Source organism: Staurois parvus, unplaced genomic scaffold (genome assembly GCF_062004578.1).
Source record: "Staurois parvus isolate SC_StPar_1 unplaced genomic scaffold, SC_StPar_1.0 ptg000670l, whole genome shotgun sequence".
NCBI lineage: Eukaryota > Metazoa > Chordata > Amphibia > Anura > Ranidae > Staurois > Staurois parvus.
Window position 1 is genome coordinate 688,930 of NW_028318466.1, and position 288,358 is coordinate 977,287.

Consider the following 288,358-nt stretch of genomic DNA (forward strand, 5'->3'; position numbering starts at 1 on the left):
ATGGCATCTCATTTCTCAGGGGATGCTATTATATGTCTTTTTGTAATTGTTTACCAGGTTCTGATGACTGGCTTGTCGATTACCTTGTAATTATTTTCAAGAGTCTTGAGGCAGCAAGATGTTTATCCACATTGGTACTTGTACAGTTAGTCCCCCTAGATTTAACCAAGCTATGTACATAAAACGTAATACAGCCTGCATACCTAATCTACTACCTCCAGTACAATTATTATCCATTGATGTTGCACAACTAATAGTTGACAACAGTCTCGGAATGCAAGGGGTGAAGATCTCTCCTGAGAGTAGTAGTTTTGCTGTTTTTGGATAATATTAACGTTGATGTGTTTTTTTTAATTATTATTTTTCAGGAGCATTGGTAAAATATAACACATGGGCAAACATTTAGTAAAAACATGTTTTTTTTTCCATGATTGGTGCTTGGTGCTTCTGATAATTAAACATACTTGCTATACGTATGGTTAGTAGCAGTTGCTGTATCTACTGAAATTAACCTTCAGTAAAAAAAAATGCATGTCAAAGTGGCCAGTAAAGCTAGCGTTATGGGCAACTAAAGTTATATGCTAACATATTCATCCCACATTTTTCCTGTAAACTCACGCCGTCAATGTGCTGTAGATCCAATGTTCTGTAGATTATTTAGGTAAAGGATGTACTTAAGAAGAAGACTATAGCTCAAAATTCCAATGTGACAAATCCATTATTTTAATTTTTTCTTTAAAATAGTAGTACATTTCATAAAATATAGAGTAGATACATGTATAAAAAAATCAAAACACAACAGCCAGTTACATCATACTTGTACCAATGCAGTTTCAAACATGATATGTGTGTCAAAACCCTTTATTCAATGCATTTCACGGTCCATTGCTGCTTCCTTAGGATTGGGTCATTGATAATGTGTGTGCACAAAATCTGTTGGTTTATCTGAAATACATACATATAATGAGACATATTATCTCCAAATATCATCATAAAGAAAGTACTGTATATACATAGCAAAAAGCTTCAGTACTTATAACTGAATGGTTTACAAAACAGGTAAATGGTATCTGCAACTAAAGTATAAGATCCCTTTATGGCTAAACTAGACCGATTTTAGTCACAGATACCATTTTCTTCTTTTGTGAATTCCACTTCTCCTTCTTAATTTCTTTCATGTCTTCTGCTTATGTGATGGGTGGTCTTAATGATCAACATAGAGGTATAGGAGTAAAAAGGAGCAGGAATAATCCTGACTTTCACATAAAAGAAAGGATAAGAGGCATAGGAAATCGGAGAGGGTAAAACTACATATGGCTTTTAAAGGAAAACTCCAGATTTGCATGTAACCTCAGCTGCATATACAATATATCAGTATCTACTGATAATTTTGAGATACAATTGAGATCAAATAGCCCCAAAGACCTATGGGCTCATTATTTGATTTGAGGGAAGGACTTCCAAGGTTATATGCCTTAGGGAATATTGCCTATGCCATGCAGAACACAGGAAAGGCAGAGGGAACTCAGACAGCTGAATGCATAGCTAAAGACCTGGTGTAAGAGGGAAGGATTTGGGTTTCTAGAGCACTTGGTTGACTTTTCATTGGGTTACAACCCATATTCTAAAGATGGTTTGCACCTAAATTGAAGGTTGTCTGCTGTGCTTTGGGAGAAATTTATAGGATGGATGGGGGAGTATTTAAACTAAGACTGGGGGGGAAGGGAGAATTAGAATGTAACAGGGCGGACAAGTCAGACAGGGGTCAGACACTAAAGGAGGATGGAACAGGTAAACATTGGGAGAGGGCTTTGGCAGGTAATAAAGTGTTTCCCATGTTACAAACAACCATTAGCAATTATAATACTGTTTGTACTACTAAAGATATGCAAAATATAAGTACAAAATGTGACAATGAATTAAAGTGTTTGTTTGTTCACCAATGCCAGGAGTCTGCCAAAAAATTAGAAGCGTTGGAAATGTTGGTGCATGAAAAGAACTGTGAATTAATTGGTATTGCTGAATTGTGGCTTCATTCTTCACATGATTGGGCTATTAATATTCCTGGCTATGCTCTCATTTGGAGAGACGGGGTAAAATGACAAGTTGGCAGTGTCTGTGTCTCATGTGAGAGTGTAAAGCGAGTGCGACAGAGGACTTTGTTGATGGAGAGTGTGATGAGGCTGAAGTATTATGGGTGAAACTGCATATGAGTGTGCATATTTCAAAGCTAATTATTGGAGTTTGTTATAGGACACCCAGTGTTAATGAGGAGGTGGAGACTCAGCTCCTTGCACACACAGAAAAGGCTGCAAGGACTGGGATAGTGATAACAATGGGGGATTTTAAATACCCTGAATTGACAGGTGTAATGGCACTGCTGGAACAGTAACAGGATATAAATGTATAAATCTAATATAAGAGAATTTTAGGGTACAGCTTATAGAAGCCCCAATTAGAAATCATGCTCTGCTGGACTGTTATCTTCAAACATTGGAGAGCTTATTACTAAATTTTATATAGAAGAACATCTGGGTAGCAATGGCCATAACATGATTTAATTTAATGTTAACTGGAAACAAAAAGCACATACTGGAAAGATAAAAACACTAAATTTAAGAGAGCAAATTTTCCAAGGCTGATTGCTGCTCTCCAAGATTTAGCCAGAGAGAGAATGCTGTCATTAAAGAACATAGAACAGAAATGGGCATGCTTCAAATCAACTGTATGTAAACACACTGCAAAATTTATTCCCATAGGTAGTACGTTTAAAGGGCTAAAAATAAATTCTATGTTGTTCATGACTAAAGTTGAAAAAACTATCAATAATAAGAAAAGAGCATTCAAAAAATCTAAAACGGAAAAAACACTATCATCATTTAAATTGTTACAAACAATATAACAGAACATGTAAAAAGAAAATCAAGGCAGCAAAAATTTCACACAAATGACAGGTTGCAAAAGAGTAGGACAAACCCCCAAAAATTCAAATATGTAAATGATAAAAAGTGCAGATTTTTTAAAATCCGAGTTGCTGGGACGAGTGGTGAGGCTGCTGCCTGGGAAGCGCAGTGTACGGCATAAATCTGGTGAAGAAACAAGCCATCAACTACACAGAATTTTCCTCTCTGGACAGGGGATAGGAAATGAATGTCATGTGCTTTGGTGACCCACAGGAATCTGAGGTCTTAGTGGGCAGCCGGCATGAAGTAGTGAAAGCTTTCAACTGTGAAAAATCTAAATTTACAGAATTTCATGAATGGAGAGGAGGAGAGGGAGTTTTCAGAGGGCTTGGTGTCGTGGACATTTTTAAGACCTCAGAGGGTATCCATACCCATACGTATTTCAAACCCACCGACAGGAACAGCTATATCCCGACAGACAGCTACCATCATAATACATGGTTAATGTCAGCAACCCTGCAGCCAATCCAGCAGTCTGGTGAATGGAAATCCCTACTCTTCTCCCTCTTGGGGGTGCTGACAGCTCAGCAACCCTGGATGTAAATAGAATGGGCATCAGGGGGTGGTGAGGGTGTCCGCTGCTAGTTCATTTTTTATGTTTTTTATTTAAAGGTGAACTAACATTTTAAAGAGTATTATATGTTATCCCATCATTTCATATTCCTGATATGTGTATGTAGTACCATGTACTGTACTTGTGTTAAAAAGTATCCTGTTCTCTTGTATTGCTTCCTTTGTGTGAAATTCTTGGTGTTCTGGCCAGTACCCTTGCTTTTCTATTTCAAACTGACCATGCTAGGCAGTAGAGCATATCCATTACAATGTGGTCAGCTTTCTGGCTGTGCTGGGAGCACAGCCTGCCTGCCCTTCAATGGCCAGGACTTGTGCGGACACGCTGCCCTGCACAGCCATTCACTGGGAAGAACAGTGTAGGGCTGTTTGCCTTTTATTTCTATTTTAAACTGAATGGGTTGCTACACAGGGTGAGGATTCACATAGAGTTGTATGTGTAACAACTGAGATCCTAAAGCTAAACTCCAGGCATATGAAAAAAAAACAATTCATACAGGTATGTGTATATTGGAGCAATTTTAAACTGATGTGTACTTTGTGGGCTTTTGCCTTACAAGTGTGTTCTTCTCCAATACTGTGCAATGCAGGTTCTGTTTCCTGCTGCTGCCATTTCCAGTGCTGCTAGTTCCAGATTCTCAGGCATCCTTTTTGGCTATTGCATGTGCACAGGAGTTACATCATCCCCAGAACCTGGTTCATTCCCAACATTTTACAGATCCTGGTAATGAGCTGAGAGTGTATACTGCACGGCACATGCATGTCACTTCTTCCAAAAATCATGTGTAGACAAGGAACATGATGATAGGGGTAGGAAGCAGAGTGACCAAGAGATGAGCCCATTGATCTGCTTCTTCTCCATCATTGTTCAATTATTGGCTGAGGGCAGGGAATGGACATTTTAACCACTTCCTGTCCGGACACTTTTACCCCCTTCCTGTGCAGGGCAATTTTCAGCTTTCAGCGCTATCACACTTTGAATGACAATTGCGCGGTCATGCAACACTGTGCCCATATGAATTCTTTACCATTTTTTGAGACCGATAAAGATTTATTTTGGTGATGATATTTATTCACCACTGGGATTTTTACTTTTTTTGCTATATAAATGAAAAAGTCCAAAAATTTTGAATAAAAGTGTTTTTCTTATAAAATTTTGCAAATAAATAATATTTCATCATAAATCTTGGCCAAAATTTATTCCGTTATCTTTTTAGTAAAAAAAAAAATAAGCCAAATTAGTTTATAACCAAAAATGCTAATTTTTAAACATTTGTTTTACATTTTTATTTTTTTTTATATTATAATTTTTTTTTTTTTTTTACATACTGTCACCCTCACAGTACAGTGTCACCATGGTGACACTGTACTACTTGTGGGGTGTGATGAAGATTTTTTCTTTTACACTGATTATTTTTACACCCATATAGGATGTAAAAGCAATCATTTCTCTTTCTCTCTGTCTGCATTCTTGCAGCCATTGAGAACTACTGAGTGAGCTGTGATTGGTCACAGCTTGTCACATGGTACAAGGCTGTTGTGAATAGACTTGTACCATGTGACCTCTGTGATCATTCACAGATTTCACACGTTGTAAGCAATGATGTCACAAGTGACATCTTGCTTACTACTTTGCATGTGATCACTGATTGGCCAATCAGTGATCACATGATTGGGACCTCGTACAGAGGTCCCATCCGACGATCGGTGTTTCACTGTGTCCGGAGGACACAGCGGGCACCGGATCGTGGTGCTGCGCGCTCCCAGGGAGCGTGCACAAGCAGGGTGCGGGGAGGCCATTTATAAACGGCCACCCGACCCTGCACTGCCACCGTCTGGCCGTTAATATGCAACGGCCGGATGGGAGGTGGTTAACAGCTGATGTTTTTGGCTTTTGATGTTTTTTTCTTCAGCTAGTAAACCCCCCCAGCATGCACACATAGACTGTAATCAACATTTTTTGGCAGGGACATTTTTTGGCTGGAAAAAAAACTCAGCACTAATGGGGTTTTAGAGGAGTTTTTAGCTGTAAAAACACTCTAACGCTGAAAAACGCAGCAAAATGCGGTAAAACAACGCAAACCGGTGTTTGTGGGCTTTTTTTGCCCAAAAAAAATCTTTTTTGGTCAAAAACGCTAAAAAACGCAACCACAGAAAAACTTGGGAAACCGCCGCTAAACGCTAATGCAAAAACGCTAAAAAAAGCTGAAAAACTCCTGTTTTTAACGTGACTTTACACAGCTAACATTACCAGTGTTATCAAAATGGCCAATGTGTATGAGGACTTAGACGTATTGCTAAACTGCAGAAGAGAAAAGTCAGGCCTGTAGGATGGCTGTGCTCTCTGGCAGGTGTAATCTCAGGACTGAATAGACATAAATATAAATCCTTTGGCAGGGAAACCAGCTTTTATAAATCTACTTAATCTGTGTATTTAGCTTTTTGCCTGGAGCTCAGCTTTAAATGACAACTGTCCAAACATTTGTTTTTTCAATTAGTGGACAAGACAAAAAGATGAAAATACATGAATATTTGCTTCGCTGTCTCTACATCTGTAATTGCATATGTGCTGTATGTGCTATTGTTATGCTTTCTATTTTTCTATAACTTTTTTTGCTAGTCAGGAAGAAAAATGTCCAGCTGTGTTACGGGCCATAAACTATCATTTCAAACAGAACATCATTTAATTTCACAATTCACAACTCTCCCCTATAAAGCCTGGCCATCTGCCAGAGGATCATATTAAGCAGCCAGGACATGTATTGATTAAGCAGAAATGCTTCCTTTGGCTTCCAGGAGCAGCAAGGTCATCCTAGAAATTCTCAGTTTCAGTCATATTTTGCTCAGACACTGTCACAAATAAAAAATCCTTCATCCTGAGTTCCAAGCATCTGTCAGTGACCGAAATGAAAGGAACTGGATCCCCACAGGACATCCAAACGCAGAGCAAAAGCTGTGAGAAGCATACATTAAATTAGCTGAAGTAGCAATAGTAGAAATTATAATGACTTCACAAGAGCACATAACAAAGCTGGCTGACAGCATTTTGACCGTGGGGAAAAATCATTCTGTGTTGTTCAGGTACAAAACACCAAAAGACATCACACCTGTTTAGCTACATACTGCTGAAAATCAGATTTGACATAGTATAAAAGACCTCAGTTTTAACAGGTATTTTTGTGTGCAGGATATTATTTAAAATTGTTAAATAAAAACCAACTTTTCTCAATCTTTTTAACATGGAGAACTCTTGAAATAACTTTTTGGCCTGGGAACCCCTGTTAATAATGACTATTTCAACAGTTCAGGGTACTGTTCCTTATATTTGTGGTCAATGGGAAGAATGCCCATTATAGATGGCTAAATAAATCAATGGTGTCAGTGGAAACTTCTCCAAAAAACAGAAATGGCTTATTGGGATCTCTATCAACTTCTAATAAAAACATAGGGTTCCATGCAACCCTGGCTGACAATGTTGCCCTAAATTATATATATTATATTCAAGAAGACACTGGCAGGATGACCATAAAACTCACGCAAAAAGTTTTATTGTATTACTAATATGATTGTATTACTATAGTATTTAGTGTTTCCCGTCTAATTCTCTAGTATCCATAGCAGTGCTGCTTTCCATTCCTCTTCAGATAGAATTGTTCTTTTAAAATGTCATTATGTCACCAGGCTAAACACAAAATACAGTCATAAATTGTGTGATTGTTCAACATAAAATGGTTGGCAGTTATAGCTTTAACCTTAACACATACAATTAAATGTAACGTGACTGTCAGTTTTTTAGTTAATTGATTTTTTTTGTTCAAATCCATCTAAATGTTAACATTTTAACCTAATAATTAGCTTTGACATTTTCCCTGTTTCTTAGTGACAAAATGTTTCCTGCCTTTGGTTTTGGTGCCAGAATACCTCCGGATTACAAGGTAAAGCATTACTAATTTCATAGTTGAACTGCATTTACTGTATGCTGGGTTTACAATATTCATTTTGAAATTAGATCTCAACTTTAACTAATAGATATAAAAAATTATAAATGTTTGGATAAGAATTACAGGCATATTCTATGTTTGAACTAAACAATTCATTAGAAATAATGTTTTGTGTGTCTTTTAATCTGTAAGTCATAATGAAATATAAATACAGATATCGTTAGGATTGTTGGTATAAATGATCAGACAAATATGAATAACAAGTGAATTGTGTTCAGTTATACTTTTAAATCATGGTGGTTTTTAATTTTATAAAGTCACAAATTTCCATACCATAGTGACAAGTACAATAGTTCTGACTTCACACAGTAGCTGATTCTCTCCAGTAGCTGGGTTCAGGGGCGGAATGGCAACTCATGGGGCCCCTGGGCAATAGGGGATCATGGGGCCCCTGTGTCCTTGCCCAAACTCAAAAAAGCCTATGAGAAAGGTACCAGGGGCATCTCATGGGGCCCCCTACTGACCCCGGGCCCTCGGGCAGTGCCCCAGTTTCCAAATGGTCAGTCCGCCCCTGGCTGGGTTGCTTACTAGACATAGAGTAGTGACCTGGTCTGTTCATTTTAATTGCTAGTGTCTTGATTGCCTTGGAGATAAATTGAAGACCAGAATTTAGAGAGTGGTCACTACTGTGGTAGGACTGAATTTGCTTTTAACATTGAAATGAGAATTGGACCACATTTCATAATCTGTCTTAACCAATCAATCTATTTTATTGCTTGACATAAATTGAGTGACTTTTGACTGTTTTCTATAGGTTACTGTATCTAAAGCCCAACTACAGCCCAAACATTTTATTTTGTTTTGGATAGAGTAAGGAAAAATGATAGCTTCTGCCAGGCTTTTATTGCCTTCTGTGTCCTTGTTACAGAAATGTGTCCCCTCTCCCTGTTAGTACAGCAGGTGATGGGAAATCTCTCTGGTGGGGCACAGGCAAAACATATTTGAACATAACAAACTTAAATAGGTTTTAGTTGGAATTATGCTGTAAAAACACAAAGAATTTAAAAAATAAGGCTGATAAAATTATTTTCAAAAATGTGGTTAATAAGCTAAAATGCATTTCTCAGTAATATATATATATATATATATATATATATATATATATATATATAAAGGTCATGTTGCACCCATTTTCAATTAAATGTGATAGCCTTGCATCACTTAAATTCAACCTAGATTATATGGATTTGTATGGTTTTAAATTGAGGGTAGTATAGGTTTTCCAAATATCCATTAGTGCACTTTTACTTCTTGTTTTTTTGTGATCACAGGGTTCCAAGGTGAGTGGGAGTGGCCAAGAACCACTGGGATGTAAAAGTGATTGGACAACTCTAAATCAAACTGATCTTTTTGGCATCATAGTTTTGAGTCTGTTAGTTAAATGTAAAAACAAGCTAATTGCTACTGTTGCAGGATTTTTTTTTTAGCCCTTTCATTGCTATAACATATGGTACATGTCATTAGAAGCAAAAGGGTTAAAGGATAAGTTCACATTTTAGAAAAAAATAATAAATGCACATTTATTATGCAGGTAAAAAATGTGCATTTATTATTTTTGTCTGCAGGAGTCGGTAAACCATTGCACCAACAATCAGCAGATCGCTGGTGCCATGCAAGTCTCCTGCAGACCTGTCAGTATATCTGTTTGCTCATATGGGAATTACGAGCAAGCTGATATACTGACATGAAGATTGAATGAATGTGTTAATCGAGGACTACAAGCTGTCAGCCGCTAAGGCTGTTGGGGCTTGTAGTCTCTCATTCACAGATGACTGTGAATGAGTGACGTTGCCATGTAGGTGGAGCCCTGCATGGCCACATTTTTTAAAAATTTGACAGTTAGCAAGGAGAGTGAAGATCCCCCCGCTACTGAGGATGATTACGTTACACTCTGAATATGGGTGTAACATGTTATGAAAGGTGATCTTATCTTTTAAACAATGGTGACTAATGTTGAACTGCAGCCTCATCATTCAGTGTGTATATAAAATATTATTTACGTGCGCTTCGCAATGTCTTTGTCTCAAGGGACATCTTCCTGGGGCATCAGAGTAGCAGGGTGCAACCAAATGGGTTACCCAACACCATACCTCCCAACTTACTGAGATGGAAACAAGGGACACCTATTTGCAAAACTATACAGGCATAGGACACGCCCCATGCCACACCTTCCTTAAAGGAGAATTACACCCAAAAAATTGTCGGTTAAACCCACAAGCAGTGTTTGGACTGCTACTCTTCCTTTATATTGGCTTTGGAAATATCTAAATGCAGTAATTTAGAAAGTGGATGAATGGTTTAGCATTGTAAAATATTCTTTGATAGATATATAGTGCATTTTATATATAGCTATATAGATCAGACCAAAATGAGGCAGAAAGAGGGCCAGAGGACTTTGTTCCAAACGAGGGACAGTTGGGAGCTATGCCAAAACAAAGAGGAAGCAAATGAACCTTTCTAGCATTCTGTCAGCAGTCAATGTTTTCACACAGCAGCAGGCACCACAGTGAAAGAACAAGAGAGAAAGTGCATGTGTTTGTGGGAAGCCTTGGAGACTTATAATAATGTATTGATAGGATATGTAAGTGGATGCAAATCTTAATAAATGACCTTAGAGATAAGAAGATAAGAACACTTGGAGGCCCAGATATAAAGCATTGGCATCTTTGAAAAACACAGTTCTGTGCTCTTCTCCTATGTTCTCTGCAATGGTATAAAGAACTACAAAAAACTAATGGGACTTACTGGTACAGAAAAAGGACAACCTCATATTACTGTATGAAACATATTTATTGAAACATATCTTCCATAAATTTACCATAAAAACAGTATGTGGCTAGTTAGCTCAATAAATTACAGCATTATGTATAATGACATCTAAGTCCCCCAGAGGTCGACGCGTTTCAATTATTAGCTTCCTCAGGACTTCGAAAGAGTTGGAGGCAAAGAGGTCCAATGACCTAGCTGGAAGATACATATATGCACATATATATAACATTAATCAGACAATTATAATTATTGAAAAACTCTTACGAGACACCTTCTCCACAGACATGTCAACATGAGCAGTAATATAGGGCAGCAGCATCCACACAATGGTCAAAATGGTCATGGATGAACATCCGCACACACGGTCACCTCCCCTCGTACCCCACTAAATTAGGCCCTGTAAACAGACCAAATGATTATGTTCCATCCTAAGACAGAAAAGGGGGGGAGGAAGGGAGAAAAGGGGAAACAAGAAAAGTCCCAAATATGACTCAAAATGAGTGACTCACTCACAAAAGAGGCAGACAGCAGATCTATCCACATGCCGGTATCATTAATATGTGATACATCTTGTGCACACTTTCCATAGAGCAATCTAAATATTACAATAACAAATCAGTGGGAATAACCATATTCCCCATCATCCTACTAATACTATTCAATATCCAATTGACAGACTCATACCTGGTTATCCCAACACAGAGGAAGAAGTAGGAAAGGTCTACCATCGGACAATAATTATGCAGCATCAATAGATTGCTTTAACATCCAATAACTCTTTTGTATCAGTCACTAAGAGAATCCACATATGGTTCATGTAATTACATAAATATATGGCCGTACTCAATAACCAATAATGTCCCCAGCTCAAAGTCCTCCATACAACAAGCATCTGTCATAGAGAGAAAACAGGTGGCGCACACACCTAGTGCATTATCCAAGATTTATTGTAGGAGTGAAAGAATAATAAAAACATACTCACAGACGAAGCATGTATCTAAAAAGCATAGAAAAATGACAATGGCCACAACAGCAGGCAAGGTGTTCTCACTGTCAGTGCGGTCAAATATCTGACACGTTTCGGGGACGAATCCCTTTATCAGAGCTGATGACCAACCTCTGATGCTGATGTATGATGAATGGAAAGTAAGAGCCTTGCTGTTGAGGCATCAAGGGATTCGTCCCCGAAATGCGTCAGAAATTTGACCGCACTGACAGTGAGAACACCTTGCCTGCCGTTGTGGCCATTGTCATTTTTCTATGCTTTTTAGATACATGCTTCGTCTGTGAGTATATTTTTATTATTCTTTCACTCCTACAATAAATCTTGGATAATGCACTAGGTGTGTGCGCCACCTGTTTTCTCTCTATCCAGTGGCTGATTTCCCCGTCTGAGGAGGGCTGCACCCCTGGAGCATTTCCTTTGGTTGTCACTGTCCTGGTACCCTTGGCTTCCCTTTTGGCTGTGCATATCCTGAGGCACTGGAGAGTACATACGATAAGCATCTGTCATACCTATAATACACCATATAATGGCAATCGCCCTCTGCGTGTGTCTTTACTTGCGGGCGCCAAAAATGGCATCTGTCAGGGCATTTAAATGATGTCATCAAACAAGGCCAGAGCAATCCACCCAGTGGGCGTGAACCGCCCATTCCGCAGCAAGCGCGCAATGGTATGTGCATAATATGCCGATGGACAATTTATGTCCAACACCGCAGCCTGCATCTTTTTCTAGATGTAAAATGCATGCACAGTATGGAATAAACATTGTGGTGTTTTTGGGGCAGCGAACAGTGATATGCTCTCTCCATTATCAATAGCTGCCTTAAGCAATTAACACAAACAAACGTTAAAAAAAAAAGGTTTATTCTTAACTACAACAAAATCGGACGCTTGCATTGGAGTGCCTTCGCGCAGGGTGGCGGTGGAGGCAGCAGCAATGGAAGGCCATACAGCACCCTATCACAAAATGGAACCCACCAACAGTGTAAGGAGACCTGAAAGTGGCACATGGCGCAGGGTGGCGGTGGAGGCAGCAGTATTCGGAAGACATACACAGGACTAGTTTAAAAAGCGGAAGCCGTCAGCAGCGTGAGCAGACGACAGAGGCACATGGCGCAGGGTGGCGGTGGAGGCAGCAGTATTCGGAAGACATACACAGGACTAGTTTAAAAAGCGGAAGCCGTCAGCAGCGTGAGCAGACAACAGAGACACATGGCGCAGGGTGGCGGTGGATGCAGCAGTATTCGGAAGCCAAACACAGGCCTCGGTTAAAAAGCGGAAGCCGTCAGCAGCGTGAGCAGACGACAGAGGCACATGGCGCAGGGTGGCGGTGGAGGCAGCAGCAATGGAAGGCCATACAGCACCCCATCACAAAATGGAACCCACCAACAGTGTAAGGAGACCTGAAAGTGGCACATGGCGCAGGGTGGCGGTGGAGGCAGCAGTATTCGGAAGCCAAACATAGGCCTCGGTTAAAAAGCGGAAGCCGTCAGCAGCGTGAGCAGACGACAGAGACACATGGCGCAGGGTGGCGGTGGATGCAGCAGTATTCGGAAGCCAAACACAGGCCTCGGTTAAAAAGCGGAAGCCGTCAGCAGCGTGAGCAGACGACAGAGACACATGGCGCAGGGTGGCGGTGGATGCAGCAGTATTCGGAAGCCAAACACAGGCCTAGGTTAAAAAGCGGAAGCCGTCAGCAGCGTGAGCAGACGACAGAGGCACATGGCGCAGGGTGGCGGTGGAGGCAGCAGCAATGGAAGGCCATACAGCACCCTATCACAAAATGGAACCCACCAACAGTGTAAGGAGACCTGAAAGTGGCACATGGCGCAGGGTGGCGGTGGAGGCAGCAGTATTCGGAAGCCAAACACAGGCCTCGGTTAAAAAGCGGAAGCTGTCAGCAGCGTGAGCAGACGACAGAGACACATGGCGCAGGGTGGCGGTGGATGCAGCAGTATTCGGAAGCCAAACACAGGCCTCGGTTAAAAAGCGGAAGCCGTCAGCAGCGTGAGCAGACGACAGAGGCACATGGCGCAGGGTGGCGGTGGAGGCAGCAGCAATGGAAGGCCATACAGCACCCTATCACAAAATGGAACCCACCAACAGTGTAAGGAGACCTGAAAGTGGCACATGGCGCAGGGTGGCGGTGGAGGCAGCAGTATTCGGAAGCCAAACACAGGCCTCGGTTAAAAAGCGGAAGCCATCAGCAGCGTGAGCAGACGACAGAGACACATGGCGCAGGGTGGCGGTGGATGCAGCAGTATTCGGAAGCCAAACACAGGCCTCGGTTAAAAAGCAGAAGCCGTCAGCAGCGTGAGCAGACGACAGAGACACATGGCGCAGGGTGGCGGTGGATGCAGCAGTATTCGGAAGCCAAACACAGGCCTCGGTTAAAAAGCGGAAGCCGTCAGCAGCGTGAGCAGACGACAGAGGCACATGGCGCAGGGTGGCGGTGGATGCAGCAGTATTCGGAAGCCAAACACAGGCCTCGGTTAAAAAGCGGAAGCCGTCAGCAGCGTGAGCAGACGACAGAGGCACATGGCGCAGGGTGGCGGTGGAGGCAGCAGCAATGGAAGGCCATACAGCACCCTATCACAAAATGGAACCCACCAACAGTGTAAGGAGACCTGAAAGTGGCACATGGCGCAGGGTGGCGGTGGAGGCAGCAGTATTCGGAAGCGAAACACAGGCCTCGGTTAAAAAGCGGAAGTCGTCAGCAGCGTGAGCAGACGACAGAGCCACATGGCGCAGGGTGGCGGTGGATGCAGCAGTATTCAGAAGCCAAACACAGGCCTCGGTTAAAAAGCGGAAGCCGTCAGCAGCGTGAGCAGATGACAGAGGCACATGGCGCAGGGTGGCGGTGGATGCAGCAGTATTCGGAAGCCAAACACAGGCCTCGGTTAAAAAGCGGAAGCCGTCAGCAGCGTGAGCAGACAACAGAGGCACATGGCGCAGGGTGGCGGTGGAGGCAGCAGCAATGGAAGGCCATACAGCACCCTATCACAAAATGGAACCCACCAACAGTGTAAGGAGACCTGAAAGTGGCACATGGCGCAGGGTGGCGGTGGAGGCAGCAGTATTCGGAAGCCAAACACAGGCCTCGGTTAAAAAGCGGAAGCCGTCAGCAGCGTGAGCAGACGACAGAGACACATGGCGCAGGGTGGCGGTGGATGCAGCAGTATTCGGAAGCCAAACACAGGCCTCGGTTAAAAAGCGGAAGCCGTCAGCAGCGTGAGCAGACGACAGAGACACATGGCGCAGGGTGGCGGTGGATGCAGCAGTATTCGTAAACCAAACACAGGCCTCGGTTAAAAAGCGGAAGCCGTCAGCAGCGTGAGCAGACGACAGAGACACAGGGCGCAGGGTGGCGGTGGATGCAGCAGTATTCGGAAGCCATACACAGGCCTAGGTTTAAAACTGGAACCCAGCAGCGTGAGCAGACGACAAAGACGCACATGGCAGAGGATGGATCTGGCAGCAGTATGAGAAGGCGGTACAGGGGCCCGTGGCACAGTGTGGTGATGGGGGCTACAGCAACTGGATGCCAGAAAGTGGCCGATAGGGCTATATACTGCATGGAATTATAAAGTTGTAAAGACAGCGGCCTATTTGTCCCTAATAACATGTTTGGGGCATGATTCATGGCGGATTTAGTCAGTTGTGTCAGGAACTGGTGGTTTGAAATCCAGACTAATCCACGCCTGATTCATTTTCACAAACGTGAGTCTCTCCACACTTTGGGTGGACAGTCGTGTCCTCCGCGGAGTTACAATACCTCCTGCCGCACTAAACACGCGCTCCGATGCCACGCTACTGGCCGGGCATGACAGCCTTTCAAGGGCAAATTCAGCTAGTTGGGGCCAAAGGTCAAGTTTCGTTGCCCAGTAGTCAAGGGGATTGTCTACCTCGGTTGGCAGGGTGCTGTCCAAGTAGGCCCAAGCCTGTTGTTTGAGGTCCTGCTCCAGGTCCACCTGATGCTGCTGCTGCTGCGGCTGGTTAGTAGTTTCCTCACTGCGCTGGTGAAGAAAGCTACTCATCATCGACTGCAGACTGAGGCAGCCGCTGCTGGTGGAGCTGCCACTGCTCCTACCACCCCACCCCTCCCCTGCTGCCATGGCAGCGGAACGTGAGCGCACAGGGCCCACAGTGTCTGAGGATGGACGTTGGCGCAGAAAGGCAGAGACCAACTGACTACATAGGTGGTTTTTATAGTACTTTATTTTGGCCTCCCTCTCAGCAGGTGTGAAAAAGGCCACCACTTTTGAACGGTAGCGAGGGTCCAACAAGGTGGACAGCCAAAAGTCATCCCTCTGTCTGATGGTTATTATTCGGCTGTCGCTACGCAAGCAACCGAGCATGCTATGGGCCATTTGTGCCAAGGAATGCGAGGGACTCCCTGCCTCCATCTCCACAGCATACTGCCACGGTGCGTCTGGGTCCTCTGTCTCTTCCTCCTCCTCTACCAGATGCTCCTGCTCATCCACTCCTGTCCGCTGAGTGGAAAAACCACCCATTTCACTCAATAATTCCTGAGCACCAATGTCCTCCTCTACCTCCCCCTCTTCTTCCTGTCCTGCCCCCACAGGGGTCATGTGGCGTTGAGATCTGTGCGCCACGTCTACCGCACCCTGACCAGCCATTGTTAACAGCATTTGTTCCAGGACGTGCAACAGAGGAATGACGTCGTTCATCCCATAGTCCTGCCGACTCACGAATAGCGTGGCCTCCTCAAAGGGCCTGAGCAAGCGGCAGGTGTCACGCATGAGCTGCCAATGGCTGACATCTAAGTTACACAGGGGAGTACCTTTATCCGCTTGTAACATCAGGAAATCGGTGATGGCCTTTCGCTGTTCGTAAAGGCGGTCTAACATATGTAGGGTTGAATTCCACCTTGTTGCAACGTCGCAGATCAGGCGATGCTGTGGAATTCCGTTCTGCCGCTGCAGCTCAAGGAGGGTGTGCTTTGCGGTGTAGGAATGGCTGAAATGCATGCAAAGTTTACGTGACATTTTAAGGATGTCTTGCAGTGGGATGGTGGATGTTTGGCTTTAACCGAGGCCAAACACAGGCCTCGGTTAAAAAGCGGAAGCTGTCAGCAGCGTGAGCAGACGACAGAGACACATGGCGCAGGGTGGCGGTGGATGCAGCAGTATTCGGAAGCCAAACACAGGCCTCGGTTAAAAAGCGGAAGCCGTCAGCAGCGTGAGCAGACGACAGAGGCACATGGCGCAGGGTGGCGGTGGAGGCAGCAGCAATGGAAGGCCATACAGCACCCTATCACAAAATGGAACCCACCAACAGTGTAAGGAGACCTGAAAGTGGCACATGGCGCAGGGTGACGGTGGAGGCAGCAGTATTCGGAAGCCAAACACAGGCCTCGGTTAAAAAGCGGAAGCCGTCAGCAGCGTGAGCAGACGACAGAGACACATGGCGCAGGGTGGCGGTGGATGCAGCAGTATTCGGAAGTCAAACACAGGCCTCGGTTAAAAAGCGGAAGCCGTCAGCAGCGTGAGCAGACGACAGAGGCACATGGCGCAGGGTGGCGGTGGATGCAGCAGTATTCGGAAGCCAAACACAGGCCTCGGTTAAAAAGCGGAAGCCGTCAGCAGCGTGAGCAGACGACAGAGGCACATGGTGCAGGGTGGCGGTGGAGGCAGCAGCAATGGAAGGCCATACAGCACCCTATCACAAAATGGAACCCACCAACAGTGTAAGGAGACCTGAAAGTGGCACATGGCGCAGGGTGGCGGTGGAGGCACCAGTATTCGGAAGCCAAACACAGGCCTCGGTTAAAAAGCGGAAGCCGTCAGCAGCGTGAGCAGACGACAGAGCCACATGGCGCAGGGTGGCGGTGGATGCAGCAGTATTCAGAAGCCAAACACAGGCCTCGGTTAAAAAGCGGAAGCCGTCAGCAGCGTGAGCAGATGACAGAGGCACATGGCGCAGGGTGGCGGTGGATGCAGCAGTATTCGGAAGCCAAACACAGGCCTCGGTTAAAAAGCGGAAGCCGTCAGCAGCGTGAGCAGACAACAGAGGCACATGGCGCAGGGTGGCGGTGGAGGCAGCAGCAATGGAAGGCCATACAGCACCCTATCACAAAATGGAACCCACCAACAGTGTAAGGAGACCTGAAAGTGGCACATGGCGCAGGGTGGCGGTGGAGGCAGCAGTATTCGGAAGCCAAACACAGGCCTCGGTTAAAAAGCGGAAGCCGTCAGCAGCGTGAGCAGACGACAGAGACACATGGCGCAGGGTGGCGGTGGATGCAGCAGTATTCGGAAGCCAAACACAGGCCTCGGTTAAAAAGCGGAAGCCGTCAGCAGCGTGAGCAGACGACAGAGACACATGGCGCAGGGTGGCGGTGGATGCAGCAGTATTCGTAAACCAAACACAGGCCTCGGTTAAAAAGCGGAAGCCGTCAGCAGCGTGAGCAGACGACAGAGACACAGGGCGCAGGGTGGCGGTGGATGCAGCAGTATTCGGAAGCCATACACAGGCCTAGGTTTAAAACTGGAACCCAGCAGCGTGAGCAGACGACAAAGACGCACATGGCAGAGGATGGATCTGGCAGCAGTATGAGAAGGCGGTACAGGGGCCCGTGGCACAGTGTGGTGATGGGGGCTACAGCAACTGGATGCCAGAAAGTGGCCGATAGGGCTATATACTGCATGGAATTATAAAGTTGTAAAGACAGCGGCCTATTTGTCCCTAATAACATGTTTGGGGCATGATTCATGGCGGATTTAGTCAGTTGTGTCAGGAACTGGTGGTTTGAAATCCAGACTAATCCACGCCTGATTCATTTTCACAAACGTGAGTCTCTCCACACTTTGGGTGGACAGTCGTGTCCTCCGCGGAGTTACAATACCTCCTGCCGCACTAAACACGCGCTCCGATGCCACGCTACTGGCCGGGCATGACAGCCTTTCAAGGGCAAATTCAGCTAGTTGGGGCCAAAGGTCAAGTTTCGTTGCCCAGTAGTCAAGGGGATTGTCTACCTCGGTTGGCAGGGTGCTGTCCAAGTAGGCCCAAGCCTGTTGTTTGAGATCCTGCTCCAGGTCCACCTGATGCTGCTGCTGCTGCGGCTGGTTAGTAGTTTCCTCACTGCGCTGGTGAAGAAAGCTACTCATCATTGACTGCAGACTGAGGCAGCCGCTGCTGGTGGAGCTGCCACTGCTCCTACCACCCCACCCCTCCCCTGCTGCCATGGCAGCGGAACGTGAGCGCACAGGGCCCACAGTGTCTGAGGATGGACGTTGGCGCAGAAAGGCAGAGACCAACTGACTACATAGGTGGTTTTTATAGTACTTTATTTTGGCCTCCCTCTCAGCAGGTGTGAAAAAGGCCACCACTTTTGAACGGTAGCGAGGGTCCAACAAGGTGGACAGCCAAAAGTCATCCCTCTGTCTGATGGTTATTATTCGGCTGTCGCTACGCAAGCAACCGAGCATGCTATGGGCCATTTGTGCCAAGGAATGCGAGGGACTCCCTGCCTCCATCTCCACAGCATACTGCCACGGTGCGTCTGGGTCCTCTGTCTCTTCCTCCTCCTCTACCAGATGCTCCTGCTCATCCACTCCTGTCCGCTGAGTGGAAAAACCACCCATTTCACTCAATAATTCCTGAGCACCAATGTCCTCCTCTACCTCCCCCTCTTCTTCCTGTCCTGCCCCCACAGGGGTCATGTGGCGTTGAGATCTGTGCGCCACGTCTACCGCACCCTGACCAGCCATTGTTAACAGCATTTGTTCCAGGACGTGCAACAGAGGAATGACGTCGTTCATCCCATAGTCCTGCCGACTCACGAATAGCGTGGCCTCCTCAAAGGGCCTGAGCAAGCGGCAGGTGTCACGCATGAGCTGCCAATGGCTGACATCTAAGTTACACAGGGGAGTACCTTTATCCGCTTGTAACATCAGGAAATCGGTGATGGCCTTTCGCTGTTCGTAAAGGCGGTCTAACATATGTAGGGTTGAATTCCACCTTGTTGCAACGTCGCAGATCAGGCGATGCTGTGGAATTCCGTTCTGCCGCTGCAGCTCAAGGAGGGTGTGCTTTGCGGTGTAGGAATGGCTGAAATGCATGCAAAGTTTACGTGACATTTTAAGGATGTCTTGCAGTGGGATGGTGGATGTTGTCTCTTGGAAACGGATTCCAAGAAAGACTGCTGACGGAATCCGTGAAGAGGAGTAGCAGGAGAAGGAGCATCTGAACGAGCGGAAGATGCCAACGAGCGACAACTCCCCTCAGCAGAGGTGTTGGAGCCTTGACTGGCTGATAGAGGGCGATTGACGTTGGGTGACGGAGCAAGTAACGGAGCGGGTGATGGAGCGGGGGCTGGGGCAGGCAGAACCGCCGTATCTTTATCCCAGGCCACCGAATGGCGACGCTGCATATGCTGACGCAACGCTGTAGTCCCAACATGGGCCCCCTGGCCACGCTTGACTTTCTGGCCACATAGTCGACATACGGCTACGTTTACTTCCTCGGGCGGCTTGACGAAAAATTGCCACACCGCCGAGTAGGAAACTTTGCCCCCGCTACTCCTCACTGGCTGACTGCTACTTCCTCCGTGCACACCGGCACCACTACTGGCCGTGGTGGTAGGCTGCAGTGGAGCTGGTGCTCTACTCCGTGGCCGTTTGCCTCCACTGACACTGCTGCGACCCTGCTGCCTCCTGGGCAACCCACCGACTGTTTTGCTCGCTGGCAAGCTGGCACCCTCTTCTCCTGATGATACGGAAGCAATAGCCTGATGACGACGAGGCTGCCAAGTGCGATCAGCCTCATCATCATCAATTAGGGTCTCCGCGTCACTACTAGCCCCCTCGGCTGCGTGTGGGTCAGGAGACAGACCTGTCTCTAGACCGGCTACCGAGCCACTCTCCTCACCAGTACTTCTTCGCCTGGCTGCTGAAGAGGCGGATGTCTCCCCCCGTTCCTGACCGCCCTCTGTTAGCTCTTCCTCACTGTACAGTGGGGCTGAGCCCACAGCATGCGATACTTCGCTTGGTGAGGGAACACCAAAGGACAGGGGCAGGTCGAGGACACGTGATTTCAGTGGGCTTGCTCCCGGGCCATGCCAACTAACGGTTGTGTCTGACGTACCCACCGACCGTTGGCTGTAGGTGTCAGAGGTGACCTGGGAAGAGGAAGACGACCGAGTCAACCAATCGATGACGGCAGGGTTGTCGGTGGAGACACGACCGCTGGATGACACCGGGAGCACTGGCCTCTGGCTGCGACTAGTGCTGCCTCGACCCCTTCCTCTGCTGCCACGTCTGCTCGCTCCTGAAACATTGCCTCCTCTGCCACTCCTCTGCGTGTTGTCTGACATACTCTTTAATTCAATAAGCACCCCAAAAATAAAACCGGATTTAACTCTTTGAACGTACAATAGTGGTTGTGAAGCAGAAAGTCAGTTTATTTAGCACAATCGGTCAATTGCAGCTTGCCGTTGGCTGTAAACTGTACGTTTATGTCACTGGAATGCACTAATCACCCAAAAAATATTACCGCCACCCGGCGTGTATATGGATTTAACTCTTTGAACGTACAATAGTGGTTGTGAAGCAGAAAGTCAGTTTATTGTACACAATCGGTCAATTGCAGCTTGCCGTTGGCTGGAAACTGTACGTTTAGGTCACTGGAATGCACTAATCACCCAAAAAATATTACCGCCAGCCGGCGTGTAAATGGATCTAACTCTTTGAACGTACAATAGTGGTTGTGAAGCAGAAAGTCAGTTTATTGTACACAATCGGTCAATTGCAGCTTGCCGTTGGCTGGAAACTGTACGTTTGTGTCACTGGAATGCACTAATCACCCAAAAAATATTACCGCCAGCCGGCGTCTAATGGATTTAACTCTTTGAACGTAGAATAGTGGTTGTGAAGCAGAAAGTCTGTTTATTTAGCACAATCGGTCAATTGCAGCTTGCCGTTGGCTGGAAACTGTACGTTTATGTCACTGGAATGCACTAATCACCCAAAAAATATTACCGCCACCCGGCGTGTAAATGGATCTAACTCTTTGAACGTACAATAGTGGTTGTGAAGCAGAAAGTCAGTTTATTGTACACAATCGGTCAATTGCAGCTTGCCGTTGGCTGGAAACTGTACGTTTGTGTCACTGGAATGCACTAATCACCCAAAAAATATTACCGCCAGCCGGCGTGTAAATGGATTTAACTCTTTGAACGTACAATAGTGGTTGTGAAGCAGAAAGTCAGTTTATTTAGCACAATCGGTCAATTGCAGCTTGCCGTTGGCTGGAAACTGTACGTTTATGTCACTGGAATGCACTAATCACCCAAAAAATATTACCGCCACCCGGCGTGTAAATGGATCTAACTCTTTGAACGTACAATAGTGGTTGTGAAGCAGAAAGTCAGTTTATTGTACACAATCGGTCAATTACAGCTTGCCGTTGGCTGGAAACTGTACGTTTGTGTCACTGGAATGCACTAATCACCCAAAAAATATTACCGCCAGCCGGCGTCTAATGGATTTAACTCTTTGAACGTAGAATAGTGGTTGTGAAGCAGAAAGTCCGTTTATTTAGCACAATCGGTCAATTGCAGCTTGCCGTTGGCTGGAAACTGTACGTTTATGTCACTGGAATGCACTAATCACCCAAAAAATATTACCGCCACCCGGCGTGTAAATGGATCTAACTCTTTGAACGTACAATAGTGGTTGTGAAGCAGAAAGTCAGTTTATTGTACACAATCGGTCAATTGCAGCTTGCCGTTGGCTGGAAACTGTACGTTTGTGTCACTGGAATGCACTAATCACCCAAAAAATATTACCGCCAGCCGGCGTGTAAATGGATTTAACTCTTTGAACGTACAATAGTGGTTGTGAAGCAGAAAGTCAGTTTATTTAGCACAATCGGTCAATTGCAGCTTGCCGTTGGCTGGAAACTGTACGTTTATGTCACTGGAATGCACTAATCACCCAAAAAATATTACCGCCACCCGGCGTGTAAATGGATCTAACTCTTTGAACGTACAATAGTGGTTGTGAAGCAGAAAGTCAGTTTATTGTACACAATCGGCCAATTGCAGCTTGCCGCTGGCTGGAAACTGTACGTTTGTGTCACTGGAATGCACTAATCACCCAAAAAATATTACCGCCAGCCGGCGTCTAAATGGATTTAACTCTTTGAACATACAATAAGTAACGATTCTATGTCCCTGAGTAACGATTCTGTGTCCCTGAGTAACGATTCTGTGTCCCTGAGTAACGATTCTGTGTCCCTGAGTAACGATTCTGTGTCCCTGAATAACGATTCTGTGTCCCTGAGTAACGATTCTGTGTCCCTGAGTAACGATTCTGTGTCCCTGAGTAACGATTCTGTGTCCCTGAGTAACGATTCTGTGTCCCTGAGTAACAATTCTGTGTCCCTGAGTAACAATTCTGTGTCCCTGAGTAACAATTCTGTGTCCCTGAGTAACGATTCTGTGGCCCTAAAGTCTCTGTGGCCCTAACTCTGTCCCTCAATACACAGAGGTCTGTCTCTCTTGAATGACCGGAGGCTAATGGAGAATTCGAAGATGGCCGCGATTTATAGCTCCACCATTACACAGTGCTGGCTGGCTGGCTGCTGATTGGCTAATGCGATCACATGTCATGATTCATGACTCATGAATGCATTATGGGTCAGCGCGCCTTGTCTGCGCGCCTTCCCAGAGATCCCCGCCCCATCTTCTCTGTCCATTTTCTCCTGTCGCCACACATGTCGCCGCCATCTTTGGGAAAATTCGATTCGTGCATCTGAAGTTTGCTAATCTTCGGATTCGTCGCAAATCAAATTTTTCCAAATCTTCGAAACGAATTCCACTTCGTCATGTTCGATTCGCTCATCTCTACTGACAACTCATGGGGCCCCTGGGCAATAGGGGATCATGGGGCCCCTGTGTCCTTGCCCAAACTCAAAAAAGCCTATGAAAAAGGTACCAGGGGCATCTCATGGGGCCCCCAACTGACCCCGGGCACTTGCCCCTGCCTTGAACACACCCTAATGTTTTCCTATGTGTCCATGTACACATCTTTGTTTACAGTTGTTTACAGGCATTTGAGTTCACAGTTGTTTATTTGAACGCAGAAAACTTGCGTTCGGCAGTCGATTTTATCAGCGTTTCAAACGCAAAACACTTGTAAATGCGGCTAAACGCGCCAAATCGCGCTCATAAGCATTTGCATTTGAAAAATGTTGTTAACTCCAGTTCCCGATGCTGTCCAGAGCCTTTTTTCATCATGTAAAATGCATGCAAAGCATTTTCAAGGTACTCAAATGGACAAAACACTGAAAACAGGATGTTCCTACCAAGCTTGTCACACATTGTAATGACCAATTCACACCTCAGACCTCTCCCACCCTTGGAAACAAAAGATATGTTAATGACTGTTCACACCTCAAATTTCTCATGAAGACCCCCTTCCTGGTGGTCTTAATGACCCACTCCACCAGACATCTTTCCCACCCTTGGAAACAAAAGAAATGTTAATGCGCAACTCACACCTAAATTAATCTCAACATATACTGCTCTCTCTGCTTCTACTCTCTGTATTTCTCTGAAACAGTCTGAAATAGTTAATAATTTACCACTTTTCAGTGCATTCTGGGCATTTGGGAGGTTCTCCTGTGCTTATCTTTAAAAAACGCTTCTAAACACAAATACGCATAAACACATTATGCAAACGCGGCTAAACAGACTTTTTTTTAACCTATGTTTTCCAGCAGTCAGTTTCCATCATTCAGACGTGTCCCGTGTACATGGAGCCTTAGCTTTAGATAGTGTGGGAAGGTGTTAGAGCCCCTGTCACATTTTTATTTCTATCTGGGGCTCTGTTAGAGAGATTTATGCTCATATCCTGTCCTACTGACAATGTTTTATCAGACAGGAAGAGAGAGAAACATAAATAGAAATGCTTTTCTTTAAAAGAGTAATGGAAGGCTAGAACCCCTCTCAAATGCTGGCTTGACATGCACCAAAGGAGCCAAAAATACAGACATCAGTTGCAGCACATTTAAGATAATGACCCTTTTACTTTATAAAGCTAGACACACTAACTTTATATTTGCATCAGGTCCACTTGTGTGTTAATGCCACCTTTCTAAACAATAATATATATAATATAACGAGCAACGGTTAGGAGAGACAAACTGACCATAAACTCTAAATTGTTGATTATAATTTATTTTATCATTTGATTATCATGTTGGTTTTACTATTTATTGCTTTATTGCTATAGTGCTATGTGCATTTTCTATGCAGTAACTAAATGTATTTAATAATTATAGAATTATTACTCTTACAAATAAATGTTTATACAATGTAATGGATGTTGTATATCTGCTTTGTTCCTCTTTTTTCATTAAGGTTTCACATGACTTTGCAATAAATTTTAATGAAGACAACCCAGAATGTGCAGGTAATATTAAAGTGTATATCAAGGCAAAATACAGCATATACATACGAGGGGTGTTTAAGTCAAATCGGGACTTTTAATTTTTCAGGTATAAAAAGGGATGCTAGCGTGGTAGTACTACACCCAGTAGTAGATGGCAAGTGTGTCCTATTACTGATAGGCGCATATGTCCCAGGCCAGTCCAGAGACCATTAATCAAGATGGCAGACAACAGTGTTAGTGCATGCATGGAACAGCGTGTGGTGATGAAGTTTCTTGTGAACAAAGGCGTAAAACCCACAGATATCTACAGAAGACCTCAAGCACAGTACGGTGATGGGACGCTCAGTCACAGTAAAACATTTGAATGGTGTAAACGTTTCAAAGATGGCCGCACATTCGTCAGTGATGATCCCGGCCATGGTGGTTCCAGGCCTACAGCAGTCATTCTTATGAACTTTCAGCATGTAGAATGCCTAATCCAGGATAATCGATGTATGAATTGTGCGAACACAATGATGACGAAGTTAAGCAGGCTGTCTTAGGATGGTTCAGGCGCACTGACAAGCCTTTCTATGCTGAAGATTTCCAGGCATTATTTAAACCCTGGGATAAGTGTATAAATGTAGCAGGGGAGTGTGTCAAAAAAATAAATGCAGTTTCCACTCCTTAAAATGTGTTTTTTTATTATATAAACTCAAAAGTCCCAGTTTGACTTGAGCGCCTTTCGTATATTTATTTTTGTTTCCCTTTAAACATACTGCAAGCATGGAAAAATTACTGATGACGAGCCAGGAATATAGTATGCTCCTACCTTTCTCTATAGCATGACAGCACTGTGGATTTTTGGCTGGGAATGTCTAAACAAGTGTTGTCAGTCCTCCACCAATTTCATTTCAGATACATTACAAAGACCATAGACATCTCCTCTTCTCTCTGCCCCCACTTTAACTCCATAACACCTCTTTTGTGCTTGGGAGATTTAGAGCCCTAAAGGTGTTTATTAGGAAAACACCAGTCACGTACCTGGTCAAGGCCAAGCTGATGAGGGGGCTTTCACTCACATCTCCTGTCCTGTTTTTCCTGGAGGTGGTGACAGGATATAACAGGGCATGGAGTGGCGCGAGTGCCTTGTAGGAGATCCTGGCTGGAAGAACTTTGCATTGGCCAATCAGTGATCACATGAATAGTAGTAAGCAAGATGTCACTTCTGACATCATTGCTTACTACATGTGAAATCTGTGAATGATCACAGAGGTCACATGGTACAAGGCTATTCACAACAGCCTTGTACCATGTGACAAGCTGTGACCAATCACAGCTCACTCAGTATTTCTCAATGGCTGCAAGAATGCAGCCAGAGAGAAGGAGAATGTTTTGCTTTTACACCCATAAAGGCTGTAAAAGCAAAACAATCAGTGTAAAAAAAAAAAAAAAAAAAAGAAGAAATCTTCATCACCCCCCACACGTAGTACAGTGTCACAATGGAGACACTGTACTGCTAGAGTGACAGTATGTTTAAAAAACAAAAACATAAATAATAATTTTAAAAAAAGTAACAAAAATTTTTAAAAAATTATCATTTTTGGTTATAAACTAATTTGGGTTATTTTCTTTTTACTAAAAAGATAACCAAATAAATTTTGGCCAAGATTTCTGAAGAAAGATTATTTATTTGCAAAATGTTATAAGAAAAACACTTTTTTTCAAAATTATTGGACTTTTCCATTTATATAGCAAAAAAAAGTTTTATCTGTCTAAAAAAAATGCTAAAAAATGCATATGGGTACAGTGTTGCATGACCGCGCAAGTGTCATTCAAAGTGTGACAGCGCTGAAAGCTAAAAAAATTGGCCTGGACAGGAAGGGGGTAAAAGTGTCCGGACTTGAAGTGGTTAAATATGCAAGTGGGCGCCAAGTATTCACGCTTCCTCACGCTAATGTGCATGCACACGTGCATGGGCATGCACGCAGGTTAGGGCATGTCTACTTGTCACTCGAAAATTGTTATGAGCATGCGCACATCTTCACGCACGACCATGCATTCAATTTCCCTGACAACCACATTTCCTTGACTAACTAGACTTTTGCTTTAATTATGTAATATCCAGAAAAAGTTTTGGAAATAAACAAAAATTATATTTCTTGCACAGAAGAGAAGAAAATTTAAAAATTGCAACCCATTTTTCCAAGTACAAGGATTACATGCCAGTGAAATTTATAAATCTGAAATCCAGGCTAAACAGTATTGTCTAAATACAGAAGCATGTGTATTCTTTGAATATTGTTGTGCTTTATGTATTTCTTCCAAATCTGAACAGTAATCCAGCAGGAAACTCTTCTTGCACTTTGCTTCTCTGCAGGGGTTTCCTGTAATAAAGACCAGTCACTTCTGCTCTCTCTCCTTGTGCAGAGTGACTGGTCTTGCATCCACCCCCCTGTAGTTTTCTGCAGGCAGCCTGTAGAGCTTTCCCCAACCGTAGAAACATTGAAAAGTGACAGCAGAAAAAGTCCAAGTGGTCCATCGAGTCTGCCCTTTTTTTTGTGTAGTTTTTTTTTTGGGGGGGGGGTGTTTGTTTTTCTTGTTGTTTTATTTTTTTTTGTTAGCTTTTTTGTCTGAGTATAGATCTATGTCCCAAGCACATTTGAAGCTATTTACTGTTGACTGGCTCACTGCCTCTGCTGGAAGTTTATTCCAAGCATCAACTACTCTTTCATATAACAGTACTTTCTGAGATTAGTTTTGAACTTTCCTCCAGTTAGTTTAAAGTCATGTCCCCGTGTTCTTGTGGCTTTTTGTGAATAAATGTAATTGAATATTTTTTTTGTGCATGGAGTTCAGCATCGATATCTTAAACATTTCGCAAACTTTTATGGCAATTCCTCTTAAGCTGTTTGAAACTTTTGTACCACCCTGGTCTGTTAAGTATTTACAAAATAAATGTTTATTGCATTTTTTGTCACAGGTACTAAATTACAAAGTTTATTGCCCTCTCAATTTTAATTAGATATTGATTAGTTTATGCTTCTTCTAATGCCACTTGGCAGCTGTAAGAATGATTTCACTGAGCTCAGTAAATACAATCAGTCTCTAAGGAATACAGGATAAAATAAAATATTGCAGAATCAATCTTGGAATTTTACAGACGTAAATGCAATCTTAACAGCCTTGTTCAGTAGAAATAAATAAATGCTGCCTGGTTCGCATGGAAGGACAATAGTCCTTTTTTGGATATGTGTAGGTTGTTTGGAATTGTTCCAGATTCTGAAGCACTGTGTCTAAAATAGTTCTTAAAAATAAAAATAACAGAAAATAACAGAAAACTGAGATACTGTCTTCTCCACACTTTTCCTGGCATTAAAACCCTTTCAATAGTGAAGTATCAATCAACAGATTTAACAGTTAGCATTTACCAAAGCAATTTTTGAAAATTTTGCATACACATTTTTGCATTTTACGTAAAAAAAAATTAAAACATCCAAAACATTATATACTCTATATTTCTTACAGAATACAAAATTGTAGTTTTTTTTTAATGCTTCGTGATAGTTCACAACTGTTTATCAAATTTATATTTTAACCACTTCCAGACCGGACACTTTTACCCCCTTCCTGACCAGGGCAATTTTCAGCTTTCAGCGCTATCACACTTTGAATGACAATTGCGCGGTCATGCAACACTGTACCCAAATGAATTTTTTACCATTTTTTTGAGACAGATAAAGTTTTATTTTGGTGGTATTTATTCACCACTGGGATTTTTATTTTTTTTTGCTATTTAAATGAAAATGTCCAAAAATTTTGAAAAAAAGTGTTTTTTTAAATAAAATTTTGCAAATAAATAATATTTCATCATACATCTTTGCCAAAATTTATTCCGTTATCTTTTTAGTAAAAAAAAAATACAAATTAGTTTATGACCAAAAATTATAATATTTAAACATTTTTTTTTACATATTTATTTTTTTTTTTATATTATTATTATTTTATTTTTTTTTACATACTGTCACCCTAGCAGTACAGTGTCACCATGGTGACACTGTACTACTTGTGAGGGGTGATGAAGATTTTTTTTTTTTTTTTTTTACACTGATTGCTTTTACACCCATATAGGATGTAAAAGCAATCATTTCTCTTTCTCTCTGTGTGCATTCTTGCACCCATTGAGAAGTACTGAGTGAGCTGTGATTGGTCACAGCTTGTCACATGGTACAAGGCTATTGTGAATAGCCTTGTACCATGTGACCTCTGTGATCATTCACAGATTTCACATGTAGTAAGCAATAATGTCACAAGTGACATCTTGCTTACTACTTTGCATGTGATCACTGATTGGCCAATCAGTGATCACATGATTGGAACCTCGTACAGAGGTCCCGTCCGACGATCAGTGTTTCACTGTGTCCGGAGGACACAGCGGGCACCGGATCGCGTTGCTGCGCGCTCCGAGGGAGCGTGCACAAGCAGGGTGCGGGGAGGCCGTTTATAAACATCCACCGACCCTGCAGTGCCACCGTCCGGCCGTTTATATGCAACGGCCAGTCGGGAAGTGGTTAAGTAAAAAATAAGCTAAAATGAATTTTAGTGCAGACAAACAAAATACAATCTCACATTGTGCAAAATAAAAGACGAGATTCTGTTGACTAAATAGATACCAAATATTTCTGACATAAAAAAATGTGTACGCTTGAAAAATGGTGAAAATCAACTGTACCAAATTTTTTTAATAGGGAACACTTTATTTACATGCCTTTCCAGTTCACACACGTCTACAGTACGCTGCAATGTACATTCAATAAAATGCATTGGAACACACAGATGTATATGCACTGTGCATTGCATTGCCCTGTACTAAAATAAAATGCACAGGATCTGTTTTTGTGTGGTGAGCTGAATTGACAATCCATTCATTTAGAGTGAATTGCTTAACCTCATTGCATATTCCATGAAGTTCAGCTTTATAGTTTGGGCCTCTTCATGCTTCAGGTGGCTTTACAGGGGAAAACTGACTGCAGCCTTCTGTCATTATATTAACATAATCCATAAACTGACCAGCATATTATTATACCAATGAAGACAGATGTATTGTTCAATAGAAACAATAAAAATAACACTATGGGCTTGTTCACAAATGTGGCATCCCCCCCCTTCCCGAAAACTGATCATCAGCAGATTGCTTTTCAGAGTACATTTGACAGGTTGTGAGTAGGTGAGTATGTCACTGCCTGTATTAGCCCTAAAAAGGCTGAACCACAACGTTGCAATTGTAACATTCATATGAGTCATCTTCAGCGGTATTATTTCCCACCAAATGTGAAGTAGTATATTTTTTGCCGCAGCATTTGTACAGCCCTGAGAGGCTGAATGCCCTTTTTTAGGTGAGCCGTTGGAGGGTGATAAAACCATGGCTCAAATGCTTTGCATTGCCCCCTGGCTGCCTATGTGAACGAATCCTAAGAAGGAAAAAGACAGCTAGAAAGAGACACCTACTTCTAAATATACAGCTTAGGTATTCATACAGTTCAGATACTTGCTATCAATTGCCATATTAACAGGATTAGAAAGTGACTACATGAAGGGGGTACCTAAAATAATTTCAAGATGGGGGTATCTAAAATAATTTCAAGATGGGGTTACCTAAAATTATTTCAAGATGGCGTTACCTAAAATAATTTCAAGATGGAAGTAGCTAAAATAATTTCAAGATGGGGGTGCCTAAAATAATTTCAAGATGGTGTTACCTAAAATAATTTCAAGATGGGGGTACCTAAAATAATTTCAAGATTTAGTTACCTAAAATAATTTCAAGATGGAGTTACCTAAAATAATTTCAAAATGGGGTTACCTAAAATAATTTCAAGATGGGGTACCTAAAATAATTTCAAGATGGGGTTACCTAAAATAATTTCAAGATGGGGTTACCTAAAATAATTTCAAGATGGGGTACCTAAAATAATTTCAAGATGGGGTTACCTAAAATAATTTCAAGATGGGGGTGCATAAAATAATTTCAAGATGGGGGTGCCTAAAATAATTTCAAGATGGGGGTGCCTAAAATAATTTCAAGATGGGGGTACCTAAAATAATTTCAAGATGGAGTTACCTAAAATAATTTCAAGATGGAGTTACCTAAAATAATTTCAAGATGGGGTACCTAAAATAATTTCAAGATGGGGTACCTAAAATAATTTCAAGATGGGGTTACCTAAAATGATTTCAAGATGGGGTTACCTAAAATAATTTTAAGATGGGGGTACCTAAAATTATTTCAAGATGGGGGTGCCTAAAATAATTTCAATATGGGGTTACCTGAATTAATTTCAAGCTGGGGTTATCTAAAATAATTTCAATATGGGGTTACCTAAATTAATTTCAAGATGGGGTTATCTAAAATAATTTCAAGATGGGGTTACCTAAAATAATTTCAAGATGGGGGTACCTAAAATAATTTCAAAATGGGGATACCTAAATTAATTTCAAGATGGGGTTATCTAAAATAATTTCAAGATGGGGTTAACTAAAATAATTTCAAGATGGGGTACCTAAAATAATTTCAAGATGGGGGTACCTAAAATAATTTCAAGATGGGGTTATCTAAAATAATTTGAAGATGGGGGTACCTAAAATAATTTCAAGATGCGGGTACCTAAATTAACTTTAAGATGGGGTTAACTAAAATAATTTCAAGATGGGGTACCTAAAATAATTTCAAGATGGGGTTATCTAAAATAATTTCAAGATGGGGTTACCTAAATTAACTTTAAGATGGGGTTAACTAAAATAATTTCAAGATGGGGTACCTAAAATAATTTCAAGATGGGGTACCTAAAATAATTTCAAGATGGGGGTACCTAAAATAATTTAAAAATGGGGATACCTAAATTAATTTCAAGATGGGGTTATCTAAAATAATTTCAAGATGGGGTTAACTAAAATAATTTCAAGATGGGGTACCTAAAATAATTTCAAGATGGGGGTACCTAAAATAATTTCAAGATGGGGGTACCTAAAATAATTTCAAGATGGGGTTACCTAAAATAATTTCAAGATGGGGTTACCTAAAATAATTTCAAGATGGGGTACCTAAAATAATTTCAAGATGGAGTTACCTAAAATAATTTCAAGATGGGGGTGCCTAAAATAATTTCAAGATGGGGGTGCCTAAAATAATTTCAAGATGGGGGTACCTAAAATAATTTCCAGATGGAGTTACCTAAAATAATTTCAAGATAGGAGTGCCTAAAATAATTTCAAGATGGAGTTACCTAAAATAATTTCAAGATGGGGTACCTAAAATCATTTCAAGATGGGGTTATCTAAAATAATTTCAAGATGGGGTTACCTAAAATGATTTCAAGATGGGGTTACCTAAAATAATTTTAAGATGGGGGTACCTAAAATTATTTCAAGATGGGGGTGCCTAAAATAATTTCAATATGGGGTTACCTGAATTAATTTCAAGCTGGGGTTATCTAAAATAATTTCAATATGGGGTTACCTAAATTAATTTCAAGATGGGGGTTACCTAAAATATTTTCAAGATGGGGTTATCTAAAATGATTTCAAGATGGGGTTATCTAAAATAATTTCAAGATGGGGTTACCTAAAATGATTTCAAGATGGGGTTACCTAAAATAATTTTAAGATGGGGGTACCTAAAATTATTTCAAGATGGGGGTGCCTAAAATAATTTCAATATGGGGTTACCTGAATTAATTTCAAGCTGGGGTTATCTAAAATAATTTCAATATGGGGTTACCTAAATTAATTTCAAGATGGGGTTACCTAAATTAACTTTAAGATGGGGTTAACTAAAATAATTTCAAGATGGGGTACCTAAAATAATTTCAAGATGGGGTACCTAAAATAATTTCAAGATGGGGGTACCTAAAATAATTTAAAAATGGGGATACCTAAATTAATTTCAAGATGGGGTTATCTAAAATAATTTCAAGATGGGGTTAACTAAAATAATTTCAAGATGGGGTACCTAAAATAATTTCAAGATGGGGGTACCTAAAATAATTTCAAGATGGGGGTACCTAAAATAATTTCAAGATGGGGTTACCTAAAATAATTTCAAGATGGGGTTACCTAAAATAATTTCAAGATGGGGTACCTAAAATAATTTCAAGATGGAGTTACCTAAAATAATTTCAAGATGGGGGTGCCTAAAATAATTTCAAGATGGGGGTGCCTAAAATAATTTCAAGATGGGGGTACCTAAAATAATTTCCAGATGGAGTTACCTAAAATAATTTCAAGATAGGAGTGCCTAAAATAATTTCAAGATGGAGTTACCTAAAATAATTTCAAGATGGGGTACCTAAAATCATTTCAAGATGGGGTTATCTAAAATAATTTCAAGATGGGGTTACCTAAAATGATTTCAAGATGGGGTTACCTAAAATAATTTTAAGATGGGGGTACCTAAAATTATTTCAAGATGGGGGTGCCTAAAATAATTTCAATATGGGGTTACCTGAATTAATTTCAAGCTGGGGTTATCTAAAATAATTTCAATATGGGGTTACCTAAATTAATTTCAAGATGGGGGTTACCTAAAATATTTTCAAGATGGGGTTATCTAAAATGATTTCAAGATGGGGTTATCTAAAATAATTTCAAGATGGGGTTACCTAAAATGATTTCAAGATGGGGTTACCTAAAATAATTTTAAGATGGGGGTACCTAAAATTATTTCAAGATGGGGGTGCCTAAAATAATTTCAATATGGGGTTACCTGAATTAATTTCAAGCTGGGGTTATCTAAAATAATTTCAATATGGGGTTACCTAAATTAATTTCAAGATGGGGTTATCTAAAATAATTTCAAGATGGGGTTACCTAAAATAATTTCAAGATGGGGGTACCTAAAATAATTTCAAAATGGGGATACCTAAATTAATTTCAAGATGGGGTTATCTAAAATAATTTCAAGATGGGGTTAACTAAAATAATTTCAAGATGGGGTACCTAAAATAATTTCAAGATGGGGGTACCTAAAATAATTTCAAGATGGGGTTATCTAAAATAATTTGAAGATGGGGGTACCTAAAATAATTTCAAGATGCGGGTACCTAAATTAACTTTAAGATGGGGTTAACTAAAATAATTTCCAGATGGGGTACCTAAAATAATTTCAAGATGGGGTTATCTAAAATAATTTCAAGATGGGGTTACCTAAATTAACTTTAAGATGGGGTTAACTAAAATAATTTCAAGATGGGGTACCTAAAATAATTTCAAGATGGGGTACCTAAAATAATTTCAAGATGGGGGTACCTAAAATAATTTCAAGATGGGCTTACCTAAAATAATTTCAAGATGGGCTTACCTAAAATAATTTCAGTATGGGGTTACTTAAAATAAGTTCAAGATGGAGGTACCTAAAATAATTTCAAGATGGGGATACCTAAAATAATTTCAAGATGGAGGTACCTAAAATAATTTCAAGATGGGGTTACCTAAAATGATTTCAAGATAGGGGTACCTAAAATAATTTCAAGATGGGGTATCTAAAATAATTTCACGAGCTCAAACCATCTTGTTGCATTTTTTCAGTTTGTTTGGCATTGTTCTGTCCAGGTTGCATAGAAAGACCCAACACAGTTCTTCGATATTAACATTTATGTCTATATGGGTTTATGGTTGCTTGTACTGGCGTATTTGAATGTAAATAACCCAATAAATTGTTGGATTCAAAATGGTGATTATTAAATATACAATCTATAAGAAGACCACAAATTGCCAGATTTCAACATATAATTATTGTTTGAATATTATTACATCATTATTTGAAGTTAAAATGTCCTTGCTATTGCGTTTTGTCTATTTTAGGTATACAAGGTGTAGTGGAAGCCTATCAGAACTGCCTTCCTAAGTTACAGCTCTATGGACCAACCAACATTGCCCCCATTATCCAGAAAGTAGCCAAGTCTGCCTCAGAGGAGACCCACACTATGGAGGCCACGGTAAGGCATAGAAAAGGCTTCTATGTGCTCAGACGAGGACTTGGAAATTTAGGAGATTAGGCACGAATGAGAATTCAACATGTGTGCACACTATAATACAGTAGCTTAGCTAGACTGCCAGAGTACATTCGGAAAATGAATGCCTGCTGAGTAAATATTTGTTTCCCCTCCAGCTCATTTCACCTGCATTATTTGCAGCTGTCAAGCGAGTGTCTTCATATTTCCAAAATACAGTTTACAGCCATGCTTCTGTAAAATATGACAATATGCTTTTTTCCCAACATTTATCAACCCAGTATAGCGAGGTGAAAATCACAATGTAGCATTATTAGTAAGGAAACCTACAGTATATGACAAACTATCACAAATCCTCCATCAGTGATTTGACATCAGTAAGTAATATTCTTATTGGTACATTTAAGGTTTACTGCACTTGATACATCAACAGAGCCCTTTGCCTTGTTTTATTAACCACTTCCCCACTGACCTATAGTAGAACTGCCGCTACAGGGCAGCAAGGCTGCGCAAAATCACATACATATATATATATATATATATATATATATATGTGTGTGATTTGCAATTTCGGGTAGGGGGCGCATGCACGCGCCGCCCTACCTGCGCCACCTTTGGCGGCTACGGATGTCAATCACCAGGTCCCGCCATGTAGAACTGACAGGGGAGAGACCTGTGTGTAAACAACACAGGTCTTTCTCCTGCCAGCAAGGACATGCTGCTGCGTATTTCTCTGCAGAGCAGAGAAATACGCAGCAGCATGCCTCCCTAGTAAAACACACACAGCACATGATGTAAAACAGCACACAGCACATGGCAGCTTCACTTGGCAAAATCACATAAATATACATGATTTTACATTTCTGGATAGAGGGCACAGGCAGAGCGATAGAAAGCAGCAGGTCTTCTTAGTAAAACAGCACACAGTACATAATTAAATCACTCCCTAACACACAGTTAACCCTTTGATCACCCCAGATGTTTACCCCTTCCTGCTCAGTGTGATCAGTACAGAGTCAGTGCTTTTTATTAGCATTGATCACTGTATTAGTGTCATTGGGATTTGCATTTTCGGGTAGAGGGCGCATGCACGCGCTGCCCTACCTGCGCAACCTTTGGTGGCTACGGATGTCAATCACCGGGTCCCGCCGTGGAGAACTGACAGGGGAGAGACCTGTGTGTAAACAACACAGGTCTTTCTCCTGCCAGCAAGGACATGCTGCTGCGTATTTCTCTGCACGGGACCATTTGTGGCCAGCTTAACCACATGCCTACCAGGCACTTATACCCCCTTCCTTACCAGGCCAATTTTCAGCTTTCAGCGCTGCCGCACTTTGATTGACAATTGCGCGGTCATGCAACATTGTACCCATATGAAATTTTGATCATTTTTTTCTCACAAATAGAGCGCGCAGGAGAGCGCGTTCTGGGGGGACGTCATATGACGTCCACCCAGAACTGGCCGGCCGCAGTGAAGCCGTCATTTGGCTATCTGCGGTCGGCAACTAGTTAAAGACTACTGAACTAGTTAAAGACTACTGAACATTCAATTTAAATCAGGTAAATGCACTCCAGGTGCATCCAAACTAAGGCCAGCCATACATGGGTCGATTTCTGAAAAATTTTTCGTTCTAAAATCGGACCTAAGGATAATCGGCCGATTTTCACTCTGTTGGTGGGGCAATAAAATGTAGAGTAAAAGCGAGTGCTAAAACATGAAGCAGCTGAACACACTAAAAAGGTAAACCATATGCCTTCAATATAATCTAATAAAAAATGATGGTGCATCGCTAAAATGATAATAAGAATAAAAACAAATGCAGAAAATTATAGTTAAATGAAATAAACGAATGAAATAAACGCACATTAGATAATGGGTGTGTTTTGCTCGTATAAGATACTCGCACAGTGGTTATAAGTGCGTTGTGGTCTGACAAATGTATAAAATAATAAATAAAATAAAATCGCAAATGTCTATAATAAACGCATAACCATAAAATGCGTTAGAATCATAAAAGTCATTAAAATCTTAAAAACAGATCTCCAGGTGATTCAGTAAAATCCTAGTGTGCATATACTCCTCGGGTGGGTGTGCCGATAAATATATAAAATGCGCACTCACCAGATGCGCTAATAAAAAGCGTGTTGTATCATGTAATGTCGATCAGTCATGGGTCCATTAGGGGTAGTCAGCCTCTTCCAGGCACTGGGACGTTCACTGGGGATCACTATGGGATTAAGGTGCTCAGTGCAGAGCAAGAATTAGGGATAATCCCATAGTGTAGTATTTCAATGGTACTTTGTTAGTTATAATAAATAAGGAATGAATCCAAAAATGTACAAAAATCTGCAGTATATGGCAGGAGAAATAAAATGACAATTGCATACAAAGCAAACTAACCAGCTGGTATCATTAGGTGGCCGCCGGACCTCCGTGATCCCACGACTTGACGTCAACAGCTTGCAGGGGCTCCTCCTTGACGCGTTTCGTACTAAAAGTACATTGTCAAAAGAGGTATGCCTAGTGGGGCAATGGCACCGGACGATTTTCATGGTTTCTCCCCATTTCATTTATCGGCCATGCTGGAAAATTCATGAAAGACGATCGATTTTCAACCTCATTGGTGGCACCGTCGGATTACAGAATGCACAATGTTTTCGATTTTAGATCGAAAAATCGTTCGGAATTTGACTTATGTATGGCCTGAATAAAGGTTTGCATTTTCTTATCTTTGGAAAGTAGCCACAGCCTGAGAATAAAAGCTTATCCCCTACCAACATAGAAGCAGGGGTTTCTCTGCAGAGATCCAGCACACCCCGCCACTGATACAGAGCTAGAGGAGCCGGGAGCATGAGCTTTACTGACTGCAGAGCTATAGGTCTGACTCGGCAGAGGACATGTTGGACCTCTACAGAGATTCCACTGCTTCCACAGAGAAAACAAGGATCCTGTGGCTGCTTTCTAAAGAAAGGTGACTGTTAGACTTTGAACATGTTTTGTTTTCAAAGCCTAACAGTTAATATATGGAATATATTTAGCTAATTTAAATTGAACGTTTAATTGGGTTTAGTAAATTGTAACAAGGGAATTGTACCTGCACTGTGCCATGTATCTATCAACTGCACACTGAGCTGCCAGCTGAGTTTGTCATTTCTTGTGTTTCATTGTCTCTGTGCTCATTCTAATGCCAGTATCAATCATTCTGGTGGCTAATTCCCATTACGATCATTCATTATCGTAAATGATTCATATATTACACAGAGTAGATTTTGACAGGGAAATTATTAAAGTAAATGTAAAAAAATTCAGAAGGATCGCCCTGTTATATTTCATTGTGGTTTGGCTGCCATAACAGTGTGTATATGGCTTAGAAGGGAATATTTGACAAACTTTGCCATTCAAAGGGTTTTAAAGGTAAAAGTTTTTTTTTTTTTTTACCTTTCTCTACATTAAGGTAAAAAAACATTTTAATAGTAGTAGCTCCCCTTCCCCCCCAAATACTCACCTGACCCTGATCTAACCCACATGGAAGAAAAATACATTTGAAATATATTCTAAAAATATTCTTCCCAAATATATTGCAATATATTTGAAATGCTACAATTTTGGCCATATTCAATATATTTCAAAATATATTTCAACAAATATGTATATATATACTGCATGTTGAAATGCGTTTTTATTACAAAATATATGAAAAATATTTTTAAAAATACATTTCAAATATACTGTATGTCTTTAAAAATACAAATTTACATTTTTGGAACGTGTTTACAAATATATGTAAAAATATATGAAAAAATGACTTTTTTATGTGTTAAAAAAATTCTGAAGAATATATTTTAAAATATAACATATAAAAAAAGTCATTTTAATATATATTTGTAAATACATTCCAAAAATGTAGAGTTGTATTTTTTAAGACATACATTTGAAATGTATTTTTTTAAATATTTTTCAAATAATTTGTAATAAAAATGAATTTCAACATGCAGTGTGTATATATATATATATATATATATATATATATATAAAAATATATTTATATATATGTGTGTGTATATATATATACTGAAATATATTTTGAAATATATTGAATATGGCCACAATTGTAGCATTTCAAATATATGGCAATATATTTGGGAAGAATATTTTTAAAATATATTTCAAAGATATTTTTCTTCCATATGGGAAGTCCAGCTCTGTGTACAACTACAGCAGCTCTTTCCTGCTCTTATAGGCTTGGTTAAGCAGGAGCCATTAGTTCCTGCTGCTGCCAGGCAAAACCGTGAGCAGAGAGTGAGGGGTTGGGCCGAGCTGGGCTGTATGTTTGAATAGCACCTTCCTATGGGGGCACTCTGGAGGGGTGAGGAGTCAGGAGTGCCAGTGCGGGACCCCAGAAAAAGAGGATCAGAGCTGCTCTGAGCAAAACCACTGATATGTTATTTTAATGAAGAAAAAATGTAAAGCTTTACAATCTCCTATGGAAATTGTGAAAAGCAATCACCCTGCTTAATGTGTTATGTGACCCAGAAAAGGACATACTCATGTACAGATGATTACAAAGTAATGTAGATGCTACAAAAAAATGTATCTAATTAAAATAATATAAATGCTCATTAAAGGTCATGTCATAAACATATAAAACATTAAATGACTGTCAATGTTTGTACTGAATAATTAAATTTAAAGCAGCCACAAAAAGAAGACATTTTCATATAGAACATTGTAATACTTTTTTTAATTACTTGCCTGCCACCCCATAGCAGATGTACTGCTACAGGACGGCTTGCTGGGCAAAATCACGTAAATATACATGATTTTGCATTTCTGGGTAGGGGGTGCACACAGAGCGGTAGAAAGCAGCAGGTCTGCTTAGTAAAACAGCACACAGTATACTACAAAATCACTCCCTAACACACAGTTAACCCTTTGATTGATTGTTAACCCCTTCCTGCCCAGTGTCATTTGTACAGTGTCAGTGTTTTTTGTTAGCACTGATCACTGTATTAGTGTTACTGGAGATGTCAGTGGCAGTTTGTCAGTCCCCCCCCAGTGTCAGAATGCCCGCCACAGTCCTGCTATAAGTCACTGATTACTAGTATAAAAATGTAAATAAATAGAAATTTCAGTATTTATACAGCCATTTGTAGATGCTATAACTTTCACGTAAACCAATAAATATACACTTATTTGGATTGTTTTTTTAGCAAAAACATGTAGCAGAATACATTTTGTCTTACTTTTATGACATTTTATTTTTTATTTGATATGGCAAAACGTCAAAAATATTGTTTGTTTGTTTTTTTTCAAAATTATACCGTATTTGCCGGCGTATAAGACGACTTTTTACCCCTTAAAAATCTTCTCAAAAGTCGGGGGTCGTCTTATACGCCGGTATAACATGACATGACACTTTTTAGGGGGGCGGCGCGGTGCCGCCGCCGCCCCCCCCCTTCCCCTAACGGAAGGGACACTAAGTACAGGGGTGGGCAGGGGCTATTTCTTACCTGGTTCCGGTCCCACGACGATCCGGTCCAGGAAGCGCGGCTGCGCCTTCAGTTCGGCCACTGGAGTTCGCGCGGCTGCTCGGCTCCGCCTCCTCACCAGCGATTGGCCGCCAGAACTGTAGCTCAGGAAAGGCACACAGGCGGCCAATCACCAGCGAGAGGGTGGAGCCGAGCGGCCGCGCGAAAATCGAGTGCAGGACCAGCAGGTAAGTGGTCAGTGTAGAGGTGCTGCTGCAACCACATATGCTGGCTGCAGCAGCACCATACGAGAACAGAGTCAGCAAGTGTCAGTGGGAGGAATAGTGCCCCATCATTGGTGTCACTGATACCAATGATGGGGCACTATTCCTCCCACTGATACCAATGATGGGGCACTATTCCTCCCGCTGATACCTATGATGGGGCACTATTCCTCCCACTGACACCAACGATGGGGCACTATTCCTCCCCCCCACTGACACCAACGATGGGGCACTATTCCCCCCCCCCCACTGACACCAACGATGGGGCACTATTCCACCCCCCACTGACACCAACGATGGGGCACTATTCCACCCCCACTGACACCAATGATGGGGCACTATTCCACCCCCCACTGACACCAACGATGGGGCACTATTGCACCCCCCACTGACACCAATGATGGGACACCATTCCTCCCACTGACACCAATGTTGGGACACTATTCCTCCTACTGACACCAATGATGGGGCACCATTCCCCCCACTGATACTAATGATGGAACACTATTCCCCCCACTGATACCAATGATGGGGCACTATTCCCCCCACTGATACCGATGATGGGGCACTATTCCTCCCACTGACACCAATGATGGGGCACGATTCTTCCCACTGTTGTGCACTGGAAGAGGGGTAGTCTTATACGGCGAGTATAGCCCAAACACTACATTTTAGCAGGAAAAGTAGGGGGGTCGTCTTATACGCCCAGTCGTCTTATACGCCGGCAAATACGGTAAGTCTTTTTTGCTTGTAGCACAAAAAGAAGAAGAAATACTACTGAAAGAAAGCTCCATTTGTGGGAAAAAAATTACATAAATTGAATGTATGCACAGTGTTGCACGACCGCACAATTGTCAGTTAAAGTAATTCAGCGCCTAATCGCAAATAAAATGGCCTGGTCAGGAAGGGGGGTAAATCTTCTGGAGGGTTAAGTAACTAAATTGATGATGTGTGGGGAATAAACAATTACAGCTAGCAGTCTGGAAACAAATGAACTGAATTCTCCCCAGTTTTTAAAGCGATACAAGAACAATTTTTTGTAACTGGTGAAAACGGATTGGATTTTACCAGTCAAGTGCTTTGATACAATAAAAGATGATTACTTTGTTGTTGCTAGGGGCTACTAAAAGTTGCTCTTTACCAGACTCTTTTAAATAGACCATCATCATAAAAATATTGATCTCTGATAACTATGCATTTAGCATATGTAATGATAGTATGCACCACATAGTTTGCTTTTCAGTTCCTTTGCTCCAATTAATATTTATAGCCAAAGTTCCATTCCCAGCTGTCCAGCTAAGTGACAGTTACTGTTTTCTGGAACTTGTGCTGAGCATTTGTTTACAGGTCCTTGAAGGCAGTGTAGTAGTGGTGGCTACTGCAGTGATTCTCACTTCCACAGGGACTGGACAGGTATGGAATATGTATACTTACATTGATTCAAGCTGGACCAATGTTACTGTGTAAAAAATGGAATTCAGCTTTAATACCATTTCAAAAAAACATTTTCAATATTCTAAATAATAGAGCTTTCATTCAAATAATAGCTGGTGACCCGGTTCTGAATGTCCTTATTCAGGTGCTTTCTGTTATAGGGTGACAATGCTTTGTCCTTTTCTCTCCTACAATGTCACCCTGTCACAAAGTCTTCCAATCAAGACTATAAATGGCAGAGATGGGCAAAAGGAGACTGGGGCCCTAAGCAAGGTAGCTGCTTTAATTTTCCATCCAATCAATTGATATTGGTAACTAATTGGAATTAATAGCTATGCAGCCATCAGCCACCATGCAGTCTTCATGCAGCCATCACTGGAGTGCAGGCATATAGATATGAAGTGGTTGCAAAAGACTGGAGAAGATCAGCAGGACTGAAATGCAACATAGGAATGAAAAAGGTGAAAACAAGTGGCATAATGGCATTTGTTTATGATACATAGTGGTTTAGAACAGTGTTTCTCAACCTTTTTTCAGTCAAGGCACCCTTTAAAATTATGGACTGTCCTGAGGCACCCTTTAAAAATTGGACAGTCCTGAGGCACCCTTTAAAATTTTGGACTGTCCCGAGGCACCCTTTAAAATTTTGGACTGTCCTGAGGCACCCTTTAAAAATTTGGACAGTCTTGAGGCACCCTTTAAAATTGTGGACAGTCTTGAGGCACCTCATTCTAAAATGGGAAAAACTATTCTAACAGTTTTATATAACGCAGCAACATCCACACATGTGGGACACCCAACATTAGAGGTGACTTATTCTTCCAAAGCAAATACACTTTTGCACACTGGTACTGACTAGTATCCCAGTGTTTCCTTTCTCCATCACTGAGCTAATGTGACCCCAGCATTGATGGAGAGGGGCAGGAGACGGTCTGCAGGCAGCTGACATCCTCCTTATCAACTGATGATGTCATTGGTTGTCAGGACGCTGGCGGCTAGAAGGTTGTAATGGTGCACAATGAAAACCTGTGGCTGTAAGTAACTAAAAGGCAGGCTTGTTCTACCCGCTGGCAAGTATACGCGTTTTGGGCAATTTGTAGACATTTTGCCAAGGCACCCCTAAAGAAGCCTCAAGGCACCCCAGGGTGCCTGGGCAACCTGGTTGAGAAAGGCTGGTTTAGAAAACTACATAATCTAATTTTGTTTGGTTTTTATATCTACTTTAAAGTGGTTCTAAAGTGAAAATGTTTATTTTCACCTTAATGCATTCTCTGCATTAAAGGTAAAAAATACCCAACTAAGTATTCCCTCATACTTACCCCCCAAATACTTACCTGAGTCCTCTCTTGATCCAGCATTGTGCCTCTCTGCAGCACCAGTGCTCTCTCTTCCTGGATTCACAGGCTTCACTGAGGGCAGAGGGAGCTTCTGCAGCTGTCAGTCAAATCCTGTGCAGAGAGAGCGGGGGGCATGGTTGAGCCACGCTGTGTGTGTCTATGGACTTACACAGCCCAGCTCAGGAGTGCATCCACACCAGCACTATTGCTTAGGGGGTACTCAGACAAGAGGAGTGGACAGAGCTGGTGGGGGACCAAAAAGAGGAGGTAAGCCACCATTCTGTGCAATATCCTTGCACAGAGCAGGTAAGTATAACATATTTTTTTATTTTAATTAAATAAAAAAAGGTTTATTATCACTTTAAATATCCTGTATGCTGTATCCTGTATGAATACTATGCTATGACAGAAGAATCTGCATGTAAACTATTGTTACGTCATACCTATTTGATAGTATTGTTCCTCTTTATTTGTAGCAATACTTTATTCTTCTCATCTTAACGGATGGTGTAATCACAGACATGGCTGACACCAGAGAAGCTATAGTTCATGCCTCACATCTTCCCATGTCAGTCATCATTGTCGGAGTTGGCAATGCAGATTTCAGTGACATGCAGATGCTGGATGGAGATGATGGAATACTGAGGTCACCTAAGGGAGAGCCTGTGCTTCGGGACATTGTTCAGTTTGTACCATTCAGGAATTTCAAACACGTACGTATCTTTCAAATATACGGCTTCCGAGATCTGACAGATATAGGAAGCTATTTGTCATCCAGTGGCATTTCCAGAAATAGTAATGGATGTTTTGAGCATATGAGATATATGATGTGTATTTAAACTGTATGCTGCATTCAGTAACATGCTAAATGTTACCACTGGCATATTTAATATTACTCTATTATAATTCTATTATAATTCTCAATTGTGTCCATAAATGTCACCCTGCATTGATTGCAAGAGATATACAGCCTTCCTCTACATAAATTGATGCCACATTTAGAGAGAAGACTAATAGGTCTGGTGAAATGTAGTAGATGCTGTATAATATTTGGATAGTTCAAAACTGTATAATATTTATTGATATAAGTGCAGGCCAGCGTGAAATTGTAGCTCTCAGCCAGTAGGCTGAAGTCATGGGACTGATTTACTGAAGGAATTAAAGGCTGTTGACTCAACAATTTGTGTGCTCACTGGGTTTAGTAAATAAAGTGAAGTTGTGCTCACTTTTGATATCAAATCAAGTGCAAGAGAAAAAAGCAGTGTAAGCAAAGCAATCTTTGCATAAAATTGTATTATTAAATGAACACATTCACCTTAATTACCAAACTAAATATACATTCACCATACTGAAGTAGTAAGTCTGCAATTTAAGGGGAATCTATAATAGCTTTGTGTCAATTTAATTTTGAAGGATATGTTTTTAAACTGATATTTATTAGATGTCATATAGATAGATAGATAGATAGATAGATAGATAGATAGATAGATGCATAGATAGCTAGATGGATGGATATATAGATAGCTAGATGGATGGATACATAGATAACTAGATGGAAGGATACATAGATAGCTAGATGGATGGATACATAGATAGCTAGATGGATGGATACATAGATAGCTAGATGGATGGATACATAGATAGCTAGATGGATGGATACATAGATAGCTAGATGGAAGGATACATAGATAGCTAGATGGATGGATACATAGATAGCTAGATGGATGGATACATAGATAGCTAGATGGATGGATACATAGATAGCTAGATGGAAGGATACATAGATAGCTAGATGGATGGATACATAGATAGCTAGATGGATGGATACATAGATAGCTAGATGGATGGATACATAGATAGCTAGATGGATGGATACATAGATAGCTAGATGGATGGATACATAGATAGCTAGATGCATGGATACATAAATAGCTAGATGGATGGATACATAGATAGCTAGATGGATGGATACATAGATAGCTAGATGCATGGATACATAGATAGCTAGATGGATGGATACATAGATAGCTAGATGGATGGATACATAGATAGCTAGATGGATGGATACATAGATAGCTAGATGGATGGATACATAGATAGCTAGATGGATGGATACATAGATAGCTAGATGGATGGATACATAGATAGCTAGATGGATGGATACATATCTAGCTAGATGGATAGATGGATACATGGATAGATGGATACATGGATAGATGGATACATGGATACATGGATAGATAGTATTTAATTTACATCTAAACTTTAAATTACGTGAACACCTATTAGAATAATTTCACAAAGTTTTATGGTTTTTCTAAAGAGACCGTGCAGCAGAAGTTGTTAGCCTTCAGGGTCTACAAGTGAAGGGATGGACGCTGCTTAACCGACCCCAGGAGTCCAATGTTAAGGAATGGCCTCAGTATCTGTACTGGTCATGCCCTCGGAAGTGTTTCACCCCACCCACCGGGCCTTGGTCACAGAGGTAGTCTGTGCGAAATACGTCACAGGGCGTGGCCAGTAAAGCGGCTGAGGTAATTTCTTAACATTGGACTACTGGGGTCGATTGAGCAGCGTCCATCCCTTCACTTGTCTTGGCTGACACTGGAATCACTCAGACTTATGCTCCCCTCTTCTCACTTGTCGGTGGAGTGATCGTTTTCCTTCCATCCATAGCTTGGAGCAGTGCCATAAGGTATACTTTTGCCTTCAGGCTCTCTCTCTCTCTTTTATTGAAACTCGCTATGGTATTTTTCAGAGTAGACAGGGAAGAGAAAAAAGGTGGATAAGGCATGCCTCTTAATTATTTAACTGTGTGAGTAAAATTGGGCTAATAAATTTGTAAGCAGCAGACTTTGTTTCAATAAAGCAGCTACGAATAAACAGGTAAACATGAGAAAAGTAATACAGAGCTTCACCTGCTGGCTTGAAATAAAGATACAAAATATTCATTTTATACAATTTTATATTAAACATGCTACTTTTTATTTTTAGTCCAGACCATGATAAACCAATAAAATATATTCAAAAGCATTACAAATAACTTTATGTGGATGTTTAATAGATCCAGAACTGTGGAAATGGAAATTTGCTATTTGGCAAAACATGCTGAAATCACCCTGGTATTCACTTTAATACTCATATTTCGGCTGTTGAGAAACTAATTTGAAATGAATTACAATTCTTATTTATACACTAAAACATTGTTATAACAAAAAAGAGTAAGTTTGTTATATTTTATAAATTCACAAGACATTAAAATAAACAAACTGCATGGAAAATAGGTAAAATATGATATATGAAGGTGTATACTGAAAATATACTAAACAGTTTTGACCCATTAACTAAACTAAACTTGATATAAGTAATAAAATGGTTTTATAGCATTGTAAGCTAAAGATTGTTAGATATATTTAAAGAGGGGTATGCCGTGATTCATCATATTAAGATCAAAACATAGAAGAACCATTTCTGCCTGATAAAATAGGTGAATTTTGTTAGTGAATGTGCAGTAAACAGAAATGATTGCAGCATGGTGAATGTGCCTGGATTAACCAACTTCATAAATAGGCCTCTTAGTGGACTGATACTGTAGGGAACGGCACAATAAAGGAGAGGTAGTGTAATCAATTTGACTGCTGTTATCCCAGTCTTATAAATACATCAAATAACAATGAGAGCTAAATTCCTATTGAAGTATTGGAAAGCTATATGTGAAAACAATGCAACTCAATCTAGTAAATAAAGGTGATTAATGGGCTTTATAACTTCTTTCCAAAATCGTCAGGGCATTTGGCAACAAATAAGTAATGATCAGCAATCTGAGTGCCACTGTAAAAACTGACCCCTTGCTATACATATTTGAGGCATTCCCATTTCAATATAATCAGCCATTTTATTTGCTTTAGTTATTGGAAAGTAAATATTTTCAGCAATATAATGGATTTTGCAAAAGTGTTTGAAACAGTTCTCCACACGCAGCTAACATGTAAGTTAAAGTCTACAGACGTAGAAAATTCAGTTTGTAAATGGATAGAGAAGACCATATTCAGAGAGCAGTGATTAATGATATAATTGACACAAAGATTAATCATACTCTGAATGGTCTAAGGTTATTAGTGGTGTACCCCAAGGTTCAATGTTGGAACCCTTACTGTTTAACCTATTTATAAATGATATAAAGTTTGAGATTAAATTTACCATTACGTCGTTTGCAGCTGACACCAAGCTCTGCAGTGGAATAACATCTCCAATTTACAAGCCAACCACCATACAATAATTAATTGGGCAACTATGTGGCAAATGAGGTTTAATGATGATAAATATACAGTTGTGCACTTGGGGTAAAAACATGCATACATCATACATTCTAGGAGGAGTACAACTAGGGGAGTCACTGGTTGAGAGGGATCTGGGTGTTCTGGTATATCATAAACTTAATAATAGCATGCACTGCCAAGCTGCAGTTTCTAAAGCGAGCAAAATACTATCTTGAATTAAAAGAGGTTAGAATCCAGAGAGAAAGATATAATTTTGCCCTTGTACAAATCATTAATAATACCTCATCTAGAATAGGCAGTTCAGTTTTGGGCACCAGTTCACAAAAAGAATATCGGAGAACTGGAGAAAATGTAGAGAAGGGCAACCAAAGTGATATGGAGGAGCTCAGCTATAAGGAAAGATTAGCTGAACTAAAACTAAATGTATTCTCTTTTGAGAAGAGGAGATTAAGTGGGGAAAATGATCAAAATGTATAAATGCCTAAGTGGTCAATATGTACAGGCCTGGACTGGGGCAAAAAATAGGCCCAGGCACTTTGCACTGAGCAGCCCAAAGCCCAGGGACCCTTTCCTCGGAGCCCAGTGGTGGAACGCCAGCGCGCGATCACAAGAGCGAACTTTTCGACTCTGGTAATTCCGCCAGTAGTGTCAATATTACTTTTTTTGTATTTTGTTGTTAGAGAGAAAGAAAGAAAGAGGGAAAGAAAGAAGGAAGGAGGGAAAGACAGAGGGAGAGAAATAAAGAAAGAAAGATGAGGGGGGCCACTGGAGGAGATGAGGGAGGGGGGCGTCAGCGGGGGGAGCATACAGGAGCCAACCGCATGCAGGAGATTGATAGGAGAGGCGGCTGGGCGGCACATACAGGAACCGAGAAATGCACGATCCTCTATGTGCCGCCCAGCCACCTCTCCTATCTAGGCGGCCCCGGCCCTCTGGACAAATGCCCGGTGTTCCCTATAGCCAGTCAGGGCCTGAATATGTATTTATAGTTTTCTCCTGTATTTTTTCTATCTTGTATATTCATGGCACTGGCCTTGCAATCTATAATTTGTGCTTGAATTTACCAATACTAAGGCCTATGTTGAAGGAGCTTTGGGTTTTTGTTGATGGCATTAGTTTGACATTAGTTTGGGATGCCTATGAGATCATTCAGAACTTATTGAGGGGTGCATTTAAAGTGGTTTTAAACCCGAACATATACCCAGCAAAATGACTGGCCTCAGGTGTTACACGGAGAAGAAACAAATCCTCCTACATATGTTGTACCTGTTTATCTGCACCACCTGTCCCCTACATCCATTCAAAGTGCAGAATTTACACAGGACCTCTCAGCTCTGAAAAGCATGGGCAGAGAGCTGAAGATACATCAGTGAGGAGAGCTCTGAGAGATAATTGGAGGGAAGTTACACCACCCTCTCCACACAGCTCACAGATATAGAGCTAAGGGTGTCAAATCTGCTGAAGCTCCCTCCCCTGTCACCACTTTTCTCTTTGTGGCAGGAAAACTTGTCAAAAATTATTCATACTGATAACAGAGGGATGAAGCAGCAGACAGAAAAGACACTTAGTGCCCTGGATTAAAACAGGTACACATTATAACCTGCAGTTGATCTCCTTCTGACTTACTTTGACCTGCATTAAATGGGTTTAACGTTCCCATAGACTACTTGAAACAAATCAAAGCCCATCAACACAGGTCCTTAGTGAGTGAATTTCAAAGTGTACACTATCAGATAGTGTGACATTAACTAGGGCTGGGTATTATTCTGCTCTGGGTGTAGTGTGGACAATAAAAACTTTAAAGAATAAATTCACTTTAAGACAAATTGCACTCCTTTTTGCCATGTGTCCTGACCCTACACAGATCCATAATTACCAAAATCCATTGACCATGACCTTCGGGGATTGTTTATGTCCTGTGCCACAGGACCCTTCTCCTGGCTGGTTCATTTGAGTCCATCTTCAAGCCATGTTAATAGTCCCGTGTAAACTATCCCTTAAGGTCATTGGCAACAGATCTCAGTAAATACAGATTTGTGGATGGTGAGAGTGAGACAATATAGGCCAGGGCATAGGGGCAAAAAAGATAAGTGAATAAGTGCACTTTGTATTCATTAAAAATGTAAAATCATCAGCTTAGATGCAGGGTGTATTAATAATAATAATTAGAAAAATAATATGCATCATTACCTTGAAATAAACATAAGAAAGTAAAATTTAGATTTCCATTTAATCGGGTTAGTAATAAAATCCATTTTATTTTCTTACTGAATACAGATAAACAGTTATTTTCCCTCTTCTGATTGTATTTCATATGCCTATTTCCTTTCTTTCTTAGCATACACTCACAGCTGTGTGTACTTGGTTACATTTATTTGCACATATAAACAGTATTTTAAAATCAGCACCATGGACAGAGTTCATGTCATCTAGTAAATTCCCATTGATTGAGTCTAACTGTATTGTAAATGTGCCAGGAGCTTTTCATAAATGACATAAATTTTATGGCTATCTAATGAGAACTGCAACATTTTCTTTCATAATCCTTTATCCTAAACATCAATGTGAAGCCCTATTTAAGTCTCTTGTGTTTCAGAGACAAACAGTGGAAAATCAATGTTCTCTGTTATCCATAATCCAATGTCTGCCTCTTTATGTGCAGATAATATCTCCCAGAGGTATTTTCAGGCTGCATGATGATAGGATTGCTAGCAGGGAATATGGCTGTCGCATTCTACTGAAAGAGCACAAAACATACCAAGATTTTTTTTATATGGTCATTTCTTTTTTTAGCACATTTGTGTGTGGCCTCCAAGGTTCAGGGAGGTATATACAGAAAGAGCCCATTATTGTGGTCCCATCCCAAACTGTAGTGTGTTTATATGTTTTTATGCCTGGGTTTTGTGGATATAGTGTGTGTGTGCATTTGTACGAGCTTGCCCACTTTCATGTACACTTTTAACCCTTTTGCCAGGAGCATTTAGACATTTTTTTTCACACATGGTAAAAATGTACATTTAGGTCTGAAATTTAGGTAAAAACCCTATTATATACACTCGCCGGTCACTTTATTAGGTACACTTTGCTAGTACTGGGTTGGACCCCCTTTTGCCTTCAGAACTGCCTTAATTATTCATGGCATAGATTCAACAAGGTGTTGGAAACATTCTTCAGAAGTTTTGATACACATTGACATTCTAGCATCATGCAGGTGCTGCAGAATTGTTTGCTGCACATCCATGATGTGAATCTCCCATCCCACCACATCTCATGCGGTCTGGTGACTGTGGAGGCCACTGGAGTACAGTGAACTCACTGTCATGTTCAAGAAACCAATTTGAGATGATTTGAGCTTTGTGACATGGTGCAGTATCCTGCTGGAAGTAGTCATCAGAAGATAGGTACACTGTAATCATAAAGGGATGGACATGGTCAGCAACAGTACTCAAGTGGGCCGTGGTATTTAAACAATGCTCAACTGGTACTAAGAGGCCCAGTGTGTGCCAAGAAAATATCCCCCACACCAGTACACCGCCACCACCAGTCTGAACCTTTGATACAGGGCAGGATGGATCCATGCGTTCATGTAGTTTACGCCAAATTCTGACCCTACCATCTAAATGTCACAGCTGAAATCGAGACTCATCAGACCAGGCAACATTTTTTCAATCTTTTATTGTCCAATTTTTATGAGCCTGTGCGAATTTTAGTCTCTGTTTCTTGTTCTTAGCTGACAGGAGTGGCACCCAGTGTGGTTTTCTGCTATTGTAGTCCAGCTGCTTTAAGGTTCAATGTGTTGTGCATTCAGAGATGGTATTCTGCATACCCTGGTTGTAACAAGTGGTTATTTGAGTTACTGTTGCCTTTCTATCATCTTAAACCAGTCTGCCAATTCTCCTCTGACCTCTGAGATCAACAAAGCATTTTCGTCCACACAACTGGATATTTTCTCTTTTTCGGACCATTCTTTGTAAAGCATAGAGATGGTTGTGTGTGAAAATCCCAGCAGATCAGCAGTTTTTTTTAAATACTCAGACCAGCCTATCTGGCACCAACAACCATGCCATGTTCAAAGCCACTTACATACAATTTCTTCCCCATTCTGATGCTCAGTTTGAACTCCAGCAAGTTATTTTCAAAATCTCTAGATGCCTAAATGCATTGAATTGCTGCCATGTGATTGGCTGATTAGCAGTTTGTGTTACCAAGCAATTGGACAGGTGTACATAATAAGTGCCCAGTGGGTGTTTTTTCTGAAAGCCGAGACTCTAGAGAAAAAATAACGATAATCATAATTTATGTCATGCGACATTGTAACAACAGTTTATGAAACATACAGTATTTTTAATAAATATGCACTAAAATTATTTTCATGCACACAAACACGGTATATTACCCACTTTTGGCCAAATATGAATGACAAGGTTATGTTGTGTAAATAGGTACTAAACATGTCAAGCTTTATAATTGCATGTACTCATGAGGCAGCGACAAACTTTGGAAACAAAAATTGACCAGAGGTGACCTTTAATGACCCTTACAGGTCATCGAAATAGCATTACCTGTGAATGATGACCCTAGAATTATTTCTCTCATTCCAACATTTGCACAATACCTAATAGGGGTGACATATTCATATTTTTCATACATAGGAGTGCCTGACGCATGTGTTTACATTCGAATGTGTATGCTGGTAGGGTTTTTGTTCTTTTAATAATTTATGGCAACCATTTCTTAATTTCCTAATTAATTTTTAAAACTTTTTTCCACTTAAAGTGGTTGTAAAGTTCTGTGCAGTGGTATTCACGGTGTTCCCTTACCTCCTCATCCCCTGGCAGTGCTGTCTGCTTCTCCTTTCCTGCATGTGCCCCCATAGCAAGCAACAAGCGTAACAACCTAGGTGCCAAACTTGAACCAAAGGCTCACACAGGTGTTAGCACGGTAGGAGCAGGGATTTGTTGAAATCAGCTGGGAAGAAGTGTTCTACTCAGGGTTTCCAAAGTAATTCATAGTTATGCACCTTGTCTAGAAGGACTGCTTCGACCTTGGTGTGGATCATGGCTCTGGTGATCCTGTTTTTCATCTCTAAGACATTGAGGCGAGGTGATTTTTAGGCCTGATCTATGGCTTATTTTGTTGCAGTTGTGACCTGCAAGAGGAGTCTGAAGTGTCTACGAGATACGTCTGGTGGATGTTTATTGAGAAGGGCTGTTGGTGGGTCAGGGGCCAGTGAACAGGAGAATATGGTAGAGAGGATACAGAAAACCTCAGTCCAGAAATATTGGGCCAGAGGGCAAGCTCACCATGTGTGGAGATGGGTGCCAAGGCTGGAGCAGCTCCTAAAGCAAGCGGCTGGGTAGGAGGGGGGCCTATTGGAGCAGGAACCAGGTACCACCTCATGGGCACTTTGTAGTTAGTATCCAGGGCTACTATGTTAGGCAGTGCATTGTTTTCAAGAGTCAGCTTAAAACACAAACAAGATGTAGCACTGCTGATCAGAAAGCAGAGCCTCGATTTAGAATGAGAAAGTATGGCTACTTTTACACGTATAAAGTTAAAAATATGCTATAGAAATTCTAAAACATTATATTTTAATAATAAGATTGTTAACATTAAGCCTTTACATGCTTATCTAGAAAAAATAATTAAAATACTATAATGATTTTAAGTGCAAAGCAAGTGTACTGTGCAGCAATCAGAAGCCAGCAGGAAAAAAAACAGCCGTTTGTCACTAGAGCTTTAGAGAATCATGTGTCTCCTTTCAGCAAACCCTCTCAACAGATCTGTTGTTGGATTTATTCATAAGAATTCAGAACTGGCTAGATGTCAGAAAAAAATGAAAAAGTAATATATTTTATTATTGGCTTCCTTTTCCTTGCTTCTCTAGGCATTAGCCTGTGAGTGCCTTCTGATAGCTAAGATATTGCTGTACCTGTATAAGAATTTGGCTGTTTAAACAGCCAGTGGAGCAATGGCTGGGAATATTATAATGCCGCTTTGACAGGATATGTACTCTCATGTATATTCATATTGTATAAACTTGCATTTTCAAGGCTATATTATCAAGCATAATTAATTATTACCAGGGTAATTCAATTAGACATTCTTCTTTTGAAAATTAAAAAAAACATATCTAATTTGATAGTTTCTTGTTTAATAGCACATAATGTACACTTTACTTTCAGATCTATTCATTGAATATATAAAATTAAACAGTCACTAAAAAGCCTTAATTAAAATGGGCTCATAACCTTCCAATTAATTTTCTGTTTATCTTGACACATCCATGAAGATTTCATAATTAGTTATGGATAACTGCATTTCATACCCTCGTACAATGTTTTTAGTTTAGAAGGTTTTATGTACCACGCTGTCTCACGTCAGCCTGTATTTAATAAGCCAAAGAGCAATCTAAAACTTCAGCAGCTGACAGCAATGATTTGCCATTGTTTTGATGATACTAGTTTTATTGGGGGATTGCTAAAGATTTCAGCTCTTTGCTGTAACAAAACAGTACATCTGAGCTAGCTAGAAAAAAATCAAGGTCCATTGCCATGAAAACAGAAAGCCCATCACCAGACTACAATAGCAGAGCAACATAAAATAAAATGTAGTAGCCTCACAATTTTTCAGGCTTCCAGAAAAAAAAAGAACCCATTGCCTTTCAAATTTGATTACTCCAAAATCAGGTATCATACTGTACATGCATAAAGCAATATAAAACAAAATTTTAACACTCCTGTTAAGTCCTGCCCCAAAATAATGCATAAACATCATCATCCTGTCTTGCTAATTAAGTCTATACCCTGGTTCCAGATATGTGTAAATAACCTTGAAGGAAATTTAATTAGTCTGAATAATCACACAAAGCCTATGCAACCAAGAAAACTTTAATAGTTTGGGGTTCCGTTTAATTATTTATTTATCTATGTATTTATTTTTAAGTTAATGTATTTCTAAACTTTTATTTTATGCAATTTGTTTTACTATACAAATTTTTTTTTCCAAGTGAACATTTAACACATGATAAAGGATTATTAAAAGAGAGAGCACAACACGTGCTCTCTGCTTTCAGGCTTACTCTGTAAATTGAAACTCTGGACAGAGCCATCCAATAATGAATGAGTTATTCCTAAGTATCACAAGTACTTACCAGCTGTATCTACTCCTCTGAAACACATATCATTAAATAAAGCTTGTATATGCACAAATAATCTGCAAATTAGAATGAATATTTCCAAACAAAATAAGCTTCCTCATGCAGAAACCCCTTGAGGAAGTCACACGGTGTGATGAAACACGCCAGGCGGTGCCATGTGACATCACATATATGATCAGAAGCTGTACAGTAGTGAGATGTTTTTCATGAATGTGATGCCGAATCCTTATCTTAAGGGGGAAATACAGTATTTAAAGTGAACTGATTCTGGGGCACTTAGTGAACCAAATTTTTAAGTGGCTTCCCATTTATTAAATAAAATTAAATAAAAAATATATTAATATAATACACTGCACAATGATTTTTTTTTATTTTTTAGCTACATTAGGTTTAGATTAGAGACATATAGATAAGTACCTGGTATTGGAGGAGGAACAAGACAAGGTGTTGATACATCTGGTGAAACCTGGAGGTGGGGAGGCCCAATTAAAAGGCAATGTGCAGAGTGACCTTTTAAGATCATAGGTCAATATCTATAGGTAAGCAGATGGTGTGACAGGTGATGGATTACACTGCTGTGAATATTATCGAGAACCACACAGACACTGTTGGAGGAATTATTCACTTTTACTATACACATTGGAGTGACAGGCTATATATATGCACTTGTATAAACATTATACCATGAATTTTCTTTGGGTATATTTAAATTTGGAGATTATTTATGTATATACACGCTTTATATAATTATACATGTTTCATAGGGGTAGATACAGCTGGTAAGTACTTGTGATATTTGTGCTACACTTTGTGATATATACATGTTTGGATTGCTGTGGGAGCACATTTTAGTGTACAGCTGCAAAAATTAGGTTTTATTTATTATTTATTTATTTTCCACTAATTGACTTTGAGGTAGCGCAAATAATATTTTTGCTTTTATTTAGTTATCACTCCTTTGACTTACGTTATTTGTATGATTAAATTTCATCTTGAACTGTTGAGCTCTGGAAAACACAGTTTTCCTTGATCATGAGTCAAAGATACAGGAAATCATGTGAAAATTAGCCTAAAGCTCCACTTTCTGGGTGGTTACAATACTACATGATATACGTAACATTTTTTATTTAACTGGCTAAAAAAAAATGTTTGTTTTAGCTCTGGTTTTAACAAATACAAAAATCAAATACAAAAAGTGCAAAACCACTTTTCAAACCTTTGTAGCTCATGAATCAAGTGTATTCTGATCAAATAATGCAAGAAAACTGCGTTTATGTATGTATTTATTCATATACTTTTTTTCCATAGGCCTCACCAGCTGCCCTTGCAAAAAGTGTTCTGGCTGAAGTTCCAAACCAGGTTGTGGACTATTACAATGGCAAAGGGATCAAACCAAAATGTGCTTCAGAATATGAGTCTTCCAGGACACTAGGACCTTGAACTTCTACACAAACTTTTAAAAAAAAAGTCTCAAAACAATAATAATTATAATAATTCTATATAGCACGTTTTAGTGATTTTTAACCTAACATTATATTTTCTTCTTGCATGTATAGCTGAAAGCTTGAATCAGCATATCAGTTGTATTGTTAAAGACTTTTTTTGGGAACAAAAATTTACAGCATGTCATCTTGGAAAAAAGGGTTATCTGTTAATGTTTTTTTATACATATTTGTTCAAATTTTGCTAAATTTCTAATCACATTTACACTTTAAAATCTTTTAAAATATGTTATGAGAGGTAATGGTAAATGTAGTTTTATCTGCTGGGAACAAAATAGAAAAATGCTGTTTCTTTTTCTGTTTCGATGGCAGGTGCATGCACTTGGTATGTGGCATGTCAGAAATGATATTGATTTTTTTTAGTATGTAGTAAATTACCTCTATTAGTGACCTACTTTAAATTTTGTATCCAACTTAAAATGAAAGAAAAAGATGGTTTTTCAATTAAGCTTTCTAACAGCAAGTCCAGAATTCTACATTAATGGCAGTGAATATTTGTATTAGTATATTAGATATTTTTTATCGGCATTGGTGTGTTAGAGAAAAACCAAGAAGCTGGGAGTGCTTTGTATACTAAAAATTAACTCAATTTACTAGGTCAACATTTTATATATATGTATGCCACAAAAAAATGTATTACCTCATATTCCAATAGACACATTGCACTGTGTTAAATATGGATGCCCAGTTAAATACCCTCTTTATTTACTTTTTAGAGGTATTTATCTCTAATATATAATTAAATTTTGTTAAATATTCAGCTGGCAATATAATCAGTCATATGAGAGAGAAGGGGAGAATTTCTTGAGGCTACATGATAGAATCAGGGAATTTCAGACCAAAACTGCTATTCCACTTTGAACAGCTGCAATTGAGACTTGGCCAAACCGGTTCCAACCAACAGAATTAGAACAGTCAAGATGCCCTACATTGCTTTTATGTGGAAATCATACTTTTTCAGATCTTAAGTTACTATTGTCTTTAATTGTAATAGTAATACAAATTAAATGGAAAATCCTAATACTGTTTTACTTTCAAGTACACAACAATAATTAGTAATTATTACTGTTTAGTGGCTTCACATATAGGTTTCCTGGGTTGCCACACACTATGCTATGTAAAGAAACCATATACTGAATACTTTCGTTACTTGTGTAAACTCTATACAGTTGTCAGAATAAAATAAATTTTGAGACACCAATCCTTAACTCATTTCTGCCCACATTCTGTAGATTAAAGCACCTTAGGTTTAAGAGCCTGCAGCAGTGTGGGCTTCTAGTATGGAAATGCACTGGCAGCACTGGTCTCACACTAATGATTGGTAATCTCTCTGATTGGTTTCAGATATTGTTATCACTGACAGCTAATCATAGTAATCATATGGGTCTGTTTCAGATGTCACTGTCACTTTGTCTCAACTGCAATTGCTCCTCACAGCCTTCAGCTGTAAAAGTGAAATACAAACAGCATAAAAAACAAATTGTTTAAATATGTTATAAGTATTACTAAAAGTTATTGAGTGCAGTGCTTTTTTAAGATTTTGTCAGTTGACATCTTACAGTAAATAAAAGCAGTTTATTATAATACATAAAACCCATATATGCTTTTAAAAACTATTTTAAAATGATGTAAGTAGGCAAATTGGTTATAAAGCTCTTCCACTGCTAAATTTGATCTGGGCACTAGGGTTAATCAAGTTGTGGTGATTGTTGGGTTGTGTTTAAAGTGATATTTCTATAATTGTGATCATTTCCACATTTCATTTACTTTATACTAGGTGAATGTTTCTGGACTTGCTTTTCTCCATCTCTAAAGTTTACTACAGATTCCAAATATATTTCTGCAGATGCCCAATCCAGTGGCACTTGAATGACTGTAAAGGTATAATACTTCTTAGCAGGTATACTGTTGCCAAGACTACCTATGTGAATATTTGTATTAACTATATCAAAGAGTGAACTTTAACTACCCAGACCAGGCAAAAAGAAATACAGGTGTTAGTTATCAATTTTCATAATAAAGTCAGACCCTTGAGTGAATTATTTCAGTGGAACTGGAATGGCAAGGAAATCTATAGATACAAAACCATAAACATTGGAGGAAACTGGAGGTGTTGTTTATTTCAACCAATCAGATTTCCTAATCTGCACTACAAAATGAAAATTATGATCTGATTAGTGGCTGAAGGCAGCAGCTCTATGTCCTGCCCCCAGGCCAATTCTTGCAAATTATCTGTCATAGTTCTTTCATTGGTAGATCTTTTACTGATTGTATTAAATATAGTTTTCTTGATACCCAAGCACATTGTAGCACATTCAATCTGTATTATACTGTTTGTATTTAAAATGTAATTTTAGCACAAGACAAAACAGAAAAAGCACAGAAGAGGTCAATTCTAGTTTACTGCTGTTTTATAGTGAACTTCAAAAGACAAGTTTATATTGTAAATTCATTTTTTCTGCCATGCTCAATAGAATATTGAAAATGGAAATGCATCAGTAAATCCAGTTACCTCTCATTACCTTTAAATTATGAGTCATTTCTCCTGTCGCCATTACTTGCAATGTACACAGCTGCAACCTGTTGACATTTATAATCAAAGTCATGGACTTTTTGCCCTCTGACCTTTTTCCAGCAATTAAATAGGTAATTCCATATAAGATGATGGAAAGGTAAATTAATTGTACACGTTTAGGTCTTTTTTATTTCAACATTCCTAAATGAAAAATGCAAGGTAAGCAAATCATGGGTTGTAAAATATAGTTACCTATTCACTTACGTTGTTTGTTGGTCAGATTGGCTTCTAATATAGATCCTTTTAGAAACCATTCAGATAAAAGTGAAGCCATGGCAAAGAGAGACATCAAATTAAAAGATATTTGTATCTGTAACCTCAATTTTAACACTCTGTTAGCTCTTTGTATCATATGTACTGTACATTTTCATCTGTTACAAAACCAAGAGCCAATACACATTTTAAAGGACTATACTTCCTATCTAGACCCAAAAACAAAACATTCATATATTGCAGTATACTAGTTCTCAGATGTTGTGGCTAAACAAAATTTGCTTTTTACTTTGTTTCCCCTTTTATTTTCAATTGGTAATCACCCACTTCCTGAACCATCGTGGTTACACTCACTTTTCCACTGTGTTTATGGCGGCAGCCATGGTCATCACACAAGCTAAACTTCAGACATGTCTGCCTTTGTGTATCTTCATTACATAGGGGATTGATGGGACTTGTAGTTTACATGAGGATTATTGGGGTTTCTTTTAAGTTCACAGGAAGTAACAAAGACATTGTTTTTCTGGCAAGATCAACAGATATTTTCTGTATTTGCTGAAAATGTTTCTAGCCAGAAAAAGAACTAATGTAGCCACCATATCTAAGGACTGGTAAGCTGCAATATATAATGAATAAATAAAATTAATAAAGCAATCTGGTTCCTATGGGATATTACATCATAAACTCATAGGTGCATTATGCTAAAGAATATGTGCTAAAACCAAAACATTGATTTGGTAGCAGACTGAATATGCACACTGGCAGGCACATATATACGGGGCTGATTGATGAAAAATGGAAAAACCTGCACGGGGAAAATAATCCAATAATTTACTATGTCACTATGAACGTCAGCTGCATTTTTATTATGTTCTTCAGACCACTTGTCAATAATTAGCCTTGGGGGGAGCTAAAGGCTGGTAACCTTTAAGGTATTGGGTAGGTTTTGCAAGGTGGAGAATGTTCTTTTTATGTTGAATATCCAATGTGCAGCAATATAAAACGAAAACAGGAATTTTGATTTTACATGACTGAATAATTAAAGTAAACAGAATCTATCAGGGCTAAATGAACATTCTTCTTTAGTAAATCGCCATCACTGTGTTTCTCCCTATGTATGACCAACGACTAAGCTTATAGCTAATCTATAGTCAAGGAATAGTGCTAAAGGCAACAGATAAAATGGAAAGATTGTAAACATACCGACTTTGGTGATTTTGTTTATTAATATCATAAATTCATATTAAAGTGTATCTCTAGGCAAAACGTTTTTTGGATAGAGTAGGGAAGGGTAAGAACCTCTGCCTTGTTTTAATTGCTGTCTGTGTCCTCATTAAGAGGTTCACACCTTTGTGCTGGTGACTATTGTTACCGAGAAAGTAAATAAGGTGAAATTCAACATTTCAGAACTGGTGTATGGATATTCCCTCACTTTGATGGATTTCTTCTAACATCCTGTTGCATATTTGAGACAAAAAATAAAGGCACATTTCCCCAGTGGTACACTGACAAAAAACACCTGGCCAAGGGGATAAACCGTTCCCTACTCTATCCAAAATAAATAAATAAAAGGTAATTATGAATTAGCCTTCAAAGCTCTTCTTATCTTGATTACATAAACTGCAGGAGACCACACCACCTAGGATGCTTTTTGTTAGTTTCTTTTTGGATTTGTGACACCTGAACTGCAGTAATAGCTCCCTAATTACTATAAGCAATAAATAGTTATTCCTGCTAGACCCATGTTCACTAGATGGAGGTAAACATTATCATTGAAATCACTTTTTATTATTTTGAAACTAGTACCCTCCTGCTTCCCCGTATATCAGGAATATACAAGGTACAAGACGTTTCTTTCTCTAACTACAGGATTATGATTACTTTTAATGTAAATCTGTATGCAGCTATGTGCGTTTGTACTTCCTTTATTTACTTTAGCATGCTAGCTTTATATATTTGCTATTAATATTGCACTATTTTAGGCCTTTCTACTCAACTGCTCCAGTTTTTTAATAAGCTTACCATAGTGTTATTTTATGTGGTGAACTATGCAGAAGACCAGCTGGTGAAAAACAAAAATGGATAAAAGTCTGGAAGGACTTTTAGTTATACAGAGGTAGATCGTATTCCTATTTGGTTTAAAAAGGAAGAAAAGCTTGTGATGGAAATGGTTAGGCTTACAAAGTAAGAGTGGTTAGAAAATACCTTTACCTGAAACAAATTTTGCTTTGTGCAGAATTTGATAGAGGCAATATTTGCGTAAAATCATATGAGCAGTCCCAGAGCAAAAGAATAGCATTGTTGAATTTGATCTATCAAGCCCTTCCATTGCAGCTGACTGGTTATTCTTCATTGAAGATGATGAAGATGACAATAGTACGTAGTGTACAAAGGGCAAAAGATCAATAAAGAAAATTTGTGTTGCAAGATTTTTGGCATGATGGCTCAAAATATAAATATAACTTTATCTTCAGGTTGATTCCTCAACTGAACAGATAGATACTTGAAAGAGTATAATCTTTTGAAAGTAACCACTTCAATTAAATATGGATTTATATGAACAAATATAATTGCTGCTTAATTTTGTAATTTAATATTATTAAAAATGACCTTTCTGTTTCAATCTGCAGCCAGCTACGATGTTCTATAACTGCCAAAAAATATCAAATGTTGTCTTCTTGAAGCCATGGCTACCATGACAACAAAGGGATGTTCCATGTACTATTTGTGTACAGAACGCTATAAAAAATCTCATTGTCTGCTTATTTGATTGGCTTGTTTCATTTCCCAGCAGTTTCTCTCATATTACAACATTGGGATTGACTGTTTGATTATAGCAGGCAAACCTTTCCAATTTGCACTTGCAGTTTTTTTAGTTTTTTGAGTAAGCCTCAGTGTCCACTGAACAGAAGCAGGGAGAAATATATAATGAAGTTTGCTTAAATCATTGAATAGTGCATAATTGAAGAATACATTTTTTTACTCAGCAAAAGTGGGGTTTCACTTTCATTTCCCTTATTTTTTTGTTGAAGGCAGTTTTTTTTTTTCATTTCAGTATAGATTTAGGTGTCTGTTTATGAACCAGCGATAAATGATCCCTGCTCAGTTCTCCGGCATTCTCAGAGAACACAGTTCTCCTGTGAATGCAGTTTATGAAGCAGTTCTCCGAACGAAGGGAGAACGGTCTACAAACGCTGGAGAACGGTCTACAAATGCTGGAAAACGGCTGATTTTACTATAATCTCACAAGATTACAGTAAAAGATCAGTTTACTAAGCAGAGGTAAATTATCGCTGCTTAGTTTGCGGTTCCACCGATTCTCCAGCTCTGGGCTGGAGAATCTGGAGGGAGAACACAGATCTTCGGTGAAGGGCTGATCTCCTGAGTGTCATAAACTGTGAATGACCAGAGAATAGCTGAAATCTTCTGAATCGCAGCTATTCTCTGTGTCATAAATGGACACCTTAGTCTTTTTTTTTTATTTTTGATGAAAAAAAAATATTACAATAGTGATGCTGTCAGGGGTTAATGTGTATATTGTACACTAGTGACTAACACAAGTGACTATTAAATGCTCTGATAAACAAAAGGCAGTGAAGAACAATCATAATAACAATTGTCACATATGCTTAATGTTTTGATGAAACATGGTCAGTGTAGATCCAACTGACAAATACATATGTTTTTGCCAGAATTTTATAATGAGACTCTAAATGCAAAATTTGTCTTGTAATGTCATCTATAAGAGAGTTCTTGTATACAGTTAAAATAGTTTCTTAGTCCTGACAGAATCATTTTTTTTGTCTGGGGCTACATGTCATCTAATCCTAGAGTTCACTGCTGCTCTCTGTGTGTCTCTTTGATATACATAGATTGCAAAGCTGTCGTAGCTTGTCTCACTTGTGGCTATGTTACATTGTATCATTGCTGGAAGAAGGCTTGACGGGATATGATAGCCAGGTGTAAAGGACTATGTTAAAGTGTTAATAAACCTACAACAGTAAAATCAGTCTGTATATGTAGTAAAGCATGCATGTTATACTCACTGTAGAACCTAAGGGGTGAATCCTCTGAAGTGTCTCCTTCTTATCTCCTGATAAAAAATATAGTCTGGAGTCACTCTGCACATGCTCAGTTTGGTGTGTATTGCTAGAGAGGTTTTTTTTTTTTTGAGAGAGTGCATGTGATCAACACAGGGCCAATCAGCACTGTCCAGACAGAGGTCAGGGGTTCTGCATCCTCCTAGTGCAGAATGAAAACTCCTATTACAAGCTGTAACCAGTGCTCTGCTGGACACTGATAGAAGTCACAAGACTGCTCTAACTGCTGATGAGAAAAATTATTTAGCAGTTTATATTTACTAAAATAATTGCATTTCCATGTTCTGTCAACTGTGGGAGACCAAATATAGTGAATGCAGGGTCCTGGGTTTATAAACACTTTCATTATAAAATGACATGAACTGAGTGAAATTCAAATTACTTGCCACAATGTTAAACCCTGGGAGTCTTCTAAGATTCATTTTTTAAACATTTTCCCTACAACTTCTTTGACTTATTTAAGCCGACATCTTCAATGTCCATGTCCAAAATCTTACAAGAAGGCTTTATATGTTATGTATCCAAATGTGCACACCAACCACAAAAAAGTCTGGTCAGGTAGTTCTGATCCATGGTGTGTTGCTTTTTATTAGCATTACCCGGCATTCAAATCTGTAGGGCCAAAAAAGAACCAGACAGATCTGTTTTTACATAAAAGAAGGAAATTGTGACTTTAAGTGAAGCAAGCAAATAATCCCTATATACAAGATTATAATAAATGCATATTGAGAGGACAGAGGCAAATACAATAATTTATCCCCCTGAATTCTAGAGAGTACAAATAACCAAATGTTACTGCGCCCTACTGAAATACTCAACATCCAGGGTATGAGGCTACTAGGCATGTTGCTTCCACATGAACCTGCTTGATGCCTTAGTGTCCTATCACCATGCTCAAGCACTGTCACATGGGGGGCAGAGGTCATGTGTAAGGTTATGCCCATAAAAATATTTAGAAAGTTGGTATTTGCATAGTAAGCTTCACCAAGGTCCACCCAAGCTTTACCGATGGGCACTTTAACGAAAGACCCCATTTGGTAGCTAATGTTTCCCAGTATCCAGGAAGAAACTTGGCTTAAAAGAGTTAACATCATGAAAGTTCTTCTGTCATTTTTCTCCCTGCTGCTCTCTTTGCTTAGTTTATCTGTGCACTTGAAGATGTCCCTTTAATGTCATTAGAATTTATTTACTATCTGGCAGACATAGGAAGGAAGGGTGGGCACCAAGGGAAAGGTTCAACAAAAGGCTTCTTGGTGGCAGCTCCTCACCACTGTACAAGAGTAATTTCACATGACAGTTGCTCTAATAACCCTCAACCCAATGCAACATTAATAGTTCTAGATTAAATTATTAAAACATTACCTCCAAATAGTGAACAAATATTACATATAGTATATATAGCCCAAATCCATGGTATGTTGCACTTACACAATTCCTACTCACAATTATTGAGTGAACCCTACCTTCAATAACTTTCACTAATCATTAGTTACTTATGTACTGTACACTGAAGGATTAGACAATGGGAGGAGTTTACATGGTATTTATTATACATACAGCAGCTTGGTCCACCAGTTCCTTATCCATTCTCATGGACCTGTAAGCCAATTAGAAAACCAGCAAAAATCTATTTTGACAAAAGCCCTGCATGCAAAAAATAAAACTGTTTCAATGGTTTAGCATGGTGTCTATTGAATAAATTACTCCTTTAGCCAAACACATTGGTTTGCCAAACAGAAGAGAGGTATACGATAAAGGTACTTCTGTATAAAGTGACTCTTAAATTGCACCTTGATACTAGTTTGGACCAGTAACAGGACCAGCAAGTTTACAATTTCTTCTGGATTTAAGTTGGTCCTGATAGGTTTATGGGTCCTTAATTACGGTAATACGTAGGTTACTTTGAATGTATCGCAGTCTGTTGTCAAGTTCAGTGAACAACAAATTTGTATCCTTTTTCGTGGCTTTGATCCAATTACAGTTTTGCATGAAACAATTCCTTGATGAATTTTGGCATGGAATATTTTTGTGAGGTTATTGAACTGCCTATGCTTTTTTCATGTAAATAAAACTTATATAATGAAAGAAAAGAGTTGTATGAATATATTTAAAAATTCTATAATACTATGTGATTTTTGGCTTGAGTATTTGTCTCAAGCAGATGTTGACTGTTTTATTTTTTTCTTTTCTATATTTCTTTTCTGAATAACTATGTATGGGATCTCCATATCATTGGGGTGGCTGTTAAAGCACATTTGAGGATACTGTAAAATTTGGGGGTGATATAATACTGTGACAAAGATTTACAATAATTTTCCATTGTTGGATTTTATGAATAAATTAAACGCCTGTTATTCTCTTGGTGTGGTGTCTTTAATTAGATTGTGGTCATTAATAAATCTCGAAACTTGCATGAATTAGATTACCTCTGCAGGGAAGGACAGGGTAGAGGGCAGGAGGGCTTTTGCTACCTAGGCCAGTACTACTAACATATGTTGGGCTGATGGCCCTGAGTCTTGATATTTCATGTTTCAGACATGAATCTAAGGTGGACCCACAGTTGGTGACACATGTTGAGCTTTACATAGCTATCTGCTTCTTATATTTACCTGTGATCACAACATATGGCAATGGGAAGTCTTCCAACATTAAGTTCTTTAGGAGAAAAAAAAACCCAACAAACTTTATCTAAGTATGCTTTATATTTTTTGGAACTTAGGAACGTGGACTAGGAATTGTTAACTTTCTTCACTTCAAGCAGGTTGATGTCTGATAAGAGACTGATACTATATCACAAATCCAAAGCCCATCCATAAAGACCCTATTTCTGTTTATTTTGATATAATAGAGCTGAATACCCCTATAATCTGAAAATCTTGTTTTAATCTGCTGAAGGTGAAATCTCAGATAACAGCTTTCAGAGTAGAAGAAACTGGCCATAGATGGATCAAATCTTGGACAGTTCAGCAGGGACCGACTGAGATTCGATCCATCTATGGGCATGCTGGTTGTACTGAACTTGATTGATGGCAATAGCACTGTTGAAAGGACTGACTGTGTTGGTGGAGGAATCAAGTGATTTTCTTTCCTGCAACCTGTAAGTTTTCCTAATATGAGTTTTTCCTTATTGCTATTTAAAAAGGTTCATGATGTTTTGAAAATAGTAATATTCTATCAAGCCTTTGCATTTTACAGTAGCCAAATGATGATTGTTATAAGTACAGTAATCCAGGTTTGAGAGAAAAGATCATACTAGAAACATTGTTATAAACACACAAAGAGAACACAAAAGAAAATTATGATAAGTATCAGTTTCTAGTGAGTCAATATGAATGCCTTTTAGATATAAGATCAAGGGTTTTCAATCCATCCTCTCCAAACATGATAAAATTTAGCCTTATCATTTTTAAGGGCCATCATCCTTTCCAAGTGGCATTTTTTTGTTGAAGGTTTTAGTTTTTTTATTACTTTCATGTGACTTGGGAAGAAAATGGATTCATGAAAGTGCCAGATATAGTTTAAATACTAGATGTCAATAAGAAGTTATGGATTTGCAATGCAATAAGAAGGGAAAATTGCATAGGAAAACTGTCATAGTTTCTATGATGTTATGTGCCAACTATGAATCACTTAGAGTAAATCCCAATGGTTAGAGCACTGGGACACTTTGCAGGACATTTGAATAGCTCTCCTCCAATGGTCATCTCTAAAGGAATTAAGTGAATATAATCAATTAGTGTAGTAATACCATAAACAAGTGAAACCAAACTCAACTCATATGCTTCTAATGACACTAAATATCAATAGTGCTCTTCACCACACCATACATGTACTGTGAAGGAAATAAGTATTTGATCCCCTGCTGATTTTGAATGTTTGCCCACTCACAAAGAAATGATCAGTCTACAAATCGAATGGTAGGTGTATTGTAACACTGAGAGACAGAATAGCAACAAAACATTCAAAAGAAATGCATGTCTAACACATTATGCACTGATTTGCATGTTCATGAGGGAAATAGGTATCATTCAGCAGTATTTATGGCTACCAGGTGTCTTTCATACAGGTAACAAGCTGAGATTAGAAGCAGTCTAATCACATTTTGTTACCCGTATAAAAAACACCTGTCCACAGGAGCAATCAAACAATCAGATTCCAAACTCATCACCATGAAAAAGACCAAAGAGCTGTCCAAGGATGTCAGGGACAAGATTGTAGACCTACACAAGGCTGGACTGGTCTACTAAACTATCGCCAAGCAGCTTGGTGAGAAGGTAACAGTTGGTGCAATCATTCGCAAATTGAAGAAACACAAAACAACGGTCAGTCTCCCTAGGTCTGATGCACCATGCAAGATCTCACCTCGTGGAGTGTCAATGATCATGAGAACAGTGAGGAATCATCCCAGAACTACACGTGAGGATCTTGTCAAAGATCTCCAGGCAGCTGGGACCACAGTCACCAGAAAAACAATTGGTAACACACTACATCGACAAGGAGCCCGCAAGGTCCCTCTGCTCAAGAAAGGGAAAGTTTGCCACTGAACATCTGAATGATGAAGAGGAGGACTGGTTGAAAGTGTTGTGGTTAGATGAGGCCAAAATCGAGCTCTTTGGCATCAACTCAATTTGCCGTGTTTGGAGGAGGAGGAATGCTGCCTATGACCCCAAGAACACCATCTCAACTGTCAAACATGGTGGTGGAAACATTCTGCTTTGGGGGTGTTTTTCTGTTAATGGGACAGGACAACTGCACCGCATCAAAGGGACGATGGACAGGGCAATGTACCGTGAGAACCTTCTTCCCTCAGCCAGGGCATTGAAAATGGGTTGTGGATGGGTGTTCCAGCATGACAATGACCCAAAACACACAGTCAAGGCAACAAAGGAGTGGCTCAAGAAGAAGCACATTACGGTCCTGGAGTGGCCTAGCCAGTCTCCAGACCTTAATCCGATTGAAAATTTGTGGAGGGAGCTGAAAGTTTGAGTTGCCAAACGTCAGCCACCAAACCTTAATGACTTGGAGAGGATTTGCCAAGAGGAATGGGCCAAAAATCCCTCCTGAGATGTGTGCAAACCTGGTGCCCAACTACAGGAAACGTCTGACCTCTGTGATTGCCAACAAGGGATTTGCCACCAAGTACTAAGTCATGTTTTGTGAAGGGGGATCAAATACTTATTTCCCTCATGAACATGCAAATCAGTGCATAATTTGTTAGACATGCATTTCATTTGAATTATTTGTTGCTATTCTGTCTCTCAGTGTTACAATACACCTACCATTCAATTTTTAGACTGATCATTTCTTTGCGAGTGGGCAAACATTCAAAATCAGCAGGGGATCAAATACTTATTTCCTTCACTGTATAAATATATGAAAAAGATGTAGCGCAATATTACTAAACAAATATAAATAGAAAAGAAGTTTATTCAAAAATGTGAATAATCCTTCACCAAAAAATAAAAGTTATGTATTCTTCCTCATTAAAGTGTCAATAGTCCTTCACCACTAAGGCAGGATCTTGTGTAGTCTTTCTTAATCTTCCAATCCTTTAATATTTATCGCTCCCATCATTCCGTGCAATATATATGGTCACCTTTGCAATTGGACCCCAATCTAAATCAAGGTCAGACAGGCACAGTTTCACTAATCCCAAGGGATGACTCAAGCATTGCATTTCCTTCTTCTCCTCCTCCTTCTTCTCCTCCTCCTTCTTCCTCGCTTCAAGCTCACAAACACAGGTGACTGCAAATGAAAATAAAGAATATACTGCTCTCCATACAAAAATAACCCACTTATATTTATTCAAGAAATGCACTCACATTATTATTATGTATGCATGCAAACAAATATATCTATCCAGGATCAGAAATAGTACAAACACATATGTATCTTCTGTTCTCACTGGCTCCTCACCTCCTAAAGAGGATCCCTATATATATATATATATATATATATATATCTATCTCAGTCAAGATCACGAGCTTGTAATAACTCCTCCAACGCAAGATATGCTCCACTTTCCTTCAATGCTCTCCTCCTCCCGCAGTAAAACATAGACAGGTCAGATCACATGCAAATACATAAATGGGACCAATAGTGTTCTCAGCCATAAGATTTGTATGGTCCTGGGTGATATATGCCAGCTGTGTATTGATCCCTTGTGATTATGGTGTTTGTATAGCTCATATCATAGCACTTTGGGTGCTGTTTTATGTGAGTAGCATCTGGATGGTTTTAGTAAAGGGAACTTTATTGGTCCCATTCATGTTTGTTTGCATGTGATCCAACCTGTTATTGTTTTACTGAGGGAGGAGGAGAGCATTGAAGGATAGTGGTGGATATATTGCATTGGAGGAGTTATTACAAGCTCATGTGATCTTGATATATACAATATATATATTGGGGTCCTCTTTTGGAGGTGAAGAGCCAGCAAGTACAGAGGATACATATGTGTTTGTACTATTTTTGATCCTGGATGCATATATCTGTTTGCATTCATACATAATAGTATTGCAAGTGCATTTCTTGGATAAATATAAGTGGGTTATTTTTGTACGGAGAGCACTATATTCTTTATTTTCATTTGCAGTCACCTGTGTTTGTGAGCTTGTGGAGGAAGAAGGAGGGGGAGAAGAAAGAAGTGGAATGGTTGAGACATCCCCTGGGATTAGTGAAACTATGCCTCTGTGACCTTGATTTAGATTGGGGTCCAGTTGCAAAGGTGACCATATATATTGCACCGGGTGATGGGAGCGATAACTATTAAAGGATTGGAAGATTAAGAAAGACTACACATGATCCTACCTTAGTAGTGAAGGACTATTGACACTTTGCTGTGGAAGAATACATAACTTTTATTTTTTGGTGAAGAATTATTCACATTTTTAATGGACTTTTTTCTATTTATAAATGATATTTAGGAATATTGTGCTATAGCTTGTTCATATATTTATCTGTAAAGGAATTGCATATTTCACTTTCCCAACTAAACATAGTTGGGGTTGTAGAAAAGAGTATTCTGTGGTCTATACATTGGTAAAATATGTGGATGGATGAATTTGCTTAGGAATTGAAAGATAATTGAGTCTATGTAAAAGGAGATGTTGATGGAGTATTTTAACCATAGTGTCAAATTTGGTTGGGTTTATAGCTTTTATTTTATGGTACCTTACATTTTTGAGCAGTGAGTCAAATAAAGTGATGTTTTGGTCAGTCTGTAAATTGTGAAACTTAGAATTCCCAAACCTTTCCTATGATTTAATGTTAAAATTAGGGATATTCTAAAAGCTTTCAGGTGTTTGTGAGTGTATTTTTTTTTTGGCAGACATATGTGTGGATGTACAGTCAAATCTATTCCATACGTTCAGCGTGGCTCAAATAGTTTGATATTGCATTGGTGGAGGAGATGCACCCAGTTTAAGTGCTATCAATAAGTTTTGGGGATGATTGTCCCGAAGGCTTGAAGCTTTAGTTTATCAAGGGCTAGTCTAGTAAAAACAAAGAAACACAGCGCCTCTAAGTGTGTACTGTGAAGGTATTTAATAGAAAGATAAGTAGTAACTCACATCTTAGAATTTAAAAACAGGCTCATGGGTAAGAAGGCGATATGTCTGTAGCCAGATGTTGTTGTGTGTCTGATCCAGAGAGGAGATCGATCGAGTCCATCAGCAGGTGGTGCTGTGAATGTGCAACATGGATGGTAAGCCTGGTGGAATCTCCAAGGTGTCTACCAGCAGATGGTGCTGTGCATATGCAGCATAGATGGTGAAGCCTAAAAGACTCTCCAAGATGTCTGGGATCAGCACATGTGGCGTCTGACGTCATCAAAATGCGACGCGTTTCTGAGCATGTGCAGGACAAGATGAGTCCAGGCACGCTCTTTCATCAGGCAGTCTAGGAAATAAAAATAGCAGCATTCTACATTTGGAAGGCTCATATTCCCTATCAGTTTATTATTTGTCATAATTTTAAGCCTGTATATGGGTTTTTAATTCACTAAATATATTTGAGTCAACAGGGGTGTTTGTCGGGGGATATCAATAGTTGGGAATAAATAGAGTAATTTAGGATGTGTACATATCTTAAAAAATTGTAAGGGATACCAAGTGCAGGTATCCAGTGGCAGCAAGGATGACCCAATTAGTATAGCTGTACTTCGGAAAAACAACACAGGTAATTGGCACTGAGAGAAGACAATAAACAAAGTAACATAAGGTTGCAATATTAGAAAACATATATTACAAAGTCCATAGAATCCATGGTATAAGCACTATATAGCTGCAGCTCCCCAAAGAGTGAAGTGCCACTGTGCAGTAGAAGGAATTTTCAGTGGTTTAAATGAAAGGGAAGTATGACTATTGGGAGCTGGGTACTGATATACAGAAAGTAAGAAGTCCTTCGTAGCAGCTGTGTTGCTAAAGGTAATGAAGAAAGAGATTCTTGGTGTCTAGAGGCATGACTAAATTAGTATGAATCAATTGAGACTGGAGATAGTGTCTCTGACAAGGCTTAGAGTAGAGGCTGAAAATAGTGTAGTTTCTATTTTCCTTGTCTCACTTGTCTTGCTTGTGGTAATTGTAGCCGTATTAGTGCACTTGCAACAGAAACAATTCAGTAAAGTCTGTGATACATTTTTTATTTGCACTAACATACCTTGATGATGGGGACATACGCCAAAAGCTTGTCCTGAAAAAATTGTATTTTAGTGCAAATAAAAAAGTACCATGGACAGCACTCAAGTGTCATTGTCTCTCTTGAAATTGCACAGCAGTGATACAATTTAACAGAGCCCTTTGTGCATAAACTGAATAATGCTCGAGAAAGTAAGATTTATGATCCAGGAGCAACCACACAAGGGACTCAACCTGAGATATACTAAAAGGAGAATAGAAATCATCATGGTATTGAGGAATACCAGAAAGAACTACTGTAGCTCAGAACAAAATTCAATCAAAGGTTGCACTTCACTAAATAGAAACCTGCCCAGATCGACTAAGGAGTGCACCACCCAAATACACTTCAGCAGATTCTTACTAAAGCAATCATGCAAAATCTCTCAGCAAAGATCTTTATCCTCTAATGCCAATTACACAACAAATAGCCTCACCTAGATGCATCATAACATAAAAGGACAGCAAACAAGAGCAGTCACCACCCAGTTACCAAGTGCAGCTGATCTGGTCGTTAGTGGGCTTCAGTGTTATGTAAGGCATGGATGAACAGTTCAGCGTATCGGTACTTAGAAAACTGGAATCAGACTGCGTAAGATTAAAATAAATTTTATTAAACATAGCAAAAGTGAAAAATGAACATGACAGTGAAGCAAAAGAAGACCAACAATTATCTACAATATATACACTATTTACAAATTATTATTATTATTATACAGTATTTATAAAGCGCCAATAGTTCGCTCAGCGCTGTACATTACAGAGAACATGTGACAGAACAATACCAATACAATGCAAAACATGAGGGGATCGAGGGCCCTGCTCTTTCGAGCTTACAAAATGGAGGGAAACTGACTTAAAAAGGGTATGAGCAGGGTTGGGACTGGGAGCAAATTGAACAGAGATGGAGTAACAGGATATAGGGTCATCAGAATAAAGGAGCACCGCTCACTGACCCAGTGCATGAATATGTGGAAGAGTGTGGCCTCAGCCAGTGCTGCTCCAGCGTGATGATGCTTCTACACTCTTGAATGGTGCATAAGCAGCTGCTCCCTTCACTGCAACCGGCGGGGAGATCATTATCTCAGCTTACAGCGGCACTGAAAGTTTCACCTGGATCAACAGGATACAGGGTACTGGATACAAGGTACAGGTACAAATATGGGGAAGCTGAAATAAACAGGGCATAAGCAGGACTGGGAACAAGGGAAGTAGAGATTTGGTAATGAGATACAGGGTATTGGATACAAGGTACAGGGTAAGGCAAGGATCAGCAAGCAGATATATGGCTAACAGGAAAAACACTGAAGCAATGATGAAATCAAGGGAGGTGTTATATACCTTCCCAGCAGCCAGCTTTAGGTGGAGCCTAATTACTAGGATCTGCGGGCTGCTAGGAGACACCTGCTGGTAACCACCGGAACTGCTCCTTTCAGGTCCGGAAATCACAGTGCCACCAGCAGGTGATTCAGATCCTGACAAAAAAATGATTTCCTCCTGCTGTAGACATTTTTCCAAGTGGGAAAGTCTTTAAATTTCCATGGGAACACTTAAAAGGAACATTTTGTAGTTCAGTTTATATACTTGGGATATGCTGGAAGATATTGTGTATTGATAGAAAATAACTTTAGAGGGTCATTTGTATGGGAAGAATACTTGGAGTAGTCACTGGGGAATATGGATGTCTAAGTTGTGATTTGGTCATGTTTTTTTCATTATTCCAGACTGCACTGAAGGTATTAATATATTTTAAAATTGTTTGTCGAGATTGTAAAGGGTTTTTTGTGAGTAGTATTACAAAATCTGTGAAAAGGATGATTTTATTAAGAGCGTTTTTTTTTAATCAGCTGCGCTAAGGGTGCCATAACCATTACAAATATAGGTGGGGATAGGGGGCACCCCTGTCTACTGCCATTACATTATGCAAGTTCTTTGGAGATCATGCCTGAGGTACAGTTGTGTTCAAAATAATAGCAGTGTGTTGAAAAAAAGTGAATAAAGCTCAAAATCCTTCTAATAGCTTTTATTTCCATACACACAAATGCATTGGGAACACTACATATTCTATTCCAAATCAAAACATGAAGAAAAATAGATCAAATTTGTGTTCTTCCTCTAAACAAATTGAAGAAAAGTGAATATTAGACTTCAAATAAATAGCAGTGTTTGTATTCTTCTTTACAAACTCAAACATTCACTATATAAACTGAAAAATGTTTGAAGATTTTGCTTTCCTTTGAATCCCTTAATTAATATTTAGTTGTATAAGCACTGTTTCTGAGAACTGCTGTACATCTGTGTTGCATGGAGTCAACCAACTTCTGGCACCTGTGAACAGGTATTCCAGCCAAGGATGATTGGACTACATTCCACAGTTCTTCTCAATTTCTTGGTTTTGCCTTAGAAACTGCATTTTTGATGTCACCCCAAAAGTTTTCTATTGGATTACGATCCGGGGATTGGGCGGGCCACTCTATAACGTCAATCTTGTTGGTCTGGAACCAAGATGTTGCACGTTTACTAGTGTGTTTGGGGTCGTTGTCTTGTTGGAACACCCATTTCAAGGGCATTTCCTCTTCAGCATAAGGCAGCATGACCTCTTCAAGTATTCTGATGTATTCAAACTGATCCATGATCCCTGGTATGCGATAAATAAGCCCAACACCGTAGTATGAGAAACATCCTCATATCATGATGCTTGCGCAACCATGCTTCACTGTCTTCACAGTGTACTGTGGCTTGAATTCAGTGTTTGGGGGTCGTCTGACAAACTGTCTCCAGCCACTAGACCCAAAAAGAACAATCTTACTTTCATCAGTCCACAAAATGTTGCGCCATTTCTCTTTAGGCCAATCAATGTGCTCTTTGGCAAATTGTAACCTCTTCAGCACGTCTTTTTTTCAAAAGTGGGACTTTGCGGGGGCTTGTTGCAGACAGCTTGGCTTCACCTAGGTGTCTTCAAATTTTAACAGTACTCACAGGTAACTTTAGACCTTCTTTAATCTTCCTGGAGCTGATTGTTGGCTGAGTCCTTGCCATTTTGGCTGTTGTTCTATCCATTCGAATGGTAGTTTTTCGCTTTCTTTCACGTCTTTCAGGTTTTGGTTGCCATTTTAAAGCATTTGAGATCATTTTAGCTGAGCAGCCTATCATTTTCTGCACTTCTTTATATGTTTTCCCCTCTCCAATCAACTTTTTAATCAAGGTACGCTGTTCTTCTGAACAATGTCTGGATCGACCCATTTTCCTCAGAATTTCAGAAAGAAATGCACTGTAACCAGCATGCACAACATTTGCTGCCTTCCTTCCTTAAATAAGGGCAATAATTGCCACCTGTTTTTCAAAGAATGAATGACCTCACTAATAGAACTCCGCACTGCTATTATTTTGAACATGCCCCTTTCAATTAGTGATTCAATTACACAGAATCAGCAGCATGCATGTCATGACTGTTGGGTCTGTTGGATTTCTATTACTCTACTACACCTGCTAGTAAATTATTTGCCATGTAGAAATATCATTTCTACCAAAAACAGTGATTGATCAGGTTAGTGATGTCTGACTGCTACTATTTTGAACACAACTGTATATACTATGGCCAAGGGGGTGAGTAGAGGGACATAAAAACTGATAAAATCTATCCTGATAGCCTGATTTTTCTTTTTTTAGCATTTCCGTACTAATTTACAAGGTACCTTATGGGATGCCTTCTATAAGCGAGGATCAAAGAAACATTTGACTAAGCTTACCGAATGTAACAATAATATTGAATCTGCAGGTAGCATCAGGGGTTTGCCAACCCTTTAAAACATAAAAAGGGGTGCAGAGGCCTGAGGCATTACCTAATGACCATACACAAGTTGCACATAGATGCTCTAAGGAAGGGACCTTTTCCATTAAAATCCTGACCTTCAAGCATTTGTGTATTTTCTGCTTTCTTGCCCATGGCAGTTTGTATGTTATAGGCACTCTTTTATGCTAATAAAATGGTTGCTAGGTTATGCAGTAGGCCTCTGCACTCTTTTGTATTATTATCCCCAATCTGAAGGAGGGCTGCATTGATGGAGCATTTACGGTTGTGCCATAAAAACTATGAAGAGTCCTTTACGCTGATACTTGTCTCTGTTGCAGTCCCTCATTAGCGCTATGGTGTCATTTCTGTGGTTTCACTTGTCCACCCTTGATAAATTCCACGTGCTCAGGAATGAAAATGGGTAATCTGGTTAGTAGTCTGTGTGAAAAGGCTGTGGCATAAATCTTCAACATTTAGGCATGATATCAATCAGTAATTGCCGGGAAAAGCATATTCCTTACTGGGTTTTAGAGCATCTCTTTGGAGAATAACCCAAAAGATGTGGTAAAAATACAGATTCCTGTTAGGTAGAGGGCAAGATAAGCCTTGTATTTTTGTTTATGATTTATTTGGGATATCGTCAATAATTTAGCAAATTTTAGGGACCATAATTGGTAGGGTTTGTTTTTTTTTTTTATCAAAAGTAAAGGAAGTTGTAGGAAACTCAAAATTTATTCTGTTTGTTTATTAATGTTGGTTGAACAATGTTATTTCTTGGAAAAAAAAGTCAGTTCACTCAAATTGTTAGCATCATATTGAGATAAGATTTATCAGGTTAAGGAGCACACAGATTATTACACTGGTAACATTTTCACAGGCGTGCCATCTCTAAAATGATAAAACTAAAGGCATTTGCTTATGTGAGCATTCAATGCTAACAGTAGACACAAATATCAGCCAGATCATCTGCTGTAATTGATAGAAACTGGGAATTAACTGGGGATGAGTCTGAGGATGAGATTAAATATTTACAATTTTTTATTGTTTTTAGTATATATGGAGAGATTTGATCAGGTCAGTGGATAGCACTTCCTAGGCAAACACAAGGCTCCCCCTGCTACAGAGTGCTCCTATGAATCGGAATGATGGAGTTAATTGCTTGAGTTTCTGCGCTTAGTGTTGAAACCTGGTTGTCACTGAACACTGGCAGTTCTAGTACTAATACTGACTAAGACCCAAGAGAGTCATGGAGTCCCAGTTCCTTTTTTAAAACTGTGCTGGGACAAACAGCTGCTTTGATATTGTTGAATTTATTAATTACTTTAGCTCTGGAAGGTTTATTCCCCTTACTGACCAGGCCATTTTTTGTGATATGGCTCTGCGTTACTTTAACTGACAATTGTGCAGTCATGAAATGCTGCACCCAAATGAAATTTATGTCCTTTTTCCCCACAAATAGAGCTTTATTTTGGTGGCATTTCATCACCTCTGCAGTTTTTACTTTTTGGGTTATAAACAAAAAAAATACCAACAATTTTGAAAAAAAAAACCAATATTTTTTTATTTTCTACTATAAAACATATCCAATAAAAAAAATAAAATTTCTTCAAAAATCTAGGCTAAAATGTATTTTGCTACATATTTTTGGTAAAAAAATCCCCATAAGCGTATGTTAATTAGTTTGCGCAAATATTATAGTGTCTAAAAGTTATGGCACATATGTTGGAATTTTTTCATTTTTATACTAGTAATGGTGGCGATCAGCAATTATATAGTGGAAGTGCAATATTGCGATGGAAATTTTTACACTAACTGACACTTTGTGGGAACCAGTGACACTAATACAGTGATCAGTGCTAAAAATATACACTGATTACTGTACCAATGACACTGGTTGGGAAGAGGTTAACATCTAGGGTGATCAAAGGGTTAAGTGTGTGCCTATGTGCTTGGTGTACACTAGGTGGTGCTGGAACAAGAGGCCCTTCAGGGACACATGATCAATCACTCCCTCCTGTCATCACAGAGCTGTGCCTATGTAAACATAGATACAGCTCTGTTTTTCCTCCCTGCCTAACGATCTGCCGGGACTCGCAGATCAGCTTCTGCTGTGACAGTTCACAGCAGAAGTGATCTGCCAGCGGCGCACGCACGCCCCCATGAGGCAGAAATGCAAAATCACGTATATATACGTGATTGTGCAAAGGAGAGCCACCCTGTAGCAGTAAAACTGGTATAGGGTGGGTGTAAAGTGGTTAAAGAATGGCAACAATCTGAGTCAGACAAGAAGAGTTATCGTGCATACTTTTTTCTCTGCCAGCCTTACACTAACAGCTTTTTGAAATTCAGTTTCTGGTCTAGGCTGTATTGCTTAATCTTTCACAAAAGAAATATTGGGGCTGCCTGTAGAGCTACCCGCTTAAGGGCCACTGAGTATTTTCTTCGGATTCTGTTTGTCCTGAGCCTGCTTTTAAAGCTCGACTCCTGCTGATGCCACTGTAAACCTTTGACCAGTAGGAACCCCCTGGCTTGGAAGCATACAATAAACACACACAGGATAGGGTGAACAATAGTGATGGGCCAAACACACTCCTGTTCAGTTCGTGGTCGAACATATGAACCTAACGAAAGTTCAACCGCAAACTTCGCACCCAGTGGACAATTCACTAAATTGTATCTTACCTTATCGGAGTATACCAGACCAGTCCATACCAGACCCTACCCGAGTGTGCATGCAGCCCGGCAGGTCAGGAAAGGGGTGGGGGACAAACGAGTACCCCCCCTCCTGAACCATAGCAGGCCACATGTCCTCAACATAGGGCGGTGTTTTGGAGCAGGGGGCTTCCCCAAAGCACCTTGTCCCCATGTTGATGGGGACAAGGGCCTCTTTCCCACGTTTATTGCGGTTGTGGGGTCTGCAGGAGGGGGGCTTATTGGAATCTGGAAGCCCTGTTTAACAATCTTTGACAAGTCCTTTAAAAAACACAACACAAATATAAAAAATGTCCCCCAAAGTGGATCCAATGTCAATCACGATGCCCGCCACCACCACTAACCCGAAAAAAGAAATAAAAAACCCACTGGTGCTGGCTTTACAAGAGGGCAGGATCATCCGGTTGACGTCACTGGGTGGTCTCCCCTTAGATACTTAAGAACTGTCAGACAGTGGGAGCCAGTGTCGAAGGCGGAGCCTTTCTTTTTTTTTCTTTTTTTGGGTCGGCAGTGGCGGCAGGCATTTTGATTGACGTTGAATCTATTTCAGGGGACTTTATTTTTTGTTGTTTTAATAAAGGATTTGTCAAAGACTGTCTACTGTCATTTTTTTATACACTTTTTTTTGTGAATGAGTAGCGGTACCATGTACCCCATACTCATTTACATGGGGGGGCAGGATCTGGGGGCCCCCTTGTTAAAGTTGGCTTCTAGATTCCAATAAGTCCCACACCTGCAGGCCCCCACAACCACAGGCCAGGCTTGTGGGAAAGAGGCCCTTTTCCCCATCAACATGGGGACATGGTGCTTTGGGGGGGGGCCCCAAAAAAAATATTCTTTTTTTTAAAGTGTGTGGGTTTCTCCTTAAAAGCCATACCATGCCCTTTAGGCCTGGTAGGACATTTAAAAGGAACCCTACGCCCTGGTCTGTGGGGGTCTGCGGGGGGTGACTTGTTGGAATCTGGAAGCCTCCTTTAACAAAGGGGGTCCCCATATCCCACCCCCCTCATAGGAACAAGTATGGGGTACATGGTACTGCTACTCATTCACAAAAAAAAAAAAGTGTAGTGTAAAAAATTGTCAGTAGACAGTCCTTGACAAGTCCTTTATAGACAAAAAAATGGTTCCATCATTGTAATCCATCGTCAATCACGGTTTCCACTGTTGCCACATGAAATTTTAAAAAACCTGACGCCCGCACCCACCGAGCACTCACCTCGTCTGCCATTTGCCGGTCAGATGTAAACAACTGGGTGGAGCTAGCTCCGCCAATTGTGCTGTGATTGGTCAAAGCATTGCACCTGACCTGTGGTCAGGCCAATAGCCCGCCGAATGCCCTGTCTGTGTGTTTACAGAACACATGAACACCTGGTGTTTGAGTCAAACTTATGTTCGACTCGAACCTCAAGGACATCCCTAGCGAACAAGTATTCTGGTTATATTGAGGTCAGAATATTAAGAGCACAAGCACAACAAAAAGATATCAGTAGGTGAGCATAAAAGTGAAATGTTCTAGAAGGTTCAACAAGGTGTTGTAACACAGTATAACTTTAAGAAACTCCCAAATGTCCTGCCAAATCAGAATCTAATATCAGTCCCAGCCTCTGAGATATCTCTGCCTAAGTGAGAGGAACTATCACAATGTCAGACTAACTCACTTATGGGCTCTCAGTTACTGGTGACCAGGTTTAAGTCTGGAGGTGAACTCTTTTGTTAAAAGTTACAATGTCCCCCTTTTGGTATATCTTTTAGAGAAAGTGTCCAATCTTCTACATGCTTGATGGGGCTCTGATTGGTGCACATTAAGGTTCAGATATTTCCTTGTGTGAAAGTAAGTTTCCCTCAAGATGGTGTAATCTCAAGAAAAGGAAAACTGCTCCTTGTAGTAGTGCTGAATTTAAGAGCGGAAGCTCCGCTTATTTGCCTCCTCCCCCCCTCCACTGCCATATTTGGCACCTTTTGGGGGGTAGCAGATACCTGTTTTTGACAGGTATCCTCTCCCACTTCCAGCTCAGTTTGCCGTGGCTAAGTGAGCCAGATGTTCAGCCCCCTCCTCCCTCCCGCAGTCTCCTGGGAACTTTCACAGGTCCCAGAAGACTGCCGGACCAATCAGGAGGTACAGCGAGTCTCATTGGACACCAGGCTGTAAAGCTGCAAGCTGTCACAGCCTTGTGCCCACAGTTGAGATGCCGGCGCCGTGGAGGAGAGAAGGGGAGAAGGGTAGCATGGGAGAGAACATCGCTGGACTCTGGGACAGGAAAGTGTGTTTTTTTTAAAGTCAGCAGCTACAGTTTTTGGAACTCCGCTTTAAGTGAAATTTCTCTAATACACAGGATGAAGACAAAGATTTACTAAGATTGGAAAAAGGGGCAGAAGCCGACTTTAGCAGAGGTGGACTCCTCCTCAAAGGTAGTGAGCTAGTCTGAAGAAGCAAGTTCCTTGTACTAATCAGTAGGCCGCAATAAGCTGGACAGTCTGGTCCTCAGTGTGATAAGCTGGGAAGTAAGGTGTAATGAACCGAAAGAAACAATAGAACTTAACACAGTCACTTGCAACTTATGATGATCTTGGTATGGAACCATCTCACACGATCTGTAGCCTCGGTAGCAAAACAGGTAGTCTTTCAGTAGGGGAGCCCCCGTGTTCCCTCTGTTACAGAGCGATGCCAAAGGCAGCACCATGATCCACCTGCCTGCAGGAATGTCTGTCCTGCTAGTCAGTGATACCAGCGGTCTGCGATCCCTCTTCACTTCTCCACTCGGCAGCCTAGCCCAGCCTGGAATTCCAGCATCCTGCACAGCCTTCTCCACACCCCTGTTCTCTGTATCTCACTATCCACTTCCTTCCTGTAAGGTTCCCAGGCTTCTGAATATATATGCTCCCCTCTGCCAACTCTTCTGGGAAATGTAGTCTGTTTACTCCTTGTCTGAGCACAAAGATCCTGCTGCCAGCCTACAAGTTCAACAAGGCTTTTCTTCAACAGAGTCTGCATAGCTGAATTGCAGCATACTGCCATCTTGTGTTCACTTAACATCAGGCAGCCAGTATAAATGATGGGTGTTACTGGCCATTCTGTAAATGCTAACTGTCTGGCTGTTATGCTGATACAATAGTGTCAATACTTTTTCACTAACAGTCCCAGAACAAGTATGGAGATTTTGTCAGTATTCCCTATTTTGCGCCAGTGACTGAACGTTACTATAACTGCCACTCAATTTAAGTATTCACATAGATGTCTGAACAATAGCAGTCAGCATGCTTCCCTTTGACAGGTGTACAATAATTGTATTTTAGTTATGCAGAAGGAATTTGACATGGTTGCCTTGAAATGAGGATTTTTTCCTTTATTTTATGCTCTGTCAAATATACAGGACATAGGGAAACAGGAACACAGAGGGGGAGATTTTCTAAAACTAGTATACACCGAATGTGGTGCAACTGTGCATAGCAACCAATCAGCTTCTAACTTCAGCTTGTTCAATTAAGCTTTAACAATTTAACATGGCAGCTGATTGGTCACTATGCACAGCTGCGCCAGATTCTGTTTGCACTAGTTTTAGTAAATCCCACCCCAGATAGTTCATTATCGGAGAAGAAAAGCACGGTATTCACAGCTTGCTGCAAGCCTTTTTACTGCAGCTTCTGAAAAAGTCTATAAAAACATTTGGTCTTGAATAGTGGAGGGAAAAGAGAAAAACATACGCATTAGCTAATAGCTGTGACCCCATGCCAAAATAACAGAAGGAATAAATGACAGGGAAAAAGAGGACAGATTGGAATAGATCAGAGCAAGAGAGAATATTTCTAATAATGTGTATATCTTAAAATAAATTAAACAAAAAACAGGACTGTTAGGGTGAAACAAGTACAAGCAGCTGAGAAAATTAATATACTTTTTATTAGTTACAAAACTGTTATTATTTCTTTACAAATTAGATCATTCATTTACAATTAAGACCATTGAACCAAATGGGATGGATTTGGTAAACATTCCTACCTCTATAAACACCTTTACCACTACTCCATTTTAGGTAGTTAGTTTTACACATACAAGTCCATTGACATAATATTCAAGTGGTGGTAGGAAAAAAGTTGATGTGTTTTGCAGACTTTGCTTCCTCGGGAGACAGAGGGATGATATATGACATATGGTGATATCACCCCCAAAACAGCTACAGACAGACACTAATGCAGCATTTTACAATCAGATGGCAAGGCTGCCTGGGATATCTCAAAAAGTGCCCGAAAACAGTGAATATTATTTTAAAGTGTGTGATTTTGATTATATATTAAATATCTAATCGGTAAAAACTTTAAAAAATTTTACGAGCAAACAATATATATTTTATTATTATTATATTTCAATTCCTTGTACTTCTTGGCACCTTAAATTACTTAAAAGCGGTACTAAGACTAAGGATGCCACCTGTCCAGGATTCACCCAGACAGTCCAGGTTTTGAATCAGACCACCTGAAACCCAGACACATTATTCAAACCGAACTGTGGTTCCCCACAGTGATGCTGGTGTCCTCTCCTCTCCTGCCACCTGCTGCAGGGGATTGTTTAAGGATGGAGAAGGGGGAAGGGCTGGTAAATATGTCATTTACCGACCCCTTCGTTTTCTGAATGAACACAGTGAGTGATCAGTACAAATTACTAACTGCATTTATTCATAACTAAAACATGGGGTGCACATCTAATGCAATAGGTTGCACACATCTATGGTGGCTCTCCAAGTAACTGAGTTGTTTGTTCCAGGGCACACCCCAATAACCAGGGATGCCAATCATCCAGAGAGGTGGCTGAGTTGCCTAAGCCGAGTGTCTGTGATATTCTCTCTCACACTGTCCAGAGCCAGCACAGTTCCCCACACCCTCCTTGTGTGGACAGAAAAGGAGAGAGGGTACGATCTGCTCCTTCTCCTCCCATCCCTACCCCCGAGTCTGCCTGCCACACGCCAATCCTTCACATGCTGTGCCAAAGAAAAGGTATGTCTGGGTGGGAAATTGGAAGCCCAGCCGCCAGCAGATACATTGTGAATGAGAGGTGCTGATGCCTGAGCCTTCTTACTCCACTGCCTGTGAAAGAATTCTCTCTTCTCTCTCCTGCCTCCGAACAAGTGAGTACATTAAAGACTCAGATGTAGGAGGTGCTCTGCGGACTCAAATGTAAGGGGGACATTGGGAACCCTGATTTAAGGGGGAATGTTGGAAACTTTGATGTAAGTAGGGGATTTTGTGAGCAGAAACCCTCTTACATCAGAGTTCCCCGTTACACCACAGTCCACAGCATTCTCCCTTAAAAAAATGCCGTTCTCTGCTAAACGTTTGGGTTTGGCTTGAAGAAAAGGTTCAACTTAGTATGAATATTAATGTGCATATCTTGAAAAAACCTGTTCTGTTTGAGATAATATGGAGTCTATCATTGTTGATCTAAAGCCTTTAGTACTTTCGGAGGCACTAACCTGAAGTAAGTAAAGTCGGTGAGGTTAAGAGAATAATAAATGTGATGTTAAAAACATGACAAAATATCATTTGACAGCTGACAACAAGGTAAAGGCCATATAGACCAAGTGTAAGAACTCATGTGTAGTTGATTTTCATAAACAAAAAAGAATTATGCCATTATTGACTTTATTTTTCTGTCATTTGTAATATTCAAAGTATGACTTATGAAGGGTTAAGATTAGTAAAGCCAACCATTTTGAAATGTACATATTTTATGCAATGGGAACATTTGGCGGGGAAACACAAGTCATGCAGGAGGTGTTAGTTTTAAAAAAAATAATTTCTGAAACAAGAGCATATTACAATTAATTCCACACCAGATGAACTGACTTGTAACAGGAGGTGAAAAGACAGAGAAAATATATTTTTATCTGTACCCGCAAGTTTACGTACACTGCCTGCAGCTTGCCTGGAACCTGACGCATATGCCTCATTGACCTACTTTGTGAAAAGATTATTACCTTGAAAAGAAAAGATGCACTGATGGGTTTAGATGAAGAATACATGATGTATTATACATGTGTGTTGGTGTGTCAATGGTGGAGAAGGATCTGGGAGTTCTGGTAGATCACAAGCTTAATAATGGCATGCAATGCCAAGCTGCGCTTTCTAAAACGAGCAAAATCCTCTCTCGTATTAAAAGAGGTATAGACTTCAGAGACAGAGATCATTTTACCCCGGTACAAATCATTAGTAAGACCTCATCTGGAATATGCAGTTCAGTTTTGGCTCCAATTCACAAAAAGAACATTAGCGAACTGGAGAAAGTACAGTGAAGGGCAACCAAACTGATAAAAGGCATGAAGGAGCTCAGCTATGAGGAAAGATTAGAGGAACTGAATTTATGCTCTCTTGAGAAGAGGAGATTAAGGGGGGATATGATCAACATGTATAAATACATCAGTGGTTCATATAGTGAACTCGGTATAGAGTTATTCACCCTGAGGTCATCACAGAGGACAAGGGGGCACTCTTTACGTCTGGAGGAAAAGAAATGCAATCTCCAAACACGGAAAGGTTTCTTCACAGTGAGAGCTGTGAAAATGTGGAATAGAAAGCTGATCCAGGGAATATCAAATTGCCTTTCGGGATCAGGAAGGACTTTTTTTCCCTGCAGGAGCAAATTGGATCCTGCTTTGCTGTTTTTTTGCCTTCTTCTGGATCGACGGTGGGTATAGGATTATAATTTTTTTTTTTAATGGTTGAACTGGATGGACTTTTGTCTTTTTTCAGCCAGACTATGTAACTATGTAACCTCTTACAATCAAGTCCTGCTTAATTCATAGGGCCTGATTTATAACAACTGAAATGCTAAAAATGTAATACTGATATCAGCCAATCAGAAATTTGTTTAAAATTTTTACCTTGCACTCCAAAAATGACAGTTGTATGTAGGTTCATGCTGTTGGCTTTGGAGATATTATACTTTGTTCAAGCGTTTATTATTCAGTCAGCGTATGCTTGGTCATAATGAAGCTATTGTACCTATTCAGTAGGTCCTGCCATTTGCAGGTCACTACTCAGAGGCAGTGAAACAAATCTCTTGTATTGCTTGCAAAAAATCAGGTTGTTAAGGCTAGGCAGTAATAAGCACCTGGCACACTGGAAGTACTCATAAATGCTAAAAAAAAGGTTGTCAAAACGCTGGAAAATATCTATGGCCTATAAGCATGTGTATATCAATTCAGTACTAGCCAACGACTAAAGTTGTAGCTAGTCCTAATGTTGTGTGAGTCAATGGGTGATGGACAGAATGCTAACCTCCTATCATTTTTTAATATAATTCTAGCTACTTATGCGCTTAACCAGAGCTGCTACAAAATTAGTTTTATACGCAGGGAATTCAAGTCAAACCAGGACTTCGGAGTTGATGTAATAATAAGAACAAATTTCAAGTGTGGGAACTGCATCTATTTTTCAACATACTCCTCTGCTACGTTTATACACTTATCCCAGCATTTAACCACTTTCCATCCGCCCGCAATGTACTGCAAACGGGCAGCAGCTACAGGACCAGCGATGTACCTGTATGTCTCTGATGTTGTACCAACACAGGGGGGCACTGTACAACCTAATGGGCACTCAAACCACCCCCGTCCCCACATCTGTCCACCGGAAACAGCTGAATGAAGATTCCGGTGAACAGGACCTAGTGGTCATGCGATCGTTATGCGGTCACATGATCACAATGAAAACAAAGCTGTTATGAATCAATCTGATTCATAACAGCTCTGCTTCTCTTCCTGGTGAGCTGTGATTGACCTGCAGCTCTTACATAATACATGGGGCCAATCACAGCACCCTGAACCATGGGTGTATGTGAGCAGCTGGAACCAATCACAGATTGCTGTATTTTGAACTGTCATGAACTTAACCCATTCATGACAGTTCAAAGCAAACATTGCATTGCAGATGCAATAATTTTGGGATTGTTTTTCAGGGGTTGGGCTTGGCCCCTTAATTCCAGTGAAAGGAACTCTTAAGGAGTCAGCATACCAAGACATTTTGGACAAATTCATGATTCCAACTTTGTGGGAACAGTTTGCGGATGGCCCCTTCCTTTTCCAACATGACTGCACACCAGTGCACAAAGCAAGGTCCACCATAAAGACATAGATGAGCGAGTTTGGGGTGGAGGAACTTGACAGTCCTGCACAGAGTCCTGACCTCAACCCGATAGAACACCTTTGGAATGAATTAGAGCAGAGACTGCGAGCCAAGCCTTCTCATCCGACATCAGTGCCTGACCTCACAAATGCGCTTCTGGAAGAATGGTCAAGCATTCCCACAGACACACTCCTAAAACTTGTGGACAGCCTTCCCAGAAGAGTTGAAGCTGTTATGGCTGCAAAGGGTGGGCCAACTCAATACTGAACCATACGGACTAACACTTGGATGCCATTAAAGTTCATGTGCGTGTAAAGGAAGGCGTCCCAATACTTTTGGCAGTATAGTGTATATATGTATATACACCGTGTTCTAAATTATTATGCAAATTCTATTTAAGTGTCACAAAGATGAAATATTTTGTTTTTCAGTTTAACTCATGGATGTCATTATGTGTCAGGGCTCTTTTGATCACTGAAAACAATCTCGGACACCTGTGATAATTAGATTGGCCGGTGAGCCCAATTTAAGGAAAAACTACTAAAGGAAGGTGTTCCACATTATTAAGCAGAGCACCATTTTCAAGCAATATGGGGAAGAAAAAGGATCTCTCTGCTGCTGAAAAGAGTGAAATAGTTCAATGCCTTGGACGAGGTATGAAAACATTAGATATTTCACGAAAACTTAAGCGTGATCATCACACTATTAAGAGATTTGTGGCTGATTCGGAGCACAGATGGGTTCATGCAGATAAAGGCACATTGAGGAAGATTTCTGCCAGATCCATGCATCGGATCAAGAGAGCAGCTGCTAAAATACCATTACATAGCAGCAAACAGATATTTGAAGCTGCTGGTGCCTCTGGAGTCCCACGGACATCAAGGTGTAGAGTCCTCCAGAGTCTTGCAACTGTGCATAAACCTTCTATTAGGCCACCACTAACCAATGCTCACAAGCAGAAACGGCTGCATTGGGCAGAAAAATACATGAAGACTAATTTTCAAATAGTCCTGTTCACTGATCAGTGCCGTGCAACCCTGGATGGTCCAGATGGATAGAGTAGTGGATGGTTGGTGGACGGCCACCCTGTTCCAACAAGGCTGCGATGTCAGCAAGGCCATGGTGGAGTCATGTTTTGGGCCGGAATCATGGGAACAGAGCTGGTCTGCCCTTTTAGGGTCCCCGAAGGTGTAAAGATGACCTCTGCAAAGTATGTGGAGTTTATGACTGACCACTTTCTTCCCTGGTACAGAAGGAAGAACTATGCTTTCCGTAATAAAATCATCTTCATGCATGACAATGCACCATCTCATGCTGCAAAGAATACCTCTGCATCAATGGCTGTTATGGGGATAAAAGGAGAGAAAGTCATGGTGTGGCCTCCATCCTCCCCTGACCTCAATCCTATTGAGAACCTTTGGAGCATCCTCAAGCAAAAGATCTATGAGGGTGGGAGGAAGTTTACATCCAAACAGCAGCTCTGGGAGGCTAGTCTGACATCTTGCAAACAAATTCAAGCAGAAACTGTCCACAAACTTACAAGTTCAATGGATGCAAGACTTGTGAAGCTGCTATCATATAAGGGGTCCTACGTTAAAATGTAACGTGACCTGTTAAAATGTTTAAAAAGTTAAAATGTTGTTAAAAGTTTGATTGAAATAGCCTTTGATTTCAGTAAATATGCTGCAAACACAACAAATGACAATTTTCAGTTCTTTACAACCTATAAAGTGTTTTGAAACTTACTGCGCGTAATAATTTGGAACAGTGCATTGTAAGTTTTTTATGTTTTAAAAAAATACTGTTATCATTCGGAGGTTTGTTCAATAAAATTTGAATTGTACTCTTAATAGTTGATAACATGAGAATTATGCTGACTGTTATTTACATCAATTATTTAGGTAAATGAGAAAAATATCATTTGCATAATAATTTGGAACACGGTGTGTATATATATATATATATATATATATATATACATATATACAGTATGTGTGTATAAAATATACACACACACGTGTGTTTTGAGCTTTGGGGTGTACATCCTATGTATTCTTTAAACATAAAGAGAGTATGCTATTTATATAAAACACCAAGTCAAATGAAGCATTCCACAAGACAGCTTCATTATAAACAAAAGAATTAGAAGCAGTTTGTTGGATGATTACTATGAATCCAAGTTGAATATAGACTGACATCAGGGATCTCATATTGTGTGAAATTTAGAGGGCAGTTCCCTTTCCCCCACACGACCTTTTCCAAAGGGATACAGTGGGAGAATTCACCTGATTTTGGCCACACTATATAAAAATATGTTTACATACCATGAACAGTGCTCCTTATCTAATAGACCAAAAACATAAACCTCAGAACTACATGGAATAGGAAGATCATTAAATGAGTAAGGAGTGTAGTTACTTATTTCCAAAAGGCAGCTATAACCATGAAATTCCACATAGGGTGCATAAAATCAGCATATGGTTGAGGGCAGATGAGAAATCAAGGTATCAGCATGACAATCAGGAAACTAGCATTTTCAGAATTAATGCTCAGCAATGGCAGCCTTCATGATTATCTCATTTTTTTCATTTAGATAGAATAGGAAAGAGTTAAGACTGTTAAAATTTTTTTGCCATCTATGTCACATTTGGAAGATTTAATTTCACTTCCTGTCCTGTATAGTCGATAGGGATATTTTTCCAATGTACGAGAAATCTCCACATAGACAACTGTCACAGGAACAAGTTTACCCACACTTATATTCCCAGTGACATGGTGATTAGGACAATTATAAAGAATGAGTCTTTTTAACAGGGATACAGACAGCAATAAGAATCTTGGCAGGGTTTCTTTCCCTCATCATTGTATCCAAATCTAAAAAAACAGTTATACTTTAACCACTTGAGCCCCAGAGGATTTACCCCCCTTAATGACCAGGCCTTTTTTTGCTGTTTGGCGCTGCACTAATTCAAATGATAATTGCGCGGTCATGCAATGCTGTACCCAAACAAAATTTACGTCCTTTTTTTCACACAAATAGAGCTTTCTTTTGGTGGTATTTGATCACCTGTGCGCTTTTTATTTTTTGCGCTATAAACAAAAAAAACCACGAAAATTTTGAAAAAAAACAATATTTTCTACTTTCAGCTATAAAAAATATATCGTAAACTCAAAGTTAGTCATAAATTTAAGCCAAAATGTATTCTGCTACATGTTTTTGGTAAAAAAAAATCCCAATAAGTGTATATTGATTGCTTTGTGTGAAAGTTATAGCGTCTACAAACTATGGTATAGATACTGTAATTTATGCCTTTTTTTGCTATACAGCGCTGCACTAACTCAAATGATAATTGCGCGGTCATGCAATGCTGCACCCAAACGAAAATGACGTCCTTTTTTTCACACAAATAGAGCTTTCTTTTGGGGGTATTTGATCACCTGTGCGCTTTTTATTTTTTGTGCTATAAACAAAAAAACCACAAAAATTTTGAAAAAAAACAATATTTTCTACTTTCAGCTATAAAAAATATATCGTAAACTCAAAGTTAGTCATAAATTTAAGCCAAAATGTATTCTGCTACATGTTTTTGGTAAAAAAAATCCCGTGCATTAGCGGGCAAACTGGCGCTATCTAGGAGGGGCGCTAACACTATCGGAAGTCACCAGTGACACTAATACAGTGATCGGTAAAAATCTGTTCACTGTAATCAATGACACTGGTGACAGGGCAGTGAAGGGGTTAACTGGGGGGGGGAAGGGGGCAATCAAGGGGTTAAATGGGATTTCTGGTGCACTAGCGGGCAAACTGGCGCTATCTGGGAGGGGCGCTAACACTATCGGAAGTCGCCAGCGACACTGATACAGTGATCAGTAAAAATTGGTTCACTGATCAGTGACACTGGTGACAGGGCAGTGAAGGGGTTAACTGGAGGGGGGGGGGTGATCAAGGGGTTAAACGGGATTACTGGTGTACTGGCGGGCAATCTGGCGCTATCTGGGAGAGGCGCTAACACTATCGGAAGTCGCCAGCGACACTGATACAGTGATCAGTAAAAATCGGTTCACTGATCAGTGACACTGGTGACAGGGCAGCGAATGGGTTAACTGGGGGGGGGATTAAGGGGTTAAATGGGATTACTGGTGTACTAGCGGGCAATCTGGCGCTATCTGGGAGGGGCGCTAACACTATCGGAAGTCGCCAGCGACACTGATACAGTGATCAGTAAAAATTGGTTCACTGATCAGTGACACTGGTGACAGGGCAGTGAAGGGGTTAACTGGGGGGGGTGATCAAGGGGTTAAACGGGATTACTGGTGTACTGGCGGGCAAACTGGCGCTATCTGGGAGGGGCGCTAACTCTATCGGAAGTCGCCAGCGACACTGATACAGTGATCAGTAAAAATTGGTTCACTGATCAGTGACACTGGTGACAGGGCAGTGAAGCGGTTAACTGGAGGGGGGGGGGGTGATCAAGGGGTTAAACGGGATTACTGGTGTACTGGCGGGCAATCTGGCGCTATCTGGGAGGGGCGCTAACTCTATCGGAAGTCGCCAGCGACACTGATACAGTGATCAGTAAAAATTGGTTCACTGATCAGTAACACTGGTGACAGGGCAGTGCAGGGGTTAACTGGGGGGGGGGGGGGGGCGATCAAGGGGTTAAACGGGATTACTGGTGTACTGGCGGGAAAACTGGCGCTATCTGGGAGGGGCTCTAACTCTATCGGAAGTCGCCAGCGACACTGATACAGTGATCAGTAAAAATTGGTTCACTGATCAGTGACACTGGGTGACAGGGCAGTGAAGGGGTTAACTGGAGGGGGGGGGGGCGATCAAGGGGTTAAACGGGATTACTGGTGTACTGGCGGGCAAACTGGCGCTATCTGGGAGGGGCGCTAACTCTATCGGAAGTCGCCAGCGACACTGATACAGTGATCAGTAAAAATTGGTTCACTGATCAGTGACACTGGGTGACAGGGCAGTGAAGGGGTTAACTGGAGGGGGGAGGGGGCGATCAAGGGGTTAAAAGGGATTACTGGTGTACTGGCGGGCAATCTGGCGCTATCTGGGAGGGGCGCTAACTCTATCGGAAGTCGCCAGCGACACTGATACAGTGATCTGTAAAAATTGGTTCACTGATCAGTGACACTGGGTGACAGGGCAGTGAAGGGGTTAACTGGAGGGGGGGCGATCAAGGGGTTAAACGGGATTACTGGTGTACTGGCGGGCAAACTGGCGCTATCTGGGAGGGGCGCTAACTCTATCGGAAGTCGCCAGCGACACTGATACAGTGATCAGTAAAAATTGGTTCACTGATCAGTGACACTGGGTGACAGGGCAGTGAAGGGGTTAACTGGAGGGGGGGGGGCGATCAAGGGGTTAAACGGGATTACTGGTGTACTGGCGGGCAATCTGGCGCTATCTGGGAGGGGCGCTAACTCTATCGGAAGTCGCCAGCGACACTGATCAGTAAAAATCGCTTCACTGATCAGTAACACTGGTGACAGGGCAGTGAAGGGTTAACTGGAGGGGGGGGCGATCAGGGGGTTAAATGTGTCCTAGAGTGTTCTAACTGTAGTGTAGTGCTTGTGTACTCACTTTTTGGATGTCTTCTTCTCCGTCTGGAACGGAATGTGTCCAGGCAGAGAAGAATGACATCATATCCTGCCCTGTGTGTATGTCAACACAGGACAGGATAGGACAGGGACCGATCATGTGATTTCAGCCAGAAATCACTGGCTGAAATCTAATGATTGATCCCTCCTGGATCAAATAGTGTCACCCGCGGGTCGGCGGGAGCGCGCGTGCGCGCCCCCTGCCGGCGAAAGTGTCGGGAGCACGGAACCCGTTTTTAAACGTGGTTTTGCGCTCCACTGCCGCCCTGCACACGTATATACACAGTGGCAGGGCGGCAAGCGGTTAAGCACGCTGAATTTAGGTGAACATAAGCCTTGTATATAGTTTATAATTAAATGGAAGGAAAACATTTTTTCTCCTTTATCTCAGCCGGGTTCCCACTGTGCATGCGCGAGAAGCGCTGCGCTTTGTGAATGGCCACCTGTAGTCTTCTGGGACCTGGCACGTGTCCCACAAGACTACGGGGAGGGGTACCTGTACCTGTCAAATTCGGGTAGCCGCCTTCCCTCTCCGCTCCCCCAAGGTCAGCGGTCCGCAGTCTCTGGTCATCTTCTGTACTATGTCCGCAGTCTCTGGTCATCTCCTGTACTGTGTCCGCAGTCTCTGGTCATCTCCTGTACTGTGTCCGCAGTCTCTGGTCATCTGTACTGTGCCCGCAGTCTCTGGTCATCTCCTGTACTGTGTCCGCAGTCTCTGGTCATCTCCTGTACTGTGTCCGCAGTCTCTGGTCATCTCCTGTACTGTGTCCGCAGTCTCTGGTCATCTCCTGTACTGTGTCCGCAGTCTCTGGTCATCTCCTGTACTGTGTCCGCAGTCTCTGGTCATCTCCTGTACTGTGTCCGCAGTCTCTGGTCATCTCCTGTACTGTGTCCGCATTCTCTGGTCATCTCCTGTACTGTGTCCGCATTCTCTGGTCATCTCCTGTAGTACATCCGCAGTCTCTGGTCATCTCCTGTAGTACATCCGCAGTCTCTGGTCATCTCCTGTACTATGTCTGCAGTCTCTGGTCATCTCCTGTACTATGCCTGCAGTCTCTGGTCATCCCCTGTACTATGTCTGCAGTCTCTGGTCATCTCCTGTACTATGCCTGCAGTCTCTGGTCATCCCCTGTACTATGTCTGCAGTCTCTGGTCATCCCCTGTACTATGCCTGCAGTCTCTGGTCATCCCCTGTACTATGCCTGCAGTCTCTGGTCATCCCCTGTACTATGTCCGCAGTCTCTGGTCATCCCCTGTACTATGTCCGCAGTCTCTGGTCATCCCCTGTACTATGTCCGCAGTCTCTGGTCATCCCCTGTACTATGTCCGCAGTCTCTGGTCATCCCCTGTACTATGTCCGCAGTCTCTGGTCATCCCCTGTACTATGTCTGCAGTCTCTGGTCATCCCCTGTACTGTGTCCGCAGTCTCTGGTCATCTCCTGTACTATGTCTGCAGTCTCTGGTCATCTCCTGTACTGTGTCTGCAGTCTCTGGTCATCTCCTGTAGTACATCCGCAGTCTCTGGTCATCTCCTGTACTATGTCTGCAGTCTCTGGTCATCTCCTGTAGTACATCCGCAGTCTCTGGTCATCTCCTGTACTATGTCCGCAGTCTCTGGTCATCCCCTGTACTGTGTCCGCAGTCTCTGGTCATCTCCTGTACTATGTCTGCAGTCTCTGGTCATCTCCTGTACTGTGTCTGCAGTCTCTGGTCATCTCCTGTAGTACATCCGCAGTCTCTGGTCATCTCCTGTACTATGTCTGCAGTCTCTGGTCATCTCCTGTACTGTGTCTGCAGTCTCTGGTCATCTCCTGTAGTACATCCGCAGTCTCTGGTCATCTCCTGTACTATGTCCGCAGTCTCTGGTCATCTCCTGTACTATGTCTGCAGTTTCTGGTCATTTCCTGTACTATGTCTGTAGTCTGTGGTCATCTACTGTACTATGTCTGCAGTCTCTGGTCATCTCCTGTACTGTGTCCGCAGTCTCTGGTCATCTCCTGTACTATGTCTGTAGTCTATGGTCATCTCCTGTACTATGTCTGCAGTCTCTGGTCATCTCCTGTACTGTGTCCGCAGTCTCTGGTCATCTCCTGTACTATGTCTGTAGTCTATGGTCATCTCCTGTACTATGTCTGCAGTCTGTGGTCATCTACTGTACTATGTCTGCAATCTATTACGGTAGTTCAGAATATTTTTTTTCTTGTTTTCCTCCTCTAAAATCTAGGTGCGTATTATAGAGCGAAAAATACTTTGGGGGATGGCCTGATGAAGAAAGTACATGTACAGTTGTTGGGTGGAGACAGGATAGGCTTCTCTGAAGAGAAAAGTTTTCAGGGATTGCCTAAAAGTAGACAGAGTAGGAGATAGTTGGAAAGATTGGGGCAGTGAATTCCATAGGATGGGAGAGGCTCAAAAAAAGTCCTGGAGGCGAGCATGGGTGGAGATTACAAGGGCCATGAAACATTGGCTGAAACTGGCTGACAAAATCCTGCTTTGTCCAATCACGGGACTCAAACAGGGGTGGGTGGACAGGCAGTAAAATGCACAAGGGCGGTCGGCAAGCAGTTAACTATGTAGCTAAGCTGCTCGGACTGTTATCAGTTTGTCCACACCAAATATCCGCTACCACACAGTGGGGAAGATTTATGAAAACTGGAGCACTCAGAATCTGGTGCTGCTGGGCACGGTAGCCAATCAGTTTCTAGCTTCACCTTGTTCAATTAAGCTTTGGCAATAAAACCTGGAAGCTGATTGGTTTCGATGCAGAAGTGAGCCTGCTTTTGCACTCTCCAGCTTTAGTAAATTAACCTCATTGTGTCCTGCCACATTGATACTCTCTTTGTGGTGCCCAAAGTTGTCAGTTTTTTTGTACAAACCAATGCCCTCGGGTTCTAAAGTTGGGAGGTGTGGTACTATTTACAGAATCACCAGATGTGATAACTCCTCAGCATGGTATCCTATGTGTTCATGCACACATAGGCTTTAATCAGTGTTTTTTGGCTGGAAAACCCCCCCAGAACTAGTGGGTTTCTAGAGCAGTTTTTAACTGTAAAAACTCTGTAATGTGGTAAAATGTGGCAAAACATGGCAAACTGACATTTTTTTAGCAAAAAAAAATTTTTTTTTCTGTAAAAAATGCAAACGTGGAAAAATGCTAATGCAAAAACACTAAAAAAACTCACGTTTTTAATGTGACTTTACACAGCTAACGCTACCAGCACCCAGTTTGCATGGAGCCTGAGGACTTGTAAGCTGCACTCAGGCCTGAACTGGCCATAGGGCACATCGGGCATTTGCCCAGTTGGCTTGGGCAGCCTGGATAGGAGGGGAGGCACATATAGGAACCGCACCTTGCATTTCTCAGTTCCTCTATGTGCCGCCCCTCCTGTCCATCTCCTGCTGCCCTGGGCTCCTCTATGCTCCCCTGCGACAGCCCCCCCCCCTCATCTCCTGCAGTGCTGCCGCTGGGTTCCCCCCTCCCTGCAGTGTGGGGGATCTGTCAGGATTTACTGTGCCCAGTGCTGACAGTTCCCTGCCCACCACAAACGGGAGAGGAGAAAGCTGGTCCTGCCCCCCCTGCCCTCTCCTGTGTGTGCCCCGCCCACACTCCCCGCCAGCCTTGTATCTTCTCTCCCCCTTCTTCTTTTTTTTCTATACTTCTCTATTTCTTTCTCTCTCTGTCTCCTGTTTCTCTCGTTTCTTTCTTTCCATCCTTCTTTCTTTCTTTTCCTCCTTTTCTCTTTCTTTCTCTCCTACAAAAAATTTTAAAAAAGAAAAAAAAATAGTAAAAAATTAAAAAAACATAAAACCTACTGACATTAGTGGCAGAACTACCAGGGTCACAAAAGTTGCTCTTGAGACCGGGCCCTGGCATTCCACCACCGGGCTCCGAGGAAAGGGTCCCCGGACTTAGGGCTCCTCAGTCCAAAATGCCCGGGCCTATTTGTTGTCCCATTCCAGGCTGCAATATAATATAATTATACCCCTTAGTTTAGAAAAAAAATATATCTGGTAAAAAGAAAATGGATCTCAAAGGTAGAATTGTTTCCTGTAGCAACCAATCACCTTTTATCTAGCAAATGCTGAATACATCAAACAGGAATGTCCCGAAATGAGCAGGAGTTGTCTTCAGTACAGCTTCCAGGCACTCGGTGAGAGGGTGCAGTGCGCTCCTCACCTCGGAACTCTTGTTACGCGGAAGGTTTCCGGAGGGAAGCTTTAGCCAGCGTACAGGAAGCGGCTAGTGACATTCTCATGCTTGTGTAGAGGACGAGTCTGTTGCTGTTACCGGAGGACTGTGCCTGTGGATCGGGGGATCATGGCGGCAGTGCTGGGTCGGAGGTTGGTGTGTGTGGCCCGAGGCTCCTCTGTGACTGACAGGTAGGTGAGTGCTCGGATGTGTCCGGGTATGGAGGGATAGTGTGTGTGCTGCTGAGAGGAGTTCGCCTCTGCTGTGTATAGATGCATGATTTCCTGTCACATCCACTGTGAAGTTTGGCAGTGAGTTTTAGAGGTGGCTTAAAGGCTAGCTCCACCTTTTAGACCATGCTCCACCCATATTTAAGGGGTAGCATGATGGAAATCAGACCCCCCACCCCAAACTGCTTCTTCCTGCAACAGTGTGTGCCCCCACCCAATATGTGCACTTGCAGCTTGACCGTTAAAGCGGCGCTCCACCCAGAAGGGGACGTTCCTCTATAAGGACTTGTCACCCGCTCCCCATTAAATATTGGAACCTTTGGGGAGTTGGGGGTAGTGGGTACCCAAAATTGACAGATACCCACTTTTGCTGCGATCGCCTAAGGCGATCGGAAGCAGACGTGGGCCTCCATCCCTATAGTCTTCAGAGACGTGATAGATCCCAAAAGACTACGGGTCCATTCACAAAGAGCAGCGCTTCTCACGCATGCGCAGTGGGCACCCCGCTGTGAAGCCACAAGCTGAAGATGCCGGCACCGGGAACACAGGATGGCTGGTGAAATGGGCTGCAGGGGGATCGAGGGACAGGTAAGTGGCTGTTTTTTAAAAGTCAGCAGCTACAGTTTTTTTCTTTTTTTTTTTTTTTTCTTTTCACTGGAACTCCACTTTAAGTATAAACTGGTTGTGAGCCCTTACATATGCCCAGTGAAGTGACTGGCCTCAGGTAACACAGAAATCAAACAAATCATCTACATACGTTGTATCTGCAGTCTTCTCTACATCTGTTCAAAGTCCAGTATTATGACAGCATATCTGAGCTTTCAGAAAACAGTAGGAAACTGAAATTACATAGGAGTATGGCGGCAATGTGGCCTCTGCGCTGGATCACATGTCTAGTACATTATTAAATGTTCTTGCATGGCAAGACCACTTACTGTTATCTCACATATATATTATTATTATAGCCAAATTTACCACCCTAACTCCTCCCACAGTTTTTACACTACATAGAAAGTAATACACCGAAACGTGCGGATTGTTCCTGATTGGTGTGCTATTACTTTGTGGAACGTTTCGTCAAATGGTGCACGAAATATCGGCGTTTTTGTGGTGAAATTGGTCCCATAGGAATGAATGGCGGAATGTTCAAAACTAGAGTGGGAGCTGACAAAAGCTAGAGTGTGAGCTGAAAAATCAGGACATGATTTCTAAACTGCCATCACTCCCTCATTTTCAAGCCCATCTACGCAAATCTTATATCAAAACGTTCAGCTATCCCTGCTGCCACTAAAAAGCTAAGCCATAGTCCTGATAGTTTTTACAATATGACCATTTGTTTGCAACTCACGCCGCCCATTGACATTCATTGAAACTCCACTCTAGCCACCTCAAATTTGAAGGGCAATTTCTAAACTGCGACTGTGCCTTCATTTTTAATATTTCAGAGACATACTAAATCAAAAAATAGGTCTGGGTCTTGTGATTCTCACAATATAAAGCTCTTTGGTGTAGGATTTATAATTTTTAAACTACAACCGTTTGAAGATGGCAACCGCCAGTGAAGTGAGCAAGTTGGAGCAGTTTGTTTTTAACCGCTCTTCTCTGCCCTTGCTGTAGAGTGAGTTGCCATAGGAACCCAGGTGTGTGAGCAGGCAGCAGAGTGACAAGCCACTCCACCCAGTTACTCCGCCCACTCCAGTTGTAGACTACTGGTGGAGGAAAGAACACTTGCGCCGAGTTGTCCTCCCTTTAGTGTGGGCACCCGGCTGATAGCCGGGTGCCCAGTGCGCATGCACGTGAAGCGCTGCGCTTTGTGATTGGTCCGCCGTTTTCCGGGACTTGTCATGTGTCACAGAAGACGCCGTACCATTCACAAAGTGCAGCGCTACTCGCGCAAGCGCACTGGGCACCCGGCTGACAGCCGGGTGCCCACACTAAAGAAGCCGGCGCGGGAAGACTGCACAGCAATGGAGCGAGGAACAGGTAAGGTCCCGCTGCAGAGCTGAGCGGCCGGCCCAGTATTCTGACACGGCGGCTGTGGAAATACCGGACCGGCTGCTCCATATTTGCTCCATAAGACGCACTGACATTTTCCCCCCTTTTTTGAGGGGAAAAAAGTGCGTTTTATGGAGCGAAAAATACGGTAAATAACCAGAGTGTTAAAAACCAGTGTGTTAAAAAAGTTGAAAATATACATAGATAATATTAACTGTGCTTAATGACAAATCCACTCAATGAAAGAGTCGACATATGTGAAATACACTATTTTCAAGTGTTCTTGAATGTGAATAAAAAGCTCATCACCAATAGGATCAAATGGACAGTAATATGAAGACTGCCGCTAAAATAGTAAGATTGCACGCTTAACAGCTGCAAATGACCTTCTAGTGACAGAAAGGTCGCAAAGGCTCATAGATATCAACTGTGGTAGAGATCACTACACCGCTAAGGATGCTCTCCAAGAGGACCCGGTCTCATTAAGATGGTACTCCACGTATCTCCTCCACACTCATATAGAAGTATAAGGGCAAAACCCGTCCATAGTGTAAATGCTTTCTCATACCATTTATTAAAATGAAAATCACACTTTTGCAATATAAAATCCTCTTAGCCAGCAAGAACGCACATACCGCTCACACTTCCGGGAACGTAGGAACGCGATAACGTCAGCACACAGCTCTACCCAGAGGATATGCTATGAACCATATTCTAACTTCTAAGATGGTTCAATAATGCTTTCATTGCTATATAATATGCTGATTAAAATTTGCATATGAATAATAATGACAAATTTTTATTGTTGATATCCTAAAACTTTTGAATTTCTTATAATTTTTGCTATTTTGGATAAGGTAGGTAGGGTTTAGAACCACAAGTCAGGTTTTTATTGATGTTTGTGACCCCTCTGAGGAGATTCACCAGCTTTGTTCTAATGACCATTGTCGCTGAAGCAGAAAATGACCGGAAATCAAAACTTTGATTGTCACCAGTACAGAGGTTAGAGGGACATCTTTCAATGGGAAAAATGTTTTGATGGCAGCTGTCCGGGAGGGGGGGGTCCCATTGAGGAGATTTCTATTCACTTCTTGTCCCAGGACATGAATGGGAATCCCTGGGTATCATCAGAACCCTATTGTAAGATTTCCCCTCTGTTACTGTCCCAGGGATAATCCAAAATGTGGGATTTTCTTTTACTTTCACTTTTGATGATAAAGTAAACAGGACAAATAGGGTGAATCTCCCTAATGGGGGCACAGACAGAAATAAAAGCCTGACCGGTATTATGATCCATCTCCACTGTATTAAAAAAAAAGAAAGAAAAGGTTTTGCCTTTAGTTTTACTTTAAGCACTTGCCCTCCAGAGGATGTACCCCCCCCCCCCCTCCTGACCAGGCCATTTTTTGCGATATGGTGCTGCGTTACTTTAACTGACAATTGCGCGGTCATGCAATGCTGTACATAAATGAAATTTATGTCCTTTTACCCACAAATAGAGTTTTCTTTTGGTGGTATTTGACCTCTGCTGTTTTTACTTTTTGCGATATAAACAAAAAAAGACTGACAAATTTTAAAGAAAACAATGTTTTTAACTTTTTGCTATAAAATAGTAGAACTTAAAGTGTTACTAAACTTACTACAGTAAAATCAATCTGCATATGCAGTAAAGTATGCTTGTTATACTCACTGTGGAACCTAAGGGGTTAATCCTCTGCATTGTGTAAAAATGCTGTTTGAGCCCGACTTTGCTGATCCTCCCCTTCTTACAGTGTCTCCTTATCTCCTGATCAGACATATTGTGTGGAGACTCTGCACATGCTCAGTTTGGTGTGTATTGCTAGAGAGGTTTTTTTTTTTTTTATTTGGCAGGTTGCAAGTGATGAGCACAGGGCCAATCAGTACTGTCCAGGCAGAGGTCAGGGGTTCTGTATCCTTTTAGAGCAGAAAGGGAAACTCCTACTACAAGCTTTAACCAGTGCTTTTCTGGACACTGATAGAAGTCACAAGATTGCTCTAACTGCTGATAAGAAAAGGTATTTAGCAGTTATATATTTACTAAAACAATTGCATTTCCATGTAGTGTGTAATGTGGGAAATCGGATGTAGTGAATGCAGGGTCCTGGGTTTAGTAACACTTTAAATAAGCTTTCATGTAATATTAATCTATCCTGTTTGCCAACAGCTATATGTCCGCGGTGCTGTTCGTACGATGCAAGCAGACTGTCACATGGTGGGATGAACACCTCTCGGAGGAAAACAAAGACTATCTAAAACATGTAGCAGGACAGGACTATGATGCTATGACTGCTAGCAAACTGAACCCCCTCAAAGATGAGCCTTGGCCTATTAAACCATGGGAGCCCGGTAAGTTTGGAGGAGTAATAAATATGTCTATGAAATGAATGTATATGCAAACAGCGCATCACTTTGTACTCCAATCCTCCTGTTTTCTCACCAATATCTCTTTACCCAGAATATGTTGTATGCCATAAAGATCTCTCTCTCCTTTGATCTTCCAATGTTGATCCAAATCTCCAAAGAAAAAAAAAACTAATATAGTGTAGTATTTCTGATACAAATATGCTGCATTTGCACCTGTGCACTATAAATAATATACAAAATACAAAAGTGTCCACCACTCTTCTCCTAAATACTCTTACCCTCTTAGGGTGGAAATGTGCTTTTCACTCTTTATGTGAATGACATCCAAAATACATGTGACCATCAGGGATGTGCAAATCATATCGCCCGGGACATGGAGTTCAGGGCGCCGGGTAGGTGGTTTTCTTTGACAGCCCTGCTGCAGGCAAGCAGATGATCAGCCTCGAGGAGCCGTGCACTTTACTAAAGGGGATATGAGCAGCTCTAGCCTGGTTTATTGTCAGCACTGAAGCTGAGTGTAATAATGATCAATTTGTTTCCCCCTTCCACTCCTCTGCCTGTGCTGTAGTCCGGCATGTAAGGAGTTAAGTGACTTCAGGTACCTCTTCGGCTTTAGCTCAGTGCTCAGCTCTTGTTCCCTGATTCTGGCGCATGCACAGTTGCTGCAGGAGATACAGATCTTCACAGGATGCACATCTTCATGCTACACTGGAGTATTATTTGGCTGCTCAGCATACACTTTTTACTGAGCACCCAAGTGCTTCCTTGTGCGAGGATAACCTGAAGAAATAAAGCGTTTTGGCTTTTTTTCTCAATTACTCGTTGAGAGAGCCTGACACTCCCCTTTCCTGAAGAGCACCCAATCGGTGCTCATCACACTGCAAGGTCTGTCCCCTCCCTGCTAGTCCCCATATGCGGTGCTGCAGACAGGCAGGGAGGTGTTAAAAAAAAAAAAAAAAAAAAAAAAAAAAAAATATATATATATATATATATATATATATATATATACATTTTTTTTTTTTTATTGGGACAAGTGAAATGTCATGGGGGACAAGTAGATTGGGAACCTGATTTTGTCCCTTGGACAAGTAGTTTCTTTAAGAAATTTCCACACCCCTGGACCTTGCTCCATCCACCACCTGTGTGCGCAAATCAAACGTGCTCGATCCCTTCCCCTTCAGGCATGCACCTTACCCTGCATGTCTTGTGAATAGCCTTTTCATGTAATCAGCGTGCTCAATTTCCTCATGTATTCTCAGTGATCATAAAAGATAAAACATGCTCCCAGTATTACTTGAAAGATCAATTTAATAATACAAAATTGCTCCTACATAGGTTTGAGGTACAAACAGCTTGATTCAACCAATCTCCAGAATGGCTGCCGCGGAACTTCTGGTTGCGTCTAACGTCACATCTTTCTGATGCGTTTCGTCATTCAGTCGACTTTCTCATAGGCAGTAAGCGTCAGACACCACCGGACTCTATTTATACAACATCCCGCCCACATTCTGCGGCCAAAATCTCCATCTTACTTGCTGGATAAACCATCTGAATGCAATACTACCATCCTGTCCTAAAACCTATGAAATAAATGTTTAACCAGTAGCCTACAGGGCACTTTTACACCCTTCCTGCCCAGGCCAATTTCCAGCTTTCAGCGCTGTTGCACTTTGAATGACAATTGCGTGGTCATGCAACACTGTACCCATATGAAATTTTTCTTTTTTTTGTGACAGATAGAGCTTTATATTGGTGGTATCTAATCACCTCTGGGTTTTTTATGTTTTCTTAAACAAACCAAAAACCACTGAAAATTTTGAAAAAAAATGTTTTTTTCTTAGTTTTTGTTATAAAATTTTGTAAAGAAGTGATTTTTCTCCTTCACAAATGTGTGCTAATGAGGCTGTAGTGATGGGCACTGATAGGCTGCACTGATAGATAATGATAGGTGGCACTGATGAGGAGGCATTGGTAGGTGGCACTGATGGGCATTGACAGGCAGCACTGATAGGCGGCACTGACTGGCAGCACTGATAGGCGGCACTGACTGGCAGCACTGATAGGCGGCACTGACTGGCAGCTCAGATGAGCACTGATATGTGGCATTGATGTGCACTGGTAGGCACTGAAATGTGGCACTGATGTGGTGCTGATGAGCACTGGCAGGTGGCATGAATGAGCACTACAACAAGTATTATATTTATTTATATTTTTTTGATCTAAGAAGCAATTTTTTCTAATTTGTTATAGGGTTTACCACAGACATATGTATTTACCTATCGCAGCATCACTATATACCTTTTTTTGATATTCAGTTGTGTCACAAGTATCACGATTTGTCACATTTTTATGAATCAGTAGTATTATGTTAATTGGTTTTATCACTATATATTATGAATTGTATATTTTGGTATTTTTTATCACAGATCTATTAAGAGTTAATAGTATATGGGTATATATGTGAAGTGTTTATGTAATTTTTCACTTATTGAATAATTTTTTTAGTTAATTTGAGAGCGCTTCACTATTTTATGCACGATGGATGAGCACTGACAGCTGGCACTGATGGACAGTGACAGGTGGCACTGCTGGGGCTACACAGATTATCAGGGCTACACTGATCATCAGTGCTCTGATGATCTGTGTACATGTCCCCTCTGAGGAATGCCGATTACTGGCTCTCCTCTCCTCATGAGCTGTCAGCGTGACAGCGATAATCGGCATTTCCCTGTTTACATGTGATCAGCTGTGATTGGACACAGCTGATCACATGACCGAGCCGACATCTTCAGCTCTTTCCTTAGATCGGTGATGCGCTGTGTCCGAGGAACACAGCGCACCGCCGATCGCGACACTGCGCGGTCCCGGAGCCACGCATGCACACTTAGAATGGGAGGACGTCATATGACGTCCTCCCAGAACGAGAGAACTGCCTTGCGACCGTCAGTGTACTATATGGCGGGCGGGAGGCGTTAAAGAAATTTAACAGATTTTATTATCGGCTTGTTTAGTGTACTATTAAATTGTTTTTTCCTTTTTGTGCACAAAGTACTGTATTTTTGCTAGTTACAGCCATAGTGTCATTACATGAGACCATGCTGACATTGCCAACACCATGACAATGTATAAACTTGACATTCTGCATCCCCAATTCATCAATCGGCGAGCTGCACTAACCAGAAAGAAAGAGCTTGCTCCCAACGACATAAGAAAGAAAGATGGTGCCCCCTGGGCCATGCGTGCAGCAGCAGAATGCAGATTAAATGCTTTCTGAGCATTTAACAGCAAAAATGGTAAAGGGGAATTGACAAATATATCACCATAGGAGGTGCAAAGTCCATTCAAGAGTTCACACACTTTTCCTCACATCTTTACTGAGGGCCAGCAGACATGTTATCGTTAGCTGCATATATTGATGGATGAAATACATGTTTAGCTTAAAGCAATGCATACTCAATTTTTATTTAAAAACTTGGTTAACAATCTTGCTATGAGATGAATACAGGCTGAAATGCTTCCAGCACACTACGATGTCCCAGAGTATCCCTAGTTTTTGTCATGTGACCTGACGTTTAAGGACCTTTTCACATTTCTTCATTTCTGCTGTATGAAAATGCATTTTAGGTTGAAATCTTATTCTTTCATTTGTGGTTAGTTTACATCTATTAAATGAAAAGGAAAACCAGATCAACCCATTCATACCTCCTTATGTATGATACCACTTTTCTGCAACACTTACAGAACAGTGTGAATTCAGTCTTACATTTGGTCCCAGAATCTCTTCTGAAGGGGAAAATTATACATCTGATTGGCAGAAACTACTCTGCAATATCATGTGATCAAATGCCTAGACTGTTTATGCATTCCATCAGAACTGTTCACGTATAAGTATAGTTCTTTGAAGTTTCTCTAAACACTTCCACCTGAAATCATATGGCCTGCTGAACAAATTTAAACAGTTTGTTTAAAATCCCGGGTTTACCAGCTGCCATTTAGAAAGGGGTGCTGGTAGACAAGTGGTTAAATTGGACTTTTTAGTAAATTTACAAGTATGAATTAACCACTTTAATACCGCACTATACCTAAAAGACAGCTACAGTGTGGTTCTCTTGTTCTATAGACATGCTGCCAGAATGCGCCTCTCCTTGGGGTGTCCTTTGGCCACAGCTGATTACAGTTCGGGATAAAGGGTCAATCACAGCGGCCATTTACTATGTGATTAGCTGTTTCCAATCACAGCTGATCTCATCAGATTGCCAGTTATCATTCTTCTCCTCACACGCAGTGTCTGTGTGAGGAAGAGACAGCCAATACCCATCAAGGCTGTCAGCACTTTGCACTGATTATCAGAGCACTGATCATTAGTGCCCATCAGTGCACATAAATTAAGAAAAAATATTACTTATTTGTACTGCTGCACCGAAATGAAAATTCTGCTACCGAAAATTTAGGATCCACTGGGCCGAAAACTGAAATGTCTGCTTATGTGGGGAGACTGTGGGGAAACTTATGATTTTATTGCTATCACATAGGACCTATAGTCCCCTATGTGATAGCATAAAAGTGACAGGTCCTCTTTGTAGGAAGGAGGGGGTGAGGGTGGGGGCAGTGTGTGCAAGGAGGGGACAGGAGCAGTGCATACAGTGAGGGAGCAGTGTATACAGACAGTCTCCCTCAGTGGCCTGTGCTCGATGTTGTTGACTGTTTTTGAATGCAATTACTGGCTTTTTTTTTTTCATAACTCTGAGAAGCAGCTGCCATTCACCCCACTGCTAAAGTGAACAAAGGGGCGGGGTTACTGGGTGACCACCGCCCCTTTGTTTACTTTAGCGGCAAGGCAAATGACAGCTCCTTCTTGGAGCTACAGTATAGTGAAGAAAAAAAAGCCAGTAATTCCATTTAAAAACTGTCAGTGACATTTAGCAGCAGCCAGTGAGGGAGTCTGTCTGTATACACTGCCTCTCCCCCTACAAAGAGGACCCTTCACTTATATGCTATCACATAGGGGACTATTGGTACCCTATGTGATAGCAATAAAATCATAAGTGACAGGTCCTCTTTGTAGGGGGGAGGGGGTGGGCAGTGTGTGCAAGGAAGGGGGCAGGAGAGGAGCATTGTATACAGTGAGTGAGCACTTTAAGCACTTTTTATCTTAACCACTTCCAGTCCGGACACTTTTACCCCCCTCCTGTCCAGGCCAATTTTCAGCTTTCAGTGCTATCACACTTTGAATGACAATTACGCGGTCATGCAACACTGTACCCATATGAATTTTTTAGCATTTGTTTGAGACAGATAAAGCTTTATTTTGGTGGTATTTATTCACCACTGGGATTTTTATTTTTTTTGCTATGTAAATTAAAAAGTCCAAAAATTTTGAAAAAAAAGTTTTTCTTATAAAATTTTGCAAATAAATAATATTTCATCATAAATCTTGGCCACAGTTATTTCCATTCTATTTTTAGTAAAAAAAATAGCCCAAATTAGTTTATAACCAAAAATTATAATTTTTAAACATTTTCTTAAATTTTTTTTATATTATTATTATTTTTTTTTATATATATACTGTCATCCTAGCAGTACAGTGTCACCATGGTGACACTGTACTACTTGTGGGGGGTGATGACGATTTTTTTTTTTTTTTTTTACACTGATTGCTTTTACACCCATAAAGCATGTAAAAGCAATCATTTCTCCTTCTCTGGCTGCATTCTTGTAGCCACTGAGAACTACTGAGTGAGCTGTGATTGGTCACAGCTTGTCACATGGTACAAGGCTGTTGTGGATAGCCTTGTACCATGTGACCTCTGTGATCATTCACAGATTTCACACGTAGTAAGCAATGATGTCACAAGTGACATCTTGCTTACTACTCTGCATGTGATCACTGATTGGCCAATTGGAAATTTCGGTGGCTGAAACTTTTTGGCTGAAAACACCCCTTTTGGCCGTTGGCCGAAATGAGAAAAAGCACCGATACAGGTGCCGAAAAAACCCTGGTGCTCGCCGCCCACCTGCCTGCTGTCGCCGCCGCTTGGTAGTTCTCAGCCTTACCTTAGAAACCATCAATACCGGCGCTGGGCATAGAGATGAGTGAAGGAAAGGTGGCTGCCACTCATCTCTATGCCCCTGGAGGACCGAAGCTTCCCGTTCCTGCCATTTTTGTTTTTCTTTAAAGCACTAGATCAATGCTTTTTTTTTGATCCAATACTTGACATTGTAGAGGATTGATGTCGGGTCTTTTTGACCAGTTATCTCTCCATAAAGAGGACCTGACACTAATTATTTCTATCACAAGAGATGCATGCATTAAAATTTTTTTTAAAAGGACAGTGGAGAAAAAAATTGAATTAAAAAAAAAAAGTTTGAAGTGCCCCCATGCTCGCACATAGTGGTGAACGCATATGTAGGCCATGCCCACATACGTAAATGGTGTTAAAACCACGCACGTGAGGTATCGCCACGAATGTCAGAGCAAGAGCAATAATTCTAGCACTAGACCTCCTCTGTAACGTTACACTGCTAACCTGTAGAAATTTTTAAAGCATCACCCATGGAGATTTTTAAGTACTGCAGTTTCACGCCATTCCACGAGCGTGTACAACTTTAAAGCGTGACCTCTATTTACTCGCCGTAACATACTCTTTCATATTTTACAAAAAAATTGGGAGATATATATATATATATGTTTTTTTTTTTAATCGGTGTATTTTTTCCCCCAAAATATATATTCTCTTTTTAAAAACTGCGCATTTTGGTTTTTGGCCAAGTGCATTTTGAATTTTCATTTTCGGCACCAGAATTTTCATTTCGGTGCACCACTAAAGTCTTGTGAGGAGGGAGCAGGGGCAGAGCCTCTCTGTCTGTGTCAATGGACACAGACAGCGAGGCTCAGGATAGAAGTGTGCCATAATAGAAAGCAGCCTCCTATGGTGGCACAGTGAGAAGAGGGGGAGCAAGGTGTGCCAGTGGGAGATCTCAGAAGGAGGTTAAGGGCCACTGTGTGCAATTCCATTGCATGCAGCATGTAAGTATAAACCAGTTTATTAAAAAAAAATTAAATTGTAGACTTTAGAATCACTTTAATAAATTCCTGACATGCTGCAATATATAGTAACACTCATTTATCAAATAAGCTGTACTTTTTGTCATTAAAAAGCAATCCTTGAGCTTCAGGCAAGTGACTTTGCCAAGGCTGAGATGATTAGTCATCCGTCTATTTTCCGCCAGTTGTTGGGCTTCAACACTGTAACTTTGTAGTAAATCACAAGATGAGGGACTGCAGCAGGATCTGATCTGTGTCATATTTTGGTGAACACAAGAAAAGCAGATGAAAACCTTGTCAGGGGGCTACTGTGTAAATGACGTTTGATCATTACTACACACAGTGTAGTAAATGAGATGTAAAAAAAAAAAAGCTTGTAATTGTTATATTTCATTGTTGCATAACATGCATGCAGTTATCATAAAAAATATATTTTTCGTGTGAAGTTCCTTTTATCATACTGGAGAACAAAAATTATACTCATTCCCTTCATTTATTAAGTTTTGATCTCTCTCTCTCTTTTTATACAAACCCCTTTTTTTTTCTCTCTCTCTCTCTCTCTTCAGCCAATTATCCCCCCCACACCTTTGCCCAACCCCCAGGTCTATTGTCTTTTTTTTGAACCGCAGTTTGGAAATATCTTTAGTAAGCATTTACATAAGCTCTTCTACAATTGGTGCTGTTTCAGATTGATTTTGCATTGAGAAAGTCATGAGCATCTCAACTGATTTGCTGAATTTTCGTTGCAGGTCCAATGTCTTAGTTAAATCTCTTGAATCTTCTCCAGCAAAATTACTTCTCACCTGTCAGTCACTCAGAAGACTGATAACTGTAGGTACTGCACATGTAGTACTTCGGCTTCTACATTTTCATCTGCATGTCTATAGGGAGTGTTGCAAGGCTGAGTGCTCTTCTTTGAAACACTTTTTAGGTAAAGGAAAGAGATTTATGTTAAATCATTCTCAAGGGATTGTTACTACTTCTAATATATAGCTGTGGACAAATTTGTTGGTAAGAAGACTGACAAGTAAAGTGCAATGAAGCCGAAAACTGAACCGAAACCTAAATGTCTGAGTATGTGAGGGTGGGGAGGCTCCAATTTTTTATTTTTTTTTCTACTTTAATGTATATTTTTATTTTTGTTTTATTTAACTTATGATTTTATTGCTATCACAGGGGACCAATAGTCCTCTATGTGATAGCATATAAATGACAGGTCCAGGAAGCAGCAGTGTATACAGAGAGGCTCCTTCACTGGCTGTCACTATATGTCAGTGCTGCTTTTTAAATGTAATTACCGACTCTTTTTTTTCTTAACTATAGTACAATAAGAGAAAACAAAACCTGATGGGACTTTACTGGTACAAAAAGCGGAGAACCTCATGTTATACAGTAAAAATATTTATTGAAATGCATCTTCCAAACAAATAATATAAAATCAATACTTGGCTAATAAGCCCAAGAGATCAAAGTATCATGTTCCATGGCATAAATATACTCCAGAGGTCGACGCGTTTCGCCTGTTAGCTTTCTCAGGACCCCAAACTGGAGGCAAGGAGATCAAATGCCTTAGCTGGAAAATGTACATATATATCAGCCATTAATAATACAAATACAAGATCACAAAAACATCATAAACCATTCCGAAAACATCATTCTCCGCAAACTCGCATGCCACCATAGACGGTGATGTAGGGTGACAGCACCCATATAGAGTGTTAAGTTATGGTCTTGGGGGAGCGTCCACATCCAGAGCCCCCTCATCCCCAATCAGGTGGAACCCTACAGGAAGAACAACAATACAATCCCACTAAAGAGAGAGAAAAAGAGGGCAGGGGAAAGTGGAAATAAAAAAAAAAAAGGGTGGGGGGGATAATATATCCCCGGCATAGCTAATAGTAGGTCACTCACTGACACAAGAGACAATCAGTGGAAATATCCGTATGCAAGTACTATCCGTATGCAAGCCATTCCATGGATGCGTTCCAGAAGATAATCTAGATATAACAATGAAAATCAATGTGGAAATATCCACATTTTAAAGAATCATAGCAGTATTCAACAACTCATTTCCAAGCTGTTGCTTAGTAATCCCCTCCACAGGAAATGTATAAGGAACATGCATTACCGGACAAATTATTGTATAGTGTAGGTACAATATCCAATATCCAGTGTCTCGCATGTGCCAGTGCATAAAGTCTCCTACCTGTGGCTCCTACAATCATATAACACATAGCCATGCTTAGTAATCCCTAAATGCTGCTGTATCTAATGAAAAAAATCAAACACCATATCTCAAGCCACTATGTCACGTCCAACCGCCCACTGTGTGTGTCTCCTCAGTGGTGCCAACAATAGCGTGCGACAGGGTGCTTAAATGATGTCATCAATCAGGGACCGTAATTCCACCCAGGTAATCCATAGGGTGAAAACAAACCGCCCCTCCCAGCGGTAATCGTGCATGCGCACAAACGTCACTTCCGCCCAAGCAAACCATTGGGCGGAAGTGCAACCATCCACAACATCTAACGCATTCACGCCCTCCTCAATAAGTCACGTAGCCGCACCAAACCAATGCCTGCAGAAAATAACAGCAGACAGCACACACGGAGCGACAAACAATGGCCGATTGGGGCCAAAACCCGGCAACCAACACCTCAGCTCCACCACCTCGAAGATCGTGGAGTGAAATCGTCCAGTCTCCCAGATGTCATCCATAGCCAGAGGCTCTCATTCTGTGTATAGATTATCAATACCGTAAACCAAAAAATAATTAATGAACCAGTGCTCAATAATTATATTCCCCATATGCCCCAAAATGTTCTATCCCCAATGGAGACGGTGAAGTGGAAGAAGGCATGAGCCCCCACCCAGTCAAGACCATAAATGAGCGCCGTAGCACACCCAGCACCATCACATGACATATGTCACACTAATGAGGAGAACCATTATATACAAACATAGAAGAATAAAAACAAATATAAATGAATATGAATACAGACTCATATATTGGACAATTAGCATCGGCACAGATAACATGACTCCCCAAAAGAGTATACCATAAGATAGGATCACTAATACTTGGATCCTTTATACCCGGGACTCCTCCACAGCTCTCCACACTGGTCTCCCCTCAAGTACAGGCTCAAATACAGGCTCACAGGACAGCAGATCTCCTCTCCAGGCAATAAGATGGTAAATAGCCACTCAATCTCTCAGAAAATATAAGTAAATACTTGCATAGTGTAAAACCATTTATTCACTGATACAGCAGTAATACAATCTAATATGCTCTCACATTATATATCATCTTTCCCATCGCATTTAATTCAAACCTCAGATCAGATGTAGTTGCATGGGTGTCCAAGGTGTCCCAAGATGGCTTCCGACCGGAAGTGCGTCACCGCCAACGCGTATCGTCACGCTTGTCACTTGACTTCATCAGGGCATCAGTAGAAAATTTTAAATAAAATGTGATGGCATATACAAAATGTATGATAACCTAATATTTTGTTGCACAACCTGTAGAGGCAATCACTGTAATCAAGTGGATTCTATAGCTCTCAGTGAGACTTCTGAACCTGCTATTTGGTGGTAGTTTAGCTCACTCTTAAACAAACTGCTGCAGCTGTCTGAGGTTTGAAGGGTGCTTTCTGTAGACTACATGTTTCAGGTCTTTCCATGGTTGATTCAGAGCTAATAGAAGGCCATTTCAGAATAGTCCAATGTTTGGTTCTTAGCCATTCTGGGGTTCTTTTAGCTTCTTTTGAGTTTTTATCCTGCAGTATGTTTCACTCCATAAATCATTGCTAGTTTTGAGATGTTAATGTGACTGCACAAATTCAAAGCGCCCTTTGTCAGATGCAGCAAAGAGGCCCCAAAACATGACCAAACCACCTCCATGTTTTTCTGTGGACATAGAGCTGATGTGTCCTGCCAAAAAGGCCATTTTGTTTGATCTGTCCAAAGGACATTCTCCCAGTAGCATTGTAGCTTATCAATATGTAAATTCCAGTCTGGCTTTTTTATGTTTTTCCTTTAATGCTGAAGACCTCCTGGCTCTTTTCCCTTTAAGTATACTGTCGCTCAAAAAGCAACAGATGGTGAAATACTATATGATGAAAGTACTGATGTACTTTGACCTTGGATGTAAGCTTGTATCTCTCTCCTTGGCTACTTGTCTACAATTCTCACTGCCTTTTTGTTTTCTCTCTCTCATGGATAAGTCCAGGGTGGCAATTCTTCATGGACCATAAAGGCTCAAGGTTTTTTACCTTCTCTGTGCAGCAGCCCCCCTTTACACTCTCCTAAGCCCCCTCTCGTTCCAGCGGTGTGCACTGGAGCCTCGGCAATCCCGGTACTCCTTCTCCTCATTGGCTGAGACAGCAGCGGGAGCCAGAAATACTGCTACAGGGCGTCAGAGCTGCGCAAAATCACGTGTATATATACGTGATTTTGCATTGCCTAGTAGGGGGCGAGCGCACATGCCCTACCCACACCACTTCAGCTGCCGACCACCAGGTCCCGGCCGGAGATACCCCGCCGGCACCCGGCGATCGCTGAGTATCACTGTGAACAATACAGATCTCTCCCCTGTCAGCTCCAGCACGCTGCTTTGTATTGCTCTGCATAGCAGAGTAATACAAAGCAGCGTGCTTACACTGTAAAACACACAGTAAAACAGCACACAGTTAACCCTTTGATAGCCCCAGACCAGATGTTAACCCCTTCCTGCCCTGTGTCATAAGTACAGTGTCATTGCTTTTTATTAGCACTGATCACTGTATTAGTGTCACTGGGGAGGTCCGTAACAGTTACCCCCCCAGTGTCTGCCCACCGCAGTCCTGCTATAAGTCGCTGATCGCCACCATTACTGGTATATAAAAAAATTCCAGGATATATACTACCATTTGTAGACGCTCTAACTTTCACGTAAACCAATTAATTTACACATATTGGGATTTTTTTTAGCAAAGACATGTAGCAGAATACATTTTGGCTTAAATGTATGCCAAAATTTGATTTTTACATTTTTTTTACTGGACATGTTTAATAGCAAAAAGTCAAATATTTTTTTCTCAAAATTGTCGGTATTTTTTCGTTTATAGCGCATATTTGTGGGGAAAAAAAGACATAAATTCATTTGGATGCAGTTTTGCATGACTGCGCAATTGTCAGTTTAAGCAACGCAGCGCCGTATCGCAAAAAATGACCTGGTCAGGAAGGGGGATAAATCCTCTGGAGGGCAAGTGCTCGATTTAAGCCTTTAATATTACTTTAAGCTTCTTATGTTTCACAATTTTTTATTCTTTTGACTTGCTGGCCTATAATTTTCTTTCTGATCTTCTCCGTTACTTTCACTGGTGTATGTTCTGGGTGGTGCACCAAAGATACCAACCTGCAGAGTAACTACTTCTCTCCATTTAAATAGATTGACTTATTACAAATTTGAAGACACTAGTTACAGAGAACAGTTGACATATTACTGTAGTACAATTATTTATATTTTTATAGGGGTACTAACAAATCTGCCCATTGTAAAATGTCTTTGTAGAACAAGCAATAATTTATCTTTTCGTTTGACTCTTTCACATTCCAAAGGCATGAAGGTATAAGAAGACTGATGCTTTTAAAGTGATCTTAAAAAAATTTAATATATTGCAGCTTACCAATCAGAATTGGTGGCTACATTTATTTTTTCTTTTTTAGGTTTTATTCCTTCTTTCTCTGAAAATTACAGCCCCTTGCATTCTATTTCAGGGACTGTTGGCTCGTCACTTTTTGTGTTACACCTTTGTATAGGTGGTATTTTATGTACCCTCTCTCATTCATTCGCCAGTGACTCTGTGGTAGCTGAATCTGGCTCTCTCTGCAGTGCAGAAACCACCATTTGAACCCATTGGACACATTCCTCTCAACTCTAACTCATAAGGTGTTTTTCCTTCATCTCTGTGAAGTCAGTGTCTGGAAAGGTGGCCTTGCAAAGAACTTTTTTTGGTCTTGCAGAGGGACAAGGTGGTATTTAGGGTCAGGATTTCTTTACCGCCTAAGGTGGTTTCTGCCTTTCACCTCAGTCAAGGCATTGTTCTTCTATCCTTCTGCATGTCTTTAGTTCATCAAAAATAAATTTCCCTCCATTGTCTGGATGTGGTTTGGGCAATGGCTGCCTCTTAGCTACTGCATCTTTCAGAAAGAATAATTCCCTTTTTCTCATTCCAAATGGCCCATGATATGGCACCCTGGCTTCACGTTCTACCTTTTTGTAGGTTTCTTAAACAGATGATCATTAAATCTTATGCTGTTTATCAGAGAATTCATAGATGTGTCCAGGCTTGGATATATAGTTGTGTTCAAAATAATAGCAGTGTTGAAAAAAAGTGAATAAAGCTCAAAATCCTTCTAATAGCTTTTATTTCCATACACACAAATGCATTGGGAACACTACACATTCTATTCCAAATCAAAACATGAAGAAAAATAGATCAAATTTGTGTTGTTCCTCTAAAAAAATTGAAGAAAAGTAAATAGTAGACTGTTCAAAAAAATAGCAGTGTTTGTATTCTTTTTTACAAACTCAAACATTCACTATATAAACTGAAAAATGTTTGAAGATTTTGCTTTCCTTTGAATCACTTAATGAATATTTAGTTGTATAAGCACTGTTTCTGAGAACTGCTGTACATCTGTGTTGCATGGAGTCAACCAACTTCTGGCACCTGTGAACAGGTATTCCAGCCCAGGATGATTGGGCTACATTCCAGAGTTCTTCTCTATTTCTTGGTTTTGTCTCAGAAACTGCATTTTTGACGTCACCCCACAAGTTTTCTATTGGATTAAGATCCGGGGATTGGGCTGGCCACTCCATAACGTCAATCTTGTTGGTCTGGAACCAAGATGTTGCACGTTTACTGATGTGTTTGGGGTCGTTGTCTTGTTGGAACACCCATTTCAAAAGCATTTCCTCTTCAGCATAAGGCAGCATGACCTTTTCAAGTATTCTGATGTATTCAAACTGATCCATGATCCCTGGTATGCGATAAATAGGCCCAACGCCGTAGTATGAGAAACATCCCCATATCATGATACTTGTGCAACCATGCTTCACTGTCTTCACAGTGTACTGTGGCTTGAATTCAGTGTTTGGGGGTCCTCTGACAAATTGTCTCCGGCCACTAGACCCAAAAGGAACAATCTTACTTTCATCAGTCCACAAAATGTTGCACCATTTCTCTTTAGGCCAGTCAATGTGCTCTTTGGCAAATTGTAACCTCTTCAGCACGTCTTTTTTTCAACAGTGGGACTTTGCGGGGGCTTCTTGCAGATAGCTTGGCTTCACATAGGCGTCTTCTAATTGTAACAGTACTCACAGGTAACTTTAGACCTTCTTTGATCTTCCTGGACCTGATTGTTGACTGAGTCCTTGCCTTTTTGGCTATTCTTCTATCCATTCGAATGGTAGTTTTTCACTTTCTTCCACGTCTTTCAGGTTTTGGTTGCCATTTTAAAGCATTTGTGATCATTTTAGCTGAGCAGCCTATCATTTTCTGCACTTCTTTATATGTTTTCCCCTCTCCAATCAACTTTTTAATCAAGGTATGCTGTTCTTCTGAACAATGTCTGGAACGACCCATTTTCCTCAGAATTTCAGAGAGAAATGCACTGTAACCAGCATGTACAACATTTGCTTCCTTCCTTCCTTAAATAAGGGCAATAATTGCCACCTGTTCTTCAAAGAATGAATGACCTCACTAATAGAACTCCACACTGCTATTATTTTGAACATGCCCCTTTCAATTAGTGATTCAATTACACAGAATCGGCAGCATGCATGTCATGACTGTTGGGTCTGTTGGATTTCTATTACTTTACTACACCTGCTAGTAAATTATTTGCCATGTAGAAATATCATTTCTACCAAAAACAGTGATTGATCAGGTTAGTGATGTCTGACTGCTATTATTTTGAACACAACTGTATGTCTCTAATCGCAGGTAACCACTGCATGTGCAGATACATGCAAACAGCTATGGCTTCTCTCAGCCTGTCATCACTTACTGTACAGGCTGAACAACTACCACTGTTTGCATGCACCTGTGGACCCAAATCTGCTGATTCTTGCCTCTGGAGTCTGATGTAATCCTAATCGCCCATATGAAGGTGGCTTTAGGACTTTAAGCTTTCCTTTGTCCCTAAATCGACTGGATGGACAAAATTAGGATTTTGTACTCACTGTAAAATCCTTTCTCTCTATGACTATGTTAATGTTGTTCATAATCTTTCAATAAGAAACTATTGAAAGTGAAAAGAAAATCTCCAAAGATCAACTGTAAAATACAAAACTACTTTCCTGGGGTCCTTTGCATCCTTTACCAAAACCTGACCATTCATTTTGCCTTGTATGGACACTGTGTACAACTATTGCAGAATAAATACCCATTTATTTTTCTAAGTTCTCTTTTTTTAACCACTTGCCTACCGGGCACTTATACCCCCTTCCTTACCAGGCCAATTTTCAGCTTTCAGCGCTGCCGCACTTTGACAATTGCGCGGTCATGCAACATTGTACCCATATGAAACTTTGATCATTTTTTACTCACAAATAGAGCTTTCTTTTGGTGGTATTTACTCCCCGCTGGGCGCTTTACTTTTTGCGCTATAAATAAAAAAGTGCAAAAAATTTGAAAAAAAAAAAAGTTTCTTTGTTTCTATTATAACATTTTTCAAACAGGTATTTTTTCTCCTTCACTGATGTGCGTTGATAAGGCAGCACTGATGGGCACTGATAGGCAGCACTGATGGGCACTGATAGGCAGCACTAAAGGGCACTGATAGGCAGTACTAATGAGGTGTCACGGATAGGCGGCACTGATAGAGAGCACTAATGAGGTGTCACGGATAGGCGGCACTAATATGCAGCACTGATAGGTGACACTGATGATGGGTACTGATAGACGGCACTGACTGGCATCACTGCTGGGCACTGACTGGCGCACAACCCCTGGGCACTGGTGGGTGGCACTGCTGGGCTGCACTGGTGGGTGGCACTGGTGGGCAGCACTGGTGGGTGGGCACAGGTGGGTGGCACTGGTGGGCACAGGTGGGTGGCACTGCTGGGCACATGTAGGTGGCACTGCAGAGTGGCACAGGTGGGTGCACTGCTGGGCACAGGTGGGTGCACTGCTGGACACGGGTGAGCGGAGCTAGTGGGCGCACTGCTGGGCGGAACTTGCGGGTGGCACTGCTGGGCACCGATCATCAGGGCACTGATCATCAGTGCCCTGATGATCGGTGCCGATCCCCGCTCTGACAACTGCCGGTTCTCGGCAGTACTTTCCTCACGATCTGACAGTGTGAGGAAAGTGCAGCCGAGAACCGGCACTTGCATTTCCCTGTGATCAGCGTGTCATTGGACACCGCTGATCAGGTGGTAAAAGGCCGCTGTGATTGGCCTTTTACCACATCACGTGATCAGCTGTGTCTGTAGGACACAGCGATCACGGAGATCGCTGGGTGCGCGCCCCCTGGGGCGCGCAGGAGGGCGCGTTCTGGGAGGACGTCATATGACGTCCACCCAGAACTGGCCGGCCGCGGTGAAGCCGTCATTCGGCTATGCGCGGTCGGCAAGAGGTTAAAGTTCAGGAGTTCCATAAATTTTTCTGTTTTCTATATGATTACCTAAAACGGAAAATAAAATTCTCATTTCATATTTATTATGGCATTTTTATTTTTGCTGGGATTTCTTTCCCCAACATCAAAAATATACAAGGCATAAGATGTGTAAATCGTCATCTTAGTTAAACGTTATGAGTGGAACAAGCCTTTCACAGTTTTGGTGCAGAGGTTTTTTTTTTTTTTTTTTGTGATGTATTTCTGTATGTAGTATTTTATTACAGTGTTTGTCTTCTAGTGTTTATATACATTATATATACTGACAAGTTATAACTCACATGTCTTCTATGTCTATTCTTCCAGGCTCAAACAGGGTTGGTGTAATAGCAGTTAAGCTTGGAATGATAGCGCTCTGGACCAAATCAGGTGTAAAATATGCCGCTACCATGTTGCAGGTAAAGTGTTTTTTTTTCTGTTTTAACAATGGCATTATCCAGCCTTGAACCTCTTCATTAAAAATACATATTTTGCATCCTGAATGATGCTTATTTATTGCAGTTCTTAGTCTGATTGTCAAACTTTAAACTGGCTCGTCCTGAGGAACAGCAGTGATTTGATTTAAGGCTGCTATATAAATGCAGAAGTTCTCTGATGTTTAAAGAGACAGTGACTTTACACATTCAGGTTTCCCCTTCATCTGTCACAGACAGCACCAAAATACCCAGTGTTGGCTGGTGTCAGAAACTGAGGAAGTGGTGATGTCGGCCCCTGGTCATATTACAACCAATTAGCCCCTTGATCCGAGCATTGTCACATACTCCCTGAAGGCAAAAATAGGGGAATTAATGAAGCTGGCAGAATCTGAAGCAATTGTGAGGGGCAATTGGTATGCCTCTAGCTTTCATTTCCAAAAGTTTAAAGTGTAATTAACTCCTGGTAGTGTTCTATTACTAATAAACGTGTGTAAAAAAAAATGCCCGACTAAAGAGATTTTAAAAATAAATCTTTTGTATTTCAATGGTTTTTATTAATTAATAACAATTAACACAGGAGCAACAAATCACGCCCACGCAGGGGCTATCAATTGCACATAAAAGAAGTAGAAAATTAAAGAAATCAGTGCTCTAACACCAACAGGGCAAAAGATCGCCCACGCAGGGGCTATCAATGGCACTTAAATAACAAAACATAAATATAACACTGATAATAACTCAATAAGGGGGGGGGGGAGGAGAAGTACGAAAGAGAAAAGATAACCAAACCAATAGCAGGTATCCAAGAACATAGCACATCTTTTGGTTTGTCTTCAGAACTTCTCATAACTTTTATTGTTTATATGCTTATTTGGGCATTTTTTTCATTTGGTATGTGGTCACCCATAGACACCAATAAAAGCACAGTGGAAAGTGGTTATAATTATTGTCAGGCTTTTACTTTTTCCCCCTTTGTCTTTCGAAATCTGCAATGGTGTGGTGTTGGTTAGATTGCTCAAACTTTACTTGAATCCATTTACACCTTACTCCATTCTAAGGCAGCCCATACATTTATCATCATTTATTCGTTCAACCGGCGGGTTGAATAAAATAAAAATTATACGATTTCCTCATCCACACATGCAAGGTGGATGAGGGAATCCCTCCAACTGTGCTATTGTGTTATGATGGTGAGAAGCCTTCCTTGCTCTCAGAATACAAGGATCAGCGCTGCCAGCTGGGTGCGTACTCCTGCAGGTGGACGACATGGTACAGTACTGCTGAACTTCCGGGTACCAGCTTGGTCCGCAGTTGCAAACATCACAGGAATAGAAAAGAGGAAGAGGAGCTCTAGTTCAGCGATATAAATCATGTATGTTTTATTAAATATAGTAACAAAAGGATACTATACATATCTCCATCAGGGAAACAGTTGTCTCGTTTTTATCTCTTAGCGGTAAGAGCGTGAAACGCGTCAGCTGTTTCACTGATGGAGTATAGTATCTTTTTGTTACTACATTTAATAAAACATGCAAGATTTTTATTACTGGAGTGCCGCTTTCTCTCCTTTTCCTGCTATAGCTGGCGGAACTGATCAATCGGGGGGGAAACAGGCTGCTTGTACAAATGTCAATTGGCAGATCAACTTTTGTACAACTAGGGTGCCCATACATGGATTGAAATTCGGCCAGTCCCTGCTGAACCAGCCGAATTTTGATCCAGGTTTTGCCAGCTTGAGTTTTCTATTTTCTCTCATGTACTATAATTTCCATAATTTGTGTATTCCATGCTATTCTTTTGATTGGCTGTTTCTGCTGCCATTTGTAATAATCTCAGAAGGAGTAGGTATGTTAATTTCACCATGGAAACAGATGTTGAGTTGGAGAACCATTTATTTATTCATTGATTATCCTGGTTATTTGATAAGGTATGCCTTAAAAAACAGTAAAATACATTAGTATGAAAAACTTGCCTACGACAAACCATAATTAAAGATGACAAGTTTGTTTACTGAAGACTAAATAACTGTTTCTATGTATGGCTCATAACATGTCACTTACTGCATATGATTGGCAGTCCGAATTTATTAGGTGTGTTCACAGTGCACGCTGTGTAAAATATTCTTTTTTTTTTATTCAAAATTTAACTCAAAGTTACTTGAATGGTAATCTGGTTTTTCCACATTTTGTTTTTATCAGAACCGTCTAACAATATATATAACAACAGTGCCCCCTACCTGTGTGATCTGTGTTCAGACGTGGTTCTAAAATACACATTTTAAATGGAAAACAATTTGAATGCTGCTCTACTGTTTGTAAAAGTCTGAATGTGAGCTTCAATGGTATGACATACCATTGTGTTCCTGCACTTTTACAAGTGTGACTTTGTATTTTTACTGGGGTTGTTTTTCAGTGGATTTTCTGTTTGTGTTTTAGAAGCCACATACGAATTTTTTTTTTCTCCTTACCTTTTCTACAATCCCAGACTGTCTGTGGGCCTTAGATGTCACTCAGAAAAAATAAACAAGTTAAAATGTGGAACAGAGCAATGCACTGAGCAGACAATCTTGATAAAAAAAGACCTCAGGATAGGATTATGGGGCTTCCACTGCTGACTTCTTTTTATGGTATATGCTCCAGAGCTTTCATCCTTTTCCTGGCTTCATTACAGTGAGTCAGTGGCTTGAACCAGGCATAGTGTGGTGTACCTGTTATACATACTTTTTTTTCCTCTGGGTCAGTTACTCAACAAGGTACAGATGATATCTCTGATTTATGCACATTCAAGAACTAGTCAGCAGCCTCCATTTTTCTGTTGTGAGGACCGGTTCACACCACAAAAAACACACTCCAGATGCATTTTGCTTACATTTCACACCACCCCCAGATACAGTTCTGCATGCGCCTTACTCTGCATGCTTACAAATAATGAGCTGTGTATGTTGTCTAGACCAGCATATATTTGTCATCGGTATCTGAGATTTAAAACTGCTTGTATGTACTGACCAGGGGCAGACTGACAACTCATGGGGCCCCCGGGCAATAGGGGATCATGGGGCCCCCGTGTCCTTGCCCAAACTCAAAAAAGCCTATGAAAAATGTACCGGGGCATCTCATGGGGCCCCCTACTGACCCCGGGCTCTCAGGCAGTGCCCGAGTTTCCAAATGGTCAGTCCGCCCCTGGTACTGACCCTTGTAGCTATATAACTTTTAAACAAAAGTGCCATCTTTTTCAGGCATAAAGAGGTGCCAACTTTTTTTTTTTTGTGAACTTTTTCTATGAAGCCTCGGAGCATTGTGCAGGCATAGATAGTACTCAGGGCCATGATATGCATATCAGTCAGGAAGTAAGAATCTATTTTAAATTATAATACAGTAGCATAGTACACTCAAAATCTATTTTTTCCATAGTGTTGGGTATGGAACTCTGGAATGTCTGGATTATAGAATTGAGAAGGGGAGATAAAATGTGTACAAATGAGGGGAGGTAGAGTTGGGGGGATACAATAACTCAGAGGCTTATTTTCCAAGTATGATGTGCGATGATGTTGGGTAAGTAATGTCTGAGATGGGGGTAAAAAAGAGATGGGGGTTAAAGGAAGGACAATATATGAGTCATTGATAAAATTACTTTTGGGTTGTGCAAACAACAAAAATATTTTAACCAGACCAGAAAGTTCTACCTAGATGTTGTGGCAATGTTAGTAATTGGACTAAATGAACATTTCTCTGTCATGTCTACAATACTTAATGATAGCAGTGAAGTGTATCTAATTTTTATTGCACCCCCTGACCCCAGAGGCATATTAAGAATCCTCAGATACAAGGCGGACTAGTATTTCACACAAGAACGGAGTCCATGGGTAACGTAGTTTGTTAGACATTGGGTATCATTCATTTTTACATAGAAATTGTATTTGGCAGCAATTTACCAAGAGCAGATAGGTTTAGGACATTAGATACCCAAAGCACAGTTACACACACTCCAGGCTCCACTCACAGAATAGGTGCTTTTAACCACTTGCCCTCCTGAAGATTTACCCCCCCCCCTTTTCATGACCAGGCCATTTTTGCTGTTCAGCAATGTGCTAATTCAACTGGTAATTGCATGGTCATGCAATACTGTACCCAAACAAAATTTATGTCCCTTTTTTTTCACACAAATGGAGCTTTCTTTTGGTGGTATTTGATCACCTCTGCGGTTTTTACTTTTTACGCCATAAAAAAAAAAAACAATGTTTCACTTTTGGTTATAAAAAATATCCAATAAACTCAAACATAGTTATAAATTTAGGCCAAAATGTATTCTGCTGCATGTCTTTGGTAAAACAAAATCTCAATACATGTATCGTATTTTTCACTCCATAAGACACACCTGACCATAAGGCTCACATAGATTTTAGAGGAGGAATACAAGAAAAAAAATATTCTGAACCAATGGGCTGCAGACATAGTACAGGAGATGACCAGAGACTGCAGACATAGTATAGGAGATGACCAGAGACTGCAAACATAGTACAGGAGATGGCCAGAGACTGGGGACACAGTACAGGAGATGGCCAGAGACTGCGGACACAGTACAGGAGATGACCAGAGACTGCAGACACAGTACAGGAGATGACCAGAGACTGCAGCCCTTTGGGGAGCGGCTGTGAAGCCACAAGCTGTCACAGACGGGTGCCCACACTGAAGATGCCGGTGCCGGGAAGAGAAGACAGCTGGTGAAAGCAGGACACCGCTGGACCGAGGAACAGGTAGGAACGAGGAGCAGGTTCTTCTGCACAGTAGAGCCGAGTGGCCAGCCCGGTATTCTAACATGGCGGCTGCGGGGATGCCGGTCCAGCCGCTCTATATTCGCTCCATAAGGCGCACAGACATTTTCAAATTATGGTATATATATTATATATACAGTCAGGTCCATAAATATTGGGACATTGACACAATTCTAACATTTTTGGCTCTATACACCACCACAATGGATTTGAAATGAAACGAACAAGATGTACTTTAACTGCAGACTGTCATCTTTAATTTGAGGGCATTTACATCCAAATCAGGTGAACGGTGTAGGAATTACAACCGTTTGCATATGTGCCTCCCACTTGTTAAGGGACCAAAAGTAATTGGACAATTGGCTTCTCAGCTGTTCCATGGCCAGGTGTGTGTTATTCCCTCATTATCCCAATTACAATGAGCAGATAAAAGGTCCAGAGTTCATTTCAAGTGTGCTATATGCATTTGGAATCTGTTGCTGTCAACTCTCAAGATGAGATTCAAGGAGCTGTCACTATCAGTGAAGCAAGCCATCATTAGGCTGAAAAAACAAAACAAACCCATCAGAGAGATAGCAAAAACATTAGGTGTGGCCAAAACAACTGTTTGGAACAGTCTTAAAAAGAAGGAACGCAGCGGTGAGCTCAGCAACACCAAAAGACCCGGAAGACCACAGAAAACAACTGTGGTGGATGACCAAAGAATTCTTTCCCTGGTGAAGAAAACACCCTTCACAACAGTTGGCCAGATCAAGAACACTCTCCAGGAGGTAGGTGTATGTGTGTCAAAGTCAACAATCAAGAGAAGACTTCACCAGAGTGAATACAGAGGGTTCGCCACAAGATGTAAATCATTGGTGAGCCTCAAAAACAGGAAGGCCAGATTAGAGTTTGCCAAACGACATCTAAAAAAGCCTTCACAGTTCTGGAACAACATCCCATGGACAGATGAGACCAAGATCACCTTGTACCAGAGTGATGGGAAGAGAAGAGTATGGAGAAGGAAAGGAACTGCTCATGATCTTAAGCATACCACCTCATCAGTGAAGCATGGTGGTGGTAGTGTCATGGCGGGGGCATGTATGGCTGCCAATGGAACTGGTTCTCTTGTATTTATTGATGATGTGACTACTGGCAAAAGCAGCCGGATGAATTGTGAAGTGTTTCGGGCAATATTATCTGCTCATATTCAGCCAAATGCTTCAGAACTCATTGGACGCCGCTTCACAGTGCAGATGGACAGTGACCCAAAGCATACTGCAAAAGCAACCAAAGAGTTTTTTAAGGGAAAGAAGTGGAATGTTATGCAATGGCCAAGTCAATCACCTGACCTGAATCCGATTGAGCATGCATTTCACTTGCTGAAGACAAAACTGAAGGGCAAATGCCCCAAGAACAAGCAGAAACTGAAGACAGTTGCAGTAGAGGCCTGTCAGAGCATCACCAGGGATGAAACCCAGCGTCTGGTGATGTCTATGCGTTCCAGACTTCAGGCTGTAATTGACTGGAAAGGATTTGCAACCAAGTATTAAAAAGTGAAAGTTTGATTTATGATTGTGTCGATGTCCCAATATTTATGGACCTGACTGTATATATTTTACAGATATTTTTGTCACATGTATTTGAAAAAGAAAAAATAGAGTTTTGTTTTCTTTCTTTTTCCAAAAACATGGCAACGAATGAGATCCGCAAAATACTCACCATGCCTCTTAGCAAATACCTTGGAGTGTCTATGTTCCAAAAAGGGGCCATTTTGAGGGGTTGCTTCTACTATCCTGTTATTTCGAGGCAAACATTAGAAGCTTATGCCACACATCACCCACTCTTGAAGATCAACCCTTTTCTGACACTTTTAGTGCACATGTAAAAACTGTTTTTTTGCTAGAATATTACTTTGAACCCCCAAACATTATATATATATTTTTTTTTAATGCAGAGGCCCTGGAGAATAAAACGTTGGGTGTTCAAATTGTTTGTCACACATTATTTGCGCAGTGATTTTTCAAACGCAAATTTTTTGGGAAAAATAAATTTTTTTTAGAATTTTAATGTACAAAAACACAATGTATTGCCCAATTGTTTGATACATTATAAAAGATAATGTTACGCCGAGTAAATGGATACCAAACATGATGGCTTTAAATTGTACATGCTGGAGCAATGGCAACAAATTACATACATTTTTATTATCGACAGGCGACGCTTTAAAAGCCTTTACAGGCCACCAATTTCTATTTACAGAGGAGGTCTAGTGCTAGAATTACTTCCGTAGATCTGACGCTCGCGGCGCTACCTCACATGCATGGTGCAACTACTGTTTACATACCGCCATGGGGTCAACGCTTGCGCGCGCAGGGGGGCAAGGGTGCTTTTTTGGGGTTTTTTCCCTTCGTTATTTTGATTTTTTTTTATTATTATTATTTTTACACTCCTTTTTTTTTTTTTTTTTGTTTTTTTTGTCATAGGCAATGTAAATATCCCCTCTGACTGCAATTGGCATTGACAGGTATTCTTTTATGAGAAATTTGGAGTCTATTAGACTCTAGATATCTCCTCTGCCCTTACAACATCTGATCTCAGGAAGATCAGTGTGATCAGATGCTTTCTCAATTTACAAATGGAGTTGTTTATATCCTGCGAAACTGAAGTGATGAAATGCTTGTAGCTTCAGATTTCTTAGACTCTAGAGATGATTGAAATCATTCTGGCCTCTGATCCGCTCTATAGTCAGCCAGCAGAACTGCCAGTTGCATTCTTGTATTCACCTGTGGGACAGGAGAGCCCAAGAAAACTGTGGAAGGTAGCAGGAGGGGGGGATGTCCCTTCCTGCTGCTAGTAAAAACAATTCAGCAGCTAACTGGCCACTAGGAATGCTTTTAAATGAAAGCTCACCGCCAGCTGAAAATACGATACCAGGATTATGCCTGTAGCTGCAGGCATCATCCCGGTATAACCACTCAAAGTCCAGTGATGTACCAGTACATTGCTGGTCCATGTTGGGCATATATGTAACAGCAGAGAACATGGGCATAGGATGAATTGGGTCTGTGGACCAATATGACCGCAATTCATTCTTTTTTGTAATGCCCATGTTGAATGTAAGTCCCAAAAAAGTTTTAAAATCAGAAACCGTGATGGGTTTCCATGTGAATTGTCTGGCAAGAGCTGAATTTGGGTGGGCAATGTATTGTTGTGCATATAAATGTATTGTTGTTGCCTTGGTCCACTATCAATTGGTACAAATCTTCCGTGAAGAACAGCGGAGAGGCTAAACGCTAGTGCTGGCAGCGAACGGGGTCGATCCTGTTAACACTGCGTTTTTGGGGACACTACAAAGGAGACACTAGTATAGTTCTGTTTGTGATCGATATATTGATCTATACTAATACTTTACTAGTAATGGCAGTGACCAGCAACCTGTAGTGTGCGGGCAATCTAACGCTAGCTGACCCTGGCTGTTAGTGGCGCTTACTGACCCTGACATTATCTGATGTTGCTAGTGGCAGTAATATAGTGATCAGTGAAAAATTCTATATACTGACACTGTACTAATGGCACTGGCTGGGTGACTGGGTGATCGAAAGGTTGATCAATTCACTTTGCCAAGAGCTGCTGCTCGCCCAAAAAATGCGGGTAAGCAGTTGGCAAGTAGTTAAAAAAAAAAAAAAAAAAAAACATTAAAAAATACCATATTGAGAATTAAAAAAAAAAATGTATCTTATTTTTTGTAAACATTTTTTTAAATACTTTTATGAGAATAGTACAATGTACTACTGTTGGGGGGGGGGGGGTTGATCAGGGATTTTTTTTTTTTTGTTTTTTTCTACACTTTGCTTTGCAGAAGAAATAAAGATCAAAGAGTCATGAACCTAACTCATCTATGAACTGTCATCAAAAATAGTGATCTGTGATTGGCTGGAGCTGGTCATATGGTACAGGATGCTGAGATTTGCCCCATGTATCAGCTGTGGGCCAATCACAGCTCACTAGGAAGAGAAGCAGAGCTGTTATGAATGAGATTGATTCATAACAGCTTTGCTTACATTGTGATCATGTGATCGCATAGCGATCACATGATCACAGGGTCCCGTTTGCCGGGATATTCATTCCGCTGTGTCCGGCAGACACAGCAGTCACGGCGGGGGAGTGCTGCGTGCCCGCTTGGGCGCACTGCACCCCCTTGTCTTAGTACAGCCAGAGTGACATACGGGTACGGCGCTTTGCCTGTAGCTGCCACCCAGCTGCAGTACATTGTGGTCGGGTGGCGGTTAAGCTGACACCAGCGTTCCTGTAATTTGGAAGTATCTGACTGGTGAATAGAAGGGTCTGTTCATTCTCAATTGGTTTGCCAGTCCTCAGCTGCCCCTAGCTATCCAGGAGACCTCCTGATCTTTTCCCTTTTTACTCCAATTTGAGTTTAGCTTCCTTCATTCAGGCAGGACAACTCCAGATTTTAATCCAGGCCTGACCTTCAAACGTGTAAGGCCTCCCTAGGCAGCGCAGTTAGAAGGTTAACAGCACTGACAGGACTCCTTCCCAGGTGTAAGCCTGGGGGCGAAAGACCTTCTCCCCAATATTTAACCAAATATTTATATCCTTTACAGCATGCACCACTGATAACTAAGCTGCCATCAGTTGGCAGGAAAAGCACACAAATATCCTCTAGACCTGTTGCCTCTCTACTCTGCTACCAGAGGCATTCCCTGATAGACAGCAGTAGTACATTTTCAAGCTGAAATTGGGGAAGTCGCAGGAAAGCAGCACAATCTGTTAATTACACAGTGGCTAAATGGTTAGCACTACCGCCTGGCAGTACTGGGGTCGAATCCCAACCACGGCACCACCTGCCTGGAGTTTGCGTGTTCTCCCTGTGCCTGCGTGGGTTTCCTCCGGGTACTCTGGTTTCCTCCCACACTCCAAAGACATGCTGGTAGTTTAATTGGCTCCTGTCTAAATTGGCCCTAGTATATGTATGCATGAATGTGAGTTAGGGACTTTAGATTGTACGCCCCTTGACTTGAGGGTTAGGGACTGATGTGAATGTACAATATATATGTAAAGCACTGCGTAAACTGACGGCGCTATATAAGTACCTCTAATAAATAAATAATCAATAGCTGGATAGAGCTAGGGAGGACTGCAATTAAATGACACTGATGCTTAGGGCAGGGTAACTACACCTGAATACCAAATGTCTGCTTGTATTTTTCATGCAGAACAATGTTGGACTGTCCACAGGAAAGGATGCCACCTCACCAAGGGCCAAATGCTGTCCCTCTTGCTGTGCAGCCAGTATTACGATTCATGCACTGCTGTCATATTGTATGGCCATGTAATCGACCATCACTGCAGAAGCACAATTTGCACTAAAGAATTGGGGCAAAACAGAACCCATCTTTCTGATGAAGGATCAGTAGTAAACGAGGTTGTACCCTATACTGTCTTCTACTGTCAGCACACATACACTGCAGAGTAGCTTCTAGTTCTGGCCCACCTTTTCTCCCAGTCTGAGATCTGCTGTGCAAGAGATTACAGGAGCCAGCTTTAAAAAACAACCCTAGTGACCTTTAACCACTTGCCTACCGGGCACTTATACCCCCTTCTTTACCAGGCCAATTTTCAGCTTTCAGCGCTGTCGCACTTTGGCAATTGCGCGGTTATGCAAGATTGTACCCATATGAAATTTTTATAATTTTTTTTCACGAATAGAGCTTTCTTTTGGTGGTATTTACTCATTGCTGGGTGTTTTACTTTTTGTGCTATAAACAAAAAAAGTGCAAAAAATGTGAAAAAAAAAAAGTTTCTTTGTTTCTATTATAAAATTTTGCAAACAGGTCATTTTTCTCCTTCACTGATGTGCGTTGATGAGGCAGCAGTGATGGGCACTGATAGGCAGCATGGATAGGAAGCACTAATGAGGTGGCACGGATAGGCGGCACTGATGATGGGTACTGATAGACAGCACTGATAGGTGGCACTGCCTGGCATCACTGCTGGGCACTGACTGGCAGCACTGCTAGGTATTGACTGGCGGCACTGTTAGGCATTGACTGGCGCAACTGCTGGGCACTGACTGGTGGCACTGACTGACAGCACTGCTGGGCTGCACTGATGGGCACTGGTCAGTGGCACTGATCATCAGGGCACTGATGATCGGTGCCGATCCCTGCTCTGACAACTGCCGGTTCTCGGCAGTACTTTCCTCACGATCTGTCAGAACCGGCAATTGCATTTCCCTGTGATCAGCGTGTGATTGGACACGGCTGATCACGTGGTAAAAGGCTGATGTGATTGGCCTTTTACCACATCACGTGATCAGCTGTGTCCGTACGACACAACGATAACGGAAATCGCTGGGTGCGCGCAGGAGAGCGCGTTCTGGGAAGACGTCAATGACACCCTCCCAGAACTTGCCGGCCGCAGTGTAGCCGTCATTTGGCTATCTGCGATCGGCAACTGGTTTAAGTACAGGTTAAGCCATTGTTGCTTGCTTTGGAAAGAGGGAATTTGAAAAATCCTGTCTCTGCCTGTTTGGAGACAAAACCGCAACTAAGAAGAAATCTGTGCAAAATAGTCCTTTCTTGGATAATTTTAACATAGTGATAACTTTGCCAATGGTCCTTGCTATGGTGACCACTGAAAAAGTTTTGAACTTTGCATGATTTTCTGTTCCAGTGCAATAGTCACCAAAACAAAACAAGTAGAGTCGTCTCCCCAGCATGGGAACAGACAGCAATGTAAACCTTACAAGGGTTATAATCCTTCCACATGTTATCTAAAAATGGACAAAAAAAAGGTTTTAAGTTTTACGGTCTCACTCACATGGGTATAGTTAAGCATAATCCCATGTGAGGGCCATCTTTTCCCTTTATGGATGTACAGGTGTTCCTTGCAGCCACATACAGGCAGTCCAATTCAAGTCCATTGGGATGTAGCAGCTACTCCCAATTTGACATGTGGGTGCAGCTGTGTGTCTTCAAAAGCAGTTAGTGTGAGTTTGGAGACATAGACCCACACGGATGTCAAATTAAAGCAGCGGCAATTGAAATGAATGGGACTGCGTCCATATAGATGCATGGAACACCTGTGCAGAGATAATACAGCTCTCACAGGGGTACACTTAAGTATACCAATGTGAACGAGTTCCAAATATGCTTTGTTTTTCAAAATAAATACAAAACTGTATTGAATATGCCAAGTTCAGCTCGATCACAGTTTCAGATTATTCTTTGGTTATTTGCTTCCTTTGCTTTTCTGTAGACATGTTGCTTTATTGTGCATTATTTACTCATCAATAGAAATATCTCATTAATCAGATTCACACATTTTTGCTCAGTGCAGAGTGGACTGGCTCTCGTCTATGGCTGTCTGACATCCTCCTGCACAATACTTCAATCAATAGCACTACTCAGAGCTGTGTTCTGTGTTGGGAATTAGTCTTGATCTGTAGCGAACTACTATGTACAGAGGGCATTTTAACCCTAGGTGCAGCACAATAGGACAGCAAAAAAAAAACACATTTATTTTATGCAGCCTGACTGCAGTACTGTAATAAACATGATGTTTCAACTGGTTTAAAAAAAAATTGTATCCATTCTATGCTACTGCTGCTATTCCTTTTATTCATTAATCTTCATTGATTTCTCTTTATTTGTCCTCTTCTTTTGTGAGAGGAGGGGGGCGGGGCTCTCAGATGTAAACACCTGATTGTTTACATTTGTAATTTCTGTAATTGGTCATCAGCGCAATCACAAGCTACTCCGATCCTCTCTATATTGTGCCTGTGATTTGAGCTGCCCAATGACAGCTATTCATTGGCTCACTGGTTGCCCATATGCATTTTCTGCAGTACCATTTGTACATGGCGCTCTAGAAATACACATATACCATACTGCTATTTTAAAACGTATGACAGTAGTGAGGTGATTCATTTTTCAGTTGGTGCTCCTGATTAATTTCAATTTGGATTTCCTCCTGTGTACCCATTTTTGTTGTCTTACTACTTTTCACCATCAAGCTCCCACTGAATAGAATTCAGTTAAAGTGGAACTTTAGTCAGAAATTTCTGATCGCTCACTACGGCCTGGCCCCTTTTGCCAGTAGAACTATCTAAAAAAAAAAAAATACAAATAAGTTCCCAGTTTGTTTAAAATCCAGTAATACGCTGTCTCATCCTGCTCTGCACATTCTAAGTTGTTCTCTATTCTTGGCCCTGTGCCTAATATCAGAGCCACTAGAGGCTGATAAGGTGACCACTTTAAGATTTACTGAAAGGGGAATGAAACAACAGGAGTGACACAGACTGTACAGAGGGAACATAGATTAGGGAGGGAGAAAAGAAAAGCAGGAGAGGTGGCAGGACAAACTCTGTCACCAAGGAGAACCAAAGAATTAACCTAAGCAGATCAAACATGATTTTTTTTTTTTCCATTCCACCAGCAGGTTCCACAAAAAAAAATTAACCTCCCTCTGAGCTATTGTACAGTGGGGCCAAAAAGTATTTAGTCAGCCACCAATTATGCAAGTTCTCCCACTTAAAAAGATGAGAGAGACCTGTAATTGGCATCATAGGTAGACCTCAACTATGAGAGACAAAATGAGAAAAAAAATCCAGACAATCACATTGGCTGATTTGGAAAGAATTTATTTGCAAATTATGGTGGAAAATAAGTATTTGGTCAATATCAAAAGTTCATCTCAATACTTTGTTATACATCCTTTGTTGGCAATGACAGAGGTCAAACGTTTCCTGTAAGTCTTCACAAGGTTGGCACACACTGTTGCTGGTATGTTGGCCCATTCCTCCATGCAGATCTCCTCTAGAGCAGTGATGTTTTGGGGCTGTCGCTGGGCAACACTGACTTTCAACTCCCTCCAAAGGTTTTCTATGGGGTTGAGATCTGGAGACTGGCTAGGCCACTCCAGGACCTTGAAATGCTTCTTACGAAGCCACTCCTTTGTTGCCCGGGCGGTATGTTTGGGATCATTGTCATGTTGGAAGACCCAGCCACGTTTCATCTTCAATGCCCTTGCTGATGGAAGGAGGTTTGCACTCAAAATCTCACGATACATGGCCCCATTCATTCTGTCCTGTACATGGACATGGATCAGTCGTCCTGGTCCCTTTGCGGAGAAACAGCCCCAAAGAATGATGTTGCCACCCCCATGCTTCACAGTAGGTATGATGTTCTTTGGATGCAACTCGGCATTCTCTCTCCTCCAAACACGACGAGTTGTGTTTCTACCAAAAAGTTCTATTTTGGTTTCATCTGACCATATGACATTCTCCCAATCCTCTTCTGGATCATCCAAATGCTCTCTAGCAAACTTCAGACGGGCCCGGACATGTACTGGCTTAAGCAGGGGGACACGTCTGGCACTGCAGGATCTGAGTCCCTGGCAGCGTAGTGTGTTACTGATAGTAGCCTTTGTTACGTTGGTCCCAGCTTTCTGCAGGTCATTCACTAGGTCCCCCCGTGTGGTCCTGGGATTTTTGCTCACCGTTCTTGTGATCATTTTGACCCCACGGGGTGAGATCTTGCATGGAGCCCCAGATCGAGGGAGATTATCAGTGGTCTTGTATGTCTTCCATTTTCTAATTATTGCTCCCACAGTTGATTTGTTCACACCAAGCTGCTTGCCTATTGCAGATTCAGTCTTCCCAGCCTGGTGCAGGTCTACAAATTTGTTTCTGGTGTCCTTCGACAGCTCTTTGGTCTTCACCATAGTGGACTTTGGAGTGTGACTGTTTGAGGTTGTGGACAGGTGTCTTTTATACTGATAACAAGTTCAAACAGGTGCCATCGATACAGGTAATGAGTGCAGGACAGAGGAGCCTCTTAAAGAAGAAGGTACAGGTCTGTGAGAGCCAGAAATCTTGCTTGTTTGTAGGTGACCAAATACTTATTTTCCACCATAATTTTCAAATAAATTCTTTCCAAATCAGCCAATGTGATTGTCTGGATTTTTTTTTCTCATTTTGTCTCTCATAGTTGAGGTCTACCTATGATGCCAATTACAGGCCTCTCTCATCTTTTTAAGTGGGAGAACTTGCACAATTGGTGGCTGACTAAATACTTTTTTGCCCCACTGTATGCTGACTGTGGGGAGCCTTGAGTGTAAAACCAAATAGCCCATACATGAATCAAAATTTGGCTGGTCCCTGCTGAACTTGCCAAATTGCGATGCATGTATAGCCGGCTTTATAAAGATGGTGTCTTATCCTATCTTCATGATATTCTCTTCTTTCTCCCTCATGGCAGCCTGTGAACTTTAGTACTGTAAAGCTTCTGTCAGCTTTACTCTATAACTGAGCCAAGACATGCAGTCAAGGCTGGACATTTACATATTTTAACTGAAGAAAGTGATGTAACTTTTTTAAGATCAAGGAGAGGGGGAGAATTTCCGATACGGAAGTGACTGTTTTGGGCTTCAACAACAATGGCAGCCTCCAGCAAGAAGAAACAAGAGCAATCCTGGAAGCAATTTACAGCACACACTAATTTGGTAGCATAATTACAATTTGGAATGTGTGTTCTTTTCTTAAAGAACATTAATCGTTATCAAACTGTTATGGGTAACGTTCTGCTTTAAATAATTTTTTTTTTCCTTTTTAAATTATCCACATTACATTACTTTTATAGGAAACATAAATGCTTTGTGTGAAAATATTACTATTAAGTGTATTTGTGCATTTTGTTTGTTGTCCCATAGTGTTGTTGTCACCTCTGTATTCACAGATGAGTGGGTTAAGCCTAAAAAGAAATGTAAGCTTCATTGACATATGATCAGCTTGAATTTATGTTTAACATTTGCTCAAAACATGATTTTTTTTTTTTGTTTTTTTTTAAATCAGGTTCGAGACTGCCATGTGATAAAGTATACACCAAAAGAAGAGGCTGGTGGTAGAAGTGCCACTCTTACAGTTGGAGGGAAAAATATATCCCCATTCTATGTAAGTCTAAACATGTGTATTTAGGTTTTATCTAAATACCGGGTGGTGGTAGATGAGAAAATGGATGCTTTTGATATCATTCAATGAGGTGCCACATTGGCCGAAAGTAGATCTGTGGCAGCAAATACAAGAAGACTCCCAACACCGCTTAAATCTACATAAAGTACCAGAAGGCATGTGGCACTCCTCACCTCCTGCAGTATTATTATTTTACAGTGTGTATGTGTATACTGTATGTATGTGTATGTACAGTCATGGCCGAAATTGTTGGCACCCTTGATATTTCTCCAGGAAATCATGTATTTCTCACGAAACGTATTGCATTAACACATGTTTTGCTATACACATGTTTATTCCCTTTGTGTGTATTGGGACAAAACAAAAAAAGGGAGGAAAGAAAGCAAATTCGACATAATGTCACACAAACCTCCAAAAATGGGCTGGACAAAAGTATTGGCACCCTTTCACAACTGCGGATAAATAAGAATGTTACAAGCATGTGATGCTCCTGTAAACTCACCTGGGGCAAGTAACAGGTGTGGGCAATATAGAAATCACACCTGAAAGCAGATAAAAAGGAGAGACGTTCACTTAACCTTTGCATTGTGTGTCTGTCTGTGCCACACTAAGCATGGACAACAGAAAGAGGAGACGAGAACTGTCTGAGGACCTGAGAACCAAAATTGTGGCAAAATATCAACAATCTCAAGGTTACAAGTCCATCTCCAGAGAACTAGATTTGCCTTTGTCCACAGTGCGCAACATTATCAAGAAGTTTGCAACCCATGGCACTGTAGCTAATCTCCCTGGTCGTGGACGGATGAGGAAAATTGATGAAAGATTGCAACGCAGAATAGTCCGGATGGTGGATAAGCAGCCCCAAACATGTTCCAAAGACATTCAAGCTGTCCTGCAGGCTCAGGGAGCATCAGTGTCAGCGCGAACTATCCGTCGACATTTAAATGAAATGAAACGCTATGGCAGGAGACCCAGGAGGACCCCACTGCTGACACAGAGACATAAAAAAGCAAGACTACAGTTTGCCAAAATGTACTTGAGTAAGCCAAAAGCCTTCTGGGAAAACGTCTTGTGGACAGATGAGACCAAGATAGAGCTTTTCGGTAAAGCACATCATTCTACTGTTTACCGAAAACGGAATGAGGCCTACAAAGAACAAAACACAGTACCTACGGTAAAATATGGTGGAGGTTCAATGATGTTTTGGGGTTGTTTTGCTGCCTCTGGCACTGGGTGCCTTGACTGTGTGCAAGGCATCATGAAATCTGAGGATTACCAAAGGATTTTGGGTCGCACTGTAGGGCCCAGTGTCAGAAAGCTGGGTTTGCGTCCAAGATCCTGGGTCTTCCAGCAGGACAATGACCCCAAACATACGTCAAAAAGCACTCAGAAATGGATGGCAAAGAAGCGCTGGAGAGTTCTGAAGTGGCCAGCAATGAGCCCAGATCTAAATCCCATTGAACACCTGTGGAGAGATCTTAAAATTGCTGTTGGGAAAAGGTGTCCTTCCAATAAGAGAGACCTGGAGCTGTTTGCAAAGGAAGAGTGGTCCAAAATTCCGGGTGAGAGGTGTCAGAAGCTTATTGATGGTTATAGGAAGCGACTGATTTCAGTTATGTTTTCCAAAGGGTGTGCAACCAAATATTAAGTTAAGGGTGCCAATACTTTTGTCCAGCCCATTTTTGGGGTTTTGTGTGACATTATGTCATATTTGCTTTTCTGCCTCTGTTTTATATTTGTTCCAATACATACAAAGGGAATAAACATGTGTATAGCAAAACATGTGTTAATGCAATACCTTTTTTGTGTGAAATACTTGATTTTCAGGAAAAATATCAAGGGTGCCAACAATTTCGGCCATGACTGTATATGTGTGTGTGTGTGTGTATATATATATATATATATATATATATATATATATATATATATATATATATTTATTTATTATCTCTCAACAACCGTTGTGCAGCACTTTACATTTACTATCCAATCCAAGACAAGAGGGTCCTAGTCATTAGCAGGGCCCTCCTAATCCTCTTGTATCAAATTGTGTTGTGAATGTACTGTCTCCTTTTATATTGTAAGTCAATGCACAAACTGTTGATGCTATATAAATCCTGTAAAATAATAATAATTATTCTAGGTATACTTGCATACAATGAGGGCTAGCTTCCATGGTAAAATGTAGTGTTTTACTGTGTGAGCAGGTATCAGTATGAGCTCCGGCAGAGAGCAGTGTGATGGCTGTTTTAGCGCCACAAACGGTTTAATTTTTGGGGTAACTCATAGTGGGCTGCATTAACTAAGTGTGGACAAGCCCTTAAAGGATAAGTTCACCTTTGGAAACCTGTTACATGTTCCACCCATTTTTAGTGACAGCGAGCTGGGGATCTTCTCCCCAAACTCGTCACAATCTTAAAAATAAACGTCAGAGTTCTGTGACTGGGAAACAACAACAGCCTTTGCAGCTGACAGCTTGTAGTTTTCAATAAACTACTAGAGTGCTGGTGAGCGCTCTGGGTAGTTCATCAATGTTTCCTGTCATTGTGTAACCGCCTGCCTGTTAGAAGTACAAGCAGACATTATACACTGTTAGTCTGCAGGAGCCCTGCATTGCACCCGCAATCTTCTGATCACAGGTATCATGCTTTACAGACTTGTATTAAGAAAATAATAAATGCACATATTTTTACCTGCAGAAAAATGTGCATTTTATTTATTTATTTATTTTTTAAAGGTGCCCTTATCCTTTAAGGATTTTGCAGTCATATAGTCCCATGCATGACTGAACATTATTATCAAACAGGTGCTAATGATCAAAAAGATAATATGTAAGCTGAATACAATTACTCAAACAGAATCTGCTTTGTAGGAGGGGTAAACTGGGATAATGCTCTACTAAAAATGTGGGGTCTTTGAAGACAGTTCAGTGTAAAAATATTACATACTGAATATTGCTTACTGAATCAAGAAAGGTTTCTCACAGGCAGACATTTTAAGGAAGGATCACTATTTCTGGATTTGATGTCTAAGCTCCTGTACAAGGTCCTTTGCAGAAACACAAAGAATTGTTCAACCTAGAGGACCCAAAAATGTGGTGATTGGCCAAGAAAGCGTATTGCAGCAAATGAAAACACATAAGGCTGACTTCCCTTTGAAGTCAGATGTCCAGTGACATGATCATCTAAGACATGCCAGAAATCAGTGGGAGCCTGAGTACACCCATTGACAGTCTCCTAGATGTTAGGTCAAAAGTGGCCTTCATGGAAATCTTATTGCTGAAAAGCATTTTGGTGGGACTCAGCCCATCTTTGTCACGGTGTACAGTGATTTTTTTTTTTTCATATTTGTCACACTTAAGTGATTCAGATCATCAAATAATATTACACAGAGATAACCCGATAAATATGAAAAGCATGATGATTTCATTTATTAAGGGAAAAATAGTTGTCCAAACCTGCTTGGCCGTATGTGAAAAAGTAATTGCCTCCTAAACCCCTTGCTGCATAACCCAAGTGCTCTTGAGCTTGAGCTCACAATCTGATGGCCAGACATTCTCCTTCAAGATTTTTTGGTAGTGCGCAGGATTCATGGCTCCATCAATTATGGCAAGTCATTCAGGTCCTGAAGCTGCAAAGCAGCCCCAGATCATCACACTACCACCTCCATATTTGACTGCTGGTATGATGTTCTTTTTATGAAGTGCTGTTAGTTTTACGCCAGATGTAATGAGATGCGCACCTTCCAAAAAGTTCAACTTTTGTCTCCTCAGTCCACAGAATATGTGCCCAAATGTCTTGGGGGATAATCAAGATGTTTTATGGCAAATTTGAGACGAGCCTTTGTGTTCTTTTTGGTCAGCAGTGACTTTCACCTTGGAACTCTCTCATGGATGCTATTTTTGCCAAGTCTCTTTCCTATTGAATAATGCACACTGACCTTAACTGAGGCAAGTGATCCTGCAGTTCTTTAGATCAGTGTATATCAACTTTTCTTCAGTCAAGGCACCCATTAAAATTATGCACAATCTCAAGGCACCCCATTCTAAAATGTAAAAAAATGATTCTACACATATCAAATGCACCCAACATTAGAGGTGATTTATTCTTCCAAAGCAAATACACCTTTTCACACTTGTATCGACTACTATTCCAGTGTGTCTCTCTGTTTCTCTCCCTCACTCTGCTAATGTGGCTCCAGTGCATACAGAGAGGGGCAAACAAGGATGATGTGCATGCACCCGATGTTCTCATTATCAGCTGATGATGTCATTGGTTGTTCGGATGCTGGCAGCTGGAAGGTCATAAAAGTGCACAATGAAAACCTGTGGCTTTGTGTATCAAAGGGCAGGATTTATCCACCTGCTGGCCTGTATACAATTTTTTGGCATTTTGCAAAGGCACCCCTGAAGAAGCCTGAAGGCACCCCAGGGTTCCTGGGCACCCTTGTTGTTTTAGATGTTGTTCTGGGTTCTTTTATGACCTCCTGGATGAGTTTTCATTGTGCTCTTAGAGAAATGTTATTAGGCCAGGTACTCCTGGGAAGGTTCACTACTGTTCCAAGTTTTCTCCATTGCTGGCGTCCCAAAGCCTTAGGCTTTGTAACCTTTTCCAGACTGATACATGTCTATTACTTTCTCATCTGTTCTTGAATTTCTTTAGATTGTGGCTCGATATGTTGCTTTTTGAGATCTTTTAGTGTGCTTCACTTTGTCAGACAGCTACTGTTTAAGTGATTTCTTGATTCAATGGCCTGGGTGCTGCAAATACAAATTAACTCTCCAAAATATTTGGTTAATTACAGTTCATAAATGATTAAACAAGGGGGTGGCGGAGTTACTTTTACATACAGGGCCAGGCAGGTTTGGACAGTTTGTTGTTTTTTTTTTTTTTTTCCTTTTAGTAAATAAAATAATTTAAAAAAATGCATTTTGTGTTTACAGTACTTGTGTTATCTTTGTGTAATAATATTTGTTTGACCTGAATCATTTAAGTGTGACAAAAATGCTAAAACAAAAATAAGTAAGGGGGCAAATACTTTTTCACAGCACTGCACATCCCGTGTGCCAAAGCATGCGGTCTTCCCCCTGTGATGTAGTGCTGAGCTGAGGAGGCTTTGGCACAATGATATCATTACACACAAAAGGGTAGTGCAAATACATTCTGCAGTAGGTTGGCGTAAGAGTGCGCATAATACTGTATATGAATTATGCCAAAGCCTGTGGAGGAAGGAGACCAGTGCTGGATTTAATAATGTGTTCAGTTATCTGGTCGACTCCCTGTTTTTTTGTGGTTATATTGATGGTGGTGGAACAGATTTCTAAGAAAAGAACCACCTGCATATGCTACTCATTGATTCACACTGCTGAGGATTTGTGTTTGGACACATATTGTTGTACTCCTGGGAGTAAAACAATAGGATTTGCACAATACAAGGATTGGACTTGCACATGATATACATTTGCACTTATTTCAAACTTAGGCTTTGCACATTTAATTGGCAAAACTATTATACACACACATTTTTAATCACCAGTATTGCCTGTGGTCTCCATGTAGATGATCTTTCCCCTATTACTGACTTCCCTTGCCTTGCTCTGCAGGCGTCTCTATTCAGAGGTGTCCATATTGTCCAGCAAGGAGAACAGTGAGCAGCACAGTAGCAACATCACCAAATCTTACTTCAGATCTCCTGAGACTAGCAGTTAGAGACAAACTTGCTTTAGATATCACACTGTAGATATACAGCTATATGTCTATAGACAAAGGATTGCCTAGACACCCTCACATACTAGGTGCATTGCTTTTTTTTTTTTTGTTAGAAGGAAATTCAGATAAAAGATGCATTTTCAGGGTGTTCCTTAGGCATATTTACCAATTGTAAATGGTTAGATAGTTTAGGTGTATGTTATCTCCTTTTGTTAAGGTTTACTATATTTTTATTTGGCATTTTAAATTTAGTAAAGGTATTATTTTACTATTTTGTTGACCTGTTTGCTTCCACAACATAATTGCATGAATGTTGTTTTTTTATAACGGCACATTTATTAGATATGTCATAAAGGAAAAATGAGACTGTTCACGAGCAAGATGTTCAAGTTCATTTTCTAACCTGCACTATAAAAATATACAGCTAGATCCAGCTAGGATCTAATTTGTTGCTATGGGAAATAGCTTACATTTCCCTGGCTTTCAGTTTTATAAACAAGTCTCATTATGTCTTAAAATGGTCTTGCAGAAATAAAATGGGATTTTCTTTCATGTGACCTCACCTAATAAATGGGATTATCCAAGTGTGACTTTACAGACGGCCCACTAAATTGCTTTCTGTAAGATTAGGATTCCTTTGCTTCCAAATCCAAATGCACTGGCTCTATAACTCACTGCGCAAGTTTAATGTAGTACTAAACCCTCAATAGAAAAATATATATTTTTACATGCAAAGTAATTTTGCTATGTTGATAAAAAGCCTTCCTTTCTCTTGAAACACTTTGAAAATGTTGGTTTTACATTTTCCAAATTCACAATTTAGTCCAATAAATATAAAATATTGCATATTAATGTTATGCAGTCTGATAGAGCTCTGGTCTTCTTTCCAATATTGAACTATTTCAGCTTTCAGCTATGCTGAAAGTTCCTTAGAGTTAAAAAAAACTCCAATGTTTCATCAAGCAATGAACCCTTTCTTATCAGATGTCTTATTGGGAGGTTTTAATCCAACAAAGTAAACTGCTAAATGAGCTCTTTTTGCTTTGCTCTGTCTTTAGGTAACCCTAAAATCTATGAAGTTTAATCTCATTATAATTTGCCTTCCTTGGTTCCTCCCCAACGTCCTTCTCTATCAACATGCTAATGGGAAAACAACTTTCTGCTTTGAGTCATACCTTAGGTTCCTTTTTACATAGGGCAAATTTCATTCCAGTCAGCAGGTGATCTGCTCACAGATCCTGTGCAGAGCGAAGCATAGAAGGCGGGTGACACATCATGTCTGCTCAGTTTCTGCAGAGCGGACACGTGCAGAACATGTTCCACTCTAGGGACAGCTGGGAGTAAATGGAATCTGCTGTCTGTTTACACGACTACCCTCCAATTTGCCTAAACGGAAGAGAACGGATCCCCTTTTTGTTCTGTGTGGGGTTTTTTTTTTTGTTTTTAGCGGACCGAATTGGACCTGGAGGTCTGCCTGAAAAACTTACAGACGGACCTGATCGGATCGCCCATGTAAAAGAGGCCTTAATCTGGGTATAACCAATTATGTCATTGTTGACCATAAGTGGTCAAAAGGGCAGTGAAACAGCACATCACCTTGCCTCAATACTTTTCTCAACAGTTCTTCAGTGGGAAAATGTGGTTAGCTCTATCTGACTTGCTGCAGCTTCTAAGAAGCTTCTAAGCTCACAGTGTGAATAAATCAGACTAAGTATTTTTTATAAAGGAGTGGAACCTATACAACTTTTCAAAATGGAGAGGTAATTGTATATGTTCAGTGTTTTTTTCAGGAAAAAATGAAAAACTGAACACCCAACAGCATGCATGATCCCCACAGTATTTGCTTCCTTGGGTGATGAGCTTTCAATGCCAACACAGCCGGTGTAGCGATCCAAGGATTTGAAATTCCTGCTCTTTCCCCTCTACTTTCTACAGGGCATCCAGGACAGATCACAGCAATTCTGAATGGTCAGTGGCAGCATGCAACATCGCTTTGATCCTTCCGGAAGCCCTACATAAGTCAGGGAGAAAAGAGTGGGGATTTCATATCTCTGGACTCATATCTCATATCTCTCTCGTAGCACCTGTTGTGTGAGCACTGACAGCTCACCAGCCTTCCCCCTACAGTGGGGACTGGGGGAAGCCTGTAGGGTGTTCACTTTTTCATTTTTTCTGAGAAAGTGAACTAACCCTGTAATAATTTATGCAAAACAAATCATGAATGTATGCACACATACACGCATAAACATTTAAAAACATTCAGAACAAACAAAACAAACAATGTTGATCCAACACCACTAAAGTTACCCTTTAAGCCTCAAAAAAAATGTCAGGGCCCTTTTGAGTATATATCTGTCACCATATGATTTGCTGTTACAGAGGTGATGTAGATTTTTTTTTATTTTTTTGTTTCCTGTTAGGAGCTTGGACATTGTAATTGACAGTAAATTGTCTGTAGACCGAAAACAGTTAAAGCCTGATATAGGAATCAATTTACCTCTCTTCTTGTGTTGAGTGAAGGCATTTGTTGCTTCATGTGAAAAGAATATCTAGATTAAACACAGAGACTTCAAGTATGAATGGAAGCTGTCTCCTCTTTGTGACTTTGGCGGCATTTCCTTCTCAATCAAAGTATATAGGTTTCACTGAAGTGATAACTTTTTTTTCTATGGTGAACATAAGTGTCAGTACCTAATATCGGGTTGCCATATGCACACTCAATGCTCCACTTTGTTGAAGTTCCCACTCAGTTGTTGTTTTTTATTTTGCAGAAATCAGAAAGTTTTATGGAGTTCTACAGTGAAGCTGGGGTACCACCAAAGCAAAAAGTCAGTCAGTTCAAGGTGTCCGACAATGCCATAATAAAGCCAGGTATTATCCAAATTGACTGCTGTTTTCAATCTAAAAATGTCTTTGATAAAACACGTGTTTTGTTTTAAAATTCACTAAATAAATAAATACAAACTGCTAAATACCTTTTCTCATTAGCAGTTAGAGCAGTCTTGTGACATCTATCAACCGAGCACCTGTTAAAGCATGTTAAAAAATATATCTGTTGTTGCGCTAAGTGATCTCTAATACATATTTAAATAATTCTTAAATGTACAATTATACAATAAATAATAGTGCTCTGAAATGTCAATAACCAAACAATAAAATGCACAATACTAATCAAAGTGTAAAATAGTACACGTATATGAAACAGTCCCCTTTTCTTTCCTTAAGTGAATGATTCCAAATCCTCTTTCTGATGTGCGCTCACCAATGTCACCACTACACCACTGTAACAACAAATTGGAAGCTTAGCAGATCCTTTTGACCCCTTGATTATAGGAGGTCAACAATCGCTTTGTTGAAAACCATCAATGCACACTGCCATGCCACCAACTGAACCATATGTGTCTTTTTTTAATTGTCACAATCACTTGGGGTTAGTTTGTAACCATGCAAAAATAAAAACATGCCTCTCATAGTGCAGACAGTTTGTATAAAAGAAGGAATCACACTTACAAAATCTCAAGCATAAGTAAAAATCATCAAACCGCATAGATCGGCATAAACGGCAACTCTTACGCGATGACGTCGCAAAGGGAGGCTCCATATGATGCGTTTCGTCATAACAGGTCCACTGGAAGACGTCTGGTTATGACAGAACTCCAAATCAAAACATGAAGAAAAATTATATCAAATTTGTGTTGTTCCTCTAAAAAAAATTGAAGAAAAGTGAATATTAGACTGTTCAAAAAAATAGCAGTGTTTGTATTCTTCTTTACAAACTCAAACATTCACTATATAAACTGAAAAATGTTTGAAGATTTTGCTTTCCTTTGAATCCCTTAATTTTTAGTTGTATAAGCACTGTTTCTGAGAACTGCTGTACATCTGTGTTGCATGGAGTCAACCAACTTCTGGCACCTGTGAACAGGTATTCCAGCCCAGGATGATTGGACTACATTCCACAGTTGTTCTCTATTTCTTGGTTTTGCCTCAGAAACTGCATTTTTGACGTCACCCCACAAGTTTTCTATTGGATTAAGATCCGGGGATTGGGCGGGCCACTCCATAACGTCAATCTTATTGGTCTGGAACCAAGATGTTGCACGTTTACTGGTGTGTTTGGGGTCGTTGTCTTGTTGGAACACCCATTTCAAGGGCATTTCCTCTTCAGCATAAGGCAGCATGACCTCTTCAAGTATTCTGATGTATTCAAACTGATCCATGAACCCTGGTATGCGATAAATAGGCCCAACACCATAGTATGAGAAACATCCCCATATCATGATGCTTGCACCACCATGCTTCACTGTCTTCACAGTGTACTGTGGCTTGAATTCATTGTTTGGGGGTCGTCTGACAAACTGTCTCCGGCCACTAGACCCAAAAAGAACAATCTTACTTTCATCAGTCCACAAAATGTTGCGCCATTTCTCTTTAGGCCAGTCAATGTGCTCTTTGGCAAATTGTAACCTCTTCAGCACATGTCTTTTTTACAACAGTGGGACTTTGCGGGGGCTTCTTGCAGATAGCTTGGCTTCACATAGGCGTCTTCTAATTGTAACAGTACTCACAGGTAACTTTAGACCTTCTTTGATCTTCCTGGAGCTGATTGTTGACTGAGTCCTTGCCATTTTGGCTATTCTTCTATCCATTCGAATGGTAGTTTCCGCTTTCTTCCACGTCTTTCAGGTTTTGGTTGCCATTTTAAAGCATTTGTGATCATTTTAGCTGAGCAGCCTATCATTTTCTGCACTTCTTTATACAGTCATGGCCGAAATTGTTGGCACCCTTGATATTTTTCCTGAAAATCAAGTATTTCACACAAAAAAGGTATTGCATTAACACATGTTTTGCTATACACATGTTTATTCCCTTTGTATGTATTGGAACAAATATAAAACAGAGGCAGAAAAGCAAATATGACATAATGTCACACAAAACCCCAAAAATGGGCTGGACAAAAGTATTGGCACCCTTAACTTAATATTTGGTTGCACACCCTTTGGAAAACATAACTGAAATCAGTCGCTTCCTATAACCATCAATAAGCTTCTGACACCTCTCACCCGGAATTTTGGACCACTCTTCCTTTGCAAACAGCTCCAGGTCTCTCTTATTGGAAGGACACCTTTTCCCAACAGCAATTTTAAGATCTCTCCACAGGTGTTCAATGGGATTTAGATCTGGGCTCATTGCTGGCCACTTCAGAACTCTCCAGCGCTTCTTTGCCATCCATTTCTGAGTGCTTTTTGACGTATGTTTGGGGTCATTGTCCTGCTGGAAGACCCAGGATCTTGGACGCAAACCCAGCTTTCTGACACTGGGCCCTACAGTGCGACCCAAAATCCTTTGGTAATCCTCAGATTTCATGATGCCTTGCACACAGTCAAGGCACCCAGTGCCAGAGGCAGCAAAACAACCCCAAAACATCATTGAACCTCCACCATATTTTACCGTAGGTACTGTGTTTTGTTCTTTGTAGGCCTCATTCCGTTTTCGGTAAACAGTAGAATGATGTGCTTTACCGAAAAGCTCTATCTTGGTCTCATCTGTCCACAAGACGTTTTCCCAGAAGGCTTTTGGCTTACTCAAGTACATTTTGGCAAACTGTAGTCTTGCTTTTTTATGTCTCTGTGTCAGCAGTGGGGTCCTCCTGGGTCTCCTGCCATAGCGTTTCATTTCATTTAAATGTCGACGGATAGTTCGCGCTGACACTGATGCTCCCTGAGCCTGCAGGACAGCTTGAATGTCTTTGGAACATGTTTGGGGCTGCTTATCCACCATCCGGACTATTCTGCGTTGCAATCTTTCATCAATTTTCCTCATCCGTCCACGACCAGGGAGATTAGCTACAGTGCCATGGGTTGCAAACTTCTTGATAATGTTGCGCACTGTGGACAAAGGCAAATCTAGTTCTCTGGAGATGGACTTGTAACCTTGAGATTGTTGATATTTTGCCACAATTTTGGTTCTCAGGTCCTCAGACAGTTCTCGTCTCCTCTTTCTGTTGTCCATGCTTAGTGTGGCACAGACAGACACACAATGCAAAGGTTAAGTGAACGTCTCTCCTTTTTATCTGCTTTCAGGTGTGATTTCTATATTGCCCACACCTGTTACTTGCCCCAGGTGAGTTTACAGGAGCATCACATGCTTGTAACATTCTTATTTATCCGCAGTTGTGAAAGGGTGCCAATACTTTTGTCCAGCCCATTTTTGGAGGTTTGTGTGACATTATGTCGAATTTGCTTTCTTTCCTCCCTTTTTTTGTTTTGTCCCAATACACACAAAGGGAATAAACATGTGTATAGCAAAACATGTGTTAATGCAATACGTTTCGTGAGAAATACATGATTTCCTGGAGAAATATCAAGGGTGCCAACAATTTCGGCCATGACTGTATGTTTTCCTCTCTCCAATCAACTTTTTAATCAAGGTATGCTGTTCTTCTAAACAATGTCTAGAACAACCCATTTTCCTCAGAATTTCAGAGAGAAATGCACTGTAACCAGCATGTACAACATTTGCTGCCTTCCTTCCTTAAATAAGGGTAATAATTGCCACCTGTTTTTCAAAGAATGAATGACCTCACTAATAGAACTCCACACTGCTATTATTTTGAACATGCCCCTTTCAATTAGTGATACAATTACACAGAATCAGCAGAATGCATGTCATGACTGTTGGGTCTGTTGGATTTCTATTACTCTACTACACCTACTAGTAAATTATTTGCCATGTAGAAATATAATTCCTACCAAAAACAGTGATTGATCAGGTTAGTGATGTCTGACTGCTATTATTTTGAACACAACTGTATGTAGTTTAATGGTTGTTCTGTTGTAAATGCTGTATTATGCATTGAAATACCTCCGACCTTAGACCTTGTCTGTCCAGCCAGTATGTGCTGACTTGACAACATCCACAGGTTGCTTAACTGTTCAATAAGAACCAAAGGTTAAATCCAAAACAATTTTACTTCAAATAGTTACTGCACAGAGGTTGTTTTTCCATGGGATGGTCTAGCTAGGACTTAGCCTAACTAGCACTAAATAAGAGGAGGACAGAGGAAACTACCAAATCACACATGTAAACACTAAATGTCAGCATACTGCAGAACAAAAATAACTTTCTGTTCCTAAAACGCAAACAATTACATCCAAGGGGGGTAGAACAATTGTACTTGTCATTAAAAGCTAAAATTCTAGGCTGGGTGCAAGCTTTATGCTCTTGGACCCGTTTTACATTTATTTTTTAATATAACTTTTTCCAGACATCATCTCTCCTTTCACATGATAATTGGGGTCCACTTCCTATAACCCGTGGGCACCCCTTGCTCCTGCACAGAGCAGTGATCCTGTAATGAAGCGTGAGTGCTTTTCTGTGCATCCATACTGTAATTCAAGGTGTGATGGCACATGAAATGTCCATAATGCTCTGGTTTTACAGCAGTTTGGTTGAATGGTGATGAGCCTGGAAAACCAGTAGCAACAGGGATAGATTGCAGAGTCTGTGGGGAAGGCAGTGGAGAAGAGTGGAGTATACTTCAGCAAAAGTTGCATTTATTTAAACACCTACTTATTTATTTTTCTATAGCTTGGAGTGTTTTATCCAGGTTTGCCTGTAAGTTGTTCACAGGCTTCATTACTCGGTGAATAAATGATTCATACCAGTGAGCTGTGATTCATCTCAGCCTGAAGTTGTAATCAGTTAAACGGAGGCATTAAAGCAGGCATCCATTATTGCTGTGGTTTCTCTTAGCTAACCCAGAGTCCTCTGGGAATCCTTTGCTTTACAATAAACAATTAACACATGACAAAGATTGGGATTTATTTTATAGCAATGCAGCTCTCAATAATGGGGCTACATTTAACTGCTTACAGTCCAGTGATGTTTCAGTACGATGTTAGATAGAAAGGGTGATATCCGCTGCAGTGATTACTGATGCGTAATTTTTTTCAGTTGGCTTTTCTGAAGCCGGTAAAAGTAATCTGAGTAGCTAAAGAGCCGGTGGATTACTTTTACAGGCAGTGGAAGGGGGTCCTTCCCTCCCCATCGTTGCCTTTACCAGGCATTTCTGAGCAATCGGGGAGCGCGGTAAGGATGAGATCAGAGGGATCCTCCTCCAGACACACAGTGAAAGGAACTAGTGTTGTTCCTTCAACAGTGTGACGTTAGAAACTGGAAGCGACAAGGATTTTGTCTCTTCCGGTTTTGGTTCTTTGTTTACCTGAGCATTACCAGGCAGTGACGCAGACCACCGGACCGATCTGTGTCTAAGCGGCTTCATTGGAGGTTAGAGGAGAGATTTGAGGTCTAATAGATCCCATATCTCTCCTGTCATGGCCCATGCTATTACAAGGGATGTTGTTCATCCCTTGAGATAGCAGTAAAAAAAATAAATAGCAGAAAAATGTGGGGGTTTTTTTCATGAAAAAAAAGTTTAACACGCCCCCATCAGTCCATGCTTGCGCACAAATGCGACCGTACGCAGCACTACCAAACTCATGTAAACGGTGATCTTAACACACATGTGACATATTGCTGCTAATGTCTGAGTGGGAGCAATAATTCTCACTCCAGACCTCCTGAGTAAACCTAAACTGGTAATCTGTAAAGACTTTTAAAGTGTCGCTTATGTGGATTTTTAGGTACCGTAGTCTGGCACCATTCCAAGGGCAGGCGCAGTTTTAAAGCGTGACATTTTTTGGTATCTGTTTACCTGGCATAACATCTTTTCTATTGTGTTTTTGTGCATTAAATTTCATTAAAGTGTATTTTTTTTTATTTAAATCTGCATTTGAAAAACCACTTTGCGAATGTCGTGTGACAAAAAAATATGCAACACCCACCATTTTATTATCTAGGGCCTCTACTTTAATAATATATAATGTTTGGGGGTTCCAAGTGGATTTCTAGCGAAAATGCTTTTTACATGTAGGAGATGAATATCAAAATTGAACTGGACAGGAACTGGTTAAAGAAAAGGAGCACCTTTCTGTTGTAAATTAAAATTAACTGTTACCTTGTTCCTTTGGCTTGGTTGATTGAGAGCCTAATCAGTCTAAGCACATTTCTCCAATTAAGTGTCTAGAAGCATGTTCAACAGGAAATGTGCTGAGTGTAGGGGTTGTGAAATATTTACTGATGTTGTATACAGGAAGGTAATCCTAGCATTTCTTTTCATTTAAAGTGATATTAAACATGTAATGGTTAAAGTACAAGTTCATCTTTGGGAACATGTTACATGTTCCCCCTTTTTTATGGTGGAACATGTAACATGTTCCCATACCCGCCCGCCGCCCCCTCTCAGTCTGATAGACTTCTCCCCGTACTATCTGTCAAATTTGAAAACTGCACGGCTGTGCTGGGCTCTGCCCACACGGCCACATCATTCATTCACGGATTTTCGTGAATGAATGAACTGAAAGTCCTGACAGCTTTAGTGGCTGTCGGCTTGTAGTTTTCAATGAACTACCACGGCACTGTGAAGCGCCGTGGTAGTTCATTTAAACCTCCTGTCAGAATATCTGCTTGCCCGTACATCCCGTATGGCAAGCGGATATTTTGACAGGTCTGCAGGAGACAAAAAATACACAAAAAATACTTTTTTTTAAATCAGCGATGTTCAGCAGTCACTTGAGATTTTCCAGATCTTTCCTGTCCATAGGGTAATATCTGAGGGAGGACTTTTTAGTACTCTGCTGACGTGTGCTCTATGCATCTGCAGAGAATGTTGACTAATTGGACTAACATGAAGGTGATGCCTCCATCAATCACCATCTTATGTCCCAGCGGTTGTCAGCCTGTGGGTCGCGACCCCTTTGGGGGTCGAAAGACCCTTTCACAGGGTTCGCCTAAGACCATCGCAAAACACATTTCCAATGGTTTTAGGAACCGAGACACCGCTCCTCTATCCTTCTCCAGGTGGATCCGCCCACATGCAGATAGACTCTATGAGGTAGTGGTGAGGGCGGCCGGAGGGGCTCGGTAGGGTGTCCCTCACTACCCAGCTTGCTGCAGAGCCTCTCACGCTGAACGAACAACAGCACACTGACTGGCCCGCTCCCTCTTCCCTGTGCGTTATGAGCGGCCGGCCAGGCTGGAGACTCCTCCCCTGCAAGGGGCGGGTCAGAGGTGCCCTGCTGCCGCCCATTGGCTGCCCTTGCACCTGCTGCATGTTTCCCCGGGCGGGCAGCTGCTCACAACAGCTGGATAGATGTGAGGCGGGCCCCCCTTTTGTCTCCGGGGGGTGGGATCTGGTTACCCGCAGAGCGTGTGCCCTACAGCCGCTCACGTCCCACGGAGGCTTCTCCTCACAGCACTTGTATGAGGGCTGGCACCGGGGTACACTGCCCGCTAGAGGGAAGTACACAGCGACCAGCAATCCCAAACTTTCCAGGGTCATACAAGGAGCCTCAGGACAGCCTGAGCGATTGTTACTGGGTCAGGTTAATTACGCAATTAACCCTTCACACTGCCGCCACCTTCTTTTTGTACAGAGAAAGAAGAAACTCGGTGTTATCGGCTACAACACTATAATGATTGAGATAATCGTCTGTATAAAACGGTCCGCAGGCCGGTTATACAGAGGTTTAAACAAACACAGTAGCGTTCTCTTTAGAGGCAGGAATTCGTAAATTGCAATAAAGCGCTATAGAAACAGTTCAACACTTTCAGAAGGAAAGATTTATTACTAAAAGGTCAAATGGGTGCAATAAAAATATTTACAGAAAAAGATGTACCTAAGATAGATATAGATAAATAAATATTAGAATATCGTGCAAAAGTTCATTTATTTCAGTAATGCAACTTAAAAGGTAAAACTAAAATATGAGATAGACTCATTACATGCAAAGCAAGATAGTTCAAGCCCTGATTTGTCATAATTGTGATGATTATGGCTTACAGCTCATGAAAACCCCAAATCCACAATCTCAGAAAATTAGAATATTGTGAAAAGGTGCAATATTCTAGGCTCAAAGTGTCCCACTCTAATCAGCTAATTAAGCCATAACACCTGCAAAGGGTTCCTGAGCCTTTAAATGGTCTCTCAGTCTGGTTCAGTAAGAATCACAATCATGGGAAAGACTGCTGACCTGACAGTTGTGCAGAAAACCATCACTGACACCCTCCATAAGGAGGGAAAGCCTCTAAAGGTAATTGCAAAAGAAGTTGGATGTTCCCAAAGTGCTGTATCAAAGCACATTAATAGAAAGTTATGTTGAAGGGAAAAGTGTGGAAGAAAAAGGTGCACAAGCAGCAGGGATGACCGCAACCTGGAGAGGATTGTCAGGAAAAGGCCATTCAAAAGTGTTGGGGACTTTCACAAGGAGTGCACTGAGGCTGGAGTCAGATGGAGGCTGGAGGACATGGGCTTCAAATGTCGTATTCCTCTTGTCAAGCCACTCCTGAACAACAAACAACATCAGAAGCGTCTTACCTGGGCTAAAAAAAACAGACCTGGTCTGTTGCTCAGTGGTCCAAAGTCCTCTTTTCTGATGAGAGCAACTTTTGCATCTCATTTGGAAACCAAGGACCCAGAGTATGGAGGAAGAATGGAGAGGCACACACTGCAAGATGCTTGAAGTCCAGTGTGAAGTTTCCACAGTCTGTGTTGATTTGGGGAGCCATGTAATCTGCTGGTGTTGGTCCACTGTGCTTCATTAAGTCCAGGGTCAACGCAGCCGTCTACCAGGAGATTTTGGAGCACTTCATGCTTCCTTATGCAGACAAGGTTTACGGGGATGCTGACTTTATTTTCCAGCAGGACTTGTCACCTGCCCACACTGCCAAAAGCACCAAAACCTGGTTCAATGACCGTGGGATTACTGTGCTTGATTGGCCAGCAAACTCGCCTGACCTAAACCCCATAGAGAATCTATGGGGCATTGCCAACAGAAAGATGAGAGACATGAGACCGAACAATGCAGAACAGCTGAAGGCCGCTATTGAGGCATCTTGGTCTTCCATAACACCTTAGCAGTGCCACAGGCTGATAGCTTCCATGCCACGCCGCATTGAGGCAGTAATTGCTGCAAAAGGGGCCCAAACCAAGTACTGAGTACATATGCATGCTTATACTTTTTAGGGGTCCGATATTGTTCTATGTACAATCCTTGTTTTATTGATTGCATGTAATATTCTAATTTTCTGAGCTTGTGGATTTGGGATTTTCATAAGCTGTAAGCCATAATCATCACAATTATGACAAATCATGGCTTGAACTATCTTGCTTTGCATGTAATGAGTCTCATATATTAGTTTCATCTTTTAAGTTGCATTATTGAAATAAATGAACTTTTGCACGATATTCTAATTTTTCGAGTTTCACCTGTACATACAGAGACCAACAGCACAGCAAAGAGATATCAGAGAGAGGTGAAAGGGTTAAGATACTTACCAAAGTCCTGTGTTAGAAGATCCAAGTTTCAGAGCAAAAGGGCATGGGTCTCCCCAGCTGGTATTGATGTTAAAATGGGAGATGTCTTCAACTTCCTCTCTTAGGCCTGACAGCCAATTTTGTAGTCCCCAGCAGGGGGTGGCTCTGCAGTCCAGGACCAATCTCTGATTAGGGCGTGGAGAGATGGGTGGATGCCTCAACTAGAGCAAAAATCTCCCATAACTCATATTCGGCCCATAACTTTTCATCTGCACAAGTGACATTCGACCCGCGTGTAGATTATTATGCAGACAAGTCTGAGGATTGATTAGATATGAATTATGAAAGTGTACACTTAACGGTTCACGAGATCTGTTTTTCTGCTTTCCTGTGTGTCCGAGACAAGGCGAGTGACCCATCAAACTGTTCGCCTGCTCATCGTCCATCTGACAATATGTTCGGTTTTTATGAAAGTCTCTCATATTCCAAGATATGAGACATAGGGGAAAAATAGTTTTAACCGAGGTTATCTGATTCTGTCACCTACACTGAGTTAAGTTTTATGAGGTGGGAATCTCTCCCAACTCTGGAGAAAGCTTGCCTTATCTCTTCCGAGGTGTGAAATGGTACAGCTTTCAAAGACAGCTAGGCACCTAGCTCAGAGATGCCTTTGCCTGCCAGTGACCCACAACCAGCACACACACACACGCTGGCCAAATTTCTCCTCTCAGAGAGGGAGGGGGAGGGAGTGAAGGGAGAAAATGGATACTCTTAACAAAATGGAGTCTGCGTCCTTCACTGTGTGCTGCGCACGTTTGTGACACATGGCACTTCTCTGGGCTGGGTTTTATGATAGGGTCACCAGTTGACCATGCTTCATAATTTATATTACAGTGGCCACTTGTATTCTTAAAGTAGCCTGTGTGACAGGTTGAGAGTATACAAGCACAGTTAGGAAAGGGGTACATTCCGTGACAGAAAGTGCCTAAACAAAGACCTTCACGGTAGGGTTATTGGGTATTTATAAATTTTTTAAATATGAGATTTTGGTGATCAGGGTTACATACATTTAACAAGTCTTCAGACATGTCATAGTAACAATGACAGTATTTTCAAAGGATTAGTGAAGAAATACTTTCTCTGTGTCTTTAACATGCAGGTACTCCCCTTTATGCTGCACATTTCCGTCCTGGTCAGTACGTGGATGTCACAGCCAAAACGTAAGTGTTCCTCTTGCTTAGTTGGCTTAGAATTTTATTGTGCTTACTGCTGAAAAATAAACATTGATGTGCAGGTTATTAGTTATGCAGAGGTTGTAGTTAGTTTTTCTGACATCTGACACAGTGGTATTGATTTAAGAAACCCATCCGTAAACTGGCTTCTAGCTTCTATCTTGTAGTGCAAGGTAGAGAATGAAAAATCTGATTTGGTTACTCTGATTAGCATCTCAGCTTTTTTTTTTTTTTGTTTCTGATTTTATAACTGTTAGGTCTTGGTTCAGCTCCTGAATTAAAGTGCTCATAAAGGTAAAACAATTTTCCCCTTAATGCATTCCCAGCATTAAGGCCCTGGAGAGCGGGGGAAGGGGCCAGTAAATATGTAATTTACTGGCTTCTTCCTTTTCTGAATGAACACAGTGAGTGATCACGCCTGTGTCCATTTAGAACTGAAGCATAGTAAATTATGCTTCAGTTTATGAATGAACAGGAGCCTCTGTCTCTTGTTCATTCATCTAAAATGCAGCTGAGGCTACAGAGAAAGGAATTGGGGAATGTTCCCTCATTCATAGTTATAGTCTGGCTGAAAAAAGACAAAAGTCCACCTAGTTCAACCATAAAAAAAAGTTAAAATCCTATACCCACAGTTGTTCCAGAGGAAAGTAAAAATAAAACCCAGCAAAGCAGAGACAATCAGATATTCCCTGGATCTACTTTACCTGTAAATGTTAGTATCCAGTTATATTCTGTGTATCTAGGAAAGAATCCAGGCCTTTTTTAAAGTAATCCACTGAGCTGGCCAGAACTAGCTCTTGAAGGAGTCTATTCTTACTGTGAAGAAACCTTTCCGTGTTTGGAGATTAAATCTCTTTTCCTCCAGACGTAAAGAGTGCCCCCTTGTCCTCTGTGATGACCTCAGGGTGAATAGCTCTACACCGAGTTCACTATATGAACCACTGATGTATTTATACATATTGATCATATCCCCCCTTAATCTCCTCTTCTCAAGAGAGAATAATTCAGTCCCTCTAATCTTTCCTCATAGCTGAGCTCCTCCATGCCTCTTATCAGTTTGGTTGCCCTTCTCTGTACTTTCTCCCAGTCCCCAATGTTTTTTTTGTGAATTGGTACCCGAAACTGAACTGCATATTCCAGATGAGGTGTTACTAATGATTTGTACAGGGGTAATATGATATCTCTCTCTCTGGAGTCTATACATATTAATACAAGAGAGGATTTTGCTTGCTTTAGAAACCGCAGCTTGGCAATGCATGTTCATTAAGCTTATGATCTACCAGAACCCCCAGATCCTTCTCCACCATTGATTCCCCCAGTTGTATCCCCCCTAGTATGTATGATGCATGCATATTCTTAGCCCCCAAGTACATAAATTTACATTTATCAACATTAAACCTCATTGTCCACATAGTTGCCCAATTAAATATTGCATTATATAGTGCATTGAGGTCAGCTTGTAAGTTGGAGACATCCTGTAAGGACGTTATTCCACTGCACAGCTTGGTGTCATCTGCAAAGACTGAAATGGGATTTATAATCCCAGACCCTATACCATTTATAAATATATTAAAAAGGAAGGGTCCCGACACTGAACCTTGGGGTACACCACTAAAAACTCCAGACCATTCAGAGTATGAATCATTACCCACTACTCTCTGAATACAATCTTTTTGCCAGTTTTCTATTCATTTACATTCCCTTTCTCTATCTCAAAAGTGAGACTTCAGGGGTCTGTTTAGGTCCCTGATATCTCACCAAAGACCCCCAACAGGAAAGTTAAAAAAAAAAATTAAATTAAATAGTAATAAAAAAAATTGTAAAAACAAATAAAAAAGAAAAGAAAAAAAAACTACTGACACCACCCACTGCTAGTGTGAATGAGCCCTAATAAATAAATACTGCAACATCTCTGTAAAGAGTATTGGTCATACTGGTATGTGTAACCCATGTAGAGCTTTCTTAGTGTGAAGAACAATTTTGTGCTAAATTGTAAACATTTTTTATCCTGTTAATGGTTATAATTTATTAGGATTCCACAGTTATAAAATTTGTACTGCAATTAATGCTAGTATGTGAATATTGATGAACAACGCAATAGGGTTGATTTACTAATCAATGGCAGATAGACTGTGCACTTTGCAAGTGCAGTTGCACTCGCTTTCCTCAGAGCTTGGGGAATATGGTGAAGCTATGCTGATTTTCATTATCCAATTACAGTATGTGTTTTTTTTGTCTATTTGCTTTGCACCTAATTGGGTAATCTTTACAAAGTGAAGCTTCACCACATTTACTAAGCACTGGGGAAAATGAGTGTAAATGCACTTGCAAAGTGCACAGTCCATTTGCCTTTAGTAACTATCCCCCCCCCCCCCCATATCTTTGTTCCTGTATATTATACTAAAGTAGGTCTGAACTTCACATTTGCCTTAGTGTTTTCTGGTTAAGTTGTTAGGTAATTACTATAGTTATTCTTTCCGAAGCTGAAATAAAGATTTTCATGTCTCTTTGCCCTTAAACTGCTGAAATTCCAACAGTTTGAAGGTTGCGGATATTCTAAAATCAATAGTGTTGAAAGATGTTTTGATAAATACAAGACAAAAGTATATCGCCTTGTTTCCAGAATCCAAAGGTTGCCACCTTTCCTTTGTTGTTTAAATGTCTCTGTCTATTAGTGATCTCAATATAAATCTTCCTGCCAGGCTCAAAATGTTGATGATTGACCAGCTTAGCATTTCTTTACCATTGAATTGTATGAAAGGAGAACCATTTATTATATTCTGCTGGTTGTGTTGTGTCCGGTCTAATTAGATAAATGAGGGCTGTTAGATGAAAAAATCTGCAATATGCAGCTTTGTATCTTCATTTCCTGCTCTATAGAAGTCTCATATGTGTCTTCCTATGTGACAGTAATGACAGCTATGCTGGTATTTATAATGAATATGAAGAGAGATGTGCAAAGTTTGCATTTCCTGTCGGCTGATTGCAATTTGTAATACCGCCAAAGTTGGTCATGAATAGTTTTGGTAACTGGAAACCATGAATTGTGATTTCCTTCTAGCAGACAATGTTTGTTGCTTGTTGTCAATATTCATATAAAAATGTTTTTATGATGTAACTGTTCTTTTTTTTTTTTTTTTTTTTTTTTTTGTATTCAGTCTTATTTACCGTCTCTGTGTGGAGGGAGAGCAGCTGTATACTACCAGTGACTGTGATGGGGAAAAAAAAAGATTCTAATACTTGGCACAGGAGGAGAAAACTGTGCACCTCTACTTTTAGAGACCCAGCGCTGTCACTCCAGTGTGCCAACAGCTTTATAGTTAGTGGAAAGCCACCCGTCAGTTCCCTGGGGGGGGTGGCGCAGAGGGACATGCAGGTTTTCTTGTACTGAAGGCCTCTGACACTCCCAGAAGTGTCAGAGGCTCAAAATACTGCAATTTGTTAATTGTAGAATTAGTAAGTGCTTTCTTTTTGAAAAGCTTATTTATTTTGATAATTGCAATAAAGATAATACAATAAGTATTCAAAATGTAGTGCGCATGTTTGCGTATTCACAATATAGGCATAAAGATATAACAGTAGTCAGCTGTTGTACTGTAAAACTGTAAGTTCAAGTGAAAACTAACAATATAGAAAAAAGAAGGGATGGTCAGTATGTGACAGATCTACAAACAACATTGACAGTAATAAATTATCCCTCTGATGAAGTCACATGTGCGTGATGTAACACGTAAGGAGCTTGGCTCTGGGCAGACATGAATAGCGAGTTCAGCTGACAGCTAGTGAAGCCGGCATCTGATCATTTTATGGCATTTTATTAATTTGCTACATGTGAGTGTATTACTGCTTCTTAATACATTTTTATATTTGTATATACTGCACCATGGGAGTGTCCTTTGTTCCCTTTTAAGGATAGGAATGTGTGACTTCCATCATCCTTAAAGGGACCGATCCCTGGCTCTGGTTTGGCAATCTATTGAAAGCTCAAAGGTGTTTGATTACTATCACATGGCTATGGATTGAAAAAGTGAAGAATCCTTTTGTCTATTTGATATCATAAAGCTCATTTCCCATGTGCTCTGAGGTGAGAGTTCTGTGAGCACTGAGGTGGCATTATATGTTATGTGCACTATTTTACTTGATGGTGTTTGGGATACCCGCACAAGAAGAAAGCACATGAATTATGGAAGAATCTTTATTACAAATTGATTTTATATATATATGGACTCATTATGGACGTGTTATTCAGCTGTGTCACTCTTTTTTAATTTTTGTCACTATTATTTAGCAGCCCTACATCACTTATTTATTTTTAATAAACCAAACAATGGCGAGTTGCAAGTGTAAGTGGTATTTTGAATGCAGAGAAGAAATTATGTAAAAAGACTACGTACTGCATCTCTATAGTATTAACAGCTAGGCTGCAGAAAAAAAAAGGGAAAAAAAAAACCAATTGTGTCTTTATTATATATTTATTTATTTCAGGTACTTATATAGCGGCGTCAATTTACGCAGCGCTTTACATATATATTGTACATTCACATCAGTCCCTAACCCTCAAGGGGGCGTACAATCTAAGGTCCCTAACTCACATTCAAACTTACACATACTAGGGACAATTTAGATAGGATCCAATTCACCTACCAGCATGTCTTTGGAGTGTGGAAGAAAACCGGAGTACTGGGAGGAAACCGGAGTACTCGGAGGAAACCCACGCAGGCACAGGGAGAACATGGAAACTCCAGGCAGGTAGCGCTGTGGTTGGGATTCGAACCAACGACCCTAGTACTAAGTGGTAAATGCAGAGCATGATGGTTACCTACATTGGTAATATTATCATGGAGGTAATAATATACATTAAAAGTTACCCGTTTTCATGTAAGATGACCGGGGTAAGAAAGAAAGAGAGAGCATCCGAGTCACAAAGAAGAAAAAAAAAAGTCTCTGGTGTTTACATTTTACCCATGAAAATCTGTTCAGTGCTGGCCACATCTGTACCAATAGGCTTGAATGCACCATATACTGAGATTTGTAACTTTTTTTTTTAATTAATTAAAACATAAACTTTTTTAATTAATATTAAAATAAAAAAAATTTTTTACACCTGAGATGACTCCCAGTTAGTGGTGACATGTCCTTCCAAAGTCAGCAGGTCAAGGCTTGCTCCCAGCATCATAAATGCGAATGCTGTTCAAAATCCCTGCAGCAAAGAGCACCTTGTACATACACCAGCCCCTCCCCCTAGATGATGTTAGAGGCCCAACTGCATCTCTGTTACAGGTGTATGAATAAAGAACACCGTTGGCACCCATGATGCTCCCATCATGCGTCTCCATTCCTGGAAGTACCAGGTATTTCTCTACTACTTCTCTGTTTCTATAGTAAACAGAGCAATGGGAAGTGATGGAAATCTGAGCAAACTCAGCTGGGGAGGATAGCAGTTAAGTGAATCTCTACTATATTTCCTATGCACCTTTTAAGTGTTCACCTTTTTCTTTTGAAATCCCAGCTCTTCTCTCTATTCTTTGTGCAGCGCCTCCTAGGATAGATCAGAGCAATGCTCTGCACCAGTGCTGGCCAATCAGAATCGCTCTGGTTTGTCCTGGAAATGCTGCATAGAGAAGAGGGAGAAGAGCAGCAACTTTAAATTAACTCTGGATCCCCAAAGGAAAGAAGTGTTCACTTTTTTAATTGTTTTTTGATAAGTTGAGGTTATACTTTAATGCACAAAACTGAGATTTTTGAGTTTCTTTGATAAAGCAGAGCTGTGACCTTAAAACAAACAATAGCTAGCAGGAAGAAAATGTATTACAGAAGAGACATATCATGCCTCTTTTGCAATAAAAGCTTCCTACCTTCCTCCTCACAATCCTCTTTACACAATATACAATTTCAGCATCAGCTGGATGCCAAGATGAATTAACCCTATGCGCATACCAGTCAAGACAGCCGAAGACCCCGCACCTGGAAGAAGCTAGGGAGTGGATTTCGGCACTGGCAAGGGAGCTTGCTGACATTGCATTGCTCCAACAGAGGTATTGCAGACTCTAGTTCTGCTGTAATGCAGTTAAAATTGCAGATCTGTCTGCTGTAATTCTAACGAAAAAAATTGGGAAAAAAATTTATATCCAAAATCCGCCTTAATTTCTGATGTGAACATTTTATCACCGGTTCTTGGAATATTCTTGGCTCCGTGCTGTTTCCTTGATTATTATCCCTGAATCACACAGGACAAGAGCAGCAGTAAGCGGGGTCTAGTGATTGATTGAGTGTGGCAGATCATTTCTATTTTATGAAGGTTTTCAGTCTGACAGAGTGAACGCTGATTTTTTTTTTTTTGGTTTAAACAAGCCAGACAAATCGCACAGTAAAGATGGTTCAGGAAGAACTGGGCCCATTTGATTTTAATTCAAAAATGTTTCAAAGATATTTTACTTTCTTTTTCCAGCTGCTTGTGTAGTTGTCGTAATTCCTGTGATATTCCTTATTTTTGTAATAAACGCACTGTATCAACCAGTGAGAAGAAAATGTGGCTTCTTTCGTATCCATCACACCACAAGACTGTATAGAGATGCAGTGGAAAGAATCATTTATTTGGCAGGCAACAAGTATTCATGTGACTTTCTATCTTGCAGCTATTGGAGATGTACATAACATCCTTTAAAACCCCTTATATTAAACCTCTTCAGTTTGATACACTTATCCCACTTAAAGCATCAAACACAAATGCTACAATCCTATATAAGTTTTAACATGTTAAAGTGGAACTTTAATTTAAAGTGAAAGTTCCCCCCCCCCTTTTTTTTTTTCTGAGAGCTGGTATCTCTTTCTAACAGGTGCCAGCTCTTGACTAGGTGGGAATTGTGAAAGTTTGCCAGTGCTAAATGAATAGTGTATACAAATACCAAATGAACCATACAAAATAGTGAACTGTCCCTTAACACTCCAATATCTTCACATATGCTTGTGCGGTATATCTCCTGTGCATTTTGTTCCAAATATACCATCAACAAGTGTCCCAATATTATGGTCTCAAAATGCTGGTGAACTGTCCCTTTAAATCTGCTGTGCTCCAAGTGGATCTGTGTGATCACACTACTGCATACACATATACAGTGCTCCTGTGTCACCCTTTAGTGCTTATCCACCTCTGACACACTATTGCGCTCACCTTCAGATTTGACCTGAATACTCAGGTCAAACTACGCCTTTCCCTTTAACCCTGGAGGGTATAGGTACAGAGATCTTCACCACCATCAGCACTTCAAATCTCCAAAATGCTCCACAGACATATGAAAAAAATGCTCCATATAGTGAAGTATAGCCAAATACAAGCAACTTTATTAAAATACTGATCAAAATACACTCATATTTAAAAGTGTCCACCTGGGACACTACAGGATCAAAGACTCACTATACAGTATCATTGTTGAATAAAAGTGCAAGGATCCCTTATCCAATATGGCGGCACCTGCACTTCTGGTCAGGATGAAGTGAAGTGACGTAACGCGTAGGGTACGCCGATGACGTCAAGCTGTAAACTGGAAGTGCATGTGCCACGTGTGTTCCACGCCTCTCCTGGAAGTACGGCGGCCATCTTTCCCGTGTGTTCCACTACATTTACTACTGCTGGTCAGCTCAGTGTGTCTCCCTGGCACTATACCTGATGATGAGCTTTTATCCAACTGCTATCTTGTAAGTGCTTTAACCTTTACTACTCAATAATGCTTCATACTGCACTTAGAGGCGCCTTCCTTGCTATTTATTATATACTTTCACATGTGCTTCCGATGGAGACTAGGGTATTGTCCATGCTGTGTTTGTGTGTGTGTTCTACACTGGATAAACGCCTATCATGACAAGGGCACAGAAATATTGTGATGTGTGGTGGAGTACAGAAAAAGGCAGGCATGCTTCATTTTTCTGCAACACACTAAATATCACTGCAGCAAACAGGTCTATGTTTTTTTCCATGTTGCTCCTATTTTCTGAAAAAGAACCCCTGTATACCTCCAGCTGCATTGTACATGCTGAATTCAGGCAGAGCAGTTACTCAATCCCATACTCTTCAGGCAGGTCCTGTACCAAGTTTGAATTGGTGACAGGGTGCCTGAAAGTGAACTACTTCTGTGCCGCTGTAGCATAAAGAAAAAAAAAGAAAAAGTTAATGTTCTGTGAATTCTGTTTTACACCGTGAACGTTTATTTGTAAAAGAATAATTTTGTAAAAAAGAAATCTCAGTTTAACATTTTAAACTTTAAAAATGAGTGTTATTAATGAATATGTATTATTAGTTTTTTTATATATAAAAGAAGATAAAATATACTCTTCTTGCTCGTTTTCTTTCTATGTAGCAGATGTTTATTTACAGCGAAGGCATAAAACAGAAAGGTCATATCCCCGTGGTGGTTCTTTCTTTCTGGGCGAGTGTGATTGTGCCAGCTTCATGCCGTGCTTGGAAACATTGTGATAGCACTGAAGTGACATTTAGCAGGTAACATCTTTGATGTACAGCAGCACAGAAGATCACTATCCCTGTGTGCCACTGCTGGAATTGTTTACTTGCATGAATCTTGTAAACAACTTTGTCAAAATAGCTGGAGGGTAAAAACTTGTATTTTTTTATATCTGATTAAGGATCAGATACTCTGGACTGGGGTACTAATAGTTTGCAGAGAGATGTTCTTTGGGAGGTCAGTACTTTAGGAACTGAGTATTATGCTACTGGGAACTGTTTTGCCGACATTACTTTTAGTCATTTTGACCAATATGTGTTTTTTTGGGTGACTGTAAAATATAAAGCACACAGAGCACTAATATCCCAGAGTTGGGCTTTAAAGGATAACTAAACATTGAAAATGCTATATATTGCAGTGTACAGACCTCGGATGTGCTGGGTGCCTTACTTTTTTTCTCCAAGATGATCACTTTTTTTTAATCTTTTCCTGTGAGTTGCACATAAGAATACCTACCTTCCTAGCATCTTCTGTCATCTACCAATTACCGTGCCCACCTTCGAATTATTATTATCATACAGGATTTATATAGCACCAACGGTTTGCTCAGCGCTTTACATTACAGTGGGAGACAATACAGTTGAATACAAGAGGGAATTGAGGGCCCTGCTCCTTGGAGCTTACAATCTAGGAGGGAGGGGTGAGTGGTACAATAGGTAAAACTGTGGGGGGTGGAGTGGTTGGAAGCGTAGAGGATTCCAGTATTAGCAGAGGGCAGGATAGGCTTACCTGAAGAGAGAGGTTTTCAATGATCGCCTAAAGGTACGTAGAGTAGGTGATAGTCTGATAGATTGGGGTAGGGAGTTCCAGAAGATGGGTGATGCCCTGGAGAAGTCTTGGAGACGAGCATGGGAGGAAGAGATAAGGGAGCTAGGGAGTAGGAGGTCTTCCAAGGAGCGGAGTGCACGGTTTGGGTGATATTTAGAGATAAGATCGGATATGTAAATTGGGGCAGTGTTGTGGATGGCTTTGTATGTCATAGTTAGTGTTTTGAATTTTATCCGTTGGGCAACTGGGAGCCAGTGGAGGGATTGGTAGAGAGGGGTGGCAGATACAGAGTAATGGAGATAAAGAGAGACGGACATGTTTGCAGTCCATATCAGAAAAGCAGACAAGGATGTCAACCATGGCTGGCTCCCTCATCGATACAGTGGAGGAGTGATGTAGCCACCCAGGAAGTAGAAGTGTGTTATTTGGAGAAGTGCCAGGTGAATATAACGCAAAAGCAGCTTGGAAAAAACTAATGCAGCCACCACACAAAGGACTAGTAAGCTGCAATGTTTTACATCTTTGATTTTGGGTGTAGATACACTTTAAATTACAAGGTAGCTAGTGTTGCAATTATATATACATTTTTCCATTTAGCATGATTTAGTTTTTCGATCTCTGTTGCAATTGTTGTATTTGAAAAGGTAAAATAAATTCCTTATATGCAGAAGACTCTTCACAGTATATTTAGTTCAGGTTTTTTTTTAAAGACTTTGCATGTAGTAATTCTTTTATCGGCTCTCTGGTGGTATGGTTGGGGTCAACCTTGGTCCATCATGGCAGCACAAATCTGTAGAACAAGGGGTATGACAGCAGGATCATTATATTTACATTCTGACAGAGCCAATAATCCCTTTTTATATAGAGGCTATAACTGGGAGTACTTGAATGTACAGTTTGACTGGTTTTCTGTAAGGCAGTTTTTTTGTATTAAATTGGTGAATAGATTAAGCTAAGCCTTCCAGTCCCCAATGAAAAGTATCTGTGGTGGCCATTGTTGCTAAATACTGAAGAGATGGAGGGGCTTGAAATGGATAAGCAAGCAGTATTTTAGAACAATGAATTGCTAGCCACTTAAGCAGAAGAAAAATCGCTTGATGAGAATTACCTTGTAAGAGTTTTTAATAATTCACCCATTTCCATCTCAACACAAATTACTTGCAAAGCACTTAAAGATGCTGGGGTTGCAGAACACTCCTCACTCTTAACCCATCCATGGCCTTATTGTAATTGTCTCTGTTAATTAACTAGTGTAACTTTGCTGATGCTTGGCTTGAACATTATTTTGGAGCACTGCTACTTTGACAAACGCAAATATCTAATGTCCCATATATTAAAACTGAACTCCAAGCAGACATAAAAATAAAAGGACTTCTCAAAACATCTTTCAGGACAGCACATGAGACAACGCAACTCCTCCTCCTCTTGCAGTTAACACACACCCACATAGTCTTCAAATTGGAGGCCTCTTCCCACAGTCCTCGGTTATCGGTTTTCCTCCTGCCAGATAGGAACACACAGGAATTGTGGGGACTTCATTCTGTCAGGTGCTGTTTTTCTTTTTACAGATTTTATTGCCTCAGGGGTCCGGGGGGGCTGTACTGCCGGATAGGCTGTATCCCTGATGTTCCTGTGTGGACAATGACAGCGGCCATGATTTTGGTGTCCAGCAACGTCTGGGCATGCCTGTGAGGTCACTTCTGGGCAGTGGCAGAGCTTCTGGTCGGACTTGTGGCGAAACATGGACCACTGCAGGCTCTGCAATGGAGGAGTCAGGAGCGACTGCAGTTTCGGGGAGAAGCAGAGGCACCGACAAAGCCCAGGTAGGAGAAAGCTTCCTATAGGCTACTTTGTCTTGGGCTAAGAGCAGTGAAAAGGAATCTAGCAAGAGGAGATGTCCTTCATACAAGAGTAAACTGTCAGATGCTTGGAAAAAGCCTTTATGTAAGGAGTGTGTTTCTGCTTTAGTGAGAGAGGAGGCAGCTTCAATTTCTAGTGATTTTCTGGCTTCCATGAAGGCTGAATGGAGTGCAACGCTGCAGTCATCTAGGAATATGTTGGCATCTTCTTCCATATGTTGGTGCTTCTGAGCCTACCCATTTTTTTTCTATGTCTCACAAGAGACGGTTCCCATTTGAAACAGACTCTGCGTCAGTATGGAACAAAGTGCCTAAGGTAGACACCGCTTTTTCCCAAGTCTCAAAAAGCACAGACATAGCCTTTGAAGACATGGGGAGCCTGAAAAAGGCAATGGACAAAAGGATAGATCTACTGCTGAAGAGCAGATAGCATTCCACAATGGAGAATTTGAAGTCAGTTATGGCAGTCACATGGGTAGCAAGAAATCCAGAGCATTAACTAAACCAGCTTAAGGCGCATATCAATGCTGGGACCCCAAAGGAAGAGATTCTAGATTCCTTCCCTACAATCTCAAGAGCTCTAGGGTATATAGCAGATGCATCTGCAGAATCCATACACATGACAGCTGCCTTGTCTAACTCGGTGAGAAGGGCCTATGGTTAAAGACATGGCAGGGAGACTCAACATCAAAAGTCAGGCTGTGTGGAATCCCTTTTTCGGGAGTTCTTTTTTGGCCAGACTTAAATAAAATTTTGGATCGCACAGTGGACAGGAAAAAGGCTTTTCCCATGAAGAAGTAAAAAACAAGTTCAAAAATGTTTTTTTCGTCCCCAAGGAAGCTTGCAAGGAGATAAGCAAGGGAAGAAAAAGGTTTGAGCATCACAGAGAAGAAGAGGAAAAAAAAGTAACTTTCCGTACTCCTGCACAGCCTGAAAAATTTCAACCCACTACCTCCGGTAGGAGGAAGACCACAGGCGTTCCTTCCACTATAGGAGAAGATAACATTGAGCCTGTATATCCAAAATCTGGTTGACAGGAGTTATGAAATAGTTTGCTGAGGTTCCCCAAAAAAGAAGGTATTTTGTCGTGAATATTGCGAAAAATCTGGTAAAAGCTCTTGCTATGAAGAACCTGGTGGGAAAACCATCAGGAAAATTCTGGTTAATTCTCAACTTAAATCCTTTGAACAAAACGGTGCAATACAAGCGGTTGCAAATGGACTCAATCTTCTCGGTCAAAAACCTACTGTTTCCAGATTGCTTCATGGCATCAATTGATCTAAGGGACACCTATCTGCACATCCCAATCAGAGAGTGCTTCCAAAGATTTTTGAAGCTGGGGGTCAGGGTACAAGGTTCAACACCTGTAATTCAGGTCACTGCCTTTTGGGCTGTCATCTCCCTGTATTTTCACCGAGGTAGTGGTGGAGGCCCTAGCTCCTTTGAGGCTCGGAGGTGTGATGGCAATCCCCTACTTAGACAATCTTCTGTTCTTGGCAAACTCAGAAAAACCGTTAAGGAAGGACCTTCAGGTAGCCTGCAGCCATCTTGAAAGTCTGGGCTGGCTCATCAATGGGCAAAAATCCAATCTGACCCCGTACAATAAGGTTTTGTTGCATCTGTTCGACAGAACAGAAAATTATATTTCCAGAAGAAAAGATGCAGAAAATACCTCCGGTTATCAATCAGACCATATCGGACACTTCCACTCTTGAAGGACCTGCTACTACAGGTTCCTCTCTGTCATCCGAAAGTGGAAAATCTGCGCCTCATTGTGTGGTTTTTGAAAGGCAACTGCTAGAAAAGAAAGTCTTCTCAAAACACTTAGTAGACACTCTGCTACCAAGTCATAAGGGGGTCACGAGAGCTATTTACGGAAGAGTTTGGAAGATATATAACTTCTGGTGCCTACCCAACTCAAGGTCCTTGGAAGACACCACCTCAGTCCTGAAGTTTTTTCAACAAGGGGCTGACAAGAAGTTTGCAATCAGCACACTAAAAGTCCAGGTTGCAGCTTTAGGGGTCTTTCTGGAGTGCTCGATCTGCTCGGATACCCTAGTTATCAGATTCTTCAAAGCCTTGTCTTGATCCAGGCCGGTTAAAGCAAAAGCCTTCCCTAAATGGGATTGTTCACTAGCCTTGCAAACTCTAACCAAATCTCCCCTTGAGCCTTTGGATTTTCCGACCCCTAAGTATATCACACTGAAGACCGTTCTATTAATTGCTCTCACCTCCGCACTCAGAATTAGTGATCTGCAGGTGTTATCAGTCAGAGAGCCTTTTCTAATGATCTATCCAGATAGGATTGTAATGAAAACCGATCCAGCCTTCCTCCCAAAGGTAATGTAGTTTTTTTTTTTTTACCGTTCTCAAGACATTATTTTGCCAACCTTTTGTCCTAACCCCTCAAGGGGAGAAGGAAGGAAATTTTTATTCATTAGACATGAGAAGAATTGTTTTACAGTATTTAGAAGTAACTAAGGATTTCAGGAGTTCTAAATCTTTTTTTCATTTTATTTGTGGGATATAAAAAAGGTCAAAAAGCCACTAAACCATCTATTGCCAGATGACTGAGAATGGCAATCAAATCCGCTTGTACATTTTCTGATCTCCTTCCACTAATGGGCATTGTTCACTCCACAAGAGCTCTTGCAGCCACATGGGCAGAGAAGGCCAGTACTATCCCAACAAATTTGTAAGGCAGGGACGTAGTCAAGCATGTTCACCTTTGTACGCCATTATAGCCTGGATTTGTTGTCTGTGAGAGAGCAGGCATTCAGTAGGAAGGTCTTGCACGCTGTGGTACCTTCCCAAGGGGGTAAGTTGTCGTTTATCCTCTCATATGCTGTCCTGAAAGACGTTTTGAGAAAATCCAAGTTAGACTAACTGGTGACTTGTTTTCTAGTAGTCTTTCAGGACAGCAATAATTGCCCGTCCTGATATTGTTTATGCTGTTGTACTTATGTTTTTCAGATGGGCCGGGATTATTCTTCAACAACTGTGGGGAGAGGCCTCCAATTTGAAGTCTGTGGGTGTGTGTTTCCTGCCAGAGGAGGCGCTGCATTCTGTCCTGTGCTGTCCTTTAATCCAGTTGTGTTTTTATCTCCCCTTCCCTTTTAAGGTGCAAAGGCAGCAGACGGGTGTACAAATGCTCTAGTGCTTTATGGCACAGTAAAAATTATCTGCAGCATTTCACGCAATTGCAGCGGGGTGGTTCAGGGTTTTAGGGGTTAAACAAGGCAGAGAGGAGACAGCATACTGCCTGTCAAACACCCTCTAAAAGGTGACGCGCAAAACGCTTTTCAGAAGGCAAAGCTCGTGTAAATGAGCCCTTGCATAATACAATATACAGTGATACCTCGGTTCACAAACAACTCGGCTCTCGAACAGAAGAGTTTGCAAAAATTTGCTTCGGTTTGCGAACGCCACTTCGGTTCATGAACACGAGCCGCGGCCATCTTCCCTGCTCTGATACATGGTCGTAAATTCCTGTAGGGGAGATCGCGGTCACAGACACACTTAAAGTGTACTGTGAAGACACTTACAGTACTGAGAAGCTTTTTGGTGTGCCTTTTAGCATATACTGTACATTACTGTACATCCCTGTGCACACTTGCTGTAAAGATTTTTTGTGTGCTTTTTAGCACATACTGTAGTGGACATCCAGTGTGGCTCCAAAGAAAATTCAGAGCAAGCATGATGGTAAGAAGAAAGTGCGGAGTGGTAATGAAGGTGACAAGAATGTTCAGAGCAAGCATGATGGTAAGAAGAAAGTGCGGAGTGGTAATGAAGGTGACAAGAATGTGCAGAGCGGTAATGAAGGTGACAAGAATGTGCAGAGCAGTAATGAAGGTGACAAGAACGTGCAGAGCTGTAATGAAGGTGACAAGAATGTGCAGAGCAGTAATGAAGGTGACAAGAACGTGCAGAGTGGTAATGAAGGTGACAAGAACGTGCAGAGCGGTAATGAAGGTGACAAGAATGTGCAGCGCAAACAAGAAGAAGGAAATTTTCCCAATGTCCTTATGAAGGGGGGCTCTCCCTCCAAACAATAACCACCTCCCACCCACCTTCCTGTCCTCCATGCCAGAAGTCGTCTCAAGCAAGGTTAGTGTTCTCTCTCTTCGTACTGTACTGTACTTTGTTTCATATTTTTATGGTTCAAAAACAAAAAAAAAATTTCAGAACGGATTAACCTTATTTACATTGAACCTTATGGGAAATTTTGATTCGGTTAACGATCGAATTCGGTTCACAACCATGTTCGTAGGGGTCAGAACGGATTAACCTGATTTACATTGAACCCTATGGGAAAATTTGCCTCAGTTTGCGACCGATTCGGTTGGCGATCGGAGTTATGGAACGGATTAAGTTTGTGAACTGAGGTATCACTGTATGTATAGATGTGAATGATGTGAAAGTACAAACTTATGAAGCTTGCTAGCACAAATAAATAACACCATCCCACCCAATAAATTAAGTATAAATAATGCCTGTGCAAAAATGTGAAACAAATGTATATATGAAAAAAATTCCAAAGTAAATGCCAAAAATGCTAATGCTTGCAAAAGGGAGACAGGTGGTATGTCCAGGATCAGTGCATTCATTTTAATGACACCTGAAAATGCAGGGCGTTTTTGCCGCGATTGTGGCATGTTTTTCCGTGCGGCAAACACGCCACGATCACGCAAACAACATTGTGGGAAGTGTAACACCCAAAAAAGGTTTCCCATTGAAATGTATGGTACCTGAAACCGCGATTGTGCGTTTTCACACTTTTACGCCTCATTTTCAAATTACAGGCAGAATCATAGCGATTCTGCCCACGATTTGAAAAAGCTAGTGTGAATGGAGCCTCAGTCTACAGCTACAGTAAGCAAGGACCATATCTTACCCTCCGTTCACATCAAGTCCAACTTTGAAAACATGCGACTTACAGTGAAGTTGCACGATTTCAAAGTCGGTGGACCCACCGATTTCATGTGCGATTTGCAAGACATCTGATACAGATGTTTATGCAAATCACACCAGAAGTAGTGCATGTACTAGTTTTGAAATCAACCGCACCGATTTGGCCGCTCCAATTGCGGACTTGGCATGCAATTTGTCCTTTTCCATCTTTATAAAGTTCCATTACCTTGTTACGCAGGACTTTTGACAGTTCTTTTCTGATCCCCATGGCTTAGTATCTAGCCTAGTCAGTGCTTCCATATAAGAGCTAACCAACCCATTGACTATTTATACACTGACACTAATTGCAATTTAAAAAGCCACAGATGTGGCACATTTACCTCTAATTGGCATTTTAACCCGTATGTGTCACCTTGTCTGTCTGTACCAAGGCCAAACATTCCAGGGCATGTAAACTTTTGATCATGGCCATTTGGGTGATTTCTGTTATTATGATTTAAAAAGGAGCCAAAACAACTATTTGAAAATAAATGGCTTCATATGATCTTCATCCTTCAATAAAAAACATTTTTTGGCATGATCAGTTATATTTTCAATCTCAATACCAAAAGTTCACAATTTCTGCCAGGGTATGTAAACTTTTAAACACAACTGACAAACATTGCTATCAATCAATTACCATTTTCTGAAGAATCAGATGCACCTGTGGTTTGAAAGAATGTGACAGGGCAAATGAGGAAAAAAGAGAAGGGAAAGAGGGTATAAAAAGGAAAGTAAAGGGGGGAAAGATTTCATAGCTGCTTCTCACTGCTGCTCTGAGGATGCCCTGGCTTAGTGTGGGTGAATGGTTAACCAGAGCTGAGCTAAGTGTGCTCAAAGAGACTGGCTTGTCCCCTGTCACAGAGAAGCTGCCTATGTTGCTTATTCCGCAATGAAATTAATCAGCAGTGGTGCAGCACCCTCAAAGTTATGGGGCCCAATCAGACACTTTTTTTTTCAGTCGCCCTGGAGCAAGTGGTGGGGGCGGAGTGTAAAAGCAAGCTTTAGTTGAACCCCCTACTCCCTAAATTTCGATGTTGGTCCTTTACAGTGTATCTGAACTCAAAGTGCTATCCTAGGGGGAGCATCTAGAAATGAGTTTCACCACTTCAATACCTGGCACTTTTACCCCCTTCCTGCCCAGATCAATTGTCAGCTTTCAGTGTTGTCGCATTTTGAATGACAGTTCTGTGGTCATGCAACACTGTACCCATACATTTTTTATTTTTTGCTAAATAAACAAACAAAAACCCAAAACATTTGAAAAATAGTTATGTTTTCCTTTTTTTCGTTTCTGTTATAAAATTTAGCAACAATATTTCTTCATAAATTTAGGTCAAAATGTATTCTGCTACATTTCTTTGGTGAAAATGCCCCAAATTAGTGTATATTACTTAGTCTGTAGGAAAATTATAGAATCCACAAACCATGGTTTATATATCTGACAATCGAACAGTCCTGATGTACTGACGGCCCGTCTCATTTCTTGAGGTCCAAAAACAACAGGATCGTACAAATAACCCCCAAATTACCCATTTTTGGAAAATAGACGGTCTAAGGTACTTTAGTAAGCGGCATGGTGAGTTTTTTGTTACAATTTTTATTTTATTTTTTTTTACATATTGTTACCAGTCCAGTGCATCGTCATTATATAACTGGTGTGGTGGTGATCAGGGACACTGACTGGTGACAGTATGTAAAAAAAATTTTTTATAATTTTTATTTTTGCTATTTTTTTTTTCAGCACACTGTGACCAAAGCAATAAAGCAACCGTTACCTACTCTGGGCAAGTGATCAGGACTTTTTTTTTTTTTTTTTACACATGGATTGCTAATACCAATGTATGTCATTAATATTTGCAATCATTGTTACTGAATGAAACTGATTCATTCAGTCTTTTGTTGTGATTAGCTGTGATTGGCCAACGTTCATCACATGATACAGATGGGCTCTGATTGGCCCCGTCTGTACCATGTGACTGCTTTCACCAATCACAGCTAACAACAGAATTGTATACAATGGATGGCATGACGGGAAGCCATCCATTGTATACAATTGACATGTGATCTGCTGTGATTGGTCACAGCAGTCACATGACACTGGCAATGGGCCAGGGTAGTGATATGTCATCGCCTGTGCCCTGTGGACACAGCCGGTGACAGATCGCGCCGCTGCACGGCTCCTTCTGACAGGACGTCATATGATGCCCAGTCACACGGAGGAGTGTCCTGCCCAGCCATCAATCTTCTATAGGCTGGGTGGGAAGATGTTGAGCAGTAGCCTAAAGTACCTTTTTTTTTTTTTTTCCCCTTATTCTTTTTATAACAACACATATCTTGACATATGACTGTGCATAGGCACTCCTGTTCTGTAGTCTAATAGCTGTATATCTGTAGTACCAGATTATCTGCCTTTGGATTCTAGTCTTGTGAGATTTGCTGTAATCACTACTGTGCTGCTCATTGTTTTTCTTGCCAGAGAGAAAGCTGCACCTGAAAAACTGCAATGCAAGGGTTTCTCTGTGACTGATTGATTAATGTATTCTGTAAATTGTGTGCTTTCAAGACCTTTGCTGCTTCTTGAAAAATCACCCTACCAATTATCAGGGGAGCAGCTTTGACAGGAGGCAAAGTCCTGCTCCTCTTCTGAAATGCCCACCTATACACAGACACTGTACAACAATGCATGGTCAGTCAGTAATTGGGAAAACACCTGATACATGAAGCTTACAAGTAATGTTAGTGACTAGTCTTTTTCCCTCTGCTTGTCTTTGCACAGCTTCCACAGAACAGGGTTTCTTTGATGTAACAGATGGCTACATTGACTCCAGAAGTATTAATGGGCAAAGTTGGGCTCAGTATTTTCATGAAAATATTATTACGTATATACTGTACTTTAATGCATATTGTAAACACGGTTTTGTAATTTTCTCATTTAAAGTTGGCCACAACACAACCATTCAGCATATACCATATAGCTATCAGTACATTTTGTCTAAAGGTCTGGTTAGTTTAAGTTTAAATCTAAATGCATTTAGTGCCCTGGGGAACCTATTTAGTCTGTCTCCTGGGGAGTGGAAAAAAAAAAAAAAAGCTTGACAGTAATTGATTAGGCTGTTGTGATGTTCTCCCAGGTTATATCAAGCATATGGATTTTTACAAATTTGACATTCTGCACTTTAAGTGAACCTGTCAGCAATTTGTATAACAACCCTGGTTTCTTTGAAATATCAAATGATATGTGTCTAGCTGACAGAGTGATAGAATTCTAATATATGATCCAAATGATGTGTCCTTTTCGTATAGCTGTGCACAATTCTTTCTGCTTTATATCATTTTATAGATTGCATAAATGCAGATTGCAATACCTTTAACAAAATAAAAATGTTGGTCCTGCTTTGTAAAAAAAAAAAAAAAAAAGCTAAGCTATTCTTATGTTCTATACACATTTTCCACACTGCAAAATCCAAACTGATGATACACACAGTCATTGATTAAGCAATTCATCTTCCTGCTTCAGCAATGCAGCTTCCTTTGTCACCTCTCCACCTCCCACACAGTGAATCAGCATGATCACCTCTTTTCTATAAACAACCAGCTGACCTAGGAAGAAGTAAAGCTGACCTAGGAAGAATTCATGCTAAACCAGGACTAGCAAAAATGTGTTTTTCTTAGGTTTTGGATGAAATTCGAACTACTCAACACTGTCTCTGATGTGCTTCCTGTGCTCTTTCATTTGGCCTTTTTTGCCTCTATGCAATGTATTCAATAGGCAGCCCATGTGCCAACCAAAGGAGTGCACACAGCAGGCTGGCAATGCTTCTGCTGGGCTGCTACTGAAAATTGTCATTCTGCAACAGGAAATGCTGTTACTGGCAGGATCTCTAGGTAAGAAACATACAAGAAATCTATGATTTGCCATCTGTTGAACACAGCCAAAGCTTGAGTTTTTTTTCCTTTCTTCACAGTTTTCTATTCTACCATCTCAGTTTTTCTCACCCCCCCCCCCTTTTTTTTTTCTGACATCATATTCCATTTTCAATAAAAGGATTTTGTATTAGGTTTGTTTACACCTCTGACTAGACCATAATGGAAGAAGATTTTAAAAGCCTCAATACTCTGCTGCATTTGTTGCGAAGTTTTACTGTGCAGACCATAGCTCTGGCTATGCCTTCACGGTCTGATTGTGGAAGATAAGTGAATCTCTATTGGAGGATCATCTAGCAAACAGGTGTCAAACTGGTGGTCCTCCAGCTGTTGCCAAACTACAAGTCCCATGAGGCATTGCAAGATTGGCAGTTACAAGCATGACTCCCAAAGGCAGAGGCATGATGGGACTTGTAGTTTCACGACAGCTGGGGGGCCGCCAGTTTGACAACCCTGATCTAGCACATTTGTTGCAGAGTGGAGAACCACATAGCATGTTGGACCCACTGGGAACAGGGGTCTAATCTTGCAGCGAAAAAGTGGAAGCACCAGTCCTGTTTTTTCTCACAGCGCACAGAAGCACAAATAATATATGTTTGATGGACAGATTTTGCATATGATTTTGAAATTGTCACATGCATGGACAGTTCAGTCACAACTACTGTTGATCACTTACTGTTTGGACATTTGGATTTGAGTCTGAAAGTTGGGGGAGGTGTAGTATAGCACCATCTAACATTCATTCATTTATTACTTACTGTTTGGACATTTCCACTTGAGTTTAAAAGTTGGGGGAGATGTATTATAGCACTATTCAATATTTATTGTTTATTTGCATTTGATTTTGTTGTATTATAGGTGTTATTGCATATAGTACTAGTGATGTTGGACATTCCATGTTTTGGGGAAGGTGTTTTGTAGCATAATATTTTTAATAGTCCTTTTTCACTTCAATGTTTCTCAGAAAGAGGGAGGAAATCTCCATACTCCATTCTATATACTCGCATTGTGGAAAAAGTGAGGAGGCTCCTGTTGTCGTTAGTGGGTTTCACCCACCCACCTGGCCCACTCTTCGATAGGGAGGGACTTTATAGGATAGATTCCCTAGGAGCACCTTCTATGTTCAATTTCATCCCCCATCGCTCTTATTGATTAATCTCGAAGGGGGTAGGTGTCCTGTAGCACGGGAAGTTTTTTTGTTTGCCATAGAGATCCAAGTTTATCGCTTGTACATCATCAAGCTTTACACACCCCTCCAGTGAGGGTTACAACATTTCCCATCTTAGGAACAGTGCTACACTCGTATGTTCTTTCCATAATGGATCTTTGTCTCTACCATATACGAGGTTGGGATGTTTGTTTTACATCTCATTTATGGTATGATGATTTAAATCTTCACATTGAAATCGTGTCCCTGTGTATGCAAACCTCTGTTTTTATAAATAAAGAATTTCAAAAGAAAAAAAAATAAACTATAACAATCACAAAAATTGTTTACAAAAATGTTTACAGTGATGCATAATGGCAGACATACTTAAAAATTTAGGTTCGCGATTTCCATACACTTTAATGTGGAATTCCAAGCAAACCTTAACTAGCCCTAAAAGTTACCCTCCCCCCTTCTAACACCTATTCTGACTAACCTGTGGAAGAAAGATGTACAGTATATACTTACCTATTTTCAGTCCACTTTGGTCCAGCCACATGGTCTCCTGTGCCAGCCAGCGGCTCCAGTGAAGCGAAGAGAGCACTCCAACAATGACTGGTAATGCTTGGGAGTGTGATTTGACCAATAGGCTATAATGACCCATCTGTCATCGGCGCTACCTCCTCTTACTTGTAACCAGCTTGATGTGGGAACTGGATCATGTGACTGGACCACAGTGGGCTGAAAATGGGTAAGTGTATACATCTTTCTTACACAGGTTAGTTAGCATAGGTGTTAGAAGGTGGAGGGAACAGTTTTAAGGCCAGTTTAGGGTTTTTCCTGGTATTCTACTTTATGATGTATATAAACCCTAAATCTGTTGAAGTATGTTTGTCATTATGCCTCCACTTGTACCATTTTCTTAAGTAAATGATTTTGTAATTTTGTTCCATATTTCTTACCCCAACATCCTGCCAGTAACAGCATTTCCTGTTGCAGACTGACCGTTCTCAGTAGCAACTGCAATTAGCAGAAGCATTGTCAGCCTTCCTTGCTCACTCCATTAGTTTGCCAATGGGCTGTCTATTGAATATACTTGATAAGCACTCAAAGGCCAACTGAAAGAGCACATGAGGCCGAGTCTTAGCATTATCAGCTTTTGTAAGAGGAAGTGCTTATACTATGAGAATCCCTAGGTAATAAATTAACCATTTTGCTCAAAACTGTATACAGAAAGCCATGATGCTGAACAGACTAAAAATAGTTTCATTGACATAAGAATGGCTGACTGAAAGTATAAGATCCAAGACAATTTAGCTGAAACCCAAGAAGAGTTTTGACTTCCATATGTAGATATGCATGTATGTATTTAAAAAAACTAATGCCTTCTCCAGGAATGTTATTCTTGATCTGTGTCACTTGGGTGGTATACTTGCAAAATTTCAAGCCTTGTAAATAACTCACTGTAAATGTTCTTCCTGGCATATCCAAAATCTATTGGTCTGTGAACAAATCGGGTTCAATTGAATTCAGTAGCTTCAATTAATATTACAAATTATTAAAATGAGATTTGCAATGTACAGTGCATCCAGAAAGTATTCACAGTGTATTACTTTTGCCACATTTTGTTATGTTACAGCCTTATTCCAAAATTGATTAAATTAATTTTTTTCCTTAACATTCTAAAAACAATACCCCAAAGAAGTTTGTTTTGAAATCTTTGCAATTTACTAAAAATAAAAAACGAAAAAAAAAAAACACATGTACATACGTACTCACAGCTTTTGGTCAATACTTTGTTGAAGCACCTTTAGCACCAATTACAGCCTCAAGTTGTTTTGAGTATGAGGCTACAAGCTTGGCACACCTATTTTTGGGCAATTTCTCCCATTCTTCTTTGCAGTACCTCTCAAGCTCCATCAGGTTGGATGGGGAGCGTCGGTGCACAGCCATTTTCAGATCTCTCCAGAGATGTTCAATTGGGTTCAAGTCTGGACTACTCCAGGACATTCACAGAGTTTGCCTGTAGCCACTCCTTTGTTATGTGGGCTGTGTGCTTTAGGGTCATTGTCCTGTTGAAAGATGAACCATCGCCCCAGTCTAAGGTCCAGAGCGCTCTGGAACAGGTTTTCATCATGGATGTCTCTGTACATTGCTGCATTCATCTTTCCTTCGATCCTGACTAGTCTCCCAGTTCCTGCTGCTGAAAAACATCCCAACAGCATGCTGCTGCCACCACCATGCTTCACTGTAGGGATGGTATTGGCCAGGTGGTGAGCAGTGCCTGGTTTCCTCCAGACATGTCTCTTGGTATTCAGGCCAAAGAGTTAAATCTGTGTTTCATCAGACCAGAGAGTTTTGTTGCTCATGGTCTGAGAGTCCCTCAGGTGCCTTTTGGTAAACTCCAGGCGAGCTTCCATTTGCCTTTTAATTAGGAGTGGCTTCCATCTGGCCATTCTACCATACAGGCCTAATTGATGGCTGTTCTTCTGGAAGGTTCTCCTCTCTCCACAGAGAAACACTGGAGCTCTTTCAGAGTGACCATCGGGTGCTTGGTTACCTTCCTGGCTAAGGCCCTTCTCCCTCGATTGCTCATTTTGGCCAGGTGGCCCGATCTAGGAAGATTTCTGATGGTTCCAATCTTCTTCCATTTACGGATGATGGAGGCCACTGTGCTCATTGGAACCTTCAATCCTGCAGAAATTTTTCTGTACCCTTCCCCAGATCTATGCCTTGATACAATCCTGTCTCGGAGGTCCACGGACAATTCCTTGAACTTCATGGCTTGGTTTGTGCTCTGACATGCACTGTTACCTGTGGGACCTTATATAGACAGGTTTATGCCTTTCCTAATCATGTCCAGTCAACTGAATTTCCCACAGGTAGACTTCAATCAAGTTGTGGAAACATCTCAAGGAAGATCAGTGAGAACAGGATGCACCAGAGCTCAATTTTGAGTGTCATGGCAAAGGCTGTGAATACTTATGTACATGTGTTTTTTTTTTTATTTTTAATAAATTGCAAAGATTTCAAAATTAACTTCTTTCACATTGTCATTATGGTGTATTGTTTGTAGAATGTTAAGGAAAAAAATTAATTTAATCCAATTTGGAATAAGGCTGTAACATAACAAAACGTGGCAAAAGTCAAGTGCTGTGAATACTTTCTGGATGCACTGTAAATATTTCTTTTCTAACAGTGTACTCTTTCAGGAGAAGTCAGCAATGACAGCCTCCATGTTTCTTTTAGTGTACTTATATACAAGTCATAATTTCAGTTATTTCCAGAAACCGGCCAAAAAAAATGTATGGAACATTTTTTTCTTCCAAAGGGGTAAATACACAAAGGAAGAACATACACATGTAAAATGATGTACAGTGGAGACAAAAAGTCTACACACCCCTGTTAAAATGTCAGGTTTCTGTGATGTAAAAAAATGAGAAAAAGATAAATCATTTCAGAACTTTTTCCACCTTCAATGTGACCTATAACTTGTACAACTCAATTAAAAACAAACTGAAATCTTTTAGGGGGGGAAGTAAACATAAAACATTAAAATAATGTGGTTGCATACGTGTGCACACCCTCTTATAACTGAGGATGTAGCTGTGTTCAGAGTTAAGCAGTCACATTCAAAATCATGCTAAATAGGAGTCAGTACACACCTGCCATCATTTAAAGTGCCTCTGATTAACCCCAAATAAAGTTCAGCTGTTCTAGTAGGTCTTTCTTGACATTTTCTTAGTTGCATCCTACAGCAATACCATGGTCTGCAGAGAGCTTCCAAAGCATCATAGGGGTCTCATTGTTAAAAGGTATCTGTCAGGAGAAGGGTACAAAAGAATTTCCAAGGCATTAGATATACCATATAACGCAAGATATAAAGCGAGCACAGAAAATAGGATAGCTGCTAGCACAATAAGGGCAAGGTAACAAACTACAATATATCAATACAAATGTTAGTGCAGTGCTAAATTTAAGTGTCAAATACAATCATAATCATATGATTGCATTTGACACTTATATTTAGTGCTGCACTTACATTTGTATTGATTAGATATACCATGCAACACAGTGAAGACAGTCATCATCAAGTGGAGAAAATATGGCACAACAGTGACATTACTAAGAACTGGACATCCTGCCAAAATTGATGAAAAGTGGAGAAGAAACTGGTCTGGGAGGCTGCCAAGAGGCCTGCAGCAACATTAAAGGAGCTGCAGGAATATCTGGCAAGTACTGGCTGTGTGGAACATGTGACAGCAATTTCCCATATTCTTCATTTGTCTGGGCTATGGGGTATAGTGGCAAGACAGAAGCATTTTCTTATGAAGATAAACATCCAAGCCTGGCAAACTTTTGCAAAAACACATTTAAAGTCTCCCAACAGCATGTGGAAAAATGTGTTATGGTCTGATGAAACCAAGGTTGAACTTTTTGGCCATAATTCCAAACTGTTTTTTTGGCACAAAAACAAAACTATACATCACCAAAAGAACAGAATACCCACAGTGAAGCATGGTGGTGGCAGCATCATGCTTTGGGGCTGTTTTTCTTCAGCTGGAGGTGGGGCCTTAGTCAAGGTAGAGGAAATCATGAACAGCTCCAAATACCAGTCAATATTGGCACAAAACCTTCAGGCTTCTGCTAGAAAGCTGAACATCTTTCAGCATGACAACAACCCAAAGCATACATCCAAATCAACAAAGGGTGGATTTCACCAGAAGATTACGTTTTGGAATGGCCCAACCAGAGCTCAGACCTGAATCCGATTGAATATCTGTCTGTGGGGTGATCTGAAGAGGGCTGTGCACAGGAGATGCCCTGACAGATGTGGAGTGTTTTTGCAAGAAAGAGTGGGACATTTTTGCCAAGTCAAGATGTGAAATGCTGATTGAATTATACCCCAAAACAGTGCTGTAATAAAATCTAAAGGCGCTTCAACAAAGTATTAGTTTAAGGGTGTGCACACTTAAGTAACCATATAATTTTACTTTTTTATTTTTACTTCCCTCCACCTAAAAGATTTCAGTTTGTTCAACTGAGTTGTACAGTTTATAGGTTACATTAAAGGTGGAAAAATTTCTGAAATTATTTTTGTCTCATTTTTTTTTTAGATGAAGTTTGGAGGACCCTTTCTTTTCCTTTTGGAGTTTTACAAATCCTGTAGCTCTAGGACATAGGGTACAGATTATGAGTTAAGACTTCGTGCAACGTTTGTGATCTGCATGCTTTGTTTTGAGTCATTGTTTAAAATACTGGAACCAAAGACTGCCAGGCAACTAGCCTTTTCAGCATCAACAGGCCTGAAGATATTGGTTGTTTCTGGCTTCAGTACTTTGAGTAGTTGACTCAGAACAAGCAGGCAGCAAGGCAAATTAGAGCCTTGTATAAACTCCTATTTTCATTCTAGATCAGTGACTCTAAAGTGCTTGAAACCTGGCACCATGGAACATCATGCCAGCCAAGCTAAAGTCAGGACTCCTAATATTGCTCTGGGTCAGGCACTTAAAGCATTAAAACAATTAGATTAGCATGACAGACCACTTTCCATGTAGCAGCCATTGGCCTGTCAGTGGACCACTAGGCACTGCACTTTGGAAAAACAGGGGCTAGTGGCATGTGTTCTTTCATACCCAGATATTCCAGTTTCTTGGCAGTTTTTGCAATGGGAGAGCAAAGGACACTGAAATTTTACTAAAACTGGTGCATGGTAGCCAGTCAGCTTCTAACTTCAGCTTATTCAGTTAAGCTTTGGCAATGAAACCTGGAAGCTGATTGGTTTCTCTGCAAAGCTGCAACAAAATTTTGCACTCTCCAGCTTTAGTAAATAACTTATGCATGAACACCTTGTGGATCCTGCTATCTAGGAAACTCATTACTTGGCCTTGAAGGGCAGGTATAGAGAGTGTTTGTTTGCCTCAAGGCTGATACTTGTGGATACATTTGTAGATATATAATGTTTTTATTTGGAAAATATGCCATGTTTGCACTCACTGCCTAGAAACATTGTAAAAATACTGTATTTGTATTATGACAGATTGTCACAATATATAGGGTTGAATTAATATTTTTTTTAACCTTTTGCCGCCCATCCACAGTATGTCTACTGCAGGCTGGTGGCAGCTATGGGCTAGGCGACATACCTGTACATCACTGCCTGTTTTCAGGCATGTGTACGCGCAGCCTCTGCTGACCTATGCTGTGATAGGACACAGCACAAGTTTGTCAGCAGGTTTCAGCCAATGATTTTGGCTGAAACCTGCTGATCGCCTGTTGCCAATCACAGCACAGAATTCTGTGTTTACAAACATAGAACTCTGTATACAGACATCAATCTGGCTGTTTGTCCTTCCTTAAATCAGAACTAAATTTAGGAAGAAAAAGCAGCCAGATGTATGAGTAAGCGCAGTACACATACTTGTTAGGCACACAGTTAACCCCTTGATTTTCCCCTTGATGTGAACTCTTTCCCAGCCAGTGTCAGTAATAGAGTGTACAGTGCACAGTATTATCACTTATCACTGTATTAGTATTACTTGCAACATCTGTATCAGTTAGTGTCCCTCCCAGCCAGTGTCTATTGGTGACAGGTTGCCCATCACACTATCACAGTCACATTATAAGTCTCTGATCACAGTTATCGACGCATAAATTCCAGTGTATATATACAGTGCTCAGCATAAATGAGTACACCCAAACAGATTTGTCAGAAAAGCTTTACTTTCCTATAAGAATCTACATTTTCTATGGGACACTATGCTACAAAATACTCCCACAAATTCAGGCCATTGATTGCAAACAAGATTTGATAATTTGCACACACAAAGTGTTTTTCCTAACAAATTAATTTAAGAACATCTTGAAAAAATGAATACACTCCCATGAAAGTCTTAGGCGTTAAGCTACATTTTAGACAGCAAAATCCTGATTAACAAGAATTCAACTACAGTGAGTCTAATTACTCATTAAACAGGTGTCTAACAGACAGTTGATTATAAAAAGGTGTAACTCAACAAAGAAAACCCTTTCCCATTTCATTCTGTCAACAATGGCACCACATGGAAGAGAAATGTCACAAGACGTGAGAAAGAAAATATTTATTTACACAAGAAAGGTGAAGGCTACAAGAAGATCAGCAAAACTTTACTTATCAGTCATAATACTGTAGCAAAAGTGATACAAAAATTTTACAAAGATGGAACTGCATCCAACACAGAGATGTCCAGGCTGTCTACGGAAGGTAACACCTCAGCAGGAGCATCTTCTGATGAGAAGGATCGAAGAAAATCGCCATACAAGTTCACTGCAGTTAACTAAAGATACTTCTTTAGCTAACTGCAGTGAACTTGAAAGCCAAACTGGGGTGGTTGTTTCCTGTGACACAATACAGCATACGGTGCAGAGGAATGGCATGCATGGGTGTTGTCTACGAAGGAAGCCTCCCCTAAAGCCCATGCACAAAAAAGCCAGCCTAGAATTTACCAGGACCCATTCTAAAAAAGACTACTGGGACTCTGCACTTTGGTGTAATGTGACCAAGATAAATGTTTTTTGAACTGATGGCTTCAAAACTGTACGATGTCGCAAAGGTGAGGAGTATAAATAAAATTGAATGGTGACTACAGTGAAACATAGTGGTGACAGTGTCCTTCTGTGGGGCTGTTTGAGTGCTGCTGGTGTCAGGGACCTACATTTCATTGATGGTATCATGAATTCACAGATGTACTGCTCTATATTGAAAGAGAAGATGCTACCAACACTCCATGCCCTTGGTCATCATGCACTTTTCCAAGATGGCAATGATCCAAAACACACATCTAAGGCCACTGTTGCATTTCTAAAGAACAGGGTATATAGGGTATAATAGTACTGCTTAGACCTTGAAGAAGGGGACATACCCCGAAAGCTTGTCCTCAAAATTGTATGTTAGTGCAAATAAAAAAAGTATCACGGACAGTACTCAATTGTTTCTAAAGAACAGGGTGAAAGTGATTTGTGATATAAACCCAATCGAACACCTATGGGGCATTCTGAAGAGACAAGTTGAGCATCACTCCCCATCCAGCATCCAGGCTTTAAAAGAGGTCTTCTTGAAGAATGGAAAAAGATAGATGTAATATGTCAGCAACTTGTTCATTCCATGCCTAGAAGACTTGGTATTTTGCATGAAGGTCATACAAAATACTAGGTGTAGTTATTTTTGCATCAACTAATTTGAGTAAAATGAAAGATTTTGTAATCTAAGATATTATTAATCTTACTTTCATGTAATGAGCTAAACAAATGTTCTGTAATGTAATGTCAAAATTTTGGAAATTGTTCTCTGTTCATTGAGATATTGATTAAAATCTTACTTTTCAAAAGGGGTGTACTCATTTATGCTGAGTACTGTACCATAGTTCGTAGACTTTCACACAAACCAGATATACACTTATTGGGATTTTGTTTTAACGAAGACCAATAGCAGAATACATTTGGTCTAAATTTATGAAGAATTTAGATTTTATTGGATATGTTTTATAACAGAGAGTAGAAAATATAGTTTGTTTTTTTCAAAATTTGTGGTCTGTTTTCATCTATATAATAAATAATAAAAACCCTGGGGTGATCAAATATCACCCAAAAAAAACTCTATATATGTGGGGGGGGGGGGGAGAATTTCATGTGGTTACAGTGTTGCGTGATCAAGCTATTGCCTGTTAAATTAGCACCGTGTCGAATAGCAAAATATGCCCTAGTCATGAACGGGGTAAAACCTTCCAGAGGTCAAGTGGGTAAACCTAGGTGAAATACATTTTTAGTCTAATTTCTAATAGATGATCTCCTGCTTTTCTAGTGTATTCCGATGCATAATTCTTGGCTAACAGTATACATAACTGGTTGTATGGCAGTTGGCTATGTACAGATCTGCCAAGGCAACCTATTTAAAATATGTCATCAGGCAAAGTGTTAGGTTTTAGGAAAAGGACAATGTACACTCAAAGCAGATGTGCATGCTGTGTACTATCTAATAGATTTCATTAGTTGCTGTTAAGGTTTGTGCATGGATTTCTCCCAAATCCATTAAAAGATAATCTTGAGATATGAAGCCAATTAGTGGTTTTCTGTTTCCTGGAGCTTAGACTCGAGTGGTACTCAAATTTAATACAAGTGTTTGCTACATTAATTTAAAGTAATCCAGTCATTTACAGTCCTGGTGGTTTTTAGTTCAAATGTCAAGCTCAATATTTTCTTTGGCATTGGAGATGTTAACTTGAGGTTGGACCAGCAGAGTGCTCGGTGGCATTTACTGATCTTTTTTGCATTAAGGATGGTCTTGATACACTATATTGCCAAAGGTATTGGGACAGTCCTCCAAATCATTGGATTCAGGTGTTCCAATCACCTCCATGGCCACGTGTATAAAATCAAGCACCTAGACATGCAGACTGCTTCTACAAACACTTGTGAAAGAATGGGTCACTCTCAGGAGCTCTGTGAACTCAAGCGTGGTGCCATGATAGGTTGCCGCCTGTGCATTAAGTCCATCCATTTCCTTGCTACTAAATATTCCATGGTCAACTGTTAGTGGTATTATAACAAAGTGGGAACAACTGCAGCTCAGCCACGAAGTGGTAGGCCACGTAAAATGACAGAGCGGGGTTAGCTCATGCTGAAGCGCACAGTGCGCAGAAATTGCCAAATGTCTGCAGAGTCAATAGCTAAAGACCTCCAGACTTCATGTGGCCTTCAGATTAGCACAACAATGTGTAGAGTGCTTCATGGAATGGGTTTCCATGGCCGAGCAGCTGCATCCAAGCCTTACATCACCAAGTGCAATGCAAGGCATCAGATGCAGTTCTGTAAAGCACACCGCCACTGGACTCTAGAGCAGTGGAGATGTGTTCTCTGGAGTGAGGAATCACACTTCTCTGTCTGATGGACGTGTCTGGGTTTGGCAGTTGCCCAGAGAACGGTACTTGCCTGACTGCATTGTGCCAAGTGTAAAGTTTGGTGGAGGGGGGGATTATGGTGTGGGTTTTTTTTTTTTTTTTTAGGAGTTGGGCTTGGCCCCTTAGTTCCAGTGAAGGGAACTCTTAAGGTGTCAGCATACCAAGACATTTTGGACAATTTCATGCTCTTAACTTTGTGGAAACAGTTTGGGGGTGGCCTCTTCCTGCTCCACCATGACTGCGCACCAGTGCACAAAGCAAGGTCCATAAAGACATGAATGAGCATGTTTGGGGTGGAGGAACTTGACTGGCCTGCACAGAGTCCTGACCTCAACCTGACAGAACACCTTTGGGATGAATTAGAATGGAAACTGCAAACCAGGCCTTCTCTTCCGACTGTGCCTGACCTCACAAATGCGCTTCTGGAAGAATGGTCAAACATTCCCAAAGATACACTCTGAATCCTTGTGGACAGCCTTCCCAGAAGAGCTAAAGCTGTTATAGCTGCAAAGGGTGGGCCAGCTCAATATAGAACCCTATGTACTAAGACTGGGATGCTATTCAAGCTCATGTACATGTAAAGGCAGGCGTCCAAATACTTTTTTGGGTGTTTGTATGTGTGTATATATACAGTGTATGTATATATATATAAAATTTATACACACACAGGTACATATAGGTTCATATATTATTTGGACACAGGCACAATTTTAGATTTTTTCCAGGTATTGACCAAACATATTCAAACTATAGTTAGTTATATAATGGATATGGACTGAAAGTGCAAACTCTCAGGTTTAATTTGAGGGTATGTACATCCAAATTGGAGGAAGGGTTTAGAAATTACAGCTCTTACGAGTAGCCATCCCCCCTTTTTCAAGGGACTAAAAGTAATTGAACAATTTAATATAATCATAAATAAAAGGTTCATTTTTAATATTTTGTTGAGAATACTTTGCTGGCAATGACTGCCTGAAGTCTGGAACCCATGGACATTACAAAAGACTGAGTTTCCTCCTTTCTGATGCATCGCCAGGCTCTAACTGCAGCTGTCTTCAGGTTGTTCTTTGTGTATATATAAAAAGACACAATAATCTACAAAGCTTACAAACATATCGCCTACCCCAGGGGTGGGCACTGTTGGTGAACTACAAGTCCCATCATGCCTCTGCCTTTGGGAGTCATGCTTGTAACTGTCAGTTTTTCAATGCCTCATGGGACTTGTAGTTCTACAACAGCTGGAGGGACACAGTTGCCCACCCCTGGCCTACCCAAAAAAAAAAATTTTTCTCAACTCAAAGTTTGACCGCGAGGAGCCGGTGGGGGCCGAAGATCACCACCAGTACAGACCAGTATTGCATAGAAGAACATTTCAAACTGTAACACTAAAAACAAGCAATATACGAAAAGTTTGCCCAACAAGGTCCAGTCAAGGTCTCCTCCCCATCAGAAATGCCGAGAGTCACGGCAGTGGATCAAGCCATCTGAAAAGTGAAAAAGCTTACCCATCCAACCGTACTCAACCTGGATCGGAGCGGGAGGATCCGGACAACGGAGGGGTACTAGGGAGGGAGCGTTTACAGCTGCCAACTTTCTCCCATATACGCCCCAGCTGAGATGGAGGATGTGAACCGGAGGGCCGCACCAGTCTGTCGGAGGTATTCCACGAGGGCAGAAGGTGTAGCACCTCCGGGGTCGACTTGGCTTCTTCCGGATTGTGGACAACATGGCTTCGACCTTGGTACGCGAACGTAAGCTTAAACAGAAAGCCCCATCGGTACTTGATGGTTCAAGAGGACTAACGTGAAGGGTTTCATATGTTGATGTTTGTGTGTGGTGGATGGTGCCAGATCCACAAACAGCTGGTACGGATGACCTTGAAAGCGAAGATCCTGCTTGTCTAGCGCAGAGTGAAGGAGCGATTCTTTTGTACGGTAATAGGTGAAGTTATTATGATGTCCCTGGAAGGACCCTCAGACCTCCTCGGACCCAGAGCCCGATGAATGCGATCATACTCCAGATGGTCTTGCCGGATCCAACTCTTGAAAAAGTCGATGTGAGGTCAACGATGGCTTCGGGCAGGCCACGCAGGCGAAGATTTACCCCAACAGGACCTATTCTCAAAATCTTACAGACGCAAGAGAGCCGTCAAGCTCTCTTTTCAGGTCTGAAAGGTCCTGTTCATGATTTTCGATCACCGCAGCCGTGGCGTCCATCTTATCTTCAAGAACATCAGAACGGCTTCCCAATTCGTGAATTTCCTTGGTGAGATGAGTCGCTAGTCTGGAGGTGGCGATGTGAAGCTCCTGCTGCATGGTCTTAAACCTGGCCAGGAGGTCTGCGTCCCGCAAGGGGGACTGTGGGAGGTCTGCGGCCTGCAAGGAAGGCTGTGCTGTGGAGGTCTGCGGCCCGCAAGGGGGGCTGTGGGAGGTTGGTGTCCCGCAAAGGGGGCTGTTGGAGGTCTGCAGGGATGTCAGGCAGGCTCTCCAGGTCCAAGAGGGTGTTCGGGCAGCCCGAGGGTAGCGGCGGGGAAGTGGCCGGCGAGTAGGCCGCATCGCCGGACTGGCCTGGCAATCGAGCACTGGAGGCCGCGGATTTCTTCCCCTTACATGGCAAGGGGTCAGCGGAGAATGACGGCAAGGGTGGGGACAAAGCAGGCTCCCCAGGAGGCAAGGAAGGAGCTGATGTTCCTGGGGGTGGAGGAGCGGGATCAGCAGGCGGCCATCATCATGCGCTGCTCACGAGCGCCCCCACAAAAATATTTCAAACAAAATTCTACTAGTGGTATGGCCAGCTTAACTAAAAATGAGGGGTGAGAGAAATTGGTCTCAGGCATGGACTTCCCAGTTGATATGTATAACAGAAACTTCCGACTTATAGAGCACACTAGGTTTTCAAGGCTCCTGGGATGCTGTGTAGGACAAATACTGAACCCATATATCTGGAGGATAGTCTTTTCTTTTAAATGAGTTTAGTTCTGCTATATGTTACTAAGGCACAAATTCCCCCTTTGTTGCAATGTCAGGTTCTTGCAGTCTGGTGGTGAGATTGGCTGGGGATTCAGTTCAAAGCATCATTAATAACCTCTCATTGATGAAGTGATTGTCATTCATATGTCAGAGGAAAAAAAAATCTACATAATTTCCAAAGCTTTTAGAGCATATTTTCTCATTGTAATCAAGTATGCAGATAGGTTTATTTGTAATATGAAATCCAGTGGTATATAATTGTAATGCTTAATGTTATTAGAATACATTTGGTTCATTGGAACTAATTCAATTAGTTCTTTTCCTGTGAATGTACTTTTACAGAGTAAGAAGACTGGGCTCTGTATCGCTTTTCTCTAGTTACAGCACTATGACGGCAATAGGGATAAGTGTAAAAAAAAAAGTTGTCATAAAAATATAAATTTACATACCTAATACAATGGATAGATGCACGCGATTAACCTATTACACCGCACTCAGTGTACCTACACACCAGTAACATTTAAGAATAGTTTTAGGGGTGCTATTTAAAGTGGTTGGAAAAGCTGAAGGTTTTTCATCTTCATGCATTTTATGCATGAAGGTAAAAAAAAAAAAATCTGTGCGCTGTTCCCCCCACAGCCCCCCCGATTACTCAGCTTGGTCCCCTCTCGATTCAGTGCTGAGCACTGGAGCCTCGGCTGTCCCAGGTCTGTCTCTCCTCATTGGCTGAGAGAGAGCAGTGGGAGCCATTGGCTCCCACTGCTGTCAATCACAGCCAGTGAGCCAATGAGGAGAGAGCAGGGGTTGGGACCAAGCCGTGGCTCTATATAGAGTGGGACTTGGGAGCGAGCACACACCATAGTAATCGGCTCGCTGTTGAGGGCACTGGTCAAGGGACGGATGCCAGGAGCGCTGGTGGGGGATCGGAGAAGAACATGGTAAGGGTTGCTCTGCAAAATCATTGCACAGAGCAAGAAAGTATGACATGCTTGTTATTTAAATAAAAACAAGCCGGCAAAGCTGATCAGTGTATTCTGATGGCAGGGAAGTTTCCCCACTCTTAGAATACAATAGTTCAGCAGGGAAGATTCTATATGGATGGAGGAAACGAGACTGGTTTTTTTTTTGTTTTTTTTTGTTTTTTTCTCATTCAGCCCGCAAATCTGACTCATGTATGGGCTGCCTAACTCCATATAGACAATGTGAGGTTTCTACTGCAAGTTGCTTTATTACTTTTAGTCCTAGATTGTTAATTAAAGCCAGACTCTGGGAATTTTTTGTAATCTGTTCAAAGGTTCCTAGTTTATGCTGCAATTCTCACCTTTGGTTCAGAGGTGTCTGAACTAGGTATTTTTTGCTACAAGATGTGCCTAGTTTTTGGGTTGAATGAAGCCTAACATCATTCTACCCAGAAGATCGAGGGCAATACTGTAAGTTCTGGGTATTCTAGGTTCATTCATAGGGGGCATTACCAAAACACCCTTCAATTACAGTGTAATGGTACCGTGCAATGCCGGCCCTATGCCTGTGATTGAATAATTAAGGAGCATCAAAACTTAAGCAACACAGAAGAGCACTACTACGCAGGGTAGTGCATTGTGGTGTGTTGGGGTGCCATCCACAATTAAAACACATAACCTGTTACTGCAGTACTACTTTGTGAATATGGCCTAATGGCTGCAGCCTATTTGCAGCAGGTTTTTGTATGCTTGTCGTGTGACATGTGATGTCATCAGTCTCTCAGCTTGATGTCTCTGTCTGCTGCCTACTGAGATTTCAGTGCAGCGAGGGCACATGAAACAAGAAAGGAAACATTTTCTATGCTCTTTGTGTATGTTCAATTGTGGCTGTTCCAGAATAAATGTATACAGGTAATGTATGGAGTTTGTGGACCAGACAGTGTCACTAGCAATTCTTAAAGCTGAAGTCTGGAGTTGGAAAAAAAAATGCCCCTGTTTTTAATTATTTTTGTATTGCAAGGTCATCTTTAAAAAGGCCATAAACCAAAGCCTAATACAAGTGAACATTTCTGCAGAGACTTTAAGAAAAGCTGTGGAGAGATCCAATTAAGTGGTGACGAGCATTGTTTGCTAACCTACTTTCCACTTAATATGTTTGTAATATTACATAAAGAGCATGTACTTTGCTTAGGTTGGCATCATCAGGTGAGCTGTCCCACTGAGCATCATGCCTGCTAAAACGCATCCATAAATTTCAGGAAGCAGCTGCTAACTACCACAGCCAGTGAGTCGTTTTAATTGCCAGTTTTCTGCTGCCCAGGACTGTTCCAGCTTAGTGCCAGCCTGAGAATAAAGTTCATTTGACAACAAATTTATGATGTTGCGATGAGCATTTTAATGGTTATGCATATTTTGGTATTGACCTAATTTCCGACACCTGATACCAGCCTAGTTACACCTGAGAAATGTATGTGCATTCTGTTGAGTGAACTCAATCATTTTTGATAAAGAAATTGTGTAAACAGCGACTTATTTTTTACACCGGAGCAAGCAAAGAGCTAATAGATTGCACAAAACGAAAATGTTGAACTTTAGCTAACAGAACCCTGTTTGTATCTTGTGTTTTAATACATTTTATGGTGCTGTACATTTGGATTCCCTTTCTAAATTCAGTGCACTATAGTTTGTTACAGTGGGGCAAAAAAGTATTTAGTCAGCCACCAATTGCGCAAGTTCTCCCACTTAAAAAGATGTGAGAGGCCTGTAATTTGCATCATAGGTAGACCTCAACTATGAGAGACAAAATGAGAAAAAAAATCCAGACAATCACATTGGCTGATTTGGAAAGAATTTATTTGCAAATTATGGTGGAAAATAAGTATTTGGTCACCTACAAACAAACAAGATTTCTGGCTCACAGACCTGTACCTTCTTCTTTAAGAGGCTCCTCTGTCCTGCACTCATTACCTGTATTAATTGCACCTGTTTGAACTTGTTATCAGTATAAAAGACATCTGTCCACAACCTCAAACCGTCATACTCCAAACTCCACTATGGTGAAGACCAAAGAGCTGTCGAAGGACACCAGAAACAAAATTGTAGACCTGCACCAGGCAGGGAAGACTGAATCTGCAATAGGCAAGCAGCTTGGTGTGAACAAATAAACTGTGGGAGCAATAATTAGAAAATGGAAGACATACAAGACCACTGATAATCTCCCTCGATCTGGGGCTCCACGCAAGATCTCACCCCGTGGGGTCAAAATGATCACAAGAACGGTGAGCAAAAATCCCAGGACCACACGGGGGGACCTAGTGAATGACCTGCAGAGAGCTGGGACCAACGTAACAAAGGCTACCATCAGTAACACACTACGCTGCCATTTCTGAGGGGCAATCTGTACACCAACTGTGTACAAACCACTTCCAGGTTGCCATAATATATTACATTTTCAGGTCAAAAACAACTTTATTGAGATCAATACAAGGACAACATAGTACAGCTGTTAGATATAAGCCAATCTTGCATAACATAATGCGAATGAATATTACATAAAATTAGAGGTGTCAAGGGGAAGACATCCGTAAATGGGAAGAAAAGTTTTCAAGAAACATAATATTTTGCTGCTTACGGAAATGGCATGCGTGTAAACAAACCACTTACATGTATCAATTGTACATATAGTAATGTCCCCTGGGACTGCCAATGAGGAAAGTGCCACAGGGGAATAGCCCATGGATAGCAGGTCTATCAGCAATTACTGATGGCCCACAGAGTGGAGCATTCAGTAATTCACAGCATTAAATAACATGAATTTTGAAAACACTCGGGGAATCGCCTTAAACATGTGGCAGGTTGCGCTAACCATCTAGCCCAAATTTTGTTATTTCTTTATTGTAGCTCACTGGATACAGAGCAGGCTACAATCAGGACTATGTGGGTTATATGCCACCTTTAGGTGAATGGATACTGGCAGATCAATCAAACAGGAAGCCTTCCCCTATGTTACCCCTCCTACACAGGAGAGGAACATTATGTCTGTCTGGAACATGAAGGTCCAAGCATGGGATTGCCAGAGGGCTCTGTCCCCGGGGTATTGCAGAGTTCGAATTGGTGATTGATTGTTCAGAATCTAGAGAAAGGGAAATTTTTCCTTCCAGTGATATGGAAGATAGTAACTACCGATGCCAGTTTCTCTGGTTGGGGGCTGTTTTCGGAGGTGGCTACAGTTCAGAGGACCTTTTCTTCACAGGAGAGAATACCTCCCATCAGTGTCTGAACTTCAGGCAGTACACCTTGTTCTGGATTATTGGATAAACCAGTGGCACAGGTTTTGGTCAGGGTTCAGTCCCGACAATGCCACTGGTGTATATCAACCACCAGGATTGCACCAGCAGTCGTGCAGCTCAGAAAAAGGTGAACCACATTCTGTCTGGGGTATAACAGCATGTGCTGTCTCTGTCAGCAGTACATACTCCAGGTATAGAAAACTGGCAGGGTTTTTTTTTCCCCCCCAGTCATCTGCTGCTAAGATCGGCACAGTGGTCCCTGCATCTCGAGACACTCTCAGCAATCTGCGAGTGTTGGGGAAGTCTGGATGTGGATATGCTAGATTCCAGGTTCTACAACTAGTTGGACAGGCTTTGTCCAGGATGTGAGTCCCACAGGCAATAGGGGTAGATGCACTGGTAACACCTTAGGGACCAGTTCTCCCTAATCTAAGCCCCCCCCCAGGTAGTTCTTGGTACACCGATAGTGAATCTGGCAGTGGGTGCACCTTGGACACTTCAGGTCTAGCCAGACCTATTGTCTTGGGTCTTGTTTTCTCCACATTGTTGAGCGCCAGGAAGCCGACTTCAGGGAGCTTCCATTACAGGATGTGGAAATCTTATTTGCCTAGTTTGAAGGTAGGAAGTGGCACCTGCAGAAATATGCGATTGTGTGATTTTTGTCCTTTCTCCAATTGGGAAGGGAAATGAATTTGGCCTTAAGTACCATTTAAGGGTCAGATTTAGTCTCTAGCCATTTTTTCCAGAGACTGCATGTTTCTCACTCCTTGATTCATATGGTGTCCAGGGTGCAACGTGAATAGTCCAGCCTGTTAGGCCACCCTTGTGTCCTTAGAACTTGAACTTGGTTTTGACTGTCTTTTCAGAAGCCACATTTTAAACCAATTCAAGATACTCCATTAGTCCCTTGACTCGGAAGGTGGCTTCTTTGGTTACTATCACTTTGGCAAGAAGAGTGTCAGAGCTGGCGGCTCTTTCATGGCCTTCTTGGTCTTGCATCATGATAAGGCGATGTTGCGTCCTCATCCCTCTTTCTTGGCTGAAGTGGTTTTTAGTTTTAACTTGAATCCGGGCAGTGTCTTGCCTTTATGTTTTTCTAGTCCACTGTCAGCAGGGCAAAGATCACTGCATACTCTAGATGTAGTTCATGCAGTCAGGATTTACTTGTTTGTCGGTACAGGTCAGGAATCCTAGTTTGTGCTGCCAGAAGGGCCCAGGAAGGGCAGGCGGCATCAATGTCAACTATTTCACATTGGATCCACCAGTTAATCATTCAACCAGTAGTTTGAAGGACAAGGAACCACCATTTCGGGTGAGAACGCACTCTATCTGGAGTGTGGTGGCATCTTGGGCTATCTGTCATCAGGCATCAGTTGCTCAGGTTTGCAAGGCCGCTACATGGTCTTCGGTTCATACATTCAGAAAGTTTTACTGCATGGATGTCAGAGCTGCGGAGGATTCTGCCTTTGGCCGCAGTGTATTATGAATGGCTGAGTAGGTCCTTTGGAATTGATAGCGGTGGTTATTTTGGTGTCACCCACCCCTCAGATTTTTTATTTATTGCTTTGGGACATTCCACATAATCATGATTATAGCCTGCTCTGTGTCCTGTGATGTACAATAAAGGAAATTAGATTTTCTCTATATACTTGCCTGTAAAATCCATTTCTCGGAGTACATCACAGGACACAGAGGTCCCTCCCCTCTTTCTGCAATTTCATTGCTTGCTACAAAACTAAAGTACTTACTGTGTAGGAGCGGTTATATAGGGGAGGACTTTGTGCTTGATTGATCTGCCAGTGTGCATTCACCTATAGGTGGCATATAACCCACATAGTCATGATTATAGCCTGCTCTGTGTCCCATGATGTACTGCAAGAAATGGATTTTAAATATGTAGAAAAAATCCAATTATTTAGCAGGACACCCTTTTTATAAGTAAATTAAGTTTATATATGGGAGGGTGAGCTTCACCTCTAGGACCCATGATTGGAACGTAGGTGGGGGATTACTTGCATCCAGTTCCATGCAGTCACTTTGCTTGCATTGAAAATAGTTTTGTGAAAGAGAACCAAACAGCATGCATTTCACTTGCTAAAGGCAAAACTAAAGGCAGAAAGACCCACAAACAAAGAACAACCTGAAGACAGCTGCAGTTAGAGTCTGACAAAGCATCAGAAAGGAGGAAACCCAGTCTTTGGTAATGTCCATGAGTTCCAGATTTCAGGCAGTCCTTGCCAGCAAAGGATTCTCAACAAAATATTAAAAATGTACATTTTATTTATGATTATATTAAACTGTCAAATTACTTTTAGTCCCGTGAAAAAGGGGACATGGCTACTCGTAACAGCTGTAATTCTTAAACCCTTCCTCCAATTTGGATGTACATACCCTCAAATTAAACCTGAGAGTGCGCACTTTCAGCCCATATCCATTATATAACTATAGCTAGAATATGTTTTGGTAAAAACCTGTAAACAATTGTGCCTGTGTCCAAATATATATGGACCTAAGTGTGTGTGTTTTTAAACTGCAGTTACCCTTTAACGTTATTCATTTTGTAATATCTGTTACTTTTTCTATTACCCTTGCTATCAGCATTTTAGATGCGGTTGCTTATAAAGATAGCTTGGAATATCTGTTGAACTTGACCCATGATTTTAAAATAAGTGACTGCGGAGTGATATTTTTTTAAATTTTTGTGTCTATTGTTATTGCAGGATTGGTAAAGGGTTTCAAGGAGTGATGAAAAGATGGGGATTTAGCGGACAGCCAGCATCGCATGGACAAACAAAAACACACCGTAGACCTGGTGCTATTGCTGCTGGAGTGAGTAACAAATTAGCTTCTCCTTTTTATGTTTGATATTGAGAACAACGTATTATATACCAGGAGTGTTCAGCTGTGCTTTCTCTAGCCATGTAAAACTTAAAGTAGAACTATAGGAAAATCTTCTTTTCCATTTTGGGTAGATTAAGGGAAGGTCATAACCTTTTCAGTTTTTTTGCCATCTGTGTCCCATTGGGGGGGAATTCCTTTCACTTCTGGTCCCTTAGCCAAAACCGAAAGTTTTGTTTTCTTTTATCTGCGGAGCGTTTTGGAGCTTAGAGGTGCTGAAGGAGGCGGAGAGCTTTTGTACCAGCATACCCTCCTGGGTTTAAGGGAAAGTTGCAGTTTGACCTGAGTATTCAGGTCAAACCAGAAGGTAAGCGCAATAGTGTGTCGGAGGTGGATAAGCACTGAGGGGTGACACAGGAGCACCATATATATATTATTATTATTATACAGGATTTATATAGCGCCAACAGTTTGCGCAACGCTTTACAATATAAGGGAGACAGTACAATTACAATACATTTCAGTACAGAAGAAATGTGAGGGCCCTGCTCGTTGAGCTTACAATCTAAGACAGGGGGAGATGATACAAAAGGTGATAGCTGCGGGGGGATGATCTGGTGGAGGTGATTCAAGTACAGTTCTTAGGTGGAGGTGGGGTAGGCTTCCCTGAAGAAGTGCGTTTTCAAAGATTGCCTAAAGGCAGACTGGGTGGGGGCTGACCGGACATGCTGTGGTAGGGAGTTCCAGAGGATGGGAGAGGCTCTGGAGAAGTCCTGGAGGTGAGCATGGGAGGAGGTGATGAGGGAGCTAGAGAGGAAGATATCATGGGAGGAGCGGAGTGGGCGATTTGGCCGATATCTGTGGATGAGGTCAGTGATGTAGCTAGGGGCAGTGTTGTGGATGGCTTTGTAAGCTGTGGTTAGTATTTTGAATTTTATACGTTGGCTTATTGGAGGCCAGTGAAGGGATTGGCAGAGAGGGGCAGCAGACACTGATCGGTTGGTAAGGTGTATGAGTCTAGCAGTAGCATTCATAATAGACTGAAGGGGGGATAGCCTGTGTAACGGTAGACCAGTGAGGAGGGAGTTGCCGTAATCAAGGTGGGATATAACCAAGGCGTGAATAAGTTGTTTTGTGGTGTCATTGGTTAGGAAGGGGCAGATTTTGGAAATGTTCCTGAGGTTGAGGCGGCAATATACATGTATACGCGTAGTAGAGTGATCACACAAATTCACTTGGAGCACAGCGGTCTTAAAGGGACAGTTCACCAGTAATTTGATACCATAACATTGGGACACTTGCTTGATGGTATATGATGCACAGGAGGTATATCACCTAAGTACATGTGAAGATTTTGGAGTATTAAAGGGACAGTTCACCATGTATATGATTCATTTGGTATTTTAATACATTATTTTGCACTGGTGTATGCAGTTTATTTACATATATGTGTTGATATTTATTTGATGTAGCACATATTATTGTCACAAAGCACAATTGTATTCACATATGTACAGTGATTTATTTAGCACTTTATTTGAGTTTATAGTACTGCACTAAATTTATACAGTAGTTCAGCGGTTCATATCAGGTTTACACCAGGTTCAGGACAGGATTAGCTCTCAGGGTTATCCTGTTCACACATTGGCGGTTTAAAACGGTTCCCATAGAAGTCAATAGCATGTAATCCACACCTGAACCGGACCGCACTGCTCAGAAATCGGACAGGACTCTTTTTCAAACCGTACTCATAGAATTTGCACTGCCAGTGCACTAGACATATGTGAACATGCACTATAGGAAGCAATGTTTTTTTCACGTCATGCGGATTGGATGCAGTTCAAACCACATCCAGTACGCATATACTGTATGTGAACCGGGACTAAAAGATAATATAAAAAATGTATTTTAAAACTGTATCACAGTTAATTCTTTGCTAAGTCTCAAGAAGTTTAAATATTAATATCTTGAAATAGGATCCAGCGCGAGTGTTTCCAGGAACAAAAATGCCCGGGCCTTTGGGGAACTTCTACAGGACAGCTTATGCTCTTAAGGTTTGTTGGTTAATTTTATTTTTGAACGCTTTTTTTTTTTTCTGGGGAACCACATTTATACCTTGTTGGTATCAAAATGCTACTTATTTAATTAAGACTTAGTAATATTTTACAGCTCTTTATTGGAACGTTATTCTGTTCATTGGCACCTATCATGAGAAGCAGAATTTTTTGTTTTATGTTAAACTGTTTAACAGGTTTTTGTAAAATCTTGTCTATAAGCGTTCTTCATTCAGTAATCTAACTGTTCTACAGAAATCTGAAATTTGGTTCCTGTGGACAATGCATAAACACCAGTTTATCGTTGTCTGTCCCAGTATGGGGAGGAGGTTATTAATTTGGGTAGGTGATGCTGGATGGTGCAGGAACTCTAATACTTGTATATAATTCTGATTAGTAGAGGACTGGTATCATGTGCAAACTCTTTCAGTTGGCCATTAGGCTGGCAGCCTGAAAGACCTGATAGGAGGTCCAACAGTCCTCTGTTAAAGAAGTGTATGTGGCAGGCCTGCTGCTAATTATGAGGCAACAGCTACGCGGTGTACATTGTCTGTCCTAACAAATGAAAAAATGTCTCAAGGCTTGGGTGGTACATTGTATTTTAATGAACATTTAAACAAATGTGTCCCCAAGTTTGCACATTGCAAGCTATTTTGAGCAAACCAAGCTCCAGAAATAACTAGAGCGGTAATTATTTTATATTTTTAAAATTATTTTTTAGGTATGAATGGGAACATATGGTTTCTTAAATTTGATTGCAAAGGTAGAAATACATTATAGGGAAACCGTGAGATATGATGCCAAATTTTCTTAGAAATATATTTTGGGTTTACTGGCCATAGATAGATTGAAACTCAGCCAGTTCAGCAGGGATGAATTTCGATCAATGTACGGCCGTTCCTGCTCCACACAAGCTGATCAGGGATATTGAAAAACGTTTCTCAGTCAGTGGCTGCAGCTGCTGACTAGTGTGTTTTGACAGTGGAAGAGTCCCACTATCAGAATACAATGAAACAGCGGGTTGGATTCCTCTATCTTCCTTGGTTATGTGGACTGGGGAGCCCATTTGTTTGGGTGATTGCAAAAAGAATAGCGTAATCCATGGCCAGCCTTTTAGGCCCTGAATAGTGTGATCCCATTTTGTTCAGTCATGATGTCTGAGTCGATTTAATTCCCTTAATGTTACAATTATAAGAGACTGCTTCCTATTCTACTAATTTTCTAAATATTCATTGAATTGATGGATTTCCATTTGTTTCATATACATTTTCAAATGTCTTAACATCTGTGTTTTTTTATAGATACTGTATGGGAAATACATAAATGAATTTCAGTTTTGTTGCATATTTTAGATATTTTCCTTTGCAAATGTTACAAAATATTCTGAAAAAGTATTTATAACAGAGGATAAAAACAATAAGAATACACTTTTTGAAAGGGAAATGGTTTGGTCTCTAAACCTAAAGCTAGACCACCAAACTGATTGAATACTGCATTTTTAGTTATTTTTGTTATTTCAGTTTATATTTTTTTTTTAACTTCATATAAACTGTAGGCTAGTTATCTTGTATCTTCAGTAAATATATAAGGAACATTTCATGAACCTCATGAGATTGCTGTAGTACTAAAATAATTAGAGGATATACCCAGAAACGTATTGGGCCTGATTGGGTAATTAACAGACTTGGCATTTATACTTGATGAAAATGTTATTAGTAATTACTGTCATTAAGACTCTACTCCATATCTGCTGTTTCTTACATGCCTTTGCTGTTGGTTACTGTACTTAGCACATAGTCATTGTTCAATGTGTCACCTTTCTGTTTAGTAATGATATATATATATTCATAACAGGTGTGGAGAATAAATACAAAACACAACATCATTTATGTGAACGGCTCTATTCCTGGGCACAGCAACTGTTTAGTTAAGGTAAGCTTTCGTCCTTACCGGAATATGTTCAAGAAATTGTAATTTAGGCCCCTTTCACACGAAGGGTCTGATCAGGTCCACCTGTCAGTTATTCAGGTGGACCTGATTAGACAGTCCATTCACCCCTATTGACCAGTGGGTGTTAACAGAGTCCTTTTACATCTGCCGGTCTATAGAACAGAGCAGGCTCTGTCCGTATCCACTCTGCAGAAACTGAACAGACACGGACCTGTCACCCGCACTCTCGGCTTTAATAAGCGAACAGATTCCGCTCCTTTCTGAAAGGGTTCTTATGGTCCAGTTATGTAAAAATCCACTTTAGACATAACCATTATGTAATCTTATGTTATATATTTTTTAACATGTACATGTGTATATGATGAGGTTTGCTCTAGCGAAACCAGCAATTAGTGATTAAGTTAAGGGAAAATAATATGGAAGAATTGTCATACCAGTGTTTGAAGGCTACTGTACTTGTCACAAATATTTTCAGCTAGGGTTGTATCCGACACAGTGGTTCTGGTTCATGCAACTTTCTGGCTCTTCAGTTCACATCCTACCAGGGACAATTAACTCTGGGTGTTTCTCCATGCTCAAAGTTTCCCCTAGACCCCCAAAAACAGCCTGGCTTCTAACCAAATTGATCCTTGGTATGTGTGTACACTGAATAAAATGTCCTTTAGCCAGGGACTGATATGAATGGTACTTTGTAAAGCACTGCTTACTTTCGTAAAATACAGTAATACCTCGGTTTACAAATTTAATTCGTTCTGCAGGAGTTTTCGTATAGCGAAAAATTTGTAAACCGAATGCCGTTTCCCATGGAATGCATTGAAAACCAATTAATCCGTTCCGGAGATCAGAAAAAAGTAAACGCTACTAAAATACCGCACAAGTTATTTTATCAAGTCATGCGGTATTTTAGTAGTGACAACCATGTGTTAATGTTTCAGCTGTCAGCGGGGTTCTCCACTGACAGCTGAATGTAAAAGGATTGCTGGCAATTAACAAAAATAATTAAAATAAACGGCATGGGGTCCCCCATCCCATCCATACCAAGCCCTTCGGGGTCTGGTATGGATTTTAAGGGGAACTCCCACAGCAAAATTTTTTAAAAAATGCAGCCCGGCAAGTTAGGAAAGGAGGGGAGGATGAGCGAGTGCCCCCCCTCCTGAGCCATACCAGGCCACATGCCCTCAACATGGGGGGTGCTTTGGGGCAGAGGGGGCTCCCCCCCCTCAAAGCACCTTGTCCTCATGTAGATGGGAACAAGGGCCTCTTTCCCACAACCCTGGCCGGTGGTTGTGGGAGGTCTGTGAGCAGGGGGCTTATTGGAATCTGGAAGCCCCCTTTAACAAGGGGGCCCCCAAATCCCCCCCCCATGTGAATGAGTATGGGGTACATGGTACCCCATACTCATTCACAAAAAACAAGAAGTGTAGTTTGAAAAAAAAGACAGGACACCATCTTTGACAAGTCCTTTATTAAAAGAAAAAACTAAAAGAATGCCCCCCGCAGTAGATCTAACTTCAATCACGACGCCCGCTGTCACCCCGATAAAGAATTAAAAAAAAAAAAAAGCTCCGCTCCCGACGATGGCTTCCAGCCTTCTGTCTGCTCCAGTGGTTTGACAGTTCTTAAATATGTAACGGGCAAGGCACCCCGGGGACATCACCCGAGTGACCCCACCCCATGTGGCATCATGTGTCTCGGCCCCCCCCCTTTCCTGACCTGCCGGGCTGCATGCTCGGATAAGGGTCTGGTATGTATGAGAGGGAGGACCTTCACGCCATTTAATTTTTTTAAATTTTGGTGTGGGAGTTCCCCTCAAAATCCATACCAGACCTGAAGGGCTTGGTATGGATGGGAGGGGGACCCCACTCCAATTTTTTATTTATTATGGTGCCGGTTTTTAAATGTAATTCACATTTTTTTTTTTTCTTCACTACAGCTCAGAAATTTAGCTGTCTTTCCCCAGCTAAAAGAAAGAAAGTTTTTTATTTTAGTTTATTTCACCAAAAACAATGTTTCCTTTTAGTTTCTTAAAAGAAACAAAGTTTCCATTAACTGCAGGGAAAGCGACAGCTAATTCTGTGAGATATAGTGAAGAAAAAAAATATCTGGATCACAGGAGTGCAGAAATAAGTGCACTCTTGTGACCCAAAGAGAAGTATGGCAAAAAAAACTTTTTTTTTTTTTTTTTTTAAATAGATTTTTATTAGGATTTTAAGGCATTACAGTGGATAAGGTCTAACACTAGACCTTAAGAATCAAGGATAGACATTAACATGGTCCATATGTCATAAGTTTTGTTACAGAAACAAAGAAAATGGCAGTAACAAATCAAACGGTATAATCAGGTACATTGGTAAATACAGTACAGTAAGTTAAACAGAACTATCAGTCCAAGTTAGCCATGGCTTCCAATGTTGAAGAAATTTAGAGAACTTACTACTGCTTATGGCCAGAAGCTGTTCGTACTCAGTTTAATTTCAAAATCTGTATAAACTCAGAGGGATTGGGCGCTTGTGGGTTTTTCCAGTTTCTGGTTATTACAGTTCTAGCCGCTATTAAGATATGAGAAATCACTACATGTGAGAAGTGCGGTATGTCTGAGATTCCCAAATTTAGCAGAGCAAGAGCAGGATTAGATTCTATGATCAGTCCTATAACCTCTGATATAATTTGAAAAATATTTTTCCAAAAACTAGTAATATTTTTACAGTACCACATAATGTGTGAAAGTGTACCCACTGCTCCTCAATCTCTCCAACATAGGGGAGAGTGAAGTGCACTAAATTTGGAAATTCGATAAGGGGTATAGTACCAACGTGTAGTAATTTCAGGGGCATTTCCCAGTGGCCTATGCAGCTAGATGTTTTATATTGGGATCTAATGGCAGATTTCCATTTGTTCTCTGAGAATTTTTTCAACAGGTCAGATTCCCATTGGAGCATAGCTGGGTGTTTGACAAATTATAGTTTCTCATGTAGGCTAGTATAAAAAAAGGAAGTCGATTTAGTGGGGGTTCTGGTAGTCGTTAGTTTAGCCCAGGTCATATCAGAGATCCAGTTAATTTCAAAAGGTAGGTTGCGTAACGCATGTGCAATTTGATAATACTGGTAACTCTTTGTCTGATAGTCGAAATTCGGTCTTCACTGTTTGCCAAGACTTAATTTTGTTGGATAGATAGAGGTCAGATATTAGTCGAAGTCCTTTTTCTAGGTATGTCTGTGGTGTTAGATAAGGGATAAGAAGCTCCATGCTTTTCAAAGGGAAGGGTAATGAGGAGATATGAGCTTTAGTATGGGCGTTGGTCATCAGTGTTCTCCAGGCTATTAGAATGGATTGTATAGCGGAGGAAAGGTATTTTGTGTCCAAGGTTTCCAGGCGTCTATTAGTAAGACATGAGCCAGGTGGTGTCCTGGGACTAGCATAGATTCAAGTCCCACCCAAGGGGTGTCTGAGGTCTGGTGAAACCATTCTCTAATTTGATCTAGGCGAATGGCTGTAAAGTAGTCACCTAAATCAATGCAGCCTGCCCCGCCTGAGTTTCGGTGATAAAACTTCTCTTTTAAGCTGGCAATACACTGTGATGTAACACTGTAATGATCTTGCAGTAAAATATAAGGTACACTTATGTGCGGTCCCCACCCCCTGCTGTAAAAATGCTGTATTACAGTTATAAACAAAAAAAAAAAAAAAACACTGAGCAAAAATCCTTTAAAAAGACTTGCCTTACTCCCAGGCTTCTAGCAGGCTTGCCTAGATGAGGTGACATCAGTGGGAATTCTTGTGAAATTATGGAAAATATAAGGATCCCAGATCCCGGTGAGAATACTCTACCTTATAAAGAAGTCCTGCAAGAATTGCAATGCTGAACTTTCCCACAATCCCATTATGAGGTCCAATGATAAGAACCTGGAGTAAGCACACTATTTTGAACTGTTTTACTTCCCATGTCTTTTTATGTTTATTTTGATTTCCGTAATGCAGTGTTTTGTGAACAGGGGGTGTGGGCAGCCACATATGCAGACCTTGCATTTTGGTACAAGGGCCGCTTTAACTAGGTTCAGCTCAGCAAATCTCTTTCCCCACATGCGGTTTTGCTGAAGGGTAGTATCTTTGCCTTTTCAAGGACCTTATAAATGCTTACTGTTTGTATTCTGGGAACTGGATATACATATGGTATAGAAACCTGATCCCACTGGAAAAGAGAGAGGATAATATGGCCAGAAAATAGATGTAACTGTATTATATGTATTTTGTTTCTTAAGACTGGAAAATAACATCTGTGTTTAAACTAATTTGAATCTGTTTCTTGTCTGTTTGAAGATGATTGCAGTAGAGCAATAAAAAGTGGTAACCCATAGTAACAATTCAGTTTTTGTAGCAGGCACAAATAAAAATACATTTTAATAGACCACTGTGCTTCCAGATTTTTAATTTTAAAGTGTAACTAACCCCAGGACCCTGCATTTACTATATCCAGTCTTCCACAGTGCACAGAACATGGAAATGCAATTATTTTAGTAAATAGCTCATCAGCAGTATATAGCAGTCTTGTGACTTCTATCAGTGTCCTACTGAGCACTGGTTAAAGCTTGTAGGAGCAGTTTTCATTCTCCTCTGTATGTCTTATGAGGCTGCATGACCCCTGACCCTCTGTCTGGACAGTGCTGATTGGCCCTCTGCCGATCACATGCACCCTTCCCCCCAAAAAAAAACAAACCTCTCTTGCAGTACACACCAAACTTGGTGCATGTGCAGAGTGCCTTCTAGGGCTCTGTACTATCAGCAGATGGATTGGGGACTGTGGAAGAAGGGGAGGATCAGAGAACACAGGATCACACAGCCTTTTTACACAATTTGGAGGATTATCCCCTTAGATTCCACAAGAATAGATTCCAGAAGAGTATAACAAGAATGCTTTATTGCATATACAGACTGATTTTACTGTTGTGGGTTTAGCAACACGTTCAGTCTCTTACAACAGCAGCAAACCTTCAGAATAGTAGTCTCAGCATGGGCCACTTTAACTTTTTGAAACTCCAGTACTAAGATGTTTCTGCTGTTGATGCTACAGTCTATTTTGCCACCTCATTACACTGTTTTAAGATTTCACATTAAAGTAATTCTGAAGGAATTTTTATTTATTAAACATGTCATACATACATGCTCTGTTCAGTGGTTTTGTGCAGAGCAACCCTGATCCTCCTCTTCCGTGGTCCCCCGCTGGCGCTCCTGGCACTTCGAAAGCCTTTACTGTGGCTCCCCAAGGGGGTTGCTGGCTGCAGTGCTCTGAGCTGAGAGTGTGTCTCTGTCACACAGCCCAGTGCCAGCACTGATAGTCCCTCCCCTGTCCTGGACAGGAGAGGAGAGAGCTGGATCTGCTCCTCCTCCTTCTGTGTCTGCCTCAGAAAAGGGGATACATGGTGGAAAGTTTGAAGCCCAGATGCCGGATGATGAAAGGTGCTGTCTACCAATGCCTGAACCTCTATCCTGGGGTGAGTGAGCTCACCGTCCATCCACTGTGACTGAAGTCTTCCCCCCTCTCTACCTTCTCTCTCCTGCTTTTGAATGAGTATACTAGTGTAAGGGGGACTCAGATGTAAGAGGTACTCTGTGGACTCTGATGTAAGGGGGAACTCTGCAGACTCTGATGTAAGTGGGGGCTCTGGGAACCCTGATTAAAGGGGAGTGCTAGGAACTCTGATGTAAGTGGGGTCTCTGGTTACCAGAGACCCCCTTATATCAGAGTTCTCCTTTATACCATAGCCTGCAGTGTGTTCCTCCTTACATTACGTTCTCTTTATACATCAGAATTCTCAGTGTTCCCCCTTAAATCAGAGTCCCCAGAGTTCTCCCTTACAGTGTAAGAGAACTCTGCAAATTCAGATGTAAAGGGGAAACTGCGGATTAAGATGTAAACAGGGAATTCTATGGACTCTGATGTAAAATTGAATTCTTGTGATTAAATCCATATGATTAGAAATGTTATTTAATCACAAAATATATGTATAGTGTATACTACAAAAAAAAAATTTGCTGTGCACTACTAAAGTGTTTGGGTTCGGCTTGAAGAAAAAGTGGCAAGCCTACCCAAGATGGCAGGAAGGGAGCCCGCTGCAGAACATGTGAAAGGGTCCCACTACTGGACCGTAATAAAGGGTCCTGGCTTGGAGGGAAGGAGGGGGCGGGTTTAGGGAGGACCTTCATGGTTTCTTGCACCTGGGCTCTGAAGGTTTTAGTTATACCTCTGCTGTAGTGAGATGAATGACAATAGAGAGTTAGATGTTTATAATGTTGACACAATTACTGGATTACAGTGGTGCTGGGATGGTGGACAGGAGACTTTCTTTCTGCTAATACGTTGATCATTGTGTGAGAGTATAGAGTGCTTCCTGATTACTAGCCAGTAAGTGAGACATTGCTGCTAATGGTGGTTTTTGTTTACTTTTTGAGATTTGTTACAATGATCTTATGGTACAGATACTCTCATTAGCTCTGTTCTTTTTTGCCTGTGATTAGCTGTGTCCAATAATAGCAAGATCACAAGATTGTACATATGTAGGAGGGATTACAGGAGCTCAGTTCCCAGAGGATGGTATATGTATATAGGGCAGTCTGTGAGTGGTTTAAGAAGCTGGAGGAGATCATCAGCACAGAGATAGAAAAAAATGTGAAACCCGTATTTTATGGGAAAAATGGCAATTTTTCATGTTACTGTCCTTTAAAACTAGATAAGAAATAGCAGATAAAAAATAGACACATGTACGGTATTTTTTTTAAATGCAAGAAGTGCATGTACCTGATTTTGACGTTGTTTTAGCCTCTTGCAGTCTCTTGTACAGAAGCACCAAGTAGTCGTGATGTATTGCTAATGCACTTAAAAGGAATTGCTGATAGGAGGAGAGGGCAGAGTTGCAAAGATGAGCTCATCAGTCTGCTGTTTCTCCTTTCACAGTCCAGTCACAGGCTTAGCTTGGGTCAAGATCTGTGTAAACTGCAGCAGAGAAAATCCGAGCTTCGCCTATCCAAGACAAGACAGGTCTGTGTAAATATCAGAACTTAATGGACAGAAATACAAATTGTTTGGCAGGTAAAACTCCAGTTAGGGTTAGCTCTACTCCAATACCCGTAAACAACATCCTTATCTTAACAGATGTTGGCAACGTGAGTGTAGTTCTATCTGTATTCATTTTGTGAACAAATCATAATATATCTGGTAATAATCTTGTTCAATTAAGGGTGAGTGACAGTTCACATAAAAAGAATGTTAGATTTAGAATTATATAATCTCCATTACGCTGCTTTTGGATGTACAAAGATATTTGCAATCACGTGGTAGACAGAAAATGAGCAGCATTATTTATCTACTCATAATGTTGCTAATTTCCTGTCCTCCATATGGTCGCAAACATCCTTGCATATCCAAAAGTACAATGAGGATTATATTGTTCCAGAATCAGTGTTTTTATCTTAAGCATATAGCCACCCAATATAGATGGATCAAGATAACCCAGGTGTATCATGCTCTCTTGCTTCAAAATCCGTTTTCATTGTACGCTTATGCAGGCAATTCAGTGTACAAACACATTAGTATAACTAATGCATATTCGTGTGTGTATATGTATATATACACTGTGTGTGTGTGTATATATATATATATATATGTGTGTGTGTGTGTGTATATACACATACAGTATCTCCTATCTCACTGAAGTGAGTACAGCCCTCACATTTTTGTAAATATTTTATATCTTTTCATGTGATAACACTGAAGAAATGGCACTTTGCTACAACGTAAAGTAGTGAGTGTACAACTTGTATAACAGTGTAAATTTGCTGTCCCCTCAAAATAACTCAACACACAGACATTAGAGTCTAAACAGCTGGCAACAAAAGTGAGTACACCCCTAAGTGAAAATGTCCAAATTGGGCCCAATTAGCCATTTTCCCTCCCCAGTGTCATGTGACTCATTAGTGTTACAAGGTCTCCGGTGTGTGAATGGGGAGCAGGTGTGTTAAATTTGGTGTTATCGCTCTCACTCTCTCATACTGGTCACTGGAAGTTCAACATGGCAAAGAACTCTCTAAGGATCTGAAAAAAAGAATTGTTGCTCTACATAAAGATGGCTTAGACTATAAGAAGATTTCCAAGACCCTGAAACTGAGCTGCAACATGGTGGCCACGACCATACAACGGTTTAACAGAACAGGTTCCACTTAGAAAAGGCTTCGCCATGATCGACCAAAGATGTTGAGTGCACGTGCTCAGCGTCATGTTCAGAGGTTGTCTTTGGGAAATAGACGTATGAGTGCTGCCAGCATTGCTGCAGAGGTTGAAGGGGTGGGGGGTCAGCCTGTCAGTGCTCAGACCATACGCCGCACACTGCATCAAATTGGTCTGCATGGCTGTCATTCCAGAAGGAAGCCACTTCTAAAGATGATGCACAAGAAAGCCCGCAAACAGTTTGCTAAAGACAAGCAGACTAAGGACATGGATTACTGGAACTATGTCCTGTGGTCTGATGACACCAAGATAAACTTATTTGGTTCAGATGGTGTCAAGCGTGTGTTGCAGCAACCAGGTGAGGAGTACAAAGACAAGTGTGTCTTGCCTACAGTCAAGCATGGTGGGTGGGAGTGTCATGGTCTGGGGCTGCATGAGTGCTGCCAGCTCTGGGAAGCTGCAGTTCATTGAGGAAACCATGAATGCCAACGTATTGTGACATACTGAAGCAGAGCATGATCCTTTCCCTTCGGAGACTGGGCCGCAATGCAGTATTCCAACATGACAATGACCCCAAACACACCTCCAAGATGACCACTGCCTTGCTAAAGAAGCTGAGGGTAAAGGTGATGGACTGGCCAAGCATGTCTCCAGACCTAAACCCTATTGAGCATCTGTGTGGCATCCTCAAATGGAAGTTGTATTCAGCCCCCCTGAGTCCATACTTTGTAGAACCACCTTTTGCTGCAATTACAGCTGCAAGTCTTTTTGAGTATGTCTCTACCAGCTTTGCACATCCAGAGAGTGAAGTGTTTGCCCACTCATCTTTGCAAAATAATTCAAGCTCTGTCAGATTGGATAGAGAGTGTCTGTGAACAGCAATATTCAAGTCTTGAAACAGATTTTATTTGTATTTAGGTCTGGGCTTTGACAGGACCATTCTAACACATAAATATATGCTTTGATCTAAACCATTCCATTGTAGCTCTGGCTGTATGTTTAGGGTCGTTGTCCTGCTGGAAGGTGAACCTCCGCCCAGTCTCTAGTTTTTTTGCAGACTCTTAACAGGTTTTCTTCTAAGATTGCCTTGTATTTGGCTCCATCAATCTTTCCATCCGCTATGACCAGCTTCCATGTCCCTGCCGAAGAAAAGCATTCCCACAACATGATGTTGCCACCACCATGCTTCACGGTGGGGATGATGTGGTAGGGTGATTTGCAGTGTTAATTTTCCGCCACACAATTTTGGTCTCATCTGACTAGAGCACCTTCTTCCATGTTTGCGGTGTCCCCCACATGGCTTTGCAAACTGCAAACGGGACTTCTTATGGCTTTCTTTCAGCAATGTCCTTCTTCTTCCATGATGGCCAGATTTGTGGAGTACACAACTAATAGTTGTCCTGTGGACATATTCTCCCACCTGAGCTGTGGATCTCTGCAGCTTCTCCAGAGTTACCATGGGCCTCTTGGCTGCTTCTCTGATTAATGCTCTCCTTGCCCGTCCTGTCAGTTTAGTTGGACGACCATGTCTCAGTAGGTTTGCAATTGTGCCATACTCTTTCCATTTGTGGATGATGGATTGAATAGTGCTCTGTGAGATGTTCAAAGCTTGGGATATTTTTTTTTATAACCTAACCCTGCTTTAAACTTCTCCACAACTTTATCCTTGTCCTGTCCGGTGTGTTCATTGGCCTTCATGATGCTGTTTGTTCACTAATGTTCTCTTACAAACCTCTGAGTGCTTCACAGAACAGCTATATTTATATAGAGATTAAATTGCACACAGGTGAACTCTATTTACTAATTAGGTGACTTCTGAAGGCAATTGGTTCCACTAGATTTTAGTTAGGGGTATCAGAGTACACCCTGTTCCAAATTATTATGCAAGTGATATTTTTCTCATTTACCTAAATAATTGATGTAAATAACAGTCAGCATAATTCTCATGTTATCAACTATTAAGAGTACAATTCAAATTTTACTGAACAAACCTCCCGATAACAGTATTTTTTTTAAACATAAAAAACTTACAATGCACTGTTCCAAATTATTACGCACAGTAAGTTTCAAAACACTTTATAGGTTGTAAAGAACTGAAAATTTTCATTTGTTGTGTTTGCAGCATATTTACTGAAATCAAAAGCTATTTCAATCAAACTTTTAACAACATTTTAACTTTTTAAACATTTTAACAGGTCACGTTACATTTTAACATAGGACCCCTTATTTGATAGCAGCTTCACAAGTCTTGCATCCATTGAACCTGTGAGTTTTTGGACAGATTCTGCTTGAATTTGTTTGCAAAATGTCAGAATAGTCTCCCAGAGCTGTTGTTTGGATGTAAACTGCCTTCCACCATCATAGATCTTTTGCTTGAGGATGCTCCAAAGGTTCTCAATTGGATTGAGGTCAGGGGAGGATGGAGGCCACACCATGACTTTCTCTCCTTTTATCCCCAGAGCAGCCATTGATGCAGAGGTATTCTTTGCAGCATGAGATGGTGCATTGTCATACATGAAGATGATTTTATTACGGAAAGCATAGTTCTTCCTTCTGTACCAGGGAAGAAAGTGGTCAGTCGTAAACTCCACATACTTTGCAGAGGTCATCTTTACACCTTCGAGGACCCTAAAGTGGCTGACCAGCTCTGTTCCCATGATTCTGGCCCAAAACATGACTCCACCACCACCTTGCTGACATCGCAGCCTTGTTGGAACAGTGTGGCCGTCTACCAACCATCCACTACTCCATCCATCTGGACCATCCAGGGTTGCACGGCACTCATCTGTGAACAGGACTGTTTGAAAATGAGTCTTCATGTATTTTTCTGCCCAATGCAGCCGTTTCTGCTTGTGAGCATTGGATCTATTTCACTCTTTTCGGCAACAGAGAGATCCTTTTTCTTCCCCATATTGCTTAAAAATGGTGCTCTGCTTAATAATGTGGAACACCCTCCTTTAGTAGTTTTTCCTTAAATTGGGCTCACCGGCCAATCTAATTATCACAGGTGTCCGAGATTGTTTTCAGTGATCAAAAGAGCCCTGAGACACAATGCCATCCATGAGTTAAACTGAAAAACAAAATATGTAATCTTTGTGACACGTAAATAGAATTTGCATAATAATTTGGAGCAAGGTGTAAAAGGGGCTAAATACAATCGCACACCACACTTTTCTGATATTTATTTGTAAAAAAAAATGTGAAAACCATTTATCATTTTCTTTCCACTTCACAATTATGTACGACTTTGTGTTGGTCTATCACATAAAATCCCAATAAAATACATTTACGTTTTTGGTTGTAACATGACAAAATGTGGAAAATTTGGGGGTTTAGGGTATAAATACTTTTTCAAGGCACTGTATGTATGTGTATATTTTATACATATATATATTAGATTATACACAGTGTGTGCATATAGATGGATAGATATATCTATCATAAAGAAACTTTTAAATGGGTGTCCAAAAACAGCTTTTTTTTTTTATGTAGGCTTATAAAAATTGTTTTGTGTCATTGAATGAAAACGTTCAGGGGCCCTTTTGCCACCTCACCTTGCTAGAGCACTAGCACTACCATGAATCTTTGTACAGCCTGGATGGGGTATGGCTCGTGTTGGTTTGTATGCAGCCTTCCACGTGACTAGTAGATACACATGTGGCCCTTTGACTTTCTAAACTGCTGGTCTACAGCATTCACCTTTTCACCTTGGTCTCCATAATGTTTTGCATTCTGGCATTAATGCCACAGTAAAGTTACAGTTAGAGGAGTTCCCCCCACCTCCAAAGAAAAATTAAAAGTCAGCTATAAATACTGTAGCTGCTGACTTTTAATATTAGGGCACTTATCTGTCCAGGTATCCAGCGTTGTCCTCGCCTGAGCCGATTCTTCAATCGCCGGAAGTACCAACAGAGGAGTCCAAAAGTGGGAGAGGGTACCAGTGAAAACCAAGTACCTGTTCCCCCCAAAAGGTGCCAAATGTGGCAATGGAGGGGGGGAGGAGGCAAACAAGACGAGCTTCCCCTTTTCAGTGGAACTGCACTTTAATGAGTCAGAGGTCATCTCACGAACTGACAACCCACTTAGTAATGTGGTGTATTTTAATGTTCTCTAGATATCGGTCATCTGTCCATCCAATAATTGACACACAGTGCATGAGTTTGTAGCTAGTGACATTGTTCCCAATTCCCTAGGGGTACATAGAGATGTTTACATTTGAGAGTTTGTATGGCTGGTTGTCTTACCTGGCATATGAACTGTTTTCATCGAAACTTCTATATTAAATACTTTTTTTTTACTGCGTTTTACACAAAAGTTTACTATCTACAAATCAAACCTCTTTACAGTAACAAAACATATGTGCATAGTATGTGTTCACAATTTTCAGTACAATAAGTAGCCTATTACGAAACGTTTACAGTTACATGTTCAGATCCAGTTGTATTACAGTTTACTGTATATATAGATTAGGAGATTGGTTTTGTCTACAAAGATTTCATGCAAATCTATTGGTGTCACCACACCTTTTTTCTGAAGATGACTACCTACTAACTAAAATCTACCCATTTGAAGAACTACCTAAAAAGGTTTAGGATTATATGTATTTATCAATTATTAAATTCTCTCTTAATCTCAAACGGTTGCCATCTTTATTTCTTCTTTGATCATTACATGATTACAACCTTATTCACATTGAAGTGCTGTGTAATAAGCCCCTGAGGAACCAAACCAGGTATAGACTACCATGAGTCCCACAATTTATAACACTTTTGGACAACTTCTATGCTAGAAAACTGGCTTCTCTAGTATTAATTTGGTTATGCCATTCTTTAAAGGTGGGGAGATTAGTAGATGTCCATTTCAGCGTTATCTGCTTTTGGGCCACAAATAAAAATCTTGATACCGGTGCCAATTTCTGGAGGGGAGGGGATTGCCTCATCTGTTGCCACAAAATACTAATTCTAGGTTCTACTGTAATTTCTATCCCAAAAATGTTATTTATAGTGTTTACAGTTAGTTTACAGTATTTATACAATATAGTTTAGGGCTCATCCATAACATAATGTAATAAGTCAGCAGGCACTAGCATCTGGCACAGTTGGGGGTTTACTTTTGATTTCTTTTATACTTCTGAATTGTTGCCTTCTACAAGGACTGTCTATTGCACATTTTCTAGCTGTAGATGCTAGAAGTTTTTGTCCGTAGAGATCCTGCTGATACCAGATTTGATTTTTTTGTTGAGCTGCTGACACAAGCACAAGTGTCACAGGCACAAAATCTGTCAAATGTGCGGAGAGCTGCTAATTTGTATCCCATCAGCTCTTCCTGTTGACAAAAAATAATCTATACACATTTAAATCTACGGATTTTAACATTTGCTCAATTCAGTCTGTATACAGATTTAGACTGGAGCAGGAGCTTCTTTTCAGACAACAAAATGTGTAGGGCAGCTTTATTCAAGTAACTAGGCTGGCCCTAGACCAGTGTTTATCAACCTTTTTTCAGTTAAGGCACTCTTTAAAATTACGGACAGTCCCGAGGCACCTTTTAAAATTATGGAAAGTCTTGAGGCACCCCAATATAAAATGTGAAAAACAATTCAAATAGTTTTATATAACGCAGCAACATCCACACATGTAGGACACCCAACACAGGGGATTTGTTCTTCCAAAGCAAATCACTTTTGCACGCTGGTACTGAATAGTATTCCAGTGTTTCTCTTCTCCCTCAGTTTTTCTCTATCACTGAGCTAATGTGACCCCAACACTGACAGAGAGGGGCAGGGGAGGGTCAAACTAGGATGCTGTGCAGGCAGCTGACATCCTCCTTATCAACAGATGATGTCATTGGTTGTCAGGACGCCAGCGGCTAGGTCATAATGGTGCACAATGAAATCCTGTGGCTTTGTATAACTAAAAGGCAGGCTTGTTCCACCCGCTGGCTTGTATACACATTTTGGGCAATTTTTAGACCTTTTTCCAAGGCACCCCTGAAGAAACCTCAAGGCACCCTGGTTGAGAGAGGCTGCCCTAGATGACACTCAAAATTACATGTAAATCGCAAACTGGAATAATTGTTCCTGCTACGTGAAGGTGTGAATGGGGCCTGATGTAAAATTCTTGCCTACGTGGGCAGAAGAACTAAGGCCTCATTTAGGTGGGTGCTGACACCCATAGCTCATTAGTAAGTGCCTTGTTTACGCAATTTCAACTGCCAGATGCTGCAGCTTAGTCAATCCTATTGGGATGTAGCAGCTACATGGACACAGCCACTGGTCTCAGTTTGACAGACATGTGACTCTGGACACAAAGGGGTTTATTTACTAAAGCTGGAGAGTCCAAAATCAGAATCCCTTCTGCATAGAAACCAATCAGCTTCCAGGTTTCATTGCCAAAGCTTCATTGAACAAGCTGAGGTTAGAAGCTGATTGGTTTCTATGCAGAAGGGAGTCTGATTTTGGACTCTCCAGCTTTAGTAAATAAACCCCAAACTGTCTCACCTGCTGTCAAAACATATGCTGCACTTCAATGCTTCCGGATGGTCATGATGTCCATTAAAGACAGGCAACAATAATACTAAACTGCTGGTTTTTCCGTATTATTTAGTGGAAACAGAGGCTGTTAAGGCCAAACTCCAAACTTCTCTCCCGACTATGGCCAACCCCCTTAGATGTATCTCCTAGAATGTGAGGTGCCGCAACACCTCTATCAAACGTTTCCTAGTCTTTCAATGTCTGAAAACTTACCACCCCCATATTTGTATATTGCAAGGAAACCACTTACTGAGTCGTAGAGTGATGAGTCTTAAAAAGGCTTGGGTGGGTAGTTACTATCATGCCACATATTCCTCTTATGCTCGGCGTATTAGTGTGCTTTTCCACATATCTTTATCATTCACTCTTCTCCATTTCAAGCTGGATCTGGAGCGTAAATTTGTTATCCATGCTATGATTGATCGATTTGAATTGGTTCTTGTTGGTCTGTATATCCCTCCTCCTGCCTCTACCCAGATGCTCTCCTCATTACTTCCACTTTTGGTTTTATACCTTAATATATTAATATTAATAACTTAATATTTTGAGGTATAAAAATATATTCCGCTAATTGCAATTTTGACCAGGCTGATTGATTACATTACCTAAATACTTTTGAGATCACTGTCTTATCTGACTCACAGCGGGAAAACTTGGAGAAGCCGATCTCCCTAGATGAGATGCAAATGGCTGTAGTGGGCCAGCAATCTGGCAAGACCCCCAGGCCGGCCAGCCTTCCATACCTTGACTCTTTAGCTCCATACCTACATAGTACCTTGACTGAAACCTTAAAAGGAGAGTCTCTCCCTGCATCTATGTCTAAAGCTGTCATAGTGGTTATTCCTAATTTATTCCTTATTTACCTGTAGGCAACTATGATGAGAAGATATCATCATACGCCGACAATACTCTTATGTATCTCGGAGATCCTGATTTGTCTCTACGGTCTGCCTTGGCGATTATTGATAGATTTGGGGGTTTTACCAGCTTCTGGTTCAATTGGGATAACTCCCTAATTTTCCCCCTTACCTCAGGCCCTCCACCGGTTATATCGTTTGCTCCACTTCGAGTTGTTACCAGATTTCGCTATTTCGCTATCTTGCAGTGGAGGTACAGAGGAAACCACACCTCTAGGTGCCTGACAGTCTTACTCCCCTTCTTCAAACCTTTACCAGGAAGTGATCTGCGTGGGCATCACTTCCTCTCAGCTGGGTAAATCTTATCAAAATGGTGTTTAGACAGACATACCCCAACACCTGTACCTAAATCTTTCTTTACCAAAGGGGAAAAAATGATCACCCCTCCTTTGTGTGGGCAGGAAGGCCCCCTAGAATAGACAAATCCATCCTGCAATTGTCACTAGATCAGGAAGGCTTGCCCTGGAGGCGGCCTTGTTGGGATCTTATGCGGAGCTCAGGAATCTGCCTTTCAGAGGACCCCAATCTAACCCCACAGTTACTGTCCAAATGAAAACAACACTTCTGGTTTAGAGACAAGCTAGAGCCCGATACATAGCCCCTGACACTTCTTCTCCTTACACTCCTTTATGGGGTTATCCCAATCTTCTTAATTTCCACACTATCCTGGATCCCACTCTGTGGGCCAGACATGGAATTGTGCTATTTTAACATATAATGTCAGGAGGGCTTCTACTGTCATTTAATGCACTTCGGAATGCTTACCACTTGCCTATGTATTTTAGATTTTTACAGTTGCGCCACGCACCCTACGTACAATTTCCAAGATCCATAACTCTTTTATCTGACCAGCTAGAGACACTGTTGTCGGATGATCTACCTAACCCTCTATCATCTATTATCAACTGACTCCCCTGACTCTACCTAAGATGACAGTGCTATATCAAAAGTGGCATGATAATATTCCCTCCCTGACAGAAGATGACTGGGAAGACTGCCTCCTCCAATTTTTAAAGAACATGATCTTCTCTAGGGATCAATTTTTCCAACTGAAATTTATTCACAAGGTTTATTATACCCCCCAACTTTTATCAATTATTTACCTGGGTACTCCAGCTGTCTGCTTTTGTTGTGGACTTGATACTGGCTCCCACCTTCATGTTTTTTTGGCTCTGCCCTAAACTACAAGTGTCCACTAGACATGAAAGGTTATTTGTGTTCTACTCTGCCTTCTACACTAGATGTGAAATTGAAGTCTTCTGGGTGTACTGTACATGGCCGGAAAACCTCTATAAATAACATTTTACCTCTGTATAAGCTTACCTTTGCTAGTAGAAATTGTACTCATATATTTGGTAAAATGTGATGCACAAGGTATTATAATCTAACCCTTACACTATCTAAAAGGGTTTAAACCGTATGTTGTCTTGGCTATACTGTCCACAATTATTTCTCTTCTCCCTCTGACCTCCCTTTACCACTGAACCCCCCCCCCCCCTCTCTCCCCCTCTCAACCCCCCCCCCTCTCCCCCTCTCAACCTCCCCCTTTCACCCTCTCAGTTCTGTACACTGTAGTGTGTGTGTGTTTTTCAGATCTGCACACAACAGTGTTGTGTATTATGGACCTTTTTTACAAAGCTGTGTTGTGCTTAATAACCTAGTGCTACATTTAGCTGTAGAAAATTCTGCATCTGCAGTTAATATTTCTGTGAATATTATGTGTGTACACATCTAAACGCATGTACCTGCATGCATGCTGGGATTAAAAAATAATATAAAGGATTATAAAAAGAATTTATTGCATGTGAATATTTTACGAACATTAAAATGTCTAAAACGCATGGGTTTTTTTGGTTTTTGTCTTTTCTTTTTTTAATGCAGGATCTTTTTTTGCCAGCTTTCCAACAGCAAGATCCTGTGTAGATATTGGTATTTTATTATGCCCGTGTGCGTTAGCCTTAAAGCTGGCTATAGATAGATCAACGTTTGGCTGGTTCAGCAGGGACTGGACAAACTTTGATTCATCATGTGTGGCTGTTCCTGATCAACTTCTGTTGAACAGGCATGTTGGAACATTTTCCTTGAGCAGGAGCTGCAGCCACTGATCAGTGTATTCTGACAGCTGGGAATCCCCACTGTCCAAACACAGGGATTCATTACTAAAGCTAGAGAATGCAAAATCAGGCTCACGTCTGCATAGAAACTAATCCGTTTTTGGGTTTTATTGCCAAAGCTTAATTGAAAAAGGTGAAGTTTAAAGCAGATTGGTTTCTATGCAGAACTGAGTCTGATTTTGGACTCTTTAATAAATAAACCCCACAGTGTCTCAGCAGGGAGGATTCCTCTACCCACCTCGGTTGTGGATTGAAGGAGGAATCTGTTCTCTGCCTGCCTGATGTATTGTGCCAAAAGGAACATTAAACCATGGTCTCAGTCTCAAGGGATATCTGCTAAATATAGATATTTTTAGTTAAACAGTTTTACACTATTGGAGCCCCTTTTTTTTCTTTCTTCACCATATGATGGGTTCCACAAGAGAGAGGAGTCAGGGCCGGAAGTCATAGTAGATGGAAGTCATATGTGTTAGATGCCAATCTGTAAAAAAAAGAGAGGCACTGTTGTCTTGTGAGTCCTAGTATGCTGGGGAGAGGTGTTTGAGCACTGGAGCACTTTCTATTCACGCTGGAGAATTAACTACTTTGGAAAGTTTACTTAAACTGTTGCAGGATGGACTACTCTTTATTTGAGCTTTGGACCACTTTATATTCCTATGGCAGTATAGACTAATCATTAGTTGTCATACACCTGGTCACTTTGGTTTTCTCAGTGGTGTTTTTTAACACACATTTTATGTTTGCAGCACCTTTTTTATTGCTATGTTGTGTTACATATTTTGGGTATATTGAATTGAAGGCTGTGTCAAGATTGCACATTTTAGTAATTTTTTTTGGGGGGGGTATTTGATGTCTGCAGCGCTGAGTTGGGTGATTATTTTATAAAATCTATCTAAGGATAAATCTAGTCCCACCCCTATTCTAAGACTATGCTATCTAACCCTGTAGAGAAAAGACGTGTATACTTACCTATTCTGAAGCTGCTCCAGGCCTGTCACATGACCAGCTGTTAGCAGCGGCTTCAGTGCTGAGTAGGGACAGCCAACAACAGATGCACCCATAGTAAGCCTATGGCTGACGTCATCTCTCAACCACTTATAGCCATTGTCATACAAATATAAAGATCTTTTCTTTGCAGGGTTAGATAGAATAGGCTTAGAATGGGGATAGAAGTACTTTTAGCCTTAGATTTTGACTGAGCTTCCACTTTTGGTTGGTAAAGAAGGCTTAAACAAAATATCTTCCATTGTATCCTCGCAGAGGGAAAAATAATTCCTTCTCAACTCTGACAGTAGCAGCCAGATTCATTTGCTGGATCAGTCACTCCACTAATGAATCCTGCTAATTTTAAACTGGAAATGCCATTTCTAGTCGAACAGATACCTAATCAACTTTAAATTTAATGAAGTGAGAGATTTCACCTGATTGGTTACAATGGGCAATTGTCCTATTTTTTCCCATTGCAAACATTTATTTGTAGTCAGCCCCAGAGAATGTTTCTGTGCCAAAGCATACATTTCATGGGTATTGTGTACTTGTCTGCTTGTGGTTTGGAAAACCTGAGAAATATTGGAACAGGCCTATAATGAAAAATATATATGTCAGGATAACAGACCGCTCTCCTAAAAATATCCACTGTTTAAATCTATAAATCAAGCTTGTGTACAGCTTGCCACACCTTCATTGTTTTGATACCGTTCCATCTGCTAGAGCTGGTAAATGTTGAATGTTGAGGTATACAAATTGCTAGCTGTGCTGGAGTACAGCAGTCTATTCAGATGCACCTCATGAATACAAAGCTGTCAATCTCCTGTCAGACCTTCACTTGGTGAGTGACAGTTCAGGACTCTTCCTCCTATTTCAGACTGTGTCATCAGAAGATGCATTCTGTAAAAAATCCACATCTTTTGATTCTTTATACAGACAGAATTTCTCTTCCCTCTGTTCTGTGATATGTTGAGCTTTGCCATTTGATGGGGATGATGAAATGATTTTACTTTCCTGCCTGTGAGAACGAAGCCAACCTATGTATCGTTAGTACGGTATGTCTGCTGACCTCTCCACTTTCTCACTGCTGCCAGTGTAGTTAAAGTAAATGCATTAAATGTATTTTTAAATTATGACTTACACCAGGTAGACCCAGTTTGTTCAAAACTCTGCTTTTACCAGTTAATAGCTAAATATACTGTATCAGAGAAGAAAAATGTTTCCCTGCAATCTCAAGTTGGACCTATTATTAAAATTCACAGTTTACAAGTCAACTGGCCACATGTTGGTACAGTATCACCAAATCACATAATTTTTTTCAGTAGGGGAGGGGCTTAAAAATGCAGCTAACCTGCGGTTTTCATGTGGGTTAGCTGCGCTTTCTCATAGACTTCTGAGGTCCTGTGGTTTTGGTGCAGTTTCAGAAAGCCTATTAAAGATGCAGTATGCAGGAGTTTTGAGGCACTTTCTGAAAACCACACTAAAACCACAGATCCTCATGTACAGTTAGGTCCATATATATTTGGACACAGGCAAAATTTTAGTTTTTTTCAGGTATTTACCAAAACATATTCAAGCTATAGTTATATAATGGATATAGGCTGAAAGTGCACACTCTCAGGTTTAATTTGAGGGTATGCACATCCAATTGGAGGAAGGGTTTAGGAATTACATCTTTTAAGAGTAGCCCCCCCCCCCTTTTTTTCAAGGGACAAAAAGTAATTGGACAAATGAATAAAATCATAAATAAAATGTTCAGTTTTAATATTTTGTTGAGAATCCTTTACTTACAATGACTGCCTGAAGTCTGTAACCCATGGAAATTACCAAAGACTGGGTTTCCTCTTTTCTGATGCTTTGCCAGGCTGTAACTGCAACTGTCTTCAGTTGTTCTTTGTGGGTCTTTCTGCCTTCAGCAAGTGAAATGCATGCTCAATTGGGTTGAGATCAGGCGATTGACTCGGCCATTGCAGAATATTACACTTCTTTTTCTTCAAAAGCTCCTGGGTTGCTTTTGCAGTGTGTTTTGGATCATTGTCCATCTGTGCTGTGAAGTACCGTCTAATCAACTTTGCTGCATTTGGCTGAATCTGGGCTGACAGCATATCTCTAAACACTGCAGAATTCATCCGGCTGCTTCTGTCACATCATCAACAAACATCAATGACCCAGTGCCACTGGAAGCCATGCATGTCCATGCCATCACACTGCCTCCACCATGTTTTACCGATGACGTTGTGTGCTTTGGATCATGAGCTGTTCAAAGCCCTCTCCACACTTTTTTCTTCCCGTCATTCTGGTACAGACTAATCTTCGTTTCATCCGTCCAAAGAATGCTTTTCCAGAACTGGCCTGGCTTGTTTAGATGTTTTTTGGGAAGGTCTAATCTAGCCTTTCTATTATTTAGGCTTATGAATGGTTTGCACCTTATGGTGAACCCTCTGTATTTGCTCTCGGGAAGACTTCTCTTGATTGTAGACTTTGCCAATGATACACCCACCTCCTAGAGAGTGTCCTTCACTTGTCTGAATGTTGTGAATGGGTTTTTCTTTACCATAGAGAGGATCCTACGATTATCCATCAGTGTTGTCTTCCCTGGACATCCATGCCTTTTTTATTTTGCCGAGCTCACCAGTGCGTTCTTCTTTCCGCAGGATGTACCACACTGTTGATTTGGCCACTCCTAATGTTGCTGCTATCTCTCTGATGGATTTGTTTCATTTTTGAAGCCTTACAATGGCCTGTTTCACTTGCATGGACAGCTCCTTTGAATGTGTGATGTAGGTTCACAGCAATAGATTCCAAATACAAATACCACACTTAGAATCAACTCCAGACCTTTACCTGCCTAATTGATGAAAAAATAATGGAGTAGCCCACATCTGGCCATGAAACATCTTTTGATTCAATTGTCCAATTACTTTTGGTCCCTTGAAAAAGGGGGGGTGGCTACTCTTAAGAGCTGCAGTTCCCAAAGCTTTCTTCCAAATTAAACCTGAGAGTGTGCACTTTCATCCCATATCCATTATATAACTATAGCTTGAATATGTTTTGGTAAATACCTGAAAAAAACATAAAAATTATGCCTGTGTCCAAATATATATGGACCTAACTGTAAGTCTATGGGAAAGCACAGCTAACTTGCTTTAGCAAGTGTGAAATTTAGTCTAGTACTTTTTACCTTAACCACCTTCCGCCCGCCATATAGTACAATGACGGGCGCAAGGTGGTTCTCTCGTTCTGATAGGACGTCATATGACGCCCTACCATTCTCACTGCGCATGCACGGCTCAGGGAGCACGCAGCGCGGCGATCGCCGGTGTGCTGTGTTCCGCGGACACAGCGGATCACGGAAAGAGCCAAAGATGTCGGCTCGGTCATGTGATCAGCTGTGTCCAATCACAGCTGATCACATGTAAACACGGAAATGCCCGTTATCGGCATTTCTCTCCTCTTGAGCTGTCACGCTGACAGCTCGAGAGGTGAGGAGAGCCGGTAATCGGCTTTCCGCGGAGAGGACATGTACACTTTTCATCAGGGCACTGATGATCAGTGTGCCCTTATGATCAGTGTGGCCCCAGAAGTGCCACCTGTCAGTGTCCATCAGTGCCAGCAGTCAGCGCTCATCAGTGTCACGTGCCAGTGCCACATCAATGCCACATATCAGTGCCTACCAGTGCACATCCATGCCACATATCAGTGCCCATCTGAGCTGCCTTTCAATGTCACCCATCAGTGCCAGTCAGTGCCACCAATCAGTGCTGCCTGTCAGTGCCAGTCAGTGTCGCCTATCAGTGTGCATCAGTGCCGCCTATCAGTGCCAGCCAGTGCTGCCTAACAGTGCCAGTCAGTGCCGCCTAACAGTGCCAGTCAGTGCCGCCTAACAGTACCAGACAGTGCCAGTCAGTGCTGCCTATCAGTGCCATATATCAGTGTCATGTATCAGTGCTGCCTTTCAGTGCCCATCAGTGCAACCTACCAGTGCCTCCTCATCAGTGCCCATCAGTGCCACCTATCAATGCCCATCACTGCAGCCTCATTAGCGCACATCAGTGCAGGGGAAAAATCACTTATTTACAAAATTGTATAACAAAAACCAAGAAAAAATTTTTTTTTTCAAAATTTTCAGTGGTTTTTGGTTTAAGAAAAAATAAAAATCCCAGAGGTGATTAAATACCACCAAAAGAAAGCTCTATCTGTCTCAAAAAAATGATAAAAATTTCATATGGGTTGCATGACCACGCAATTTTCATTCAAAGTGTGACAGCGCTGAAAGCTGGAAATTGGCCTGGGCAGGAAGGGGTATAAGTGCCCTGTAGGCTAGTGGTTAAAGTAACAATAAAGGCTCAATTTTGGATTTTTTTTCTTTTTATAACAAAACATGACAGCATGTGTTTTTTCTTCTTTTTATATTTATGTTGAAATGGTTAAAGCGGAGTTCCACTAAAAAGTGGAAGCTCCACTTGTTTGCCTCCTCCTCCCCTCCACTGCCATATTTGGCACTTTTTGGAAGGGAGGGGTGAGCAAATACCTGTTTTTTGACAGGTACCTTCTCCCATTTCCGGCTCAGTTCGCCACGGCCAAGTGAGCCGGAAGTTCATTCCCCTTTTCCCTTCCACAGTGAAAGGTCCCAGGAGACTGCCAGACCAATTAGGAGGCACAGCGTGACTCACACATGCACAGTGGGCACCAGGCTGTGAAGCTGTCACAGCCTGGTGCCCACAGCTGAGATGCTTGCGCCATGGCAGAGAGAAGGGGAGAAGAGACGGCACGGGTGAGAACATTGCTGGACCCTGGGACAGGTAAGTGTGTGTTTATTAAAAGTCAGCAGCTGCTGATTTTTAATGAACACTAAAAAGGCTGGAACTCCGTTTCAAGTATCATAATGCAAGAATAATTGAGACATGAGTTGTGGATATGTCTTGATATTTTACCATTTAGAAAACGTAAAAAAGGCATAATTGCCCTCTCTGTGCAATGATTTTGCACAGACAAGCCCCGAATCTCCTCTTCTCAGGACCCTGCTGGCGCCCTTGGCCCCCCTCCCTTGCTGAGTGCCCCCAGTGCAGGCGGATTGCTCTGGGGGGTACTTGTGTGTGCTCACTTCTGAATCAGCCTTGTGTGTCCATAAGACTCTCCCTCCTCACTGGCTGTGATTGGCAGCAGTGGGAGTGGAGAGAGAGACCCATGAGAGCCCCTGCTCCCATGCACATTGCTGGATCGAGAGGGGGCTCGGTATTAGGGGAGCGGTGGGGGGGAGCAGCACACAGAAGGCTTTTACCTTCATTACAACCACTTTCTCTCTCTTGTGTAGCACAGTGGTGTGAACTGGCATGATCTAGAACAAGGCTATTTTTTGCTTTTTCTTGCCTGGCGCAGTCCCAAGTCACCTGGCATGAATGAACCAGAGTCTAAAACTATATTTCTATCTAAGAATATCCAATCTATTAGCAGGATCAGCAGGAAATAAATCTGTTACAGGTGGATCTTTGAAAAAGAATATACCAATGTGTAATGCTATTGACAAATTGCAGCAAGTGTCATTTCTCTTTTTCTCCCATTTTTACTTGAAAATAACCTCTTTGTGCATTGAACATATATCTAAAATCAATCATAAAAAGTTAGTTTTCTTTTAAAGGAATATTCCATTTCCATGACCCCTCACATTTTGACATTATTTCACTAATACGGAATTTATTTTGTACTTCTACACTTGCTGAAAAAAGAAGCAAGGGCCTAATTATAAAGGATTCACTGTGTAAATGTTTGCTGGACATTTATCCATCTGCATTTTATGGCATTCAGCTATCATTTCAATTTCATATCAAGAGGATTTGTCCTGTGATTAATGGGTGCATTTTGGTGGCTGAATTTTGTTTAAATTTAAAAGTGATGGGCAAATCTTGTTCATAATTGGAATCACTATTATGCTGTATGCGTATGCTGATAGGCAAATCTTGTTTGGTTTTAATTGTGACAGGTTAATCTTGTTTGTAAATGGAATTGCTCTCATATCGTCTATGCTGATGGGCAAATACTTGTTGAAAATGATAGCTGAATGCTGTATGAATGTCCAGCAAACATTCATCAGTAGACCCATAGTGTTCTGTATGAAAGCTGCATACTTTAAAGGCTAAGTTTACCTTCTGTAAATAATATAATAATAAACGCACATCTTTGTACTGGTTAAAAAAAAATGTGCATTTATTTATTTTTACACTGCAATCTGTAGGGCATTGCACCCGCAGTCAGCAGATCGTGAGTGCAAGTGCCAGGATCTTGCATACTCTCGGTCAGCTGTCTGCCCTTACCTTCACTATGGGCAGGCAGTTACTGAATGGAAAGAATAATCAATGAACTACGAGAGCACTCATCATCATCCACGTAATTGATTGAGAGCTACAGGCTGTCTGCCGCACTGGTTGACGGTAGTCGTAGTTCATGCATTGTTGTAGTTTTATATATATATATATATATATATATATATATATATATATATACACAAACACACACACACACCTTTTGCTGTGACCCTACTTGTATGTTTGGGGTTCTTTGTAGGATGTTGTTCATTGCAGTGTTTGCATGCGATTATCTTTAGCCTTCCAGGGTTCTGTAGTTGAAGTTGTGCCTTACAGAAAAAGAAAATTGTTGCATTCACGAGCATATGAAAGTTCCTGACCTGACAGAAGTGAATAGATTTTAAATTGCACAAGCTGTTCTCTGGCAGCTGGGAAAAGTGGCTTCCCTTTGCTGTCACATTCTAAGCAGTTGGGTCTTGGGAGCTGCAAAGAGACACGGCTGTGGAGATTGCTGTGGATTGTAACAATACAAAAATACTGCTTTTGTTCAGATTTTCCTCTATGGAATGTGCTAATCCTCTAACAAAACATAAAGCTGATGAATATAAATAATTGCCGTGATTCTGCTAAGATTGCTGTAGGGACAGGTATATTTAAACTAAAGTGTATCTTTAGGCAAAGTTTGGGGGATTATTAAGTTTTCAAGGCAGCACAGTGGCTAAATGGTTAGCACTTCCGCCTGGCAGTACTAGGGGTCATTGGTTCAAATCCCAACCATGGCACCACCTGCCTGGAGTTTGCATGTTCTCCCTGTGCCTGCATGGGTTTCCTCCGGGTACTCTGGTTTGCTCCCACACTCCAACGTCATGCTGGTAGGTGAATTGGCTCCTGTCTAAATTGGCCCTAATATGTGTATGAATGTGAGTTAGGGACCTTAGATTGTACACCCCTTGCGGGTTAGGGACTGATGTGAATGTATAATATATATGGAAAAGTGCTGCATAAATTGACGGCGCTAAATAAGTACCTGTAATAAATAAATAAAGTCAATTAAACTCCTGGGATATTGATCTTGTCAGTTAAGTAGCAGAGAGGGTTGTTAATCAGTTTCTGCTGCTTTGGTGTTAATAAAATTAACAGGTGCACTAGATGAGCAACAATGAGATGACCCCCAAAACAGGAATGGTTTTTTAGGTGGAGGCCACTGACATTTTTTTCCCTACTCATCTTTTCTGACTTTTTTTCACTAGTTTTGCATTTGGCTAGGGTTTTTGTCGCTACTGGTAGCATGAGGCAATACCTGGACCCTACAGAGGTTGCACAGACAGTCCAACTCCTCCAGGATGGCACATTAACACGTGCCATTGCCAGAAGGTTTGCTGTGTCTCCCAGCACAGTCTCAAGAGCATGGAGGGGATTCCAAGAGACAGGCAGTTACTCTAGGAGAGCTGGACAGGGCCGTAGAAGAGCCTTAACCCATCAGCAGGACCAGTATCTGCTCCTTTGTGCAAGGAGGAACAGGATGAGCACTGCAAGAGCCCTAAAAATGACCTCCAGCAAGCCACTGGTGTGAATGTCTCTGACCAAACAATAAGAAACAGACTTCATGAGGGTGGCCTGAGGGCCTGACTTTCTCTAGTGGGCCCTGTGCTCATTGCTCAGCCCATAGAGCTCGATTAGCTTTGCTGTTGAACACCAGAATTGGCAAGTTCGCTACTGGTGCCTTTTGCATTTCACAGATGAGAGCAGGTTCACCCTGAGCACATGTGATGTGACAGATGTGAAAGGGTCTGGAGAAGCCATGGAGAACGTTATGTTACCTGTAACATCATTCAGCATGGCCGATTTGGTGGTGGGTAAGTGATGGTCTGGAAAGGCATATCTATGGAGGGATGCACAGACCTCTACAGGCTAGACAATGGTACCCTGACTGCCAGTGGGTCCCGGGTTCCTCCTGGTGCACGACAATGCTCGGCCTCATGTGGTGAGAGTATTCAGGCAGTTCTGGGAGGATGAAGGAATTGATAGCATTGAATGGCCCCCATGCTCACCTGACCTAAATCCAATAGAACACCTCTAGAATATGTTTTGGTCCACCTAACACCGCCAGGTTGCACCTCAGACTGTTTCAGGAGCTCAGTAATGCCCTGGTCCAGATCTGGGAGAAAATAACCCAGGACACCCTCTGTCATCTCATTAGGAGCAGGCCCTGATGACAGGCATGTATACAGGCACTCGGGGGCCATACAAACTACTTAGTACCATTTTGAGTTGCTGCAATGAACTTTCAGCAAAATGGACTATCCTGCTGCATGATTTTTTCACTTTGATTTGCTGGGTGTCTTTGAATTCAGTCCTCTGTAGGTTGATAATTTTAATTTCCATCAAACAATAGGGCATCATTGCGTTCCTAATACATTACCCAGTCCATATCAGTATAGATATACAGCATGATATTTTCCCCATTGAGATCTGATGTGTTTTCAAAGTGTTCCTTTAATTTTTTTGATCAGTGTATGTGCCCTAGACTGTGCCGTGCTGTACCCTATACTAATACTCCTCTAGTGTGTGATAGCAACAGAAGCAGTCCTTGAGGCAGAGACCAAGTTGGCCAGGACAGGAGGGACAAAAAAAGAGGGTGTCAGGCCTAATTCTGTGTTTGCTACAGACACATTTTTTTTTGGGGGGGGGGGACTTTTGGATTGGGGTACCAGGAATGGCATCAGAAAAATGCCTCATGCAGTCTCCTCACTGCATCTGGGTTGGGGGTTTGGGCCACAGCACTTTCTGGATACAAAAGGGCTGTGATGATCTCTTCCTGGAATTTTAGGAAGGATCCACTTCGCCCAGTTGCTTTGTAAAGCACAAAAGCGTTGCACAGAACCAATTGAAATATATATACAGACACTTTTTATACCAGCATCTGGCTTAACTGGACACTAAGTATGGCTTCATCATCTGGTTGTTGAAGTCCACCTCTTCCATGTTAAGGTTATAGTCATGGATACAGAGGTGCTTCTCAACAACACCATCTGCTGTGGATATTTGCCTGGTCATGTCTGTATGATTGAAAGACAGGACAAAAACATCCCGTTTTCCCTTCCACTTCACTGCGAGCAATACATCATTTTTCAAGCAGGCTAAACAAGATGGGTATTTATAAGCTGTTGGGGGAAGCCCCAGTGATTAGGTCGCATGGTGCCACATTTGCCAATTCCAAGATTGTACAAATGTCTAAATAGTGGCACTCTTGTATAAGTGATACCCCATATGGAAAAAGGGTGACACCAAGTCCCAAACTATTTTGCCACTGCACCCCATGTAGTCTAGGCATCCGGAGGCTCCACAAAATCTTTTCCCCCCCGTAACTCCAAAAATTAGATGTATAGCCTGTTGCCCTCTCACAGGTCTTATATATTTTGACCCCATATCTGGCACTCTTGCTGGGGAGAAATTGATGCAAGGCAGCTAGGAAAATTAATGAGGGAATAATCAACATGAGGGACCGAATTTTGTGGAGCCTTTCATATGCAGGGTCACCCTCAGGATGACAGCGTATATTGTCATTGAAATGCATAAAACACATTATATTCTCATATCTATACCTGGCCATGGCAGCAGAGAACGCTGGCATATGATGAATCAGATCTGTAGACAAATACAACCACAACTCATTCTTTTTAATAATGCCCATGTTGAAGGTTAGGCCCAAAACAACTTTAAATTCAGGAACTGAAATAGGTTTCTGTGCAAATGGTCTGGCAAGGTTTGAATTTTAAATTGTTGTGCATATAAATTGCTTTGATCCACAATCAATCCATACAGTTCTTCCATGAAAAACCGCTCCAAAAGATGAAGGGGTAGTTAAATTTGCTGTTTCCACCTGAACTCTGGGTTGAGCAGTGAAATGGGAAAAGTACGAGTGTTGCAGAATTTGTGAGCTGCAAATCAGGATTTGCAAGCAAATCTGAAAGGACACTATGGGCTCTACGAGCCTGTGCTTGAATTCTTGGTGGCTGTGGGACACTGCTTATGCTAGCCACCACACCAGCTTGTACTGCACTTATGGGACTCGTCAAGTCACCAAGTGATACTGCAGTGCTGGTATGTAAAATACCAGAATGTATTAGGCTCACCAGTTCACCAAAAGGTTGAGCGGCACTAGTACTGGCACACTGCTGCATATGAGAATCTTCCTGCAATTGTAACACCTCAGCAACTTGGGAATGGGTTTGGGTACTCCTGACCTTAGCAGGGACCTCTGCTCCATTGTCTGTGCTATCTTTCATGGTTCCACTGCTCTATACAGGTTTGTATTCTAAGCCTGATTGTCAGTGAGGCTTCCCCTTCGTTCTCATCTGACATACTCAGAATCCTGTAGGCCTCTTCACTAGAGTACCTTTCATTGGACATTTTGGCCACTAAATTTATAGGTACCTAGTGCGACTCATGAGAAAAAGAGTACCTGACTGTCAGGGACTACTTGGCAGAGATCAGGTCTGATCTTTCTAACCCCAAAGTTTTGTGTACAGTGTATCAAGTGACAGTGGTCTACTGACACTGAACTTTCTGGGGGAGAAAGGGGGGCAGGGGTTAAGCATAGAGGCTAAACACAGGTGCTGGCAGGTGTCAGGGCTGATCCTGCTAACGCTGTGTTTTTGGGGACACTATACTGTTGTGAACGCTGGTATAGTTCTGATCTGATCAAAGATATTGTTTCGTTCATACACTATACTAGCAATGGAGGTTTATTGTGTATATGAGCGTGTTCCTGGCAGTGAAAGGGTTAAATGTGATGACAGATGTAGTGGCGGGCGATCAACTGACTATCTGGGAGGGACGCTAACTGACACTAGCACTATCTGAAGTCACCCGTGACACTAATACAGTGATCAGTAAGAAAAAAAAAAATCTGTACACTGTAATAATGACACTGGTGACAGGGCAGTGAAGGGTTACTTAGGGGGTGACCAGGGTGTTACATGTGACCTAGCTGTGCTTTTACTGTAAAAGTGTGCTGCTTGGACTCATGTGGATCGGCTTTCTTCTCTCTCTGGAACAAAATGTGCTCCTGGGACAGAAGATTGTATTATTTTCTGTGCCTGTGTAATGTAAACACAGGCTGAGCTCTGATTCGGTACAGCCCATCAGCAGGTCTATGCCCAAACATCATTGGCCTGAATCTTTTGAGTGATCAGTGCTGTACCGAATTACAGCACTGTCGGGCTGGCGTGCGAGCATGCCCCCTGCCCATGAACACTGTGGGAGCGTGGATCACATGTATGTACAGTTCATATATATTTGGACACAGGCACAATTTTCATACTTTTTGGTTCTGTATGCCAGCAGAATAAATGAAAATGAAACAATCCAAATGAATTTGAAGTGCAGACTTTCAGCTTTAATTCAAGGGGTTGAACATAAATATCAAGTACAAATTTTAGGAACTGCAACCATTTTTTATACACAGTCCCTCCATTTTCAAGGGCTCAAATGTAATTGGACAAATGAATATAAGCATAAATAAAATGTTCATTTTTAATATTTTGTTGAGAATCCTTTACTGGCAATGACTGCCTGAAGTCTGGAACCCATGGACGTTACCAAAGACTGGGTTTCTTCCTTTCTGATGCTTTGCCAGGCTCTAACTGCAACAGTCTTCAGTTGTTCTTTGTGGGTCTTTCTGCCTTTAGTTTTACCTTCAGCAAATGAAATGCATGCTCAATTGGGTTGAAATCAGGCGATTGACTCGGCCATTGCAAAATATTCCACTTCTTTTCCTTCAAAAGCTCCTGGGTTGCTTTTGCAGTGTGTTTTGGATCATTGTCCATCTGTACTGTGAAGCATGTCCAATCAACTTTGCTGCATTTGGCTGAATCTGGGCTGACAGTATATCTCTAAACACTGCTGAATTCATCCGGCTGCTTCTGTCACATCATCAACAAACACCAATGACCCAGTGCCACTGGAAGCCATGCATGTCCATGCCATCACACTACCTCCACCATGTTTTACAGATGACGTTGTGTGCTTTGGATCATGAGCTGTTCCAAGCCTTCTCCACATTTTTTTCCTTTCTGTCATTCTGGTACAGATTAATCTTCCTTTCATCTGTCCAAAGAATGCTTTTCCAGAACTGGTCTGGCTTTTTTAGATGTTTTTTGGCAAAGTCTAATCTAGCCTTTCTATTCTTCAGGCTTATGAATGGTTTGCACCTTGTGGTGATCCTTCTGTATTTGCTCTCATGAAGTCTTCTCTTGATTGTACATTTTGACAATGATACGCCCACCTCCTAGAGAGTGTCCTTCACTTGTCTGGATGTTATGATTGGATTTTTCTTTACCATAGAGAGGATCCTACAATTATCCATCAGTGTTGTCTTCCGTGGACGTCCATGCCTTTTTATGTTGCTGAGCTCACCAGTGCGTTATTTTCTCAGAATGTACCAAACTGTTGATTTGACCACTCCTAATGTTGCTGCTATCTCTCTGATGGATTTGATTCATTTTTGAAGCCTTACAATGGCCTGTTTCACTTGCATGGACAGCTCTTTTAAACCTTTAAATGCATGATGTAGGTTCACAGCAATAGATTCCAAATACAAATACCACACTTAAAATCAACTCCAAACCTTTTACCTGCATAATTGATGAAGAAATAATGGAGTAGCCCACATATGGCCATGAAACAGCTTTAGATTCAATTGTCCAATTACTTTTGGTCCCTTCAAAAAGGGGGGGTGGCTACTCTTAAGAGCTGTAAATCCTAAACCCTTCCTCCAATTTGGATGTACATACCCTCAAATTAAACCTGAGAGTGTGCACTTTCAGCCCATATCCATTATATAACTATAGCCTGAATATGTTTTGGTAAATACCTGAAAAAACTAAAATTATGCCTGTGTCCAAATATATATGGAGCTAACTGTATATCACGTGAACGCGTAAGCCCATGTCCAGGGACTAGACAAAATCTAACCCTTTTGCCCCCAACACTACAAGGATTGACTGCTTGCTCATTTTAGGGATTCAGGAAATAGTTACTTACCTTATTCCCCATTCCAGGAGGATCCCTCCAGTGTTGGGACCAGTCCTAGAAGCTTCCTCTTTATTGCACTCTTGGCAAAGGACACGCTCCTGCCTTCTCCACATACAATGCGCAGAGTTAAAGGGTTTGTAAAGGTTCAGTTTTTTAAATAAATATGTTACACTTTCTCTGTGCAACGGTTTTGTACAGAGCAGCCCTGATCCTCCTCTTCATGCGTCCCCCGCCGGTGCTCCTGGCCCCTCCCCCTGCTTATCGCCCCAATAGCAAACTGCTTGTTCTGGGGGCACTCGTGCGTGCTTGGTCCTGAACCGCCTCTATGTGTCTTTGAGACACATAGAGCATGGCTTGGTCTCACCTCCTGCTCCCTCCTCATATGATGTGATTGACAGCAGTGGGAGCCAATGACTTCCAATGCTGTGTCTCAGCCAATGAGGAGGGAGAGACCCGGGAGAGCTTCTGCTCTTCTACACATCACTGGATTGAGATGGGGCTCAGGTGGGTATAGGGGGAGGAGGGGTGGCATGGAGGGCTGACGGGCAAGCTGTACAGTGAAGGTCTTTTTGCCTTCATGCATAGAATGCACAAAGGTAAAAAGCATTTAGAACCACTTTAATATTCCTGCATTGTACATGTTCACACAGAGGAAATGCCTATAAATTGTCAGAGAGGGAAGAGGAGAGAACTGGGGTTGGCTGAAGTAAGTGTAGGATAAGTACATCTTCTGCATCTTGAGCTCCTCATAGACCTTACATGCATTTAACCTTAGTAATTCAGGGGGTCCGGGGGGGGGGGGAGTCTCGTTTCCGGAGTCGGGCTTTAAGGCACCTTACACATGCTATAAAGCTTTTATGAATTGGCCCTAATATAGAACGCCTTGTCTTCACTGTTCTTACATGCAGACCTTTCCAGCCTGATTTTTATCATTGGCTGTAGTCTTTCCACCTCTCGGTGGTTCATTGATTACGGCTATCAATCCATTAGTCATCTTTTGCTTGTGCAGCCTCTTTAGGCCTTTGGAGTGCAGATAAGGACAGCTGAGGAAGGAATTTTATGTAGATATCTAATTGTGTTAATTTTGTTGTGCTTCGTTCTTCAGGCCTCAGGGAGATTTAATATTACTCTGAGAGCGTTCTGCTGTACCGTAATATTTTTTCCTAATGTTATGTTTCCCAGGCCTAGCTTATTTTGCCTCTATTCCTGTTAGGTACATTCAACATTTCAAGCCCCCTATTTATTTGAAATCCCCACATTTCAATTAAAAAAAGACATATGCAGTAACATCTTCTGTTCTGCGGTAGGATATCTGAAGAAGCCATCGAAGTACGATGTGAAATAACACTTTAGGAAATCTCACTAAAGGAGACAAAAAGCTTCTCAAATGATTCACAGGGCACGATTCCAGAAGCAGAGCGCTGCAACATACAACAAAGGAAATGTGAGGCTAAGGAAATGCCCAGAGCAGGATTTAGGTATACAAGTAATCCAGCTTAAAGTATTGTTCACAAAGCCTTCCATCTCCCGTAAAGAGAAAAAAAAAAAAACTCAGTCTGGAATACAAATCCGATTTCAGAGACCGTGTCCACAGATAAAAAATATTTGTGGCCACCACTGCTAAATACGTTTGCTTCTAGCGGTTTGTAGTATAACTGCATCTCCCCGCTAAAACAATTTAAATCTTTTCTTTGGAGGTTTTATATGTCTGTCACACTCAGTATTCAGCTGCACAAATATTTCTTCACTGACATTTGTATACCTGCAAATAGATATATTAAATTGTTGACACGCTCCTTGTAAAATTGTACCTTAAAACGGGTGTGGAAATTTTTTTAAAAACTATTTGTCCATAGGACTAAATTGGCTTCCCTCATGGTTTGTCCCCCATGACAATATACTTGTCCTGATAAAAAAATAAATAATAATTTTAGCCAAAACGAGATTTAATTCTGCGGTGCTTTTAGGACTGTTTGGGGCTTTATAAAACAGAGGATTTATGGTGACTTAATATTTTTAACATTGTGCTGTTTATCTCCTACTCAACTCCCTGGCTCTCTCCAGCACCGCATCTGGAGACTAGCAGCGTGACGAGCACCGATTCGCTGCTCATCAGGAAAGGGGAAAGTCGAGCTCAGCAGAAGTCCATCTGATGGAGTAAATGTGGGGCCAATGAGAAATAAACACTTTTTTCCTTCAGGTTACTGTCCCACACAGAAGCACTTGGGTGCACAGTACACGCTTGCTGAGCAGACAAATCAAACTCCAGTGTCTGATCTGTTAAGGGATAAGTTTTACCTTCAAAATAAATAAAAAACATTTTTTCAGGGAAAAAAAAATGCATTTACTTCAGTGAACTACCAGAGAGCTCAACAAGCACCGTGGTAGATAAAAAGCTGTCATTACTTGTAGTTGATTAATTCACAGAACCCTGTGAATGATGCAGCCGTGTAGGTGGAACCAGGCACGGCCGCACTCTTTTCAAAAAGAGACAGCTGGTACGGTGAACACTGACAAGTAAGCCCAACTGTTTGCCCGCAGCAGTAGGTTAAATGTAGAAAAAAAAACTACCCGCCCAGACGTCAGGCAATACAAATTGAGCTTCCCTGCTAAAATAAGCTTGCAGCTAGTAAAGTAAGTAATAAACTATAACAAGTGCAGTGCTAAATTCTACTAATTCCCTTAATACAGTAGTGCAATAAAGCGCAGCACAAAAATGTGCAAACCTCCACTATGTTATCAAATGTAAAACAAATAGAATTGCAATACAATCCATAGCAATATAAATTATTAAACTGAAATCTATATATGCTATGTATGTCCAAATATACATTCCTTGTGCAGGTATACTCTTGGTACTTTATTCCACTCCACTCTAAATGGAGAGATTCTTATCTTTTAGGATGGAATTTATATATTAGGGGTTAACATACCACAGACGCAAATCTGCTTTAGGCGCAGAAGACTAAAATATTCCCTAGCACTTTCAGCTTAAAAAAATAATTATTATTTTAAAAAACAGGTAAAAGGATAAAGTCACCTTTTAAAAATAAAATGCACATTTTTTTGCAGTAAAAAAAAAAAAAGTGCATTTATTTTTTTAGGAACCTGTAATGCAGTGCATCTGCGATCAGCAAATTGCGGGTGCAGTGTCAGGCTCCTGCAGACTGCCTTAGTTGCTGTCTGGCCACTCCTCCCAATATGAGCAGGCAGTTACTGAGCACTACAGGCCGTCAGCCGCAATGGGTGACGTTACATATAGTTAATGCATAGAACTCTGTAAATTAATGTTGCAGCCATGTAGGTGGAGTTCAGGGAGAAGATCCCTAGCCCGTTGTTACGGGATGGGGGGGAAATGAGGCAAATGCTGAACATGTTACACCCTAAATATAGGCGGTACCCCGGGTTACGAGCAGGAGAGGGTCTGTAGGTTTGTTCTTAAGTTGAATTTGTATGTAAGTTGGAACAGGTAAATTTTTTCAAGTGTAGCTCCAGCCAAAGAAATCATTTATACGTTTGGATAGCATAGGAAAGAGATAACACCCCTGTAATGTTTGTTTTGCTGTCTGTGCCCCTGTTCAGAAGATTTCACCTCACTTTGTCCCTGTGAAAATTGGATTTTGAAAATTTTGGGTTGTTATGGAAACAAGGATTGGTGATATACCTTCAGTGGAGACACCTTTTTCCCGTAACTCTTACAGGAGTGAATTTCCCTTCCTATGGGTTGTTTTCTTCTCACTTTCTGTTTCTCCCTCCATTCGTAAGTATGAGTTGTTCGTAGCTCAAATGTTCATAACTCAGGGACTGCCTGTATGGATGTAATATGTTCACAAACGTCAACTTAGTTTTTAAAAACTCACATTAATGTGCACCTCAGTTGTGCACAACAAATTGCGCAAAATACAGGTGCAGTCCGTCTCAGGCAGGGCCACCAGTGCCGCTGATAGTACTCAAAGCACACTTGTCCTACCTCCTTCAATGTAATAACATCATCTTAAATCCTTGTACTAAGCAGATTCGACCGAATGTTTGAAAAATCTGCTATGGGAGTCTAATTCTCTCCCACAGCCTTTTTCTTACACAGTTTTAAAAATAAAATGAGCATACTCCTCGTCCCCAATTTCTACCCTCTTACCGAAGGTGTGCCATGCCATGATAAAGTTTGAGTGCTGAAAGGCATCTGTGTTCTCCATTATTGAGACCTCTAAGCAAGAGTGTTAACATATAGGGGTGATTATGGGACTATTGCTGCACCTTACCTTTCCCAGTAATTTAGTTGCTTCTTGTCTCATGGAACTAGCAGTAGTGGTTCTTATTACCCATTACCAATGTAGTAAACTGAAAAATGTTGAAATATTTAAAAAAAAATGAGTACTCTCCCTGCTCCTGTTCTACGGTGCATACTAGCATATTATGTCATAAACCTGCAGGGTGCCTGGTTAGAAAAGAATACTGCTTTAAGCTGGCCATACACTATTAATCTTTTTTATTTAATTCAGCCAGTGGGCTGGACATAAAAAAGTAAATGATTAATTCTTTCATTTAAATAAGGTGGTTGAAGGGTTTTGGTTTTTTTTTGTTTTTCCCCCCTGATGGGACATTGTATTCTGACAGCAGCACCTGCAGCTGTCAGGATACACTGAACATCAACGGATTAGCTGTAGCCAATGATTGAGAAAACATGTCCAGCAGGGACTGCCACACACTGATTGGAATTTGGCCAGTCCCTGCTGAAGCAGCCAAATTTCAATCAGTGTAGGCCAGCTGAAGATGACTGCAGTAAACTATAATCCGATAGGCCATTATGGGCACGTTGCACAGGAGTGCTTCTCTTTGCTCTGCGTTACTACTTAGTAGGCTTGTACATGTCGTTACCTTTAGGGAATGTGTCTTTCTTGCCCTTAGACAGACACGTCATATTGGAGTTCAATTGATATGATTACTGTGCTACAATTGCATGCAGGTTTTACCTTTCGAGTTTTGCCCACAATTTAATGAGGGGAATTTATCAAAATGGAGGAGGCATTCTGGAGTAGATATGCAAAGCCACCAATCCACTTCAATCTTTCATCTACATATCTTAACTGAACAAGCTAAACATTTAAAAGTATAGGTAATATTGTACAAAACATTTGGATGTCACATACTTTTTTTTTTTTATATGAATAAACCTAGTAATTAGGGCTGTAATTTATGCAGAAGAGATGCGTGATCATCCTATATGTAAAATGGACATGATAATCAAATGTCATCCTTTCCTATCCTGTTTTCTAGGTCACTGACACAAAACTCGCTGTCAAACAAAAAGGATTTGAAAACCTTCCATTTCCTACTTTTTTCGCTGATGGAGATGAAGAGTTGCCAGAAGACCTTTACGATGAGGAAGCGTTCCAGTTCAATGAACCCTCTGTCAAATAATCTTAGCATTTCTGACATCTCCATTCCGATAGGTGTTGTCATCAATGGCAGTTCTTACTGTAATGAATGAGGTGCCCAGGTTACAGAAGGGATTCCCTCCCATTGCTGCCAGTTCTATCCTGAAAGACACAAGGACATAAACACATTTGTTTGTTTTTTTAATTGAACACAGCCAAGATGGTTTCTTTACTTACAATTTGCTTTATATTGTTATGGATCTTGTGGATCCACAGGGCTTTTCTAAACTAATCTTGTCATGACAAATTATAAAAAGGTATGTCATGTTTATTTGAAATAAAAACAGTTTAATCATTTTTGGACTTCATTCTTTGAATGGCTCATTCGCTTGCCTACTGGAGAAGATACTCCAATTATATTTCTGATTTTATTAGTAAGTCAGGAGATCAAAGTTGTAGTTTTAATTCGTATCTGCAGAAATAATTATATCTCTTCTCAAACTAAGCTAATGGTTGTTCTGACAAAAAAATAGAAGTCTGACTGAAGTCTTACACCTTTTAGTCTCCTTTTGGTCCTGTACTACCTCACTTATTTAGTGTCTGAAATAATAACCATCTCTGATCCTTAATAGCTTCCAATTAGGCTCATGGTTACACAGGGAAATGACGGTTAGAAGAGTGGGAGGAAATAAGGAAGCTGCTATTGGACAGCAGATTTGTAATTTAAATCATATGGTTAATCCTTTAGTGAAACTTATTTTTTCTTTTTTGCAAAACAAAAGCCTTTCCAGCATTCAACCATATTAATTTCAAGTATTGTAGAAAACTTAATTGCAGTTTCGTAAATGCTTTTCTATGGTAAAAATTGTTTAATCATCAAGTCCATGAAATAAAAACAGACTATAAATATGTCACATATCTCATAAATACATTTCTGCAGTGTATACTGTATTTAGTTCATATCTTTAGTTTATATTGCAGCTTTTACCCTAAACAATTTCTGCCTAACTCTGTTTAAAAATGTCTCCTCCCCTATCCTGGTACCTATGCTTACTAACCTGTGTAAAAAAAAGTTTATACCCATTTTCATCCTGCTCCGATTTAGTCACGTGATCCCTCGTGTCAGGGGAAACCATAGAGCACTTGACAGTGGCCAGTAAATCCGGGAGTGGTGACATCACCCATAGTCCCCCTCCCATGTTCCCATCCCTTGCCAGTGCTCCCTCCCCTCCAGTGCAGCCAGACTGACATAAGGGAGCCAGATTATGAGGCTAAAAATAGGCAAGAGGGTGGAGGAGACATTTTTAAGACTCCATTATATATAGTGTACAGTGCTGTGTCCTGGAAGCTAGAGCTACCTGTCCATGCCCAGGACAAAATCAAGTTGGGCTAAGCACTGCTTAGCCATTTCTAGGAGGCTTTCTACTCTATAAATGAATACAAGGCTTCCTTTGATTGGCTGAGATGGTGATCGTGACATCATCTGCCCATCTCTCCACCTCAGCCAATCAGAGGAAGTTTTGTTACTTATTCAGAAAATACTAAGCTTCCTGTGAATGGCTGATCAGAGCTCAGCCCGACCCAATTTTGTTCTGGGAGAGGGACGGGAAGTCCCCATCCAGTTGCACTCTGTACTTTATATAGCTGAAGCTACATACAATATATACAGTGCTGATAGCTGCTGCATGCGTTAGTGAAGGAGAGTAAAATTTGGACCAGCTTGGCCCACACAAATTAAGTTCCCTTTAAAAAATGACAATAAAAGTCTAACTCCATGTTTTATGTGATTTCTATATTATTGCTCCTCCTTATTTGTGTTAATATATTGAATATATCTAATAAATTAAAGGGAATCTGTACTTAGAGAATATGTACAGTGGGGATCGAAAGTTTGGGCACCCCAGCTAAAAATTTGTATTAATGTGCATAAAGAAGCCAAGGAAAGATGGAAAAATCTCCAAAAGGCATCACATTACAGATTAGACATTCTTATAATATGTCAACAAATGTTAGATTTCCATCATTTACACTTTCAAAATAACAGAAAACAAAAAAATGGTGTCTGCAAAAGTTTGGGCACCCTGCAGAGTTAATATCTTGTACTGCCCCCTTTGGCAAGTATCACAGCTTGTAAATGCTTTTTGTAGCCAGCCAAGAGTCTTTCAATTCTTGTTTGAGGTATCTTTGCCCATTCTTCCTTACAAAAGTCTTCCAGTTCTTTGAGATTTCTGGGCTGTCTGTCATGCACTGCTCTTTTAAGGTCTATCCATAGATTTTCAATTATGTTGAGGTCAGGAGATTGTGAAGGCCATGGCAAAACCTTCAGTTTACGCCTCTTGATGTAATCCCCCATGGATTTCGAGGTGTGTTTAGGATCATTATCCATTTGTAGAAGCCATCCTCTCTTTAACTTCAGCTTTTTCACAGATGGCATCAAGTTACCATCCAAAATTTGCTGAAATTTTATTGAATCCATTTTTCCTTCTACTCGTGAGATGTTCCCTGTGCCACTGGCTGCAACACAACCCCAAAGCATGATTGATCCAACCCCATGCTTAACAGTTGGACAGAGGTTCTTTTCATTAAATTCTGTGCCCCTTCTCCAAACGTACCTTTGCTCATTCCGGCCAAAAAGTTCAATTTTAACCTCATCGGTCCACAGAACTTGTTTCCAAAATGCATCAGGCTTGTCTATATGTTCATTTGCAAAGTTCAAACGATGATTTTTGTGGTGAGGACGTAGAAGAGGTTTTCTTCTGAGGACTCTTCCATGAAGACCATATTTGTACAAGTATCTCTTTATAGTGGATTAGTGTACCACAACTCCAGTGTCTGCCAGATCTTTCTGGAGGGATCGTGCAGTCAAACGTGGGTTTTGAAATGTTTTTCTCACAATCCTGCGAGCTGTTCTGTCTGATATTTTTCTTGGTCTTCCAGATCTTGCTTTAACTTCCACTGTTCCTGATGACTGCCATTTCTTAATTTCATTCCGAACAGAGGATATTGACATCTGAAAACGGTTTGCTATCTTCTTATAACCTTCTCCAGCTTTGTGAGCGTCAACTATTTTCAGTTTTCTAGACAACTGCTTAGAAGAACCCATGGTGCTGATTGTTGGGGCAAGGTCAGATGAGTCTGAGCATTTAAAACCTTTGAGATTGACATCACCTGGTCTTCCCAGATGATGATTGAGAACAATCCATGACACTGGCATGTCTCAGCTTTGCAAAGGGGCAGTGCATGCTATAAATTCTGCAGGGTGCCCAAACTTTTGCAGATGCCATTTTTTTGTTTTCTGTTATTTTGAAAGTGTAAATGATGGAAATAAAATCTAACTTTTGTTGACATATTATAAGAATGTCTAATCTGTAATTTGATGCCTTTTGGAGATTTTTCCATCTTTCCTTGTCTTCTTTATGCACATTAATACAAATTTTTAGCTGGGGTGCCCAAACTTTCGATCCCCACTGTATGCTGCCATTACTGATCTCTTCTTGTGAAAATGATAGTTGGCCGACTATCATGCTTATCTAGAATCTTGTGTGGAACAAAGTATCCACATGATGAAGTTCTGGCTTTGTTCTGATTTTCTAATCTGCATGCTTGTTCGGGGTTAATTCAGAAAGTACTAACCCTATAATAATTTAAGCAATGGCAGCTACCATAATACTATATTCTCTATATATATGTCTTTAAAGTGTCAAAACTTTTATTAAAAAAAAAAAAAAAGTATATTTTATCCTTGGACTATATTGAACAAATCAAAGTAAGACCTTCATTTTAAGTTTGACCTGCCCATCAGAGAATCTCTGTTTTTCTAATTGAACTGCTGAGGGTCTGCAAACAAAGTGATGTTACAGAGATAATTTTGTGAACAATGGATCGCTCCACAACTGATGTTTCTCTGATTGTTGTGCATATAGAATCTATTTGACAAGTACAAAATTGAGACAAAGCAGGACACCGGACAACAATGGGTTGTCTTTTTACTTCACTTGGGGCAAATGAACTGTATTTACCAGCCTCTCCAGGCCCCATAAATGTAAGCTGTGGAAACATCTTATATTTAGACTTGTGAATTCAGCAAATTCGCATCTCGGTCACTTAATAACTAACATTTTCTAGCTCTGGGAAGAGTAAACGAACACCTCATGAAGCAGCTCTGGGAAGTGAACAGATAAAGCATTGAACTCTATATCTATATATACATATATATATATATATATATATATATATATATATATATATAGATATAGATATAGATATATAAATAAAATATCCAAATGACTAAATCTTTCTAAATCAAATCATTATAAATGTCACGGACATATAGGATTTTAAAATTATAACATAAAGCCGGAAGATATCTATATCTATAAATGTTTATCTGGACAAAAGATCCCATCGTAAAAAAGGAACACTGAATATTATCACCGGCTGTTATGTGTAATCCTATTATACTTAGTGTGGTTAAATTTGTCTTATTACAGAAATAGTGTATGTATGATGCCATATCTCTAACCCAGTGGTCTCCAAACTGTGGCCCAGGGTCGGATGTGACCCTTTCTTGCTGTTATCTGGCCATTGGGGCACCATTCCATCCACTGACTTCAACAATGGGACAATCATTCCTGCCACTGACACCAACAAGGGGGCACAAATCCTCCCATTTACACTAATGACAGTATACAATTTCACCCAATATCACCAACAATGGGGCACTATTTCTCCCAATGACATCAATCAGGGGGCACCATTTCTCTCGCTGACACCTACAATGGGGCACAATTCCTCCCAAAAACACATTCCTTCCACTGACACCAGCAGTTGGGCACTATTCCTTCCACTGACACCTACATTGGTTCACAATTCCTCTCACTACCCCAGTGCTGTGACACAATTCTTTCCAATGACACCAACCATGGAGCACCATTCCTCCAATTAACACCAATGGTGGGTTACTGTTTCTACAGGGAGAAGGGTCAGCCACACACCGGAGGATTGATGAATATAGTATATTTTTATTGATCCATAGGAGACACAAAACATCAGGACATGATTACAGGACCTGTTAACACCTTTCACAGGATCTTGTGCTTAATAATGATTAAGCATGAGATTGTGTGAAACGCGTTAACAGGTCCTGTAATCATGTCCTGGTGTTTTGTGTGTCCTATGGATCAATAAAAATACACTAGATTCATCAATACTCCGGTGTGCGACAGACCCTTCTTCCTGTTGCATCGTGTGTGGTTACGAGCCAGAGCCTGCACCTATCGTGGACTGATCTGGATTGTTTGCCTGAGCATTATACGTCCTGTTCTTTCGCTTACTGTTTCTCTCACTGACACCAATGACAGGCTACTATTCCACCCAATGACGGGGCACAATTCCTCCCACTGACACCAACAATGGACCACAATTCCTTCCATTGACACCAATGATGGAGCATTGTTCCTCCCACTGACACCTGCGATGGGGCACTATTCCTCCCTTTATTCTAAACATCGGGCATTGTTTACTCCCAGGGAAGCCAGGACATTTTCTTTTCTGATTTCCACAGTCCGGCCCCGCTAAAGTCTGAAAGACCGTTAACTGGCCCTTTGTTTAGAAAGTTTGGAGACCCCTGCTCTAACCAATCAGTACTGAAGTAGATGCATTATTAGGTTTGCAGTGAAGGAAATAAGTATTTGATCCCCTGCTGATTTTTGAATGTTTGCCCACTCACAAAGAAATAATCAGTCTAAAAATCAAATGGTAGGTGTATTGTAACACTGAGAGACAGAATAGCAACAAAAAAATTCAAAAGAAATGCATGTCTAACAAATTATGCACTGATTTGCATGTTCATGAGGGAAATAAGTATTTGATCCCCTATCATTCAGCAGGATTTCTGGTTACCAGGTGTCTTTCATACAGTTAACCAGCTGAGATTAGAAGCAGTCTCTTAAAGGGAGTGCTGCTAATCTCATTTTGTTACCTGTATAAAAGACACCTGTCTACAGGAGAAATCAAACAAACAATCAGATTCCAAACTCTCCACCATGGCAAAGACCAAAGAGCTTGGTGAGAAGGTGACAACAGTTGGTGCAATCATTCGCAAATGAAAGAAACACAAAACAACTGTCAGTCTCCCTAGGTCTGGAACACCATGCAAGATCTCACCTCGTGGAGTGTCAATGATCATGAGAACAGTGAGGAATCATTCCAGAACTACATGTGAGGATCTTGTCAATGATCTCCAGGAAGCTGGGACCACAGTCACCAAGAAAACAATTGGTAACACACTACGCCGACAAGGATTGAAATTCTGCAGTGCCCACGAGGTCCCTCTGCTCAAGAAAGCACATGTCCAGGCCCGTCAGAAGTTTGCCTCTGAACACACACACACACACACACACACTCTCTCTCTCTCTCCCCCCCCCCCCCCCCCCATCGTTTGATGAAAATTATCAACCTACAGAGGACTGAATTCAAAGACACCCCTAAAAATCAAAGTGAAAAAATTATGCAGCAGGCTAGTCCATTTTGCTGAAATTTCATTGCAGCAACTCAAAATGGTACTCCGGGCATCACTGAGCTGCTGGACAGTCTGAGATGCAACCTGGGGCTATCTGCATACTCTCGCCATGAGGCCAGTCATTGTCATGCATCAGTAGGAATACCTAATGGCAGTCAGGGTGCCATTGTCTAGCCTGTAGAGGTATATGTGTTCCTCCATGGATATGCCTCCCCAGACCATCACTGACCCACCACCAAAACGGTCATACTGAACGATGTTACGGGCAACATAATGTTCTCCACGGCTTCTCTAGACCCTTTCACATCTGTGACGTGCTCAGGGTGAACCTGCTCTCATCTGTAAAAAGCACAGGGTGCCAGTGGCGAACCTGCCAATTCTGGTGTTCAGTGGCAAATGTCAATTGAACTCTATGGTACTGGAGAGTGAGCACAGAGCCCACTAGAAGACATCGGGTCCTCAGGCCACCCTTATGAGGGCTGGTTCTGATTGTTTGGTCAGAGACGTTCACACCAGTGGCGAGCTGGAGGTGCTCATCCTGTTCCTCCTTGCACAAAAGGAGCAGATATCGGTCCTGCTGATGGGTTAAGGACCTTCTACGGCCCTGTCCAGCTCTCCTAGAGTAACTACCTGTCTCCTTGAATCTCCTCCATGCTATTGAGACTGTGCTGGGAGACAAAGCAAACCTGGCAATGGCACGTATTGATGTGCCATCCTGGAGGAGTTGGACTGCTTGTGCAACCTCTGTAGGGTCACCTCATGCTACCAGTAGTGACACTGACCCTAGCCAAATGCAAAACTAGTGAACAACTGTCAGAAAAAATGAGTAAGAAAAAAAATAGCAGCAGCCTCCACCTGAAAAAACCATTCCTGTTTTGCCGGTTGTCTCATTGTTGCCCATCTAGTGCACCTGTTGGTAATTTCATTAACACCAAAGCAGCTGAAACTGATTACCAACCCTCTCTGCTACTTAACTGACCAGATCAATATTCCAGGAGTTTAACTGACGATGCTATATTCTGATTAAAAAGTGTTCCTTTAATTTTTTTGAGCAGTGTATATATAACTACAAATCTGTTTAGTTAAGATTTTACATGATTTACTCTGCAAGACATTTATACCGTTGTCACAGAGTCCAGCTTGTTATAGTGAAATATTAATCTTTCACTATAACAAATTAGTTACTTCAATTTCAAGGAAACTAAAAATAGTCAAGACTTCTTAGAGTGACACTGAGTGGCAAAACGGTGAGAATACTAAAAACAAACAATGGGTGGAGTCTGAGTCAAAGTCACCAATGAAGAGTAGATAACACCTACTGGGCTACCTCCAAAGCAGGTATATTCAAATTTTTATGAATGTATTGTGTACCAGTAGATAAAAGGGAAAGTCAGGTAGACGGGGACACACTCAGATGATCATATTAGGAGGACACTCAATATCATCAGAAGACATCTTCATATCATCAGGACACACAACCTTCCATCTGACTATTCATCTGGCACACAACTCCAGCCTGTCCAGATGCCATTTTGTGAGAGCTCAACTCCACCCATCAGTTGGCAGCCATCTTTTGCTTTACCTGAGAATTGGAGGGTAACTATAATCTCTAATTTGGTCATTCTAATTGTTTAAAATTAATAAACTCATTGTCATTTTTGTGGTAATATCATTGTCTCCCTACGATAAAATAACCACCCACCTTTATATAGTTTAGTTTTAGTATTAAAAGGATTCTTATTTTCTTCTTGGACCATATTGGCATATGGTTTTGCGCATTTTGACGCTTATTCCTTCTCCAGGGGAATAACCGCTGAGATTCCATAAAACACAGACTATTGTCTGATAGATATTAATGGTTATGTTGCCTATGGGGAGAAATTAATTATTGATTTTATTCATTATATATATATATATATATATATATATATATATATATATATATATATATATATTTATATGGTTTCTATTCACATATGTTTCTTGTCAAGAAACTCTCCAAGAAGTTCCATTTAATTCTGAATCTAAAGATCGTCAACAGGTCCATTCGGTACAAGTGTTTCTGTATAGACACAATTTATTCGGTGAGGAAACTACTGACTCCAGGTTGCTTCATGGTGTCTATAGATCTCAGAGACAATGACCTGCACATTCTGATAGCCCTCTAATCGCAGAGATTTCTCCGTTTGGCAGTCAGTCAATCTAGGGACAAGAATTTGCAGTTCAGAGCACTACCTTTCAGACTCGTCTTCCCCCAGGATGTTTCCCAAGGTGATGGAAGAGGCTTTAGAGCCCTTGGGGCCAAGGGGGGGTCTCAATTGTGCCTTATTTAGATGACCTGCTCCTGTTTGCTGAGTCCAGGAGTCAGATGTTGTCAGAGCTGCAGATGACCCAAGTACACCTTCAGAGGTTGGGTTGGCTTTTAAATGTGGAGATATCGAACTTTACACCAGCTATGAGGGTGAGGTTCTTGGGCTATACAATAGAATAAGTGCAGCAGATTTTCCTACTGAAAGAGAAGATGGAAAAGATCAAGTCAGCCCTGGCTCAGGTTCAGGCCAGTCTCTTATCAATGAGGATAGCAATGTCAGCTCTCGGGCTTCTCATGGCCTCCATTCCAGCAGTTCAGTGGGCCAGGCTCCACTCCATCTGGGAATTATTCAGAACTGGTCTAATCAAGACTCTCTAGAGAAACCTAAAAGGATCTCTACTTGGGTGAAAAGAGCCCTGTGGTGATGGAGAAAGCAGACAAATTTAGAGAAGGGGCTGCTCTGGTCTTTCCCCATAACCAGCCGCTTAATCACAGACGCAAGTGCACGGGGTTGGGGAGCCCATCTAGCAGAACTAGTGCCACAGGGTTCATAGTCAAAAAGGAAGAGGCCAGCAGATCATCCAACTGGAGATCATTAAAAGCAATCCAGCTTGGGTTTCTTACATTTCAGGCAATCGATCAAAGGTCATCATGTTCAAGTCCTGTCTGACAATGTGACAGCCGTGACCATGTGACAGAATGAGAAGCAAGAGTCTCCTGGAGCTGGCACTTCAGATCCTAGCCTGGGCAAAACAGAGCACGCAAATCTTTTTGGCAGATTTCCTAAGCAGAAAGCAGGTGTTAGAATCTGAAAGAGGAGGTTTTCCAGATGTTCATAGAACGGTGGGGGTTCCCCAGGTCTACTTGTTCGCAAGTCAAGAAAACTCAAAAAGCCCTGTTTTCTTTTCCCTGCGCAAAGAGGATCAGGTGGTGGGGCTAGATGCATCAGCTCATCGGTGGGATAACCCCCTGTGGTATGCGTCCCGCCCCCCCCTCTTTCAACTGATATCGCGAGTGCTCTTGAAGTTCAGAGAGGAAACCACTGAGTTGATTTTTGTTGCCTCGTTTTGACCAAAAAGGCCTTGGTTTTCGTCACTCCTTAACCGGTCCACAAGACCTCCTTGGAGGTTGCCGAACAGAAGGCATTTGTTGGTGCAGGGTCCAGTGTGCTATCCAGAGGTGGAGCGCCTCAAATTAACAGCTTAGTATCTGAAGAGGACCTGTTAAGAGGAAAGAGACTGTCTGACAAGCTTATAGCTACCCTCCTTTCAAGCAGGACAAAGTAACCAGAGTGATATACTTTAAAGTTTGGAAAAGTTATAATTCATGGTGTTCATCCAAGGGTTTTGAGCTGAAGAAAGTCACTTCAGTTTTGGAGTTCCTCCATGAAGAAATGGAGATGGGCTTAGTGGCAAGTACCCTCAAGGCTCAGGTGGCAGCTTTGTCTGTGTTCTTGGAGAAGACGCTATCTTTAATTATTAGATTTTTTTAGGGCAGTGGCCAGGGCTAGGCCGGCATGCCATTTATTTATTTATTTCAGGTACTTAAATAGCGTCGGCAATTTACGCAGCGCTTTACATATATGTTGTACATTCACATCAGTCCCTAACGCTCAAGGGGCGTACAATCTAAGGTCCCTAACTTACATTCATACATACACATACTAGGGACAATTTAGACAGGAGCCAATTAACCTACTAGCATGTCTTTGGAGTGTGGGAGGAAACCAGAGTTACCGGAGGAAACCCACGCAGGCACAGGGAGAACATGCAAACTCCAGGCAGGAGGTGCCGTGGCTGGGAATCGAACCAACGACCCTTGTACTGCCAGGTGGAAGTGCTAACCATTTAGCCACTGTGCAGCGTGCCACAAATTTTTTCCCAGGTGGGATCTTTCTTTTGTGTTATAGGGGCTCACGGGAGGCCCATTCAAGCCCCTGAGGGAAGCCTTGTTAAATGAATCTGGTCCTTAAGACAAATCCTGTTAATTGCAGTTATTTCAGCCAGAAAAATAATTGAAATTCAGGCCCTGTCCATTTTTGAACTGTTTCTAGTTGTGTTTCCGGATCGAATGATCCTCAGGTCAGACCCAGGTTTCCTTCCACAAATATAGTCCGCATTTCACCGCACTCAAGAAATTGTTTTAGCTACCTTTTGTCCAGCTCCGTCTAAGCTGGGAGAAGAAGTTCCACATGTTGGACATAAGGAAATGCCTCCTACAATATTTGGAGGAAACTAAAAGCTTTAGGAAAGCTTTAGGAAATCAAGCGCCTTGTTTGTTCTTTTTTCGGGAGCTCACAAGGTTGAGAAGGCTTCCAAGAGTACCCCGGCAAGGTGGCTCAGGCAGGCTTTCAGGGAAGTTTACATGGCAGGAAAACAACCACCAGAGGGAATTGCAACCCACTTGACAAGAGCAGTGGCGGTATCCTGGGCTGAAAGGGCTGGTGCTTCATCAACTTAGATATGCAAGGCTGCCACTTGGTCTAGCTTCTCTACTTTCATCCAATTAGACCTACTTTTTGTAGCTGACCAGTCCTTTGGTAGAAAGGTGCTGCAAGCAGTGGTCCGGTCCTAGAGTAAGTTTCTCGGTTGTCATCTCCAGGTGCTTTCCTGAAAGGCGAGGTGAGAAAATCTCAGACTTACCAGTAACGGTATTTCTAGAAGACTTTCAGGACAGCAGTGACTGCCTTCCCTGGGACATTGATTTGCTTGATATGTTATCTTTTATGGTGGTACTTGTTCTGTGTTTTTTTTTTTTCCAGCATGCTGGGGTTTCTCGTCTACAACTGAAGGCATGGTCGAATAGGCTGGGTTTTTGAAGTTTGGCTGCAGTATTTCCTGGGAGAAGGGGGTGGAACTACACTTTCTCCAGGTGCTGTCCTGAGAGGCTTCTAGAAATACCGTTACCAGTAAGTCTAACTGAGGTTTTTGGGGTTTTTCTTTTTTTTGCGCCTTGAAAGCTTTGTACCAGCAATCAGCAAATCGATGGTGCAATGCAGGACTCCTGCAAAATGTCAGTGTATCTGCTTGTCTGTACATCCTGTCCAGGCAAGCAGATATAGTCTGACAGGAAGACTCAATGAACTGCCACAGCGCTAAACGACACCGTGGTAGTTCATTGAGATCTACAAGCAGACATCCGCAAAGGGACCTGTAGTTCATTAATTCACAGAACTCTGCATGAATAACGTAGCCGTATGGGCGCAGCCCTGTATGATTGCTTGGTTTAAAAAAAAAAAATACCAGTTACGGGGAACTTCTCCCCGTACTGCTGTCACAGGGAGGTGAAGGGATCAGGCAGCAGCTGCATCAGTGGAAACATGTTACATCTTCCACCCTAAAAACGAGGGGAACATTTAATATGTTCCCAAAGGTGAACTTATCCTTTAATCACTAGAAGGATCTCTGATTGACTCAAGCTTATCTAACCTGTTTGTTTTACAACTCTTGAGATAACTGCATGTTTTAAATGAACTGACCTTTTATTGTAAAATGGTGTGGTAAACTACAACTATTGTATGCACTACAGAACCGAAAACACAGCCTGCATTCATTAACACACATTGATGAGATTTTTATATCCAATCTCTGTTATACCTATACTTAAAAAAAGTTAACTACTTAAAAGATTATAAACTACCTAAAAGCAGAACTCTCATAAAAATACACCTGTGCAGGCGCCCATGTTTTTGCACATTGAGGTAGGGCTTCCCATTTCAGTGGGAACGCAAATATTGTGTGTTATAATATTGGAGAGGTGGAATGGAGGGAAGTAGTGGAAGAGGGTGAAGGTCCACTTTAATGTTGATTTAAAGAACCTAGTTCCTCTTTAATGTAAACCTATGCTTTACCTAATGTAAACCTATTCTTTACCCATATAGTGAAAAGTAGCAGTTTTATTTTATTTCCAATGCTCCCCATGCTTCCCCAACTGCTTAAACTTTTCTTTGCTCCCCTAATGCTTTGCTTGCTACAGAGAAGGTAAAATATCGAGTATAGGTATATTTGAGCAAATCACAGGTTCAGTTTAAAGTACAGCTAATATAACCATCCAAAACTTTATGTTATCCTCTGACAATCTCCAACACACCAGAATGTAGAATGAAAATCATATCAGACTCTATTGCATTGCTCTGGGCTTCCAAACCATCATATTTTCTCTGAAGATGTTGGCATCCCAAAGGATGTACTTTTCGTGGTCTAGTGACAATGCAGGAGACACAATAAATAAATAATATTTAAACCTTGTATTTCTTGAAAATGGCGTTATAAGGGGGGATAGTCAAGTCATAACCTCTGGTCATATCCCCACTGTACCATTTAGTAATCTAGAGTGGGCCCCACCAGCAAAAGCTCTCTCTATCTGTATAAGTGCCTTCACAGATTATTGGCTCAAAAAAGAAGCTCCTGCAGTACAGTTGGGGCTGCCTGCAGATGCACCTTTCATAGCTGAAATATATATTCAAGTATCATTATAGAGACTTTTGCAGACCGCAACATCTCTCAATATTAAGTACTACTTCCCTTGCCTGTCACAGAAATAAGATCCCAACGCTCCTAAGCCCCATCGTGCTTTTTTAAGAAGCGTGGGCTTCTTATGACCCAAAGTTGAGAATACTTTTGTTATCTTTTCCACTTTCCACAGTCATTAATATAATTCCAATTATTAACCCAGTTTGCTATTATTTTACTAGCAATAGATCAGATTACAAAATGTAAGGAAAAAAAAGACCCATCATATAAAAAAAAAACTGGAATCAGGTTGCTGTTAGCAGCATCTCCAAATGTCCTTAGTTTTTGCACAAGTGACATGCTGAAAAACCAATTGACCCATAGCCTGCAGACACCATTCCTCATTAGTAAGATAATTCACGCTATGAAAGATCCCAGCTGCTGTGCGTGGAATGTGGTAGATCCCTTAGGCTGCATTTACACCTTTGCTTGTTGGTGCATTTTTTTACCAACATATTTTTTATTAAAATAATTAAAAACACATGTCAACGCTTGCTGCACTGTGCTGTACAGTGTACATCAGTGTGTGCTGACATGTGCTTTGATGTGTTTCCATGTATTAAAAAAAAAAAAAAAAAAAAAAAAAAAAATCACAAATATGTGAATCCAAAGATTATACACTTTGAGGATATATTTCTCATTTGGTGTATTTGTTTTAGATGCTAACCCCTAGATTTTCTTTTCCGATTGGTAATCTAATAAACCTTTTTAAAACTTCACCAGTGTACTGTTGACTTGTCATGAAGCAATGTACGGTATTGGCAATGGGAATATTTACTGCTCTAATCAATAGGCAGTAAATGCAGATTAACCACTTGCCTACAGGACACTTATACCTCCTTCCTGCCCAGGCCAATTTCCAACTTTGAATGACAATTGCGTGGTCAGGCAACACTGTACCCATATGAAATTTTTAGCATTTTTTTGTGACAGATAGAGCTTTATTTTGCTGGCATTTAATCGCCTCTGTGTTTTTTATTTTTTCTTAAACAAACCAAAAACCACTGAAAATTTTGAAAAAAAAAACGTTTTTTCTTAGTTTTTGTTATAAAATTTTGTAAGTAAGTGATTTTTCTCCTTCACTAATGAAGAGGCACTGATAGGTGGCAATGAAAGGCAGCACTGATATATGGCACTGATAGGCGGCACTGACAGGTGACACTGAAAGGCAGCTCAGACGGGCACTGATATGTGGCATTGATGTGCACTGGTAGGCACTGATATGTGGCACTGGCATGTGGCACTGATGAGCACTGACAGCTGGCACTGATGGAAACTGACAGGTGGCCCTGCTGGGGCTACGATGATCATCAGGGCACACTGACCATCAGTGCTCTGATGATCAGTGTAGATGTCCCCTCTGCGGAATGCCGATTACCGGCTCTCCTCTCGAGCTGTCAGCATGACAGCTCGAGAGGATAGAACTGCCGATAACCGGCATTTCCTTGTTTACATGTGACAGCTCCCAGAGCGTGGCGATCGGCGCTGTGCTGTGTCCCTCGGACACAGCGGATCACCGATCCATGGAAAGAGCCGAAGATGTCGGCTCGGTCATGTGATCCGCTGTGTCCGAGGGACACAGCACACCGCCGATCGCCACGCTCCGGGAGCCGTGCATGCGCGGTTAGAGTGGGAGGATGTCATATGATGTCCTCCCAGAACGAGAGAACCACCTTGCGTCTGTCATATTACTATATGGCGGGCGGGCGGTGGTTAAAGGTTATAATCACTCTTTTTTTTTTTTCAAGCTCTCTTTGATCTGGAGAGCAAGGTCTTACCTTTAGCCTTTGGTAAATTTCTTAGAAAATGTTTTTACTTCCTGGAATGTAGACTGAGGAGTTAGTAGGACCCCGGAAGCAGATTACCATCTGATCTCATTAGTACACATCCTACACTTACCTCATTAGCACACATCCTGCACTGACCACATCCTGCACTGACCTCATTAGCACACATCCTGCACTGACCTCATTAGCACACATCCTGCACTGACCTCATTAGCACACATCCTGCACTGACCTCTTTAGCACACATCCTGCACTGACCTCTTTAGCACACATCCTGCACTGACCTCATTAGCACACATCCTACACTGACTACATCCTACACTGACCCCATTAGCACACATCCTACACTGACCTCATTAGCACACATCCTACACTGACTACATCCTACACTGACCCCATTAGCACACATCCTACACTGACCTCATTAGTACACATCCTGCACTGACCTCATTAGCACACACCTTCACCCATCAACTATTTTTTTATAGCATCCCTGGGATCTCTCTCCACGTGCATTTGCCTGGCTACCCCAGCGTCTCAACAGATGGGCTTGGGCTGCATTCAGCCCACAGGACACCCCTGATGTAATGCAGCGGGCTGCTTGATTGGATATAGAGTGATTGGATAGATGTGGTGTCCTCCTATTATATAGTTTTGGTAAATCTAAAGGAGACTGTACAATCAGTTTGTATAGTGTATTGCCACATTTATATACCTAAAATGAACTAGTTGCACTTTCAGTGTCTTTAATTGTTAATGGCACACCAAAAACAGAAACAAGCACACATTTTGCCACATGAAAAAACGGGTGATAAATGCAGCAAAACGTGCAGTAAAAAAATGAGCAACGCTCATCACGCCAAAATGCCCCATGAGTTACTTTGCCACATGTAGCGCCATCCATTGAAATCAGCGGGCTGCCCTATGTGTGTTACTGGAAAAATGAGCCAAAGAAAAATGCACTCCCTCTACTCTCGGTGTGAATTAGGCTTGAAAGTGAAATTGGTGCATTTACACAGGACAATGAGGCTCCATTCACATCTGTGTGAAATCCATCAGATGGATAAATGCTTTGGTCTCACTTGAAATAGTTAACATAGTCTGACTGCTGATTTTCAGCAGTCAAAATGGGCTACAAAAGAGGCAAAATCAACTGTACAATGAAACCAATTCACTAACCATCAGCCAGCTGTTTTTGTTCCCTTGTTCACTGATGCCACATGACAGGAGGTTGCATACTCGATCTATTCTTGATAAGTGGTGAGATGAGACTACATGTGTTGGGCTGTGGTAGTGTCTACAAGGCGAAATGTCATTTTTAAGTTTTACATCAGTTAATAAATTTTGCACCTAAGAACTACAATTAGCACTGCAGACATTAATGCTGGCTATACATGCTTAGATTTATGGATGAACGTTCCCAGGAATTTGTAGAAAAAAAAATTCTCAGTAACATCTTGACAAATGTCATCTGAAAGCAGTTCAGAATTTTGTTTGCTTTTAAAAATCGATTTTGGAACAAACAGGCTTTACCAAACATACGCTCATATAAATTCATTCTTTGGAGAAAAAATTTCCATCCTTCTTTCAAAATTTTTCATTACTTTGGTAAAAAATAGATATCAATTTGACCCACTAACAATTAGAAAATCAAGTGAATGAAACAAAAAATTTCAAATTAAAGTGGTTTTAAAGGCATTTAACCGAAACACCTTCTGCATGCAGCTTCAGCACCCCCCCCCCCCACCCCCTCTTATACTTACTTGAGCCCAGTCTTGATCCAGCAATGTGCATGAGAGCAGAGGCTCTCTCAGCTCTTTTCCTCCTTATTGGCTTAATTACAGCCAGTGATAAAGGAGCAGGGGGTGAGGCCAAGTACCTATGTTAATAGACGCAAACAGTAAAACTTGGGAGCAAGCCCACATGAGTGCCCTCATAGTGCCCTCTTAGCAAGCAGCTTTATATGGGGGCACTTGAAAGGGGGAAGGAGCCAGGAGTGCTGGCTGGGAACCCAAGAAGAGGATCGGGGCTGCTCTGTGCAAAACCATTGCACCAAACAGGCAAGTATGGCATGTTGGTGTTTTTGAAGAAAAATAAAATATATGTTTAGAATCACTTTACATTCTGCCAGTGTATGACCAGCTTAAAGCCAAAACTCTCACTTTCCTTCACTTTAAAACAGTTTGGACCAAACTAGTCCAAATGAACTATTACCTTCACTAGCAGATGCGCCTGCCATGAGCGCTGTCTAAACTCTGTCATCTCTGTCCTTTTCCCACTGCTGGAACACAGTGCTGTATGCTATATGTAGCTAACAACATAGAGTTTATACATCTGTTAGTGAGGTTAATAGTTCAGTTGGACCAGTTTGGTCCAAACTTAGGCCCCATTCACATCTAGCGATTTGAAATCACAGGTAGAATCCCCACGATTCTGCCCATAATTTCAAATTGCACTGCAATAGTGGCAAAACCCACCACATGTGTTTGGGTGCCATTCATTTTTAATGCCATCTAAACGCAGTACAATTTTGCCATGATTGCCACACAGTTTATTGAGACAAACTGCATCATGTGAAGCTTGTCCCCCCCAAAAATGCTCCTCTTTGGGTGACAAGCTTTGAACAAAGTGGATTGCCATGCAATAAATCGCATGACAATTGCAGCAAACCTGCATCAAGTTTTCAGTGCCATTAAAGGATAAGTTCAATTTAAACATAAATAAATAATAAATGCACTTTTTTGCTGGTAAAATAAATATTTATTTTTTTCTTACAAGCCTGTAAAGCACTGTGCCCCCAATCAGCAGATCGTAGGTGCAATGTCATGCTTCTGCAGACTGTCCATGTAGCTATCTGCCTGTACCTCTGATACGAGCAGGCAGTTACTTCAATCCAGGAAGCGCAATGGACTACAAGAACGCTCAGCAGTGCCCTTGCAGTTCACTGAGAACTACAATCTGTCAGCTGCAAAGGATGATGGTACTTGTAGGCATTCATTCACAGAATTCTGTGATATAATGATGCAGCCATGTGGGTGGGGTGACGCTCTTTTCAAATTATGACAGCAGGTGTGGGGAGAAGATACTTGGCCCACTGTCACAGGGAGGCGAGATAATTGGGGAGAGAACTGAAGGAGCGAAAACATGTTACATGTTCCCAAAGGTGAACTTATCCTTTAAATCTGGTGAATACCTTTATAAACATACCTGTCATGTTTCCCATGACTGTCATATGCCTTTAAGTGTTCTTTGTATTTTGTCTCTGCTCCTCCCTTTCCTCTGGTTTAGTTCATGCTGTATAGATAGCCCACCCCTTTCCCAGTAATGCATTTCAGCTTCTAGCCTCATGTCTTATGGAAGCAGATCACATTACGATCTTTTGACCTATCTGATGTTCATTGTTGTAAGATTCTCTCAGTTTATGGAATAAACTTCACAAGATCTACAAGATATCATCCGATAGAGTCACTGCCTGTGTTATTCAACTAAGATTGGAGTTATTGCTATCTCATTAAAACTGCACGTTACAGAGATCACACTTTCAATGCTTAGATTGGAGAGACAGAACAATACCCTTTGTTCTGTTTAGCTAACACAGCATGGCCATTTGTTTTTTTATTCCTTTTATTAGAAGTTATTTTTAACATACATATATGTGGTTTAATTGTCATTATTTTTGCTTGTCCATGTTAAGCACATACTTCAAAAGCAATGAGTCAGAAAACAAATATACTGTACCTAGGAGCAAAAGCTAATGTTCCCTTCCAATTAAGATGTCCATTTATCACCAGCACCTGTACAACATGTGTGAAACAACTGCTAAGCTCTGCATTTCTACTAATTGCAATGATTCATTGTTCATATCCTGAATGTGTCCACCTGAGAAAAAGTAATATTAAGATCCATATCACAATTCTTCTTGAAGAAAATGTCTTCTTATTCTTGAAGAAAGTGTCTATGTAAAACAAAAAAGCTGTGATAAACAGCCACTGTGCTTTTAGAAGGTTTACAGATAAGATGCCCCCAAATTATTGTTAGGGTATTTCCAGTGAATAGTTCTGTTAATGTTACAGCATACAAATACCTTTCGGACAATTGTTCACTTCCAACATTGTGCCATTTTCTGTTCCTTGTGTACAATGCCAGGTCCACAAAGACATGGTTTGATGAGTTTAGTGTGGAAGAAATTAAGTGGCCAGTGCGAAGCCTGGACCTCAGCCGTACTGAACACCTTTAGGGTGAACTGATTGCCAAATGTAAGCCAGATCTTCTCATCCAACATTAGTACCGGACCTGTTTTTTTTTTTATTGGCTGAATAAGTACAGATTCCCACAAACATGCTCCAAAATCTTTTGGAAATCCTTAACAAAAAAGTAAGGTTATTATAGCTGCAGAAGAGGCAGTGGCAACTTCCTAATAATGCCCATGGTTTTGGAATGGGACGTTCAACGGCTCATTTACGCGTGATAATCAGGTGTCCACAAACCTTTGGGTATATATGCATTTTAAATTAAAAAAAACTTGATTTGTTTGATTCTGAAGTTTATGCATTCATTTTTATGCCTGTTTCTGATAATGGGTAGTTCTCTATAGGATATAAAGATAGTGTCATAGTTACATGTTTAGTCTGGCTGAAAAAAGACAAAAGTCCATCCAGTTCCATTAAAAAAAAAAAAGTTAGAATCCTATACCCACAGTTGATTCTTTTTGGAAGCAAAAAATGGTCTATAGTCAGCAAATATTCAGGATTCATGACTTAATAAAAACAACCTGATTTTCAAGCAGGATTACATGTGTTGTAGCAGTTTATTTTATGTGCATCAAAAGTCACAGCCAGTCAAACACCTCTCATACCAACAATAAATCTTAATGTTTTTGTAAGCTGTATATCAAAATGCATGCACCCACACCAAAGGCCTCACTCAGCTCCTCTATTATAGTCCCACACCAAAGGCCTCTCCCTATTTCTCTATCACGCTCCCACATTGATAGCTTGCACCCTTATCTTTACCCCACACCAATTAACTCACTCTGCTCCTTTGTCATATCATCACACCAAAGGCCTCACTCTGCTCCTCTATCACAGTCCCCCACCAAAGGCCTCACTCTGCTCCTCTATCACAGTCCCCCACCAAAGGCCTCACTCTGCTCCTCTATCACAGTCCCCCACCAAAGGCCTCACTCTGCTCCTCTATCACAGTCCCCCACCAAAGGCCTCACTCTGCTCCTCTATCACAGTCCCCCACCAAAGGCCTCACTCTGCTCCTCTATCACAGTCCCCCACCAAAGGCCTCACTCTGCTCCTCTATCACAGTCCCCCACCAAAGGCCTCACTCTGCTCCTCTATCACAGTCCCACACCAAACGCCTCACTCTGCTCCTGTATCACAGTCCCCCACCAAAGGCCTCACTCTGCTCCTCTATCACAGTCCCACACCAAAGGCCTCACTCTGCTCCTTTGTCATGTCATCACACCAAAGACCTCTCTCTGCCCCTCTATTAGAGTCCCACACCAAAAGCCTCACTCTGCTCCTTTGTCATGTCATCACACCAAAGGCCTCACTCTGCTCCTCTATCACAGTCCCCTACCAAAGGCCTCACTCTGCTCCTCTATCACAGTACCCCACCAAAGGCCTCACTCTGCTCCACTATCACAGTCCCACACCAAAGGCCTCACTCTGCTCCACTATCACAGTCCCACACCAAAGGCCTCACTCTGCTCCTTTGTCATGTCATCACACCAAAAGCCTCACTCTGCTCCTCTATCACAGTCCCCCACCAAAGGCCTCACTCTGCTCCTTTGTCATATCATCACACCAAAAGCCTCACTCTGCTCCTCTATCACAGTCCCCCACCAAAGGCCTCACTCTGCTCCTCTATCACAGTCCCACACCAAAGGCCTCACTCTGCTCCTTTGTCATATCATCACACCAAAGGCCTCACTCTGCTCCTCTATCACAGTCCCCCACCAAAGGCCTCACTCTGCTCCTCTATCACAGTCCCACACCAAAGGCCTCACTCTGCTCCTCTATCACAGTCCCACACCAAAGGCCTCACTCTGCTCCTCTATCACAGTCCCCCACCAAAGGCCTCACTCTGCTCCTCTATCACAGTCCCCCACCAAAGGCCTCACTCTGCTCCTTTGTCATATCATCACACCAAAGGCCTCACTCTGCTCCTCTATCACAGTCCCCCACCAAAGGCCTCACTCTGCTCCTCTATCACAGTCCCACACCAAAGGCCTCACTCTGCTCCTTTGTCATATCATCACACCAAAGGCCTCACTCTGCTCCTCTATCACAGTCCCCCACCAAAGGCCTCACTCTGCTCCTCTATCACAGTCCCACACCAAAGGCCTCACTCTGCTCCTTTGTCATGTCATCACACCAAAGACCTCTCTCTGCCCCTCTATCACAGTCCCACACCAAAGGCCTCACTCTGCTCCTTTGTCATGTCATCACACCAAAGGCCTCACTCTGCTCCTCTATCACAGTCCCCCACCAAAGGACTCACTCTGCTCCTCTATCACAGTCCCCCACCAAAGGCCTCACTCTGCTCCACTATCACAGTCCCACACCAAAGGCCTCACTCTGCTCCACTATCACAGTCCCACACCAAAAGCCTCACTCTGCTCCTTTGTCATGTCATCACACCAAAAGCCTCACTCTGCTCATCTATCACAGTCCCCCACCAAAGGCCTCACTCTGCTCCTCTATCACAGTCCCACACCAAAGGCCTCACTCTGCTCTTCTTTCACAGTCCCACACCAAAGGCCTCACCTCTAAATATGACGCTGAGTACATGCACTCAACTCCTTTGGTCGACCATGGCGTGCTGCAGCTCAGTTTCAGGGACTCTGAGGATCTGAAAAAAAGAATTGTTGCTTTACATATAGATGACCTAGGCTATAAGAAGGTTGCCAAGACCCTGAAACTGACTGCAACAAGGTGGCCAAGACCATACAGTAGTTTAACAGGATACAGTAGGTTTCATTCAGAACAGGCCTCGCAATCATCGACCAAAGGAGCACGTGCTCAGTGTCATATACAGAGGTCGTCTTTGGGAAATAGACGTATGAGTGCTGCCAGCATTGCTGCAGAGGTTGAAGGGGTGGGGCCAGCCTGTCAGTGCTCAGACCATAAGCCGCACACTGCATCAAATTGGTCTGCATGGCTGTCGTCCTAGAAGGAAGCCTCTTCTAAAGATGATGCACGAGAAAGCCCACAAACAGTCTGCTGAAGACAAGCAGACTAAGGACATGGATTACTGGAACCATGTCCTGTGGTCTGATGAGACCAAGATAAACTTATTTGGTTCAGATGGTGTCAAGCGTGTGTGGCGGCAAACAGATGAGGAGTACAAAGACAAGTGTGTCTTGTAGACAGTCAAGCATGGTGGTGGGAATGCCAACATGTACTGTGACATACTGTAGCAGAGCATGATCCCCTCCCTTCAGAGACTGGGCCGCAGGGCAGTATTTCAACATGATAACAACCCCAAACACACCTCGAAGACGACCATTGCCATGCTAAAGAAGCTGAGGGTAAAGGTGATGACTGGCCAAGCATGTCTCCAGACCTAAACCCTATTGAGCATCTTTGGGGCATCCTCAAATGTAAGGTGGAGGAGCGCAAGGTCTTTAACATCCACCAGCTCCATGATGTTGTCATGGAGGAGTGTAAAGGAATCCAGTGGCAACCTGTGAAGCTCTGGTGAACTCCATGCCCAAGAGGGATAAGGCACTGCTGGAAAATAATGGTGACCATACCAAATATTGACACTTTGGGCCCAATTTGGACATCTTCACTTAGGGATGTACTCACTTTTTTTTGCCAGCGGTTTAGACATTAATGTCTGTGTGTTGAGTTATTTTGAGGGGACAGCAAATTTACACTGTTATACAAGCTGTACACTCACTACTTTACATTGTAGCAAAGTGTCATTTCTTCAGTGTTGTCACATGAAAAGATAAATATTTACAAAAATGTGAGGGGTGTACTCACTTCCGTGAGATACTGTATATACGTGAATTTGTGCACCCCTGCCGCCCTTTAGCAGTATTTTTGCTATAGGGCGGAGGGGAAGCGGTTAAATCAACAAAACATGAAACTGCTGAATTTCTTTTAATTTGCAAAAATAAGTGCCTGCCACCAGCACCAATATTGAAGACAAAATCAGTGTCATGGACAGACTGTATCTGTGGCTGGCAGTGGCAGGGTGACAGTTGCAGTGAGTGGAGGATGATGGATCCACACTCTGACAGATCCGAGGCTGGCATTACCCAGGCAATGGGGGGAGATAAAATGCTGTGACAACAGGCAGTCCAGTCCCCACACACACACAAACAGAACACCTGAACTGAACAATCCCACACAGTGACAGATCCGACACAATACACCAACACTGACACAGATCAGCAGGCACTAGAAGAGCAGGCTTTGGGATCGTGATGATGTCATCACTCACTGACATATTGCACATGTGATGGATCACGGTTCACACTCACACAGACATGAGACATCAGAGTAAGACATTACCTTCCTCCGCAGGAGCAGCTCCACCTCAGCTGATGAATGGGAAAATAAGTGCTGGAACTCCACAGTGAACAGCAGCAGCAGCCAGTCGGCTTGCAGTAAGGGACCGAGTCTGAGAGGAACACTGGAAGGAACAGCAACTCAGCTGCTACACTGGCCCCAGACACTGGGCATCTTTCTCTGTCCTTTCTTCCTCCCCTCTGTCGCCCCTCCTCTCAGCTGGAGGATCATTCATGATGTGGCGGCGACACACACTACACCCAGGCACCCCTAAGTGGCTGTGCACCCTAGGCGGCCGCCTAGTTTGACTAGTGGAAGCACCGGCCCTGCTAGTATGCAATGCATACTAGCACATTATGGCTTAAATCTGCAGGGGGTGGGGGCATTTTTTTTTGGTAACTTTACTACCGCTTCAAATTTACACACAGTTAATACAATGGTGCCCTCTATCCACACACAACCTGAATTGGGAAACCTGGGGCAGCGGTCATGGCAGCAGCTTAAATAGGAATAAAGGATAGACAAAGAATAAAATATAAGGAAGCTGCATACTCAGTAAGTGACCAAATCAGGTTTTGAATGTGCTTAGAAAACAGAGTTTAATATCGCTTTAAGCATTCAGAGGTTTGTGCATTTCTAGGAAACACATTTAGGTGGTCCTCTGATACTGATATTGGGTCTTGAAAGCATGAACAAAAAGATATTCAGCATCCCAGTCAACCACTGTGCAAGGAACTTTCTTATAGATTCTCCTGGCGAAGCCCAATAGGGAGCAAGAGTGCATTAAGCAGAGTCATCCATCACATGAAGTCTCATTATTCAGTTATTGCTGTCAGGACTGGCACTTGACTTACCAAGTGTGTGACAATAACAAACCTTTCCTAATAAATTGTGTGAAAACAAACTGACACAAACTAACTTTTCTGTTATTAACACAGACTTTCCATGAAAAATGGCAATTTTTAATAATTGCTTTTCTTTTTATTAATTTTGTTCTTTATTTTTTAAGAATTTTATATACTTTTTAATTAGCTTTGCAAGCCTTTGTACTAGAATCACAATTATAGTGTCATTTTAAATGTATGCCATTAGCTAGAGTCATAATAATTTGTTTTACTAATACTATAACGCCCAACTTTCTGAGTTGGCAAAGAGGGACACCCTTTAGATTCTAAAGTTTAGAACAAAATGTGTAGGCAAAGGACACGCCCCTCCCATGCTGTCTGTTATGTAACCCATGAAATATTAATAAGCAAAAAATGATTGTCTAAATCAAAAGGTGGGTAATTATTTTTTTCCCAAGCAGCCACAGAAAGTGGGACTATTGTGGGGGGCTGAACCAATAGTAACTGACCGGTTCCTATATATACAGTGGCGGGCTGGGATGTATCACTGCTGTTCTTGGGGAAAAAAAGACTGAATGTAGAGCTGCAAAAACTGGGTATCTGACTAATAGTGATGAAAGTACTGGCACACTGTGTTGGATTGCCCCTGTCACAGAGGGAAGAGGATCATTTAGCTAAGCAGCACCTGCTGTGGGAGACTGGTATGAATTACTGCCACCCTGGGGGGAGAAAGACTGTGTAGCTGCAAGCATGGGGTATCAGGGTAAGTGTTTACAGGATTGCCACTGTCACAAGGGAAGAAAGGAAGGTGTCACGGTGTGAGGTCAGGTTCAGAGACCACTAGCTATAGCAGCAGACCAACCAACAGGATAGGTAAACAAGAAGGTCACCCTGGGAAATGACGCAGGCTCACCGGAGGTGTGGGGTCTAAGCACTAACCGGTATTCACGAGAGCTCCTGATGGTGGAGATGGATTTTGCTGCAGGTTAGTACCAGGTCACAGTTCTCAGGATCACCCCACCAGGAAGTGAGCAAGCCAGAATCCAGTAACTGATATGGCAGGTAGGCAGCTAGCAGAAGCGTAGTCAGTAAACAAGCCAAAGGTCAGTAACAAGCGGTAGTAGGTTGGGATGAGGCAGAATCATAGTCAAGGAACAAGCCAAAGTTTGGCAGCAAAGGTATGGATGGCAGCAGGAGAGACAAGCAAGATACTGGCTGGAGAAGGCACAATAATCTGGCAACCAGGAAGTGCAGAGACTTGGCTTAAATCAGGAAGTTCATGGGAGGAGCAAGGAGTTCAAAGTTCATCAGAAAACAAGGTGCAAAGCAGGATTGTCCAATAGATCAGGCAGAGTGTTGTCCAGCATCTCAGGTAGCTCAGTGAGAAGAGTTACAGCCTGACACAGTAGAGGTTCCAGGTTCAAGTCCAGGCCCTAACAGAAGGCTTTATGCACCACTACATATTGGGGGTGACAAAAAAGTGAACCGGATGGACCTTAATGCTCACATGCCAAACATATGTAGCCATGGTGACCAAGGTTTCTCAGCTGTGCTCCCAGCACAGAAACAGAGCTGTCACAGACAGTTTCCATTGTCTGTCCATGACTGGGACCACTGTGGCAGCCAAGGACAGTGATCAAGTCTGTGTTGCCTCCCAGTGTTAGAACCCAGTTAAAGGGCCACCAGCAGGGAGCAGAAAGGGCTTAAAGTGATACTAAAGCTTCACTTTTTATAATAAAATAACAAACGTGTCTATACTTACCTGCTCTGTGTAGTGTATTTGCACACAGCTGCCCCTCCTCTTCTTTTCGGGTCCCCTGCTAGTGCTCCTGGCTCCTCCCTCTTGGACAGTGCCCCCAGGGTTAGCTGCTTGCTCTGAGGGCACCAGTGCATGCTCGTTCCTGAACAGCGGCTCTATGTGTCCATAAGACACATAGAGCTGTGGCCCAGCCCTGCCACCCCATTTTCAACGGGCTCCTGCTGCTGTTTCAGCCAATGAGGAGGGAGAGTCCCCATACAGCTGAGGCTGGCTTGGAAACAGCCCAGGTAAGTATTGGGGGGGGGGGGTCGCTGCACACAGAAGGTGTTTTACTTTTATGCATAGAATACATGATGGCAGGGCTTTTTTTTGCATCAGCAACACAGGGGAATGCAGTTCCAGTACCTCCAGCCCTGAACTTATGTAATGACAAGAGATGCTGGGGTGTACTGCAGGGTCCATTGATGCTAGCTACTGGAGGATCTATTGTCGCTGGATATCTGTTGTTGCTGATGGGGGATATATTGTTGCGAGGGGGTGGATCTTATGTTGCTGGGAGGGATCTTCTACTGAGGCAGGGGTCTATTGTTGCTGGCTTCCGGGGGTCTATTGTTATTGGGGGGATCCATTGTTGCTGGCTGCAGGGGATATATTTGACTGCTTTTCTTGTTATTAATAATAAATGCCATATAAATTGATACTTGGTTCTGTGTTCTCTAAAGGGGCGGTAATGTGTGGTGGGTAGGGGGAGGAAACCAAGGAATGGTGCTCGGAGGTAGGTAGGGGGCAGAAACAAGCATGTACTCAGAGGGAGTTCCTGCATCTATTTTCTAAGAAAAAAAGCCCTGCATGAAGGTAAAAAACCTTCAGCCTTTACAACCATTTTAAAGATTCTCAACGATCACAGACTCTAAGGCTAGGTTCACATATACACTATATTGCCAAATGTATTGGGACACCCCTCCAAATCATTGGATTCAGGTGTTCCAATCACCTCTATGGCCACAGGTGTATAAAATCAAGCACCTAGGCATGCAGACTGCTTCTACAAACATTTGTGAAAGAATGGGTCACTCTAAGGAGCTCAGTGAATTCAAGTGTAGTACCGTGATAGGTTGCCACCTGTACAATAAGTAAATTAAATTTTCCTGCTACTAAATATTCCATGATCAGCTGTTAGTGGCATTATAACAAAGTGGAAGCAACTGGGAACAACAGCAACTCAGTCACAAAGTGGTAGGCAGCGTAAAATGCGCACAGTGCGCAGAAGCTGCCAACTGTCTACAAAGTCAATATCTAAAGACCTCCAAAATTCATGTGGCCTTCAGATTAGCACAACAACAGAGCATAGAGAACTTCATGGAATGGGTTTCCATGGCCAAGCAGCTGCATCCAAGCCTTACATCACCAAGTGCAATGCAAAGCGTTGGATGCAGTGGTGTAAAGCACGCCACCACTGGACTCTAGAGCAGTGGAGATGTGTTCTCTGGAGTGATGAATCACACTTCTCTGTCTGGCAATCCAGTGGATGTATTTGTATTTGGTGGTTGCCAGGAGAACAGTATTTGCCTGACTGCATTGTGCCAAGTGTAAAATTCGGTGGAGGGGGTTGTTTTTCAGGGGTTGGGCTTGGCCCCTTAGTTCCAGTGAAGGGAACTCTTAAGGCGTCAGCATATCAAGACATTTTGGACAATTTCATGCTCCTAACTTTGTGGGAACAATTTGGGGATGGCCTCTTCCTGTTCCAACATGACTGTGCACCAGTGCACAAAGCAGGCCAATTTCCAGCTTTCAGCGCTGTCACACTTTGAATGACAATTGTGCGGTCATGCAACATTGTACCCATATGAAATTTTTATAATTTTTTGAGACAGATAGAGCTTTCTTTTGGTGGTATATAATCACCTCTGGGATTTTTATTTTTTCTTAAACAAACCAAAAACCACTGAAATGTTTGGGAAAAAAAAAGTTTTTTCTTAGTTTTTGTTATACAATTTTGTAAATAAGTGATTTTTCTCCTTCACTGATGTGCGCTAATGAGGCTGCAGTGATGGGCACTGATAGGCTGCACTGATGGACACTGATAGGTGACACTGATGGGCACTGATGAGGAGGCACTGGTAGGTGGCACTGATGGGCATTGACAGGCATCACTGATGGGCACTGAAAGGCAGCATTGATACATGACACTGATATATGGCACTGATAGGCAGCACTGACTGGCACTGTTAGGCGGCACTGACTGGCACTGTTAGGCGGCACTGACTGGCACTGATAGGCAGCACTGACTGGCACTGATAGGCGGCACTGATAGAAAACACTGACTGGCACTGATAGGTGGCACTGATTGGCATTGATAGGTGGCACTGACTGGCACTGATGGGTGACATTGAAAGGCAGCTCAGATGGGCACTGATATGTGGCATTGATGTGCACTGGTATGCACTGATATGTGGCATTGATGTGGCACTGATGGGCACTGGCACTTGGCACTGATGGGCACTGGCACTGATGAGCACTGACAGGTGGCACTTCTGGGGCCACACTGATCATCAAGGCACACTGATCATCAGTGCCCTGATGATCAGTGTACATGTCCCCTCCGCAGAAAGCCGATTACCGGCTCTCCTCTCCTCTCGAGCTGTCAGCGTGACAGTTCTAGAGGAGAGAAATGCCGATAACCGGCATTTCCGTGTTTACATGTGATCAGCTGTGATTGGACACAGCTGATCACATGACCGAGCCGACATCTTCGGCTCTTTCTGTGATCCGCTGTGTCCACAGCGGACCGGCAATCGCCGCGCTGCGCGCTCCCTGAGCCGCGCATGCGCAGTGAGAATGGTAGGACGTCATAAGACATCCTATCAGAACGAGAGAATCACCTTGCGCCCGTCATTTACCTATAGGGTGGGCGGAATGTGGTTAATATGTTAATTTGTAGGAATCATCTCTTTTCACTTATATACCTTCCTGTATTTATTGCAATATGTTTCGATTTCATACATAGTGCATTTTTGTAAAAAAAGTTAATGCAAAAGAGTTGGCTGATACTTCAAGTAACAAAGACTATCACACCACTCTCATCCCAAAAAAAAAGATCTAAATTAATTCTGATAATTGGTTATGTTGTTACATTGTTTCAGATGCTTCAAACATTAACAGAAGGCCCAAACTAACGCATCATGCCATCCAAATGAAACAAATGAATTAGTTGTTTTTGTTATAATTTATTTTGGATTCGTTGAAGTTCATTACTGTTGTGATTCAGAGATTCGTATACACCCGAATCGCTGCATAATGAACATTTTGTCTGAATTTCGATTCGTAACAAAATGGATCGCATCTGTCTAGTGGTAAATCCAAGTGGCTGAGCCACGGTTTTACTGCGTCCCAACCACCCACCTGATCCTGAGCATGCATCTGCTCAGGGCTGTATACATGTTGCAGCAGCAGCAAAAAATAAACAGCATATCACTTTTGGCAGGTGTTGCCGCTGCCAGACATGACCAATGCAAGTCTATAGGGCCCGGTAGCAACAGCCATTCAACTGCGTGCAATGCATGTGATTGCAGCATGGTAGTGTGACATTTTCAGGGTTAAACCATTATCTAATACCTCTTCCTGTCTGTCTGATCCAACAAAGATCGCACTTCAGAGGGCACTGCCTGTGTGAACAAGCCCTTAAAGAGGCTTTACTGTCTATACAGAATATGTAGATACTCCGATGTGCCTAGTTTGGGTACAGTTTAAAGGAAGTTAGAACTAGGGATGAGCTAAGGCGGGTTTGGATATAAGTCCGAACCCACCGGAGCTATACTGCCAGGAAACAGAACAGAAAGCCAATCATAGGTGGCAGAGGCATACCTGCCCCACCAATGTGCTTTTACAAGGGCCATGTATACATGATTGGCTGTCCAGCTTGACAGCTTCCGGTAGGATAGCTCAGGTAGGTTTGGCTCCTGCTTCAGGTAATACAACTGTAGCATCCTCTAGTGTACGACTCAAGGTAGCTGTGTGAGCTTGTGATTAGATTACTGAAGGATCAGGCTGGATGGCTTAACAGGTTGGGATTCTATTGCCTCCACCTAGTTCTGGAGAACCATGGAAGCTTCCAGAGGCCAGTGGGTGGAAGGGGTGGAGACCTAATCTGCATGTTTATGGGAGTCTAACCAATCCCAGGTTTGGAGGCCCTGGTAGACTGGGGAGGCCATCCCATAAATATGGGAGAGTCAGACTGGCAAGAGAGTCGGGTGGAAGATGGAGTGCTGTGGAGGCTGTTGGTGGCCCGGGAGGGGTCCCTTGGGTCTAGGGGGGCTGGCTCAGGAGGATCCATTCAGCAACACAGTATGAACAGGATCCATGCCTGGGAGCAAGGAGGACAGAGTGAGTACATAAGCTCACCCAGGGATTCACAAAGGGAGAGACTGCCACATGTAAGCTTTCAAAAGGACAGTGTTGTGCTCAATCCTTTATCCTCTGTCGTGGGAGATATTCAGAGCAACCAGGGGGGCTGGTACTGTCTGCAGACTGTGAAGCTGGGAGCAGTTCTACAGGGGGGAGGAGATATCTCTGCATGTAACTGCAACAATTTAAGCCAACTCTCAGAGGGGGCTGAGAGTCCCTCACCCATAAGGGACAGTTGCTACTGATCCATAATGACTGACAGCTTTGAAGGAAAAGAACAGTCCAGGATCTGTTTCTGTGAATAGGAAGGAAGTTGTCCCTGCGCATTGATTCAGTCAAGTTGGACATCATAGAATCCCTATTATCCTATCAAAGTTACATCTCTACTAAAAATAACAAACACCAAGCTCATGGACTGTTCACTGACTTTGGATGCAAGTGTGGAAAATGCATGTTGCCTGGCTGTGCAAAGCTTAGAGGGATCCAGAAACACAGAGGCCCTGACAGGGGAGGACTGACAACTCATGGGGCCCCCGGGCAATAGGGGATCATGGGGCCCCTGTGTCCTTGCCCAAACTCAAAAAAGCCTATGAAAAAGGCACCAGGGGCATCTCATGGGGCCCCCTACTGACCCCGGGCCTTTGGGCAGTGCCCAAGTTTCCAAATGGTCAGTTCGCCCCTGGGCCCTGAAGAGGGTAGTGCTACATGACCCAAATACTTTCAGTCTGTAAACATTCCCTGTTTCCACAAACTTTCACATCTTGTGCTCCAATTTATGCTCATTATACTGAGAGATGTTGTGGTTGAAGGTACAACAGCAATCTGTTATTCACCTATTAACAAATGTATGCATGTAGTGGAGCAGAAGTCTATAGGGATTTTCTGACCTAAAAGGAATCACACAATGCCTTCATTAGAGGGATATGTCTTTGTAGTCAGATTCATTGGATTCTTGAAAAACATAAATAGGAAACCACTAATAAAACAAACCTGAAACCTCAAGGAAAGGAGAGCTGCAGTTTATTCCACCTGTAGAACATTAGTAACTAAGCAAACACAAGTCACACTAGGGCACGTTTTGATGAAAGTGCTTTTTGCTTTTGGAGTATAAGAACATTATTAGATCTAATTTCAATGCCAATTATCTGAATGTAACCTGTATCCTCATAAGTGGGTCAGCGACGTCATAATACATAACATACTTGTGTGTTAACCGTAGGATCTGCCTAACATGCTCACATTTATATCTTGCTTTCCTGAATGTTTAATGCAAAACCTGGCTTGGTGAAGAAATGTTCTTCATCTTCAGAATGGTTTGAGGATTGAGTTAAACCAGTACTTTAGTTTGGAATTTTTTTTTACTTATCTTTGCTGGAGTGGGGGTCCTGAGTCCACTTCTTTTTACCCTCTGCATTACAGCTCCATGTTCTGCATGCAGCGAGCCTTTCGTGTTCTCCACCATCAATAGTTTTCAGCTGCACAATCCTAAGCCTCTATAACTGTTTCATTTATTGTCCCCTTTAGGGCTCGTTCACACTTGATTTTATTTCTAACTCTTGCCAAATGCTCTATAGGGTTTGACAGGCATTAGACAGGCTTTTTGAAGCGATTTTAACGCTCCTCAAACGCTCCCAAAACTCCCTATGCATGGTTTTGAGGCGATTGATAGGCATTTGCCAAGCTTTAAAACCACACCACAAACTCCTTTAATGAAGTTAAATGGTATTAACGCTACGCAACCACACCACAGACATCTGCAAGGCGTTTGTGGAGAGGCACCACAGACTTGAATGGGAGGCTTCAACTCAGGGGCTGACTGACAACTCATGGGGCCCCCGGGCAATAGGGGATCATGGGGTCCCTGTGTCCTTGCCCAAACTCAAAAAAGCCTATGAAAAAGGTACCAGGGGCATCGCATGGGGCCCCCTACTGACCCCGGGCCCTCGGGCAGTGCCGAGTTTCCAAATGGTCAGTCCGCCCCTGCTTCAACTCCTCCTGACTTGACACGAGGTGTCAGTTTGACGCAATACTAACGCTTCAGTGTGAACAGCACTGTGTGCTGCCATGTGCAGAATTTTCATAGGCGTTTGAGAAGCGTTAAAAATGCTTCCCAAATGCCTGTCTGACACTTGCTGACAAAGCTAGTGAGAATGTAGCCTAAGTCCTCATGCACACTGGAGGTTTTGATAATGCTGGTAACGTTAGCTGTGTAAAGTGACATTAAAAACGTGAGTTTTTTAGCGCTTTTGCATTGGCGTTTTGTGCGTTTAGCAGCGTGTCCCGCGTTTTTCAGCGTTTGCTGTTTTTAGCGGGTTTTTTAAGCAAAAAAAAAATTTTTTGTCAAAAAAAGTCCAAAAATGCAGTTTTGCACCGTTTTAGAGCTTTTTTACAGCTAAAAAACTTCTCTAGAAACTCACTAGTCCTGAGGTTTTTTTCCAGCCAAAAAACGACCTAGCCTAAAAACATTAATTACAGTCTATATGTGCATGGACACATAGGATAACATGCTGAGGAGTTTACTGGCTGTAGAAAAATAATGTCAAAAGCCAAAAACAGCAGCTGTAAAAACGTCAGGTGTGCATGAGGACTTATGCCCCATACACACAATAAGAAAATCGTATGAAAACTTTTTGCGGAACCACTGATCAAACGATTTTCTCTTCGTTGATGAGCAGGATGTTTTAACCGATAATTATATTGTGAACAAAAAAATCCTGTTGAACAACAGTAAAAAATGTTGTAGTTTCACATACGAATGGCCGATTTTCTATGATGTGGTATGACAGTCGTATGAAAAATATCTATCGAGCTATCATGCATAAGCGGAAACAGATGACCCGGATGTTTATGTTCAAGGATCTTCGTAAACACAAATGAAAAATCCAAATGTTAAAAGTAGATTGGGCTAATGAGATAATGAAACCAGAATTCTGCATATTATATTTTATGTATCACTATTTATGTATATAGGTAATGCAATAAACTATATTATACTCATCGCTGTTAATTGATGTGTATATCGCTCGTTCTGGCCAGAAGGGTGTGGCTACAAGGTCGCATGCACGCTGCATCACTTCTACTTTTACGGAAGCTGTCAACACTACTTATTGCCTGACGAACAATTTTTTTTAGATTGGTTAATATGGGCCATGATTTCGACCAAGGAACGAATGCCTCTCGGTTGTCAGTTGTCCAATCGGTCGATTTTCTAATCGTGTATTCCCACCTTTAGTTCTCAGTACTACAAGATTAACCTATCGATGGAACCAGTGCAGCCAGTGGTCTTTACTATGGGACCGACATTGGGCCATGCCCTCAGCTTCTGGGACATGTAGTCCCTGCTTCGGCACTGCTCCCTGCCTACCGCCATACCACAAAAAGGAGAAAAATGGGACTGAAGCAGTCCTGAGATCGCTGCATTACGATAGCAAAAATATTTTGCTTAAAATGTAATATAAATAACAAGTGTAAATAATCTAGGGATAGGTGAGGGGGCTGGATGACATGATTACTTTGATGTCTGAAGGTTTGCCTAATGCCTAATATGGCATTAAACTCAAAAGCAAAATTGTTTTATAATGCAGCTTACCAATTCTTGCAGCCACCAGATTTAACAATTGGTAAACTGGGATATATAAAATTTTAGATTTTTGGCTTAATTCCATTTTAAGGCTTCTATCTGATAGACCCAGTTTGGCAAGCTGTCAGTTTTGGTATTTGGCAGAAAGTTTGGTATTCCACAGAGGTTGTACCTTTCTCATAGGCTTTTTTGAGTTTGGGCAAGGACACAGGGGCCCCATGATCCCCTATTTCCTGGGGGCCCAATGAGTTGTCAGTCCGCCCCTGCCTGATGATTTACTGCTTAGGCATCAAGTACTGCACTGTGGGAGGAAAGAGAGAGGGCCACATGGCCCCTGATATTTAGAAAATTAGTTTATCATAAGAAGGTTCAGGTTCACTTTAAAAGCCCATTCACATTTGTGCGACTTTGGTGTCCCCCATGTTTCCCAATAAGTACCATTCATATATGTGCGACTTCAAGTCACAGCGACTTGAAAGTAGTTTCTGCACTACTTTGGTTATGACTTTCATGCAACTTGAGGGCCATAGACTTCAATGTAAACCCTCCAAAGTCGCATTTGAATAATATACATGCGACTTGTGTGCAACTGTGTACAGCACAATCATCCTTGGTCAAAGCCAAAGTCGCACTCATCCAAAACCGCATCAAGTCACACTGTAAAGTCGCAATGAAAATGCTACGAAAATGGTCCCATGAGTTGCAAGTCCGCTCCTGTAAAGCTGGGTACACACAGAAAAAAGCAGGCAATAACAGTCGGTTTGATGGCTTCTGTCAAATGGGCATGCTGGAAAACCAGTACCCTACCTGCATCCGATTGGCGCTGGCAACCATTAATCAGGGTGTTCTGGCAGTCCCCCTGTCAGAACACAAAGGCACAGTATGGGAGATGGCTGGACTAAAATTGCTTGTGTTAATATGGCAATCTCTTCTGTTTTTTTTTTTTCGTTCAGCCCACTGGGTTGAATGAAAATAGCTTTTAGCGTGTACCCAGCTTGACCCTAGGTTCACACCTAAGCATTTTCTGCAGCGTTTTGCAGAAACGCAGTACAGTCCATTTAACATGATTTCCTATGAGACATGTTCACACCTGTGCGGTTTCAGCATTTTTTGCAAAGGGTCAAGGACTTTTTTGAACACAAAAAGTAGCATTTTTGGTTCTATGGACTTCAATGAAAACACTGCAGAGAAGCATGTATTGCGTTTTTGATGTGTTTTTCTTTTTTAAATCTACCTAGCAACAAGAAAAATGTAAAAAAAAAAAAAACGCAAAGCAGAATTGGCTCAAACTCAACCTGCATAGGTGTGAACCTAGCCTAAAGGTGGGAATACACGATTAGAAAATCGACCCATCAGTCAAAATCGTGGCCCACATTAACCAATCTAAAAAAAAAATCATTCGTCGGGCAATATGTAGTGTTGATGTCTTCCGTACAAGTGGAAGTGATGCAGTATGCATGTGACCTTGTAGCCACGCCCTTCCGGCCAGAACGAGCAATATACACAACAATTAACAGCAATGAGTATAATAAAGTTTATTGCATTACCTATATACATAAATAGTGATACATAAAATATAATATGCAGAATTCTGGTTTCATTATCTCATTAGGCCAATCTACTTTTAACATTTGGATTTTTCGTTCGTGTTTACGAAGATTCCTTGGACATAAACATCCGGGTCATCTTCTGTTTCCGCTCATGCGTGATAGGGCTTGATAGATTTTGTTCGTATGACCGTTATACCACCGCATAGAAAAGCGGTCGTTCGTATGCGAAACAACATTTTTCACTGTTGTTCAACTGGAATTTTTCGTTCACAATATCGTTATTGGTTAAAACATCCTGCTCATCAACGAATAGAAAATCGTTCGATTGTGGTTCCGCAAAATTTGTCATACGATTTTCTTATATTGTGTACAGAGCATTAGAATTATTTTTACAATATTGCCTTGATCATAAGCTGGGCATTTTGTAATTTTTAGGTATTATCAATTTCATTATGTATTAAGAATAAAAATAAATTATATATATATATATATAACAATGTGGGGATACTAAAGGTAATGGTGGAGTCCCCGTTGGAGATTTTTAACCTATTATTATATAAGGCACTAAAATTAAATCAAAGTTTTCACCTTTTGTTCACTGTGCTTTTTCCAATAAAATGACAATAATTATATAAATGAGAGTAAGAGGATTGGGTTCATTACGTACATAAATTTAAGGTGAAGCCTAACAAGGCGATAACCCTTGGCTTTCTCAATAAGTAATAGTGTGGTCCTACCTTAGCAACAATGCCGTTATTAGTCACTGGTTCCCAGAGGATTACACCAGTTCCATCTCTACTTTTTTTTTTTTTTGGAATAAAACGTAAAGTATACTTGCTTTGATTTATGTAGTGAGTTCCTGTATGTGAGAGGTGGGTGAGATGGCCTATTTTCATATTCCTTGTAAAGCTCATCACAGTGGGATACTGATTTCCCAGTCTCACAGTGCTTGTATTGAGATGTCATTTCGGAGCCACGTTTCATAGACCTGATTGCGTAGCTAATTAGGAACATCTGTAGCTGCTCGTTTGCTGTTTTATTTTAAATATAGTGTGAGTATCTTTAGCTCACGTCAGTCAGAACACTTGGATATTTTCTTTCTGCATTCATTTTCTAATTTTATTGAGCTGAAACGCACCTTGTTTCTATTTAAAAGAATTATACCTTTCTTTCACAGTTATTAGGTGAATGCAAACTACTGTTTTGTGCTGTTATTGACTATTAGCTATCAGTAGTTGAAATGCTTAAAGCGGAGTTCCAGCCGTTTTTGTGTTTATTAAAAGTCAGCAGCTGCAAAAATTGTAGCTGCTGACCTTGAATAAACACACACTTACCTGTCCCAGGGTCCAGCGATGTGCTCACCCGCGCCATAACTTCCTTCCTTCTTCTCTCCCCAGCACCGGCATCACAACTGTGGGCACCAGGCTGTGACAGCTTGCGGCTTCACAGCCTGGTGCCCACTGTGCATAAGAAAATCGCGATATGCATCCTGATTGGTCCAGCAGTCTTCTGGGAACTGTGAAGGTTCCCATTAGACTGCTGAAGGAAGGAGGGGGTGGAACTTCCAGCTCACTTCGACGCAGTGAACTGAGCCGTAACTGGGAGTGGGTATCTGTCAAAACCAGGTATCCGCTCCCCCCCAAAAGGTGCAAAATATGGCAGTGGAGGATGCAAACAAGCAGAGCTTCCACTTTTGGGTGGAAATCCGCTTTAAAGAGAGTTCGTACAGTTGTGGCCAAAAATATTGGCACCCCTGCATTTATGTCAGATAATGCACCACTTCACCCAGAAAGCTGTTGCAATTACAAATGTTTAGACATCCTCATGTTTATTTCTCTTGTCTGTATTGGTATGACACAAAAAAGTGGAGAAACAAAAAGAAAAATCTGACACATTCCATGCAAAACCCAAAAATGGACTTGACAAAATTATTGGCACCTTCAATTTAATATTTGATAGCACACCCCTTGGAAAAAAATCTGAAATCAATTTTTTGCTGTAACCATCAATGAGTTTCTTACACCTCTCTACTGGAATTTTGGACCACTCTTCTTTCACCAACTGCTCCGGGTCTCTCAGATTGGAAGGGCTCCTTTTCCCAACTGCTGTTCTGAGATCTCTTCACAGGTGCTCTATGGGATTGAGATCTGGACTCATTGCTGGCCAGTTCAGTACTCTCCAGTGCTTTGTCTGAAACCATTTCTGGGTGCTTTTTGACGTGTGCTTTGGGTCATTGTCCTGCTGTAAGACCTGTGACCTCTGATGGAGAACCAACTTTCTGACATTGGGCCCTACATTGCACCCAAGAATTCTTTGGTAGTTTTCAGATTTCATAATGCCATGCACACGGTCAAAACATCCAGTGCCTGAAGCAGCAACGCAACCCCAAAACATTAGTGAAACTCCACCATGTTTGACTGTAGGGACTGTATTCTTTTCTTTAAAGACCTCATTTCTTTTTCTGAAAACAGTAGAATGATGGGCTATACCAAAAAGTTGTAATTTTGTTTCATATGTCCACAGCACATTCTCCCAAAAGGATTTTGGCTTCATCAGGTAAATTTTGGCAAACTCTGGCTTTTTTATGTTTCTGTGTCAACAGTGGGGTTCTCCTACCATAGCGTCCCTTTTCACTCAGATTGCAACGTTTAGTGCGAGCTGACACAGTGGTACCCTATGCCTAAAGATCAGCTTGAATTTGTCTGGAAGTTGATTGAGATTCTTTATCCACCATTTGAACAATCCTTCATTGCAATCTTTGATCAAGTTTTTTTCTTTTGTCTACATCCAGGGAGCTTATCTACAGTGCCATGGGCTGTAATCTTCTTGACAATGTTGCGCACAGTGGACCCAGGAACATTAAGATCTGTTAATTGATACAAGTGAGTTTAATTACAAATTACATGAGCATCACAATCTTGAAATGCATTTATTTCTTACAATTTTGAGAATGTGCCAATAATTTTATTCAGTCAATTGTTGGGATTTTACATGGAATGTGTCAGATTTGGCTTTTTGTTTCTCCACTTTTTTGTGTCATACCAATACAAACAAAAGAAACAGACATGAGAGAGCCTAAACATTTATAAGTGCAACAATTTTCTGGGCAAAGTGGTGCATTATCTGACAGAAATGCAGGGGTGCCAATATTTGTGGCCATGACTGTACATGTTTAACCTCTTCCCACCCAGCCACTGTACATACATGGCCAGGTGAGAGCTCTCCTATTCTGAGTGAATGTTCCTGAATGTCCTGTCAGAACGTGTGCCTCACACAGCCTTAGGGCCATGCAGCAGTGCAATCCTGTGATGGCTGTGTCCCTTGGACACAGCACAGCACAGATCGGCACATGGGCGCTATGATTGACCCTCCCGATCACGTGATGGCTGTGTCCAATCACAGACATTACTCAATGTAAATGGAGACACATGTCTCTGTGTCAGAGCTTTCCACTGAGCTCAGTGCGAGAAAGGGAGAGCGGTATTCTGCAGCCTGTGACAACTCTCTGCATAGCTGATGGATTTAGTGTTAAACAATGCAGAGAACACACAGATAGCAGCCATCCTCACACAGTACACCAGTCACCATCTGGCCCTGTCCAAGTGTCACATCAACATCTGTGCCAGTGCACAAAACATCTGTCACAGTATACTAGTCTCCAATCAACATCTGCCACAGTATACCAGTGTCACATCAACATCTGTCACAGTGTACAAAAACATCTCATCATCATGTCAGTGTACCAGTGTCCCACCAATTTTTGGGATTTTGCATCGAATGTGTCAGATTTGGCTTTTTGTTCCTCCACTGTTTTGTGTCATACCAATGCAAACAAAAGAAATAAACATGATAATGCTGAAACATTTGTAATCGCACCAAAGAGCTGGTTCATTATCTGACAGAAATGCAGGGGTGCCAATATTTTTGGCCATGACTGTATGTTGCATTTGATATCTATGTAAAATGTATTGTATCTCCCTTAGAAGGGGCATAGGAACAGGACTTACAACAATCCCAGCTCTGATTGGGATCCCTGTGCTCTGACTGCCCATTACCCCGAGCACCGTAGAGAGCAGAGAGGTGCGGGTTACCAGAAGGTCTTTTATAGTAGAGCTGTTGTTGAGGCATGGTAGGGAAAAGGGAATCCAAAGAAAGTTTGCAGAAGAATGTCCTTAACCCTTCCCTTTCACATTTCTTAACCAATGCTTTATTATAATTATTTTTTGAAAGCACATATGGATACAGAAAAATCTAAGAAGAGGCCTTTGTACTGGGCAACATGACTATGTAATGGAAGCCAAAAAATGAAAGCAAGCAGATGATGTGTAAACTGTCTTACCTGCCAAAAGATTTGTAATTCTGTTCAATTTGATCTGCTCACCCTTGCTTTTTTGCATTACAGGGCCAATGACTGTTCTGTTCTCACTACAATTTTCCCTGTGTATAACTCAACATGTAGCTAAACCTATTAACAAAACAGGGTGGGTGAAACTATTAAAAAAAACAGATAAGAAATACATACAATTCAATGTACGAAGCATACAGAAAACACAATGAAATGATTGGACTGTGGATGGCAATACATCCATGCTCACCAGTGATGCTGCCTGTAGGGGATGAAAGTTCAGTCCACAACATGCGCATCAGGGAAGATGGTGCTCTTTCTCTCCCTCAGTTCTTAAAATGAGTCTGAGCCCCCAGGATGCACCTGTTTTATTTTCTTAGAATGAAGGAGTTTTTTTTATTAAGGCTAAACAGTCTCTAGTTTCTGTAAAACAATACATTTAATCTGAGCTACATCTATTGGCTGAATTTATTATTGCATAATGGTTTTTCTGCTAAAGGCAGAACAATGACTATCCTTTTCTCCACTGCAGTTATGCAGCACAGCTTGGCCAGGCATCAACCCCTAGTATATTTGTCACTTTGTTTAAGCTGCTCTTCCTTCTTATTAGCAAGCTGCCAATATTAGGCTTAGAGCACTACACTACTTCTCCCAGTCTTGATGTACAGAAAATTAAAGGAGATTAAAGAGCAACTCCACTTTTCTTGAGAAAACAAACATTCCCCTCTGGGTGATCTCTCTACATTGCAAGGATTTTAACAAACTTTCAGATTTCTACCTTTTGTTCTTCTGAAGGAAGAGTTGTCTGTTTGGCCATGTGCACAATGAATCTAATGGGAGTGGTTTCATAAATATCACTCAGATGTTGCATGTGCAGGGCTCTAACGAGGAAAATTGTAGTTAACATACCTTTTAGATGTGGTTTCCTACTGGGAGTATCTCACCAGAAATTAAATTTTTTTTTGCAGGGGACACCTGAAATCTGATTTGTATTTTCTGTGTACAGAACACCTCCAGGCAGCCATATTGCATTGTATTTTACAGAAAATTACAGCGCTGCAGATTGAAAAGGAAAGGTAATTTTAAATAATATTCAGTTACAATATGACTTGTGTCACAATTTTATATGCTATATTTTTCCACAAAAAGTGGAGTTACCCTTTAATATAAAGACAACTTTAGGGAATTTCACCAGCTGCATTAAAAAAGTTAATATTGTAATATTTACATTTTTGCCTGGATTTAAGTTTTAGTAGTAAATGCCAACAGCTGTAAAGTCTATAGTAGCCGATCATGTTAACTCGTATTTATTAATTTAATCTAGTGAAATGACAGGTGGAATGTAATGATATTCTTTAAAAGATGTCAACTTCTTTGATATGGTACATGATCTTGAAGGCATTTATATATACCGTAACAGTTTATAACAGTGTGCAGGAAGTTGTAAGGCTTGAAAAGAAGATTGCATGTACTCTCCGGGGCAATGTAATAATCCACATAATATTAAACTATAATTCACATATTAATGCCAGTAATGGAGAGCAATGAGGTGGAGCATACATGATTTTAAAGTAAAACTGTCACGAGAGAGCCATACAGAGCAAAGCTACTGAGCCCTGAGAACAAGCTTTTTTCAGCAAAGCAATTAAAGTAAACCTATCATGAGAGAAGTCATTTGGCTACCATTGCGGTCCTCTTTCTAAGAGATGATAGTTCCCTTGCTGTTATAATGCTGTTAAACTGTTGGTTTCCAAAACATTATAAATCATTGACCTGGAGCAAATGTGTAGATTGGAAGTCCAAGTCAAAGAAAAGTCAGAAGCCCTCATCTGTATACTTGTTTCAGGATAGTAACTAAAAGAATTGGAGCAAGTGGTGGATGACTACACAACCCTAGGGACTTTTCTTTAACTTTAGAACTGAAACACTTAAAACACCTATACCATGGGACTCCAGAGCCACACGCCTCAGAGTGTCCAAGCTCACATGCAGAACTCTGAGTGTGGGTGCCAGAGCTTCAACCCCTCTGGAAGAAACATTCCCTCTGCATAACTAACCAGAATTCCCCTTCAATTTCCAGGCCCACTCTGGGAGGTAACTCAGATCCTTCCCCAGGAGTCCAGTCCCTTTCAACTACTGTATCAAAATGCCAGACCCAAGGGTGGGATGAAGCATCAACCTTTATTGGTTTGACCACAATTATGAGGTTGTTTCACACCTCAGACTGTTCTGCTAACACACACAGTCCCCAGACTCTTCTGTCGCAGGGTCTCAAGGTTTAGGATCCCCGTAAATCGTACAGCTAGATTAACTGGACAGTTATGGAACTCTTGTAATTCATCAACAGAACTAATTCATCAACCTTAACAGGACTCATGATTAGCAGATCAGGTTCTCACACTGGACAGAACAACAAGTACACTTAAAGTGGTATTAAAACCCAAAACCAAAAATGTAATATTTTGCAGCTTACCAATTCTTGAATTTGGTAACTGTATTACATTTGTTTTTAACACTGTTTTTTTTCTTTATTTTCACTGGTGATCAAGACAGTAACACACTTTATGTCTTAGGGCGGCTTTACTCTGGATGAAGGAGTAATGGAGAAAACGTTGGACAGCAGCATTGTGAAGTGGGGAGAGAGTAGTGTTAGATGTATATGATTTCGATAGACTTGAGTAACATATTAAAGCTGAACTCCAGCTAACACTTTTTAAGCAGTTACAGCAACAGCTTTTTTTTTTCTTTTGGGATAAGGATCCAAAACCAGAAAATAACACTTATGCCATATATTTTTCATAAATTTGACTGGTTACATCCCACCACTTCACAGCAATGACAAAATCATGCTCCTGCTATGAAGAGACATCCAAAAGGTACACAAAATACATGAATAGTTCAATGGTTGTAACAATGGTGACTATGCCCAAAGGACCAAGTTAGGTTGGGTCATTTTTCATGCTCCTCACTCCAGTAAGAAACAAAATTCAAACACTAACATTTTATTCCCTCCAGCCTGTGCCCCCTCCCCTGACTTCTCCATCAAGATCAATAACACAACCATCAGTCCACCTCCCACGCCTGACTGCAGGACTTCTCCAGGACTTCCTCCATCCTCTGGAACTCACTACCCCAATCCATCAGACTGTCACCTACCCTCCTCACCTTTAGGCGCACCCTGAAAACCCATCTCTTCAGGGAAGCCTACCCCACCCTCACCTAACAGCCAATCTCCTCCACTCCTCTTACCACTCCATCTTCCACAGCCACTTCCTCCTGTACCACTCTTCCCTCCCTCCTAGATTGTAAGCTCGAAAGAGCAGGGCCCTCGAACCCCTCGTGTATTGTATTGTTACTGTATTGTCTCATGTTCTGTCCCCCACTATAATGTACAGCACTGAGCAAACCTTTCTGGCGCTATATAAATACTGTATAATAATAATCAGTCCCTCCCCTCATGCCAGGGTGCTAGGTGTAATCCTACACTCCCATCTGTCCTTTCAGCCCCAAATCCAATCACTGTCCAAATCTTGTAGACTTCACCTCCGCAACATCTCCACGATACGCCCGTTCTTAACCTTGCAAACTACTAAGCAACTTATTCACTCCCTTGTTATCTCTCGCCTTGACTATTGTAACTCCCTCCTCATTGGCCTACCTCATCGCAGGCAATCCCCTCTTCAGTCTATCATGAATGCTGCTGCCAGACTTATCCACCTTACTAACCGTTCTGTATCTGCCATCCCTCTCTACCAATCCCTCCACTGGCTTCCCATTGCCCAATGGATAAAATTAAAAACATTAACAATAACATATAAAGCCATTTATAACTCTGCCCCAAATTACATTACCAATCTTGTCTCCAAATATCACCCAAACCGTACTCTCCGCTCCTCACATGACCTCCTGCTCTCTAGCTCCATTGTCTCCTCCTCTCTTGCTCGTCTCCAGGACTTCTCCAGAGCTTCCCCCATCTTCTGGAACTCTCTACCCCTTTTTATCAGACTATCGCCTACTCTGCTCACTTTTAACAGATCTCTGAAAACCTATCTCTTCAGGGAAGCCTATCCTGCTCTCAGCTAATAATGGAATATTTTACTCCTCCTACCAGTCCATCCCCCACAGTTACTACCTTTTGTACCACTAGCCCCTCCCTCTTAGATTGTAAGCTCCAAGGAGCAGGGCCCTCTTGTACTGAACTGTATTGTCTCCCATTATAGTATAAAGTGCTGAGCAAACTGTTGGCGCTATATAAATCCTGTATAATAATAATAAATTGTAAAGCTATTGTAAAAAGTATTCAAGTTACCCTTTCTGTCTCTCCAAATCCTAAGCTAAGAGAACGCAAAAGAAATATCAACTATAACAATGAAACTTCTTGTGAGCAATCAAGTCTGCATGAGAGAATCATCTTACAGCAGTGTCGGTAAAATAACATCTTAAAGTATCACTTACAGCAACAGGACTTAACCTTTGGTGGGTGTCCGCAGGGGCGGACTAACCATTTGGAAACTTGGGCACTGCCCGAGGGCCCGGGGTCAGTAGGGGGCCCCATGAGATGCCCCTGGTACCTTTTTCATAGGCTTTTTTGAGCTTGGGCAAGGACACAGGGGCCCCATGATCCCCTATTGCCTGGGGGCCCCATGAGTTGTCAGTCCGCCCCTGGTGACCAGTAATCTACTAATACCAAAATCCAGCACAATAGTACTGATGTTGATCAGTTCATATACTAGTGATTTCAAATTATTATCTACTTCTGTAGATGTTGAGGAATTTCTCCGAGAAGACCACCTGCAACCTCAAGCTAGTCCTGTCATCTGACAACTGCAAAACAATAGCATCTCTTTACTTTGAAAATTCCAGACATTGATTCTATGTTCCTATGACCTAAGCTGCATTTCAGCTACAGATTTGTCCATCAGGACCCAAGCTTACATGACTGGCAACTCAAGCATCAGACCATGAATCCTGCTGTGAAAGTCATAAGGAGGTCATGGGTTATCTACACCAGTCTTTGTACATAATGTATCTTTTGATGCTCATTTCTGCACTTTTCTACATGTTTTACACATTTTGTGCTCTTCAAATGCATGTTTACAGGGAATACGGTAAAAATGCACAAAATAATAATACATGCATTCTTTTACATGTTTCATTCATTTTAATAGTCCTATTTAACTCATGTAGATGAGGAATGGGTGAAGCCCAGTTCAACCTTTGCAGTAAAATTCAAGATTTGGCTATAAACTCAGTTGCCTATATCTATGGATCTAATAATCATTTTGACATGCAGCTTTTACTGAAGGTAACCTCTGCTTTTGCATCATGTACTTAATGTGATAATCCTCAGGTTTGATAGGTTTACACAGAATTTTTCAGTGCTGTAGTTTTGTCTAGGCTTACATCCCTCACAAAAGCCTGTAGGGAAATCTGTATAAAATTAATGTGTGCAATTAAAGGTAGCATGCTTAAATTAAAAAGAATCCACCAATTAATCAAACTGATCAATGAATCAATTTCAGCAAAAAATCTTTCTCAACTGTAATTCAAAAATATAAATATGTTAATTGTTTGGGAAGCTAAATGTAAAATGCTAATATTCCACTAGCTGTATTTTAGCATGTAAGATAAAATATTCAACATGTTACTGTTGTTATATTCAGTAAAAACTTGCCTAGCACTATTAGAGAGATGTCATACACATGCTTTTAATGCCAAGTCTTTATTGTTTGTTTTCTTAAAGTGTTACTAAACCCACAACAGTAAAATCAGTCTGTATATGCACTAAAAGCATGCTTGTTAAACTCACTGTGGAACCTAAGGAGTTAATCCTCCACATTGTGTAAGAAGGATGTTTGATCCTGACTTCTCTGATCCTCCCCTTCTACCAGTGTCTCCTAAATATCTCCTGATAGAACAGAGGCACAGGGGCAAGCTGCATATGCTCAGTTTGGTGTGTCTTGCTAGAGAGTTTTTTTTTTTGTCTTTGGAGGGTGCATGTGATCAGCACTAGGTAAGTCAGCACTGCCCAGACAGGTCAGGGGTCCTGCATCCTCCTACAGGAGAATGAAAGCTCCTCCTACAAGCTGTAACCAGTGCTCAGCTAGACACTGATAGAAGTCACAAGACTGCTATATACTGCTGTTGAGAAAAGGTATTTAGCAGTTTATATTTACTAAAATAATTGGATTTCCATGTTCTGTGTACTGTGGGAGACGAGATATGAATGCAGGGTCCTGGGTTTAGTAACACTTTAAAATGTTCTTTTTTTTTTTTTTTAAGCGAAATAGGAGACCACCATTGCTGATCTCCTTTAGCAAATTCCAACTACCTGGTGATCAACTTCTATCCTGCATCAAGTGTCCAGATCTGCAAGTCAGAAAAAAGTCAGAAATCCTTACTGCAGATTTTTTTTGGATTAAAAGAAAAGTAGGGTCAAAGCTCTTTTGGCCATACTTCTTTTTTGGGTCACTTGCTTCTCCACTCCTGTGACCCAGATTCAGCCGACAGCATGCTAAAGCCCACTGTCGGCTGACGTGACAGATCTGGTCCAGCCTTTGCATGGATCCCAACAATAATGTTGGGATTCACCCAGATACATTACCAGCAGCTGGCTCAACCTTTCAGCACATGTAAATGGAGACACATGTCTCTGTGTCAGAGCTTCCCACTGAGCTCAATGAGAGCTCCGTGTGGGAAGAGGAAAGGGGGATTCTGCAGCCTGTGACAGCTCTCTGCATAGCTGATTGCTTTAGTGTTCAGCAGTGCAGAGAACACATAGATGGCAGCCATCCCCACACAGTAACCCAATCACCATCTGTCCCTGTCCAAGTGTTACATCAACATCTGTACCAGTGTACAAAACATCTGTCACAGTGAAGTAATGTCCAATCAACATCTGCCACAGTATATCAGTGTCAATATCTGTCACAGTGTAAAAAAATCTGTCAGTGTACCAGTGTCCCACCAATAAACAAATAATAAAATTTAAAGTGCCCCTGCCCTCAGCCACCCCCTCCCCCGTGCTCGTATGCAAAGTTAAACACACGCATTGGTCCCGTACGCATACGTAAACCGTGATCGCACCACAAATGTGAGGTATTGCCATGAACGTCAGAATGAGAGCAAAACTTCTAGCAACAGACCTCCTCTGTAACTCTAAACTGGTAACCTGTAAAGTCTTATAAATCATCACCTATGGAGATTTTTAAACACTGAAGTTTGGTGCCATTTCACAAGCATGCTCCATTTTAAAATGTGACATGTTTGGTATCTAGTTACTCGCCACAACACCATATTTTATATTTGACCAAAATATTGGGTATTATATTGTGTTTGTGTGCATTAAAATATTGTGCACAAATATTGTGTGACATACAAATTTGCAAAACCCATCATTTTATTCTTTAGGTCCTCTGCTAAAAAATATATAATGTTTGGGGGTTTTCAGTTCTAGCAAAATACTGATTTACTGATTACTTACTTACTGATTTTTGCTTGTGAACAAAAAGAGTCAGAGGTGGTCTGGTCCTAAAGTGGATAATGCCTGAAGGTTCTCCTTGGATGTTGGGCCTCTCTTTGTGGCTATGCCATATATATGTATCGCCATACTCAGGAGGAGTAGCAGAATATGCTTTGGGGTGTAGTTGCAAGTATGCTTATGCCATGTATGAGAAATAACTTGTTAATAAGACATTTTTGTGGAAGAAAAAACACATTTTATTTAATTTCTTCATTTTCCAAAGAATTGTGAAAAAAAATTACAACTTCAAAAAACTTGCCTTGCCTCTTACTAAATACCTCAGTCTACTTTCCAAAAAGGGGTCCTTTGGGATGTATTTGTACTCATCTGGCATGCTAGGGCCTCAAGAAATGATTAGTACCATAACTTGGAGACTCTATATTGTTCACACAGACCAAATAATATACACTGATTTGGGTTATTTTTACCAAAGAAATGTAGCAGTATAAATTTTGATTAACATTTATGAAGAAAAATTACTTATTTGCAAAATTGTATAACAGAAACTAAGAAAAACAAGCTTATTTTACAACTTTTTTTAGTTTATAGCACAAAAAAAAACCAATGAGGATTAAATACCACCAAAAACTCAATCTGTCTCAAAAAATGTTAACAATTTCATATTGGTACAGTGTTGCATTATCATTCATTATAATTGCCATTCAAAGTACGACAGCACTGAAAGCTGAAAATTGGCCTGGGCAGGAAGGGGGTGAAAGTGTCCAATATTGAGGTGGTTAAAGTGTATCTACGGTTAAAATTTGAAATTGTGTTGTAATATTGTATTTCAATTGTTTCTACCCTACCCCTCATAATCTGAATGATCTTGACATTTGCAAACTTACATTTTGAAGATCTTACACATTTACTTGATTTCTGTGGCACATTCACTATGCCCTATGAGTAGACACTGCTGTGTCGCAGAGTCTGCCTTCTGAACTATAAAGTTGCTGGGAGGAGGAATTTCAGGAGGCGGAGCCAGTGCAGGAAACACTGCTTGCAGGCAGCAAAGTACCATGGGATATGTAGTCCTTAGAAATGAAAGTAAACAGAAGAGGAGAAGCTGCAAAGCATGCAGGGAATCCAGGAAGTTGTGGAAAGAGATGACCAACAGACAGGCAGAACTCACATGAACGGAGATCTTTAAAGTAAGGTTTTATTGGATTGCCAAATATAACTATTGTTTGTATGGCTATTAAAATGTTGGTGTTATAAAAGTGATTGCTGTGACCATAGATCTCCTTTAACTTCCCCAAGAGCTCATTATTTACTTTTAATAAGGTATCTCTTCATTTTGGGTACATAATCAACATCAAAGCCTATACAGGTGGTATCCATGACCTTGTTCTTATATACCCACTGATACAAAGTTTATATATTAGAGCGAATACTGACTTACCAGTAACTTTCACAAGAATATTGCTCAGACTTACATTAATCATAATTTTGAGATGTACAATATCTATAACCAAGCGATTAATTTTATTAATTTGTCATTCTAAAGATGTCTGTTATTTGATGTTGTGAAGCAGTCTCATTTAAGCTCACATTTGGTTTCCAAGATGTAAGCTTCATAGATCTTATTTGATTCATTATACAGTTCTTCACAGAAGGAATATAACCCACATTTTACTGTCAGGCACACTTCATCTTGTCACAGCATTTTTTTCCCATAACTTTGCTATGAGTACTTATGTTGTAAAGTTTCCATGAAGGGCACGCTGAGATTATTTTTATCTGCATCTTTCAATGGCGTCTTAGAACACAGGAGATTATGTCATTTGGATTTACAGCTGGAAGTGGGGATCTGGTTGCTTTTGAACTTGACTTAGATGGACAGACTTGGGTCATATTACCATATTAAAAGAGCCGAGAAAGGGCTCTTCAGTGGACTCATTAAAAGAAATCAAAGTGTTCATTTGTCATTCTTTTCCAAATTTGATAACTCTTGTCTAGGGATTGCTGATTATTATTAGGAGAAAATTAATGCATTTTTTTAAGCTGTTGCATATAATTTTATTGCTGGATGAGCAGGGGAAGCATGCTTTTACAATGACAATCAAGTGTATTCAGCACTTTCTTATTTTTGGAGGGATTAGAAAATATCTACTATAAGGACTGCCTGTAAGGTAACACCTAGCTTCCTTTTTTTAAGACAGACTATTGCATTTAAAAAAAACAATATTGGTGAAGCGCTTCACATGAAAAACTAAATAAGTAGGTACAATGATATAAAAATACATATAAAGTGACCACACTGTATTGAAAGGTATTGATAACTAGTGCTAAATAATCCCCCCCAAAAATATATACAGTTGCAAAAAAAAGTATGTGAACCCTTTGGGATTACGTGGAGTTTTGCATGAATTGGGCATAAAGTGTGCTCTGAACGTCATATAAGTCACAACAATAGAAGAACACAGTCTGCTGAACATAATACTGCACAAACATTAGATGTTGCCATGGTTTAATTGCACATAACATGTAAACATTCACAGTGCAGGGAGGAAAAAGTATGTGAGGCCCTAGCTTAATGACTTCTCCCAGAGCTAATTGGAGCCAGGAATGAGCCAACCTTGACTCCAATCAGTGTGATGATATTGGATGTGTTGCTGACAGCTGTCCTGCCCTTAAAAAACACACACCTGTTTTGGGTTTACTGGTTTCAAGAAGCACTGTCTGATGTGAACCATGCCTCGCAGAAAAGAGCTCTCAGAAGACCTACGATCAAGAATTGTTGACTTGCATGAAGCTGGAAAGGGTTACAAAAGTATCTCCAAAAGCCTTGATGTTCATGTGTCCACAGTAAGACAGACTGTCTACAAATGGAGAAAGTTTAGCACTGTTGCTACTCTCCCTAGACGTGGTCATCCACTATATCCCACTACAAGAGCACAGCGCAGAATGCTGCATGAGGTAAAGAAGAATCCCAGAGTGCCAGCTAAAGACCTACAGAAATCTCTGGCACATGCTAAAAAATTTTTTTGACACATCTACAATAAGGAAAACATTAAACAAGAATGGAGTACATGGGAGGACACCACGGAGGAAGCCATTGCTGTCCAAAAAGAATATTGCAGCACGTTTGAAGTTTGCAAAAGAGCACCTGGATGTTCCACAGCACTACTGGCAAAATATACTGTGGACAGATGAAACCAAGATTGAGTTGTTTGGGAAGAACACACAACACTATGTGTGGAGAAAAAAAGGCACAGCACACCAACATCAAAACCTCATCCCCACTGTAAAACATGGCGGAGAGAGCATCATGGTTTGGGGCTGCTTTTCTGCCTCAGGGCCTGGACGATTGTTGTCATTGATGGGAAAATGAATTCCAGAGTTAATCAAGACATTTTGCAGGAAAACGTACGACTATCTGTTCACCAACTGAAGTTCCGCAGAGGATGGGTGATGCAACAGGACAATGACCCAAAGCATACAAGTAATTCAACAAAACAATGGCTGCAACAGCACAGAATACGCCTTCTGGAGTGGCCCAGTCAGAGTCCTGACCTCAACCCGATTGAAATGCTGTGGCATGACCTTAAGAGAGCGATTCACATCAGACATCCCAAGAATATTGCTACACTGAAACAGTTTTGTGAAGAGGAGTGGTCCAAAATTACTCCAGATCGTTGTGCAGGTCTGATCTGCAACTACAGGAAACGTTTGGTTGAGGTTATTGCTGCCAAAGGAGGGTCAACCAGTTATTAAATCCAAAGGTTCACATACTTTTTCCTCCCTGCACTGTGAATGTTTACATGTTATGTGCAATTAAACCATGGCAACATCTAATGTTTGTGTAGTATTATGTTCAGCAGACTGTGTTCTTCTATTGTGACTTAGATGACGTTCAGAGCACATTTTATGCCCAATTCATGCAAAACTCCAAAGGGTTCACATACTTTTTCTTGCAACTGTAAGTGCCAAGTGCTGAAAGTGCAAACAGGTCATGCGTTTGCTGACTAGATTGTGCCAAAATTCAATATATGCACAGTAAACATAATACACAATAACATTGCACACTCTAACTGAAAGTGACAGGTACTCAGTATGAGTATGGTTTTTTTATATTTTTTTTTTATGTCATACATCTTGTGGTATTGGAAATAGGTGGTAGCAGCTTGCATATATTTGGGGTTGTGTTTGTTCATACCAGTGGAGTGCAGGGGGATTATTTTTATAAAGGCTATTGCATTTAGTTCCTCAGACTGGGGGATTTTTCTACTATGTACAATGGCTAAGTGGTTAGCACTTCTGCCTGGCAGCACTACGATCTTTGGTTTGAATCCCAACCATGACACTACCTGCGTGCAGTTTGCATATTTTTACTTGTGCCTGCGTGGGTTTCCTCCTGTATTCTGGTTTCCTTCCAAACGCCAAAGACATGCTGGTAAGTTAATTGACTCCTGTCTAAATTGACCTTAGTATGTATGAATGTGAGTTAGGGACCTTAGATTTACACTCCTTGAGGGTTAGGGACTGATGTGAATGTACAAATATAAATGTAAAGTGCTGTGTAAATTGACAGCGCTATATAAGTACCTGTAATAAAATTTTAATAAATTAAGTAATTATGTATGGTGTTCATGAAGCAGAACTGAAGGCAACCACTAAACTACTAAAACAATGCCCTAAAGAGGAGAATGTATAAGTAGAGCAAATATTGCGTCATGCGGTACTAAAGACAGGTGCCCAATATGCCTGCTTGGAGTTTGATCAGGTGAATATCAGCCAGTGCATTTAATTTTCCACACACAGTCAGATGTTGGTAACACAGCCATTGACACACACACAGGCTTGTAGGTATTGGGTAGTGTTCATTCTATGGACTGGTGATGATAGGAGATCAGAGGTACAAAGCAAAACTGAAGATAAAGGTTCAGTGTTAGATCATGCAGGGCTAGTTTTCTGTGCTCTGCTGTAATAGAAAAACTAATAGTTTTTTTATGCAATCTTTGGCCACTGGGACAATTTTTTTTGTACTGTTGATCATGCATTGAGCTTTGTAGCATTAGTTACTTTAACACACACCCTGTCAAATTAAATGTACAGTGCATCCAGAAAGTATTCACAGCGCTTAACTT

At 41.2% G+C, this 288,358-nt stretch overlaps 2 protein-coding genes across 3 annotated transcripts in view; both read left to right on the top strand.

Annotated features, from left to right (window-relative positions):
- CPNE4 (copine 4) overlaps positions 1-65,419 on the top strand; it is a 560,705-nt gene extending 495,286 nt beyond the window's left edge. Inside the window, exons 12-16 of the mRNA XM_089652053.1 lie at positions 7,414-7,468; positions 24,696-24,747; positions 34,564-34,697; positions 43,713-43,949; positions 55,984-65,419. Coding sequence (XP_089508179.1) covers positions 7,414-7,468; positions 24,696-24,747; positions 34,564-34,697; positions 43,713-43,949; positions 55,984-56,115 — 610 coding nt within the window. The 3' untranslated portion in view covers positions 56,116-65,419. The remainder of the gene's footprint in view (positions 1-7,413; positions 7,469-24,695; positions 24,748-34,563; positions 34,698-43,712; positions 43,950-55,983) is intronic.
- Positions 65,420-96,181: 30,762 nt separating this feature from the next.
- On the top strand, positions 96,182-235,960 carry MRPL3 (mitochondrial ribosomal protein L3). Of its 2 annotated transcripts, none has more exons than XM_089652054.1 (10): positions 96,182-96,353; positions 100,573-100,754; positions 117,790-117,881; positions 133,526-133,624; positions 142,122-142,221; positions 152,886-152,946; positions 193,999-194,107; positions 196,093-196,170; positions 198,025-198,102; positions 235,503-235,960. In XM_089652054.1, the coding sequence occupies exons 1-10, from the start codon at positions 96,292-96,294 to the stop codon at positions 235,644-235,646; spliced, it is 1,005 nt and encodes a 334-aa protein (XP_089508180.1). In that variant the 5' UTR covers positions 96,182-96,291; the 3' UTR covers positions 235,647-235,960. The 2 variants fall into 2 exon arrangements, with proteins under 2 accessions (XP_089508180.1, XP_089508181.1); XM_089652055.1 differs by having other exon boundaries at positions 96,211-96,357.
- Positions 235,961-288,358: the final 52,398 nt, after the last annotated feature.

Excerpts from the sequence above, each read along its gene's own strand:
- MRPL3 (XM_089652054.1), top strand. The coding sequence starts at position 96,292 with ATGGCGGCAGTGCTGGGTCGGAGGTTGGTGTGTGTGGCCCGAGGCTCC. Across the intron at positions 100,755-117,789 it reads TATTAAACCATGGGAGCCCG|GCTCAAACAGGGTTGGTGTA; the intron begins GTAAGTTTGGAG and ends CTATTCTTCCAG. Across the intron at positions 198,103-235,502 it reads ACAGCAACTGTTTAGTTAAG|GTCACTGACACAAAACTCGC; the intron begins GTAAGCTTTCGT and ends CCTGTTTTCTAG.